Source organism: Denticeps clupeoides, chromosome 11 (genome assembly GCF_900700375.1).
Source record: "Denticeps clupeoides chromosome 11, fDenClu1.1, whole genome shotgun sequence".
NCBI classification, from domain to species: domain Eukaryota; kingdom Metazoa; phylum Chordata; class Actinopteri; order Clupeiformes; family Denticipitidae; genus Denticeps; species Denticeps clupeoides.
In genome coordinates, this window is record NC_041717.1 from 723007 (window position 1) to 990100 (window position 267094).

Consider the following 267094-nt stretch of genomic DNA (forward strand, 5'->3'; position numbering starts at 1 on the left):
TGCAACCATTGTGCTGATACGGGCCACTGAAATGGTACCTGTGTATCGCCCATTTTGACTTTGACCTGATTTGGGTTGAGTAACTCTAAGTTACACGCAGCATAGTGGATATTTAACTGTGTGATCTGTATATTCAGAACAGTGTTAATTTACAGTGCAGTGTTTAATTTACTGTGTATGGTTAATACACAGTTCTTAAGATGGAAGTGTGTAAAACACCTTTTAATACTTTGTGTGTTGCACACTCCATGTAATGGGTCTGCATTCAGTCCCGACTCATGTACCCCGAGACCCCATCCGACTCCTCTTCCTCTGAATAGGAGCGTATGAGCATTGCAGTGGATGGCCGAATAGCAGGAGTCTGACTGTGAGGAAGGGGAATTTTGCTTTCTTTCCCCTCAGCCTCTTTCTCATCATAATATCTTCCTGGTTCATCATTTGGCCTCAATCCCAGAGTAACAGAGAGGAGGTTCACATTAACCTCTCGATCCTCTTCCTCCTTCCACCCATCTCCTTGCTCCACCATGTCAGCGAAGTGAAGTGGCATGTCAAATGTTTGGGTGTCACGCTCCATCTCCAAAGGTGGCAGTGTCCACTGAGGAGCGTTCAGAACCCAACTGCTCATTTCCTGCTCATCCTTCCCTAAAATAGGACAATGATGTGAAGCAGTGATGCAGGGAGGAGAGTAAGAGGAGGAGGAAGAGTTGGACTCTTCAGCAGGCCCAGCTAGTTTCACACTCTCATAACCATCCTCCCTCTCCTGTGACCTCTCCTTGCCCTCACCCCCCTCTTCATCTTCACTCTCTCTGTCAGCCTTCCCATGCTGGTACAGAGCCTTTATTCCAGTGATGGAGGATAGCACAGGTGATTCAATGGGCAGCAAGATCCTGAGTGGCTCCCAGATCGTAAAGTCAGCCTGAAAAGATAGAACATTTCACCACATTTTTTTTCATAATGTTTTCATACACATACAGAATATATGAATCAGCAATTCCATTTACAGAATGCACTGTCACCTTTGGCTGCTCACTAGAGCTGATGTTCTAATGTGAGGCATTTGTGGCAGTGTACATTGTATCACTCAATTAATAAAAAATTGATTGAGTGTAGCAGCAATAAGCATTACTATTGTTCTCTCTAATTTCATAAGTTAATATTCTCCACTATAGTGCTCATATAATGTAATACCACAAATTACTGTTGCAGGAAAAATAAAGCAGATTTATTTGCCGTTTTTTTGTTCTCACCAACACACTAGGCAGAGATGTGTTGAGACAGATGAATCCTGACTGTACAAGCAGAGCGACAACCGCTACACACCCCAACAGCAACAGCAGCAGCATCACCTGTAGGACTGCAGTAAATGATTCTAAAAAGAGAAGCATACATTACTGCAAAGGCACCACACTCAAACATCACTGATGAAGAAAATGAGAAAATAATGATAATTATCAAGATTAAATAATATATTATGTGTAACAATAACAATCATTTTCACTTGACAAAATGGACAGATTGGTGTATAAAATAACTGAAAGGTCTAAAAAATCTAAAAGGTAATTGCTGCTATTCCATTTATCTTTAAACTCTTGAAAAATATCCAAATATTACACATATTACAAAAAAAGACACACATACACAGTCACTGTACCTTTATTCTGCTCAGCAGCAAAGTTTATACACTTTGCAGCAGAGGTGACATTCTTCTCAATAATGCTGATGGATACACAATACTGCCGACCTGGTATTGCTGTCACAGACACGTTTTTCAGATCTGTATCCTTATAGAAAAACTGCATACACACAGACACAAACATTCTAACATTGCCATGTTTATCACTGCATTCAACACATCCTTACATGAATATGAAATAAGATTTCCACTCTGAATATCCGTTCTTACCTTAGTCTCTCTTTCAGTGGTTATGTTTAGCCTGTAACGGTATGATTTATAAGCACTCTGTAGCTGATCACTGGGTGATGTGAGGATGGTGCACAGAGCCTGGTTGCAGAGTGCAAGTGAAAACTTTGGGGGTTCAGGGGTTGCTACACCATTCAGAGGGAGATAAAAAAACACATTTACTCCTAATGACTAGAATTTCAATATACTATGATAGAAATTTGATTAGCAAATAATAAGCACGAGAACAAATAATACTTAGTACATAATTACTCCTCAGACAGAGTCATATCTATACTGTACAGTCAGTCTGATCGTGTGTGAGATTGTGAGATAGAAAGAGCAACTGACTGTCATCGATGGGACGGAATCCTTTGTGCATCTCTGACTGAGAATTGTTCCCTCCCAGCCAAGCTGTGACACGGGGGTAGAATGTATCGTCCAATGGCCAGAACGCTGAAGTCAGGTTACACTGCAGAGGGTTGAGCACTCTCTCACACCCTTCTGCAAGATGCCATGAGCTCAGACTGAGAGAGTGAGAGAACAAGATAACACTGCATATATGTTTTATATATGTTATGTTCTTTCATTCATGTTAAAAAAACACATTGAGTTACACAGTTGCTTGTGAAATCTTATAAATGCATGGTGGTTTGTCAGGCATATACAAGTACACGCATATGTGGCTGTCAGAAGCTGTGCTAATGGATTTGCAGAAATCCCTGAAGAGCTGGGGTTGGGCTGAATGCAGTTGGAAGGGGGTTATAACGATCAGCCACAAGATACCAGTATTGAGGAACCATGTTTCAGAAGTGGTCTCACCCAGCCTTCCTTTCTGCTTCCTGTCTGTCCTGAGCAAGACACTTAGGGTTAAGTGTCTTGCTCAGGGACACAATGGTAGTAAGTGGGGTTTGAACCTGGGTCTTCTGGTTCATAGGCAAGTGTGTCCCCAGGGGGGACTGTCCCTGTAACTACTGATTGTAAGTCGCTCTGGATAAGAGCATCTGATAAATGCCATAAATGTAAATGTCCCCGAATGTTATCCCGCATGCCTCAGTCCCTCCAACCTGCAAACAAAAACCAGGGTCGACCCTTTCCGGGTACGTGCAGGCCCTGTCTCTGCGTGTCCCCTCTCATACGTCTTGAGTCGTTCCCTGCCCCGTGCAGGGAGGGACATCTAGTGTGCTATACAGTGCATCCAGAATAAGAGGTTATGTTACACGTACCCTGGATAAGAGCATCTGATAAATGCCGTAAATGTAAATGTCCCCGAATGTTATCCCGCATGCCTCAGTCCCTCCAACCTGCAAACAAAAACCAGGGCCGACCCTTTCCGGGTACATGCAGGCCCTGTCTCTGCGTGTCCCCTCTGATACGTCTTGAGTCGTTCCATGCCCCATGCAGGGAGGGACATCTAGTGTGCTATATCGTGCATCCAGAAAGTATTCCCAGAAGATCACTTTTACCACATTTTATTATGTTACAGACTTATTCCAAAATGGATTAAATATGCCTGGTATTCACATCAAATTTTATTTATCTGGCCGCTGTACCATACAGGTCTGATTGGTTGATTGGGATGGTAGTAGCCTAGTGGGTAACACACTTGCCTATGAACCAGAAGACTACAGAGTCACAGGTTCAAATCCCACTTACTACCATTGTGTCCCTGAGCAAGACACTTAACCCTAAGTTGCTCCAGGGGGACTGTCCCTGTAATTACTGATTGTAAGTCGCTCTGGATAAGAGCGTCTGATAAATGCCATAAATGTAAATGTAAATGTTGATTGCTGCAGAGATGGTTGTACTTCTAGAAGGGGCAGTGGTGGCCTAGCGGTTAAGGAAGCGGCCCCGTAATCAGAAGGTTGGCGGTTCGAATCCCGATCCGCCAAGGTGCCACTGAGGTGTCACTGAGCAAAGCACCGTCCCCACACACTTCTCCCCGGGCGCCTGTCATGGCTGCCCACTGCTCACTCAGGGTGATGGGTTAAATGCAGAGGACAAATTTCACTGTGTGCATCGTGTGCTGTGCTGCTGTGTATCACATGTGACAATCACTTCACTTAAGAAGGTTCTCCTTTGTCCACGAGGACCTCTGGAGCTCTGACAGAGTGACCACCAAGTATTTGGTCACCTGTCTACCTAAGGCCCTTCTCCTCTGATCGCTCAGTTTAGATGGCACAGAATGCACCTGAGGTTAATTTTGAGCTTCATGGCAAAGGCTGTGAATAATTATGTGCTTGTGCTCAGTTTTTTTTAATTTCAAAAATCTCAAGTAAACTTTTTTTCATGTTGTCATTATGGGGTGTTTTGTGTAGAAACAAAAATAAAATTAAATATATTTTGGAATAAGGATGTAACATAACAAAATTGCACTGTGCACTGTGAATACTTTCTGGATGCACTGTATGTACATTAGTAGTTTTTAACATTCAGTTGAGATAATACCCAAGAGATTTTCTTTACTTGGTGTTTAAGACTCCCATGCCTGTTCCATTTACTTTACTTTATTATTAAAATCTCACAACACAAGCCAGTATCTGGTATGCAGCAGTCCCCACATTAGACTTTGGACTCAGACATGCTTGGCCAAATTTTCCCCACTGGTCTTCTCCCTCTGTTTGCAGGTGTGTTGGTTCCTGACCACCCTGGATGAAGTCTATTATCGGGTAAACAGGCAGGATTATATTTGAGTTGATGTCAAGTGTGGCTCGTGACTCACCAGACCCTTTTTCCAATCTTCTATTGTCCAATATTCTATTACGGTGAGCCTGCACAAATTGTAGCCTCAGTTTCCTGTTCTTAGCTGACAGGAGCCCATCTACCTCCACGTATTGTGAGTTCAGAGATGCTCTTCAGCATACCTTGGTTGTAACAAGTGGTTATTTGAGTTACTCTTGCCTTTCTATCAGCTCGAACCACTCTGGCCATTTCTCCTCTGACCTTTGGCATCAACAAGGCATTTTTGCCAACAGAACTGCCACTCACTGGATGGTTTCCCTTTTTTGGACCATTCTCTGTTAACCCCAGAGACGGTTGTGTGTGACAATCCCAGAAGATCAGCAGTTTCTGAAATACTCAGACTAGCCTGTCTGGCATCAACAACCAGGCCACGTTCAAAGTCACTTTAATCTCCTTTCTTCCCCATTCTGAAGCTTGGTTTGAACTGCAGTGGTTTGTCTTGACCATGTCAACATGCCTAAATGCATTGAGTTGGCACCATGTGATTGGCTGATCAGTAATTTGCATCATCAAGCAGCTGTTCAAGTGTCCCTAATAAAGTGGCCGGTGAGTGTATATCCTGCACAGTTCAACAGAAAAACAAAGGAATCTGTAAATCAGTTTAAATGAAGTGAAAAAGAAACAGAATTTGTGGTCAAAAAACATGGAACAATTGAGAGCGTCTTCCATGTCTGGAATGGATGTAGGGTTGTCACGTTGGGCTGGACATGGCGATGAAGGAGGACGCATACGCACGATTTCACATGACAGGGGTTTAATACAGACTGCACACGACAAGGGAACATCAACACACACAATGACCCGACGGCGAACAGACACCAACAGGATAGCTTTATACAATGATTTAAATATACAACAGGTGAACACAATCAGGGAACATTACACAAGACTAACATGAAACTCCGGTCTGAAGTCCGGATCCGGAGTAACCCCTGCCGGTCCGGATCATGACAGTACCCCCCTCCAAAGGCACAACCTCTGGGAGTGCCCACAAAACGGTCCATGAAAGGGGGGGGGGTCCATAAGGATGAGTGCCGGCTGTCCTGCACCGGCGGTGTCAGGCCCAGCCTAAAGCACGGCTTGTCCGTGGGGGACCAGCATCCTGTCTACCGTCCGCAGGCACCCGTCACTCCGGTCAGTCTCCGGCACGCCCCGCTGGAAAATCCGCCGGGCTCCTTGTCTCGGTTAGCGCCGGGAGCACCTGAACTGTGCGACCGGTCTCCTCAACCCCACGGTAGGTTTCGTAGGCCATCAAGGTCCGGCCGCACGAATTCGTCGGTACTCCCCGCCTCCGGAATCGCCAGGGGGAACATGGAGAGCGTGACAGATCCTCTCGAACCCACGGTAGCTTTCGTAGGCCGTCGAGAGTCTGTCACGCTTGGGGAACCACTAAAAACATGACATGGATCATGGCGGGGAACTGGCGATTACCGGAGGTGCGTTGCTGGAATCCTGACGAGACGGTGGCGATGGGGGACATTCATACATGGAACCTTGGACATGGAACTGTGGGGCAGACGTCCTCCCGACCAACCACGGCTCCCTGGATCTCAGCAGGGCGTCGATCGGCTGCGTCCACATGTGGTCAGGTCGTTCTGTCACGGTGGGCTGGATATGGCGATGAAGGAGGATGCATATGCATGATTTCACACAACAGGGGTTTAATACAGACTTCACACAACAAGGGAACATCAACACGCAATGACACGACAGTGAACTGACACAAACAAGATAGCTTTATACAAATATAAATATACACCAGGTGAACACGATCAGGGAACATTACACGAGACGCATTCCGGATCCGGAGTAACCCCTGCTGGTCCGGATCATGACAAGGGTATTCTTAAGTCTATAAGGTAACAATAATACAATAATAAATTAATCTTGTTTTAATTATGAAATGGGTTTGACCGAAAGAAAATGTCTGTTCTACTAGGTACTTGTACTTTGTTGACTCGCTTAAATAGAATTGCATTACTAAAAAAATATATTAAAAATACAATTAAAATACAACTGATATTGTATTCAATATGAGATGTTTATACCCATATTTCACTGCTCAAGCAATATTAATTTATTGCATGAGTCTAATTATTGTTGTAAGGAGCAGAAATCCCATCTCACAGTATGTGCAGCAGCAACTGGTCCAGAACTAGCAGTTTATTAATGTACATTTAATTTTTATATGTAAAAAAATCATAAAAATGTATATTTATTATGATGGCCACAGCCAAATATTACAAATTTGAATTAATCGGTCCAGAGAACCTGCTGCCTTTTTTTTTGCTCCCTAGTCCTTATATTTTCATTCATGAGTGGCTATGCTTTGTTTCCATGTCAGAGGTATGGATCTTTGGCTGCAACTCTTCCAAGAAGACCACTTCTGGCCAGACTTCTGGACAGTAGATTGGTGAACTTAGGTTCCACTTGTTTCTGCCAGTTCTGAGCTGATGGCACTGCTGGACATCTTCTAATCTTCAAGCAAGATAAGTTTGATGTGTTTATGGTTTCCTTGTATACAGGCCTCATGAACAACACAGTCTGCGCTGAAATATTTGTCTGCACCTTGCTGATGTAGAATACTTACTTTGTGTCTTGTTTCTGTTGTGTATGATATGTGTCTTCCACAACCTCACCTTGCTAATAGTGATGGGAAGTTGTGGCATGTCTCATTTATCAGCACACAAATCATTCATATTTTCCAAGGAGACAAGGCTACAATTTTTTTGAGAGCCGTGCTACAAGAGCCAGAAAAAACATGCTAGCAGTCTGGCCATTCCACAAAGAGTTTTATGCATCCTACACAGCTTTTTCTACTTCAATAAATTACTTAAATTGCAACTGATCATAATTGATTGACCGTATATCTAAATATAGTCCTCATCTGTACTAACCTACTGAGACCCATTTAAGATAATCAAGAAATAAATAATAACGATTAGGGGTGTGTTTTAGCAAAGATCTCACGATACAATATGTATCATGATACATGGGTCAGGATTAGGGTTGCAAAATTCCCAGAATTTTCAAAGATGGAAACTTTCCATGGGAATAAACAGGAATTAATGGGAATAAACGGGAATTAACGGGAATTTATGGGAATAAACTGGGAATTTTCAAAATTGAAGGTTGGCTCTTCTTAGGGAACTTTAAATATAGTTGAGCAAAGTATATTTTAGCATAATATTGACAAAAACAAACAAATGCAATTCAAATACACTTGAATATCCATGCCATTCCTTAATCACATGTACAGAGCACATGCTTGCTGCATGGCTATTGAGACCACCTACTGGCACTGTGCATGCCTCCATCACATGTACACATGGACCACACTTTTGAGCCTGAAGGACAAAGAGCATTGAAGGCACACATTTGAGCCTGTAGACTTAACAAGTGAGGTAAGTTGGTGGGAAAGAGTATCTAGCAGTCAGAAAATCCTCAAACCTATTGCAGCAGCAATAGCGAAGATAGAGGGGGATGGTGCCATCCTGTTAGATGTCCAGTGCCTTTTTGCAGAACTCAAAGAAGAAATCCAGACAATTCTGCCCACTTCCCTACTACTGAAAGCAGAGGAAACGGCTGTGGTCAAGTCATTGGAACAGCGGAGGGAGTTCTGCATGAAGCCAGTGCATGCAGCAGCATACATGCTGGACCCCAAATATGACAAGGGCATACTTTCTGGGGAAGAGATCAATGGTGCCTATGTGGTCATTACAGCCATGTCTGACCACCTGGGTCTCGATAAAGGCAAAGATCTAGGCAGTTTGGCAAAGTATCGAACAAAGCAAGGCCTTTGGAAAGGGGATGGAATATGGCAGTCATGCCAGCACATATCTGCAGCCACCTGGTGGAAGGGACTATGTGAATCTGAGGCCCTTGCACCTGTAGCCTCCATCCTCCTCCAAATCCCACCATCATCAGCCGCCTCCGAGCGCAACTGGTCACTGTTTGGGAACACCCACACAAAGGTTCGCAACAGGCTCACAAATGTGAGAGTGGAAAAGCTGGTCGGCATTCGGGCAAACCTACGGCTCTTTGAGCCTGACACAGAGCCATCATCAACAAGGCTGGAAAGTGACACTGAAGAGGAAGACTCAGAGTTGGATGCTGAGGAAGTGGACATGTTGTTGGATGATGAGGTCCAGGAAGAGTCTATTGACTGAGCAAAAATGAGAAAAGAAGATTGCTTGAAGGAAGATTTGCATGTTTAATGGGACATTTTGGAGGATAAGTGGCATTTTTCATTTAACCTTTTGAATGGGACTTTGTGGAGATTTTTGAACAGGGGGCATTTTTGAATGAGCGGGGTTAGGGGACCCTAACATTTCTGTTTTTATTCATCCCTGAAACAAGTTATTGAAACGTGTTCTATTCTACTGTACTTACAAATAAATCTGTTGAAATATCTGTTGAAAACATTTTGCATGGAGGTTTTCTTATGATTTCTGTTTATATTTATGCTTGGAAATAATATATTCCCAGTTAGTTCTCCTTAATTTCCAAAATTCCCAAGCTTAACTTACCATGGAAATTTACCGGAAACTTTTCGGAAATTTACTGGAAATTTTCCGCCCCTTTGCAACCCTAGTCAGGATATTGTTGAAGGTTACTTTTAAAATGTATTCCGTTACAGATTACAGAATACATGCCCCAAAATGTAGTTTGTAACATATTCCGTTAAATTACTCAATGTGAGTAACGTATTCTGAATACTTTGGATTACTTAATATATTGTCATGCTTTTTACAACTACATGAATGTAGCAATCACAGATAATAAAAAGCCCTGTTTTTCCTTAACCATTTCTTCATTTATAAAGCTGAAAAGTGGAAAGTATTAGACAAACATTAAATATGCCATTGAAAAGTATTTACTGTTATGGTCACCAACATGTTCAAATATAAAGGCTCTGTTGTGCTGGCTCCGGGTCCATTATTTAACTGACGCCACCAACGTTAACAGGATGCTTACATTAGAGCCGCTTATTGCGTGTTTTGTTCGGGTTTCCGGTGTTGTGACGATTTATGCTGCTTTGTCGGTGCTACTATATAGGGTCACCGTTACATGTATTCCGTTACAATGAGATTTCCCAGGATGCACTGTTTCGGTGTCTGCATCTTTAAATGCTAATGAAGAGGAGAGAGGTGGGATGAGGAGGACGTATAGAAGTGAGCGGGCAATGAGGTCAAAATGTCATAAAAATGTTTTCAAGCCATGATGGTCAGTGGAGTTATTTGTTTTAGGGGAGGGCCCAGAAATTCTCTGGCCGGACAAAGCATGAGAAACCGGAGGTAACAAATTCCACCTCCAACCATCTGAGCTGGCGCTCTCTGAACAGCAAAGCAGAATAGCCACTGCTCCTTTCTGCAGCTTGGCAATGTTACTGCCAGTATGACTCTGATGGAAAATCAGAAGCCAGTCCTCATTAATGTGGTGTGACATAATTGTAACGTAAAATGTTAGATGAGATTTCTTTTTACAACTTGTGTTACCTCCTCATTAAATTCTGAGTGAGCCTGTAATTATTGTCAGTGCAGGGTTGGTGATGATTTGTCCAAGATTTGTCCGATAATAGAAAAAGTCCTACAGTTGAAGTGGTGGAAAAGTCCAAAGTGCAGTATAGAGCATCTGTCCATATTACCGCCTAGTATTTGTTTAGTCCAGTGTCAGGGCGTACATTGCATGTCTATTATGTGCCTGAACCTGGTGTTTTCAACCATGCTACAGAGGCACAAATCCTGACGAATAAAATACATGAATAAAATTCTGTTGTTTTTTGAGCAACAGACAAGGTGGATGGGAGTTCATTTGCAGTATCCAGCGTACTTTGTGTTACTGTACTGTTACTGTATCTGAAGGTTCCCTGCTGAGATGAACTCGTAAATTGGTTGTGTTGCCTGAATATTTCACTGAAGCGTGACAGCTTGCAAATATTGTTTCCTTTAAGTCCATACTGCCTGGTTTATTTTTACATGTTGAATGGGCCGCTATAATGACAATCGTTGGGTCTATCATATTTTGTGATTTCACTCTGCCTGAAATGCCAGACAGTAATTCAAATTTCACTGTGTGCACTGTGTGCTGTGCTGCTGTGTATCACAAGTGACAATCACTTTCACAAAAGTACCCAGCCATACAGCACCATCTGGAGTGGATGTTGCAGTTGCACGCTGATTCTCATCTCTGTTGACCTCACTAAAGAAAATGATGTACAGTGGACTAAATATTTATATCTGTTGTCCCTGTATTGACGCAATATAATCCACATGAAACATCAATATTTTTGACCACCGTGTGACACAGAGAGGGTTTGTAACTACCTGAGCCGCAGAACTTCCACCTCATAGGACACCCCTTCATGTGTGCCGGGCACCACCTCCCAGTGCAGCATGTGTTGAAAGTGGTGGGAGGTGATGGACAAGTTTACTGGAGTAGGGGGGTTACACGCCACTGGCAAAAGGAAGGTACGTATAAATGACAATTTTGCATGGAATGTATTCATATGCGTTGTTTCGTACTGTTTATGACCCTGCGTCATGTAATCACATGTCTGGTCTCACCTGCAGACGTATGGACAGCAGCAGCTGCCAGCAGCATCCAAGCCGCCGGACTCATCTCTCAGATCACGTGACCGAGCGGAACAACGGTGTAGCCTGGCCGCGTAGGCTGCGCCATCTGAGCGCAATATTATTACCTGCTCACTTTACTCGTTAGTCAATCGTATCTGTTTTAGTCGATCGGACAGTTTGACAGTAAACGAGTTACTTAGCTTGTTGTGTGTGCTCTAGCACTAACCTTTCACAAAGCCAAACTCTGACTCAGCGACAAGGTCCAAAACATGGCGCCGGAAGCTTCTTTGTCATTTTCTTTTATTTAGTTCATGCACTAGTTTAAAATAGAAAATAAATCCCGGGTATGCCTAAAAATGTCGCTCGAACCGATTCCGGTACATATATACAAGTAGGGAAGTCAGCTCTGATTCGTTAGTTCAGTGTGATGTGAAGCTGGGCAGCTGATCCTGGATCAGCGTAGAGCGGCCGCGTCCGCGTTGCTGGAAATCACGTGATTTAGCGCGCCCAGTACTGATATCCGCACTTCGGATGCCGTCACTTCCAGTTATTTTGGCTTGGAAAGCCATAATCTTGTTCTTCCACTTCTTATTCTTATTCTTCATCTCCGGTCGATATTCTAGATGCATCTCCTCCTCCAGTTTTCACCCTACATTCTCCAAACTTCACACATGTATCCGGCCTATTGCCGTGGGGTGTGCTTGTGCTTTTCTAAGGGATACGTGGTTCCGCCCACCTGCCACACCCAGTTTTCTGAGCCATTTTTCCCATTGACTTAACATGGGAGCATTTTTTGACAGGCTCTCACAACCACAATTTTTACCCTAGACACCCGAAAGTCAACATCCAGCATCTCCATGACCCCCTCTTTCCGTTGCACTTTTTCCCCCAGTGGCCACGCCCACACTCCTCCTATTGAGCCCCAAAATTTGCCCTTTTTCCCCCTTGACTTAACATGGGAACTTTAACCCATTCTCAGATTCACACACTTCAACATATTGACCTGAAACTTGGTACACACCTTCATCCGAGTCCCCGCCCCTTGCACCAAAACCACACCCCCAAAAAATTACCATGGCCAAATTCACTTTGCTGCTCAACAAACAACATCCCCCGTGAGAGGCCACACCCCCTGGCAAACCACACCCCTTTAACAAAACCACGCCCACAGAAACTAAAAATTGCCAAATTTACTTTGCTGGCCACCCAAAACTCAACATACAGCATCTGCATGACCCACTTTTTCCGTTGCACCCCTATTTTTCCCCCAGTGGCCACGCCCACACTTCTCCTTTATTCTCCCCCCTTATTCTCCCTTTTCACTTATAATGGGAACTTTAACCCTTTCTCACATCCACACACTTCAACATATTGACATGAAACTTTGTACACACCTTCATCGGAGTCCCATCTAATTTTCTAGACCACGCCCCTGACGACATCCACGCCCCTTGTACAAAAACCACGCCCACAGAAACCACAATTTGCCAAATTGATTTTGCTTGTCAACAAACAACATCTCCCATGAGAGGCCACACCCCCTGTCAAACCACACCCCCAAACGTGACCACGCCCCCAGCAAATCAAAAATAGCCCAAAAAATTTTGCCAGTCAACAGACAACACCATTCAGCAAAAACCACGCCTCTTTTTCTCTTTTTTCCCCTTTCTCTTTTAACCTTTTTACGGCTTTCCAAGCCAAAATCGAAGTTTGTTCACAAACTTCCCCTTTCTAGTTTGGATTATTGTTACTCCCTAATTTACTGTCTACCTCACAAAACTCTCCATGACTGGTTCAGAATTAAGCCAGCCACATCATTACTAGAACTCTTTTTATCCATCATATAACTCCCGGTTAAGTCATGGCCTTGCCCCTCCACATCTGTCTGACCTCCTCCAGGTTGCAACTCCTTCTCGTACCCTCAAATCACCATCTTCTGTCCATTTGAATGTCATCTTACCTCTATGAGGAGCAGAGCTTTTAGCTGCTCTGCACCCAGGCTCTGGAACTCACTATCACCCAAGCTCAGAAATATAAATTCACTCGCATTCTTTAAACCATCACTCAAAACCCTGTAAATTAGAGATGCAAACAAGCACTGTATTATAACACTCAATCTGATGTTACCTGGCATGAAAGAGGCATGGCACAATAAAAGTTACAAGGATGAACAGTTTCTAATTTATTAACACCAGCAGATTACTATTGCAGTTACATGTATGTAAAAAAGGTACCAATGTTATAGAAAAACCCCAAATAAAAGAAAGGAGAAAGGGATAGAGGAAGAGAGAGAAAAAAAACATGAACCAGTCTCCATCAGCCTGGCCCAGGAGAAACATGGAGAGAAAAGGCCCAGAAAACTTAACCCCCAGTTCCCGGTGGAGGGGAAAGAGAGAAAGAGCTCAGCCCAAAAGAGAAAATTATTTTATACATTGTACTCCCAAAAAGTTCCCACAGACCAATCAGGATTTGTCTTTTGATGTCCCTGTCTTGAAGAGGTGGCAGTGGAGGCCTAGCGGTTAAGGAAGCGGCCCCGTAATCAGAAGGTTGCCAAGGTGCCACTGAGGTGCCACTGAGCAAAGCACCGTCCCCACACGCTGCTCCCAGGGCGCCTGTCATGACTGCCCACTGCTCACCAAGGGTGATGGTTAAATGCAGAGGACAAATTTCACTGTGTGCACCGTGTGCTGTGCTGCTTTCGCTGTTTGTTGTATTGTTGATTGTAGGGAGTCCTTGTGTGTCAGGAAGGCGCCTATAAATAAAATAAATATACCTCACAGTACATTCAGTGAAGGATTCACACTGAACATGCAAACTGTCGCCATGAGAGTCATGCATTTTCTCAAACTGCCGGTTTTAAATACTTCTTATTACCTGCTCTGTGCTACTCTACGTGAGTTGCTGCGGTGGAAATTTAGCACAATGCACATTAGCAGAATCCATAGCAACTACCCAAGGATGACTGTCTTATGTTCTCATTGAACGTAAAAATGTTCTTGTATTTTAACTTGCTTACTTGCTACTTTTTACAAGCCTTATTCTTTTATTCTATTTTATTACTTTTTTTACACATGTTTCTTTAACTATTATAGTAGAAATAAAAAAAAAAGGACAATCCCAGTCAAATGGTGAGGAAAAGATAAAAGGTTGTTTGAGAAGTCTCACAAGCACACATGGAGAGTTCTGAGAAGCAAATTGCTTTTTGTACAGCACAGAGGGGGTGCGGACAATCAAGCTTAAAAAACAATCAGAAATATTCCAATTATGAACATGCCAGCCTAATCTCATGCCAACACATCAGGTCATTTTGCTCAGCATCAGGTCATTTTGCTCTGTGACCTGAAGTATAGGGCATTACATGACTTTACATTATGACAGAGAACATCATTTTACGCAGCAGTGTGTGTGTGTGTGTGTCAATTCATATCACCTCGGCTCAAGGTTTTCCCAAAGTCCCTCAGCCTGTGCACAGGCCTGAATCCCGGCTCAGTTTTCAACCATTAACAGCAAAGTTTAAATTAGATCATAAGAGCATATAAATTTTCCATTACAACATCCCCTCCCATCACAAAATAAATCACAGTCATACTTAGATACTATGCTGATTCACAGGGATTAAACCAATGCAGAAACATTAAATTAAGCATTAGCATTAAGACACTTAACCCTATGTTGTGCCAGGGGGACTGTCTCTGTCAATACAGATTTTAAGTCGCTCTGGATAAGGGCGTCTGATAAATGCCATAAATGTAAATGTAAATGGATTAGACAAAAATCATCTTCTGACTCATTGGTTAGTTGTCCCAAAAGGGAACTGCGCCTTTCTCGATGGCTGTAATCACACACGGAATAATGCAACATCCACAAAGAGTAAGCATCCCAAGCAAAATGACACATAGAATCACAGTTTTCCATTTCCCCAGCAAGTTCCCCAGATTTTCTGCAAGCTCCTCCCTGAGCAATCTGAGCCCATTAAGTGCCTTAATGATGGAACCATCAGAGGCCGTATTATTTGGGATGTGGGTGCAACACGTGTCCCCAAAAAGGGCACAGACTCTGCCTCGTTCCGCATGTCCAGCCCCATCCTGTTCTGCCAAGTCGTGAGACTCTGCCAAGCTGTGATAAAAAGGGTGGTAGTAGCCTAGTGGGCAACACACTCGCCTATGAACCAGAAGACCCAGGTTCAAACCCCACTTACTGCCATTGTGTCCCTGAGCAACACACTTAACCCTAAATTGCTCCAGGGGGGGACTGTCCCTGTAACTACTGACTGTCGCTCTGGATAAGGCCGTAAATAATAAGGCTGTGATATATGCTGTAAATGTAAATATGAGAGAAGTAGCTGACAACTGCTCAGAGATCCCCATAAGGGCATTATGTGTGTAATTGATGAATTGCTGTTGATTGTAATAAATATAATTAACCCAGTCTACATTTTAATTTATTGTAGGCAAGAGAACTATGGACTCAAACCCTGCAGCTATTTGATTACGAGCCTTATATTCATCAGGAACTCCTCGGGGGACCCCGTTGGCGTCTATGTATATTCTATTGTCAAATGCTCCTAATGGGGTGTTTCGCTTCTTGAGGTGGCTAGAAAAGGATTTGGCGAATGGATCAGCTGCTAACTGAGTAAAGGATGCCAGCATCACATGTGCGCACAACCCCGTCCAATTCTTTGGGAGGGACACTCTCAAGGCCCCGTCACCACATACCCAATACGTGTCCACACCCGGTCCGAGAGAGTTTAAGACTCCTCTCCGGACATAATGCTCAGATCATTAAGTGTGGATTGACATGTTTGTTGCATCGACCTAAATGATGTACCTGGATGATGGTGGAACAGTTTCCTGAGAATTTACCTATGTCACGAGTCTTATTACGTTTGCCAATGTAGGGTATGCCCGAAGAATTGTAGCATGTAAAGGTAGTACATTGAGTGTAGGTGACCTCTCTCGGGACCGGTATGTACGGTTTGGTGGTGCTACACCCATAGTGCCACATAATTTTGCCTACCGATGGATGAAACAGGCAATGGATTGCACATACAGAGCACCACGTGGAGCACTTGTTGTCTCCTTCGAGGAACTCAATTCACTGATACAGGGTCCGATCTGGTGTGGGGACAAAATATCCTTTTCACCAGGAATGGCTACCTTAGAGGGAAGTTTAGCAGACAAACATATATTACATTCTGCATTAGACAGGTAGTGCAGGGTGACACCGGCGCAACCCCAGAAGCATGCTCCTGTCTGACACCACATTGTTGCCATGTGGGGAGCAGACTATCCCCACCAGGACTGACCTCAGGGATTATTCTGCCCTGTGGATGAGAGATCAGCCTCTGGATGCACCAGAGGCTGATCTGGGCAGGTGGGTCTCCCAGGAACAGTTGACAGTGGGTTGCATGGACCCACGTCGCTCACTCAGCAATCTTAACAGCCGTGTGTGTCACCAGCAGCACTTGGTAGGGCCGTTGCCCGCCAGTGCTTTCATTGCAGCTCCTTCACGAGAGCCCAATCAACTGGCTGGCGCTTACTGTCGTCCTGACCTGTGCCGGAGATCTGGAGAGATTCAGGCAATAAGCAATCATTTCACTTTCACAAATTTCTGTCAATCTGGCACTTGGAGGTCTGGGCGGTTCAATTCTGGTGAACAGAGGCCTGCCAAACTAAATTTAAAAGGGGCTCAGATTAGTTTTATTACCTTTTTTGCATGCGCATGACCATTACACCAGTTGGAGGGCCTTGGTCCACAGCAAACCTGTGGATTCACAACATTTTATTAATTTGTTCTTTAGGGTATAATTCTCTCTCTCCACAGCACCCCCGGATGATATGCACAGTGTGTTTTTAACTTAAAACCCTGCATTGCACTTAGCTGATTCAATTCTTCGATGACAAAATGTGTTCTGTTGTTGCTGGAAATGACAAGCAGAATGCCCCACCTCAGAATTATTTCTGTGAATATTTTTTTCTGCTACCGCCCCACTGTTGGCATGTTTTGCTGGGAAGATCTCCACCCATTTAGAAAACATTTCAACAATATATCTTGCATAAGGACTAGGTGTATGTACTGAACCTTTTGGTGAACCATACAGCAGTCAGTTGAGATAACATCCCCCCTTTTGACACATGGTCCCACCCATGTGTACATTTAGCAAAGAAGGGAATGAAGTGTCTGGGCAGGCAGGGCCAACCGTCAGGGGCCTGCCACACCCCCAAGGGTGTAAGGGTGAAGAAGTAGTGGCCCACTGTCTACATTCCTCAGGTGTGGCAAAAGATTGTGGAGAGTGGGCATGAAGATTGTGCCTGGACAGATGGCGAGACCGATGTGACATCACATGGCGCAAGAAGGTGACCTGTTTCTGCAAAAACTGTGGAGTTTAGAGAAATGCCTTATGGCCATTTTGCCTTTTGCATGCAATTGAGTCAACAAGCAAATTGTGTCTGCCTGACACTGCTCAGCCAAAGGGCAGCAAAGCAGCAGGGATAACTCAGAAAGATCCAAGTCCATCAGAGAATTACACAGGGCAGAGTTGTAGAGATGAGATTCTGTGTAGCCCTGACAGAGCCTGGTGAAAGTGTAAGGCTGGCCATTAAAGTTAAAAGCGAACCAGTACTGGCTGTCTGGATGTACTGGAACCGAGAAGAAGGCATTAGACAGATCAACAACAGTAAAGTACGATGTGTCAGGCGGAATTTGCGAAAGTATGGTATTTGGATTTGGCACTGTAGGCACTACAGCGGCATTAACTATTTTCAAATCTTGATCAATGATGCAATGGTGGAGTCAGAGGACATGATGGACATTCCCGGTGCAGTGCGGGCTTTGGTTAGAGACAGCCACCGCGCAGGGGTGGGGCTGTAGGCAATCTTCCACTGGTAAGCAGAAGACACCTTGGAGGAACTGCAGAGTAGGAATATGGAGGTTGGCTCACCTTGATCAGCATCGGTGGGTTGTGTGAATGTCAACCCAGCAGGCGTTGATGTGATAATCAAGCCTAATCTGCACATTAGGTCTCGGTCCAGCAAATTTATAGGGCACAGAGTATGTGGCCCCCAATAAAGGAAACTAAAGTGGACTGTATCATGGTGGCAGATGTGGCAGACCGCCTCATCTTCAATCAGCCAAAATACACCCATGTCACACCTCTTCTCATCTCTCTTCTCATCTCTCTCCACTGGCTCCCGGTAGCTGCTCACATAGTAAAGTAAAGTTTGGTGTTCCACAAGGTTCTGTCCTAGGTCCATTACTATTTTCCATATACATGACGTCATCCACAAACACGGTATTAGCTTTCATTGCTACACTGACGACACACAGCTGTAACTGTAAGCAATGCCAGATCAGAGGCAGCAGCTGAACAAAATAGAGAATTGTCTGAACGACATTAGACAGTGGATGCTCACCAACTTTCTCCTGTTAAACCCTGACAAGACAGAAGCTCTCGTACTTGGGCCTCAAGCAGCCAGGCATAAGCTGGCTGACTACATCATAACCCTGGATAGCCTTTCTATCTCACCAAGTATTGAAGTAAAGCATCATTGATGCAGGTCTCTCATTCATTTTGCATGTAGATAATGTCACTAGGATAGCATTCTTTCAGCTTAGAAATATTGCAAAAATAAGAAATATAATTTCAATGCATGATGCAGAAAAGTTGTTCCATGCATTTATTACATCAAGGTTAGATGCAACACATTACTGTCTGGATGCTCTAGTAGATGAGTAAACTCCAGCTAATACAGAATGCTGCAGCCAGTGTTCTAACTAGAACTAGGAAATTTGACTACATCACCCCAGTCTTACAATCATTGCACTGGCTACCCATCAAATTTAGCATTGACTATAAAATCCTATACCTATAAAGCTCTAAATGGTCTCGCCCCGCAATACCTGAGTGAAGTTTTAGTTCTTTATGACCCGCCACACCCCCTTCGATCGATGGGTGCGGGGTCACTACTGGTACCAAAAGTACAGAAGGTCACAGCTGGGAGCAGATCCTTCTCCTATAGAGCTCCACAGTTGCGGAACGGCTTGCCTGTCAGTGTCCGGGACTCAGACACAGTCTCAGTGTTTAAATCCAATCTCAAAACCTATCTGTTTTCTCTGGCTTTTTGTTAAAGTCCTAGACACTCATTTCACTTCACTTTGACACAGTGGCAATTATAAAGTCCAGTTTATCACAGAGTCCCCCTGTTAGACACAGCCAGTGTTAAATTCACCCTAGTTAGGCTGTCCTAGTTAGGGTACCGGGCCACTGTAGCACCAATGTACTACTACCACCACATATTCGGTCGTACAATGCCACCGTCTGCCGCTGCTTCCGTTTGTTCTCTCTGAGACATGGAATCAAGCACACAGACTGCTGGCAGACTCCAGTGAAGAGACAAGCAGATAAATCCTGGTTCCTGACAACTGCTAAACGAGGGATCTTCAAATGGACCAGTAACACCATAATGGACATGTAATGTAGACCATGATGCTGGACTACATTCTGGACTTCTCCAACCCTACAACTATAGGACTTATTTATTTATTTTTGTTCTTTCTTTCCTATTGTACAAATCACAAACCCTGCACTGACACCATTTGCAGGTCCCTCTCTGTAGCACTCCTTCCCAATGTTTCTTCCTTTCTTTTTTCTCTCTCTTTTTTCTCTCTTTTCTCTAGAGTTTTTTTTTTTCTTTGTGTGCAGAAGGGTCAAGTGTGGGGGGTGAGACACTGTAGTGTCTCAAGTGTGGGGGGTGTCAACTGTAGGGCTTGTCAAAGCCCATTGAGACATACTGTATGTGATTTTGGGCTATATAAGAAATAAATGTTGTTGTTGTTGTTGCTCACATTGAATTGAAATCCTTGGCGCTTGCCTATAGGGCTGTAAATGGAAGTGCACCCTTTACATCAACACGCTATTAGGTAGCTGCACTCCTGCATGCCCTCTCAGATCTGCAAATGAAATGAGACTAAAAAGGTCTCCGATCTCAATCAACTCTATTCTCCTTTGTTGTCCCTGGCTGGTGGAACAACTTGCCCTTCTCCATTCGACTAGCCGAGATTAGTACCTTTAAGAAGCAGTTGAAAACCCACTTGTTCAAAAAGTATTTCAGAAGAGTCTAACACTTACACACGCACATGCACACACTGCACAACAAAGAAATAATAATATGTTCTGTTCCTGACAAGTTAGGCCTCATCAGGGCTCTTAGTTTTGTAACTCAAAATCTAAGGAAACCGAATGAGAATTGCTGTCTTCTCCTTGTAAGTCACTTTGGATAAAAGCGTCTGCCAAGTAAAGTAAAGTAATGTATCATCAGTTTAAATGTAGGGAATGCTTTGATGGCATTATGTGTAAGTTTTTAAAGTGTTCAGAGGCATGTTCGGCACCTGTGCATCATGTTAACTCTGGGTTTGTGCTAAGGAGTACGTCACAAGGGCCCACAGTCGGAACATGAGTGGACCCTGCAGTCAGGGGTGTTGTGACATGTTGTGTGCCAATGTCCTGTTGGACCATCAGTGTTGTGTTTGGCAGCTGTCTGTGTAAGCAGATTCTGGAGAGTACCAGTGTGATTGTGTATGTGGTACATGGTGTTCTAGAGGTGGGATAAGAGAGTGTAAACATTTAGGTGATGGAGCGTCACTACCCTCTTTACTTGTTTGAAACACATTGTTTGGACTATCTGCTTCTGGTGTCTTCTCCCCCTCCCTCTCTCAATCTGCTTGGGTCTGTGGTTGTTGATGTTCTTGCTCCTACTGGGGGAAGTCCTGTTGCCAGTGTCCACGTTGTCCTCACTTGAAACACACTTCTGGGTCATACAGTTGGTTTCGGCTCCACTGACGATTTCCCTGACCACGGCCCTGACCTCCACGGCGTCCACGTCCCCGGCATTCATTTCTGCCTCTTATCTTCTGGACGCTGCATCCCAGAGTGTTTGTTGACCCTTTATTTTTTATTTCTTTTCCTGGTGAATGAAACTCTTCCATCTTCTTGGTGAGTCCCTGCACCATCTCGCAAAGAGCTGAGAGATCGGTGTGGTGGGGAAATGCTGCCTCACAGGCTTCAGCCAGTCTGTCAATGGCTTGGAGGTAGTCATCGTTATCTGAATTGCCCCGGTCAGGGTGGCACAGGGGAGTCGTACTGTGTGTTGTTTCATTTCCTCTAGCGACCAAGGGCAGTTACATGAGAATTGGCCCCGTATCTACTGGAGGTCTGTTGGAGCAGTTGAAGGGCGAGGAGGAGGGGGTTGTCCAAACCAAAGTTGGTTTTCAAAGCAGTGAAACATTTGTTAGTGAAGAACCATTAAGTCCCCGAGTCTAACTGAGCATTATCTCCATGACCTCCCACATCACCCAACATATTTATTCTCCCAGCCATTAACTTCAAACCTGCTTTTCTCTCCCTCTTCCACATTAACATGTTTTCTTCCGAGACCTTCTGTACCACGCAATTTTTAACCTTCTTTTTCTCTTAACAACTTAATCCATTCACCCTCTAAACCCATTGACAGCTTCTGAATCTGGGGCAAACTCAAAGTGCCCCTTTCAGGGAAACCATACCTTTCCATGCCACTCATTCACATGCCGATTTTTTTTTCTTTTCTTTTCTCACTCACCGGCTGTTGTCCTCCCATTTAAATTCTTGGTTCCCAGCAAGGATGCCCAAAGTGGAGTTGTTCTGGTCCTCGTAATTTTAAGGCACTGAGGCTGCAAAGTCTGAGTTGTACAAGATGGCCAGTCACCAGTTCAGTGCCTCCAATTTAGCGGTCCGCCTTTGGGATCCTGCCGACAATGGCAAATTGTAATGGAAATAAACATTTATTTATTTAACAGAAGGACAATCCCAGCAAAATGGTGCAGAGGAAAGTCTCACAAGCGCACATGGAGAGTTCTGGGAAGGACATTTCAGCAAATGTTTTTTGTACAGCTCAGAGGGGGTGTGGCCAGTCAAGTTTAAAAAAAACATTTTCAGGAATGAATCTGAAATATTCCAATGATGAACATGCCTACCTAATCTCGCACAAACACATTCATCATATTCAGCATCAGGTCATCTTGCTCTGTGACCTGAAGTACAGGACATTACATGACTTTACATTATGACAGAGAACATCATTTTACGTCGCAGGCTGTGCTGATAATTCATATCACCTCGGCTCAAGGTTTTCCCAAATTCCAAGGCGGTCCCTCCCTCCAGTGGCATGCCAGCTGACAGTGCAAATGAACTGAGATACGAATGAATCACTTGAGAAAGTGATTCTGTTCATTACATCTTTTAAAGGATTCATTCTTTTGAACAAATTTTTTCGTGAACGCCACATTACGACATCCTGGACCATTTGAAGTGTAAAATAAGCGCAGTTGTATTTAGACGCATGTAATGTAAGTTTCATAAGCCAAAACACAAACTTTGTTAATAAAAATCTGTTACATTCTAAGATTTGTGGATAATCAAGAGAGAGTATTTGTTTGAGAAGTGGCTTGTTTTAGAATGTCACATTTTAAGAAAACTCTTAAACTCTTATCTATTATTTAACTCTACTTTAATGATCACTCAATGATGAACTAGTTATTAATACTTTATTTCGACTTCCCCTCCCCACAGGAAGTCCCCAAATCCACCCAATTAACCCAAAAAAGGCATTGGTCTTTTACCAGCAGTCGCATAAAGTACAGTCCAGACGTTTGGACACACCTTCTCATTCAATGTGTTTTCTTTATTTTCATGATCATTCTCACTGAAGGCATCAAAACTATGAATGAAGTTATGTACTTAACAAAAAGTGGAGACCTGGCCTTGTAATCAGAGCAAAGGGTGGCTATTTTTAAAGAAACTAGAATATAAAACATGTTTTCAGTTATTTCACCTTTTTTTGTTAAGTACATAACTCTACATGTGTTCATTCATAGTTTTGATGCCTTCAGTGAGAATCTACCAAAGTAAATGCACATGAAAATAAAGAAAACACATGTGTGAAGAAGGTGTGTTTTGGCCTGTACTGTACATCATTAAATAAAGGAGAAATATATTTACTGTAGAAACAAGTGATTCAATTGACATTATATTAAAATTAAAGAAACTATATGTCACTTAAACTCATTGGCTTCATTGACACAAAGAACTGGGAGCAAAAACACTGCATAATGCTGTACAGTATGCTCAGAAGTCATACAATAATCATTCTAGTGGGAGGGGCTCTGACAAATTGGTTTGTGGATTTCTGCAGGAGCTCTCAAGACATTTCTGTCTTTGATGGCATCACACACAAAACCATAACACACCTAGCTCGTTGTGGTCATTGTGTAGCTCCTGTGTGAGTTGCTAGGTAAATAGTATGTTCATCATCACATTCGGATTCAGTGTCTGAGTGGTCCATCTCACCCTCTGCTAGGTCCAGCCCGGTCTGTGAGGGTGTGTGTATCAGTGCTGCAGTGTGTGTCTGCAAAGGCAGCAGTGTGTTGAGCTGTGCCACTAATGGCTGTGTGTTGCTGTTCAGCAGAGATTGCTCCATTTGTTCCTCACTCTCTTTTTCCTCTCTTCCCCTCACTTGTCCTCCTCCCAAAGTGACAGAAAAGAGATTAACATCTCCATTAAAGTTTAAATCCTCTTTTCCAATTACCAAAGTTTGAGTGTGTTGGCCAAGCTGGGCATTCTCTTCTTGTCCTTTGTCCTCTGCTTCACTTTCAGGTTGCAGCAGCTTCTCCTCTTCCTCTTTTCCTTCATCAGCAGTAGCAGAACTGTCTAGGAGGTATGACGATTCCTGCTCTGATCCATAATGGGAAAAGAAGCTGGAATCTGTTTTCGCAGGCCGGTCAATATACTCTGCGTTGTCATCTTCACTCTCCTCCATTTCCTCTTGGTAGCTTGCAGCCTGCTGCAGTGGTTGGTGATCAGGAGACCCGTGTGTGTGTCTGTGAGTGGGGGAGTGTTCTCGCTGTGCACAGCCCACTTCAGTGCTTTCTGGGGTGAGGAAGTGACACCCCACTTGGATGTTCTGAGAGAGAGAAAACGTGACATTTGGTAAGGTGGTATTCTCACAAATTTCAAGCTGACAACAACATAGTTGATCAAAGATGAACCATTTCAAATGATTGCAAAACTGACCAATAACATTTTCACTCAATATGGCTAGGCATTTTAAATGAATGTTATTAATTAATTTTATGTTTAATGAATCGTATTTTTTTGTTTTCGTCACTTGCTCCATCATTTCTGCCATTTTGAGAAAAACCTCTAGGTATTTGATTGGATGCAGCACGGTGTAGTTTTGGACATTAGTATGTGCGTGAGAATGACAGGGCAGGGGGAGAATGCGTGAGAGGGTGAAGTGAAACTGGAGCTTGGAGACCACATCCGGCAAATATCTCTCCCTTTCATGTGCTCCAAACAGAGAGAAGCACATCCACACCTTCTCTCCAGGGCTGATTCATATACATATGCAGCTGCCACCACCACAAAGAAAACAGACATTTAAATTGGTTTAAATGTCATGAACAATGCTCTGCAGCTGCGTTTGTGAACAGTCAAGAAACATCATCAATCTGCCCAGAGTAACTTCAACTTATGTTTGCACAACATAAATGTGCAAAGCCTGTGAGCGCATGCATCTGGTATATCAAGGACATTGTTGCGCATTTCATGCTAAACACCTGTAATGATGTGCCATTAATTGTCCTTGTACAGAATTTACACCTAATAGAGAGATGTTATAACTTGGAACCAGAACATGGAAGGTAGATAGAAATCCTGTTCAGACCTGATCTGATCACTAGCTATGAAATCTAAGTACAGGGGTGAATGCACTGAAGCACATTCTCAATCTCAATTTATTGTTTATGCCAAAACAATATGCCAATTATTCTTTAACTTTCCATATTATTCCCTTATGTGATTTCCCCATAGTTTAAGGGAAGTGGTTTTATGGCAGGTGAAAATAGAAATCATGTTGTGTTGTTTACTGACTACTCTTCATCTTTTAAAAATAGTCTATGGAATACTCATAAGTATAACATTTTGTTAACACCAGACTTCATTATGAAACAACATTTAAGTTAATAGGTTAGAGGGTTCTTGCAGGTCTCAGCTCTCTAAAATGAAAAGTGAATCTTTTCACACTTGTCATGAACAGACACATGATAAACGGGGAGGCAAAAGGAAATAAGTTTGTATGCGAGCTGAGAATGGGACAGGAAGTGGAAACGCTCACCAGCGCTGCAGGCAGCTGCATTTTTGGACTGCAGACAGAACCAGTGTAAACTAGAATGGCTATGAAACCAATCACGCCCACTCCTCCCAAGGTTGTTCCAATGACCCAAACAACTAGATACATCACTGCAATACAGGAAAATACATGTTTCAATATCACAGCATGAAAAACATTTTTTATATGTAGGTGAACTAGTAATTGTTCCGCTGATATTAACCTGTACTAATGCTGGATGTGGTAGCAATGTAGGCTCTAAATCTGTGTCAAAATAAGAGTTAATTTCTTAAGACTCTAAAAAGGCAACATAATTGACCTGCCAATGTAGACCCATCAAGAACAAAAAACCTTATGGGGCCCACATTTGATCTCACACTTCCAAATAACCAAGCACTTGGCTAGTGTGACCACAACTACATTTAACAAAACTGATTTAACAATATAATTTAAAAATTAAACAAAGGTGAAGTTTAAATTACTGACTTATTCCAATGCCTGAATTCTGGTTAACTATAACATGGAAATCATCATTATATACTTGCTTTGGAGATCCCCCACTTACCTTCAGGTGGCTTTACCTTGCTGGTGAAGGCGCATAACCACTGAGATGGTAGATTTTTACGGCTGTATGATATGGGCTCCACTTTTATGCAGTACTCCTGACCAGGACTGAGATAATCTAATTTATATTTATCCAAATAGGACTTTTGCACAGTTTCCCACTGCATTAAAAAACATTCAAACAAGTATGGTCAGTCATTATGGTTGGTGAAATGTTGTATGACAACTCAAAATGTATGTATTATATTAAAATTTAGAAATTTTGTTTCAATTACACCACATTACAAACACCATGTTCTTGATTTCAGAGTTCTATAACTTGAAAATCAATGATGGATTTTGTTGTGTTCTGGACGCTTGGTGAAGAGAGGGGCAAAGCAGTCAGCAGATCACCACCTGGTGGTAAATTTGATTTGCTGCATGGGGCAAAGACCTGGATGATCCAACTGAATGTTTGGCAGAGCCCACTATGCAAGATGAGTTCAAAACCTAGTTCAGAAAAAGCGGAGACTTCAACTGAATGGTCCTAATAGGTCAAAAAGATCAGCACTTCAGGAGGGAGTGTGCCACCCCATAGTGGTGGCCTCCGTTTCTGGAGGCAACGTCCTTATGGAACTGCTCCTTGGTGCAGATGGCCCGGGTTCAAATCCTACCTGAAACGCATTCTCAGTGCTACCAAAAGCAACAAAACGTTCAACTTATTGGGGCAGTGGTGGCGTAGCAGTTAGGAAGCGGCCCAGTTATCAGAAAGTTGCCGGTTCGATTCCCGATGAGTTAAATGCAGTGCCAGACCTCTGGTGGATTAGTTTAATTTATTAGTGGAATTGCCTACACAACTGAGTTTTTTACATATGTGTGATATGATTATTTTTGCTGAGATCAGTCTGCTTCCAAGTCTTTTGGTATGTGACTGGGTTAAGGACATAAAAAAGTTCTGAAGGACATTGGATGAAAATGGGGAGTAGAGAAGTGAGGTTGATAGTACAGGGTGTGGAATTATTCCACATACCTTCTGTGCTCCAGCCTTCCTCCAGTGGATTTCATAGCTGACTGAGTTGCAAAACTCATTGAAGACCTTAGGCTCTATGCCCTTTCCTCTGGGAAGGGTAATGTTAAACTCCAGACATGTCCCACAACCTTTCAGGGTCACAGTAGGGGGACCAATTTCATCTGACAAAAATGAACAGTGTTAGTCTTCCCTACACTGCAAATATGCAAATAAAGTAAATTACACAATGTAAATGTAAAATAATGTAACATTACAATGCAATGCCAATTTGGCCATGATGACAATATCACAATAACATCAATACATCTACACTATGATTAAAATTAAAGGACTTTTTACAATGCAAAAGAAATGTACTTGTGTTTTTGAAATATCTTGTGCTATTCTGCTTTTAAATGTACGTTGTTGAAACCATATTGGACTCCAGTGTATCCAAAGAGTTTTTTTCTCTTAAAGCTATTAAAAATATATTTAACCAGTTTTAACTTTTTTATGTTGATGCTATGGTCGAGATACACTGTATCAATATCATCTCAACTGATAAATTGAACACTCTGCTCAGCAATCTTCCCATAGTCACCCCTTTAATTCTCCTTGGTGACTTCAACCTTCCACTTGACTCGAATTGTCTTGCCTTTTTCCCCCTCTCCACTCTCCTTGGCCAACAGCAGCAGTTCTTCCACCCACAAGAGAGGGAATATCCTGGACCTGGTCTTCAGTCATCCCTCTCCACCTACTGACCTTTCTTCCACTCCACTTCGCATCTCTGACCATCACTTTATGTCTTTCACTCTACCTATCGGATCCAAGACTGACCACCATCCATCACGCATACGACATAACCTTCACTCTGTCTCACCTTCAACTGTATCTATCTTTCACATCTTTCAACCTCTGACTCATTCTTCTCCTTACCACTGGAAAGGCCCACTAACACTCTCCTCTCTTCTCTTCTCTTTCCCTTTCTATAGATCATCTCTGTCCTCTATCTTCCAAACCCAATAGGACATCTCCCCCTGCTCCCTGGCTATCTGAGACATTACGCAGCAGTCAAAGGAAACTAAGAGCAGCAGAGAGGAGATATAAGAAATCACAGCTTGACTCAGACCTGCTGCATTATCAGAAACTCCTACGCAACTTCTCCACTAACCTCTTCTCTGCTAAGTCTACTTTCTACAAAGCAAAACTGGAAACCTCTGCCCACAACCCTCAAAATTCTCATCTCCATTAAACCGTCCAACTCCCCCTGCTCCATCTTCCATAACCGCTGAAGATTTTGCCAACTTCTTCACAGGTAAGACTGAGCAAATCTGCCAATCTCCACCACCACAACCTTTACTCTACCTATGAAGACTCGCCAACTGCCCTAGAACAATTTTCAAAGCTCACATCAGATGAAATCATCCAGATCATATCTACATGTAATCCCACCATCTGTCCACTGGATCTAATCCCCTCCACAATACTCCAAACAATCTCTCCTGACCGTATCCCCTTAATTTCTCACGTCATAAATGATTAAATTACATCTGGTCATGTACCATCTGTCTTTAAAACAGCCATGGCAGGGTTCTTCCAATCCTAAAGAAACCCACTGCTGATCCTACACCCTCTGCTGTTCTCCCTCTACAATCAGCGATCACTTCATCTGTCTCAGAACAATCTCCTGGATCCCAACCAGTCTGGCTTCAGAGCAGGTCATTCTACAGAGCCAGCACTTCTGGCTGTTTCTGAGAAGCCACATGCGGCCAGATCAGCAAAACTCTGTTCTTATACTTAGAAAATACTTAGACTAACTTGTAACTTATGCAAGAAAAACTACAACAGAATGAATAAATTGATTGTATTAATGATTTGAGTCCTAGTGAACCAGAACTGATGTTTTCGACATGTTTTGCCCCAGGAATAGGCAGAATCCAAGATGCAAGATGAGTTCAACACCTAACTCAAAAAAAGCTTCCTACATGTCCAGCAGTAGGTTAGGGACCCAAGGACCTGCTGGAGAGAAATGCCTTCAAGGCAATTCTGTCTGTGGGTTCCCTGGATACAGGGTAGTAGTAGCCTAATGGGTAACACACTCACCTATGAACCAGAAGACCCAGGTTTGAATCTCACTTTCTACCATTGTGTCCCTGAGCAAGACACTTAACCCTAAGTTGCTCCAGGGGGACTGTCCCTGTAACTACATATTGTAAGCTCTGGATAAGGGCGTCTGATAAATGCTGTAAATGTAAATGGATACAACTGAATGGTCCCAACAGGCCAAAAAGAACAGTGCCTCAAGAGGGGAGTCACAAACTCAAAAAAGGGGGTGAGGACCAACTTGTTCAGTTTGGCCAGACAAGAGGTGTAAATAGTTTGTTAAGATATGTGTATGTATGGAATTAAAGGCACATGTACTTACTGTTGAAGGTGGGCTTGAAAAGGATACTCACCAGGAGGGACTTTATGGTCCCATACCTGGCCTGCAGGGTCACATTAAAAAGTTCAAAAAGGTTCTTTTGTTTAATTAAAGGGGAAATGTTCCAGGCATGTTGACCATCAAATGTGCTTGTATTTTGGCAGTTGTTCCTGCAAAAGACATCTTCAGTTATTACTCAGTTATTTATTCTAATTTATTCGATTTATTCAACTTGCTGTTCATTCATTGTAAATGAACTCCTAGTCTATTGTTTGTGTGTGTGTGTGTGTTTGTGTGTGTGTGCGTGCGCACACAGTTAAAGATGCCATCAAGAAGTACAAAGGACATTCCTATGAATGCAAAGAACTTATACAACTCATACATCATAACAACAAGAAGAAGTGTAGCTTCCTTAGGGTTGAAACTATGACCGCATCACCACCATACTTCTGTATAGGAGATTTAAACTTCTACAGGTTTGTCATCACAAACAACAGATGCACTTCATTTTATGGATAAGGGTATAATGCATGAGTCTGTGTAAGTGAATCTGGAAAAACTACAAGACCGACACTTTCCAAAAATGTACAACACACCATTTCAGAAGCAACAATCCCCCAGGAGGAGATGCACATGGAATGAGATACATTAATGGATTCATGCAACACCTTGCTACACTGCTTACAGTTGAAATGCTTTAAAAGCAGCTGAAAGGCAGTGGAAGAAATTTAAGTGCCTGGTTAAACTTAGTAAGTATCAATCTCTCTTAACATCCTTCTCTGCTGCTTCTCTGCTACAGCAAAGACTAGATACTTCCAGGACAATGTAAGCAACTGCACTGACTCTCGCAAACTATTCTCTAAACCAATCTGTACTGGACAGCTACCGCCCAGTCTCCAACCTTCCTTTCCTTTCAAACATTCTTAAAAGAGCAGTTCTGGCTCAACTTTCTTCATTTCACCATGAGGATGATCTACTCAACCCTTTTTTGGTCTTGTTTCAGGAAAGGACATTCCACTGAAACCTCCCTCCTGGCAATGGAGGATGACCTTCGTGATGCAAGAGCTGCCGTAGATCATCTGTCCTCATCTTACTTGATGTATCTGCTGCCTTTGACACAGTAAATCACGAAATTCTTCTTACCACACTCTCAGATTTAGGAATTAAAGGAACTGTACAAAATTGCTTCACCTCTTATCTTCAAGACAGGTCCTTCAAGGCATCATGGGGAGGGGAGACATCTGGCCTCTTAAAGGTAACCACAGGAGTTCCACAAGGCTCTGTGCTTGGCCCCCTTCTTTTCTCAATATACACTCGCTCACTTGGTCACATCATGCAATCCCATGGCTTTTCCTATCACTCCTACACTGATGACACTCAGCTCTATCAGTCTTTCCCACCAGAGGATACCACTACTGCAACAAAAATTTTGGCCTGTCTCTCGACATATCAGCATGGATGTCTGAGTGATACCTCCAATTAAACTTATTCAAAACTGAGATTCTGATCTTTCCGGGCAGCAACTCTCCTTAGCAAAACTTGTCACGCCTCTTCTCACCTCTCTCCACTGGCTCCCAGTAGCTACTTGCATTGAGTTCAAATCCCTGATGCTTGCCTACAGGGCTGTAAATGGAAGTGTGCCCTCTTATATCAATAGGCCTAGTGGTTAAGAAAGCGGACCCGTAATCAGAAGGTTGCCGGTTCGAATCCCGTTCTGCCAAGGTACCAATGAGCAAAGCACTGTCCCCACACACTTCTCCCCAGGCACCTGTCATGGCTGCCCACTGCTCACCAAGGATGATGGGTTAAAAGCCGAGGACACATTTTGTTGTGTGCACCGTGTGCTGTGCTGAAGTTTCACAATGACAATCACTTCACTTATTACAGCAGCTCTCCAATAGCAGAGTTATAGCAGCTAAAGTGAAAGAATTTATACTGGAATGGGTCAATTTGACATTAATGTGTAAGTCATCTGGGGGGCTCACCTGCAGCACACCTCGTACCTGGTACCTTGAGGGGTTCCTGTTCCAGGAATCCAATGTAGAGCGTGGTCAAAATTCCGAGACTCTATGCAGAGCTTGGTAGGAGCTGGAAGATCTGAGAAAACAATTTACATTCATTGAATAAATAGACTGACGGGACAAACACTGCATGGTCTTTTAAAAGTCAAGCCCTTGCAGGAAAGCAGCAGCACAATTTCTCTCACTGTCCATTCCAATTTGTTTCATTTATCAAACAGACTCTCATCTAAACTGCGTTTGGCTACAATGGCTACTGCAAATACAGGAGAACGCTAGCAAGAGTTCAGGTATATGTGTTTCTGAAAATGTAACAACCTTGTACAAAGGCAGAGGCAGGAGAATGGTAAAAGTGGTATGTGCTGGATGCTGATTTCCATGTCTTGTATTGATTGTTGCCCTGTATGCTGTGTATTTATGCAGCTTGTCTTTGTTCATTGTTTTGATCTTTTAGGGTGGTCTGCATGATCTCTGTATATGGCTCTTGCATTACAAGTATGTGAAAAAAACAGGATTCATCTGGTGTGTTGTATAATATTTTTTTATTCATTATGTAGCTCGAAAGTCTAGTCTTAGTTTAAGATTAGTCTAAGACCAGTTATGGGAGTTTTTTTTTCCATTAAGCATAATTTCAGAAACATGACCTAAAAAAAAACATCTAGAACTGCACCCATCGACCAGAATTATACTTGGTGCAGTGGAGTTGCATTAGGCATCAAGGTACAGGGGCAAGATGGTAAATAGGAAAATGTCAAGCTGAAGTACAAGACCAAGATACAGCAAACATTCTATAAAGGAAGCCTGCTTAGCTTGGCAGGGGATCAGGAATACACCCATCCATCTCCCTCCACCCACCATACTGGTGGCAGGCCACTGCCCATCCTTAACTCCTCCTACCTCCTAGCCTAGTGGGTAACACACTTACCCAGAAGACACAGGTTCAAATCCAACTTACTACCATTGTGTCCCTGAGCAAGACACTTAACCCTAAATTGCACCAAGGGGACTGTCCCTGTAACTACTGATTGTACGTCGCTCTGGATAAGGGTCTGGTAAATACTGTTAAAAAAAAAAAAAAAAATTATAGATTTGAGACAGTCTCCACCTTTGGGTCTGAAGCTGTGATCTCCTTAATTAGTACTCATCTTCAAAATGGTGGAGATGGAAAAAGCTCTCAGGAAAACAAAGGTGAATGGGGGCCGTACAGTACCCCTGATCAAGGTACCCCCAATCTCAAAGAAACAAAAACAGCAGTTTTTCAGGGGGTTCTGAACATTTTTCTTTTGTTTAAAACAAACAAGATAATCTCATTTTATAGGAAAATTTTATGTAAAACGATTTCAGACACCACTAATATGAACCGTATAATTTTATCCACCTTGGCACTAGAAGCAGCCTGTCCATGTGCCACTTGTTTCGGGTCACATTGTAATCTGGTCAACCTGCATATACAGACACAAATACACACAATATAAAATGATCTAGTCGAGAGTAGTGGGCACTTGAACTTTATTTTCCTTGGAATCAAAAGATTTTGCTGTTAACCTCTTCAGGTGATTTATGGTAAATCATGCAAGCGAGTTACTGGGGCGACCCACCAAGCTCCCCCACCACCAGGCCGCCACTCACCGTTTCACATTCAGAACCACTTCTCTCTCATCGAGGCATACGCTGAGTCCCACAAACCACCAGCTCTAGTCATTGGCGACTCCACAGTTAGAAAAATGAGGATTGTGGAACCAGTGGAAAAAATCTTGTGTTTTCCCGGAGCCAGAGCGCCCGACATCCGCACAAATGTAAAAGCGCTGGCAAAAAATTCCAGTATAGTGATTCACGTCGGCGCAAACAATGTCCGGCTACGCCATTCGGAAATAACTAAAGATTTTATAGAGATGCTTGAATTGGCTAAAACAATGTCGGATAAAGTAATCTGCTCTGGCCCATTACCGCAGTTTCGGCGTAGCGATGAGACCTGTAGCAGGATCCTCGATATAAATCGCTGGTTGTCGGAGTGGTGTCCAAAAAAAAAATGGGCTTTATTAATAACTGGCCAACATTTCGGGGGAAGCCTTGTCTTTTTGGGCGAGATGGCATCCACCCCAACTGCGTAGAGCACCACCCAGCTTGTACAGCATTGACACTGTATCTGTACCTCGCCCTATTAAAACAAGAGATCCTACAAGAAACATTAAGATTAATAATAAAACTCCTAAATATGAGTGTAATTTATTACTCGTTACTATCATTCCTACTGAAGGTACCATCAGCACCTCCGATATAAGAAAAGGATTATTAAATGTTAGATCTGTCACACCTTAAAGTACTCATTGTTAATGAAATTATTACAGATCAGGGGTTTGATGTACTGTGCCTGACCGAAACTTGTTTAAAACAAAATGAATTTGTAGCCTTAAATGAGTCTAGCTCTCCTGGATACAGCTATGTACAGCTATGAACCTCGCTTAACTGGAAGAGGAGGCTGCGTTGCAGTGAATTATAATGATAAACACATGGATTTAACTCTTTTGAGATTCTCTATACCAACATAACCCATGTAGTCTCGCAAAATAAATCCTGGTTCCTGGAAACTGTTAATCGATGACTTAGCGTGAAATTAACCAGAGTGTCACCACAGCCACCATCACCTTGACTAAAGCTTCAGGGACCAGTAGCATTATAATGGACATGTAATGTACACCATGACTGGGACTAAAACCTACTTACAGTCCAGTACCTCCAAACATGGACAGATGCTCTATACTACATTTTAGACTTTTCCACCTGTACAACTGTAGGACTTTTTCGACAACTCGTCACAAAACCTGCACTGACACTAATTGCAGGCTCACTCTACCCTGGAAGGGGGTACCTCTCTGTATCCCTCCTCCCCAAGGTTTCTTGCTTTCTTTTTTGTGTGGAGTTTTTCCTTGTGTGCAGAAGGGTCAAGTGTGGGGGGTGTCAACTGTAGGGCCTGTCAAAGCCCATTGAGACATACTGTATGTGATTATGGGCTATATAAGAAATAAATGTTGTTGTTTTTGATTTCACCTCGTATTCTTGTATCCAGACACCTTCAGGCTGTATGCGTTGACATGTGACCAACGAGCACCAGTTGACCGAGCTTTCATTTGAATTCAGCAGAAACACAGTTATTACACAAACACAACTATATGCAGGTCACTAGTTGATCCGTAACAGCGGTACAGTCAACATTCTTCTAGGGCAGTGGTGACCTAGCGGGTAAGGAAGTAACCCGCTAGAAGGTTGCCTGTTCAAATCCCTAAAACGCCATGGTGCCACTTTGCACCTTGTTGTGTATGTATGATGCCTTCTTGTGTTTTGTCTTTAAATGTTTGTCTACTGTATGTAAATGATTGTTCTGTATAACGGGGTTTTGTCCTGAGTGAACTATCCATCTTTTCAAGTTGTGCATTTGCATCCGTCCTTCCTGCCTGAATTACCCACTGTTCCATGACAGAATGACCTGACTATATTTGGACGCAGCCGACTTGCTCCTGTCACCGCCTTCTCATCCCGATTCCAGCAACAGACCTCAGGAGATTGACAGCTCCCAAACAATGGACCCTGCAATGTACCAGGTTTTTCTCCAGGTGTGACAGACCCTCAGTGGCCTACAAAATCTAACGTGGGGTCCCGGAGTTCTGTCACACAGCTCATGTTGCCCGGATTGCTGGCGGATTTGCTACTGGACCTCAGCGGCCCACAAAAGCTACCATGCGGGGTACCATGGAGTACTTGGACTTCCCCAGGAGCGAATTCCGACCATGAGGGGTGTCCTGGTACATGTGTTGTACTGGTGTTTCATTGAGTCCACAAGTTCACCCCAGATTTCCTGACTGTTTGCACCTGTTGTTGTGTATGTATACTGCCCTTATGTGTTTAGGCTTTGTCAGGTTATTGAATGTTAGTTTATGTTTACCACGGTCCTGTATGGAGTGTTTTTGCGTCCTTCCTTCCTGCCTGCACTACCTATCTACAATGACATTGGAAAAAACATTACAATCAGTGAAACCTGTAGGAACAACCTAAAAAAAAACTTGCTAGCAAATAAAAAGCCCTATTATTTGAATTTTAGAGGTATTGATTTCTGGATTCCACAATTTCAGATACATAGATTAGATTTTATTAATATAAGCATTAAACTCAGACCCTACCTTAATTAGGCTCGGGTGTTAATTAATGTCCTAATAATGAGTGAGGTAGATTGTGAAGATATGTGGGTTGGAAGAAAAACTTTCTGGCAGATGAACCTCCAATATGAGGCTTGGGAAACACTGTCCTAGAAGTGTTATGAAGGCAGTAAATTCCGGCATAATACCTTGGCGATGTCTACGTCTAGACAAACAGACCAGTTGGTCTGCTGCGCTGACCCCTAACAGGTGGTCACCAAAACATTTAGCTTTTTACAAATCACATTTTTTACATTACTAACACAAAAAATGCCATTTTTTAATAGATGACATTACAGCATAAATTTAATCTTTAAACACAGATGAAATTTCTGCAAAGAAGAACTTTTAATGGCATTAATAATGAAATTATCCAGAAGATTTAAAAAAAGATTTATAAATACGAAAAGCAGTATTTATAAAACAGCAGTACCAATAAGATAAAAACAATACCCAACATATGAATTATCATTTAACATAGTCTGGTTCTCCTGGTCATGCTCATGTTCTCAAGCTCAAGGTCTCCAGATTCATGTTCAGATTCACCTCTTTGGTTCTTGTTGGTGCCAAACTAGTTCTTCTTGAGGAGAAAACAACCGAGCTGCACTCACCACAAGAAGACAACTGGATCAGGCATGTGGTCAGTAGAACTAGTCTCTTCATGTTATCTGCAGAACTTCCAACCCCACTGAACAGTCTGAAACAGACACACACAAACACACACACAGACTTCTTACTGATGAACGCGAGAAGATGCTCCGCGCCCACGTATCTTCGATGGCCGCTAATTATAATAATGGGAATAATCGTTCGGTTGATATGAGTCAGAAACGAAGTCAGGAGCACTAAGTCCATCAGGCGGAGGCGTCTAACTTCCTGTTAACCCGAGAGTTTCTCCAGTCATTTAAACTCACACAGACACACAGAAGTCCCGACATTTGAATAAGTTTATACCAGTAGCTTTTTAAAAATAATTTTATACTTTTTTTTTTTTTTACTTCTGAACGTCCTCTAGATCATTGTTATAAGATGCATTAATTCATAGGAAATAATAAAACATTACAGTTAAATTTCGTGATTTTCATCACCTCCTTCATCCTGCATCGGCTGTCCCGCTGGAAAGTCCAGATCCAGACGGTGCTTCACGGTGATCCAACGCAGCAGAAACGAAAGCGGAACAGCAACAGACTCAGACAAGAGGGGTAATCACGTGACCCGGCAATCACGTGACCCCGGAGACTAGAAGCGCCCTGCATTTGGGCATGATGCGATCGACGTGCAGCTTTGGGATATGACTACATGTAATGTATACCAGCTACATCAGCAAGTGTGTTGAGGATGTCACCATCTCCAAGACCAGTATCACCTGATCAAACCATAAACCCTGGTTCTCTGCTAAGATGCACAACCTGGTGAAAATCAGGGACTCAGCCTTCCAGTCCAAAGACAAAGAGGCTTGTTCTACAACCAGAGCCAACCTGTTAAAACAGGTTATTAAGGAGGCAAAGCGAAAATCAGCAGCCACTTCACATCTTCTAAGGACACATGGCGCAAGTGGCTACAAGCCAACATATCAGGCCTGGAGCAGTGACCCCTCCCAGCCAGATGAGCTGAACAACTTCTTCGCTGGGTTTGAAGCAGAGATCAGGGAGCCACCGAGAAAAAAAAAACTCCCTCTCCCAATGACCAGGTCCTCTGTCTTTCCACGGGAGACTTCAGGATGACCCTCCACAGAGTAAACTCATGGAACGCAGCAAGACCAGACAACACACATGGTCGGTGCTAGGGGAGTGTGCTGATCAGCTTGCAGACACCTTCACAGATATCTTCAACACATTGCTGAGTTCACCTACCTGCCTCAAAACCACCAAGTCAACTGTGTCCTTCCTCAATGATTGCCGGCCCATAGCCACTTACGCTAGAATGCTATTTATTGAGCTCAGCATTCAATACTGTCATCCCTCAGATGTTGGTGAGGAAGTTGGACCTGCTGGGAATAAGCTCTCCACTCTGCAGCTGGATCTTGGACTTCCTAATAGACAGGCCCCATATATATATATATATATATATATATATATATTATATTATTTTTTTTTTTTTTCTTTTACAATTGCACTATGGGAGGAGGAGGATCTGGAGGATCTACATTGTGAAGCACTGAATTGGAAATATTTTTGAAAAATACACTGAATTGAAAGGCTTTACAGATCAGTGCACTATTGAAGACTTAATATTTAAGGTTATAATTACATGATTTGAATAATAATAGTTCTAAAGTGGCTCGGTCTGAGGCCAGAAATTCCAGAGTTGAAAATGAGTCCCACTCCTGCCCTGTTCTCAGTCATAGTAAAGTTTGAGTCTTGTAATATTCCGCAGTCTATTCTTGGTTTAATTTTGTTATGTACACAAAGGTTTTTTGTGACATCAGCATATATATATATCATGTCACCACCTATATGCCTCCATTCTAATTATTGCTGTAATGAGAAACAGTTAGTTAGAAACGTTGCAGGAAGGACACGAATGCACAGTTCAGCAACACAGGGTTTTAATAGAAATGAACTTGGCATGTGTGCCTTCACACAGACACAACACAAAGGTAAAAGACAAATGACAGAATGAGAACAGGACATGGAAGGAATACATTTATAATCATAATAACTGATGAAAACAAATCAAGGTAATCAAATTGAAATATTAGTCAAAGACAACATGTCTCCTGTCCTTTTTGTTTAAGCCTGGAAGCAGAGATATGATCCACTAAATTAGCTGAGTGTTCCTGTTTTATATGACTTTCAAAGTGGTCGCTTTCAAACTCAAATGATGTGAGTCAACCAGCATCCTAGTAAATAAATGTGAGTAGACATGGCTGCTGTGAGTTCATTGTAATGGTGTCCATGTGTTGCGTGTGTGTGTGTGCAGACAGCAGCAGCGTCAGGTGAGGAAAATGGTGAGCGAGGGTGTGTGCCGGAGGTCCGCTCACACTATAGGCCTTCAGAGATGATGTGCCATTTAGGGCAGAAACATCCAGAAATGTGACACGGAGGCCGAGACTAGAGAAGTTGGTCTTAGCTGCCTGTTGGTCTAGATCAGGGCCAATGTAAATGGCTTGGTCTAGGAATGGCTGTCCCTGGACAAACCTTCGCAGCTCCAGGCTGCGAAGGCCAAAGAGGGTGAGAGGATGGCTGGAGGCAGACAAAGGGATGGGGGCACAGAGAGACAGACGCAGGTCAGGCACCTCACTTCCATTCAAGAGGCTGCTGACAACCCATGGCTCTCGTACCTGGAATACATACAACTCAGACTTTTAACTTTCACACTTTTAACATATATGGCAGTGACTCCGCCTTTCCCCAGCCCATTTTAAAAACCCTACAATGAAGTCACCATAAAGAAATAGGGGCATAACTGACTCTGTTTTGGTTTTTAAACCTAAAGGACATAACGAACTGAACTAATACTTTTATATGAACTCTTTTAATAATAAAATACACATAGGGCTGTTTTGAGTAGCAGCCTAAATAGACGTACTGACACTGAATACTGAAAAAATAAAAAGTCCTTACTTTTAAGGTAAATATGTTAACGGCCGAACTACTTGCCCTGCTCCGAGGAAACATTTCATATGCCAGATTCAAAATACTTAAATTATCTAATGCTAAAAGCCCCATAAACCTCAAAAGGAAGTAAAGCAAACCTACATCTTCACATAAAGAAATCTGTAATACAGCCTTGAACACACACAGAATCCACAGCAAACACACCTTTCACTCACAACAAGCACACCTGCTACATGCTTATAACACCGTTGTGGAGAAGTTGGAGTGTGATTTCAAGTTTCCACTCTCATCCTAATTCACAGTAGTGAAGGCCTGTAAGCCCTGAGAGAGGATATTCTGCCGCTTAAAGCTTTAATGACATTGTCATATAATGCCATTTAGCTTGAGAGTGCATCATTTCATCATGTAGCTGTGTGTGCTACATACCCATATGCTGAGGGACGGACCTCCTTCTGCTATATGGTTCCAGCGAAGGCCACCAGGGAGCAGAGCACTCCTCTCCACCGTGTGGCACCTGCACACCAGGTTGGCCATGGCCTCATTGCAGTCACTCACAGCGTCTGCACAGCTGCAGTTGCGCAGGCTGTTTCTATGTGACGCAAACAGCAGGGTTGTGTTACCGTGAGGCGTGGCTGTCAAAAAATCTGCCCACCCACTGTGAGAAAACGGTAGGAGCATGCACACAGTGACAACAACACCCCAGAGGAACAGCTGTAACCAACACAATCCCAGGTCCATGGTGACTGGAAACCTGGATACATGCTGGATGTGGAAGTTTGCTTCCTGTGGTCCAGTCTTCTCTCTGTGTATTTCTGCTGGAGAAAGACACAAAGATATCAATAAAAGACAGAAAACAAACCCAAAAAAGCCCTTTCTGCTCCTCTGCAGGAAAGCAGGGGTGAATAAGAGTTTTCATACTTTTTCAGCAATATGACAGACACTGCCAGGGCACAAAACTGACCTTGGCTAATCAGAGACCAACAAAAATATTTACTGATGAATTTCATAAGCACATGATGTGTCTTCTCCATTGATTTGGCCTTTAACGTGTCAGCTGATGCAGTTCACACACATGGTATGGTAGCTATGATGATGCACAAGAGACATCATGTGTCTGGCCTTTAACATTAAAACGTGGTTGAATAAAGTTAAGCAGCCGATAAATGAAACTTCAGATGAATTGTGAAATTCGAGGAAAAATGTCTTGACTGGTATTGCGTGCACAGTCTTGAAGAGTAGATATGTACAGTAGAACTGTTGAACTTCTGTTTCATGTTGTTATACAGTACAGGCATCAAAACTATGAATGAACACATGTGGAGTTATGTACTTAACAAAAAGTGGAGACCAGGCCTCCACAGTCACCGGACCTGAACCCAGTCGAGATGGTTTGGGGTGAGCTGGACCACAGATTGAAGGCAAAGGGGCCAACAAGTGCTAAACACCTCTGGGAACTCCTTCAAGACTGTTGGAAAACCATTTCAGGTGACGACCTCTTGAAGCTCATCGAGAGAATGCCAAGAGTGTGCAAAGCAGTAATCAGAGCAAAGGGTGGATATTTTGAAGAAACTAGAATATAAAACATGTTCTCAGTTATTTCACCTTTTGTTGTTAAGTACATAACTCCACATGTGTTCATTCATAGTTTTGATGCCTTCAGTGAGAATCTACCAACTTAAATGGTCATGAAGATAAAGAAAACAAATTGAATGAGATGGTGTCCAAACTTTTGGCCTGTACTGTATGTTCTTTTAAATGCATACTATTTCCTGTTTCGTGCTAATCACATTATGTTTTCGTGCTAATCACATTATGTCTAAATGATGTTTTTTAAATGAAAATGTTAATGTCTAATAGCAACATAGCTATGTAATGAATTAGTAACGAAAATAAAGAGAAAGTGAAAAGTGAAGTGATTGTCATTGTGATACACTGCAGCACAGCACATGGTGTACACAACGGAATGTGTCCTCTGCTTTTAACCCATCACCCTTAGTGAGCAGTGGGCAGCCATGAAAGGCGCTTGGACAGCAGTGTGTGGGGACGGTGCTTTGCTCACCGGGGATGCTTCCTTAACTGCTAGGCCAACCACTACCCAAATGCTGTTATAATCTTATTTTATGTGCAGTAATGTCTGTAATACATTTCACATGCATGTAACTATGATAATCCAAATAGTTATTTGTATGGTTATTTTACATTTTCCTTAAAAAAGGAATACAAGCATAAGAAATTAAGCTTTGTTTTATAACAGAGGCTGGGTTTACGGAGAAGATTGAAACCTTTGAAGAAATGGACACGACTTTAGGACCTGAATAAACTCACCTCTGTCGTGTGGTATGACTGAGTGAAAGTTACACACACACACTGGGGTAACACAACAAGGATGCACAGGTGCACCCAGATTGTCTTTTATTTCTGTTTGTCATTTATGTGTATACATTGCACACTGCCACTGTTGGGAAATTGTTATTGTGACTTAAGTAAATGAGTAAGTAAGTAAATCATTTTGTTACTATGTTATCCTTGTGGCCCTAGCTATCAATTTACCTCTCTGAACTGAACCTAGACATGTACTTACTCCTTTACACGGTTACGGTTTACACTATAACTTGAGATAAATAAAAGTACTTCTAAACCTTTTTAATCATTTTACAATGGGTGGGCACTGTACAATCCAGCCATAATTACTTTAATTAAAGCTAGTACTGTGGGCCTGTTAATACTAATATTGTGGGCTAGTGTGGGTTAGCGGGTAAAGAAGCAGACCCATAATTGGAAGGTTGCCGCTTCGAATCCACTGAGCAAAAGCACCATCCTTTCATGGCTGCCCACTGCACACGAATGGTGAGGACATTTCCTTGTATGCATTGTGTGATGTGCTTTCTGTGTATCACACTGACAGTCACTTCAATTTGTAGGGAGGGTGTGGGGATGGTGCTTTGCTCAGTGGCACCTTAGAGGCTCAGGATTTAAACAGACAACCTTCCGTTCATGGGTCCTTATCACCTGCATTATACTGGACTCCCAAGACTCCCAAAAATGTTGCCACAGACCAGTTAGATTGTCAGTTGATGTTTTTGCTTCATCCAGATAACCCCTGATCCAGGAATACAGTAGCCATCCACCCGCAACAAGACTCTCCCCTCCTGGCACCTCAGGCCATTTGCTGCACCTGGTGACAGTCCTTGTTGGTAATGGGAGGTCACAGTCTGGAGAAAAAATAGGAGGTCTTAATTGACAAGTCATGGACCTGGAATCTCCCATCTTAGAGTATGATAGAGTGTCAATGGTGTCAACGGGGATGGTTTCCAACAGTCCAATTTGTGTCCTTTTCATGTCTCACCATGTCAGGGCTTTTATTAATGTTCATTCTGCTTACTTTCCTTTAAATCAAGGTACATGACAGGGTTGTCCACTTTCACCTTTACTTTTTCCATTGATCTCTTGTCTATAGCTCTTTGTTTAAGGCTGTGGTCAACAACCTTCGGCTCTTTCATTCTTACACTGTAGCACCCTGTGGCTTCAGAACATAAATAAAATTTGTGTATTTTTATCTTTTGTTTTTTATTGTAGTTTGAAATTTGAAGATTATTGTGACATTAAATGCAATGTGTTTAATCTTTTGTTGCTAAAAATACACGTCACAAATGCCATATATGCATATATGCCCGCCTGGTCACCCCCACCAGAGCTGTTAATCAGTTTGTTCAATTAGAGGGCAGTGGTGGCCTAGCGGTTAAGGAAACGGCCCCATAATCAGAAGGTTGCCAGCTCCCCGGGTGCCTGTCCACTGCTCACTAAGGGTGATGGTTAAAAGCAGAGGACACATTTCGTTGAGTGCACCATGTGCTGTGCTGCAGTGTATCATTATGACAATCACTTCACTTTCATTTTCTTTCATTTTCACTTTCAAAGTCTGACGCCTCTTGGGGTTAGTAAACAGTAAATATATAAATCATTGATTTAATTTATCAAATTGAAAAGAAATTGTAAGAAAATTTATGACTGCACACATAAATCAAAGACCCCATATGTAACAAGTTTGTTGTTTTTTTTTTTTTTTTATTTAGCATAACTCTAATCTTAGCATTAAACAAACAGAACATATCAAATCTAATTCCTAAATTCCCCCAATGTTCCTTCTACTACCCAGCTCTTTCCTGACAAGTTAGGCCTTAAGTACATAACTCTTTGCAACTCAAAATCTATAGAAACCGAATGAGAATTGCTGGTGCCTTCCTCTTGTAAGTCGCTTTGGATAAAGTAAAGTTAAGTAAAGCTCTCTACAGGGAGGCTGCTGCGGTCCATATGTCCCCACTGTAAACTCGGAGCCAATCCCGTTTGCCAAAACTGTGCCTGGAAAACATGAATCATCAAACATGCTGGTCTTACTTTCCCTCTGTAGTCTTTCACTCAAACTGTCTGTCCCTTTCTCTACCCCTCTCCATCCAATATTATAACTTCTCAATTTTTTAACATTTTAACATCAATAGTTTAACTCTCTCATCCTGAAAAACTCTCCCCCTCTTCTTCTCCTTTGTTTTCACTTAGACCAACATTGTCAGCCTCCCCTTTATGAGAACACAATCAAAGAGACAGACACTGAAAGACAAAACGGCATACTCACCCCTACACACTGTCCGATTGGATGTCTCTCAGAGCCTCAGCAGAGATGGCATCTCTTCGGCTGCATATGAGAAAGAGAGAAAATGGGAACACATGAACCAGAAATCTGATGCAATTACACGTTATCCCACTTTTTCTTCCTCTCTCTCTTCATCCCTCCTCTTTTTCTTAAACCCCACCCCCCTGCCTCTCCCCTCTCTATCTGTTTCTGAAGGTCTCTTTCTCCTCTCACTTTTGTTCTGTCCCTTGTGGACTGTCATGTTGTTGCATGTGGAGAACAAAATTAAATTTCTATTTTTTTAATTTATATAAAAATATTTTAATTTATATTAAATATTAACATTCAAACTAATCTCCATTAAGTCTTTAATGTTTCTTCAAGTGTCAGTTTCCTTTTAAACTACAATTTGCACAAACTAAGAGGATTATTTACTACCATGGGTGGTAGTAGCCTAGTGGGTAACACACTCGCCTATGAAGACCCAGGTTCAAATCCCACTTACTACCATTGTGTCCCTGAGCAAGACACTTAACCCTGAATTGCTCCAGGGGGGACTGTCCCTGTAACTACTTATTGTAAGTCGCTCTGGGTAAGGGTGTATGATAAATGCCGTAATTGTGAATTTAAAAAATATATACAAGTCAACGTGTATGAGTGAATATGAGTGAATATGCCCTGTATGTTAAGATAAAGTTCAGCATCATTTTTTTAGCTGCTCTGGTTAATTTACTTAAAAAAGAGGACAAGTGAGAGAAACTCCTACTAATTTTTAATCAATTAAAACACTTTCTTACCTTGTTGCGTTCTGCTGAAAGCCCAGTTCTTCTCTCTAGCCCTCCTCCCCCCCTATGTTGTCCTGCACATTGCTATGGCAACCCATGCCAGAGTCACTGGACCTTCCTCTAGTAAAACAGCAGGGCACGGGTCCATTAATCTTTATGCATGTGCGTGTTCTAATAAAGACAAAAAAAATCAGCTCTGGGAATATGTTGGAACCAACAAATATAATGAATTTAAATGGCATATTTCATGTGGTAACAGAGAAAACCAATGGTGAGCTGAAGAATGATTATAGGATATAAATGGAAATAAAAGATAACACTAATATTTTGTTGGACCACCTTCGGCCTTGATTATGGGATGCATTGTTTTGATGAATTGTGCTCCCATTGATTCACTTAGCAAACCTCCGCTCCGGTTTCCCAACTAAACGGACAAACACTGGGAATGCTGCTGACCTCATCTTAACGCTCACCTTGCCTTCTCCAGCAATGCTGACAACCATCATTTCTGTGCAAGGTGATCCGACACTCATCAGTGAACAGGACAGTAGACCACTGCTGCATTGTCCAGGTCACATGGTCTTGTGCCACTGTGAACACACATGACTCTTGGTGTCAGTGGATTCACCTGCAACGGTCGTCTGGCACTCAAGCCAAAGCGGTTGAGTGGGTTGCGAATGATTTGTCTGGTTGTCTGTCTCGTAAACGGGCCTGCAGGTGTGGCAGTTGCATAACGATGTCTGAGTGCATAGGTCCTTAGGTACTGCTCATCATTGCGGTCTGTCACTCGTGGGGCTCCACTCCTGGGTCTGTCATGAACTCTGCCAGTAGTTATGTGTCTTGATGCAAGTCTGCTGATGACACTTTGAGACACACCAAGTTCACGAGCAACATCTGACTGCCTGCTACTGACTCAAAGGCGCCATGGCCAGGTGACGCTGCTCGTTCGTTAAGTGACGTTGTGTTCATGGCTGTTTGAATGATGAACTTGGAATGACTTACTGACAATATCAGCTTTGTATACAGAATGTCGAATTTGATGCCACAATGAGAAAGGTTGTCTCTTGGTATTGACCCCATGTCACGGTGGGCTGGACATGGCGATGAAGGAGGACGCATACGCACGACTTCACACGACAGGGGTTTAATACAGACTGCACACGACAAGGGAACATCAACGCGCAATGACCCGACAGTGAACAGACACGAAAAGGATAGCTTTATACAATTATATAAATAAACACCAGGTGAACATTACACAGTGGGTATGGAAGCAGACTAATAGCCGAAGGGTTGTGGGTTCAATTCCTGAACCACCAAGGTTGCACTGAGGTCTCCTTGACCATGGTATATCGTCCCCACACACTGCTCCCTGGACCCTGTCATGTCTGCTCACTAAGGGTGCTGGGTTAAATGCAGAGGACACGCTGTTTCGCTGTGCTTTCTGTTTATCACAATGACAAAAACAATCACTTTCAACAAATACAATTCTTATTCGTATTGATCATGATTATCTTATGGACGCACAAAACAGCTGGCACAGTTGATAATTTGTGGTTCTAAAGCACTAATATGAACAAGTCACCATTTTGTACAGATTGGTTCACCTGAACTAAGCATATTTTTATATTGCAATTCACCTAGATCACAGGCATGTCTGTGAAGATTCTCAGTCATCCAGGTGAATTTGTCTGAAAGTTGAGTCAGCTTGGAGCACTCCAGGAACTTGTTTAACTAACATACAATTCACCAGGGAGGACTCCGATAATAACGTCCTGGACTGTGCGGTTATTGTTGGGACTGATAGAAAGCTGGACATAGAAGTTTACAGAAAACCCACCCACACTGACCAGTATCTATTGTTTGACTCACATCACCCACTACAACACAAACTAGGAGTAATCAGGACCAAAGAGCAGAGAACATTCCCACCACCACAGAAGCCAGAACTAAAGATGACAGGCATCTGAAGACGGCCCTTAAAACCTGTGGATATCCCAAGTGGTCCTTTAACAAGGCAGGATCCTCCTTCAAGAAAAGGATCACAGAACAACCTGAATCTCAGGGCCAACGGAAGATCCTGGTCCTTCCATACATGGCTGGTGTGTCCGAAAGACTGAAAAGGATTTTTGGGAACACCACATATCTGTCCATTTCAAACCTGCGAGCACACTGAGACAGAGAGTCGTCCATCCTAAAGACCAGATACCAAAACAGGAGAAGAGCAATGTAGTGTATGCTGTCCAGTGCGGTGAAGAGTGCTCCAAGCTGTACATCGGGGAGGATGGCCCAGCACAGAAGGAGCAACACCTCACGGCCAGAATCAGCTGTGTACCTTCACCTTAAGGACAAAGGACACACATTTTTGGACAAAAATGTTCAAATATTGGACAGAGAAGATAGGTGGTTTGAGAGAGGAGTGAGGGAAGCTTTGCATGTGCAAATCAACAAACCCTCACTCAACGGAGGTACAGGCCTCAGACACAACCTATCTCCAACCTATTTCATTCATCCCCAGGAAAATCTGGCCCAATTCACACATTCACCAGGTTGGCCACATTTAACCACCTGCTTAATGGGGACAGGGGGAGCTGCCAGGGTGGGGCTGTCACATCTACCCACCCCCTCCCCCACCAGAGCTGTTGGTGAAACCAACCTGGAGGATAAATTTGTGGGCACAAGCCAACTTCCCTCAGACAAAGTTCTGTGGATGCAGAATGAAATGTCACAGCACACGGTTGACACAGTGAAATTTGCATTTAACCCATCACCCTGTGTGAGCAGTGGGCAGCAATGACAGGCGCCAGGGGAGCAGTGTGTGCGGACAGTGCTTTGCTCAGTGGCAACTTGGCGGATCGGGATTCGAACCTTAAACGCTGCACCACCACTGCCCCAAAAGTACCATCAGGTACATCAGTGCTGTCTGGTGTCTCAGGTCACTCACAAAAAAAGTCATGCTTTTAAAAAGCTGAACTTTGCAAGAGCTCACAGGGTCATGGCGGTATGGAAATGGTGCAGTAAAATGCAACACACAGCTTAACAGTTGGCTCGGGCTGAATTATGTCAGGCCTATCTTTTTAGGGACTGGCACTGGAGACAGGGGTTGAAGAGCAGTGTTAGGCTGGACTGTTGGGGTGAGCAACTAGTAGCTGTGGAAATTGAAGAGGTAGTGGTTCCACTGGGAGAGAGAACCTGAGGCAAGAGATGGCAGAGGGTGAGCAGCAGTTTACACCTTACAATTTACACCAGCCTGTACTACGAATGTCAAAGCAAAGTAAATGTAACTTGTCGACCACATCAAGTAGTGAATGCAAAAGACCAATCTTTGAATTTTAATTGTTAAAGGTGGGTGAATTTTTCAGATGGATAAATGTGTTCTTTTTGAACATATTAACTAGTGGTGGGCCGTTATCGGCGTTAACGTGAGACTCTTATCGGGCGATAAAAAAAAAATATCGCCGTTAATCTATTCACAAAGTTGGGTTGGGAGCTGGGTCTATACTACGCAAGCTATTGTGCCGGAGTTAAATGGTTACACTAGAAGTATATTTCGTCTTTCTTGTGTCTTTTATTTTCTTATTTCCTAAAGACCTTTATTTTGTTTTTGAGACCCGGTTCAGGTCTCTTGGACACATGGCGTGAGTTGTGAGAGAGAGAGAGGTGCAGAAAGACGCGATGTTCTGACGCGACCTTGCTTTTTGTACAGAATACATTTTGCACAGAAAATCTCTTGGGTGACAGCTCATCGTTTGTGGTTCAAGAAACGAAATAAAAAAAAGTTACACAATGCAGAAGAAGAACCGCTACACTATGATGACTTTCGCCTTGATATTTTAGCGTGGATGTATACCTAGCCGAATTGCATGGTAGGGGGCGAGAACGAGTCTTCGAACTGTGAAATTACCACATCAAACATGACGTGGTAACATGGATGCAGATATTTAACTGAATAAACAGTTGGTAAACACAAGTACATTGAACATAATTTATTTATCACCAATTATCATAGTAGAACAGCTTTCTCAAGCAGTTTGTGATGCATTTTGGAAACAGGAGATGAGCCCCTGGTCTAATGGCTTGAGAAACCCATTCTCAAAGACTTACTTTTAGTCATAATTTGGGTAACACACATATTCTGAATACCTTCGGCAGAATAACCACCTAGTGGTTGAGGATGAGCACCTGTAATTAGAAGATTGCTGGTTCAAATCCTGATCAGTCCAAAAAAAAAAAAAAAAGCCAAGGACTCATTTTGTTTTGAGCCGTGTGCTGTGCTGGAAATGGTGCAGTAAAAACACTGACTGTGTGTTTAAATGCAACACACAGCTTAACAGTTGGCTCGGGCTGAATTATGTCAGGCCTATCTTTTTAGGGACTGTCACTGGAGACAGGGGGTTAAGATTGCTGGTTCAAATCCTGATCAGTCAACCAGTGCAGTGCTTCAACCACTTCCACTTCACTTTTCACTACTCCTGCACTTAAATGTTATACAAAGAAGGGCAACTGTAACATTTTCAGACTGCACGACAGAAGCTTGATGTGGAAATACATTCCAGGTATCCAATATTATTAAGGAAGCTCCAGTTTGCAAAAAATAAAAATAAATGTAACAAATAAATTTCAACTTGAATTTAACTGTTTTTCAGCACAAACATAACGTTTTGGAATGAATAATAATAATAAAAAAAAAAAAAACCACCATAGTTCAGAGTGTGTTGGTTTTAAGAAATGAGTGTTAGAAACATGTAGAGTGGTAGTAAAAATTGTGATCTTTATTTTAAAAAGGAGATTCTTTGTTTAGCATTATAACACAGAAGACAACAGTATTAAACTAACAATGTGTTTAACACAAGGTCTAGTTGAAAACTCCCTGCTTCATACAAATTTAACAATTTCTTTGGCCCTGGACTTTGTTGGGTAGTCTCATTGGCTGGAAAAACATGATAAATGGCTTGAGATGGTTTCTTTTAATAAAGTGACAAAGTAAATTAAGACATGCCCATGCAAATACACAGTAGAGGACAAAAGACAATAATAAATCCCATTACACTTGGTGGTGTGTCCACAATACTCCCCTTCCCCCCCAAAAAAAGAGCAAAAGACAGAGGCACATGACTGCTTCCCCACCTTTAGCCATTTGACCCACACTGGTGCAGGAAGATGGAGAAGAAGTGCCAGTGGTAGAGAGAGGAGGGAAGTGAGGGTGATTGTGTGGAGTTTAGAAACTGTTGAGATCCTGCAGGGTTTGGTCCAGTGTGGCTTGTACTTTAAGATTCTCCTCTTTAGTAACAGCCAGTTTTTCTGCAGAGCAAAAAGGGGAGGTGTTAACACTTTCACGTGGTATATATACGCACACACAATTGATTTCATTGGACATTTTAATACAATTAGGAAAGCACTCTCAGAGTATAGGCATATACCATTACAAACAGGTGATTGTGCATATGTATGGGTTCCAACTAGCAAATCTGGGGATTTTTTAATGTATTAGTGCTCTAAAATGAGCTTGGACCATCTATTCATCCTACATAACTATTACTTGTGAGTATCTTTTATCTTGATTTGGGGTGGGCAACAAAATCCTGGTACTAGATCACTATAAAAATCATGTCAGATGTCAATGAGATGCTTTGGACATGTTATTCAAAATGTACAGATCTAAAAGCAGAAAGAAATACCCAAGCTAAAACAAATTCATACATACAGTGAAAGTATGAATACCACTTCACTTTAAAATTTTTGTTAGATTACAGTATTATTCTAAAATAGATTTAAGGTCTAATAGTTAAAAGATACAATCCAGTGTTTCATAAGTATTCAATATTTTGCACCTTTGGCTGCAATCATAGCCTCAAAAAAGGTTTTTTTTTGTCATTGTAAGACACAGCACAGCACATGGTGACACAACAAGATGTGTCCTCTGCATTTAACCCATGAAAGGTGCCCCTGGAGCAGTGTGTGGGGATGTCTTAGTTGGCCTATTCGTAGGCCATCAATGCCCAAGTATTATTGGTTTTGGTTTGTTCCCATTCTTTCTGGTAGGTCATCTCAAGCTCAGCCAGGTTAAATGACCAGTGCTGGTAGAAAGATATTTTTAAGTCTTTCAGAAGATGTGATTGATTGATTGGATTAAAATCTGGGTTCTGTGGGACCCTCACAGACTGCTCCTGAAGCCACTCGGTTGTTATTTTGTCCTTGTGCTTCATTGTCATGTTGGAAAATAGCTCTATTTTTGCCTGCTGCCATCTTACCCTTTATGTGGACTAGTCTGCCACAGAGAAACCTTCCCACATTATGACGCTGCCTCCACCATGCTGGTAACAGCCAGGTGATGAGCCAGGTGTCTGTTTTCATACAGACATGACGCTTTGAGTTCAGTTTTGGTTTCCTGAGAACACAATATTTTCCTTCATACAGTCTGAGAAACAGTCAAGAATGTTTGACCTTCAGGATGGTTCTCACATCTCCACAAGGGAACACAAGCTCAAACTTAGTGACTATTTGGTTCTTGGTCACCTCCCTGACAAAGGCCCTTTTTCCCTGATTACTAAGTTTGGTCAGACAACCAGATCTAGAGATGGTCCTAGTGGCTCCAAAATGCTAACATTTCTAAATAATTGAGACCACAGTGCTTTTTGAGACCTTCAATGCGGCTTGTTTTTTTAATTATTTTGAATCCTTCCCCAGATGTGTGCGTTGCCACAATCCGGTCTCAGAGGTCAACAGACAATTCCTTGGACTTCATTGTTTGGTTTCTGCTCTGATATGTACAGTCAACTGTGACACCCCATATACCTCATTTACCACAGATGGACTCCAGTCATGTTGTAGAAACATCTCAAGGATGAGGAAAGTAATCCAGAGCTCAATTGTGAGTGTCATATGGAGTGAATACCTACTGTCTAAACTATTTTCTAGAAGAAAATATGGTTATAATACATATAATGTATGAAAATAACTATTTCTAAAGGTTTTGGTCTGCTTTTAACTCAAAACAAGTAAAAAATAGAAATACAAAAGAAATGTACTTTAAATCAAGCATTATACAATTAATAAATGTCACCTCTGTCAGATGGATTATTTCCTGTCAATCATTATATGAATTTAGTTTCAAGAAAGCCTTTTCACAGTCATCGCTGGATTTTGTGTAGAATTAAATGAAATTAATCTGGAATAAGGCACTAAAGTGCAATGTAGAAGTGATTGTCCTCTGTTTTTAATCCATCACCCTGTGAGCAGTGGGTAGGCATGAAAGGTGCCCAGGGAGCAGTATGTTAAGATTGAACCTTGATCAGTGGCACCTTGACAGCTTGGGATTCAAACCTGCAAACATCCGGTTACGAGTCTGCTTCCTTAGCCACCAAGACAATTAAATTACAAGTTAGCTTTTTTCTAATAGAACATAACACTTCAGTTATGAATAATACTACACATTTTTGTGTGCATGATTCAAAATTCAAGCACACAGCTGCAAAAAACAAAAAGTCTTCATTTAATGTTTTTTTAACACAATGGAAGACTAAAATCCCATTGACCCTTCATCCAGGGCGTCTTTTCCCATTTGTAACAACCCTCTGCTTTTAAGTGAGCACTACTTTTCAATCTGAAGTCATCTACACATTTTGTGGCTGACTTAGTGGCAGATGCTTCACAATACAGAGGTCAGAATATGATGCAAAGCACAAAATTGAATCGGGACACTGACCGGTTCAGTTAGAATATAGTTCAATCACCTGATAACATTCCAAGTTGACAAACCATGCAAACATCATTAGAAGACAATGAATGCCAATAAGCAGATACTTGGATAGTTGCTTGTTTGATTGTATGATTCCATATGAAAGAATGCCAATACTGATAAACACTGGAATTTTTTTGATTCTTGATTAATGACGTGGAAACCCCTGATCTAAATGAAATGGGATTTACAATCTGAATTCAACACTCCAGAGATACATCTACAATAGTTCCATTTTAGATTTTACAAAAGCTGCATTCAAATCTGTGCCAGCAAAGGACTATGTGAACAATACATTGTATGTGTATTATTAAACTGTATGTGATTAGTGTATTGTGTGATTAAGCACAGAAATGTGTGTAATGAATAACGTGGCCAGGGTTGGGTATGTGCTTGAACAGCGCACGAAAGGGGTGGGTCTGATAAAAGGTCTTAACAGCACATAATCGTGATGTGAATTTAAAGGTGCAGTATGGGTAATATTTTGTACACCAATGTTTTCATTACGGTGTGATCTTAAAATTAGCTATTTTATATTTACTTAGGTAATGTGCCAGACTGGCCATTTTTACTATGAAGTAGCAGCTTGAATCCAGCACTTGACTAGTAGCTACTGAAACCTTCTAGCCACCAAAATTTCTAATACAAAGAAAACAGGATGACAAGAAGCATTTTTTTCCCTCACTTCATTCAGCACAGAGAATCCGATATGAGAATGAGAAAAAAGGGAGGAAAGAAAATACAGGGCCATAAAAGATCAGAAAGAAAAGCAAATGAGAGCAAATAAATTACATCATTACACAACATGAGGACACACACAATCCAGAGAGACACTGACAGATAGATAGACATACATAATGAAGGGCACAGGGGTGGGAGCAGAAATGAAAAGCCCAGATGGAGAGAATATTGTTGCACAGTAGTCAGAAGTGGAGAGGTAGAAACCAGAAACAGGGCTGTGGGAACCTGGTTCTCCTCTTATCTGAAAAGACAGCATCGAGATACCAAATATTACTGCTCAATCAGCTATGCCTTCACATCATACACACAATGCATGCATGCATGCATGCATGCAGCTCCTCAGCTTGACCATCACCAGGGTTATAATCATTCAACCACTGAAACAGCCACATGAACTTCTAAAATGTTCAAAACCTCAGGAGACTCAATGTCCCACAATCTTTAGCCAAAAACACACACACACACACACACACACACACACACACACACACACACACACACACTACTTTGTGAGTTAATGATCACAACATTCAGGAATATAATTCTAAACCATAAGAGGGAATTAAAGAATATGGGCTATTCACAGACACACAGACACAGACACACACACACACACACACACACACACACACACACAAAGCACTGAATTACATGGATGTCATGTCGTTGAGGGCGTGGTCCAGTTCCTCACTAATGGCTTTGTATTTAAGTTTCTGAGCATACAGCTCATCTGTTCATACACAGAGGGGAGAGAAATGAAAAATGTAGAGAGACGTGGAGAGAGAGAGAGAGAGAGAGAGAGAGAGAGAGAGGGGAGCACAGAACACACCATTGGAAAAGGAAATGAGGAATAATAAAGAAGGAAACATGATGAGATAGAACCTAATCTACCAGTTGCAGTTTTTGGTACCACTGCTGAGGCTGGTGCATGTCTGATCCTGTTAGGGTATTGTACATGGGGGTAGAGGGGTTCTGTCCAGTCCATCCATGCTCAATTGTTGAGGGACCTTATGTACTAGTCAATTAGTAACACCAGCAAACATTTTACAATGCGTGTGGGCACTTTACTTTACTTTATTTAGCACTTCCTGAAGTACTTTTTAAAAATGGAAATAAGTGATTATGGCAGTGATTATAATATTTTTACTTTGCTTTTTCTGGTACAAAATGTAATCAAAATATCTTAAAGAAAAAATCTTTGAGGGAGAGGAGGGAAGAAAAGAAATAAAATTTAACCTTCGAGGTCATCAATGGTCTTCTCCAGCTTAGCAACGGAACGCTCAGCAAACTCAGCTCTAGTCTCAGCCTGAAAGAGAGAAAAGGGTGTCAAAAAATTTTCATGATACTTCCCTTGGGGTGTATTACAGTGATATTTTACAATTGTGTATCACTAATAAAAAAAAACAAAAAAAAAAAAACACTATATAGGTTAACTGTCGACAGCAATTTGTCTGGACTTAATTTGTATGACTAGAAAAAATAAATTCTTTGCGTAAATCTGTTTAAACATTGTGCTGTAGTTTTTCATCATAAATGAGAAGGAGTGGCAAACTCTTTGACGTTGTTAATCTTTTGACTTGACCTAGTAAATATAAGGCAGTCAGTTAAAGTCATGTTCCTCTACAACCCCTCACGCAAGAAATTTACCTCCTTCAGCTTGTCAGTCAGGATCTTGATCTCCTCTTCATACTTGTCTTCTTTCTGAGAGTACTGCAAAAAAAAAAAAAAAAATCAAGAAAATTGAGTACCTGAGAATCTGAGCTAAGACCAGTTGACACATGCATAGCAGGATCTGTAAAGACAGAAAGGCACTGGGTGAGGGCTTGTCTGAGTGCCAGCTTAGTCAGGGCTTGTCCACAGGAATGCAGCTGGAACCAGACCATGTCCTAGGCACCGCTCAGCTTCTTTGCCCTTCTGTGCTATTATGTTTGCTATTTTTATTTACAGACATGCCAGAGAGACATGGAAAATCTGTTCATATTTATGGAAATATTTCTAGTAAAAGTGAAGTGATTGTTAATGTGAAACACTGCAGCACAGCACATATTGCGCATTGCACACACAGCATTTAACCCATCGCTTTAGTGAGCAGTGGGCAGCTGAGGCTTCTAGAGGCTGTATTCATAAGTTGAATTCTTGTCAAATGTTTTACATACTGGAATCCCAAATTGATGTTTGGAAAATTTTGGATTAGATGAGAAATCTATTTCAAAGATGATTGTAAAGATCCAATATGTATAGAGTACAGTTGAATCAGCTTGATCAAGAATATTCATTATCTCCATAGTATTCTAATACAGGTAATCCCTAGTGTACAGATGTAGTAAAAAAAAAAAAAAAAAAAACAAAAAAAAAAAAAAAAAAACACACATTTGCCCTAGGTCCTTATGTAGAAATGTCTTTGTTCTTGCTGTAGGCCTTCCACAGCCAGGCATACATCACCTAACATAAATTGATCTGCACCCCACAACATATAGAGGTCTTTCCAGCTAGCTGGGTGGTTTGTAAAAAACTGTATTTCACATTGACAGCACTGGTCTTTTGGAATCAATGGCCATAACTTGATCAACAATCAACAAGCATCCACTAAAACTGAAAATGTCTTACTGAAACCTGCACACAGTCACAGAACAGTACCTTCTCAGCCTGGGCCTCCAGGCTCTTAAGGTTATTGGTGACGTTTTTCAGCTCTTCCTCCAGCTCAGCACATTTACTGCATTTAGGGTGGCCATTTTGATTTTGAAGAAACAAAGTAGAGAGCAGGAAAAGGAAAACGTAAAAAAAAATGAAAACTGAAGTAGTGAAGAGTAACAGTCAGACAGAGAGAACAAGGGAGCACAGGAAGAAAGAAATATAATAACTCCAGATTAGAGCTGTGATCAGTCCTGTTAGAAGATGTGCATGCTGGCTCAGCTAGTGGAACGGACTGGAGTCACACAGGGAGACAGAGCTGAGTGGTGGACAGGCATAGGAGGAAAGGAGGCAGTCGGAGAGGCAGGCAAACCCACAATATTCAGCTGGGCCTGAGGTCATGTTCTTCCAGGATAGACAACACACACATTGAATTATGTATGTAGTATATACATAAACCGATCATAATTCTCATTTTCTAGAGATTCGACAAGACACACACACTAGCTGCTTTCAGTTTGGTGTAAGAAAAATAAATCTTTCGACATTTATTTGAATAATTGTTCTGCTCCACCAGAAACATACAAACAACGAATATCCCTAACACACACACAGGCACATACAGACATTAACACTACCTTGTCCTCGCTGGCTTGCAGAGACTTCAGTGTTTGGTCTAACCCTCTCAGTTCCTCTTCCAAGGCCTTGGCATTGCTGTTAGTGCAGGGGAAGGGGGAACATGCCAAACACATCAAACCAAGAGGTTTTAGGCCACACCAAAATCCATCTACACAAGCACGCATGCACATGCGCGCATACACAGACAGACACACACACACACACTGCTCAAAAAAATAAAAGGGAACACTTAAAGAACTCAATTTAATTCAAGTGGTAGTAGCCTAGTGGATAACACACTTGCCTATCAAATACCACTTACTAACATTGTGTCCCTGAGCAAGACACTTAAGTTGCTCCAGGGGGACTGTCCCTGTAACTACTGATTGTTAGTCGCTCTGGATAAGGGCGTCTGATAAATGCAGCAAATGTAAGTGGTTCTGCAGGTGTTGACCCTTCTCATTTCCTATGCTTTCTGGCTGATGTTTTGGTCACTTGAATGCTGGTGGTTCTTTCACTCTAGTGGTAGCACGAGATGGAGTCTACAACCCACACAAGTGGCTCAGGTAGTGCAGCTCATTCAGAATGGCACATCAATGTTAGCTGTGGCAAGAAGGTTTGCTGTGTGTCTGTCAGTGTAGTGTCCAGAGCATAGAGGTGCTACCAGGAGACTGGCCAGTACATCAGGAGACATGGAGGAGGCCGTCGGATGGCAACCTCAGCCATTGTGCAAGGAGGAACATGAGGAGCACTGCTAGAGCCCTGAATTTGTGACCTCCAGCAGGACACAGATGTGCATGTGTTTTCTCAAACGGTCAGAAACATACTCCTTGAGGGTGGTATGGTACCCAGTCCACAGGTGGGGTTGTGCTTACAGCCAAACACTGTGCAATATGTTTGCCATTTGCCAGAGAATACAGATATGCCACTGGAACCCTGTGCTCTTCACAGTTTCACACTGAGCACATGTGACAGATGTCTGGAGATGCTGTGAATAACCTTCCTGCTGCCTGAAACATCCTCCAGCATGACCGGTTTGGCAGTGAGTCAGTAATGGCTGCACAGCTCTCCATGTGCTTGCCAGATGAGATCCTCAGACCCCTTGTGAAACCATATGCTGGTGCGGTTGACCATGGGTTCCTCCAAGACCTCACGTGGCTGGAGTGTGTCAGCAGTTCCTGCAAGACGAAGGTATTGATCCTTCCCCAGACCTGAATCCAATTGAGCACATCTGGGACATCATGTCTCGCTCAATCCACCAACGGCATGTTGAAACACAGACTGTCCAGTTGGCGGATACTTTAGTACAGGTCTGGGAGGAGATCCCTCAGGAGGTCATTCAAAATCAAACCGAATTAGTAATCAGTTTGTTGTCAGCACATTCAACTATATAAAGAACAAAGTATTTAATAAGAATATTTCATTCAGATGTAGGGTGTCTTATTTTTGTGTTCCATTCATTTGTTTGAGCAGTGTATATTGCAAGTTTTTTTAGGCATGGACATTTGATTATTTGCAATGTAAGAGATGCTCAGGTCACAATGAGAAGGATGAAATATTCATGAATTATTCATATTAACAAACAGTTGAAAAGGGATCTCATTTCACTTAGAAATGACAAGCCTTGACAAAAATTGAGAGAACCCTTCTTTTAATAAGACTGTGGTAAGGGTTCTCCAATCACTAAAGGTGAGGTCCTGTATAAGTTTGATTGCCACTGGATCGACATGAATTTCACACTTATTTTCCAAAGAATATTTTTTTCTTTGGAAAATGGGTCCTAAATACCCAAAACACACAAAAAGATAAGATAAAAACGCACGCCTCGGCCAGCTCTGCTCTCTCCTCAGTGCGCTCCAGCTCTCCTTCAACAATCACCAGCTTACGAGCCACCTGTACAAACACACATGCACGCATTAACAATCAAATTAGTTAAGGACCATGGCATGCCACGCATGTGCCAGTGTGTGGGTATGTGATGGTTGGTGTGTGTTTGGTGTGGGTGCTCGCCTCCTCATATTTGCGATCAGCCTCCTCAGCAATGTGCTTGGCTTCCTTCAGCTGGATCTCCTGCAACTCCATCTTCTCCTCATCCTTCAGGGCCCTGTTCTCAATCACCTTCATGCCCCTGTGATGAGTGGAAACTGGGCTCTTTAACTGTCCATGTCTGAGATTGGAACATTTTTATTTATTTTTTTAATAATCACAAATGTGTCCGGTACATACCTCTCACTCTCATCAGCAGCCTTCTCTGCCTCCTCCAACTTCTGCAAGGCAGTGGCCAGACGCTCCTGAGCTCGATCCAGCTCTTCCTCAACCAGCTGAATACGACGGTTCAGAGAGGCCACCTCAGCCTCAGCCTGTTAAACAAGACCATCACATGTAATTCAGAAGCACATATAGAAATTTCCACATTTTCAGTTTTTCCACATTTTGTTATGTTACCTTATTCCAAAATTGATTAAATTCACCAAGAATTCTACACACAACACCCCATAATCAATTTTGGAATAAGGCAGTAAGATGGAAAGAAGGAGCTGAGGATCACTACTCATGGTTTGTAGTAACCATGATTATCAAAAGGACTGTAGGTAGAAAGAGTTATATTCAAGTTGTCATTTTTTGTGCTATTGTGTGACAAATATTGGGACACTGAAATATTTTTGGGCATAAAAACATTATTTAAAAAAAACATTATGAGACTAATGCAGTTCAGAAGAGGGGAAATTCCCTTCCAGCACACCGACTCCGTCTGCGGTGAACGTTTTGAAAGTTTCCAGTGAATGTGTGGAACAGTTGTGTGGAATTCAACAAATAACAGAATTCATTGCCTAAACCCAGGCATGCACTATGCAATTTTTCACTTGTGCGATAATTCCTCAAGTTCAGCAGAATCGCAACTTCATGCGTGTACATGGCAGGTGAGCACCGATTCATTCGCCAGACCAAGTAACAACTGGCAATTGGTCACAATATGGTCACCCCTTGTGAGGTTTCTTCTCGATACAGCGTAATATTGCCATATTTTTGTGGTGATAGGGGCACTAAATACAAATTCAGTCAGGTAGTGCTGTTGAGCATATTCTATAGTGAGATCAGCAAATGTGAAAGTCAGGCGCTGTATGGCTGAGTACTTTGAATTACCACTTAGCATTTCTGGCAGAGTGAAATTTCTAAATATGGCAGATCGAGCTGCTGTCGTTATAGCGACACATTTTGGATCCATGTTTATTTTAAAGTATAATGGACGCAAGATGAGTTGAGTTAACTAACACCATACTTGCAGTATTTAGTTATATTTTGTAAATTTAAATTTCAGCCCTAGATAACGGACTGGGCTCTTTAATTTCTTATTTTCCATCTTATGATTTATCTTTATGTTTTTTAGTGTTCTTAACCTACTAGGCCACCACCGCTTGTTTGTATTAATAAATATTAATTTTTGTATTGTGAGAGAGATGTTGCAAAAAAGCATGGGTCTATTTAAACCTGACTAATGTAGAGTGTAAAAGCTAAGTTGGCAGGCTACTGAAAAAAATGGACCAGCTTCTGGGTCAAGACCTAAATAAAAAGAAATCCTGTTTAATCGTTCTTTCCCAGTCATTCACTAGAGTGATATTTCCAGGGTTCCTCATCTCTTCAGTCAGTTGGAAAAAACAAAAGTGTCTAGGACTGAAATAGTGCTGCACGATTAATCTAATTGCAATCGTAATCGCGATGTCAGTCTGTGCGGTTACATGAACGCAAAAAGCTGCGATTTAAATGATTAGTACATGGATTGAATCGGCAACATATCACTCATTCTCTCAAAGTTTGCGAGCTGACTGAAGTCTCACTTCAGTCGATTGTGACGTGTTTGGTCACATGACTTTCGATTTGGTTCAATGGAGACCTCAGATTCGTGACTCACATAGACATATGGGTAGACGTACGTCAATGTCACCGCCATATTGCAATAGGCTCTGCTGTGGAGTGAAGCATATACATGTCTATGGAGAGAAGTGCATAAAAAAGCCTCACTCTTGTGCTGCTTGGGGCTGTACAAACCGCTGTACACTCCAAACCAGATCCCGGGGGATTACATTTCATAGGTAAGGCTGGACCATTGTTTTGAATATATTTGGCCATTATAAAATCCCGCTAAGCTAGTGAAGCTATGCATTCCTGTGTTCAAGTCAGCCTCCAAACAACATTTTGGTTAAACGTAAGAACTATTTTATTTTATAATGGCCAAATATAATCAAAACAGTTGTTTAGCCTTACCAGGGTTTGTCGTTCAACAGTAATGTAAAAGAGTTTTTTGTGATTATTTAATTTTGTAGAATATTGTATGAAAGCACTGGGCATTTCAAGTTGTTATAAGTAGTTTGTAAGTAGAAATGTGAAGCACATTTCAAAATTATAAAGGCGGTACAATTTATTTTATGCTCTATGGCGATGGCGGAAAATTAAGATATTGGTGTGCTTAAAAGGTTTCAGCACCTGAAACAAATGCATCCTCACGTGAATGGCACTTCTCCAAGCTTCTACAAGGTATCATATTTACTGGATTTAGTCATACTTCTTTCATTAATATTTTCTTTTTACTACTTTGTACCTCACCCAGATGGTGGGCAGAGGGTACACCACTTTTTCTTTATTAAAATAAAACTAAGGACAAGTAGGTTAATATGTTTGTATTTCATAGTTTTTTTTCCATGTACATAAATGTTTCATAGAAAAATAAAAAAGTTGAGTTTGAATAAACATTTTCATCAGGAATATTAGCACATTGCTTGCTCATTTTAAGATTCCGTTCATGTTGCATAACTATGCAGACTATTGATATAGTTGATTAAAAAAATGTACAGAAATACAGCTCTACAAGCGACATCCTGCACAGGCCCCAGTACGATTATGGATATTGTAAATTTCCCTCTTGTGGGACTAACAAAGGATGATCTTATCTTGTTCATATAACCCCTTCGGTTCTGGGTGCCAGAGACAGCGCTCATGTTCTGTCGCAGTAACGGGTATCACTAAGAAAGACAGAAAGAAAAAGATACATTTCTCGCGAGTAACCTCCCACATGCTGTTTTTAATGATCATTTATATATTTGTTTAGAATTATTTTGTTATGTGAGGTCTGATTTCGAGGTCATCGCCGCGTAATTTATAGCGCCGCGTCAGCTGAGCAACGCAGCGTGCGCGGTCGCCGCGGCGACGCGACGGACGTGACGTCACGTAACCAAAGCTAGTGCTTCGCTCCTAATAAGGCGCGAGGAATCTGGGGTGCGCCCATCTTCACGCACCGGGCGCGTTTGAATGGGGGACTAAGCATGAAGCAAAGTTCATCCGTGGCGCCCGGAACGGAAGTGGGGATTCGTTTGGAGAGACAGGCGCGCAGATTCTGACGGCTCCGAAAGCACATTTTACAGTATACTCAACCAAACCAAACCCCACTTATTTCCTGATTACAAATTATCAATAAGATCAATAAATAGCCATAGTCCCAACGCCACTGTTTACCTGCTCCCGGGCACTTTTCTCCTCCTCGACCTGCCGCTGCAGAATCTCGGCTTTCTCGCCCGCCTCGTCCGCCTGCTGCTGCAGGACCTTGATTTTTCGTTTTACCGCATCAAGACTGTTAACTCCGGCCATCTTGCGACGTGTGGACTGGAGTAGGGCAGGTAGGGTGATGGGGATTTTCTTTCAGGACCTGTGTGGATGAATGTGGTGGCGGTCTCCGTTTCTCTAGAGGTCTAAAGTCCACTTTTTTCAGACGTTTCCAAACCCGCGACGTGTTCTGCCGTTTTTGCCGCTTATTTACGGTAAAAAAAAAAAATAAATAAATACAAGGGGGGAAACGAGTCGCTTACGAACACTCTCGCACTTCTCTTCTTCACTGACTGCGCCCAAACTCTTCCCTTTTCAACCCACTTCCGCCTTACTCCACCCTGTCTCACAAGCATGGACTCACAACGACTGGAATTCTGATTCAGGATCAGCTCCGCAGCGGAAATGCGTCCTAATGGAACCGGGCAGCTGATCTCCGTCCGCTTTCTCCCACGTAACTTCACATGAGCCTGAAAGTACACGTGTCCTGGGCAGGTAGGTGACGTCACGCTGCTTGGTCTGAATTTGTTACGTACTGGGCCACTCCCGACACGGAGTGTGTGTTAGGCCACATCTGGACTAGACTGTTGCAACAAATCTGTGGCGATTTTACAGTGCTGTATAACACATTATAACTATTCATTACCTTTCGCGCACACCACCGAACCGGATACCATCCCAGTACTCACCATCATCCTGACCAATGATGACCTGAGAACATTTCATTTAATTACTTGTAACTTACATGAATGTTTGAGGACGTCGTGCCCGGAGCGTCGTGACTGTGTTTCACAGACTGTCCAGCAGATGGCGGAATGGGATTTAAACTGAAGCGCCATTGTTAACCGGAGCAGCGTGGTCGGTTTGGACTATCTTCTGGAGGCTAACAAGTGTTTTCATTGTTTTCATTTTGTTTTGACTCTTGAACCCTTCATGTTATATTATTAAATAGTCAATATAGACTGAAGTACTTCTTTATTTTCCTATTTTTAACTAATAAAAGTTTTGATGACATTTGGACCGTCTCTAAAAGTATGAAAGTGAAATGATTGTCATACACAGCAGCACAGCACATGGTGCACACAATTAAATTTGTCCTCTGCCTTTAACCCATCACCCTGAGTGAGCAGTAGGTAGCCATGGCAGGAGCCATGGGGATGGTGCTTTGTTCAGTGGCACCTCAGAGGCACCTTGGCGGATCAGGATTCGAACCAACAACCTTCTGATTACAGGGCTGCTTCCTTAACCGCTACGCCACCACTGCCCAGGCCACCTGTTCATATAAAGAGCATATGAACTTCTCAGTGTTGGAGCGGTTGGTGCCACATCTCCAAGGTCAAGAGTTTGAATCCCAGCTCCAGCTTTCCAGGTCTGGAAGAGCATTTACTTTGCACGTTAGGTGAAGTGTGTCTGTTTGAGCGAATGGTGTCTGTACCCTGCAGTTGACTTGTATTGCAGTGAGTCCCTGCCCTGCGCCTAATGTCCTAGGAGGGGTTCTGGCAGTCACGGCACTGGCTAGCAATAAGTAGGTATGAAGATGTTACATTATATTTACAGAGACACTTGCCCAGCAATTGACCAATAACTTAAAAAGAAAGTGGTTGCTGTCTCTTTATTTTTCCTTCTTCATGCATTTGTATGTGTACAGTCTGTATTTGTAGAGGAGCATTATTTGGCAGCATCTCTGGGCTCCTCGGCAGCTCAAGGCCACCTGTCTGTCAGTCAAAATGCAGAAAATAGCCTATGTCCTCGTCGACCACTGTGACAGATGGGTGTTTTTTTTGCTTCCCCCTCCCTCCCCTAAACACACAAAGGCATAAAGCCCTCTGGTATGTGCAGCTTCTAAAGGCAAAGGCCAAATATTAGTGTGACAGACAGTGCCATGACAGCTGCTTTGCTATATACAGAAAAGTGCTCAGTAAATCATTCTACATACACAGAGACATGTAGAGAGATGGCAAGCCAGGCTGGTCCTGGAGAGACAATGGTTATGGTGTAGAGAGATGATCCAAATATCTGAGCCAGAATCTGTGAAGCTGGCTTGTTTTCATCATGATTTGCATCAACCCACCAACAGTTTACATAGAAAGCAGTGGATGTTCTCATCAAAGTGTGTTTGTCAAGTTCACTGTTCCTAATAAGGGCCTGCATTCAGGATTCATTTATGGCTCCTTGTCACTGTGTTGCCCACCACGTGGCATTTTCAATGGAGGACATCATAGTGTTAGTTTGGGGTGTGTGTCTTGACTCACATCAGCAGCTTTCTTCTCAGCAATTTCCAGTTTCTCCTGTGCATCTTTTAGAGCCTCTGAGTATTTATCAAGCTCGTCCTCTGTGGACTTCAGCTTCTTCTGCATCTGGATCAACTCATCCTCATGCTGTAGGAGAGAAAGGGAGAGCAATCTCAGACCCACACATGTGGTGATTTTTTCTTAATACAGCCCATGTGGATGCCACTTTACATTTACATTTACAACACTCTTATCCAGAGCGACTTACAATCAGTAGTTACAGGGACAGTCCACCCCTGGAGACACTCAGGGTTAAGTGTCATACTCAGGGACACAAAGGTAGTAAGTGGGATTTGAAGCTGGGTCTTCTGGTTCATAGGCTAGTGTGTTACCCACTAGACTACTACCACCTACATGAAGTGGAATAGACCACTTCATCCTAAAACAGTTTTTTTAAATGAAGTATATTCACCTGTGGCCAGGTGCTGAGTGACGTGTGTGTATTAATACATCACTGTTCAACTTCTCTGCTATCATCCACATCCCTCTCCGCATTCTTCCAATGGGCACCTCAGCTGTTGGGGCTTCTCACCACGCAGCTCAGTCCATAATTCTCAAATTCAAGAGCTGGTTCTGGCATGTGAGTTTGCTGGACAGTGATAAAAGCTCCTTGCTCACCTGCTTGCTCTTCTCCTCTGCTGCTTTCTTGTCGATCTCAGCCTGTTCAGCCTGGTCAAGAGCGTTTTCCTTATCCAGCTTCAGCATCAGCATCTTCTTCTTAATGGCCTCCATCTTGGCTGCTTTTTGGTGGCAGGCACGTCCGACTCAAATGACCAGGAAAACAGACAGAGTGGGTGGATGAAGGAGATACGAGAGACGTTAAAGAGCAGACAGAGTGCGTTAATATACCCAGGGGCCACGCCCAATCTAAACCAGCAACTCCCAAGACGTCACACATCCCCAAGTTTAACAGTGTTGGCCCCTCCCCCTTCAATCGGTTACTCCTCCCACTGCACCATCAAATCCTCTCCCAATCTGGTCAGTTCCTTAGATATAAAAAGAGATGGGGCAGTGCCCAACTGTTCACAGACAATGGCAGCCATGCTATTCTTATCTGCAAGTATGTCTAACTAATTACTTCTGTTCTTTTTTTATAACTTGTAACTCACACTACCGTGAGCTGGGCTTGTTTCCACAGATGTCGCAGTGACAGAGGTCAGACACATGTCCCCAGTACTCATGGACTTTCCTGTCAAAAAGACTGGTGGACTGTTCACACAATCGGATGACCATTTACAGAAACGATATGCATGTCATACTGAAAACCCATCTCTGCTCCCCACCATGCCAGCAATGCCACCAAAGCTCGAAGGCACAGCCACCCAATACCATGCCTGTGCTGGTGCTAATGCTACAGTAAGGGTTCAAGCCTTTCAGTTCAAAGGGCAAAGATTAAATATATATTTAGAGTTACGAACAAGGGGGCGTTGGTCATGCTCAAGTGTGTAACCATGGTGTTAGTGACTGGGAAACAGTAAACTAGTCAAATGGAGTTTTAAAGCCTTCTTAACTAGATGGCTTATATATGTAATCCGAGATGTAGAAGTTATTGAGTATGTTTCAAAAAGAGGATAATTTGTCATTTCTAAGGCTTGACACAAGGTCAAGACTAAATGTGTGTGTGTGTGTGTCAGAAAGAATGCTAGTGAGTCACAGGGGATATAAATACATCTCTCTTGGCATTGTGGCAGGAACACACTGCATGTAGACAGAAAGATTTGGAATGGACCTGGGATAGATCCTTCTCTCTTCTTCTTGTGTAGTAGAGTAGAGTAGGTCTATGTGCTGAGAGAGTCAGTCTGAGTTTAAGAGCAGGTGGGATAGTGGTTATGTGATGCCAAGAACAGCTGCGATACATTCAGACAGGCACAGCAGGAGTCCTCCCACTGGACCTCAACACTGATGGAGATGTTTGGTTCAGAAGGTTTTGGAGATTGTATGAAGGATGCAAGTTGCCTTTAAAGTTGCATTTTAAAGCATAATTTCAAAAAATTAATTAATTAATTGCTTAGACACTTGCATATGAACAAGAAGATCACAAAGTTACAGGTTCAAATCCCATATCGATATGTATCTATGTGTGTCATAGACTTATGCATAAAAAGTGCACTTAGATGACATAAACTTTGTAGGTTGAACATTGCTCTAAATCACCATTAACTCTGAGATTTGGTGCATCCACCAGCTATCGTTTTCCACAGAAATCAACATTGTATACCCATGATGCCAGTAGGTGGTGCTTTTCCCTGTTTTGTCCTGGTTAATTGTCACCTGTTCCCAGTTATTTTAGCATATTTGTATAAATGTCCCTGCGAATGTCCCTGCAATGTCTCCAGTCCTGGTCGGTTCTATGTTGTGTTCTGTGGCCATATTATTTTCTGTGTTTCTGTAATAAAGGAAAGATGTATTGTGCTTCGCCTTGTGCCTTCTCTATAACATGACAAACATATTATAGGTAGAAATCCAGAAATAATACACAGTAAGAAAAACTACTGGATATGTTATGCAAATATAACATATTCAACATTATAATCAATGTTTGTCCTCCAAAATCTGTATTGTCTGTATTTCAGTCATTTATATTTCATATTTACATGGTTTGAATGGTTGAACCTAGGTGTCAGAGAAACTCCTCATCAACACTTACTCAATGAGAAGTTGCTGTAGTCTGGGCAGTGTGATTTGGTGTTTTCAGACAGAAATCAGCACATACAAATCTTTATTATTATTTTAATTATAGAATAATTATAATGAACCAGTTTCTAATGAAGGCAGAACAGACCTTTCTCATCACACTGCAGGTATAACACACAAATATCCCCATGAAAATGTTACAGCAGTTTGTCCATAGTCAGGCACATACAATTTTTTTTATTAAAAAATGAATTTACTTATTACTTGTTACAATCTTCAGCTGGTCATTAAGTAATTAAGATATTTTTTGTAGTTTATCTCTAGGAGAATATATGGCTGAATATCAAAAACAACAAAGCAATTCTGAATTCTTAAAACAGCAATTTATACCAATAAGAATATTTTGATCAAACATAAGTCATACTGTGATTTTGTGTGTGTGTCTCTGTGTGTAAATAAAGGACAGTTTTAAATATATAATGCAGAATCAGTCCCCAATCCACCTGATTGGCTTAATCTTGCACATATTCAGCAGTATCTACTTACAGTGTGACATTTTGCATAAGCTGTCCTCAATGATCATACAGGTTTGGCATATCCTCATTTATTGTAAAATACAGCATTGGTCACATACTGGCACAGATAATTAATTGTAAAGCAGACAAATAAAAAATTGTCCTTATACAGTTTGCACAGAACTGTATAAGGATGAAACAATGTTCTGTTTCATTTAGCAGTGGGACGCCTCGAGTCCATGTAGTTCTGCTGAGGATTTACTCTCTTCTGGAATGTCCTGCAGATCTAGGACAAAGTTAATTAATCAACTGATCATCAATTATCACATAAACGATACTCAAACCAAAATGAAACGCGTGAAATCTCGTACTTCAAGTCTGAGCTTTTGCACATTCAGTGCTAGAGGGAGAAAGGAACCACCCACACAGCCACAGAGGAGCAGGAAATAGTGATGAACAAGGCAGAAAAATGGACGTGAGTGTGTGCATGTGTGGCAGTATTTGTTGATGTGTGGGTGTTTATTGCCTGTTCCTCGAGTATGCAACTGAGAATATGTGTGTTTGCATGCTCCCACACACTTGCAGATGTATGTTGCCTGTTCCTGGGTAAGTGTAACTCAACAGTGTTGCTGTATTTCACATGGATAACCAAATTGATTTGAGTTACATAATGTAGTCTAGTGGGCTGCTATTAACATACAGTAGCAGGGACTAAAGTTCTATAAGCAAATCACCCTGCTATAAACAGATAGTGATGCATGCTACTGACCTCTGGGGCTCTCAGATCTTGGTGACACCTTAACCTCTTCATCATCGTTGTCTGATATGATGTCTACATCCACATCACTGCAGTCCTGCAGCTCATCTGTGTGGTCCATGTATTCCTGGTTGACCAATGGGGTGCCAGTGTTTGGTTTTGTGCCACTCTCCATGCGGACAGGAGGAACCTAATAAAACACAGGGTTCAGATCAGTAAAATGCTTCGGTGTCAACCATCATCTATATAAGCGTAGCCTTTTCTCATCATTCCAGAGTAGCTTATGGTTCAGGTGGAAGTGGTGGAAGAGGTATTTATATACATCATGTGGTTTGCAACTTAATTAATATTGTGACTTTACTCTAAACACATGTTGCATGCTAGTTTGGTAGCTCATTGCACTACTGCTGAAATTTCCTGGTGCAGCAGATCCACAAAGTAAACTGTGATTATACTTCTGGTGTTTTTTGTGTTTTTGAGCTTAAACCTTACTTAGCTTCAAACCCCTCAGAACAGAACTTGAATAATTGGACAATAAAGCCAATTTGTAAAGGTTTCTTAAGTGTAATTTGTCATTTTAAATACTGTGAATATAAATCCATGTCTCAAACTCACCTGCCTACACACATAAGAAATATAAACAATAAATTACATGATAATTACATGATACAGTGGCAGGGTGGTAGTAGCCTAGTGGGTAACACACTCGCCTATGAACCAGAAGACCCGGGTCCGAATCCCACTTACTACCATTGTGTCCCTGAGCAAGACACTTAACCCTGAGTTGCTCCAGGGAGACTGTCCCTGTAACTACTGATTGTAAGTCGCTCTGGATAAGGGCGTCAGACAAATGCTGTAAATGTAAATGTAAATGATAATGTGGCTATTTTTTTTTTCAGGCAGTGCAAAAAAACAGATGCAGGCAGACAGAGAAAAAAACTCAGCAACAGATACGGACAAGCTAACAGGAAAAAATAATGGCAGCTTCTACAGGACTGAACCTGGCAACGCCACAGAAATGACATGTTGGCGCAGGAAGGAACTAGGCATCATGGTGCTGGCAGAATCTGGAACCCAATGGACAGTAAGTAGGGCTCGACAATGGGCCACCTCAATGGGACACCTCTTCTGCAACTCCTTATGACTGCGGGCCTTGCACATGAGCGAGCAACACCTCTCGGGAAGTCTGGTCGGCAGGATCCTGACCACAGCCTTGGTTGCACCCAGGTGAAGCAGGCCCCAGTGTCAGAGGTTGGGGGCACTGGCTGGGGCAGGTTGGTCCTGGTTACTACTTTCGACGTTGTGTGCTGGCGCAGTGATGCAAAACACTCACTGGGTCAAATGTTCTGGCCAATTATTCTATCACGATATGGAGACTGAGGACCCAGTCTTGGGTGTACAACAGAGTTTTATTAATACACAGAAAATAACATGGGTCAAGGCCCAAACAGTAGAAAGTCGACAAACTGACAAGACAAGGCAGACTAAAACAGACACAGACAGGTCAGTCACCAGACTTTTCCTCAGAATTCAGATTTGGGTTCAGGGTCAGAGTAAACAGAGTAAACAGGGTGGTAGTAGCCTAGTGGGTAACACACTCGCCTACGAATCCCACTTACTATCATTGTGTCCCTGAGCAAGACACTTAACCCTAAATTGCTCCAGGGAAACTGTCCCTGTAACTACTGACTGTAAGTCGCTCTGGATAAGGGCGTCTGGTAAATACTGTAAATGTAAATGTAAATGTAAACACAGATAGAGACTCGGCAAGGTAGTGAACAAATGAGGTATTTATTGGGTGGTTAGACCAGGGGGAAAAGCTAAATTGTATTCTGCTGAATCAAGCGCACAGGCTACTGGCAGACTCCAGTAAAGAAACCAGCAGATAAATCCTGGTTCCTGGAAACTGCTAAACGAGGACTTGGCATAAAACGAACCAGAAGGTCACCACAGCCACCACCACCGTAACAACTACAGCTTCAGGGATCTTCAAAGGGACCAGTATCATCATAATGGACACGTATTGTACACCATGACACTGGACTACACTGGACTTTTCCACCTCTACAACTGTAGGACCATTTCTTTGTCTTATTGGACAAATCATCACCAGCCCTGCACTGACACCACTTGCAGGCTCGATCTACCCTGGAAGGGGGTCCCACTCTGTATCACTCCATCCCAAGGTTTCTTCCTTTCTTTTTTCTCTCTCCTAGAGTTTTTTTTTTCCTTGTGTGCAGAAGGGTCAAGTGTGGGGGGTGTCCACTGTAGGGCCTGTCAAAGCCCATTCAGACATACTGTATGTGATTATGGGCTATATAAGAAATAAATGTTGTTGTTGTATTCAGTTTCTGATCTACCTGATGTGAAGCTGCACTTCCTCCTGCACTTCCCAGGCCAGTGCCACTTGTCCTGAGGTCTCGGAGCTGTTTCTCCAGCTGGCCTCGGAGTCGTTCACTGTCCCGCAGTCGACATTCTGTCCCACGCAGACGACCCAGCTCTTCCTGCAGCAGGCTGTGCTGCCTCTGCAACAGAGCCAGTTCTCCAACACCCCCCTCACCACCCCCGTCACGGGACAGAGAGCGTACCACTCGGTCCCTGGGGCTGGAACCTCCTGCTGAACTTTCACCAATACAGAACTCGACTATGGAGTCCTGCTTAATGACTGCAGCCTGATTGAAGAAAAAAAGATAGATGAAGGGAAAAGTCCCTAATAATGACTCCAAATAATAAACACCAACCTGCAGTGCATGCAGCTGAGTGCTGAGATTCAGAAGCCTCTGAGAGACCTCCTGCAATGCATATACACACACACACACACATAAAATAAAACCTTTAGGACAGATGCTGTCATTGTTTTTGTGTGAGGTGTACACACCTCGCTAAATGCCATGTGCTCCATTTTATTCCCATTACGATCCTGCCAGATAAACACAGCACAGCAGAGTGAGACAGTCCCCAATTCACATATTCACAGAAACAGTCAGTGTGAACATGTGACATGAACATGTAGGTATCAAATGTAGGGTGAAAATAGTTTCTATGGGGATGTTAGGGAGCTATCTTTTTCAGCAACATGATGTGTCACCCTGTGGGAGTGTGTATTTATGAATATGCAAATGTGCGTGAGAGTGTGTGCTCCTCTGACCTGTGCAGACAAAGACTCTAAAGTACCATTGAGAATCCCCTCCGCTTCATCTGAAGAAGAAATGCATAGTGAAATCCTCTCTTTATTTCTTCATATGATGGCAAATCTTGCTGCACTTCACAGGTACTTACTGATGACCAGTGGGCCAATGTGGCTCGAGTGACCATAGGAACCACAGGGTTGTGGCATCTGCAAACTTGAGGCCAGCAACAGTTCAGTCAGCCTATCAACTACACACATTGGTTCTGTCATTGGTGCATCTCTATATATCTATGATTTTTTTTTTTTATTGCTTCACAATTATTATGTCGTTTATATTGAACTATGCTTTATTTTCATTACACATACATTTATCATGATATATCCTAAGAACGGAATGTCATGTCAAACAGCAACTCCTGGCTTGTATTGAAATGAATCTGAAATGTCAAACTATACTTGCACTGAAGAATTTTGTGTATAGAGCTGGGCCATGGCCTGAAAGGCTCATAATATCATTTACATGACTGCATCTGTGTTGGCTTAGTCAAACCCTCAGAAACATTGCATTGGTGGAAAACATGAAAATACGATCAGATTAATAGCAACATTTTTACAAAAGTGCAATAGGCCCATCCATAACTAGACTTTTTTCCCAGTTATAGTTTGAAAGTGCAGGATTTCAATCCTAATTTAACCCTCATCAGCTCCAGCTCCTGGGCGGACACATGCTGTTCCTCAACCCTGTTGAGACTGATGCCAGCCTCTGAACTCTAACCACAGTGTGTTTTCCCCAATTTCCATAACAAGCACTGAACCAGCACAGAAAAAAACAGGAACAGCATGTGTCTCCTCACATGTCTCAAGAGAACAGGCTCACCGTTTCTTCACTTCCTTCACTTAAACTAAGCAGACAGCCTCTCTGGGCATGTTCAAATTCAACAAGTGTGTAGCTGAACATCAGGCATAAATGTTAAAAACAAGATGTGTTTAAAAACATATCTAGAATATTCCATTACTGTGGTCACCTCTGTGTCACTCTCTCCTACCCTCAATGATGGCATCAGTGAGGATGTTTTCTGCACGATGTGCTTGGCTCGTGTTTGCTCTGAACACATTTCTTGAGATGGGTGGCAGCATGACTTCATGACCCCCAGTGACCTCCACCAGGTCAGAGAACAGGGTCACCCGTTCTTGTAGCAACTCCAGAACCTCTCTATCCTTCTGCTGGATATCAGCTGAAAAAGGTTTAGTGTTAGTGTGTTTGTGAGTATACACGTGTGTCATATATCATGGTCATAGGTTGACACATATAAGTAATTTGATTCCTGAACTGTTCATATTATGGGGAGGGGAGACTGAAGACCATAAAACAGAAAATAAAAATAAAATTTTTGGTAAAAACATATACACACACTGTCCTGGTGCTTTTGGTTCTGTGTTCTGATTTCTGTGTTTGTGTTTGCAGGATGCCTGGTGAATGCAAATTGAGCCAACCTGTTCCTGCTGTTGACAGCCAGAATAAAGTTTCCTTTTTGGGATTGCGCTTGCTGTGTCATCGACCCCGCCCACCTCCCTAGAATTTCCTGATTGCTTCACTTCTGGTTCCCCCTGTGCTTCCCTTTGTCTGTGTTTCTTTGTTTTTGACTTTTTTTTCCCGTTTTTGTTCATCGTTGTTTGTTGTAATTCGTTTCGTACCAAACACTCAATCTAGTATTTGCTTAAATGTCCATAAGGTAAAGCTGGTAAAGGTCAATTCTGAAAAAATCCAGATTTGGAGCATTGGCTTATTTCTTGGGCTGGACCCTCGAGGACATGGCAATATAACACTACTAACTATAGAGGATGACAATGAGTTTATTGGAACTGATAATCATGGAATCTGAAATGAACAAATACATTTCTTAGAACTTAAAAAATAAAAAAAAAATGGAAAGGCCTACATTAACATGACTTCCATATCCATGATAAGTGTCAAGTGATAAGTGAATCTTGGGATGACACTGTCAGGATTGCCTGCAGCTGGGCTCCACACCGGAACCCAATCCTGACGCCCCATAAATGCCGGAAGTTTCCGCCCGTTCGGGGTCGCTGGCATTTTCGTGGACTCTGCACGAACTTGACCTGGTTTTGTTATGAGTGTTTTGAGTTCTGGCAATCGCCACACGCCTACGGGTTAGTTTCAGTTCGTTATTTAAGTTAAATCGTTTTCGGCCACCGCGCCGCTGTTTATTTGTATTTCTTTATTGTTTGTATTAATAAAACCCCGTTCCCAGCATGTCAAACCTCTGCGCTTCCTTCCCCCGTAAGTCCGTAGTCGTGACAGAATGCCAGCGACCCACCCAAAAGCGCAGAGGTAAAAAGCAGAGGAGAAGAAACGCCGCGAAGGACGCAGCCCGGCGCGGCGAACGCGGACACCAGGGGAGAGACGCGCCGCCCGTTCTGGTGGAGCGTTTTCTCCCCGAGAAGCCGTGGTACGCGGCCCCACGTGATGACGTCACCCCCGGGAAACTCCGCGAAACCCGGAAGCGACAACGTCGGCGGGTGAGTGGGCGGAGCGAGGACGTTGGCGTCGGCAGCAGCGAGGAAGTGATGTGGGCAGCGAGCGCAGAAGATGCGACCCCCACGATCTTCGCCATGTCGAGCCAAGAACTCTGCGCTCTGCTGGCAAGGCTCCCCGTGGACTGGGACGACACGGACGACGACGAGAGCACGGGAGACGAGAGTTGGGCTCCGCCCATCGCACCAGTCTGCGATCGTCGCAAGGTCCGTGGGGACCCACGTCACTTCCAGGGGGGTGAGAAGCGACAACAACGGCGGCATCCCTCCAGCGAGGGGATGGGCAGCCTCCAGCCCGAATGGCCAGAGTACTGTCCCTGGGAGTTGATCGCACCCTGGGTCCAGGATGTCCGCAGGGTGGACGACCCTCGGAGTCACAGGTGGGAGGACACGGATGACGAAAGCGACAATGACGTGGATTTTCGTTGGGCAGTCGGGGCCGGGATGGCTCCACCCAGCGCGCGCGTCCGAGATTGTCGCGACATCCGTGAAGATCCACGTGACTTCCGAGGGTATGAGGTCGACACGGACCAACACGAGGATGACGCCGATTGGGCAGTCGGTGCCGGGATGGCTCCGCCCATCGTGCCCGTCCGTTGCGAGGTCCGTGGAAACCCACGTCAGTCCCAGAGGTGCGACAACAGTGAGGAGGAGGACAGCGATGCGGGCGTAAGCTGGTGGAACAGGGCGACAGGAGGTCGCCAACCAGCAACTGCACTGCCGGAACTGCCTCACAGGGAAGATGCCCTCCCAGTTCCAGTCGCCGACCCGCCTTCCCTCTGCTCGGACGTTCCCCAGCTGAACGGCAGCGCATCACCAGCGCCCCCGCATGCTGGAGAAGACGTCCACCACCCCCCACGCCACACGCCCACCACCATCTCCAGCGACGCTGCCTGGCAGCAGGGAGAGACCGACAGGAGTTTTCGGGACTTCCAGCAGAGACTGAGGGCGGAGTTTGATCGGCCAGAGCCTGAGCCAGGGATCGAACTCTGCCCCTCCACCACATCCAGCGCCAGTCAGGATCCGGGGCAAGAAGACCAAGCACTGGCGGGCGACGAGAAGGTCGCGCCTCCCGAGATTCTGGCTGTGCCCCCTGAGGAGGTCCCGGAGAGCTCAGAGAGGGAACCAGACGACCCTCTCTTCTGTCTGTCTCTGTCTGTGTGTGTGTGTGTGCGTGGCATATGTGTCCGTATGTCGCCCCCACTTCCCCTCTTTGTGTCCACCAGATGGCGACCCAGCCGCGGAGCCGAACCCCAGGGAGGAGGTTCCTGACCCGAATGTGCTGGTCCAAGGCGAGGTGGACAAGCCCCAAGGTACCCCGAAGTCCAGCCGGGGGGGGTGCTCCCCCAAAGAATTTTTGGGGGGGGTGCAGTTCGGGTTGGGGACTCCTCCTGAGGGGAGGGGAGGTGGGGAAGCGATGGAGCTGGGTCCTCCGGTAGCCAGTGAGGAGGGCGGGCCAGGCATGGGCCTGCGTCTGCCTCCAGAGGGGTGGAGCGCCATAGAGCCCTCGGGTAGGCATGAGGACCCAGCTGGGACAGGCAGGAAGAGGGCCTGCTTGTCCCAACGGACGCAGAAGGGGCTAGCCGGATGGTCTGGCAATGCCCCCCCCTTGGCACCAGGGCCGTGCAGCGAGAGGGGCTGCATAGTCCCAGAAGGCACCAGCCTGGGGTGCCTGGAACAGTCGCCGGAGGCTCTGGGACAATCTCCCTGCGCGGTGCAGGGGGTGACACAAGACGTGTCAGAGGGGACATGTGGAGACAGGGCCCACACGTACTCAGATGGATCGGCCCTGATTATTGTGTGCAGGTACGGGAGTCCGGGGCCGCCATGCGGGACCACGCCGGGGAGCCAGGCCGAGGGTCCGGGGCCGCCATGCGGGACCACGCCGGGGAGCCAGGCCGAGGGTCCGGGGCCGCCAAGCGGGACCACGCCGGGGAGCCAGGCCGAGGGGTCCGGGGCCGCCAAGCGGGACCACGCCGGGGAGCCAGGCCGAGGGTCCGGGGCCGCCAAGCGGACACGCCGGGGAGCCAGGCCGAGGGTCCGGGGCCGCCAAGCGGGACCACGCCGGGGAGCCAGGCCGAGGGTCCGGGGCCGCCAAGCGGGACCACGCCGGGGAGCCAGGCCGAGGGTCCGGGGCCGCCACGCCATGACCACGCCGGGGAGCCAGCCCGAGGGACCGGGGCCGCCACGCCTGACCACGCCGGGGAGCCAGCCCGAGGGACCGGGGCCGCCACGCCTGACCACGCCGGGGAGCCAGCCCGAGGGACCGGGGCCGCCACGCCTGACCACGCCGGGGAGCCAGCCCGAGGGACTGGGGCCGCCACGCCTGACCACGCCGGGGAGCCAGCCCGAGGGACCGGGTCCTCCAAGGGGAGGATACAGCAGGGCAGGAGCCCTGTGGTTGCCGCCGTCCGCCCCGCCGCCTCCACTGATGGTACTGTTGGGGCTCCGAGGACGTAGCCCTTGGAGGGGGGGCTCTGTCAGGATTGCCTGCAGCTGGGCTCCACACCGGAACCCAATCCTGACGCCCCATAAATGCCGGAAGTTTCCGCCCGTTCGGGGTCGCTGGCATTTTCGTGGACTCTGCACGAACTTGACCTGGTTTTGTTATGAGTGTTTTGAGTTCTGGCAATCGCCACACGCCTACGGGTTAGTTTCAGTTCGTTATTTAAGTTAAATCGTTTTCGGCCACCGCGCCGCTGTTTATTTGTATTTCTTTATTGTTTGTATTAATAAAACCCCGTTCCCAGCATGTCAAACCTCTGCGCTTCCTTCCCTCGTAAGTCCGTAGTCGTGACAGACACACCCGGAAACGGTTCCCGGAGTGCTGATTGCAGGCCACCCAACCCCGCACCTGATGTTTCCACTATTTCAGCGTGGCTGCATCAAAGCTCTGGGTTCTGGTACTGAACTGCAAATCTGACATGCTGATGCTGGTTTGCGCTCAGACATTTGTCATGTCCTAGTTGGAGTCGATGTGACTCTGTGTTTTGCGTTTAAGGTTTAAAGCATCAAGTCATGCTCATGGTCAGAGTGGTGTCACTTGCTTTTTCATTTGTTTCAAGTTTCGGGGTGTGAGACATAATCCTTTCTTTTCTCCATTTCCACACTCCCCTTCCCAAAACTAATTCCTGTGGGTTGGTGTGTGTGCTTTGAGTTCACAGCAAATAAAATGTTGTGGTACTAATCTGTGCCTGGATCCTTCTCCTCCATCTATACTGTAACAAGTGTATTTACATGTATTTCAGATGATTATGTTGAGAAGATCCAACAACAACTCCAACTGGACTAGCCAGCCTATTTTATTCAAAATGCCTTGATATTTGATGCAATCCATAATGTCATGTTTCATAGGAAGATCAGAACTTCCACCATATTTGACAAGGGAGATGAAATTGCTTTCATAATAACCATCCTTCTTACCACCATTCTCTGTGGAGGTAAAAGCATGGGTGGTCTTGCCGGCAAGTTTATCACAGGTCCAGTTGAAGACCACTTTTCCATTAGTATTATTTTTTCTTTGCCATGATGACATTTGGATGAGGGAATTAAATTCTTTGTCTCCTCATTTTTTAATCCCAGTTCATCGCAACATTCCTACACACAAATTGGATATAGACTACACAGTGTTAAAGTCCATTTGAGCACTACACAGGTACCCCAGACTTTCCCACCAGCATAAAACTCACATGGGGCCCATGTGGCAATGATGGCTTGAGTTTTGCATAGAATTTTAATGTGTTAAGTATATGTATTAAGTATGTATCCTGGTTCCTGGAAACTGCTAAATGTATTAAGTATATGTATTCTTAAAGTATTCAGAATACAAAACTTTTCTATGCACTATAATGAAATGCTTAACTGAGCATATTTATGACCATGTATTGTGTATTCAGCCATCATAACTTTGTGTTTGAGCATGAGTAGTTTTGTGGGTTCTCTGTGTGAAGGGCATGATGGTGTATGCATGTCTGAGTACACTGGGTACCTTTGAGTCTCCGCAATAAAACTTTCTCTTCTGTCTCTATCAAAGGAAATTCTTCTCTAGATGGACAGCTAGACATAAAGAAGCAACATTTTATTTGTGTCTACATAAGTGTGTCTATCTGTGTGAATGTATTTAAATAAATATGATTTCCTAGAAGAAACTGTGGTAGAAATGATGGAAAATGTAATTAATTACACAAGCCTCAAAAACAAATGTGAGTGTAGGTGCATGTGAGAGAGAGTGAGTGTGCATAAATGTACCTTCGGACAGTCTGCTGTAAAATACGGATCCAAGTGTTGCGGTCATCCTTTGAGGAAGCATGAAGCTCGTACATCTCAGGAGGGCTAGACTCTCTACTAATGAGGAAAATCCCTCGCTCTTGATTGGCTATACCTCTCACCAGCAGATTGGACAGGGACACCACAGCAGGCTTGTTCTGGACAAGTGCAGATATCAATGATGCAATTTAACTGTTGATTTGATTGTGACAGTTTTTTTTGGTTGCTGTGAACACTGAACAAAAAGCAATGTGTGTGTGTGATTTCCTACCAAGCAGGGGAAAATATATCTCTGGTCTTTTTCTTGTAGAAACACCAAAATATCAGTCATAAGCAAAACCTGCACGTCTACACAAACATACATACAATGAAATTACAGTGAATAAAATCATTATGTCATTATGCATGAAAATGAAACACACATACACACACCTTTAAGTCTAGAGCCACTGGTTTTCCAGAGCAGAGACCCCTCGTGGATAAGCTGGCGGCGGGACATTTCAGCCAGACGGAAGAGGACTCCCGAGCTCAGTCGGGCCTCTGCCCGCGGGTCCAGCCGAGCCTGGATCTCCTGCAGACGCTGTGTTTGCTCCAGCTCCAACACTCGTTCATCCACCGAGCTCAGCAACTCCCGCAGGACAGACAGGGCCTGGGACAGGGAGGCTGCCTCCTCAGGGCTGTCTGAGACACATACGCACAGAAGTAGACAGCAGACTGACCGAGGTCTGGAACCAGCAAGGGCACAAAACACAGTCACAACTAGACTCTGCTTAGACTTCCTCCTGTATGCGTGCATTCTTTTTTTATGTATACAGTTATTAACTCGTTACTTTTCTTATTACATCTCGTACGTAAATTTTTTTTCCAGAAATTTGTTTAACTGCACACTTCAGGAGGCCACTATCAATATGCAGGAGAGGTGGGATGTCTGCAGAACCCTGCTATTTAGTCACTTCAGCAGTAACTGAACAAAAAAAATCATGTTAAGTCAATATAATATTAATTTCAACTGTAATGTCAACTTCATGAATTCCAACTTGTGAAAGTCTTGTTTTTTAAAGTTGTTTCAATAATTTTATAAAAAAAGTGAGATCAGACAAGCATCTTACAACCACTGCTGTTTAAAGATTAGATGAGATGAGCACAGCTGAGAGCACTCAAAATGATCTCAGTGCCTCCTACAGTACAGGCCAAAATGTTTGGATACACATTCTCATTTTCATTTACATTGGTAGATTCTCTCTTTGCTCTGATTACTACTTTGCACACTCTTGGCATTCTCTCGATGAGCTTCAAGAGGTCGTCACCTGAAATGGTTCTCCAACAGTCTTGAAGGAGTTGCCAGAGGTATTTAGCACTTGTTGGCCCCTTTGCATTTACTCTGCGGTTCAGCTCACCCCAAAGCACACCGATTGGGTTCAGGTCCGGTGACTGTGGAGGCCAGGTCTCCACTTTTTGTTAAGTACATAACTCCACATGTGTTCATTCATAGTTTTGATGCCTTCAGAGAGAATCCACCAATGTAAATGGTCATGAAAATAAAGAAAACACATTGAATGAGAAGGTGTGTCCAAACTTTTGGCCTGTACTGCACCTTATCCTTACATATCCAGTGCACACTCACCAACCTATGAACCCATCAAACTAGCAACCGCCCAAACCTCCTTGTTCAGTTCATCCTCAGTTGGTGGGCACAGGTAAATTAACCTGCACTATGATCTAATGACACCTCTTGGCACCTTTTTCCATTTCCATTGGTGGGCAAACATGATTAAATTGATTTCAGTTTTTCAATTCAATCACTTTCAGTCAATCTGTTGTATATTCAACATTCTCTATAATCAACTGAAATGTACTTGACTTAATCATGTCTACAAAAGAAACACATATTATTTGTGTTATATTCACTAAATTCATTATTGTTGATTCAAAGACCCCTTGTGTCCATTTTTTCAGTGAAGTCTGGCCACCACAAACCCTTTCAATAAAAAAGATGTGAACCATAATAAACTGCTTTCAAAACAACATAGCAGTTTTCAGTAGTTTCAGTTTCTTTATAAAACATTCATTTTTGGATCTGCACCAACACCTCTAGCTTTCAGGGTGTAGGAGTGAGTCTATTGCAGCCTTATTGTTACCATGGTAACTGTTTTCCATTATTTCAGTTACTATCTTGACTGCTCACCCTTGGTGTTCTCATAGATGCACTGGACCAAGACAGGGTATTTGGTGATACGCTGGGTCACCAAGAGGATGCACTCCTGATAACCATGACGTCGTAAGAGCTGACCACGAGAGACCCTCTAAGAGTAAAGACAGTAAAACACATGAGACACAGACACACACACACACACACACACACACACACAAAGAATTTGACAAAGATGCATTTTATCCCATCTCTACCCACTCACAAAAACACACACACTAACCCGGGTGAAGTACTGGAGCCTTTTGTCTCTGGTCAGAAGTTCTTTGTAGCTTTTTACTGCCTTCATGTGACGACTGCAGAACTCAGCATACACATTCTTCATCTCATCACCACACGGCCCTGAGAACTACACACACACTCACAACTTACATTACATTAAATTACAAACTACACAGACACAAAAAGCACATGTCTCTCACACACACACAGACACACTTTCTATCCCTTGAATATCCCTATATCCCTTGAACACACACACACACATATATATGAGAAAAACGCCAGTAAATACAGAAAGAAAAGAAAATAAGTAAATTACAAATCAGAATGTAATAAATTTAAATTTAACTTAATTTTATTTATTAGTGTAATTATTTCCACAACAGAGTACTTTAAATATGAGTGATATCACTCCTACCAATCCTCATTGTGATAAATACTCTTGTTTATGCCGTATTGCTGACGAGTTAGCATTTGAGAAACAATGATGATCAATATTGCTGGAAGTGGGGTTCGTTGTGGGTGAGTGGTTGGAAGGACATGCAGGAGGACGAGGTCAGCAGTGAGGGAGACACATGGGATGACAGCGCGAGGTTGACCAGCGTGGACCTTGGCAGCAATCTCGCTGGTTGATCTCTCGACAACCAGTAACTGTGCTGCCGAGCCTGCCTCAATGGGTACTCATTCCTCCAGTTCCGGTCCTGGACTCCACACCCCTCTGCCCAGGCGTTCACCAGCAGGTTGGTAGCACAGCACCAGCGCCCCTTCCAGCTGCAGCGAGCGCCTCCAGTACCACCTCCACGCACCTGCCTCCCACCATCTACAGGTGTTGATGAAGGAGCTGCCCGCTGCTGTCTCCACCCAACATACCCCCCCAATCACCTGCAGAGACGCACCCAGTCTCCTGCTCCTCATACCAGTACCACGGTGCCACCTGCCGGTGGAAGGTGTAAAGGAGGGGTCAGCACCAGGTGATTGCTGGTCTCCCAACCCCGCCTCACCTGGAGCAATGTATCTTTGGGCAATAGTGGCCTATCGGTTAAGGAAGCATCCCCGTAATCAGAAGGTTTGAATGCCAAGGTGCCACTGAGCAAAGAACCATCCCCACACACTGCTCTCCAGGTGCCTGTCATGGCTGAAGTGTTCATATGTCGCCCCCGCTTCCCCCTTTGTGTTCACCAGTTGGAAACCGTGCAGCAGAGAGGAACCCCAGGGAGTAAGTTCATGACCCGACTGCACCGGTCCAGGGCAAGGTGGACTGGCCGCCATGCCGGACAAAGTCTGGGGGCCAGCAAGAGGGTTCGGGTCCTCCGGTGCGAGGGAGGACCACTAGCGACAGCAGTGCCAGAGCCCTGTGGTTGCCACTGCCATCTGGCCCTCCTTGGGGGGAGGGGCAAGGGATGGTAGTAGCCTAGTGGGTAACACACTTGCCTATGAACCAGAAGACTCCCCACTTAATACCATTGTGTCCCTGAGCAAGACACTTAACCCTAAGTTGCTCCAGGGGGGGACTGTCCCTGTAACTACTGATTGTAAGTCGCTCTGGATAAGAGCGTCTGATAAATGGCGTAAATGTAAATGTATATGTAAATGCAAGGTCCCGATCTATCCTAGCTGACACCAATTGGGCTTAATGGATCGGGACTCCATAAAACCGAAATGCAGCATGCAGATAGGGCTGCTGCATTGATGTGGACATGTGAACCTTACGTTGGTGTTGGTTTATGTTCCTGGCAATCGCCACATGCCTGTGGGTTAGTTTTTGTTTATTTTGGCCCTTGTGTCATTTTCTTTGAGTCCTTTTAAAATAAATAATTGTTTCCAAGATGTCCCATCTCTGCGCTTCCTTCCCTCGGCTACGTTTTCTTTGCACCCTGAGCAACCACCAGTATATTAAATGTTAGATCCCTTACACCTAAAACGCTCATTGTAAATTAAATTATTACAGATCAGGGGTTTGATGTACTGTGCCTGATCGAAACTTGGTTAATGCAACTACGAATTTGTTGCATTGAACAAGTCTAGTCCTCCTGGATACAGCTATGTACACCAACCTTGCTTAACTGGAAGAGGAGGTGGCGTCGCAGTAATTTATAAGGATAACCTCCGTATTACTCATAAACCCGGACATGGATTTAACTCTTTTGAGATTCTACTTACCAATATAACTTATGTAGTCTCACAAAATAAAAATTGATTATTATTTATAGACCCCCTGGACCTTATTCTGAGTTTCTTAGTGAATTTACAGATTTTGTCTCCAACTTAGTTGTATCTGTGGATAAAGCCCTAATTGTCGGCGACTTTAACATCCACTGTGATAAATTAGAAGACTCACTAAAAACAGCATTCCTGTCTTTATTAGACTCAGTTGGAGTTAACCAACACATAACAGGACCTACTCACGAAGGTGGTCACACGCTCAATCTTGTATTGACATTCGGTTTAAATATAGAAGATATAGTTACTCTTCTGAAATCTGAATGATCTCAGATCATTTCCTCATCGCTTTTAAAATATGTCTCAGACACAACAAACTCAATCCCCCTCGTTATAGAGACAAACGGACAATCACATCAAGTACGGCACAGAGGTTTATTAATACCTTACCAGATTTATCAACGCTAATAAACTCACCGTCAGACCCCGCTGAACTCGACCAAGCGACCAAATGTCTAGAATTAACACTGCGTAGTACGTTAGATATAGTCGCTCCCCTCAAAAAGAAGATAGTAAGAGATAAAAACTTAATTCCTTGGTATAATGATCACACGCGCTCGCTTAAGAAGACCGCCCGGAAACTAGAACGAAAACTGCGTCGAAGTAAATTAAACATATTCAGAATAGCGTAGAAGGAGAGCCTACTTAAATTTCTTTAATAGTAAAATTGTCGTGAATAGAAAGAAGATTAAAAGCAAAACAAATAGCTCGGCCGATATGGAAAATAATCTTCTAATAGACAACCACCGATTAGAACGATTCAACCTTATTAAAGAGAATGAATTAATGAATCTCAACGTCAAATCAATGTACTTGCTCCTTGGATCCGATTCCAACAAGGTTCCTTAAGCAAATAGTACCCGATATTATAAATTCTACCCTCAAAATTGTTAACTCGTCGCTTAGTACCGGCCACGTACCAAGTTCATTCAAGGTAGCAGTCATTAGACCCCTGATTAAAAAGCCTGATCTTGATCGCAGTCAGCTTTCAAATTATAGACCGATATCCAACCTTCCGTTTATATCAAAAATCTTAGAAAAAGTCGTAGCCCAGCAGCTGAGCGCATACCTAGACTGTAACAATATCCATGAAGTATATCAATCGGGATTTAGACCTCATCATAGCACTGAGACAGCACTGGTTAAAGTGGTTAATGACCTGCTGTTGGCCTCTGATCAGGGACGCATCTCGCTGCTTGTCCTGCTTGATCTGAGTGCAGCGTTTGACACTATTGATCACGCTATTCTCCTTGCCAGGTTAGATAATGTTATTGGGATTAAGCGAACAGCCCTTGAATGGTTCAGATCATATTTGACCAACCGATATCAGTTTGTGGACATCAATGGTGTTTCATCTTTACATAGTTAAGTAGAGTTTGGTGTTCCACAAGGTTCTGTCCTAGGTCTGTTACTTTTTTCCCTATACATGTTACCTTTAGGTGACATCATCCGCAAACACAGTATTAGCTTTCATTGCTACACTGACACACACAGCTGTATTTGTCAGCAATGCCAGATCAGAGGCAGCAGCTGAACAAAATAGAGAATTGTCTGAAGGACATTAGACAGTGGATTCTCACCAACTTTCTCCTGTTAAACCCTGACAAGACAGAAGCGCTTGTACTTGGGCCTCAAGCAGCCAGGCATAAACTGGCTGACTACACAATAACCCTGGATAGCCTTTCTATTTCACCAAGTATTGAAGTAAAGGATCTAGGTGTCATCATTGTTGCAGGTCTCTCATTCAATTCGCATATAGATAATGTCACAAGGATAGCATTCTTACACCTTAGAAATATTGCGAAAATAAGAAATATCATTTCAATGCATGATGCAGAAAAGTTGGTCCATGCATTTATTACATCAAGGTTAGATTACTGCAATGCATTACTGTCTGGATGCTCTAGTAGGTGCATGAGTAAACTCCAGCTAGTACAGAATTCTGCAGCCAGAGTTCTAACTAGAACTAGGAAATTTGACCACATCACCCCAGTCTTACAATCACTTCACTGTTTACCCATCAAATTTAGGATTGACTACAAAATCCTACTTTTGACCTACTTTTTGCCCCGCAATACCTGAGTGAACTTTTGGTTCTTTACGAACTGCCACGCCCCTTTCAATCAATCGGTGCGGGGTCACTACCGGTACCAAAAGTACAGAAGGTCACAGCTGGGAGCAGATCCTTCTCCTATAGAGCTCCGCAGTTGTGGAACGGCTTGCCTGTCAGTGTCCGGGACTCAGACACAGTCTCAGTGTTTAAATCCAATCTCAAAACCTATATGTTTTCTCTGGCTTTTTGTTAAGATCCTACACCCTCATTTCACTTCACTTTGACGCAGTGTCAATTATAAAGTCCAGTTTATCACAGAGTCCCCCTGTTAGACACAGACACAGAAAAAGTTAAATTCACCCTAGTTAGGCTGTCCTAGTTAGGGTACCGGGCCACTGTAGCCCCAATATACCACTATAACCACATATTTTAGTATCAGTCGTACAGTGCCACCGTCTGCCGCTGCTTCTGTTTGTTTTTCTCCGAGACACGGAATCAAACACACAGACAACTGGCAGACCCCAGTGAATAAATCCTGGTTCCTGACAACTGCTAAACAAGGACATACCATGAAACAAACCAGAGGGTCACCACAGCCACCACCACCGTTACAACTACAGCTTCAGGGATCTTCAAGTGGGCCAGTAACATCATTATGGACACGTAATCTAGACCATGACACTGACTACATCCTGGACTTCTGCAACTCTACAACTGTAGGACTTATTATTATATCATCCCCAACCCTGCACTGACACCATTTGCAGGCTCTCTCTACCCTGGAAGGGGGTCCCTCTCTGTATCACTCCTTCCCAAGGTTTCTTCCTTTCTTTTTTTCTCTCTCCTAGAGTTTTTTTTGTGTGGAGTTTTTCCTTGTGTGCAGAAGGGTCAAGTGTGGGGGGTGTCAACTGTAGGGCCTGTCAAAGCCCATTGAGACATACTGATTTTGGGCTATATAAGAAATACATGTTGTTGTTGTTGTTGTTGTTATTGATGGATCTGTATTTACAAATGTTCACCACAATATGTTTTGATTTTCTTACACATTATGGGACACACAGACACACAACACAAACTATAGATTATAGATATAACATAGCTGCTACACACACCTGTTCTAGCAGGATGTCTCCCAGTCGATGTATGGTGAAGTTGTTTGTGCTGCCAGGCTGAAGGAACTGATTACGGCATGTGAGCAGCTTCCCCAGGAAGCGCTGGTGTAGGAGCAAAAGGCGATCTAGACAGGGGAAGAGTGTGTTTACCACACCAGCCTCTAGCTGCACCTCCTCCAGCATCCCGTGCCTAAACACGCCCTCCATGATGCGCAGCGTCCGAACATGGTGTAGCTCCGTCTGGATCAGTTCTGATGGAGCCAGATATGATATTCAGCACAGCACAAATGTGTTACGGACAAATTGATGTCATCCTGAAACATAACGATCTCTACAAACCACACACAGAGCAAATTAGCCAAATTAACACTGCACAAGGTTCACATGTACCCACTGTACCCAACTTTTAATGGTAGCTAAATCAGCATCTCCACCCCTCCCCAGGAAGCAAAATGAAATGGATTGTTTTTGTCATTGTGATATATTGCAGCAGACAGCACACTGTGACACAACAAAGGTGGGTATAACATGAAAACATCAATATTAATCTAAAACTGAAAAACCACCAAAACAGTTCCACAAAACTCAATAACTATTTTCTGTTCAGTTCCCCTGAAGGTCAGCAGTTAGCAACATAGCCTCAAACCTCCAAGGTTGTTAGTTTGAATATATAAACATGGTGCAGTGTTAATTTAACACTGCCACAAATGAAGTGCACGGGAAGTGGAGGCCTAAGGAAGTGGCCCCGTAATCAGAAGGTTGCTGGTTCGAATCCCGATCCACCAAGGTGCCACTGAGGTGCCACTGAGCAAAGCACCGTCCCCACATACTGCTCCCCAGGTGCCTATCATGGCTGCCCGCTGCTCACCAAGGGTGATGGGTTAAAAGCAGAGGACACATTTAGTTGTGTGTATCATGTGCTGTGCTGCAGTGCATCACAATCACTTCACTTATGTGAATAATATTTTACCACTTCATATTCACTCACCATAAATCACATCTTGCCTCTTTATTATGTCTTTGCGATGAGTCTGCAGGTAGGTGGAGTCAACAGCCATGCTCCATGAATCAGCTTCAAAATCACGGCCTTTCATCTCAATCTCCTCCAGGATAGAGGTGTAATAGGCCTCGACTGTTAAATGGAAGAAATGGGATGAAATAAGCGATGATGTCAAGGCAACAGATAACTCAATGAAAATAGAAACAAGAAATTCCACATAGTATCTGAATCATGTGGGGGAGAGATGTGTGTCTGTATGGGGTGCAAGTGTCCTGTAGAAGATTTATAATGATCATTTTATAAACAGATTAATTATAAAAAAAATATGAACAGCGTGTCCACTTACTGACCTTTAGAGGAAGCTGCAGGTCATACAAAGAACAAACAGGAAATAACACTTGTTAACACTTACGTTAAATAACACTTCTCATTAATTGGACTTTTTTTCTGTTGGATAGATATTGAAGGGGGTATGTGTTCAAAGTATTTTGTTTTCCCTGATGTCCATATTCTTCCTTCAAATGTTATGATTCCTAAAAGATGATGCATGATTCACTTGCCACCTTGGTCCGGGTCCGTCTTCTTTTGCTATCTGAATCTTTATGTTGGGCTTTGCTTTTACAAAAGCAATAAAGCCAGGACATATTGGACATAGTCCTGCATCTGACTCATTCCTTCACAAGAGATTTTCCATCGTATACTTAATTGAGGGTATAAAGTGTGCTAGTAATGTAATAACAAGCCTTCAAACAAAGTGTGTGTGAGAGAGATCAGGTTTTCCTCACCCTCATCATTGAGTGACTCCATTGACATGGTCCTGCTTCTGAAGTTCAGGGAGTCTGTGGACTGGGAGAGGATCCTGCGCAGTCCCAGAGGAGAGTCATCACTTAGAGTCCTACACTCACATAGACACACACACCACAATACAATTGCACATAAATGCATGCAAAAATCACATGCACAATAAAACACAAAATAAGCAAGCATCACAACACAACATGCAAAATTAATAAACATAACATCATTACATTCACAACACATTCAACAGTTCCAAAATGAAAAAAATGATATTTTATTTAAGTGTCAGGGTATGGGGTGTCAACTGTAGGGTCTATCAAAGCAATTGAGACATATTATTTGTGATTTTGGGCCAAATAAAAAAAAAGTTGCTTTTTCCTAGTGACCTTGTGATTTTTACTGTGGAAAGTCTTTGCTTTCTGCAAACTAATTTGAAATGATTAGCTAACCCAGACCTGAACCCTACCCGATATTAGCCTGATGCGGCTAGACCTCGTTGGCCTACGAAAGCTACCGTGGGGTCGAGGAGATTGTCGCGCAGGTGCTCCCAGCGTTAACCAAGACGAGAAGCGGCGGACTTCTCAGCGGGGCGAGCCGGAGACTGACCAGAGTGACGGGCGCTGTGGACCGTTTTGAGGGGGAGTACTGTCATGATCTAGTTCGGACCGGAGTTTCATGTTAGTCTCGTGTAATGTTCCCTGATCGTGTTCACCTGTGTATAATTCTATAATTGTATAAAACTATCCTGTTCGTGTCTGTTTGCCATTAGGTCATTGTCTGGTGATGTTCCCTTGTCGTGTGCATTATGTATTAAACCCCTGTCCTGTGACGTTGTGCGTATGCGTCCTCCTTCCTCGCCATGTCCAGCCCAATGTGACAGAAATGTATAACATAATCTCAGGTTTTTTGCCATTAAAAATGTCATAAAGGGTCCAAACAAAAAAACAGTCATATAAAAATTAACTTCTCACATTGATTTTGATTCTTTTTCCCCCAAAACCGATTATTTCTCTTCAGTTGTGAATAGATTCTGACACTTCCTACAGCAATGTGCTATTTGCTGAACTGAGACGATTGTACATGGCACTGTCCAATGTTATGTTCAAGGCACGTTTTTTATGTAGTTTATGTAGTTTATTTTTTCTTTTATGAGATTATCAAGGTGATTAGTGTGTTCATAAGTGTAGAGTGCAAGGTTTACATTTTTAGCAGAGCGTGTCCAACACACACCTGAGAGACAGCTGGACATAATTTTATTTAACCAATTCAAAACAAAGGCCCCCCACCCTGGGGCAGCACAGTGCACACTATATTAACACCTATAAACATGTACCAATTTATACACATCGCAAATCATCTTAACATGGAGAATCTTGACTAAAGGCATACAAAAATCAAAACTATGTAAACAAAACACAATTCCAAAGCCACGTATCTCACCAAAAGACTCTATAGGACCATGTCCGACATTGATTAAATAAAAAAACGGCAGTAAAAGAGGTGGTGAACAACTTTAAAGGAATAAAAGAATTGATGAGTCGGCTGAAATACAATTTTTAATTATACTTCAGTCTGTTGAATGTGTTTTGAAAATAGAACATTTATAACATTGTCACGGCCGTTTGGCATGGTGAGGCAGGAGATCTGAAATGATGACAAGATATGACGAGGAAGAAGGATGCATTCGCACGTCACAGGACAGGGGAGACATCCGGTAACAGGTGTACAAGTAACATGTAACAATGACCTGATGGTGAACAGACCCAAATAGGGCAGCTTTATAAGATCAGACACAGATGAACACGATTAGGAAACATTACACTGGACAAACATGAAACTGCTTCGGCTGGCACGTAGGAAGTCACTTTTGTCTGAATGTCTAAAGCTGCCCTGTTTGTGTCTGTTCGCCGTCGGGTCTTTGTTTGGTGATGTTTCCCTTGTCTTATTTACCATGTATTAAGCCCCTGTTTTGTGATGTTGTGCACATGCGTCTGTCTTCCTTGCCATGTCCTCCATCGTGACAGACTGACCCGTCCAGCTTTGGACGCAGCCGACGCCATGTCCAGCCATCGATACACACTGACCTGACCAGATTTGGACGCAGCCAACGCCGTCCCGCTGAGATCCGAGGAGCCGCGACTCGCTGGGAGGTTGCCACCAGCCTCCTTGTCCCTGGCCAATGTTCATGTTCTGCAGGGTCCCGAAACGCCCAATTGCTTTTCCGGACGGTCGAGGACACCTGCCCCACAGTCCCATGTCTGGTGGCATTGAAGGGGAGAAGCGGCTATTCAGTGGGATTGAGCCGGAGACTGACTGGAGCGGCGGGTGCCTGCGCACAAGGTGCCGGTACCACATGGGCCTGAGCAGGACTACCACCACTCAGGTGCATCCAAATCTGGTCGGGTCAGTCTCTCGATGGCTGGACATGGAGTCGGCTGTGTCCAAATCTGGACGGGTCAGTCTGTCACGATGGCTGGAAATGGCGAGGAAGAAGGATGCATGCGCACAACATCACAAAACAGGGGCTTAATACACGGTAAACAGGACAAGGGAAACATCACCAAAGAAAGACCTGACAGCGAACAGACACAAACAGGGCAGCTTTAGTGTGTGTGTGTGTGTGTGTATATACACACATAGATACATACATACATACATATATAGAAACTATTAATGAGTTTTCAGAAACCAGAACCTCTTCCAATCTGTGGAAGGGCTTCTTTCCGATTCTCTTCCTTCTCAAATATGATGAAAATTTGCATCAGCAGTAGAGCAGTGTGGTGACCCGATTCAAACCGGAAACAACATATTTGTGTGCATCCAAATTGGTTAACGACAGGCAAGCGACGTAACTCTGTGTACGTCTCCTTCGACCATGCCTCTTCCAGGAAGATTGGCAACCCATCCGGCAACATTGCTGTTGCTGTTCCTCTTACGGGGTTAATTTTAGAAGGTTTCGTTGTGTCTGTATGAATGTGTGCTTTGGTTTTAGTATATGAGCTTGGCTCCTGAACAGCTGAAATCCATTAATACTAGGATTGGATTCTAAAAGTGAAAAAAAGTGAAGTGATTGTCACTTGTGATACACACCAGCACAGCCCATGGTGCACACAGTGAATTTTGTCCTCTGCATTTAACCCATCACCCTGAGTGAGCAGTGGGCAGCCATGACAGGCGCCCGGGGAGCAGTGTATGGGGACGGTGATTTTCTCAGTGGCACCTCAGTGGCACCTTGGCGGATCGGGATTCGAACCAGCAACCTTCTGATTACGGGGCCGCTTCCTTAACCGCTAGGCCAACACTGCCCCACTGCCTGGATTCTAAGTAATCAGTGTTTATGAGGTAGGAAATCTTAGTGTCCTTGTCTTATTTAATGTGTCCACAGTATCAAATTTTCCCTCCTTGTAGTTTGTACAGCTGATTACAATGAACACATGTGGAGTTTTGTACTTAACAAAAAAGGTGAAGTAAATGAAAACATGTTTTATGTTCTAGTTTCTTCAAAATATCCACCCTTTGCTCTGATTGTGCAAAGAGGAATGGTGAAAGATCCCTCTTTCTGTATTCTCCAATCTTGTTAAACATTATAGGAGAAGAGAAAATTAGGTGCTGTTTTGCTGGCAAAGTGGTTGTACAAAGTATCAGGGGTGTTAATAATTGTGGTAAATGATGTAAAAGAATTATTTCTTTCATTGTGGTCCTACACTGCTTTAAATAAGGGAACAGATAAGTAATACATAAATAATGAATGAAATTTTCTTATTAAATACTTTATTTTTTAAAATGTTGAATTTGCTAACAAAATCACCTAAAAATTATTGATGGAAATCAAATTTATCAACCCATGGATGATAAAAATCACTACAGGCTAGGGCTGCAACTCTCGAATATTTTTGTAATCGATTATTCTGTCGATTTTCATTGATTAATCAATTAATCAGATAACTCATACAACAATTTGTTTAAAAAACTAAAACAAAGTAAATGGGGTCAGAGCAGTTGCGATGGCAGTTGACTTCACCATCTTGGGTAAATCTATATGCTAATGAATGTAGATTTGTCCATCTGTTGCATTTATTATTACTACCTTATGTATAGGGAAGGCATGTTTTGAGATGTAACTTATCAGTGTGTGTGTGTGTGTGGCGCGTGCGGGAGAATTACATGAGTGAGATCTTTGTATTTGCTCTCTTGCTACTTATCATGCCTCGACACTATCGACTCATAACACAGGCTACAATAATTACAATAATTACAAATGATGTACGTTCTAAGAAGCGCTAATGTTCATATCAGTTTTACAGTGTATACGCTGCATTACATTGTCCACCTTACGCAGCGTAAAATGGTCCCACACTTTTATGCACACCGGTATCTTCATTTTCCGCCATCTTTGGAATGTGCTTCAGGTAAAACAACTGCACCTGGCTGCAACTGGTGTGGAGCTCCACAATAGGCGGAAACACGTCACGAGTCTAGCCCTCCTGGATACAGCTACCTCATCTCTAATTCAATTTGCATGTGGATATCACTAGGATTGCATTCTTTCACAATTTGCAAAGATAAGAAACATGATCTCAATGCATGATGCAGAAATTTTGGTCCATGCCTATCACACCAAGGTTAGATTACTGCAACGCATTACTGTCTGGATGTTCTAGAATGGTGCAGCCAGTGTTCTATCTAGAACTAGAAAATTCGACCTGCTCACCTGGTCTTACAATCACTGCACTGGCTACCCATCAAATTTAGGATTGACTACAAAATCTTATATAACATAAAAGATTGACCTATAAAGCTCTAAATGGTCTCACCCTGCAGTACCTGAGTGAACTCTTAGTTACTTACAAGCCGCCACGCCCCCTGTGTTAGAAGGGTGCGGGGTCACTACTGGTACAGAATAAATCAATCCAAAAGTACAGAAGGTCACAGTTTGGAGCATATCCTTATCCTACAGAGCTCCGCAGTTGTGGAACGGCTTGCCGGTCAGTGTTCGGGACTCAGACACAGTCTCAGTGTTTAAATCTAAACTGAAAACACATCTGTTTACTTTGGCGCTCAGTTAAAATCTCAGACACTGTCAGTCATTAAGTCCACTTTAACACTCATTCACCCTGTCAATCACAGACAGTGTTAAATTCACCTTTGTTAGGCTGTCCTAGTAAGGTACCGGGCCACTATTGCACAAATATACCACTATAGCCACATATTTCAATACCAGTTGTACAATGCCACCGTCTGTCACTGCTTCTGTTTGTTCTCTCTGAGGCACTGAATCAAGCAAGTAAGGTGGTCTACTTTCAGTTACTTTTTTTTATTTATTATTTAATTGGCAAATGTTAAAATAAATTCCAGCATTGCTGGGTCAGGTATGTCTCAAATTTATCAGTTGGAATATCAGCGATATGGGTAACCCTGTTAAGAGCACTAAGGTTTTTACACACTTGAAACTTCAATTCTAAAGCTACAGGAGTTACCATTCTCATTAATAAGAAAATTCCAATCAATATGATCCAGTTTTTGGTCTCTCTAATTCTTGTCATCTGAATCAATCGGCTATGTCTAAAATATTTTCAGATTTTATGAAACAACAATCTTATTGACCCATGGAGATTTTGTAACCCTTCAATTCTTATTCTAGGATTGATTATTTTTGTATCAATAGAAATCTTAATTCATGTGTAAATAATCGTTGCCATCTTCCTTCCACATGCCCGAAAAACCTCAACTAGCTACTCTTGATGTTGAGGAGCAGCGGTACTACTCCCAAATGTCCTCCCAAATGACAGAGCTAATCACCCTATCTCTAAGGTTGCGCCCAGCCACCTTACGGAGGAAACTCATTTCGGCCACTTGTATCTGCGATCTTGTTCTTTCGGTCATTACCCAAAGCTCCTATCCAGCAAGGGCTGAAGGTCAGAATCTGTTGAAGCTAGGAGGACCACATCATCTGCAAAAAGCAGAGACAAGATTCTCCTGCCACCAAACTCGACACCCTCCACACCACTGCTGCGCCTAGAAATTCTGTCCATATAGGTTGTGAACAGAACCGGTGACAAAGGGCAGCCCTGGCAGAGTCCGGGAACAGGTCCGACTTACTGCCGGCTATGCGGACTAAACTCACGCTCCTCTGGTATAGGGACTGAATGGTTGTTAACAAAAAACCATCCACCCCATTTTCCTGGAGTGCCCCCCATATGGTTCCCCTGGGGACACGTTCATAAGCCTTCTCCCATGCCCCTCCATCACCCTAGCAAGGTTAAAGAGCTGGTCCACAGTTCCATGGCCAGGACAAAAACCACATTGCTCCTCCTCAATCAGAGATTCAACTATCAACCGGACCCTCCTCTCCAGTACCTTGGAGTAGACCTTTCCAGGGATGCTGAGGAATGTGACCCCCCTAAAGTTGGAACACACCCTCTGCTTCCCCTTCTTAAAAATGGGGACCACCACCCCAGTCTGCCACTCCACCAGAACTGCCATTGATGTCCACGCAATGTTGCAGAGACATGTCAACCATGACAGCCCTACAACATCCATAGCTATGAGATACCCAGGATGAATCTCATCCTCCCCCGGGGTTCCGCCGCCGTGTAGCTGTTTCACTACCTCAGCAACTTCTGACCCTTCTGAGATTGGACAGTCTATTCTCAGGTATCCCAGCTCTGGTTCCACCTTGGAAGGCGCTTTGGGATTAAGGAGCTCCTCAAACTATTCCTTCCACTGCCCTATAGCCCCAGTGTGAGCTAGTTGCTGCCATCCTCTCTTTAGCCGTCGGATGGTTTGCCAGAACCTCTTTGGAGCCGATCGGTAGTCTTACTCTATGTCCTTATCAAACTCCTCCGACGCCTGACATTTTGTCACTTGCTGCTTCTGGAGACCCACAGACCAGCCATTCCCTGTAGGCCTCCTTCTTCAGCCTGATGGCTCCCTTAACCTCTGATGTCCACCAGCGGGTACAGGGGTTACCACCATGACAGGCACCAGCCACCTTGCGACCACAGCTAGCAACAGCCGCCTCAACAATTTCAGAGCCGAACAAGGTCCATTTGGACTCAATGTCCCCCACGGCTCTTGGGACGCGGTCAAAGTTTTCCGGAGGTGGGATTTGAAGACCATCTTGATAGGTTCTTCTGCCAGGTGTTCCAAGCAGACCCTCACTATACGTTTGGGTCTAACATGTCTACGTGGCATCTCCCCTGCCATCTGATCCAATTCACCACCAGGTGGCAATCAGTTGACAGCTCCGCTCCTCTCTTCACCCGAGTTTCCAAAACATTTGGTCAGACGATATGACTAAAATATCAATCATCGACCTGCGACCTAGGATGCCCTGGTACCAAGTGTACCGATGGGCATACTTATGTTTGAACATGGTGTTTGTTATGGCCAAACTGCGGCTTGCACAGAAGTCCAATAAAGAAACACCAGTTGAGTTCAGACCTGGTGGGCCATTCCTCCCAATCACACCCCTCCAGGTCATGCTGTCATTGCCCACGTGAACATTGAAGTCCTCCAGCAGGACAATGGAGTCCCCAGTCGGAGCACTATGCCAACCCGAAGGTGCTGGGAAGCTACCCTCTTGTTCCCCGGTGGAAAACAGGTTGAGATCCTTGGGGTTAACAAAAAGCCAACCCCAGCCCTCCGCCTCTCACCCAAGCACTCCAGCAAAGGAGAGTGTCCAACCTCTCTCAAGGACTTGGGTTCCAGTGCCAATGCTATGTGTCGAGGTGAGTCCGACTATATCTAGCCGGTACTGCTCAACCTCTTCTACAAGCTCCAGGTCCTTCCCCACCAGAGAGGTGACATTCCAAAGAGGCAGAGCAGACATGATACGCAGACATGATGCATATAATGAATATGGCAATAAGGCAGGTTGCTTACTGGCTCATCAGTTACAAAAACAAGCCACTTCACAAAGATTCATCCTCCAGTGGCTCATACAGACCTCTTTCTCTGCTTAATTCTGATGTAAAGGTGTTTGCTAAAGTACTTGCATCTCGCATTGAGGAAGTGCTTCCTCATATTATATGTGAAGAGCAAAATTATTTTATAAAGTGACGTCAATTCTTTGATGACAAATTATATGACAAACGTATTTCTTGGATTGGATTCATACTAATGAGAAAGGAAATTTTATAGCAAAGTGTTTAATGTGAAAGAAAAGTGTTTCTTAAATGTTTCTTATCCAGAGCCATGGAAAACAGATTTGTAAATCTTTGGGTCTGACAGTTTTACCTCTGTGTTCAGATGTATGAGATTATGGCTGCCTGGCACTGACAAGCACAGAAAAACACCAGTGTTTTGGTTTCGAAATTGCTTGACCATATATACACTGTGTTCAGATCTTTGGGGATTCGGATAGCAAGTCTTCCCATGCGCGCATGTAAATAAAGCCTTAATAAATTCATTTAACTGTTTCTCATTGTGACTCCTCAGACGCTCGGTGATGGAAATAATTTCCACGACATTAATTATGTTATCAGTGATGATTTCAGTTTGTGGACATCAATGGTCTTCACATAGTAAAATAGAGTTTGATGTTCCATAAGGTTCTGTCCTAGGTCTGTTGCTTTTTTCCCTATACATGTTACCTTTAGGTGACGTCATCCGCAAACACAGTATTAGCTTTCATTGCTACGCTGATGACACACAATTGTATTTATCAGCAATGCCAGATCAGAGGCAGCAGCTGAACAAAATAGAGAATTGTCTGAAGGACATTAGACAGTGGATGCTCACCAACTTTCTCCTGTTAAACCCTAACAAGACAGAAGCTCTCGTACTTGGGTCTCAAGCAGCCAGGCATAAGCTGGCTGACTACACCATAACCCTGGATAGCCTTTCTATTTCACCAAGTATTGAAGTAAAGGATCTAGGTCTTTCATTCAATTTCACTTTAGAAATATTGCGAAAATAAGAAATATCATTTCAATGCATGATGCAGAAAAGTTGGTCCATGCATTTATTACATCAAGGTTAGATTACTGCAATGCATTACTGTCTGGATGCTCATGTAGGTGAATTAGTAAACTCCAGCTAGTACAGAATGCTGCAGCCAGAGTTCTAACTAGAACAAGGAAATTTGACCACAATCACTACACTGGTTACCCATCAAATTTAGGATTGACTACAAAATCCTAGTGTGCAGACAGTTCTTTGCTCAGTAGCACCTCAGTGGCACCTTGGCGGGTCGGGATTCAAACCGGCAACCTTCTGATTATGGGGCTGCTTCCTTAACTGCTAGGCCACCACTGCCCCACATCTGACCCACACTCACAGACTATCCTCAAGCCATTTGTCTGCCTATTCTCCACTGCCCACGTTCACCTCTTTGAGAAGCCAGAGTCCCCCTCCCACTCCTGTTCCCCCTCACCTTCAGTCTGCCTACCTCAGGCCAAGCTTTATTCCTCCTCCAGTGCCCATTCCCATTGCTGCAACTTATTCTCCAGTATGTCTGCTAGTGCATCCCTGAATTTGCACAATGATAATAAGGAATCCTGGGAACAGGCCAGAGAGAGTGTACCACTTTTTGTGCTAATCTGGGACTTATTCAATTTAAGATCATATACAGGGCGCATATCTTTAAGTCTCGACTTTCGGAATTGTTTCGGAAATGTGATAAATGCCATGGCTCTCATTGCCACCTTAGCCATATATTTTTCTTTGTCCCTTGTTGAATGATTTCTGGATGAGTTATTTTACTACTATATCATCTGTTCTTGGGGTATTTCTCCAACCTTGCCCTATATTTGGATTCCTGATAGCTCACTGGGTCAGATGGGGTGTCTTGGGTGGCACAGGCAGAAACTTCTAATGAATTAGCACAGAGTCTGGGGGTTGATTGGGAAATGTGCGAAAAGTATGATGAGCAAAGCTACGCATCTGCAAGTATCTAAAGAAATACTGCTGAGGAAGAGAATATTTATGAAGCAGTTGTGAGAAAGAGGCAAAGACATTGTCTATGTATAGGTTTTTAAAACAGAGAATGGCAGCTTTTGACCAAATAGCAAACAGATCATCAACTAAAGATGGAGGGAACTGGTGATTTGCAGCCAGTGGGGCGTAGGTGCAAGAAGTTTGTAATTCTTAGCAGCAAGACTAATGGGAAATAATTAACTTTTATTCAAATTCCCTTTATAACCAGAAATCTGAGAGAATGATTGAAGTAAGAGCAGCTGGGATTGAGACCTGTAGGTTAGAGGTATATAACAAGAGGTCATCTGCATGAAGGGACACTCTCACCTCCTGCCCATTCCTAACAATTCCAGTAATCTGAGTGTTAGACCTAAGCGCAATTGAAAGAGGTTCAACTGCAAGCGCAAATAATAATGGTCTTAAGGGGCAACCCTGCCTAGTTGAACGATAGATAGAGGGGGAAATATTTGTTCTAACAGATGCTTGTGGTGAGGAATGAAGTATCCTAATCCATAAAATGAAGTTTGTTTTAAAACCAAACAGTGTATGAAAAAGATAGGGTCATTCCACTCTATCAAAAGCCTTTTCAGTGATATGAAAGCCTTCTGTTATAAATTGTATTAAGCAGACATCTAAAGTTAGAGAAAGAGTGTCGATTTCGGATAAATCCTGTTTGGTCTGCAGAGACGATGCTCGGAAGGGTTGATTCCAGTCTTAAAGCTAACAATTTTGATAACAGTTTAAAATCAGCATTCAACAAGCTGATTGGGCAGTAGGACCAACAACACAAAGGATATTTGATCTTTTTTAAAAGCAGTGAGATGGTGGCTTGTGAAAGAGTTTGAGCTACCGGGAGCAAGTGGAGAGAGGTGAGAAGAGTTGTGATAACTTGCTGGCCTTGTCCCCATGTTCATAATAGTTAGCTCTGGACTGAAGTATAATTTCTGTAACTTGATGTGTCATAAGAGCGTCATACTCTGCTTGTATGTTTTATAGGATTGTTAAGTCCCCTACAATAGAGACTAGTAAATAAAATGTTGCCCCCACCTGGCATCGGTACAGAATTAGCCCTGGGTATAAATTAAAGAAAAAAAAATTCTCAAAGTAGACCTCTGCATTAAAGTGGGAAGTGAAGTAAGATGAGTGAAAAAAAACAAACATAATTATATTACACATATTTATAAGGAAAAATAAATAACTGAAATAAAAACAAGGCCCCATCCAAAATAGCGCGGCACCCACCCCATAACACACCATCTTCTTGGCATGTCCGTGGATGATACAAGTAACCAACTACAAGACGTTCCTAATGAAGAGTGACAAATTGTAAATCCAATAACTGTGCATATAAAAATATTAAAACTAACCCTCAGTAGGAAAACAGGATTAGTAAAGGAAACATTAACCTACAACTTGAAGACACCGGCCATATTAATTCACATTCACAATACCTAAAAGGACGCATAGTATATCTTCATATAAAATAACTACACACAAAATCTAAATTTCAATATTTACCAAGGTAGACCAAAAAAAAAAAAAAGATCAACGTCATAACTCAGATCTTCTAAAAATAGAAAAGAACATAAAGCCCACCTTGTGAGAAAGTTTGAGTACAACACCAGGAACATGTATTCATTGAATGAATAAGCCACTTTTAAAGTGTGAATTTTAATACTGTGTTTTCTACATGTTTGTCTCAGTGTGCAAACTTTTAGGTGCTGAACATCTAGCACTTTTTGGTTTTTCCTTGCTTCTTGTTTGGGATGACATTTTAAGTTTGGTCATCTTTATTTTTAGTTATATTTTGGCAGCTGTTAGATGTTCCATACCTCACTGCAAGAATATACACTGAATCGTATATTATTAAATTGGTATAATCAGGGGTGCACATAATATTTTTAGTGAGCTACTCAGGTGAGTACCAGGAAATGGTGTTTGGTACTCACCCCATACATAGCGTGGTCTTAATAAGTGCAGTCTTCCTCACTGTCCTCCTCAGTATTGCTCCCACTGACCTCTGCTTCAGCTTCCTGCATGGTAGATGATGAACATGCTGCAGATGCACCTGCCTGTCCTTGGTTGAGCCTCCGATTAACGGTCTCCATCCACAGGTCAACAGCTGGCTTTGGGTCAAATGTCTCTGTGGTCTGCTTTGACAGGTGAATGTGCAACAGGGCTGAGAGATGAGCGTGTGACAGACGAGATCTGTACTTGGTTTTTATCAAGTTGAGATGTGAGAATCCCCTCTCACAAGCTGCACTGCTTAAAGGCAGTGTAAGAGACAGCTTAACCACCTTGTTGATGTTGGAGTAAGCATCTGGGTTACTTGTATTCACTATTTGGACCAAGTCATACACAGAAGAGGCTCCCAGGCGTTTTCCTGCCTGCTTTAAGCGCATCCATTCTGTCACAGTGGTGTCTTTGTCAAGATGCAAGATGGCCTCATATTTCTTGAGAATGCTGCAAACAGTTATGTTTCCAAAAATGTGGAGGTCTTGCTTTTCCTGAGGCCATGTTGAAGGATCAAATACTAAGAAATGATCACATGACTTGAGGGAGTCATATCTGATTTCAAACTCTTCAATTAACCCCCTGAGTAAGTTTGTCTTGTCTCTGTCAGCATCAGCATTAGAAACAGTGTGTGCTCTGTAGTGGCCCTCACTATCAAGCAGAAGGGTGAACTGTCCAATGGCCACCATGAGTTCATCCTTACATTCTCCAATAATCAGCTTTTCCTTCTGAAACCTAATGGATGTGGTCTTTAAAATGTTGCCAATGTCAAGCATGTTTGACAGAAAGCATTGAAAACGCTCTGTACAGATATGCTGCAAGTCACTGTTATCACTCGTAGCCAGTTGCATTTTAATGGCTGGCAATAGTCTTGATATTTTTAACAGTGTTTCATGCCTCCATGCAGACCACCTGATATTATGAAACTTACCCAGCTTCACAAAGGGGATCCCATTTTCTTCACACAGCTTCTTCAGGGCAGCTATTTTTTTTGCTCCACCTTTTTGCAAATAAAACTGCAGCAGCTTGACCACGGAGCAATTAAATGTCTCACAGTAAGGAACGTTGCGATCAGCTGATTTTAAGCAATTCTCCAGTGTGTGTGCCGTGCACAGAATGTGCACAAGGGATTCTCTAACTGCAGCAAGTTGCCGGAGTTTTGGCACAACGCCGTTGTACATACCGACGTTGACAGCAGCCCCGTCTGTGCACACAGCGACCAACTTTGTTGCCCAGTCATTCAAGCCTGCGTTCTGGAAAAGTCTCACAAGTCAGTCTGTTATGGCCTGCGCGGTTCGATCAGTACCCAGTTCAATCAGTCCAAGAAAGTCCGACGTAAATTCTCCGTTGCTGGACACAGACACAATGTAAACGATTTCCTGCTCAGTTTTTGTGATGTCCTCAGATCCATCAAAAAGCAGCCCCCAAAATTCGGCAGACTGCAATTTGGCTCGTAACTCCCCGCTGATGGTGTGAGCGATGCTCTGCACGATTCGTGTGCCCCCTTCACGTGAATGATATGCAACTCCGACATTTACTCCTAGCCGCTTCAGTAAAGGAATATCCTCAGAATATGAAGACATGGGACGTGCGTGTTTAGCTTTATGGAAAGCGAGGAGAAAAATATTAGACAGAGCTTGCTGCTGTTCTTCATTTAGCTTGTCTCGCCATCTATTAAGCGGGCGACTGGACATTTCTTCTCGGCTAGCTTGTTTATTAGCAATGACTTGCGCCACATTCACATGCTCCTTGCTCTTTTCATGTTTCTCAAATAAAGGATGGTTAAAATTCTTTGAGCCCCTGTAAAACGCACCTGATTTGTCTGCTATATGTGGATGCGAGCGGCAAATCTTGCACCACATTTCAGTGCGCTCACTGTTAGCTTCCAGCCACTGCACATCTTGGAGCCACTTTTCCGAAAAAAATCTTTTCTTCGGCTCTGGCTCCGGTTGGCGTTTCTTAGCTGGTGGCGAAACGCCAAAGAAGCTGCTTAATGTCTGTTGTTTTTTGGACATTTAGTTGGTGACAAGCAACGTGTAAGATTAAATGAGATAGTGGTGTTGAAAACGTGATGGTCAAGTACGCAAAGGCGCGTGGTGACACAATTGTCACTACGCATTCCTAATTTTTGTCGCGCATGCGTAACTGCGTACCAGTTATGTGCACCCCTGGGTATAATAATGGTAATGGTATAAATCAGACAATTAAGAGCACATATTGTCTTCCATATTGTTTTCCTTCAAGGGACACACTTGTCCAGCCATGTTAAATTGCAGTGGTGATGGGTCAGCCAGGTTTTTCATTCCTAATTTTGGGTCTAGATCTAGAACAGTTTCTTCGGATAAATGTTTTCTAGTTTGCCCAACATGCCTACCCATAGGATTGCAAGTTCAAATCCTGAACTTCCAAGGTGCCACTGAGGTACCCTTGATCTAGTTACCATCCCCACATACCGAAACCCAAGCACCTTTCATGGCTGCACACTGCTCACTGAGGATGATGGGCACATTTAGTTGTGAGCACCGTGTGCTGTGCTGCAGTGTTTCACAATGACGGCAGTTTCCCTGGCCTCCAGTCCAGGTTTTCAAGTATTCCGTGTCTTGTGTTGCCTGATTACCTTCAATGTGTCTAGTCGACTTGTCATTGTTGTCAACCATCATTGTTGTGTTCCCAATCCATGTCATGTTTTGGTTTTGTTATTAAACCCTTGTCTGTTCCCTGGAGTCTTGCGTATGTCCATGCAGGATTGTAGGTGGATATATCATTACTAGACTCCTCCCAATCCTTACTGGGATTAATGTCCTGGAGCAAGGAGGATTTAAAATGACAGTGGTTTGCATTGACAACCAGGAGGAAGAGGCAAGCTGTCAAGTCAAGGTCTCCAGCCATCACATCAAAGCCATGGGCAGTGGTAGCCTAGCGGGTAAAGAAGTGGACCGGAAGGTTGCCGGTTCGAATCCTCAAATCGCCAAGTCGCCACTGAGGTGCCACTGAAAAAAGCACTGTTCCCACATATTGCTCCCCGGTCGCCTTTCATGGGTGTTTGGTTAAAAGCAGAGGCCACATTTTGTTGTGCACCATGTGCTGTGCTGCAGTGTAGACAAATTGTTGAGGAATATTATATTTTATTTTTTGATGTTTTATTATTTCATTTTCCCCCTGAATGACTGCCCTGAAAAATTTGACATTTTTTATTTCTGTCTGTTTAGACATTTGACTCTTATATGCCTTCTGCTGTCAGAGTGAAATGTGATTTCTGCTCATGCCATAAATGGGTTTTTAATAAACTGCATTTTTACCAGACCATGCAGACCTTCCCTGAGACCAGAAGGTAGATATACTGTGATACATAGAATTATGATATCTTGTTCCATGCCTACTCAAAACTCCATGCTCAATACTGATACATGCCACTTCAAATATAATACAGATCACACAATGCCATTAAATGGATGAAACCATTTATTCCACTTGATTGTCCTTACAAGACATTAGGTGACCTGTTACCACAAAAGGGCTGGTGGTGCCTGACTCACCCTACAATGTTATTGGTGGACACACTCTTGGAGAGGGACAGGGAGGACCGTCCTCTCCGGGTTCCGAGAAGTGATTGGCGGAGGCTGTCTGAGGGATAGATGGCTGAGCTAGGCCTCTCCTTCATTATGGGAGCTTCAAGGAAAAATGAAAGAAAAGAACATTAATTTGAAGAAGAGAATTCAGGAGGAAAATCTACATATAGTACAGATACTCACTTTTGTTGCGCATGGTCACACTCTGATAGGCTGAGCTGTTCCTCATCAGCAGTATCTTCTGTTGCTGAGGTAACCAGAATAAGTGCTGTTAGGTACTCACAGTATCTGTAAACATCTATGGGGCTTATTCAGAAAAGGCGAAAGAAGCTACAGCCTCTGAAGCCGATGAGTGAGTAAGTGACAAGAGAGAGTGAGTCAGTGAGAAGCTCATCGCAGTTGCCAGTCTCTCCTTACCCTCTGTTTCATCTTGCTGCAGTTGGGCAGAGTGTCCCGACAGCGCTTGTGGATGGTGACATTACATGCTGAAAGGCAAACACAATTGACATGATCCTGCTCCACACTACCCTCACTGCTATTTTTTCACCTAGCCTCTCAATCCCTCACACACTCATCCTTTATGTCTCATTATTGTCTCAGATGACGATGAAAATGAAGTGATTGTCATTGTGATACACTACAGCAAAGGACACACAATGAAATGTGTCCTCTGCTTTTAACCCATCGCCCTTGGTGAGCAGTGGGCAGCCATGATAGGTGCCCGGGGAGCAGTATGTGAGGACGGTACTTTGCTCAGAGGCACCTCAGTGGCTCGGGATTCAAACCAGCAACCTTCTGACTACGGGGCTGCTTCCTTAACCTCTAGGCCACCACTGCCCCAGAATTTTTCTTGCAATGGCCAGGAAGCAGACCAGGGGCACTTTGTCACCTTACTCACTAATTCTGTGCATCTATATCTTCTCTTTCCAACCACACCCACATAAAAGCAGACTGGCCAGCCCTCAGCACAAATTTACCAATGCCTTGCTGGACCAGCTGCAACTGAGATGCCCTCAAGCATTGCACAGTTGTTCTGCACACAGGAAAGTGTGTGCATTCGTGTGCTTGCATGATATGTAATTGTGGCATTATTGCAATGTTCCTCTCTAAGACTATGCGTGTCTGAGAAACTCGGTGTGGGAGTTCTGACTTCCCTCACACTTTGGGGAATGCATTGGTGGGTGTATGGCTGTGGATGTAAGTGTGTATGTAACTCACTGGGGCAGCTCAGTGCCTCTTTGGCAGTGATGCTCTTGTTGCAGGCAGAGCAGAGAGTCGTTGCAGAAACGGTTAGTGAGGTGTAGAGGTGTCCGTTGCTGTAGCAGGCCTCTCTCTCACGAGCCTCTTTCTCACGCTCCCGCATTTTCTCTTTCTCCTTATTCTGAAGCAAACACATGCACACGGGTCAAAAAATACCCAGCCACCCAGAGTATATGTCGCTACAGCATGAAGTGAAAATGAAGTGATTGTCAGTGTGATACACTGCTGCATTTGACCCATAACTTTAGTCAATTCAGGTGATTGCCTGCTGAGGAGTGACAAATAGTCAGTCAGGTTCTGCTGACTAGGATTGGACAAAAGTAATGACATAAAAGACACTGCACAGCTTCAACATTCGGTACTAAAAATGATGCTATCCTCCCATGAGATTGTCTTTTTGACTGATCTTTAACCTTCCCAAATTCTCCCACACCACCCCTGTGCCTCGTTCCCTCCACCGGCTCCCAGTAGCTGCACGCATCAGGTTCAAAATACTGATGCTGGCCTACAAAGCCAAACATGGAGTAGCACCATCCTACCTCACAGCCCTTATTACACCTCGCACTGCACCTCGTATACTCCGAGCCTCCAGTACTGCTCGCCTGGTCCCTCCATCTCTGAAGGTAAAAGGGAAGACCCTCATCTAGACTCTTCTCCATCTTGGCCCCTCGGTGGTGGAATGAACTACCCTTTTAGGTAAGAACAGCTCAGTCACTGAGCACCTTCAAATGTTGGCTCAAGACCTTCCACTTTAGAGAATTTTTAGATTAACTTGTAACCTTCTTATTGTCTGACTTATGTATAGAATCTACAACAGAGTGAATAAAAAGATTGTATTCATAGTTGGGGGTCCTAATGAACCCGAACAGATCACTTCATCGATGGTGACTTGAAACCACGTTGTAAGTTGCTCTGGATAAGGGCGTCTCCAAATTCCTTAAATGTAAATGTAAAATAATTAAAGCTGTCCAGCAACATCCAACTCCCAGGTTCTTCCTCATCTGCCAGCCAGCAGATCCACCTGTCACGACAGCCTCCCTTGTCACTTAGGCCCAATCCACATTTTCACAAAAATGGCATGATGACAGATTCATCTGCTCTCTTTTCTGCCATTCCCATAGCAACCCCTCTGGCTCAGTAACACTGAAAGAGGAAGCGTTTGCACTCTACTTCCTGTGTGAAGAGCCAAAGCAGAGAGCAGAACTGTGAATACACCCACAAACACATCAATCTGAAATGAAAATAATTGTTCTACCACTTTCTGCAACAAACATTTTACACACAAACTGAGCACATATCAGATTAAAAAACATAATCAGTGAATATGTGAAAATAATCAGTTAATCACTATACACATGGATTACATATGCCATTTCACACTTCCTCATTTCACACACTCTCAACCTCACCCAGCTACAACACTTACAACATAAAGTGAAACACATTACAAAGTAAATGGAAATGTAACACAAAATACACCAAATGCACCATGACACAACAAAACAAGACCCAGAAGCAATTATACAACAGTCAATGCACCACTCTACTGAATATATCATAATACAATATAATAATTCATTTAATAAACACTGTTTTGTCCACCTGGTAGCTGTTAAAAGTAAAGAAAATTTCTCATCCATGCTTAATTACATGTAAATAAATAATAATGCATAAATTCAGTTGAATTTAATAAGTAAAAATGATTGGCATAATTGTGAATGCATATCTGGGGCAGTGGTGGCCTAGCGGTTAAGGAAGTGGCCCAGTAATCGTAAGGTTGCCAATTCGACCAAGGTGCCACTGAGGTGCCACTGAGCAAAGCTCCGTCCCCACACACTGCTACCAAAATTGCAGCTGTAATTATAACCAATAACCACATATTGTGACTCTTATCTGCCTACTCTAGTTAAATAGTCCTGTAATCTCTGACCCATCCAAGCACCTTCTTCCAAAGCACATGATGTCCAGGTGCAGAACCTTGAGGTTTTAGGACAGATCAGTTGGATGATAATGTGCATGTTCTGATACAGGCAAAAGAATTAAAATTGGACAAATAGAGAAGCACACATACTAAAAGGGAAAACGTGAAAAACAAACACAGAGCTACTTCACACACAATGCTAACGGTTACAGATCACTACACAATCAAAGCTGTGACACATTTACCCAACATGCACCAACACTACATTTTTACCAATAGAAATAATCTGAGCCAAACATGATGCATGATGCACTCAATATTAGATAAAAACACACCTAAACACATAATTTCAGACCCAGTCAGAACAAGAAGCAGGATAATTATTCAGCGCAAAATAAGACAAATGCTGAGAAATTGTTGCCAGAGTTCTAGAGTTATTAATCTATGGCTGGAGAACACTAATTCTTGTAAATAATTAATAGGAAGACAACAGTAGTTGCAGAAGATTACAATAAAAAAAAGCTTGTGAAATCACTTATTGACGGCTGCAACATTAGTTTGCACAGGCAGGTCTTATTCTCCAAGACTCCAGGCTTCTCAGAGGTGCTTTTCTCTCAGGTCACCCACCTCATTCCCGAGAACGCACGACGCAGAGACAGAAGACATCTGTTTTATTATCTTTTCATTTGTGACACGTTATCCCACGTCACATTTATTACTAGGCAACCTGAACACGAGTCTCAAAGTACCGAAACCCCTTTGTCCACGTTATGCAGGAAGTTTTAGGGCCATCGGCGTAACTACCGACAACCTAACGACACCAAGTATAATAAAGCCCGAGCACCGCCGCAGTGAATGGCGGAGGCGGACGGTCGGCGGCTGTGGTGCTCCACTCACCCTCAGGCTGATCTCCCGCATCCTCTCCTGGCGGAGTTTGGACAGGTCCGCTATGCGAGACATGGTGGAAAGTACGTCAGTTTCCAACCAAAAAATAGGAAACAGAAAAGCTGCGTCTGCTGGAGAGCTCTCTCAGCATAAAACCGCCTTCTCTCTATCACACACCAGCTTCTCTCTCTCTCAGCCTAAATCCGCCTCTTTCTCTCTCTCTCTCTCTCTCTCTCTCTCTCTCTCTCTCTCTCTCTCTCACTCTCTCTCACTTTAGTTCTCGCTCTCTCTCTCTCAGCCTGAAACTGCCTTCTCTCTCTCTCTCTCTCTCAGCCTGAAACTGCCTTCTCTCTCTCTCTCTCTCTCTCTCTCTTAGCCTGGAACTGCTGTCTCTCTCTCTCTCTTTCTAGAGAGCTCTCTCAGCCTGGAACTGCCATCTCTCTCTCTCTTTCTAGAGAACTCTCTCAGCCTGGAACTGCCATCTCTCTCTTTCTAGAGAACTCTCTCAACCTGGAACTGCCATCTCTCTCTCTCTCTATCTAGAGAACTCTCTCAGCCTGGAACTGCCATCTCTCTCTCTCTCTTTCTAGAGAACTCTCTCAGCCTGGAACTGCCATCTCTCTCTCTCTTTCTAGAGAACTCTCTCAGCCTGGAACTGCCATCTCTCTCTCTCTCTCTTTCTAGAGAACTCTCTGAGCCTGGAACTGCCATCTCTCTCTCTTTCTAGAGAACTCTCTCAGCCTGGAACTGCCATCTCTCTCTCTCTCTCTTTCTAGAGAACTCTCTGAGCCTGGAACTGCCGTCTCTTGCTTTCTTTCTAGAGAGCTCTCTCAGCGTGGAACTGCTGTCTCTTTCTCTCTCTCTCTCTCTTTCTAGAGAACTCTCTCAGCCTGGAACTGCCATCTCTCTCTCTCTCTCTTTCTAGAGAACTCTCTGAGCCTGGAACTGCCGTCTCTTGCTTTCTTTCTAGAGAGCTCTCTCAGCGTGGAACTGCTGTCTCTTTCTCTCTCTCTCTCTCTTTCTAGAGAACTCTCTCAGCCTGGAACTGCCTTCTCTCTCTCTCTCTCTCTCTCTCTCTTAGCCTGGAACTGCTGTCTCTCTCTCTCTCTTTCTAGAGAACTCTCTCAGCCTGGAACTGCCATCTCTCTCTCTTTCTAGAGAACTCTCTCAGCCTGGAACTGCCATCTCTCTCTCTCTTTCTAGAGAACTCTCTCAGCCTGGAACTGCCATCTCTCTCTCTCTCTCTTTCTAGAGAACTCTCTGAGCCTGGAACTGCCATCTCTCTCTCTTTCTAGAGAACTCTCTCAGCCTGGAACTGCCATCTCTCTCTCTCTCTCTTTCTAGAGAACTCTCTGAGCCTGGAACTGCCGTCTCTTGCTTTCTTTCTAGAGAGCTCTCTCAGCGTGGAACTGCTGTCTCTTTCTCTCTCTCTCTCTCTTTCTAGAGAACTCTTTCAGCCTGGAACTGCCTTCTCTGAAACTCTCTTAAGCCTGAAACCGCCTTCTCTCTTTCTCTCTCTCTCAGCCTGAAATTGCCTTCTCTCTCTCTCTCTCCATCACAGCCTGAAACCGCCTTTTCTCTCTCTCTTAGCTTCATATGAACCTTCTCTATCTGTCTGAAACGCTTTTGTAATACATTCACTTATTTATTTATTTGTTTGTTTATTGTTATCCAAAGTATTTTTGTTGTTTTTTCTTATATATAAAAACAACATAAATGAACAAAATATAAAATTTAAATATAAAATTTAAAAGAAAAAGATAAAGTAGGGAGAAAAAAAATTTGCAAAATGTGTTACAGACATATAGAGATTTCCTGATACAAGTAGCTATTAACTGAAGCCACCAGCTTCCAATTTTCTGACAAAGGTTTAACCTTTGTCAGGGTTGCCATGTTGTTGAGAATCTCTTGAATTCCCCTTCATAGTGTAACGAATTTTCTCACATTGTACATTATGTCCTTGATCAAGTGTCGATATGTTGGAGGTGTGGAATCTTTCCATTAAGCCCAATTGGTGACTCGGACCTTCTGGCTGGCCCCCAGACGTCATCCAGCATGGCGACAACGACCCCTCTACCCTTCACACAAGAATCAGTGCCAAACCTACAGGGTATTTGCAGCCCCTGTCTTTGCATGCCGCCTCTGTCACTGCCATCTCTCTCTCTCTCTCTCTCTTTCCTGAGAGCTCTCTCAGCCTGGAACTGCATCTTTCTCTATTTTTTTCTTTCTAGAGAACTTTTTCAGCCTGGAACTGCTGTCTTCCTCTCTCTCTCTTTCTAGAGAGCTATCTCAGCCTGGAACTGCCGTCTCTCTTTCATTTAATCTCTCTTTCTAGAGAGCTTTCTCAGTCTGGAACTGCCATCTCTCTCTTTCTAGAGAGCTCTCTCAGCCTGGAACTAGAACTGCCAACTCTTGCTCTCTCTCTTTCTAGAGAACTCTCTCAGCCTTAAACTACCTTCTCTCTCTCTATCTCAGCCTGAAACCACCTCTCTCTCAGCCTGAAACCGCTTTCTCTCTCTGTCTATCTCTCAGCTTGAAACCGCCTTCTCTCTTTCTCAGCCTGAAACCGCCTCGTCTTTCTCTCTCTCTCTCTCTCTCTCTCTCTCTCTCTCTCTCACACACACACACACACACACACACACACACACACACACATACACAACCTGAAACCGTCTTCTCTCTTTCTCTCTCTTAGCCTGAAATTGCCTTCTCTCTCTCTCCATCACAGCCTGAACAGCCATCTTCTCTATCTCTCTCAGCCTGAAACCACCTCTCTCTCTCTCTCTTATCTTGAAACCGCCTTTTCTCTCTCTCTCTTAGCTTGAAATGAACCTTCTCTATCTGTCTGAAACGCTTTTGTGATACATACACTTATTTATTTATTTATTTGTTTATTTTTATCCAAAGTATTTTATTGTTTTTTCTTATATATGTATAAACATAAAAACAACATAAACGAACAAACCAAGATGCCCTATTCTATTTATAAAATATAAACAATTTAAAAAGAAAAAGATAATGAAGGGAGAAAAAAAAATTGCAAAATGTGTATAGAGGTTTCATGATACAAGTAGCTAATAACTGAAGCCACCAGCTTCCATGTTTCTGACAAAGGTTAAAACAACAAAGTAACTGTATTCTGATTATCACTCATTGAAATGGTAACTTGAACTAAATATTTTGTATTCTAAATACGTAATGCCGTTACATGGTTGTCCTTCTAGAAGGCACTCCTCTGACCATTGGGTTCTTGGTCACCTGCCTGACTTAGGTCCTTCTCCCTAGATCACTCAGTTTAGGTGGCCAGTCAGCTCTAGAAAGAGTCCTGGTGGTTTTGAACTTCTTCCACTTATGGATGATGGAGGCCACTGTGCTTATTGGGACCTTCAAAACTAGCAGAAACCTGTAACCCTCCACAGATTTGTGCCTGGAGACAAACCGCGGAGGTCTACAGACAATTCTCTGACTTCATGCTTGGTTTGTGTTCTGACATGAACTGTCAACTGTAGGGTAAATTAAGCCCAAATGTGCAATTATGAATTAATTTTTCCCCAGAATTATTCACGATTACTAACAAAAAAAATATCAGAATCTTGATATAGGGCTGGTGTGATCTTAAGGTGTAGTGACATTTTAACACAGGAAAACTCGATACACCCTCCAGAAATGGGTTTTATTAAACAAACAAATCTATTGCTACAACAAACCACATAAAACATAGGATTATAGAAACATTTATAGCAAGGTTTTATTTATCAGCACATTCACACCTAATCATGATAGCAGTATAATGATAAGATGGTAGCTCTCATTTAGCAAGATATCTGGTTAAAACTGAATTTATAACTTATAATATACGCAGACCCTTGTTTAAGCTGACAGGCGAGATGCAACTAGTGGCTACCCCACTATTTGTAACGTACCAGTGGCTTGGTGTTTGTGTGTGTGTTAGGATTCCTACTCTCAGGCAGGCAGTGGTCTGTTTTCCAATCTGTGTATGTTCCCTACACAACTGTGTGACCTTATATAGACATGTGTGTGCCTTTCCAAATCATGTAAACTCCTTGAATTAAGCTGCAGAAACATCTCAAGGATGGTCAGGGGAATCAGGATGCAACTGAGCTCAATTTCGAGTTTCATGGTGAAGGCTTTGAATACTTATGTTCTTTTTCAGTTTTTCTATTTTGAATAAATTTGCCAAAACGTTTTTATTCACATTGTCATTATGGGATTGTTGTGAGGGTTTCTGAGGGGGGGAAATTATCCATTTTGGAATAAGGCTTTGGAATAATTGCTGTGAATACATTTACATTTACGGCATTTGGCAGACACCCTTATCCAGAGCAACTTACAACGTGCTTTCAAGTTACCATCGATGAAGAGATCAATTCCGGTTCACTAGGACCCCAACTATGAATACATCTTTTTATTCACTCTGTTGTAGATTCTGTACACAAAGTTTGACAACAAGAAAATTACAATTTAATCTAAATATTCTTTAAAGAGGAAGGTCTTGAGCTGAAGGGGCCAAGACGGAGAAGAGTTTAGAATGTTTTCCTTTTACCTTCAGAGATGGAGGGACCAGGCGAGCAGTACTGGAGGCTCGGAGTAAACAAGGTTTGGCTTTGTAGGCCAGCATCAGTATTTTGAACCTGATGTGTGCAGCTACTGGGAGCCAGTGGAGGGAATGAGGCAGAGGGGTGTGGGAGAATTTGGGAAGGTTGAAGATTAGTCGTGCTGCTGCATTTTGTATTAGTTGTAGAGGTCAGATGGTACGTAGTGGTAGACCAGCTAGAAGGGAGTTACAGTAGTCCAGTCGTGAGATTACTAAGGACTGAACCAGTAGTTGGGTGGCCTGGGTTGACAGATAAGGGCGGATTCGTCTGATATTGTAGAGAAGGAATCTACATGAGCGGGAAACGTTGCTGATGTGAGTTGAGAAGTAGAGTTGGTTGTCTATTGTTACACCAAGGTTGCAGCTGTTGCAGAAGGAGAGAGCTGCAAGTTGTCTAGGTAAATAGCAAGATCCTGATGTGGTGAAGAATCTGCTGGAATGAATATTAGTTCAGTTTTGGTGGGATTGAGTTGGAGGTGATGGGCTGCCATCCAAGACGAGATGTCGGTTAGACATGCAGAGATTTTAGAAGCAGCATGTAGGTCAGAGGGACGAAAGGAAAAGAGGAGTTGTTTGTCGTCAGCATAGCAGTTGTAGGATAATCCATGTGAGGAAATGACCTCACCAAGTGATCTCGTGTAGAGGGAGAAAAGGAGAGGACCTAGCACCGAGCCTTGAGGGACACCAGTGGAGAGTCTACGTGAGGTAGAGGTGGATCCTTTCAGGTGGATCCTGAATACTTTCTGGATTAACTGTATATGCGTTTTGCCTTTGTAGCTCATACATTACACTGCTCAAACAGAGCAAGAGATTTACAGTCTAATACTGTAGTATTCTGTCGGGCAGGACGCTTTATTTAATTTCAGTCAGTAAAGACATCTGAAATATTTGTGTTTGCTATAGAGAGAACAAAAAGCACAGTTTGTTAATAAGGAATTGTTGAACATTTGGCTTTATATTCAGTTTTTGTCTTTTTTATTGCAATATGACAACCTCAGTCACCAGCTACATCGGCAAATGTGTTGAGGATGTCACTGTCTCCAAGACCATCATCACCCATCCAAACCACAAACCCTTGTTCACCGCTACGCTGCGTGACCTTGTGAGAATCAGGGACTCTGCCTTCCAATCCAAAAACAAAGATTCTTATTCTATAACCAGAGCAAACCTGTTAAAACACGCGCTTTTCCTGCACCTTTTCTGTTGTGACCATCCGGTAACAGGTACACATGTTGTCACTGCTAGTGATATAATAGTCCTTGAATATTGGCTTTGAAGTGTATTGTTTGCCTGTCACCAAGTTTTTTGTGTATAAAGTTGAACAGCACTTACCTGAATATGTCTGTGACTGACATCTGCTGAGATGGAGCCATTTTCTGCCAGCTGCGAAACTCAGAGACGTAATGGAGAAAATAGAACTCCATATGAGGTCACAGGTAAAAAGTCTGTTTTATATGGACCGATGCAGAACTTGTTTGAGTTGTTACTTTGCTGTATTAGATTAAAAACCATAATTTTGAGTTAAACGTGTAATAAAATAGAAGGGTTAAAGTGAAAGTTGTCCTTAAAAGGATGTGAAATATAACTGTTTGTTGCTTATTACTGCTTATTACTTGTTAATTGTCATTTTAATAGTTTGGGGTGTTAAATCTGTGTTAAATAGTTCAGCCCTGAGCTGCTGGTGGCCAAGCCTTTCTGTGGGAAGATATGTTTGGCACATCACAAAGGAAAATGGTCCAGAGTTGAGGTAAGTAACCCCTTCCCCCCAAATAATGTATTTTAGTCTTGTGCATTTAGTTACAATCGGAGGGGGGAGATTTAGTTTCCTTTTTAATTTCATGCAGGAATCATATTGGAGAGTTTTCCAAATTGATAATCAGATTATCTGATATTATTTAGTCTTTCTACTCTTTGCGCTTCCACCAGAGAGGTCAAACAAAGTTGTATTGATGTAAAAGGTGCAGGTTTATTTACAGTGTGGAAAGTGCTCAAAATACTGAAGAAAAAATAACGGTGTGTGTGTATGCTGTTGTAGTTTATGTGGGTTACTAGATGACATTGACATGAGTGCTGAAAAGCTATGTTGAGCAAGAGAATGTAGTGGTACAGGACGAAGCTGCAGAATTTCTGCTGGATTTAGATGCTTATTATTTGTCCCACTTATTATTTGGTTAATTCAGTCACATGCGGCTTTGTTCTCTGACACCCCTGTAGGTACGTCTGTCATGCAGCATGATGTTGATGTTGGTGGTCATGCGCCCATCAGGCAGCTGACTCCAACAAAGCGAGAGGTGATTAGGTCTGAGGTAGCCTATTTGTTGGAGAACAATCTGGTTGTGCAGAGCAGTCCATGCCTACTGGTGCCTAAGCATGATGGGGCGTTACGGTTCTGTACTGATTACGGAAAGGTTAATGCAATCACTAAACCAGATTCATTTCCATTAGCTTGAATGGAAGACTGCGTAGACAAGGTTTGTGCAGCTCGAGTTGTCATGAAATTAGATCTTCTGCAGGTTACTGGCAGGTTCTGTTGAGATTTCCGCCATTGTTACACCGGCTAACTGTCTGCAGTGCTCGGTGATGCCATTTGGGTTACACAATGCACCTGCTACCTTCTAGTGCTTAATATGTAAAATGCTTGCTGGAGTCCCTTGTTGTGAAGGTAATCGAGATGATATAATCCATTAATCCACATGGACCCAGCACAGAGACATTAGAAACTGTTTTAAGCGCCTTCAGCAAGTGTCACTAACCCTCAACCTTGCGAAATGTGAATTTGGGAAAGCGACTGTGACCGACTTAGGAAAAGAAGTGGGTCAAGTTTGGCCCATGGAGGCCAAAGTTCAGGCCGTCATGAATTTTCCTGTCCCCACTTTGAAAAGGGAACTGCACTTTTTTTATGGATTGCTGGATTCTCTAGGTTTTTGTCCAAACTTCTCAGACATGATCTGCTGTTAACCAAACTGCTTCTTGGCAGTGCAACTTTTGTTTGGTGTCCGTACTGGGAGGAAATACAAGACAGACACCCGGATCGCAGTAGCAGTCTACCTGCGCTGCTGAAATAAACAGTAAATTCCCTCCTCTTTAACAGAGACACATTTAAACACAATAACCAGTCGGTATGTAACAGTGGAAGAACAATTTATTGCAGAATTTCAAATAAACCAAACACACACAAATCCTGATAATTATTTTACAGATTTATTTGACAAAATATTTGTCCGACAGGGATTCTATGAGCATTGAAAAAAAATCTCAAACCAAAATTAACATTTCATGTGTTTAAAGATATTCATATTAATAAATAGTTAAATTAAACATGTAAAATGGGTCAAATATAATTTCCTAATATAAGTTCACAAGTTTATGCAACAGAAATGTAATTCAAATAATAATTTAATTCAAATTCAAAATGGAACTATGTACAGTTTTAATAAGATCAATTGTACATACAGCAAAAATATAAAGTATAAAAAAGGACACAAAAAAAAAACAAAACAATGAGAACACTTTACATAAATTTACAACACTTTATACAATGCAAACAGGACAGAACTATTTTTTGTCCACTGCTGGAGAGTTGGCGCACAGTCCCAATCGGCCTCTCCTCCTCCTTCTCCTGGTCCTCGGGAATGACTGTCTCCTGGTTTACCTAGAAAGGATGGCAGAAAATGAATTACTATGAGTGCTACATATTTTCTGTGATCAAGACATACAACACACTGGACCATATGAGAGAACATTTTGCTTTAGCTCCACATGCAAAGGTATACATTTGTTAACAATAACAACAGTTCAAATTATCCACCCGACACCCACGGAACCTTCTTCTGTCAATTCTACTACCACAGCATAATAGCAGAACAAGAGGATGGGATAGAGGACCTGTTCAACAGAATAAAAGCAGGTCTGGACAGTTTTAGTCAGCAGACCAGATGAAACCCCATGTTCTGATGAGCGTCTCTCAGTCCCAATCTGCCTCTCCTCCTCCATCTTATCCAGCAGCGCCACCATGAGGCTACAGGATTACTGAATGTGTGTAAGAGTTCGAGGTTTATCCCTTGCTGAATTAATTTTTCACCAACCCACCTAGCAGTTCCTTCTTCTCAGGAGGACTCACCAGTGGAGAACACCAGAGAGCTTGCTTCTTCTGTGTATGTCGCTGAAGCTGACTGCAGCTCCCAAGTCACCTGTAGAAAGAAATGAGAGAACATTACACTCAAATTAATTGGAGTTGGAGGACCAGGGCAATACTCACCAATTTTAACCACGGTGTTGTCGTTGTTGATCTCCTTCATTTCCGCCCACGGATGAGGGCGGAATAATCCCTCGACCCACTCAGGGTTGGGGTGAGTCTATAAAAGTGGGGCGTTTAAACGCAGCGTGGCGCTATTCTCGGGCCCAGACGCGCATGTACCGGCCTGCGCACCATCTCCGCTTCATCCATGGCGCACCGCCGCGGTCCCTCCACCGGACGCCCCCTGCTCTTCACCGGCCCTCTCACCATCTTCGCTTCATCCATGGCGCACCGCCGCGTTCCCCTCCACCGGACGCCCCCTGCTCTTCACCGGCCCTCGCACCATCTCCGCTTCATCCATGGCGCACAGCCGCGGTCCCTCCACCGGACGCCCCCTGCTCTTCACCGGCCCTCGCACCATCTCCGCTTCATCCATGGCGCACAGCCGCGGTCCCTCCACCGGACGCCCCCTGCTCTTCACCGGCCCTCTCACCATCTCCGCTTCATCCATGGCGCACCGCCGCGTTCCCCTCCACCGGACGCCCCCTGCTCTTCACCGGCCCTCTCACCATCTCCGCTTCATCCATGGCGCACCGCCGCGGTCCCTCCACCGGACGCCCCCTGCTCTTCACCGCCTTGTCCTGCCTGCGGAGCCGGAGGCTGCACTCGTCCAGCGTGTCCTGCAGCCTGAAGCGCAGCTGGAACGAGGTACTCCTCCTCCTCCTCCTCGGCCCCACGACCTCCTCCACCTCCCGGAGGAGACCTGTCCAGGGCGTGGCAGCTTTAGAATGTGGGGGAGCTTTAGAATGTGGGGGAGCTTTAGAATGTGGGGGAGCTTTAGAATGTTAAAATGCTAATTTGTCAACATGTTTCAACATCACCACAGTTTAAGGGACTGCCTGACCCATCAGCCATTTTAAAAAGCTCGCCTGCTCTTACAGCTGACACAAGCTGTAGAGGAAAAGACACCCGACCTGTGACCAACACCCGGACAGGCCCATCAAAATTTCTCTTGTAAATTGTTGTTCTAGAAGCGTTCATTATTGTTATTATAATTTTTTCTGGGAAAAGGGCCTGTGCAATATATTGTAAATCATGTAGTTTTAGCAGTAGCTGTTAACAAATGCTCCCCAAGGTATGTATGTGTGTATATTTAATTATAATGTAACTGCACTGACACTGTAGGTATTTTTATTTTTGCTTCCAGGTACCAAATTCTTCAGTAGGCCTGAAGTTCTGTTATTGACTTGAGTAGTGGAACGTAAATAATTACTGTGATTTATGGCAAATTGATTATAAAATATTTTTTACTGACCTACAAAAAACTGTATTTTAAATTTCAGGTGTCTGCGTCATTTTTTACTTTTGTCTTTCGCCAGAAGGGGGTGCACTAGCCTTGACATTTCATTCATCGCTGCAGTGGTCTGGTCCTACTATGTGGATGTTGAGAAGAGATATTTTTTGTGATTGCTTTTTTTTTTCTTCTCAACATCAGTTTTGTGGATGCAGTAAAATAGTCTTGTATTCAATTTAGTGCTCTAATTCAGATAGGAACTGGTCTAAATGATGTGTTTTATGTTAATAGAATTTTTATTTGTATCATCTTTCATGATAGCGCTGTTCAACAGACAATATTTTCCTAGTCCTAATAAATACATGTGACATTTACTTATTTGCCCATCTGAATGCTTAAATTAAAGTTTTCTGGAAGGAAGAAGGGCTATAATTAACGGAAAACTTTAAAAAAAAAAAACTACTTATAAAAACCTCATTAGGGAATGTCTGGATTTTGAGAGGTAATAAGAAAGAGCTGGTTTGCTTTTATTCTATTTTTCAATATACTTATAAGAAATATAGTCATTTTCTGTAATATCACTGAACAGTAACCTTGCATTAAGCCTTGTGTTTCTCTGCAGTTCATGCTAATGAATGCACACATTCAGGGCCCTGTGTTTTATTATATTATACTACAATATGTTAAATTATATGTGAGACTAGGAAGGATGGTGTCATGGAAAGCCACACTTACTGTCAACAATCGAAAACGGTCTTTTTGGCATGTGATATTTAGATGGATGTACATCCTTGTGGACCAGAGATTTGTGGGGGCACACTACCACAGGTCCAGACTGATTGATTGGCAGAATCTTGTCAACTTCATGCAACTCAGATGGTTGTGTACATCATTCCATGCACATCCGCCCCATCGTAATGGGGCCTTTCTTGCACTCCTGCATTACTTGTTTTCCGGTTGTAATGTCTTGGATGGTTTCGCCCCCGTTAAAGGGGATTTGTAAAGCATTTGGCTTTCTCCTACACATCATAATTACAGGTCTAGTGAGGGAGAACTGGAACAATATTTAAACCATAGTTTCCAGAGAGAGGCTATTTTTGAACTTCTGCTAAAGCTACCACACTGTAAACCCAGATAAATTGGTTGTACTTAAATCATTTTTGTCAAATGATTGCCTGAAATGTTTTAAGTTATTGACAGTAGAAAAAAATATATTTCTTAGTTAAGTATGGTCAACTTAAATGTACAATGGTCAGAATTAAAAACATTTGTTATATACACTTAACTGTTTTAATTTGGGCCTGTCAGTATGAGAGACCATTTACTATTGTGCTGGGGATACGTTTTGGCTCCCTGAGGGTACCTGTTGAAGCTAGCGATCCGTTGAAGCTAACGATCTGACATATGGGATGAGTTGGTGCCGCCAACGGGGGTTTGGATAACCCGGAAAACTGAAAAAGGACGTGTTACATTCAAAGCTGCCACGCTAAGACCGTAAAATGCGCAAAAACAACGGAGAGGTCGAAGGCCTGACCTCTCCACACAAAATGACATATTGGTTTTTATTTCAGTAACTTTTTTTGGCACTTAATGCAGGTCATGTACTTTATTGTGTGAAGAGTGCTATTACTTTTATAAGTGATCGGAGTGGGAGTGGTCGAGTTATTAATGCTCAAACAGGGTAATTTTCCCATTGGAATGCATGCTAATTTTAGCATTGGTAGCATTTGTAAAATTGGGCCCCTTTTAAGTATTAAATGTAATCTTGTCTTCAGCCAGTCATTTTCGGGGGAAGTCACAGCTTGACAAAGATACAGGCCGGGGACCTTCACGAAAGACAAAGCACAAAATGGACGTGGAATTTCCCATCTTTAACAAATCACAAGCATCTGGAACTACCCAACACATCTACTGTTTGCAGATTTTTCAATGACACAGCCTGACAAAAAAATGCCCAACTCACTCTGTGGATCTTCAAGTTTCTGACTAACAGGAGACACAGAAAGTTCAGAGACTTCTCCATAACCTCCACTAGCTCAGCCCAAGACTGTGTCCTGTACACCCATGCCTGCAGGGTGTGTGTCCTTTTCTTTTAACACATCCATGAAAGGTGCCTGGGGAGCAGTGTGTGTTGATGGTGGTTTGCTCCTTCTTATTACAGGGCTGCTTCCTTAACAACAACAACATTTATATCTTATATAGCTCAAAATCACATAAAGTATGTCTCAATGGGCTTTGACAGGCCCTACAGTTAACACCCCCACACTTGACCCTTCTGCGCTCAAGGATAAACTCCACACAAAAAAACTCTAGGAGAGAGAAAAAATGAAAGGAAGAAACCCTTGGAAAGGAGTGATAGAGAGGGACCCCCTTCCAGGGTAGAGTGAGCCTGCAAGTGGTGTCAGTGCAAGGTAGAGTGATTGTCCAATAAGAGAAAAAGGCCTACAGTTGTAGAGGTGGAGAAGTCCAAAATGTAGTCCAGTGTAATGGTGTACAATACATGTCCATTATGATGCTACTGGTCGATTTGAAAATCCCTGAAGCTTTAGTTGTTATGGTGGTGGTGGCTGTGGTGACCCTCTGGTTCATTTCAGGTCTCTTCACTGGAGTCTGCCAGTAGTCTGTGTGCTTGATTCAGTATCTCTGAGAAAACAAACAGAAGCAGCGGCAGACGGTGACATTGTACGACTGATACTGAAATGTGTCGTTATAGTGGTATTTCTGCATCGTGCATTGAGATGATATTTCTTATTCTTGCAATATTTCTAACGTGAAAGAATGCTATCCTAGAGATATTATCTATCGAATGAGAGAGCTGCATCAATGAGTAAATAGTAAATAGGGTGGTAGTAGCTAGTGGGTAACACAGTCGCCTATGAACCAGAAGACCCGGGTTCAAATCCCACTTACTACCATTGTGTCCCTGAGCAAGACACTTTACCCTAAGTTGCTCCAGGGAGACTGTCCCTGTAACTACTGATTGTAAGTCGCTCTGGATAAGGGCGTCTGATAAATGCTGTAAATGTAAATGTAAATGTAGGACACCTAGATCCTTTACTTCAGTATTGCTGATAAATACAACTGTGTGTTGTCACCATAGCAATGAAAGCTAATACCATGTTTGCGAATGACGTCACCTAAAGGTAACATGTATAAGGAAAATAGCAACGGACCAAAAACAGAACCTTGTGGAACACCAAACTCTACTTTACTATGTGAAGACGAATCACCATTGATGTCCACAAACTGATACCGATCGGTCAGATATGATCTGAACCAGACAATTGCTATTCCTAATATCCCAACAACATTCTCAACATCCTGGCAAGGTGAATAGCGTGGTCAATAGTGTCAAACGCTGCACTCAGATCAAGCAGGACAAGCAGCGAGATGAGGCCCTGATCAGAGGCCAACAGCAGGTCATTAAACACGCTGTCTCAGTGCTATGATAAGGTCTAAATACCGATTTATATAGTTCATGGATATTGTTAGTGTTTAGGTACGCACTCAACTGCTGGGCTACGACCCTTTCTAAAATTTTTGATATAAATGGAAGGTTCGATATTGGTCTATAATTTGAAACTATAACTATATCTATAACCACTAGGCCACATACTACCTGTATTAATAGTTAAGTATTTGGATGACACAAGGACATTCTAAGGACATGTCAACAGCAGCAATATCTCCTTAGGCGATAACAAGAACATACTCGGGACATTTTACTACTTTTTACTACTACTACTGAATTTAATACCATCCCAACTGTAAGGCACGGAGGTGATTTTAAATACAGTAACGGGTTGCAGGTGTATCCTGGAAGTAGCCAATTTTTTGTAGGATTTGTCTGTGAATTTATGGTTATTGCTGATGTAGTCTCATTCTTATAAAACATAGAGTACAATCAGTGTAATGTTAATGTGTTTCAAAATATCCAATAATCAAAACAGAATGACTGTGTGAATTGAAAGATCTGTAATTCTAGAACTTGAACTGAGAATGGATTACCAGTGTGACACAGTGAGAAAGATCAGAGATCCTGTTTTTCAGTATTTTCTCAGTGTGTGTGTATGTGAGTGAGTGAGAGAGAGAGAGAAAGACTGACAGCCAGACAATAATCCTTATGCAGGATTTTATCTACTTGCTTTATTAGGTACTGAGTGAAGACAGCTGTTATGCAGCATGGTGAGAAGACACTCTGTGATTGGCTACTGCTGTTTAGGGTGGCAGAGTTTCTGATCAAAGTGGTCGTGGGCTGGGATGTAAGGTGCTTTGGACATGCAGTCAGCGATGTGCTTATCACACTCACAGATGAACATCTGACAGGCGTTGTTTTGGGCTGGGTGAGGAAAGGGAGAGATGCTGATTCATTCATTCAGACAAAGTTATCATCTCTCTACACAGTCTACACTGTGAATCATTTTACATACTCTGAATCCTAAATACAGAATGCTTTAGAATCGTATCTTCATGAAGCATTCAGCACACTAATACAATAAAGAAAAATATGTTGTAATACTGTGATTGAATGCACATGAATTATTATAATTAATAAACAAGACCCATACATAAATATGTGTAGCTATGTACTAATAAATCTAACTAAAAATAATTTTAAAAATATTTCACAGTTTGTTCTGACTAGCTGAGAGGACTTCTGGAATCAAAGTATCAGCGTTGCTACATTTCCACAAATATTTTGGCTGCCACATTTAAATGAAGATGATCGTCTGTGATTTAGATTGTAGAAATAATAAAAAATAATAAAAACAATACAAGTACATATGAATGCTGTATAATAATAATTAAATACCTTAGGTATTGAGGTATTGCGCCACGCACGTATACACACCCCACACACACACACAGAGTACCTGTAAAGAAGGCCACTCACGCAAGCATGTGATGGTCTTTGTGGTGTGGTCGCACTCATAGTAGTAACCGTGTGTGTAGGGGTTGTCCAGGTCCAGTGGGGACGCGCAGGCAGGGAGGTTCATGGCTGCAGTGTAGCAGTGGTCATGATTCTCACAGCACCTGTACACACACAAGTGCAAAATCACACACAAAGAGTATGGTTTTAATGCACTACCGCTACTCACTGACCCCTGACCTGTCCAACTGGTCCACAGCAACACCAGAGCCTCCTTTACCACAGTAGCAACCATAATCACCAAAGTCAATAAGTGGATAACTCTTGGGCAGAACACATTCAATGAGCTCACGCAGGTCCCACAGAGAACGACGGGTACGAGGGACACCAGCCAGCACTGAAACACACACAAACACGTACACACACACACACACACACACACACACACACACACACACACACACACACACACACAGTATTAGCCTACAATACTGTACGATGCACTGTCATGAACGTGTGACAGGGAACAGAAGAACACATTGGACTCACATCAGAGAATTTTAATATAAAACAGTGCCAATACAGCAACAAGTAATGATAGTGCATGCATGAAATGACCACCAACAGAGCAACAACAGGATACAGCAAGGACACTTTTATACTAGTCCTAACTTATCAACAATATTTATGTGGAATGAAGATGCATTTATATTGTTACTCACAGACAGGCAGGCAGACGCTGAACAGCAGGATGGCGTGAAGGGCCTTCATGTTTAATCTGTTGAACACAATACATAATTCCTGAAGTCACGGGGCCTAGACATTATCTTCTCTCTCTTCTTTCTCGCTCTCTCTCACACACACACACACACACAAACACACACAGCTGTAGGGATCTTACCTGGGTGAAGCACACAGGTGCCAGGCTGAAATCTGCTGCATATTTATAAGCAAAGCTCAGTTGGTGGGCGTGGTCACACATACAAACCCTTTTAAAAATGTAGACAAGGTTAAATATTTTGTGGGGATATTTGTGTGTGTAGGTGTATTTAATGTGTTTTTGAGCATTAAGCTGTTAATTGGATAATTTGGATAATCCTTTTTAATCAATTGCCACAAAGTATTTAGCAATATATATTGTCCATGCCAAATCATATTATTATTTCAGAGCCATAACTAAAAATACAAGAGTACACCTTAAAATGAGCAGATCACCAGTTTTCCTACACTGTAAATCTTATTTGTCATTAGTAATAAACTTCATAAAATTAAACAATTAGAAAGCAAAACACACACAGATTAAATAAGAAAGTGTTAATTTTGTTAAATGAATGGTGACTAAAGATCTGATAGCTAAGTATTCAATAAAAATACCTAATAATTCAATACCTAAAAAAATACCTAAAAAAATACCAAATAATTCAATAAAAATGAACCAGTCTGATTTATAGTGGTTGTACTGGATCATCTTAGTTTGGTTTTCCTTGTAAATAAATTCTAATTACAGTTATTCAGATATTCACTAAATAAATGGCTATTGTAATCAGAATTTTTAAGAGGAATCTGTCTTAGGTGATCCAAAGGTATCAAAAGTCTCCTGCCCTTGTAACCAACCAGCAGGACAGGGAATGAGAATCCCATGCTGATTGAGTCAATTACTTATGAATACATTTTATGGATATATTGATTATCAAATAAACAGTAAACTATACTGTTCATTCTGTATAGTGGGATAAGGCCCAGATCACCTTTATCGCCACCTTTACATCATGTGACCATGTGTAAATATGGAAAAAGTTTGTTTTAGATATTAAATAGATTACAGCACTGAGAGATGTTGCTCAGTTAAAGATCAAAGTAAAGTTCTATGTCACTTTCTGATCAAATCCCATCACTCGAAACTTTATTACAGTCTGATGAAACTGCATGAACTCATGAAACTGCATGAACTCATGAGCCTATAAATTAAATTTCTCTCATTTATCAGAGCTGAGTGAACTGGGAAAAGTCAGTACATTTGTCTGATGCATCTAAATGTCCAGGATTTTTAAAAAGGAACATTTTTATTAATATTACAGACAGTATATGTTCAGTACTTGCCTGAGATATTGCACAAACCTACAGGATGCAGGATGAACATCTTCCAGTTTGTTCGATTAGATTCTTAGAATATTATATATTAATTATGTTTTTGTTATGGGGAATTTTTAAGTCTGAATAGACAGTATAGATACAAATGCCAAATACATGAACAATAACTCATTATTTAGACTTTGGACTATTGTGTCTCTAAATCTAAACTGTTTGAAGTTGAAGTTGTGTTTTCCTGTGTCCAGTTCTAACCAACTGTGATGAATGTGCACAGAATAGCTCCTCCAGCAGCAGCTCTGCAAGGGCATCCTGAGCTCAAGGACACATAGCTTTGACCCTATCAGAGCACCAGAGCACCATGATGCAGTGCAGGCCAGGCAGATACGCTATCTGAACCTCACATGTGGCTCAGAGTTTTCCAAGACTGGTGCTAATGGGCAAATGTCCAGTCACTCACTGCCTAGTGTTTGATCAGATTATCAGGACGTCAGAGGTCACCGCGGCTTTGGGGTTGTTTTTGGAGGTGAAATAAAAACACAAGGCAGAAGAATATACACTGCTCAAAAATAAATAAATAAAGGGAACACAAAAATGAGACATCCTAGATCTGAATGAATGAAATATCTGGATTTGGGCTGATTCTACAGGCTGATTCAACTTTGCTGTAATCTCCTTAAAACAAGTCAAAATGAGGCTCCACATGCTTGCATGACCTCCCTACAATGCCTGGGCATGCTCCTGTTAAGGTGGCAGATGGTCTGTAGAGGGATCTCCTCCCAGAACTGGCATCAATGCCATTGTCTTGCAGGAACAGCTGATATACTCCAGCCACATGAGATCTAGCACTGTCTTGCATTAGGAGGAACCCACTGTCAATCCAGTGGTGAATTTGCCAATCTTGGTGATCCCTGGCAAATGCCAAACTTGCTGCACAGTGTTTGGCTGTAAGCAGAACCCCCACCTGTGGACGTTGGGCCCTCATACCACCCTCATGGAGTCTGTTTCTGATCGTTTAAAGAGACACATTTGTGGCCTGCTGGAGGTCATTTTGCAGGGCTCTGGAAGTGCTCTTCCTTGCACAAAGGTGGAGGAAGCGGTCCTACTACCTGAGCCACTTGTGTGGGTTGTTGTTACATCCCTGGTCTAGGGTCAGGGACATAGCAAATGGGAAAAGGGAGAAGACTTCAAATGACTTGATTGCACTTAGGTTAACCGTTTATTGCAAACAAAGTTATATAAACAGACAAAAGACACACAAAGCGGTTCTGGTCAGTTGAGTTGTGATTCGAGTCTGTGTTATTTTCTTGTCTTCTGGTCACAATCCTTCACTTCACACCACACACTTCTTGTCCCAAACAGACACCATTTTGAGCCCTCTGTCGTATTACAGCCCACCAATCACGACAGAAAGGGAGACAAGTCCAATCATGGGCTGATGAGGAGCCACCCTGCAACAATACAGAGAGAGAGAGAAAGAGAGAGAGACAGATACACAAACAGAACATACACATGCCATGGGACGTCACAGTTGTAGACTTAGTCTCAGTGGTGATACTGCTAGAAAGAACCACCAGGAATCTGAACCTATTGAAGAGAGTACTTGTGGTGGAAAATGCAGAATATTTGGATTATAATGGATTGCTGACAGAGTACAGTGACCTTTTCCAAGGTCTTGGATGTCTTCCTGGACAGCACACAATCAGAGTGGATACGAACGTGCCATCAGTCATCAATCCGTGTCGGAAAGTGTCATTCGCTCTGTAAAAACCACTGAAAGAAGAGTTGGACAGGATGGAAAGACTAGGAGTGATCGAACGGATAAATGAACCAGCTGACTCGGTGAGTTCACTAGTCATAGTCAATAAGAAGAATGGGAAAAGAGTCTGCATGCATCCGAGACAGTTGAAGAGAGCTATAAAGAGAGAGCATTTCAAACTTCCCACTAGAGAAGAGATAATGTCTCACAAATAAATAATGTTCACAAAAACACTTACTTATGTGTCATGGGCAGAATCGCGTTGCTCAAATACAGCATGTATCTCATAATCCATATTGCAAAATATCCAAGATAGCATTGCTGTCCATGTCGGAGTCACAAAAAATGCCTCCACACGTGAGTGAAATGTGGCGTGTTGCCTAGTTTTGGTCCCAAGTGCAGGATTGGAAGAGAGCGGTCAATCATGTGGGTCTCAGACACACGCAGCAAAAATATGTAAACAGTGGTTATACAACAAAAATAACCTGCATAAAAGCGTCCAGCAGTAGGGCCATTTTGCGTAACACCAAATATCATTTTAAACCTTAAGAGTGTGTAGAATTTGAACAATTAGTTAAACAATAAGCTAGTAATAAAGCAACAAAGTTTAAACATCCCAAACATGAAAACACTCAGTCTATTGGCAATAATGAAGTGGGGGAGAGATGTGGAGGTACCATGAAGCAGTTTTGGAACACTGCCAGCATGTTCAGGAGAAGTCCCATCCATGAAAAGCAGAGAGGCCTTTTTGTGGGTCTGTAGCTGGCGTCTCCACACGCGGCATTAGAATCGCTGTTCAAAGCAGCGCTTTATTCATAAAAACGTGTGTTTTTATGTTACAAATGCAGGCGAACTATGGCCCACATGGCCTTGTAACTTTCCTCTACCTCCACCCTGTCTATGCGGTGCAGAACTCTGGAAGCATCAGTGGGTAAGTTCACTCCACTCTGCCCTCAACTAAAGTTTTTTTAATAATCAAATGTTCCTGCGTCGCAAGATGCAACGAATCGATTTTGAAATTCGTTGCCAACTCTTTTAGTAATAATTTTTTACCAATTCGTTGTTGCAGCCCTACTGTGGTCTTTGCCCCTGGTCACGGCCTGGGCTGTGTATGCTGATATAGTGCCGCTGATCAACCCGATCCCATGAGGCAAGCTGGAGATGGTTATGTGCAACCTGCAGATGCTCAACCTTCTCCAAATGTTCTTTAAACTGATTTACCGTGCCAGCACAGTGTCATCACCGTAATCTGCCCAGGACATCAATCTGATGTGATTCATGTCCCACTGTAGCCTTGTAGTTATGCTCATGCACCAATTTCTGTGCCTCTACGAGTGAGGCTGGATCTCTATTCATCACTTTGTAAGCCAGGTTCTGTTTTTTTTAAACCTTTCTGGAAAGCATCTGCAGCTAATTGGTCTTGCAGTGTGTCAGGGTTTCTTTAAGCAAGGATATGTGTTCAGGAAGTGAGCATACATAACACATTGCAGCACCACGGAGGCATTCATGGAGTTTGTCTACTCCTTTAGCACCATTCCAGCCATATTTATGAGCCAGCTGCTCAAATGGCAACAGCAACAATTCCCAAACCTCCTTTCCATAAAATGTAGTCATTTTTGGCCTGGGACCATTGAATGCACTGGAGTGCCCACCCTCTCGGTGCGGCAGACTACTGCAATAAACCCTGGGAGGTGCAGCAGTGATTCGCTGGTAATCCAAATCTGGTGGGCCTGCATCTCACGCCCTCTGCTGGATGACTTCAGTATATAATGACTATATCATGGGTCAGTGCACAATGTATTTTGTCTAGTTTTGGGTGTTATTTCATTTTGAACACTGTGAATCCCAGAAGGTTTGCAATCTCATCTCTCTGTGTACTTGTATATGGTGAGGTCTGTTTGGCGTGAGCTGGTGTTACTTCCAAGGACTTCCTGAATTTCCTCCAAATTAAGAATTACCCAAACTCAAATGTAAGTTATGACTCCCTCTCTTATCCCCTGTGCAGTTTGTGTAATCCTCACTACTCCATCAGTAGTGAGGATTTTACATGTGGTAAGTGTAGAAGACTAGCCAAAATGACAGAGAAAACAGTGCCCTCCGGACAGCAGGGCAGTTGGGTGACGGCTCGGCGTAAAGCATACAAGCTACTGGGGTGACCCGCCAAGCTCCCCCACCACCAGGCCGCCACTCACCGTTTCACGTTCAGATCCACTTCTCCCTCCTCAGCGAGGGACCAGCAAACCACCGGCTCTAGTCATTGGCGACTCCACAGTTAGAAACATGAGGATAGCGGCACCGGCAAATAAAATCCTGTGTTTTCCTGGAGCCAGAGCGCCCGACATCCTCGCAAATTTAAAAACGCTGGCAAAAAAAACCATAGATATTCTAGTATGGTGATTCATGTCGGCGTTAACGACGTCCGGCTACGCCAGTCGGAAATAACTAAAGATAATTTTATAGAGATGCTTGAACTGGCTAATGTGGGGTGGTAGTAGCCTAGTGGGTAACACACTCGCCTATGAACATGAAGACCCGGGTTCGAATCCCACTTACTACCATTGTGTCCCTGAGCAAGACACCCTCAGTTGCTCCAGGGGGGACTGTCCCTGTAACTACTGATTGTAAGTTGCTCTGGATAAGGGCGTCTGCCAAATGCCTTAAATGTAATAAAAGTAAAGTAATCTTCACTGGCCCATTACCGCAGTTTCGGCGTAGCGACGAGACCTGTAGCAGGATCCTCGCTATAAATCGCTGGTTGTCGGAGTGGTGCCCAAAAAATTAAGTGGGTTTTATTAATAACTGGCCATCATTTTGGGAGAAGCCTGGTCTTTTTGGGCGAGATGGCATTCACCCCAACTGGGCGGGCGTCACTCAGTTATCTAAAAATCTGGCTCATAGTCTTACAACCAAAAAATGAACCTGACTCGCCAGAGCCGAGACCAGGCGGCAGACAGTCTGGCTTAACCGAGTGTCTGCCATTTGCGTAGAGCTGCAACCCAGCTTGTACAGTATTGACACTGTATCTTTACCTCGCTGTATTAAAACAAGAGATACAAGAAACATTAAGATTAATATTAGTCTGTAATGAAATTATTACAGATCAGGGGTTTGATGTACTGTGCCTGACCAAAACTTAGTTAAAACAAAACAAATTTGTAGCATTAAACGAGTCTAGCCCTCCTGGATACATGTACACCAACCTCACTTAACTGGAAGAGGAGGTGGCGTTGCAGTGATTTATAATGATACCCTTGATATTACTTATAAACCCGGACATGGATTTAACTCTTTTGAGATCCTCTATACCAACATAAACCATGTAGTCTTGCAAAAATAAAGTTAATTCCATTGATTATTATTCATAGACCCCCTGGACCTGTGAATTTACAGACTTTGTTTCCAACCTGCCTGTGGATAAAGCCCTAATTGTCTGTGACTTTAACATCCACTGTGATAAATTAGAAGACTCGCTAGAAGAACAGCATTCCTGTAAATAACAACAACAACATTTATTTCTAGATTATTACTAGATTCAGTTGGAGTTAATTAAAATATAACAGGACCTACTGATGAAGGTGGTCACACGCTCGATCTTGTACTGACCTTCGGTTTAAATATAGAAGAAATAGTCACTCTTCCGCAATCTGAAATTATTTTAGATAATTTCCGTATCGCTTTTAAAATATGCCTTAGACACAATAAGGCTGTCCCTGTAACTACTAATTGTAAGTTGCTCTGGATAAGGGCATCTGATAAATGCTGTAAATGTAAATGTAAATTGTCAATGCCATAAAACAGTATACAAAGGTACTGACTTAGGCGAGTAGCGCAGAGTACAGATGCATCGGTCCTGAAGTGTCACCTTAGTCTTCAGTTTTACTATTCATACTTGTGGTGAAATGTGTGTATGTTTAAAAGAAATCCATGAAAAGAATTAACGTAAAGAGGACTCTGTAAATATATACAGGAAGAATTCAGAATGAATCCTAAAATTCTCAAAACTCGCCTGAAGGCTCTACATACTACGAAACAACCTTCTTATTAGCGTGGCAGCCACAAATGCAAGACATGGCCTTTTTTGCCTTTTTCCCTATTTCCTATGTTTTCCTGACAACTGTTGGTGATAGCAACACATCCAATATGTCAGATTGTGTGTCTTGGCGAGGAGCAGAAAACCTCTTCCTCTGCTCAATAGTGAACGGTACTTTTTACACTTTGAACACGATTTGTGGGCGGGCAGCATGACCTACCAAAACAAACAATATGTCATCTTGTGCGGAGAGGTTAGCCTCAGGGAGCCAAAAACGTGTTACATTTACATTTACAGCATTTATCAGACGCCCTTATCCAGAGCGACTTACAATCAGTATTACAGGGACAGTCTCCCTGGAGCAATTTAGGGTTAAGTGTCTTGCTCAGGGACACAGTGGTGGTTAGTGGGATTCGAACCCGGGTCTTCTGGTTCATATGCGAGTGTGTTACCCACTAGGCTACTACCACCCTGGTGTTCTCAGCACAATAGTGCCGTTGAGTGGATGAGGATCTGTGATAGCCCATTGATTTAGGTAGAGACAAGAAAAAGGAGACTGGAAAGTATTCACAGTACATCACTTTTTCCACATTTTGTTATGTTGCCGCCTTAATCCAAAATGGATGAAATAAATTTTCTCCTCAAAAATCTACTCACAACACCCCATAATAACAATGTGAAAAAAAGTTTACTTGAGGTTTTGCCTAATTTATTAAGGCAGTTCAGTCTGGCTGATTGTACAGAGATGCAGAAATTTTTCTGTAACCTTCCCCAGATTTGTGCCTGGAGACAATCCAGTCCCAGAGGTCTACATATAATTCCTTTGACTTCATGCCTGGTTTGTGCTTTTACATGAACTGTCAGTTTTTTTCTTCAGGTGGAGTCCAATTAAACAGACAGAACTTAATTTCATAAAGAAGAAATAGAGTTTATTAAATGATTAAATATTGATTCAAATGGTTATAAAAATTATATTATAATAAAAGATCTTGTTTAATTGTGGACTTCTTGCTTGTTTTGGGCAGGTTTGTGTCAATGACAAAATTAATGTAAACTCATAGGAGATATTTTTAGGAACTTCATTAAATGCAAAAAATTAAACATTTTCATGTTTTTTTTTTTAAGATTGGAGAGGAAGCTAGATATAGAGGAAGGAGTAGCTCAGTATCCTGCTGGATAGCCTCCTTTCCTGGGGTCCGACTCTGCGCAGATTTGCTCTCCTTGACGGACTACAGCCTGGACCACTGCTCCTGGGGTTATCAGAAGCTCTGTTACATGGTTTTTCTGGGTCAGGCCATCAAGTACACTCTGCACACAAAATGGAGTTCAAGTTACAGTTACACAAATAGCTTGTTTTTCAGCCAAATAAATCATTGTGAAGTGTGAATGTTCCCTACTGAGCATTTAAACAGTCCAGAATTCATAGTACTCTCCATTTGATTGTACAGTTTAGGTAAAACGTGTAAACACTCTTGTTATAATGGCAGGTTCTTGGGATGTAAAAATGACACCACAATAAATAATTTCAAACCACCCTGTAGGATGTGCATGATATAATGAAGTTTTAAATCAAAAACAAAAACCAACTGGCATGGGGACCAAAACATAAACAGGAATGGGAGCCTTGAAAACGAATACGCTGGTGGAACAGTGTATGGATAGTGAACAGACGAACATACAGAGATGTATTCATATCTTGAGTGATAAAAGAGTGAATGGGGCAAAGGCTTAAGTAATGGAACACTAATTACACTACCGTAAATTCCGGACTAGAGAATGCACCTGGATATAGGCAGCACCTACTAATTTGTTAAAGAAAAGGAATTGTACATAAGTAAGCCGCACTTGTCTATAAGCCACAGGTGTCCCCATTGAAACATGAGATAATACCGGAGCAAGATGTAACAGGAAAGATTTTAAAATAATTGCTGAAATTAAATGCTGAAAATGCCTTCATCCTCTCTGCATTCTGACTGGGAACTCTCCTCTCCATCTCAAGAGTACCTGTACAGTATTTGAGGTAAAAGGGGAGTGCCTTAAAATCACATACATATGAAAACTGTTACAGTGAGTTTCATTGGTCCACTGTGACTTGTTCTGTAATTGCATTGGTCTGATGTAATGAGGTTAAATGTGTTGGTGGCAGGAAGCTAGTTGGCATATAAAAATCCAATTTACAATTTACCTTATAAACTGTAAATATCCTAGATTGTGTCTTTTATTTAATTCAACTTTTTTTATCTCGGTTGAACTCTAGTTTAAATGTGTATCTGCTGGTTAAAATTATCTCTGTGTACTTGTATAGTGACAATAAAAGGTATGTGTCAGGGTCCCTGCACTGTGCCCATGTTCGAACCCGCAGCCACTGAGGTCAGAGTGCTTCTTAAATAGCAAGCAGCCATCTTGGTGGTTGCTCGCTCATCAATGTGGGTATTGCCAAGCCTGCCTACCATTCTCAAAGCGTGTGAACAAAGTAAAAAAAAGTAGTGTTGTCAGGATTGACTGCAGCTGTGCTCAACACCGGTGGCCAATCCTGACAGCGCTTAAATGCCGGATGTTTCCGCCCCTTCCAGGTCTCCGGCATTTTCGTGAACTTCATTTGGCAACCGTGTGTATGTTTGTGATTTGAGTTCTGGCAATCGCCACACGCCTACGGGTTTGTTTCAGTTCTTTATTTACGTTAAACTGTTTTCGGCCACCGCACCATTGTTTCTTTGAGTTTATTGTTATAATAAAAACCCCCTTCCCAGTATGTCAGACCTCTGCGCTTCCTTTCCCCGTAAGTCCGTAGTCGTGACAGAATGCCGGAGACCTCCCCAAAAGCGCAGAGGTAAGAAGCAGAGGAGAAAATGCACCGCGAAGGACGCAGCCCGGCGCGGCGAAAGCGGACGCTAGGGGAGAGACGCGACACCCATTCTGGTGGAGCGTTTTCTCCCCGAGAAGCCGTGGTACGCGGCGCCGCGTGATGACGTCACCCCCGGGAAACTCCACGAAACCCGGAAGCGACAATGTCGGCGGGTGAGTGGGCGGAGCGAGGACGTTGGCGTTGGGAGCAGCGAGGAAGTGACGTGGGCAGCGAGCGCAGAGGATGTGACCCCCATGATCTTCGCCATGTCGAGCCAAGAACTCTGCGCTCTGCTGGCAAGGCTCCCCGTGGACTGGGACGACACGGACGATGACGAAAGCACGGGAGACGAGAGTTGGGCTCCGCCCATCGCGCCAGTCTGCGATCGTTGCAAGGTCCGTGGGGACCCACGTCACTTCCAGGGGGGTGAGAAGCGACAACGGCGGCGTCCCTCCAGCGAGGAGGTGGGCAGGCTCCAGCCCGAATGGCCAGAGTACTGCCCATGGGAGTTGATCGCACCCTGGGTCCAGGATGTCCGCAGGGTGGACGACCCTCGGAGTCACCGGTGGGAGGACACGGATGACGTGAACGACAATGACGTGGATTTTCGTTGGCCAGTCGGGGCCGGGATGGCTCCGCCCAGCGTGCGCGTCCGAGATTGTCGGACGTCCGTGATGACCCACGTGACTTCCGAGGGTACGAGGTCGACACGGACTACGACGAGGATGACAGCAATTGGGCAGTCGGTGCCGGGATGGCTCCGCCCATCGTGCCCGTCCATGATTGTTGCGAGGTCCGTGGAGACCCACGTCAGTCCCAGAGGTGCGACAACAGTGAGGAGCAGGACAGTGATGCGGGGGGTAAGCTGGTGGAAGAGGGCGACAGGAGGTCGCCAGCCAGCAACTGCACTGCCGGAACTGCCTCACAGGGAAGATGCCCTCCCAGCTCCAGTCGCCGACCCGCCTTCCCTCTGCTCAGACGTTCCCCAGCTGAACGGCAGCGCATCACTAGCGCCCCCGCATGCTGGAGAAGACGTCCACCACCCCCCACGCCACACGCCCACCACCATCTCCAGCGACGTGCCCAGCCCCATGTGGGACAGCCCAATGGTCCCAGGACCCTTCAGTGGGGCAGCAGACACGGATGAGATCACCACCATCCTCACGTGTCTGACTGGGTCAGCATGGGGCTGGAGCGCAGCCCTCTGGCAGCAGGGAGAGACCGGCAGGAGTTTTTGGGACTTCCAGCAGAGACTGAGGGCAGAGTTTGATCGGCCAGAGCCTGAGCCAGGGATCAAACTCTGCCCCTCCACCACATCCAGCGCCAGTCAGGATCCGGGGCAAGAAGACCAAGCACTGGCGGGCGACGAGAAGGTCGCACCTCCCGAGATCCTGGCTGTGCCCCCTGAGGAGGTCCCGGACAGCCCAGAGAGGGAGCCAGACGACCCTCTCTTCTGTCTGTCTCTGTCTGTGTGTGTGTGCGTGGTATATGTGTCCGTATGTCGCCCCCACTTTCCCTCTTTGTGTCCACCAGATGGCGACCCAGCAGAGCCAAACCCCAGGGAGGGAGTTGCCAACCTGACTGCACCGGTCCAAGGCGAGGTGGACGAGCCCCAAGGTACCCCTAAGTCCAGCCGCGGGGGGTGCTCCCCTAAAGAATTTTTTGGGGGGGTGCAGTTCGGGTTGGGGGCTCCTCCTGAGGGGAGGGTAGGTGGGGAAGCGATTGAGCTGGGTCCTCCGGTAGCCGGTGAGGAGGGCGGGCCATGCGGGACCACGCCGGGGAGCCAGGCCGAGGGTCCGGGGCCGCCATGCGGGACCACGCCGGGGAGCCAGGCCGAGGGTCCGGGGCCGCCATGCGGGACAACGCCGGGGAGCCAGGCCGAGGGTCCGGGGCCGCCAAGTGGGACCACGCCGGGGAGCCAGCCCGAGGGACCGGGGCCCCCACGCCTGACCACGCCGGGGAGCCAGCCCGAGGGACCGGGCCCGCCACGCCGGGGAGCCAGCCCGAGGGACCGGGGCCGCCACGCCTGACCACGCCGGGGAGCCAGCCCGAGGGACCGGGTCCTCCAAGGGGAGGATACATAATAAAAAAAAAACCTTCCCAGTATGTCAGACCTCTGCGCTTCCTTTCCCCGTAAGTCCGTAGTCGTGACAAGCGTCTTATAGTCCAGAATTTATCGTAATTTTTTACAGCATTGGATACACCATGGAACACACTGAAGACAGAAATAAAAAATAGAGAAAATAGAACTGGATGAAAACATCTAAATCAACAAAGAATAGCTTCACCTGAAGGAAACTTGAACAACAAGCCATAGCCCAGACTACAAGCAAGAGCAAGCAATTCAGGGTAAGTCAAGAGTTATCATGATGTCAGACTTCTACACATTATGACTGAATGCTGTAATGAAAAACTTTTTTTCTATTTAATTGTGCAGGTTTTATGCCACATTAAAGCTGCAAAAGGTTTTGAAAATCATTGTTTCATCAAAAAACCTGCCATTTTAACAATGGTGTACACACATTTTATTTTACATATGTATAAGACTCATTCTGGCTCAGCTCAACAGATCTCAGAACTAGGAGCGATGTTGTTTGGCTCAGGCCAAGTCCTTAATTTCTCTGTCCTACCTCATAGTTACGTTCTAAGATATACAGTGGGTACAGAAAGTATTCAGAACTCCCTTTTCACTCTGTTATATTTGCTTAAAGTTTTTCCCTTTATGTACACACAGACTCCATATTGATAGAAAAACACTGAATTGTTGACATTTTCGCTAATTTATTTACAAAGAAAAACTGAAATAATCACAAGTATTCAGACCCTTTGCTCAGTATTTAGTAGAAGCTATCATTTGATCTAATTATGATCTAAGTAGATCCTTTCCTATATCATGCTTGAACATGATATAACAGTATAGATCCTATATCATGCTCGGACATGATACAACAGTCACTGAACAGTGACTCCGTTTTTTTCAGTTTTTCTTTGTTAATAAATCTGCAAAAAAGTAAATAACTTTTCAATACAAGGTGCTGTGTGTACATTAAACAGGAAAAAAAACTTAAATGACACACAATGTCGATGATTTGTTGCATCAAATGATATCTCTTTTTCAGGTAATATAATTAGTTCATGCAGCACATAAAAACAAACAAAAACTCAAATGTACTGGAATTTGTTTCACCTTCTCAAAGTTCTGTTCTACAACTGTCTTGTTAGGGTTGAGCTGATTGTGAACCCGGGGTTCAGTCACAGCTCTCTTCAGATCATAGTTAAAAAACAGAGAATTGAGTATTACCTAAAGTGAAAGAAAGAAAAACTAAATTAGCAACACAACAGAAAACCATGTTTTTAGAAAATACACACAGGAAATTTCATGAAAGATTTTAGTTTAGTGTACATCATGGATTGGGAATGTAAAAAAAAATACACTGCTTAACACAAGCTATTTTACTTTCCATTCAAGTAACCCATACACAAAATTGAAAAAAAAGTGAGAGAAGAGGTGGGCATTTCCAAATGATGCATGTAAACACAATCACAAGAAAAAATTGCAGAAATTGGTTTATTGATTTTATTATTTCAGTCTTCATAAAGTAGATATCCATGATTACCAGAGCTGTTGCTGTAGTGATTTTTGTTCCCCCAGATGCTCCAACCACCATTTTGACATTGTTATGTTTGTCAAATATAATTGTGGGGCACATGGAGGACAGAGGCCTTTTCCCTAAAGTAGCATGTCAAACAGAATAGATGTCAATAACATGAAAATAACATCAAAGAGTTAAAAGTGACAGTTAATAAATATTTGGTGATACTACATTGTACATTGTTAAATGTATTACTAGATATTAGCCTTTGAAATACATGATTTCAATTTTGACCCTACTGTGTTCCTGTATTGCACCAGGGGGTCTGTCAGTGTGTCAGCTAAATGTAATAACAATCTTGCACATCACGTAATAATGGAAACTGGTTATTTCACACAACAAATTACAGCATATATACATATACCTGGCTGGATAAAATTACTGGGTGAGGGGGGTACACCAAATCCATTGGTTATGAAGGGGGAGCTGAAATCATCCATCTCATCATTGAAGATAATGCCAGTAGACTGGGACATGACTTTGGATCCGAAACTGGAAAGGCAATACATGCTACATGCAATAAAAGGCTTAGACATGCAGAAAATTAGCTCTTTGTAATTTCATTACAATTAAGTGGGGAAATGCATTGGAATTATTATATATAAAAATGTGTGTGTGTGTGTGTGTGTGTGTGTGTGTGTGTGTGTGTGTGTATATATATATATATATATATATTATAGAATTATATGTAATATTCGATGAGTGTCTTCCTTACTATAGGTTTATAGTACTGGTGGCTGCCACTGCACTCCCATCTTCTGCAATCACAGATATATGAGCTGTCCCATGATCATTGGGGACAAAGTACTCTGGCTCATAATAGTTGTCCGGGTGTGTAGTGTCATCTGTGATTTTGCTCCTGATGCCATCCGCAAAGTAGTCAGAGGTCATGTTGTGTATAAGCTGAGGAAGACAGGGAGAGATCAATGCCATGATTAGAATAGATTAAAATTCTAGTTAATGATGACAACCCATAACTTGAAAAGTGAAGTTGGTGGATAAGGTGAAAATTGTGTCCATTTGGGACACGTTAACCTAATTGTCGCTTCTAGTATAAGTAGCTTCATCGCTGGATTTTTCTTGAGAACTGGGATCCACTTAGACCTCATTATCACCACTACCCCAACCCCATTGCCAATCCACAGAGGACCAGGGGGAACCCATACAGATAGGGTAAACGTCCAGAACAAAATGTCCACGACAGAACAAAAGTGATTTTATCAAGGAAAAGCTGTACTCCTACCACGCCTCCCCCAACCATCACCGAGCCATAAATCCTTCCGGCCAGCAATGGGGACACCAGGGAAGTGGTGGGCAGCGCTTGCCTGGTCCCCTAGTCACAACCACCATGCCAACCACTTCCTGTCTCACCCTGCATACTCACCTTCAGCTGAAGTCCAGGCAAGTTGTGGTCGCTGCTTCTGTTGAAGTTCTGGTAAACTTCATGGACCAAGAATTCTCTGCCCAGTTGAGGGTTTTTACAGAGTACTTGCCACAGTCCATCTCCATCACCTCTGTGGACGACCGGCACCTAACCTCTGGTTTCATCACCAAGTGGACTGCTCATTGACAACCACCTGGAGGTCCTTTTCAACTGTATCTGTGTGAGCGTTTCATATGTGTGTGTGCGAGTTTTCAGTAGTATAAATGCATGCTTGTCAGTTTCATATGTGAATGTGTGTATGTTTCACATGTGTTTGTGTAACAAAAGTCTGAAATATTTCCTAAACGGCCTCTCATACGTTGTTGCTTTGTTTATTGATTAACTTGCAGTTGCTGGGTTAGGTAGGGGTGGTAGTAGTGTCACGGCAGCTATGCCACCTTTGGGCTAACAGGGGTTCCACCGACCCAGTAGGAACCCACAAGGAAGAAACAAATATAAAAGGGCGGCTAGAACTCTGCTTCCTGGATGATCGCTGCCTGTTCCTGCATGATCTCTAACCCTGACGCTCCTTGACCCATGCACTCCAAATGACGCTTCCTCTGCCTGCTCCATGGATGATCCTCACGCTCCCAATACAACCCCTTTCTGTCTGACTCCTCTAATGCCTCTTGTCCTCCCACCCAATCACTCCAACAGCCTGTTGGACCATGGGCTGCCCATGGACACCTGTTGGACCATGGGCTTCCAATGGACACAACAGCCCCTGCGACTGCATCCCAGCTCCCACAATCTGATAAATAGCCTAGTAGGTAACATGAACCAGAAGTCCCAGGTTCAAACCCCACTTACTACCATTGTGTACTCCCTGAGCAAGATATTTAACCCTGATTGTCTACAGGGGGACTGTCCCTGCAACTACTGATTGTAAGGCAGTCTCAGGAAGGAATCTCAGGAAGCTGTGACTTATCACACTGTGCCACCCTGCACATAGAGACGCAAATACATGCAATACAGCTGCACTTTCAGATCGTGTTCTTGTATCCAGGGTTTGTCCAGAGACCAGGCTGTCTGTGTTGACATGTGACCGACGGACACCACTTGACATGAGCAAGCAGGGAAACTTTCAATTAAATTCAGTAGAAACACAGATACTACCACAAAAAATACTGCTGGCTTTGCATTAGATTGATGACTTTTGTCCCGATTAATTTTTTGAAATGTGCGAAAGTAGCACAATGTTGTCACCATTAAATCATAATCTAGAACATCAGTTGATGTGATTGGCTTTACCCGTTAGAGACATTTTATTGGCTACCAGTTTTTTTGTTTTTTTTTTGTGAACCGATCGCAGTCAGAGAAGTTTAAAAAATCCACAAATAAATGTAAGTGTATTCACACATATATACGGTGATTTGAAAATGCAGGTTTATGGGTTTGTGAATAAATGTAACCACTCCAACATTTGTGAATCACATAATTTTTTTTTAAATGCATTTGTGAAAGGTGCTACCTTTATTTGTGAATTTTGAAACTAAACTATCTCCAAATACAGCACAGGCCAAAAGTTTGGACACAACTCATTCAATGTGTTTTCTTTATTTTCATGACCATTTACATTGGTAGATTCTTACTGAAGGCATCAGAACTATGAATGAACACAAATTTTACTGTCTAATGTCCCCCCCAACAATGATGAGGGATTTCCGCCCCTGCTTGACAAGAGTGACAGGTTTCTCTGTTCAACATCATGAATTTCTGCTGCTTTGGTACTCAACCACGAAATAGGCAAGAACACTATTTTAAGCCAGTTTACCACTTTAAGAGACAGATGAAAATGCGTAGAGGTCTACTGAACTCACATCTGTAATATTGAGGTAGCGTGGATCTCCCAGCCTGCTTCTTTTGGCATAGGCAAATCTGAATGCCTCTACAATTCGATGATATGTGAGGGTCTTCTTTTCAGCAGTGGAGACACTAGAATCTGAAAAGTTATAACCTGCAGAATAAGCAAAAAAAAAAAAAGCAAAAAACAGACATCCCTATTTGTAAATTTGTGAAGCACAGTTTATCATGTTTAATCCATACTGTACAGTTTAATCCATGATCCAACTTTTGGTATAGATGACTTAAAAAAATATTTTTTGTGTCTTAATGTTTAATTAATATACAGTGCATCCAGTGTTCCACAGAGCTTTACTTTTTCCACATTTTGTAATGTTGTTCCATAATGGATGACATTTATTTTTACTTCAAAATTCTGCACACAATATTCCATAATTATAAATTGAAAACAAGTTAGCTTGAAACTGTAAATAAAATGTAAAAAATAAAGCATGATATTAAGTATTAACAATCTTTGCCCTGACACACAGAAGTAAGCTCAGGTGTTTCCTGTTTCCACTGATCATCCTTCAGAAGTTTCTACAACTTCATTGGAGTCCATTGGAGTGGTAAATTCTGTTTTTTGACATGATATAACATCTGGTGTCATCCCAACAGCCTTCAAAAAGGCTAGAATCATCCCTAATTAAGCAATCCACCACCAATTCCTCAGACATTTCCAATTATTAGACAAGTGACTCTCCCGCCCTTTCGCTCTAAAATCTTAGAACATACCATCTACAATTGTTTTCTCATTATCTTATCGTGAACAACCTTCAGGACCCTGCTAATTTTCTGGCTTTTCTGAAAACTGCTTCTCTACATTTTGCTGCATCAGCAAATTTATCTTCAGACCTTATCTTTTTTGACCTCTCAGACTATTCTGACTATCATTTGGAGTCCTGGGATTAGTGATTCAGCATGGCATTTGAAAACATCCTATCTGGATCATTGATCTTATCAGGGGACATGGAAGGGGACTACATCAATGCAAGCTCTCTACTGGTGTCCCTTCGGTAGTTTGCCCTCTTCTGTTCTTCACCAAATCTCTTGGTGAGGTCATATTTGTATGTGTTATCCTGTCACTGCTACACAGATAACACCCAACTGTTCATCTCTTTTTCTGCAATCAGATGTGTCCACCAAGATCTCTGCTTGCCTGTATGACATCTCATCCTGGATGGCAGCACATAATCTGAAACTCAACCCCAGTAAAGCTCCAGTGTATTGCTATTCTCTCCTCTCCTTAGCAAAACCTTGGACAATTCCCCAATTTCTACTTTATGTCAACCTCTCATGTTTGTCAGCCTCTGAACTTCTACTACTTCCACTATGTTCCAACAGCAGAGCTATTAAAGATCTGGAAATACTCTTATGTAGAAATTCTTAATAAGCCAATGGTATCTACATAGTCCTAGTGAACCAAATGAGGGATTTCAGTTATGGATATTGTAAAGCACTTATGTAAATCGCTCTGGATAAGAGCATCTCCCAAATACTTTAAATGTAAAAGTAATTTGGAAAGGCACACACCTTTCTATATAAGGTCCCATAGTTGACAGTGCATGCCAGAGCACAAACCAAGACATGAAGTTCAAGGAAATGTCGGTAGACCTCAGAGACAGGATTGTATCATGGCACAGATCTGGGAAAGGGTATAAAAAATTGCTGCAGCATTAAAGGTCCCAAATAAGGGACATTAGCTTCAATCATCCTTAATTGAAAAAAGCTCAACCTGGAGCTGGCCCTCTGACCAATCTGTGTAATCTGTTTAGAAGGGCCTTTGGCAGGGAAGTGACTAAGGACATGATGGTCACTTGACAGAGCTCCAGTAGTGATCTGTGGAGAGAGGAGAACCCTACAGGATAACAATTTCTGTAGTATCCCAGCAGCCAGGCCTGCATTGTATAGCGGCTGGATGTAAGAGTCATCTCTGGAGGAAAACAGGCACAGCTCATCACATGGCCAATACATCTCTACAGTGAAGCATGATGGTGGCAGCATCATGCTGTGGGGATTCTTTTTTGGTGGCAGGTACTGAGAGACTATTCCGGGTTGAGGGACATCCTTGATGATAGGGCGCTCTGGACTTTGGACTGGGGCAAAGGTTCATTTTCCAGCACATCAACAACCCTAAGCATAGAGCCAAGATAACCAAGGACAGGCTTCAGTACAATTCTGAATGTCTTTGAGTATGGCCACATTATACTCAAAAAGATTTTAGGCTGTAAATGATGGTGCAAAAGGTGCGTCAACACATTATTGAGCACTGTGTATACTTTCTGGATGCACTGTAAGTGCAGGTTAAATACAATATATTATATTATTAACAAAAGCAGAAGAGTTATAATGATTTTGAAACCAGCATGTTCTAGGTTAAAATCATATCTCTTCTCTGGCAGCTCTTCTGTTCTGCTAATTCTGATGCTGTTGAAGCCATTGAAAACATTAGCATAAAGCTTTGCTGTTCTGGTGCTGAGCTGCTGATATTCTGGGATCCATGGTGTTTGATTTACTTGATCAGAGCTTGATTTAAAATTGACCACAACTTTTGAAGTCACAGATTTTTCCAGCACTAACCATCAACAATGTTGAGTATGAGGGCAAGTACAGGACCACTGGAGGGGGCATCTGGGACGTGTATGGTGTATTCCCCCATGCTTAACTTCAATGGACTTTCATTCAACACTGGTCTATACTCAGTTAGGTCTTCCAGAGTTATTATCCCACCTGCAAACATACTACACTATGTGGCATATGTGATATAAATACAGAGAATTAAAAATGCAAATAAAATATCTTAAGTACATATTGAAATTAGTATGTGGGGCATGTGTAAAAATATTTATTTTGATGGTTCAAATTCATTGAGATGATGTTGCATTCACTGTGTTCCAGATTGTCCTAAAACAAAGCCCTGAACACATCTGGAACAAGTGGATGTGACTGACCTGCTGCCTGGATGTCCTCCACTATATTCTGAGCCATAGTACCATTGTAAAAGACAGCGGGCCCCTCCTCTGCGATTTGTTCATAGGTGTCAGCTAGTTTGGGAAATTTAATAATATCATTTTCCTTCAGGATGTTTTTGTGTGAGTCACAAAACACTTCACTGGAACGAGGAAAGAAAGACACATAAACAAAATTGTAGAGTATATGTCAAAAAAGAGCTATGACTAAAGAGCACTTAAATCAGTCCCATTTGTGATATTAGTTGGCAGTCAGTGTTCTACTTAGGAAGCCATCTTAAAAATGTAGCTATAACTATTTTAGCAAGGACGTATTGATATACTTTTCTGTAGTTACCACAGTGTCCCGTCACTCAGTATTGACTCCCTGTTTTTTGTCATGGCGTTGGCCAGGGCTTTGCCAATTGGGAATCCATGTCGTGCCAGTTCAATGCTTGGCTGAAACAGCTCCTTCCAAGACAGTCGGCCATGCCGCTGATGTGCCATCTCATACCCTCGGATTTCACCTGGTATGGCAATTGACAGCCCACCTGAAAAATATATAAATTTTATTCCAAGATTATTCCAAAATTAAGTTGTTAGTGTTGATTACTTTATAAGTAAGTTTCAAGATTTTAATTACTATATAAGTTTTAATTACTATATAAAAGTTATGTAACTAATTACATTTGATTACTTTTAGATTACTAAATTGTGAATGAATTTTCTTAACTGTTAATCATTTTGAAATTTTGTAATATATGACTTAATGTCATTAAAATTAATCCACTTATAAAGACAACATAATAACAGTCACCACAAGGTCAGACTTAACTCCACATTTTACTGCAAGTTTATACAGTCATTTTGATTCAACGTTTGAGTCAACGTTGATTCACGAGTAGAGTGGACTGCTTGAGACCGTGACAAAAATGTACATAACTGTTCCTGTCTCCTTCCTTACAATACCAAACAATAGTAACAACATAGGAAAAAATAAGTGTATACAGTGGGTACAGAAAATATTCAGACACCCTTACATTTTTTACTCTTTGTTATATTGTAGCCTTTTGCAAAAATCATTTAAGTTCATTTTCTTCCTCATTAATGTACAGACGGCACCACATATTGAGAGAAAAACACAGAATTGTTGACATTTTAGCAAATTTCTTAACAATGAAAAATTTAAACATGTGATGTTGAGATGTGATATTTCAGTTTTGTCTTTGTTAATAAATCTGCAAAAGTCAATGTGTGGTGCTGTGTGTATATTAATGAGGAAAAAATTAACTGAAATGATATGAGCAAATGGCTGCAATACAAAAAGAGTGGAAAATATTTAAGTACTAAAAGTAAAAAAAGTAAAAATACTTTTCGTACCCATTTTAAGGAAATAGCTCTGATGCGCAAAATGTTTTTACATGTTGGTCACTGGTCACAAAAGACATTAGAGAGAAAGTATGACCAGTTCTTTCTTTGATATGGACAATGACGCTTGACAATGTGTGCAAAGATTAACTACTTAGTTTTGTTCCTGTAAAATGTATACATGTAATGTATCTTAATTATAAGATTGTCAATAGGTTGTTAACCAAATCTTTTTATATTCTGAGAAACAATGAAGCGTGTAATTAGTCGGAATGTACAGATATTAATGGTCATGGTCCATGACCATGATTGCAAATTCAAAGGTGCTTAAATGAACGTGTATAATTTTTCATGTTATAAGAAACTGTTGTCCAAACACATTGGTTATCATAATGCGGGGCTAGTGCTAATTAAAACCTTTTATGTGCAAGATTGTAAGAATTTGGTATCACAGAAGTGGGTAATGCTCTAATTCAAACATGGTCACTGTCAAAATTCAGTGCACAAAAAGGACAATTTGATGACAAGAAAACTTTTTGATGTCCCTGTAATTCCAACAAGTTTTCCAAGCCTATAATAATTTACAAGTATGGGGTCGATAATTCCACCAGCGCACCACATCAGCAAGGTTGCACAGATGCCCCCAAGGTTGGCAAGCTGTCTCAAAAACTACAAAGAAATAAAAACCGCAGCATCCCAATCTGATGTTCGTTCATATCTCCTTATGGTTATACAGTATGCCACTGGTGATTTACTGACTGCTATACTGATCTCGGCCCTGTTTGCCCCTGGACCATGCACTGTTGAATTACTCCTGTCTGTCTCTCTGCTCCGTGGATTTCAAACCACTACCACAACCCCTCTCCCCGACTGGAACAGCTCTTAACCCTCCGATCACACATCTGGAGCCACAGGGGAAGAGGAGCCCGTGTAGTTAGGGTGGGCGTAGAGCAAAGAGGAGCTTTACTGAAAAAAAAAATATATATATATATATATTTTTTTTTTTTTTTACAGTATTGATACCACCAACAATGATGGTTTCTTGGTGCAGTGAATTTACTAAATGGTACACCTTACCTATGTTTATTTGCTAAAAAAGGCATTAAAAGAGATGCGAAAATAACTATGAATGAATATGGATGAGATAATATTCCATGGCTCACCACTCTTTGCAGAGAAAGAACTAAACAGACTTATGCTTATGCTATATTATTATTTTAATAGTCACAGTTAGGTCACAATAGTAACAGCTAGGCAGTGGTGGCCAAGCTGTTAAGGCCTCATAATCAAACGTTTGCCGATTTGAATCCTGATCTGCCAAGGTGCCACTGAGGTGCAATTGAGCAAAGCACCATCCGTTTGGTACAGGTGGACCTAATGGCTGCCTTCGACACTGTGAACCAGAATCAGATTTTTATGTTCCTGGGTGGGTATTCAGAAACATGCGCTAGAATGGTGTGAGTCATTCTTACATAAGATAAGTTTTTGTGTTCAAATTGGTACCAATGTGTCCTCTCCAGCCCCTCTCATGTGTGGAGTACAGGGTTCCATTCTTGCCCCTCTTCTCTCCCATTGGGGTCAATTCTCCGCAAACAATACATTTCTTTTCATTTTACGTTGACGATAGCTAAATTGAAACGTGTATTCAGCAAAAGGTTTCCTGGACTGCATTGCAGAAATTAAAGCATGGATGTCACTGAATTGTTTACATTTGAATGAACAAAGGTAGTGGTAGTGATGTTCGGACCGAATGATAATAATAAGGTCACTGCCCTTGGTTTCCTGAACCCATACTTAGCAGACTCTGCAAAAAAGTTATATTTGACTCAGAGTTGATATTTGAAGCACAGATCAGCTCAGTACTAAAAACTAGCTTCTTTCAACTGAGACAGCTGTCAAAAGCTAAACAACTCTGCTCCCGTTTCCACTTTGAAATCTTAATCCATGCTTTTATTACGTTTTATTTTATACTTGAGGAATGTCATCTACTGGTATAACTGACTTAAGGTGAGTTTTTGATGAGTTATTGGTTTGTGAGGACATATTGTTTATGTGTCTGATGTGCTGCACCCTGTACACCACAAAAATATTTTAAGGCTTTAACCTGATTCATAAATTCATTGCAGAATGAATTTGGTTGACTTAAATTTATTCTTCATTTATTTTTTGGATTTTGAAGTTTGATTAGATTTTCCAATGACATTAAACATTTTGAAAGTGAATCATCAAAATTTTTAGGAAACAATAAAAATAAACTTTAGCTGTTTGTAGTGTGTGTAGAAATGGTTGCCAATAGAAATTAACTGTACACCTGATTTATTTAATCGTGTATCCCTGTGGTCTAGTTTTAGATCAAAAGTTATACTTTAGTTAGTTAATTTTTCAGTGTGACTGAATTTTAGAACTAAATAGTCCCCCATTGCTATAATAAAAACATGTTGTTTTTATCTACAGCCATCCAGTATTTAACATAATGGTTCATGTAGGTCTGCAGTTTCTTTAATCTTTTGTCACACTAATGTGTGATCACTAATTTTCTTTTTTTCTAGCCTTGACAAATGTTCACTTTTGCACAGCTTATGTCGACTGGACTGATGTGTAAATGTATGTTAAACTGTGTATTTAGATGCTTTCAATGCAATTTTCAGCATTTATCTGTGTATATATACATGCCAAAATTTACTGGTATATGACATAAAGCTTGTCCCGCTAAGACCACTTCAGAATACAGTAACTGAAAGGGGCTCTAGACCAGTAGAGATCTCAATGCAAATCACTAAATTTAAACATATGATTTCATTAAAATGAGAATTTATGGCAAAGATATCAGGTAAAGCATGTGTAAAAAAGCACAAACTTGGTGCCAAGGAGACACCTGAAAGTATGAAAAGAGCAACACACCACAAAAGCACTCTTTTCATCTATTTTGAGCTCTCCTTACACTATTATACTAATATAGCATAAGTCTGTCAGGCTCTTACCCTGCAAAGAGTGGTGCGCCATGGAAGATTATCTCCTTCATAATCATTCTTAGTTATTTCCTCAAATTAACATAGGTAACTATCACTTTGGCCTTATGGCAAACATTTCTCACTATCAGCACTGTTTACTAAACAAACAGAAAATATTGACATCATATGACATGTTACAGTAATAATGACCGGACAGGGAGAGGGCAGAAACAGGATACACATATACACAAACATTAGGTGAACACAAAGACAGTAATCAGGTAAACATGCATGACACATGAAAAAGTCCAGCACACGGAACTGGGCTATCCACCCAAAGTCAGGAATATGACAGGACTGCCTCCTTAAAGGCAAGTCTCTGGCGCACCTCAAGATTCCTTGGAGGACTCTCTGGCAAACAAGAAGCAACAGTGCAGGGAAAGTAGACTCGGGCTGGAGCAGCTGAAAGTCCAACCTCCTTCTACTACTCATATTCTGGTCCTGAAAACCCTGCTGTTCATTTAGCTGTTCCTCCTTGTCTCTGGCATCGCCAGGAATGTAGGACATTGCGACACTTTAATGGGCCAACGAGGTCCTACCACACAGATTGGGCATCTGCAAATCCACTGTCCAGATGGAGCATGCACAACCCCGCCATGCAACTGGAGCTCAGGCATCCACAACCCCTACCAGAGTTTGTTGTGGGACATCGGGACCCTGCAGCGAAATTGAAAAACAGAGACCTACAGCCTTGCACCTACGGCAGAGAGAACAGCACGGGTGAAAAAGTTGACCCTTGAAGTTCGCTGCATCCAAAAAACGTCCCGGACAGGGTGGAATACATGGAAGGACAGGGCAAGGGATTTACTAAACAAACAAGAGACATCAACACACATCACAGGTCACAATACAGAAGTAATGACCAGGCATGGATAGGGCAGAAACAGGATACACATACAGGGCATTCGGAAAACACCCCATAATGTCAAAAAGGCAAAAAAAGAGTCAAATTTATTGGAAGTAAAAAATGTACATAAGTATTCACAGACTTTGCTCAATACTTTGTCAATGTGCCTTTGTCAGTAATTACAGTCTCAATCGCCACAAGCTTGGACCACCTAATTTGGGCCAGTTTGGCCCATTCCTCTTTGCATCACCTCTCAAGCTTGTAAAAAGTGTGGTGGGGTGAGAATCGAGTAAAAAACTCTCCCTCTACACACACAAAAGCACTGTATTCAAACCACTCCAACTTGATGTTACCTGGCAGAAAGAGGCATGGCACAATAAAGGTTAAAAGGATGAACAGCTTCTAATTTATTAACACCAGTAAATTATTATTACAGTTACATGTGAATATTGAATGTAAAAAGGTACCAAGATTACAAAGAAAACAAAAATGAGAAGAAAGAGTAAAGGGAGAGAGAGACATGAGAAAAAATGAGATGATCCGGTTTCGATGGAAAGCCAGCTGGGAAAGAAAAGTCCCCACATGTGAACAGATCTTTATACCCCTGGCCTACAGGAAGTTGTCACAGACCAATCAGAACCTGTTGTTTCTGATGTCACGCCCCCGGTGCCTCCCGCCTGGGGAAGAAAAAGAGAGTAAGCGGTCCCGACAGCCGGCACCTCACACGTTTGGCTCGGGGGATGTTGGAATGCAGTTTGACAAAGGGATGCAAAAACAGAGGTGTAAAACAAAGGCACAGGAGTGTCATGTCTCCAAGACGTCCCATCTTACAAGCTCCATCAGTTTGGAAGAGATGTTCTGTCCAATTCAGGTCTGGGCTCTGGCTGGGCCACTCAAGGACACTCACAGAGTTGTCCTAAAGCATCTCCTTTAATATCTTCTCTGTGTGCATAGGGTAATTGATGAACCGTCAGTTCAAAGGCGCTCTGGGGCAGCTTTTCATCCAGGATGTCTCTGTACAGTGCTGCAGTCATCTTTCCCGCTATCCTGAATAGTCTCCCAGTTCATGCAGCTGAAAACCATTCCCACAGCATGATGCTGCTACCACCATGCTTCACTGTAGGGATGGTATTGGCCTGGTGATGAGCGGTGCTTGGTTTCCTCCAAAGATGACACCTGCTATTCACACCAAAGAGTGCTGACACACTCCAGCCACCTAAGGTCTAGCATTGCCTTGCATTGTCTTGAGGAATCCAGGGCCAACTGCACTAGCAAATGGTCTCACAAGTTTTCTGAGGATCTCATCTTGGTACCTAATGGCAGTCAGGCTACCTCTAATAAGCACATGGAGACCAGTCATGCTGGTGGATGTTACAGGCAGTAGAACGTTCTCATGGTATCTCCAGACTCTGCCACATCTGTCACATGTGCTCAGTGTGAACCTGCTTTCATCTGTGAAGAGCACAAGGTGCCAGTGGCGACTTTGCCAATCTTGATGTTCTCTGTCAAATGCCAAACGTGCTGCACGGTATTGAGCTGTGAGCAAAAGCCCCAAATGTGGACATCGGGCCCTCATACCACCCTCATGGAATCTGTTTCTGACTGTTTGAGCAAACACGTGCACATTAGTGGCCTGCTGGAGGTCATTTTGCAGGGCTCTGGCAGTGCTCCTCCTGTTCCTTCTTGTGCAGAGGCAGAGATAGCAGTCCTTCAGCTGGGTTGTTCCCCTCCTACAGCATTCTCCACATCTCCTGATGTACTGGCCTGTCTCCTGGTAGAGCCTCATGCTCTGGACACTCTGCTGACAGACACAGCAATCTTTCTTGCCACAGGTCACATTGATGTGCCATCCTGGATGAGCTGCACTACCTGAGTCGCTTGTAAAATAAAGTGAAGTGATTGTCACATGTGATACACAGTAGCACAGCACACGGTGCACACAGTGAAATTTGTCCTCTGCATTTAACCCATCACCCTGAGTGAGCAGTGGGCAGCCATGACCGGCGCCCGGGGAGCAGTGTGTGGGGACGGTGCTTTGCTCAGTGGCACCTCAGTGGTACCTTGACGGATCGGGATTCGAACCGGCAACCTTCTGATTACGGGGCCGCTTCCTTAACCGCTAGGCCACCACTGCCCACTGCTTGTGTAGGTTGTTGACTCAGTCTTCACTAGAGTAAAAGCACCACCAGCATTCAAAAGTGACCAAAACATCATCCAGAGAGCATAGAAACCGAGACATGTTCTGTGGTCACCACCTGCAGAATTTCCACCTGTTGTCTATTCCATTTACACAACAGCATGTGAAAATTGATTGGCAGTCAATGTTGCTCCCTAAGTGGACAGTTTGATTTCACAAAAGTGTGATTGACACAGTGTTGTTTAACTGATGCCTTTATTTTTTCGAGAAAGAAATATATCATGTAATGTTGTTAATGATTAAAAATGAGAATGAATATAGTTAGATAAAATATAAAATGTAAAACTAATTAGATTTCAGGATACTCTGATGGCTGGGAGAAAATGATGAAGCGATCTTTGGACATTCTTTACAATGAAGTGGAAAAGAAAGTGGTTTGCCTACTAGGTACTTGTGAAAGTGAAGTGATTGTCTTTGTTAAGCACAGCACACAGTGACACAACCAAATGTGTCCTCAGCATTTAACTAATCACCCTTAGTGAGCAGTGGGCAGCCATGACAGTGTGTTGGGATGGATGGGACAGTGTGTTAACTGGGTTAAATAGAACTGTATTACTAAGAAAAGAGAGATCATTTTCATTGACTAAAATTAGACTAAAATGTCATCAGATTTTGAACGCGTTCCTATTTTTTGTGAACGCTGAACTGAACGAATCAGTTTACAAATTATGAACGTGAACTCTGGCGAGACTGAACGCCGCTCACGTTTTAAAGCTTGCTGATTACAGGCTAGCATGGCTGGTGCTTCGAGTCTGAAAAAAAAAAAACTAAAGAACGAACGTGAACTAGTTTATTTTTTGAGCTGTGAACTTGGTTCAAAATTTTAAAAAATTAACTATTAACGTGAACTAGTTCTGTTTTAGTGTGAACTGGCACAACACTGAGGTGGACATTATGCTAGCAAAGACATTAAGCTATCTTCTCTGAGCTATTAAACCAGTTTTATCCTACCACCGTGTTAAAAAAATAATGAAGCAACACTGGTGTGATTTTTCTACTATTTCTGTATGTCAGCATACATGTCATAACATACCTAGGGTAACATATAGGGTGGTAGTAGCCTAGTGGGTAACACACTCGCCTATGAACCAGAAGACCCGGGTTCGAATCCCACTTACTACCATTGTGTCCCTGAGCAAGACACTTAACCCTAAATTGCTCCAGGGAGACTGTCCCTGTAATACTGATTGTAAGTCGCTCTGGATAAGGGCGTCTGATAAATGCTGTAAATGTAAATACCCAAAAGCATAGCATACCATAGCATAGCTTACCTCTATATGTTTTTTCAAATTTGAAGGTTTTGAAGTTTTTAAATGCCAACAATTCTTTATGTTGAGGCAGGCATGGGATGCAAAGAAATCGCAAGGACTCATTCTTTGCTCCTTTGTACTCAAATAAATTTCTGCCATGATCCAGACCGGCAGGGGTGACTCCGTTGGGACCGGAGTTCCATGTTAGTCTCGTGTAATGGTCCCTGATTGTGTCACCTGTTGTATATTTATATAATTGAATAAAGCTATCCTGTTTGTGTCTGTTCGCCGTCAGGTCACTGCGTGTTAATGTTCCCTTGTCGTGTGCAGTTTGTATTAAACCCCTGTCCTGTGAAGTCGTGCATATGCGTCCTCCTTCATCGCCATGTCCAGCACTTGACAATTTCTTAAATCCAGCCAAGGATTTCTTTGTCATTCAGAGCTGCAGGACTTGTGTTCACGCTCAGTTGATGCAGGCTCTGGGTCCATGTTGAATGTCTTGTGCTGCTAACTGACGCGCGCTCTGCCATCATTGGAGCTAATAAAGCCTGATTGGTAGGAAATGGCAAACAACGCCAGAACGCAATAGGCAACTATTTTTTCATGCAAGATTTTGAGGAAATTGTGTTCATAAATTGTAACGAGTAACAGCATAAATTGTAGAAATGTAGTGGAGTAGAAAGTACAGATAATTGTCGCAAAATGTAGTGGAGTAAAATAAAAAGTATGCATTATTATTTTTACTTAAGTAAAGTACAGATATGTAAAAATGTACTTAAGTACAGTAACAAAGTACAAATACTTGGTTACATTCCACCACTGCCTTTGAGGGAATATGCTTCCTGTGACTAGACTGAAAATGCTGTAACAGTGACATTATTAAATTAGTTCTTATTGATAATACATGATAAAAGTTAAGATGAATTTTTCAATTACAAAAGATAATATATGCACAAGGAGGTTTCTTTACAAATGTTATGAGTGTCATAAGGTTATTTTGAAAAATATGTTTTTGTGTGTCATGTGCCATACCTTTCCGGTGAATTTTTATATGATTTTAACTTTTTAAGTGCACTTGATTTAACCTCTTTATCGCACCAAGGGTTAGTTCTAAAGCTGCTTGCCTATTTTTTACCTTTTTAGTGTAAGGCACAATGGCTAAGCACGGAAAAACCAATCCGTCTAAGTCAGGCCGCAGTAGCTGGAAGCTACTTCACAATCAGAAGCTAATGAAAGTCTGTTGCTGTGTATGCGATGAATGATGGACGAGATGCGAACTGACATCCTTGATAAATTAGATTCCATTATTTCAGAAACCGAAGGGAGATAACGGAAGTTTTTGATGGCAGGCAGGCTGCACAAGGAGAGACAAATGCTAATCTCGAACTTTCGGCGAACGACCATGATGGTAAGCTAACCGAGCTCCAAGCTAATGTTAGCAGGCTAACAGCACTGGTCAATTACCTGTCCAGGAGATGTGAAGACCTGGAAAGTCGCTCCAGATTCAATAATGTGCGCTTGGTGGGACTGCCCAAGGGCCTGGAGGGCCCACGACCAATAGAGTTTGTGGATAAATTCCTGCAGGACCTACTTGGACTGGGTGAGAAACCTGTGCCCATCATACCCACCATCCTGCGAAGAGCCGGAGAAATGTCTCCTCTTCTCTACATGGACAAGAAGATCTCTATTTTCCCAGACTCTACAGCGGTGGTGGCGAAGAAATGAGCAGCATTTGCTAACGTGAAGAAGGAGCTCCACTGCTGCCTGAACATTACGTTTGGACTTCTCTACCCGGCACATAAGAAGGTGGTGGTTCCAGACTCCCTCTAGCCAGTTAGCTAACTTGCCATTGTTGCTGGTAGTTAACATCGTGGAATACATGTTCCTGGTGTTAAACTCAAACTTTCTCACAAGGTTATTTTATTTTGCAGACGCTTCTATCCAAAGCAACTTACAGGAGGAAGACACCAGCAATTCTCGTTCGATTTCTATAGATTTGGAGTTTACAAAAACTAAGAGCCCTGATAAGGCCTAACTTGTCAGAAAAAGAACATGCTCGGAAATTGCTAGACGAAGAAAAAACATTTTTTTATTTATTTTGTGCAGTGTGTTATGCATGTGCGTGTGTAAGTGTTAGATTTGTCTTAAATACTTTTTGAATAAGTGGGTTTTGAATAACTGCTTCTTAAAGGTGGTAGTAGTCTCGGCTAGTCGAATGGATAAGGGCAAGTTGTTCCACCAGCCAGGGACATCAAAGGAGAACAGAGTTGAAATGAGAACAGAGCTAATTCTTTATCGATGCCAGATGGGGGAAACATTTTATTCACTAGTCTCTATTGTAGGGGACTTAACAATCCTATAAACCAATGTAAGATTTTTCATTATCTTCATCACATAGGTGCCCATGTAATATTTTTACAGGAAACACATCTCAAACATGTCAGACTTGGATCAATCAAACCTACGACTCTTCCATTTCAGGGAAAGTAAGAGGAGCGGCCATACTTTATAATACTTGTGTGGCTCTCATTAATATATATGCCCCCAATTACGACGATGAGCATTTCTTCAAACATCTCTTTTCAATGATTCCTGATCTGTCTACACACTATCTAATATTAGGGGGTGACTTCAATTGCTGGCTTAATCCCCACTTGGACTGCTCTTCTTCTGCAGTTTGTGCTCCTTCTAGGTTGGCTAAGGTTATTTTATTTTTTATGAAAGAATATGCTGTTTCTGATATCTGCCACTTCTTTAATCGTGAATACTAAACGTGAATACTCCTTTTTTCTCAAGTTCACTATACTTTTACACATAATGATCTTTTCTTGGTGGATAATAGATTACTTGTATCTATATCAGACTTTAACAAGTTTAACAAGCTCATTTCATGACAGATTGATTTATTTGTTAGCTTCAATAAAACCCCTCATATATCAGTGTCTCTGTTGTGGGAAACCCTGAAAGCTTATATAAGGGGGGAGTTTATCTCCTACCTAGGCTATGAGAAAAAACTTAGAAAGCGCAAACAGACTGAGTTATTGTAGCATATTTCTCATTTGGAAAATTAATATGCCATCTCACTGAAGGCATCAAAACTATTAATGAATACAAGTGGAGACCTGGCCTCCACAGTCACTGGACCTGAACCCAATCCAGATGGTTTGGGGTGAGCTGGACTGCAGAGTGAAGGCAAAGGGGCCAACAAGTGCTAAACACCTCTGGGAACTCCTTCAAGACTGTTGGAAAACCATTTCAGGTGACTACCTTTTAAAGCTCATCGAGAGAATGCCAAGAGTGTGCAAAGCAGTAATCAGAGCAAAGGAAACTCGAAACTAGTTTGAAGAAACTAGAATATAAAACATGTTTTCAGTTATTTCACCTTTTTTTGTTAAGTACATAACTCCACATGTGTTCATTTATAGTTTTGATGCCTTCAGTGAGAATCTACCAACATAAATGGTCATGAAAATATAGAAAACACATTGAATGACAAGGTGTGTCCAAACTTTTGGCCTCTATTGTATGTGTTTGTGTGTGTGTGTGTGTGTTTGTGTGTGTGTGTGTGTGTATAAATGTTTTTTTTTTTTTTATTGGGGTCTAGATTGAGGATTGTTTGAGCTGTTTTCTTTTGTAACCTCTTGAGAATATTGTTATTGCTCATGCTCTAATTCCAATTTAAAAAAAAGAAAGAGTGCCATACCTTTCCGAGACAGCTGGGTGTTGTTACCAAACATGTCCACAGTGGCATTCATTGGTGCTGTTTCTCTTGCATCAATGGTCTCTACCTTTCCTATGAAAGAGAACCTTTCATAGATTCATTGAATTACATGAATTGCTGCTATAAATGGTTTCAGTAACCAAAAAAATAAAAATCAGTCTATAGATTGACTGATAGATGGTCACTGAATGTGAATTCATATGAAAAAAAAAGTCATCCTAATGAAAAAATGATCCATCCATTTTATTTCATCCAGACACGTGAACAGTTCTACTCACCTGATGTGGCATTGTAAATGGTCAAGAAAAGCCCTCCCCCAATGCCCATGCTATGTGCATTAAGAAGCCCAACACACAGCAGGGCAGCAATGGAGGCATCTACCGCTGAGCCATTACGCTTCAGGATGTCTCTGTTGAACCAAAATATATTTTTATATACCACCTTGAGACTCTCGGGTTTAAGTGTCTTGCTTAGGGACATAATGGTAGTAATTGGGGTTTGAAACTGGTCTTCTGGTTCATAGGCAAGTGTGTTTTATCCAACAGTCCGACATTAAATAAATCTGCTTTTCACTGCCCGTCTGAGCCTTGCAATTAATTAATTGCAGAGTGAGCTAAATTAGTGAATTTTATTTATACCTGGACAGAAGCTAATATACTTCAGAAACTAGACAATCCTAATAATCCCAGTACTAATTGAAGTAATAGAACCAAGTATATAACATTTCAAATAGCTTATTCTCTTTTGCATCTGTTTAAAGATTGATCTACCCTTGGGTTCTGTCACTTATGTCTCACCTGCCAATCTCTGAACATTTTCCAGCATCTGCAGCAACAGCTGCTTTGGAGTAGAAATGGTCGGATGGTCCAGTGAGCTGCTTGTTTCCCAACCCCAAAAATACACCTAAGAAAAACCCTAATGCAGCCACCAGTAAGACCACCATCCCAGCAACAAGGGACTTTTTGACCATTTTCCTGGAGAGGAAGGAGACACCAGTATTACATTTACTAGAACATCCATCTGAACAGTTGTTACCTTCATTTCTTCAGAATGCTTTCATTTCTGATTTCACCACATTATTATGTGGAGACTTCATAAAACAGTCAGTGTCCAAAGTATTAGGACATACACTACAGTGTATGTCTTCTTATAAAATTAATGAAAAGCTACTTACCTTAGTAAAAACTTAATCACTATCCAAGCTCTTGACAAAGTTGCAAATCCTATCTGCTATTGCTGTGTGTATCAGCTAGAGTGCAGTCACTGTTTTTATAACTTTTACAGCAATAAGAGCAAGAAATAATTACAACTATGTACTACGCATATACTATTAGTAGACTGTGAAGACAGACGGTAAAAAGTGTTTCACCAGACAGATAAGTGCCAGTGAGTCAGGAATTGATTGCAGGGTGTAATCACTGACAAATTATACAGCACCCTGTACAGTGGATATAAAAAAGTGACCACGGTCATGTTCAAATGGCAAGTTTTTATGAGCCACCATGTCAGCCAAGGTGCTATTCAGAATGAAATGTACTGAAAAAAGTTCACCACAAGATGCTGGAGTAAGTCAAGCTGCATGGGTTTGTGTAATGAGGATGTTTTCAAGTAAATATTCAATTTAAAGTGTAGGATTAGATTCTTTTTTCTTCTTCCTATACCTGTTCGAATGTGTGGTCACCTTCGGCTTCTTTTGTTTCTGCAGTATGAGTGTTTGTATATCTACCTGTATTCACAATTCTTCCGAGATTATGCCTTTTAGACAATAAACTCTCTCAACAAACCCATGTCAAGTGAGTCAACAAGTGAGTCAAGCTACCTTTATTTCTAGAGCACTTTAACAGCAATTCCACCGCACCAGTGAAAGTGAAGTTATTGTTGTTGTGAAACACAGCACAGCAGACAGTGCACACAACAAAATGTGTCCTTTGCTTTTAACAAACCACTCTTGGTGAGCAGTGTACAGCCATGGAAGGTGCCCAGGGAGCTCAGTGGCACCTCGTTGGCACCTTGGCAGTTCAAGACTCAAACCGGCAACCTTCTGAGTACGAGTCCGCTTCTTTACCACTGCCAAGTGCTGTACAAGCATAAAAGGACATACAAATATACACAAGAAGTACAAAGTAATATACATGGATAGTTAAAAAAAATTATTGTAAGGCTGAAGAAAACTATATTAAATACACGAAGAGAAAAACTCTGAAAAGCTAAAGAGAACAGATGAGTTTTAAGCCTGGATTTAAAACCAGAGGTTGTAGAGGCAGATTTAATGTCAAGTGGTAGCTGGTTTCAGAGGCGGGGCACAGCAATTGCAAAGGCTTTGTAACTGTAATGCCCCGGGGCCATGGGGCAATTACAGCAGGTGCACATACATATGGAGTCCTGATCAATCCCAGCTGACACCAATTAGACTTAATGGATCAGGACTCCATAAAACCCAAGACAAAGCACTCAGATGTTGCTGCCACTTTGACAGGGACCCCCTTAACTTACCTCTTGTGTTTTGAGTTCCTGTCTTTAACAGAACACACATCTGGGTTGTTTTGAGTTTTTCCTTGTTTCCCCTGTTTCAGCCCTCAGCGTTCCTCTGGTGGGGATCTGGGCAGGCTCCAGCCAGAATGGCTGGATGAGTACTGTCCAAGGGAGCTGATCGTGCCCTGGCTTGAAAGTGTCAGCAGGGTGGACTATCCAGGAGCTCCCAATGAGATCTACGACACCCAGAAGTAGCATTATCTGCAGGGGAGTGGGCAGAGTGACGAAGGGGCCGGTGACCACGGCGAGGAAGCGGTGTGGGCCTTGAATATGGTGAATGTGCATCCCACCGGGTTTACGATGTCAGGATAGGACCTCTGTGCACTGCTGTGAAGTCTCCTTGTCAATACGGAGGACCCCGATGGCAATGAAAGTGAGTACAAGGCACCATCGGGGTCCTCCCTATCAACAAGAACAGTGCACTGTTTGCAACTCCCACAGCATCCACATGACATCCTGATGTGCAAGGATGATGAGAGCAAGAAAGACAGTGACGAGGATGAGTTTTCAGTGAAGGGCAAAGAGTAGAGTCCTGTCTTGAGGTAACCCTGCCTCTCCTGCATGGCTCGTAGAATAATTTCCTCCCTGCACTGATGTTCCCCCACAGGCCAGCAGCACTGTGTCAGCACTAAAGCCCTCAGGATAACATATCCTCCTCCAGGCAATCTTTACCTGCTCCCTGTTCATGCCTACCACCACCACCTGGTGATCCAGAGTCCACAAGGTTTGCATACCACCATTACCACATCACTGTCAGCAGCACTGTATCCTGCCCTCTGTCGGTCTCTGTGGTCATGCATCAGTATCCTCCCATGCCCACCCCTCGAGGAACCCCAAGGAGGAGGTCCCTGACCCACAACAGGCCCCTGAGTCAAGCCAGGGAGGGCATTCCCCTGTATTTTTTTGGCGGCGTTAGGGGGCAGGGAAGCAACTGGGCTGTAACCATTAAGGAGGCCAGGCGCCTCCAAGGGGGCTCAGTTCCGAAGAGTCCCCAGGAAGGCAAGAGGTTTCAGTCGGGATGGGTAGGAATAGGGCCTGCATGCCCAAATGGACTAAAGAAGGCCAGAGTCAGGAGGGATCTGGCAATGGCCCCACACCAACAACAGGGGTGTTCAGTGGCATGGCTGCACATCACCTGACTGCACAGGTGGGTTATTGGCCCTTGGGCAGTCCAAGACCGCCTCTCTACATGACGCAGGAAGTACAGCTGGATGCTCCAAGAGAAACTTGCAGTGGCAGGGCCTGCACGCGAAACGTTAACCTTGTGGTTTGGTAACTGGTCTCTAGGTAGTCTGGTCTCAAGGCAGTCTTGGACCACCTCCCTGGGGGTGGCAGGGAGGGATGAAGGAAGTGTCACAGGGGACGGGCAAAGACAGGGCCTGCACATGCCCAGAAGGATCGGCACTGTTTTCTGTGTACAGGTGTCCCGGGGAGCCAGTGACACTGCCAGGTCAAGATACAGCTGGACAGCAGCCAGAGGTTCCGGGTCCAGGTCCTCTGGAATCAGGGAGGACCACCAGTGACAGCAGTGCCATTACTTGTTGTATGTCTTGTACATACATTGTATGTCTTTCCCTCTGTTCAGTTGTAGAATTACCTATTTCCTTCAGGATTTAATAAAGTTTTCTGATTTAATTTACTCTAAATTTGCATTTACATTTACAGCATTTATCAGACACCCTTATCCAGAGTGACTTACAATCTGTCAGGATTGACTCCAGGTGCAGTCGATAGCTGAAGCCAAATCTGACAGCGGACACAGTGGTTCCGTCCGACTCCGTCATGGACGCAGAAGGGGCTAGCCGGATGGTCTGGCAAAGCCCCCACCCTGGCACCAGAGACGTGCAGGGAGAGGGGCTGCATGTGAAGTGAAGTGATTGTCACTTGTGATACACAGCAGCACAGCACACGGTGCACACAGTGAAATTTGTCCTCTGCTTTTAATCCATCACCCTGAGTGAGCAGTGGGCAGCCATGACAGGCGCCCGGGGAGCAGTGCATGGGGACGGTGCTTTGCTCAGTGGCACCTAGACGGATCGGGATTCGAACCGGCAACCTTCTGATTATGGGACAGCCTCCCTGCATGGTACAGGGAGAGAAGCTAGCCGCTCTGCCAGCAGGGATGTGCAGCGAGAGGGGCTGCATGTGCCCAGAAGGCACCAGACAGGGGTGCCGTGAATGGTTGGCGGAGGTTCCGGGGCCGCCGGAGAGAAGGGGGACCACACAGGGGAGCCAGCCGGAGGGTCTATGGCCGCCGTGCGGGATCACGCCACGGAGCCAGCATGAGGGTCTGGGGCGGCCTTGCGGGACCACGGCAAGGAGCCAGCCTGAGTGTCCGGGGCCGCCTTGCGGGACCATGTCGGTCATTCCCAGAGGCATGTATATTTATTCACCGCACTGTCATTGCAAGATAAGAACATGGTACCTCGAGAACATTACTGAGAACACTCATTGTCGGTATTACCCATGATACATCACCAAGAGATGTTTTTCTTATAGAATCATGCTCATAATGTCTATTCCCCAACTGTTTACTGCAGAGATTTGCATACAAGTACATTTCACTGCACTGTTTATAACTGCAAGCAGTGATCACACAGCATTTAAATGTGCTTTTGATTCCCTTCTGTTTTTTTATGGTTGATCACTTACAAAGAAAATAAGTCTTCACCATTTTTGGAAGGACAGCAGTAAGGCACTTCTTGAGTTAGTAAACACACACCTCAGTAGAAATCTTGGCCCTGCTCTTTACAGACACTCTTTAAATCCTTTAGATTTCTTGCCTGCCACTTTGAATGACCCTAATATGCTTCTATAGCCACTCCTAGCAACCCCCAAGAGTGCCTGAAATGTATATCTTGATTAAAAAACAACATTGAATATTATAGTTCTTACGTTTAACCAAAACGTTGTTTGGAGGCTGACTTGAACTCAGGGATGCATAGCTTTGCTAGCTTAGCTAAGGTTAAGATTTGTAAACAGAGGTGAATTTCTTTAGGAAACCTTCAAAGTTTGAGAAAAGTTAACTAAACAGCTAAGAACAGTCTAAATAGTTAATGCCTTTGTTTAGCCAAAACGTTGTTTGGAGGCTGACTTGAACAGCCTCTCGCAATATGGCGGCGACGTTGACGTACGATGCAGTGCGTCATGCGGCGTCTAACCATATGTCTCCGAATCGAAAGTCATGTGACCAAATACGTCACATCCGACTGAAGTGAGACTCGCAAACTTTGAGAGAATGGATCGGATATGTTGCCGATCCAATCCATGTACTAATCATTTAAATCGCAGCTTTTTGCGTTCATGTAATCACACAGACTGACATCGCGATTACGATTGCGATTAGATTAATCGTGCAGCACTACATTGAATGACATAAATACAAATGGTTACACACAAATAAACACTGTTTTATATTATTGCCATGGATATCACACCAAACAATGTAACACCTCTGGAGCAAAGAAAGGGGAGTAGGGCTGTATTAGTACCAAAACCTTAAACTGTAGCATTAGACTGAGATTATGGTAAAACTACGGTCATGATGTTGGTAAAAGCTGGTGAGGACAGAGGTGGATACCCCAGCCTTCTTTAGGTGTCTGAGGAAGTGGAGTCATTGGTGGGCCTTTTTGGTGACCTCTGCTGTGTGTTCTGAGTCAGGAGCCTGAAGCTGCTGACCCTCTCCACAGCACCTCCTCCGATGTAGATAGGAAGATGAGCTGTATCCTGCCTCCTAAAATCCAAAACCATCTCCTTGGTTTTGCTGAGGTTGAGAGAGAGGTTGTTCTCCTGACACCACTCTGCCAAGAGTCTCACCTCCTTTTACACTGTTACATTCACCAATCAGATGAGATATTATTACAGCATCTGTCACAATATAGTGCCACCTAGCAGTGGGTGGGATACATATTACACAGCAAGGGAACAACTTTGACAAGGTGTTAATTGTGATGGTTTAGTCATTAAATCTCCAAAACTGCAAAACAGCATATTCCTTGTTTGCAGTGGCCAGGTCAACTGGCCAACTAGCTTTGCTCATTGATGCAGGCTGACCTTTTGATCCAACAGAAGTGCTATTGTCACAGTTGCAGGACATGCCGAGAAAAGCAGGACACATATGCACGACTCATGAACAGGGGATTTAATGTAAAAAACACAGGACAGGGTAAAACATCACCAAACAATGACCCGACAGAGAGCAGACACAAACAGGGCAGCTTTAGACCTGCATACACATGTGTGAACAATCTAGAATCAGGGGAACCCAGAATGAACATGAACCTCCGGTCCGGATGGCTACTGTTACTCAAAATGCTCGTACCAATCGAAGGGTGTTGGAACACAGAGTTCATTAAGTTTGAATATTATGTAAATATTTAAACACTATATACAGTAATTGGCTACAATGGGGTCCTTAAATACTTAACTTAAATACACTTAAATAAATATTCGCCTACAAATAAGATATAAAGAGAAATATAAGATAATCCATGTGGGAGCAGAAATAAAAAGTACATACAATTTGAATATTATAAAGATTTGGGTGTTAAAGATATGTAATGCTAAGATTTTATTATTCCCTCATCAAACGTTCCCTTGTACACAGTGCTCAGATTCAGCCAGCAATGATATTGCTGGTGAATTATTTTAGTCTGTAGTGAAGTAAGAGCTAGTTTCATATGTGTTTTAATTGACGTTATGGTGCCAAGGTGCCACTGAGGTCCTCTTGAGCAAGGTAAAGTCCCCACACACTGCTCCCTGGGCGCCTGCTGCATTGTTTCACAATGATACTAACATTCACTTTGACTGACAATAAACCGACAAGGTCCTCAGACAGTGCATGTCTGGTAAAGCCCGGCCACAGATCTGTCTGGACGGACACGCTGCTGACACGCCGGCTGTTGGCTCGGCGAGGCCGGCTGTTGATTGGGTGTTGGCTCGGCGAGGCCGGCTGCTGATTGGGTGTTTGCTCGGCAAGGCGGGTGCTGATTGGGTGTAGGCTCGGTGAGGCGGGTGCTGATTGGGTGTTGGCGAGGCGAGGCGGGTGCGCTGCTGTGGAAACCCAAACAGCGTCTCGTGGATTCACTGGGCGACTGATCATCGGATTAACGAACCTTCTGTTGATTGATTTATTTGTGATAAAGAGAAGTTGAAGAGGACAGAGGACACGCGTGTTGCTATGCTCTTCCTGGGCTGACGGTCTGAAGGTGACAGCAGCGACATGGGCTCCCGCCTCAGCAGACACAACAGTCTGGACAGCGACCATTCCTCCCACAGGCGTCGCCGCGGCGGCAGCGGGGACTTCCTCTTCACGTCCCTGATGATGAGGTCGGAGAAGCTGCTCCGCAGGACCAACCACAGCCCGTACGTCAGAAGGGTGGCGTGGATCCGCGAGATCCAGAAGCTGCTCCGAGAGCGCAAGACGGAGCAGGCGACAGACGTGTTGAGGTCACTGAGAAAGGTGACAGCAGGAATCTCATCATCATCCCCTCAAATATTGCTAAACAGATGCACGCAGGGTGGCCAGACAGCGTCTAGACTGCTCGTCTACAGATGCAGACTAAGCAGATCACATTCAGACCTGTTTTAATTTCTCGTGCAATTTAGTCGTGGATACAGACAGCGACCTTTCTACAGCTTGTAATGCCTCTGACGTCACGCCACGAAGCTTCTTCTCTCAACTTTATCGAGGGTTTTCGTTTCACACAGCATCCAGGACAGGTCTTTAAAACTCCATTCAAGGGTGGAGCAACTTTAAGCCCATTTCATCTTCCACATGACAAATATTCAGACTTGATTTGTTAATTATGGTAAATTCCACAATAATTTGAGAATAAAAGAAATAACTAGAATAAAATGAAATAACCATTTTCTTAAAAAGCATCACGTGTCCAGTAGGACAAAATATATGTCAGCCTGTTAAAACACTGGTATTTTTCACATTTTACCAAAGAATGCATAAAATCTGTTTTCTGAATGCATTGTGTTAGCTTTAAGGACTCATGTGTGAGTCTGGCAGGGTCAGACAACACAGGGGTAAAGAACATTAAAACTGAAAAATACAAACCTAAACCTGAATGGGTGGTAAATTAAAGTTTGAATTAAAGGAGACATCAATAAAGAGACATCAAGGAACATTAGCTGTAATCTAACATCAGGAAAGCAAAGACTGAACATGAGGAGGATATTCAGCACACATGACTGGGAATGGCTGTGGCTGATGTGGTCTTTAAGACGTGATACATACCTGTAGTTCTGTTGCTGCTCTATGCTATCTAATTTTAAACCCCCAGACAATGTTACCTTGTGTCAATGAAATCTGACATGAAAGCAACATCTCAGCAGGTCAACGCTAATCTGAGGTTCATTCATGTGCTGCATGAATAAATAGTCCATGTTGAATTAAAAAATAAATACCACACGATATATTCAAAATGGTCCTTGATCTCTTGGCTGTGAGTAAAGGTATGTAGTCGCATATACCATATTCTGTCTGATCATATTTATACTATATGGTGATTTTGTTATATCAAATTCAATGGAGCTTTTCTTTCTGACAGCAGAGTTATTTTTCAAGACGACATGAGAGAATAGTTCAGAGAGCATGAGACATGGTAGTGTGACATACATGCTGAATTGTTTTTGGCAGGGAGCTATAAAATTGTAGACTTGATCTGGAAATTGTGAATACTACAAAGTTGCTCTCATTTGAGTAATAATTTCTTTGCTTGGCTCTAGGACCTTGGTTTGGAGGGCACCTCTCTCAATGATATTTTGTATAAAAATGCGGCTTTCCTCAACCTGGTGGATCCTATATCCCATGAGTTGCTGCTTACCCTAGCAAGGGACATACAGTGCCTAAAGAAGGTGAGTCTATCTGCCCTGACCGTTTTGTAACCGTTTTCTGCACTGACTGCAGGTTTTAAAGCCCATAGACTCATAATCAGATAAGTACAAACAACATTTATTAAATACTCACAATCACAAAAAAATACACCTACACTGTGAAACTTAAATTTAATAGACAATACTGAGTGGACAACTTAATATTTATAAATCTGTTAATAACACTCATTGTAAGCAAATTGTAAGGTCATGTAAATTAATGTCCTTTAGCTGAATTAACACTATGGTTTCTCTCTGACTAATGTTCACTCAACATCTCACTATTACTGAGCTGGCAAAGAGGAACGGCGTATGAAAATGCACCCCCAGGACAGTATGTGGGGGGCATCAGGGCCACACGAAGCCACATTGTCAAGAGATAAAAGCAGATGAAATCTGTTTGTTGTTGGGTGATGTGAAGCGATCTATGCCAGAAAATATCTACACCCTGCTGTATAGCATCCAAATCTCTGTCACTACTTTGAGTTGGAGCCTCCATTCTCTTGGACATGGATGACCCCTAGACAGCAGATCTGCGCTTTAATTGAACATGAAGCAATTGGCAAAAATGCATGACATATTGGAAGTTAGATCACACAATTTGCACAATGGCCATAACACTGAAAACTGAATGGGAACAGCTTATTGACAATAATCATACTAATTTATAAGATGGAATACACATAAGGATGACCATTAGGGCATCACAGAGATCCATGGGCACTAGGACATTACAAAGAGAGCTGGTCCAACCTGGTCCATCACTACTGTGATATAATTCCTGAACAGCATGCCCCTTGAGATTTGGGCAAAAATGCTTTAAAGCCAAGAACGTCTATAAGGTGGAGTGGCTCAAGCCTGTTGACAACCCTTTTGGATATGCAATCCTCTATGGTTACTACTTAATGAAAAGCCTCTGGAGGTTCCTGACCAAAAACATAGACATCATGTAGTGCAAAAAGTGTGACGCCACGCCCATTTACCAGTTTAACGGATGAAATGGGCAGAGACAGAGAGTGGAAGCCATTTGTTGAAAAGCCCTCACAGTAACCCCAATGACATCAGAAGCAGTATTCATTAGCACAAACAGACCTAAATATATTAGTTTATGTGAAAGGTGTCACTGGTTTGAAATTCGGACCCAGTGAAGTTATCTGCTGCATGTGGATAGGGGAGATCTTGGCATAATTTATTCTGAAATACAGACTGCGAAAACATGTGTGTGACGTGTTTACACATGTCAACATGTCTGTGTCAGTTTTTAATATGTTTTTTTTTCTTAAACAATCGTGGACACAGCCCTGCACCAAAAAAACAGAGGCTAATCAGTGGGTTTTGCTTTGTTCTATCCAGGAGACACAGCTTGTTTTTCAGCGAGTGCAATACTGATCATGTATATAGATCGTCATGAAAATAATCATAGAAAATATCATATCAGGATTTCACCTCTACTGTCTAGAGAGGTGAGTGAGTTAGTTTGTGTGCGTTAAATAAACTGTGATGCACACTTAAATCCAGCTGGACCAAGACTACCTTATGATGTTTCAAAGTGGCCTGAGTTAGTTTGTCATGTCCACATAAATGCAAAAAAAAAAAAAGCTGACTAATCGATTTGAGTTTGCTTCAAAGTATGAAATGGATTAAACATGAAAACACCCTTATTTTAATTATTTAGCTCTTATTTTTTACCATGTTAATGCAACATACAAGAGACCCGCAACCTTCCAATTATGAGTTTGCTTCCTCACACCCTAGGCCTCCACTGCCCACATCCTTTATACATCCTAATTGGATGCCCAATAGTAAGTTGCACCTCTACCAGATGCTTTTAGTAGCATCTGGCATAATTCTAGTGGGACCTCTTGATGAGGTTTCAATAGAGTTTGAAGCGGGGGCAGAATCGTGGACAGAGCAGAGACGTAGTCAGACGCAAGCAGAGCCAGTAACAGGAAGCAGTCAGGCAGAATCATGGTCGAACAGAAGTAGGTTGGTTACCATGAAGCAGTCAGAAGAAGCCAAGGTGTAATCCAGGAATTGAGAGTCAGGGGCAAATGGAAATCAGGAATGTGAAGTTAGTTTTGTAAATCAGCAGTAGTATAGAGAGAAAGTCAAATTTTGAACAAGTGAAGACAAGGGTCTTTGCTGTGCTTATATAGGCTCAGCATTCTTCTGGGATTCGTTTGGATGCTTGATTCTTTTGGGGATGTCCACACCCCCTCTGCTGGGTGGGGGCCGAGACTGTGGTTATGAGAAATGGTTGGGGCTGTGGGAAGGCCATTCATAAAGCTTAATGTTAGTCTGCATTATACTTTATACAACCAGTTTCAATGTGTCTTTGGTGTCATCGTCCTGTTGGAACAGCCAGTTGTTTCTAAATTTCAATCATCCAGCTTTTGATGTTGAAGATTTTGGAGGTAATCATCCTTCTTTGCTTTTCCATCCACTTTCTGCAGTGTGCCATTACCACCGGCGGCAAAACAATCCCAGATATACAATGCATCCACAGTTTGTCCACATTTTGTTATGCTACAGCCTTATTCACTATACTACAGAGGGAGCAGTGTAGTGAATACAGAGGGAACTACAGAGGGAACATCACTAACAACGACCTGACAGAAACAAAAAGGGCAGCTTTATACAGGCAGAAACAGGTGAAAACAATCAGGAAACATAATAACAGGACTTTTTGAATGTGATGCCACAAGCTTGGCACACCTATCTTTGGCCAGTTTGAACCATTCCTCTTTGCTGCACCTCTCAAGCACCATCGGGTTGGATGGGAGCGTCGGTGCAGCCATTTAAAGATCTCTCCAGAGATGTTCGATCAGTTTCAAGTCTGGGCTCTGGCTAAGACTGCTTTGGTCATTCTGCTTCACCGTTCAGCGGCAGCTCAGATGGTCGGATCTGGAATGTCGTCATAAGGGGAAAGGTTACCTCCCATTTCTCATGCTTTGTCCATCCAGAGAATATCGCACCCCTCCCGAAAAACATTATTTCCACTGACCATTATTGCTTAAAACGTGCAAAGCATTGCAATTGCTCGGTGATTAGATGTAAAAATTAGCAGAAATGTTTTCTGGAAAAACGCACGACTTCCTGTTTGCGCCAAATTCCATAAATGCCTGCTCACTTCTATAGGCCGCTCTCCTCCTCGTCCAGCCTCTCTCCTCTTCATTAGCATTTAAAGCTACAGACACTGAACTCTTTTCCTGGGGAACTCTCATTGTGTGACAGACCTACAGAGCAGTGGTGGCCGGGTAAGGAAACGGACCCGTAATCAGAAGTTTGCCAGGGGGTGGTCCTGGCTTATCTTGGACACAGGCAGGGATAGCTTCAGGGGAAAGGGGTTGGGAACCACTGGTAGTAGGTTCTAATAGGTTCTCCTCTGTACATCTGACAGAGTGATCCACAGGTTCTTTGTCACCTCCCTAAGGCCCTTCTTCCCCCATTTGCTCAGTTTAGGTGGTCGGCCAGTTCACCTTTACATACCTCTCGTCATTATGGCCAAAAACTCTTTGTCTTTACTGACTTTCCTCTAAAATTATTGTGGCTTGTCCAAATTGGAAATGTTGATTTAGGAGCGGGGGCTTCTTCATTGCACCCCAGAAAGCACCAGATAACCACGACCAATAGGTATTTAGAAATAGGTATTCATTGTTTGTAGCTGTAAGGTTTAAATAACATTTTGCTTCCCTTCAGGATGCGGACACTCTGAAGTCTTCAGATAAAATTTGCCGGCAGCTCATCTATCATCTGACTCCACATTCTAAGTGGCTCCGCCAAAGCATGTCCAGAAGGAAGTCCCAGACCTGGTGAGTTATATGAAAATACCATAAGATTTTTACAAAAACATAATTTAAACAGTTTTATTATATCTTGAGTACCTTGCTTCACATTATAAAAAGAGGGAAGGCTACTCAAGTGCTGGTAAGTTTTCTATATTTTGATCAATTCATTAAGATTTAGAAATAGTTTTTAGTTTCAAATAAAGTAATAACACAAACAATAAATTATAGGTTGGTATTATTGGTTATTTTAATTATAGGTATGTATTATTGTAGTATAGATAATTATAGGTAGTTTTTGCAGTTCAAAAATCTTAGTACATTAGAAAACATCAAAATGTTCCATATTTACTTCAATTATTTACAGCATTCTCACCTTTCTCACCAGCATGCACAACTGTTTAATGTCAGGTTTGATTGTATTAATGTATTCATTCTAAATTGAAATTACTTTATTTAAATATTAATAATTCAGACATGAATAATTCAGCATATTTGATATATGAACAGTAACTCCGAACTATAAGAAGTGTAGAGAGGGACAATATACAACATTGCTTTGTATTGTATCCAAACGTATGTCTGTATTGTCCCCAGTCGGTAACACACCTACTGCCATTGGGTCCCTGAACAAGACACTAAACAATGATTTTCTCTGGGGGAAGAAACTGTCCCTGTAACTACTGATTGTATAACAGCTGGATATAGTAAAGTAAAATGAAGTTGCACACGGATGATACAACAAAATGTGTCTTCTGCTTTTAACCCTCACCCTTAGTGAGCAGTGGGCAGACATGAAAGCCGCCCGGGGAGCAGTGTGGTAAAGAAAAGGCTCAGTAGATTGTTTTGAAGTGGTTTGAAGGAGGTTTGAAGAAGGTTTACCTGTTATACTACTTTTTCATTTAGACTCCATTTTGCAGGAATGGCTTTGGCACTGTTTTTACTGGCAATATTTAAAAGAAAGCTGGCGAAATTGCCAAAAAGGTTTAGTTTATGTATTTCTCTGGTTTTGAGCTTGATCTAAGTTAGTGCAGCTTTATTGCAATCCCATCCATATAGTACACAGTGAGACGAAATATCGTCCTCCAGCACCATAGGTGCAACACAGAACAGCAGCACTCAGACCAATCAAAAGAAAGGGTTAAAGGGGGTATTACAGTTATCCTATACATTTAAATATTCTGTAGTGTTAAGTTTACTGTGTGCATGTCTCTACAATGAATTCTACCTCTTAGAAAATGGGTTTTCAGCCAGTGACAACTGAGGGTCAGTAGACCAGTGTGGCCATTATCCATCATTCCTTTTCAAATGTCAGACCAACAGGGTAGTAAAACAGGACAAGAGAGAGGTAGAGAGAACATGTGTGCTGTTGGTTTTGTGTGTGCAGTGTATTCACTGATGCAGCAGCTGTTTCCATTGTTTTATCTGGATATTTGGTGCCGTTCTTCTGTCAGCTGCAAACTGACAAACAGAATTAAGTTTCTAAATGTTTCTAACTTTGTTTCGGGCTCCTGGTTTGCTTTCAGAAATAGTGAATCTAGTGAATAGTGAATCACCTAATTGAAATGAAACCAGGATCTGGTGAGAATATAAAATTGTTCATAATATGAAGTGGGAGAATTGTCATTGATTTATGCTTTTATTCATTTCTGTGGTTTGTTCTTTTATTACTGACATGTTACATAGTGCTCAGAATAGAGAACATTCTCACCAGAGTTTAAAGTCATCTTTAAAGCAAGATCAGTCACAGAAATGCAAACAAAGTACACATCATTCCTCTTTTCCACACCACAGAAATGTCAGAATTTGGGAGAACGTTCTGGAGACATTGTGGAGAACGTGCTGTCAGGCATTCATTTGATGGCACACACGTGAGAGGAAGAAATAAATCAATGAACCTTGGATTCACCACAAGAAGAAAACATTACTTGTTGCCCATGGATTTCACAACTTTGGGGAATCATCATATCAGGTCCTGTCTTAAGAAACATGGAGGACTGTTCTTTTTTGAGAGAGTTGGTCCTGGTTCATGAGGCACTTAAGTGTGTTGAGTGCATGTGCTTGTATTTGTTAGGCAGTGACTGGCAACCATCAGCAGGATTAATGGCCAAGCAGGTCAAAACAAGCCATTTGAAATATGTATTCTAATATGTACCTAATGACATTCAAACAGCTACTGTATTCTCCAGCAATTATGTTGTTCATGTGCACAGTGCAGTGGCAATATACTGTACAGAAATGTTACAGCGAAGAGAAGGAAGTGTGTGTGTGTGTGTGTGTGTGTGTGTTTCACATTTAGCAAAAAGGAGAGAGCAAAAACATTTATTAAAATAAATCAAGAAACAGCATTCATGAAAACCAGATACATTTTGTAAGTGAGAACTGAGAGCATTATCGTGTCTGTCAAACAAAATAAAATTGTACTAGGTTTTGTGTTTAAGTAATTAATAATTATGAAATTAAATTTACAGTTGATATGCATAATATGTATTTCAACTACTGATTTTAATTTCTTTCTTCATCAGCCTGAAAACAACACTTCAGAAGAAGCTGTCCAGTGAGTCTGTGGACCTTTCAGGAATCCACCTGTCTAGTCGGGACATTAGGCATGTGGCCTATTACCTGCAGAACTGGGGGGATGCTGTGGTGGCTGTGGACCTGAGCTTTACCGAACTTCAGGATCAAGGTCTGCAGCTGCTACTGCCCTCCATGAGCACCCTGCCAAAACTAACTACACTGGCCCTCAACGGCAACCGTCTCACCCTGGCAGTTGTCAAGGATCTGACCGAGGCCCTGAAAGACCCCAAGAGCTTCTCTTGTCTGGCCTGGGTGGACATGGGCAACAACGTGGACATCTTTACCATGCCACAGCCCCTCCTGGTGGCCCTCAGGAGGCGCTGCAGCCTAAAAAGCAGCTTGCCAACAATCTATGAGTATACAGAGGGCCAGCCCTACTGCTACCGCATGGAGACATCCATTGAGGAGCCCAGTGTCTATGAAGAAGATGAGGATGAGGAGGAAGAGGGTGAAGAAGAGGAGGAGCTGGAGGCATGGGGCCTAGGAGGGAATCATAAAGAGTCTCCAAACCTCACCCTGCACTATTGTGAGAGGTGAACACTCTGGAGCTATCAGATGAGAAGATCTATAAGAGAGAGTTTCACTCCCTCTCACTTCCTTCCACCTTCCGCGTCGCACCATCACGTTCAAGCATCAAAGCCCATGACACACCCACACATGTTGACTGGACACAGGCAACTTACGGTGACTTACGTTGTTGGCGGATGGTCCTCCTGGAAGCGAGGTGCGGGTTCATTGAAGGGAAGGTGGCGACTTTTGGGCAAGTGCGCTCTCTTTTTCCCTTTTTCTCTTGAAGCAGTAGTCCAAAAATCCAAGGAAAGCCGTGATCAGAAGTCTGGATGGACAGGCTGCCACATATCAGGTGGACTGTGGTGATGTAGACATGAGTGATGGATCAGGGCTGAAGTTGCGTTTGGATCCAAATGGTCTACAGTGGAAACATTGTCCACCATACATTAACTGTCTCTCTGCAGTGACTGGGCCTAGCTCCACCCTGTATGTGTGTGTGTGTGTGTGTGTGTGTGTGTGTCTATGTGTGTGCGTGTGTGTGTGTGTGTGTGTGTGCATGCTCTGTTAATCTCCAAACAAAGGCAATGAAACCAGCTCAACAGACTACACAACCGACAAACTGTCACGTGATGCCAGCAAAACTGCTAAGTCAAGACTTTTGTATTTTTCCCCCTCTTTCCAAAGTGTTCACTTGTGAATACCAACGTAGCTCTTGTCATGTAATTGTAGTAAATGGTAGAAAACATTATGCTGTTGTATTTATGTTTTCTCTCTCTTTCAGTGTGCTGATGATGAGCAAAGACAGCAGGTACATCGTGTGCCATATTATTACTCTCCCCTATTAATATACTCTTGCTTAATCATGCTGCAGGAATATTTGAATAAGAATGGCATTCACTTTATTCTGTGTCAATGTTATATCAAATAAAACTGCCAAATGACATTTATCAAATTAAAGTGTGAACATAAGTAACAATATTACTAGGACGCAATTCGATGCATGAGAATAAATTATTAAGTTTCTTATAACCATTGACAGTGAATGAACAAAAAAAACACATTATTGTGAAAATAATATTGTTTAAATATGTCTTGTTACCATGCACAAGCATACAGCCAATCCCTGAACATAAAATCTGACAGTACTGCCAGAAGGATGTTTTTTGGAGAGTGTTCTTAAGACATAAATTTAAAGCAGTTAGATCAAGTCCAAAACTTTGGTTATCAGATATTTTTTCCGATAGAGAATAAACAGTTTATGTGCACACATGAGTAAATTTGTGTAAGTTGGATCAGCCTCTGGCTTTCAAATTTCTAAAGGTGGGTGTTTTATGGGTTTCTATTGACCATTGCTAAATATTAGAAAAAGTATATAAAAAGAAAAGTGTTAAATCATAGCATTAATTTTGTTCACTTGACAACTTGTCCAGCATCACCTAATTTGCTTTTTTAATTGTTTCTTCACACTGGAAAGAGGAAGATATAGAAATGTGAATACACACCCAGATCTCAGACAAGAAATATGCACAAGTTACTAAGCCTCCAGCTAAACAGATTAATCAAAGCAGGCACTTCTATATTTATTTATTTCCTTAGACTGTTACAATAGACTTTTTTTGCTGTGTACCTACATCAGTCTTATACTATGTATTATGTTTGATTGACATCTGGTTAATGCTGTTATTGTCTGGAGTTGCTGGGGTTTACATATTTCCATTAGTCTTAAAAGTGCAGATTATTTTTAAGGGAGTATGTTTTTATTTGCATGGTTTTTACAAGACGTTGACATTATGAGGAACTATAAAATGGGCCAAAAAAAGGCAATCTTGAAGTGCTAAGCCTACCAAAGACTCTTGCACTTTTCAAAAAGGTGTTTAAGGTTCTGTTCCCTGGACATTGAGCACTTTGGAAAAGCAAACCAGGAGAGCAATAAAACACGTTACTCACCCTCTGTCAAGATATCAACTCAATTTCTCATAACAGGAGTGTGACAGGAGTGTCACCTATCCTCTATAACCTGCCTGCTGTTTGTTTAATTTTACATGAAAAATTATCTAAAGAAATAAAATCATTATCAAGCTGCAAATTTTAACACTTCTGAATATGAAAGTCTGTGATTAATCATACGAATCTAAACTTAGTAACAATTGGCTGCTGAAACAAGAAGTAATCACTTAAAACACAGTCTGGGTGGCCGGTATCCTGGCTGATCCCACAAATTACAGTTTAATAAAACACACATAATAATGCAAATTATTAGATGTGTGCAACTTGAAGTAGCATGATTGAAGAAGATTAGTTGCGGCCCATATCAACCAGCTGTCAGTGGTGTAAGGTTTAGGAGACTGATATTTGTGTTTTTTTTGCTACTTGCAGTTCCCTTGACTGGCAGATGTTAGAGCTGCATTGTCAGTGTACTCTGATGACAATTCTTCATATTATTGTAATAAGTGGTCAATGACTGGCTGCTCATATGTCAGTTTGTGAATGTTTGTCTCATGCAGTGCTGCTTTATGGCCATCATCTCTACAATGTTTCCTTATTTATGTGTTTGGTGTTCAGTGTTAAATGTAAAATGTTTGTGTATTCTTCTTGTGTCCTTACGTCCTATGTTTGCTCTTGTTAATGTGTTAATGAGGTAGGCTGTATGTAAATACATTTACTGAGTACTTGAAGATTACTTACCAAGCAAACATATGGACTACATATGGATTATGATCTTCTACTGCTGCAACTGCCACACCCTCATTTGCTGTAGCTGATCTGTCTATCTGATAAATACAACTCTGGTCATTTAAGATGAAATATGAATTAATAAAATGAAAACAGCGGCTTGTGGGTGTTTTGTCTTTATTAGGAATGGATGGATGGATGGATGGATGGATGGATGATGGAATTTGCATATGCTAAGTACGCTTATGTGAAGGTGGGAAAACTTTATACAGCAGTTAGCATGTGTCCAGAGCATAAAGAAGCACCATTCATACAATTAATGTTAAGTCTGATTGTGATACTCTATTCATTATATGATGGCTGTTTGTATATAAAGATGCAGACTGAAATGGACTGTACACACTTGTACATTTGGACTGAGGCAATTTTTGAAATTGTGTTTATCTTCATTTTTTATTAGCACTCTTTTTGTTTTTGATTGTGGCTAAACACATATACACAGTGTTTTTCATTCAAAAAAGTAAATTCACTGGCTTCTGAACAAGAACCTGTATTGTACAACTTGTATTGTACTTGTGTCTATATTACTTCTCTGTAGGTAATATAAGATCTTTGTTTAATCCATCTTTTGAATACATTATACTTTATACAACATATACTTTTCTCTATCAAAGGGTAATTACAGGTCAGACCCCTAAACTCAGCAGCGTTAATTGTAGTTATAAAATAAATGCAGTGATTAGTGTGTTGGACAGCCCTGTGTTTAGTATATAATGTGTGTGTGATTTCATATAGCTCTGAGAATCACTAGTTTGATCTACTTGGTGTGCGACGGTTCGAAGGAACCGCAACACTCCACATCGCATGGTGGCTGTAATGAGACTCGACGTCACTTGGTGCTGGTGATGGGCACAACAGTTCTGAAGCTTTAGAATCAGTTCAATAAAAAGATTCCTTCAAAAGATTTGTTCACCGAATCATTCCGTGCATGGCGGGAATGAACACACAAATGAACAGTCCACAGAACAATACGAAGAACATAAAATGGGGTTGGCGAGAATGATAATAAAACTATTGGTAATAAAACAGCATTATCCATTATATCCACTACTTGTTACCTGCTGTGTGCTACTGTATATGAGTTGTTGTGAAGAGATTTTTATCTTCTTCAGCAGAACACAACACACCAGGACATGTCACCACACCTCACACGCCGACAATCTGAATATTCACTGTGGTTGACTGCTCTGCTTTTAACCATCACCCTTGGCGAGCAGCCGCGAAAGACGCCCGGGGAGCAGTGTGTGGGGACGGGGGCACCTCGGCGGATCGGGATAAGGGATGTAATAAAACTCCACGTCGCTAGGTGGCTGTAATAAGACGCTACGTGGTTTGGTGGCTCAGATCGGGATAGGGGATGTAATAAAACTCCACGTCGCTAGGTGGCTGTAATAAGACGCTACGTGGTTTGGTGGCTCAGATCGGGATAGGGGATGTAATAAAACTCCACGTCGCTAGGTGGCTGTAATAAGACGCTACGTGGTTTGGTGGCTCAGATCGGGATAGGGGATGTAATAAAACTCCACGTCGCTAGGTGGCTGTAATAAGACGCTACGTGGTGCGTTGCACCACCGCGGAATAGGAAACGTCTAGTAGATTCAGGAGGAAGTTAGTTGCTCCCGTGTGTGGTTTTCTGTCTACTTCAGTTTGGTCGAGAGTTTATGAATGAAAGAGTATTGTACGTTTTCGGCGTGTAAAACCGGCCAATGCCGCTGCCGCGCTGTAGTACTGGGAGCATGCTGCTTAACGGAGACTCGAGCAGTGAGGAGGATGTAGAGAAGTTTAAAGAGGCGGCGCTGAGCCTGGCGGCTCTTCTTCCCTGCGCGGCTGGTACGTGCATTCATTTTGGTTACGAGCGTGACACTTTAATGTCTCTTACTGGAGAGTCAGCGCTTTAAACTGATGTGTTGAGAGGTTGTCATAGCTCAAACTGTCATCACAAGATCATAACTGATAAAGGTACTTAAACCACGTTTTACTGCTTTTTAATGCTTCAAAGACGGGAGTGGCAAGCCAAGCCATCGGTAAGATCATTTTGTTTAACTCTGTTTTCAGCTGTACTAATTACGTTTTAAATGTTGAATGAATGTTGCAATTTCTATTGCAAATGAAGCCTCCTCCTTCTTCCACAGACATGTTGCCTCCCAGCATGACCATGATGGCAATGAGTTGGAGACAACACCAGAATTTCGCGCTCATGTTGCTAAAAAGTTAGGAATTCTACTTGATAAGTAAGTAAATATATATATATATAAAAAGAGAGAGAGAGAGATCAGCCCACTTTACAATTGCTGCTGAACCCCTTGCGATCAGTATTAGACAAGTGAAATGATTGTCATTGTGAAGCACAGCACAACAAAATGTGTCCTCTGCTTTTAACCATCACCCTTGGTGAACAGTGGGCAGCCATGACAGGTGCCACCACTGCCCATGCCCAATATTCTCTTTTTAAACTGCGAATAGGGGAGGCGATCATCATCACTCCCTTTACGCAGGTGATGTGGGAATGTTTCTGGTGAGTCCAGAGCTCTGTTAGACACAATAAAGTCATTTGGGGATATCTCAGGGTCCATAATTAACTGGCAGAAGAGTGAATTCATGTCTCTTGGCGCTAACCTAAATGCCTGTATTTGTGCAGCACCTCTGTTTAAAGTGCTACAATCTGTCATAAACATGCATTCCTGCCATCATCTTCACATACAACTTTTCAAATCTGGAGGTTGTTTCGTGATCATACTCTCGTTGAGAAATGCATGTGGGAAGGAGTTGGGGATTCAGATTGATGACTCTGCTTGGGAGTAGAACCTCGGCAGAGTTCCCTCCTGTTCCATGCTATTCATCAGTTAAGTCTGTTTAAGGTAATTCATAAGCTTCACTGTTGGCCAAAGTTCTACGAGGAGGCATGATATGTTCTATGCCCTTGTACGTTAGTAACATGTGGGTAGACTTGTTTACATATGTATGAATATTGTATACGCGTATATGTCAGTGGTGGCCTAGCGGTTAAGGAAGCGGCCCCGTAATCAGAAGGTTGCAGGTTCGAATCCCGATCTGTCGAGGTTCCACTGAGGTGCCACTGAGCAAAGCACCGTCCCCACACACTGCTCCCCTGTCATGGCTGCCCACTGCTCACCAAGGGTGATGGGTTAAATGCAGAGGACAAATTTCACTGTGTGCACCGTGTGCTGTGCTGCTGTGTATCACAAGTGACAATCACTTCACTTTCACATGTGTATATGTATGTGTGTGTGTGTCCCGGTCATTTGTATGTCTCTTTCATGGTTTAATCTAGTCAATAATATTTTGTTCTATGTGTATTTCAGAAAACCCTAATACCCTAAAACACACACACACAAGTATTCAGACCTCCTTAAATTTTTCAGCCATTTGCCTTTTCACCTCATTAATGTACACACAGCACCCCATATTGACAGTTAAACATAAAATTGTTGACATTTTTGCAGATTTATTATCAAAGAAAAACTGAAATATAACATGGTCGGAAGTATTCAGACCCTTTGCTCAATATTTAGTAGAAGCTCCCTTTTGATCTAGTACAGCCATGAGTCTTTTTGGGAAAGAAGCAACAAGTTTATGTGTATGTGACAAATAAAATCTGTGTATGTGACATAAAATTTGAAGTTTTTCACACCTGGATTTGGGCATCCTCTGCCCTGTTGTTTTAGCTGTTTGCTCAGGGTCATTGTCTTGTTGGAAGGTAAACCTTTGGCCCAGTCTTGAGGTCTTGAGCACTCTGGAAATGAGGGCTGCAGTGATGTTTGACTTTCTACAACTTTACCCTATCTCTGGAGCTCATCCGCTGTGATCCTTTAGTTCTTTACCTCTCTCGCCATTTTGGCTGGACGGCCAGGTCTAGGAAGGGTTCTGGTTACCCCAAACATCTTTCATTTATGGATCGTGGAAGCCACTGTGCTCTTAGGAAGCCAGATCTGTGCCTCTCAACAATTTTGTATCTGAGCTCTTCAGGCAGTTCCTTTGACCTCCTGATTCTCATTTGCTCTGACCTGCATTGTGAGCTTTAAGGTCTTATATAGACGGGGGTGTGGCTTTTTATAATCAAGTCCAATCAGTATAATAAAGCACGGCTGGACTCGAATGAAGCTGTAGAACCATCTCAAGGATGATCAGAAGAAGTGGACAGCAGCTGACTTAAATATATGAGCGTTACAGCAAAGGGTCTGAATACTTAGGACCATGTGATATTTAAGTTTTTCTTTGTTAATAAACCTGCAAAAATGTCAATAATTCTATAATTTCTGTTAATATGGGGTGCTGTGTGTACATTAATGAGGAAAAGAAATTAACTGAAATGATTTTAGTAAATGGCTGCAAAATAACAAAGAGTGAAACATTTACCAAGATTTTACCTGAACATTCTTTGATGCTCCATCTTCTGTCACTGATACAGCTGCATCACAGAGATTTCCGCAGATTCCAGAGACACATTTCAGGCCAGCACAGGAGCAATGAAGAGGAGGGAGGAAGAGGAAGGTAAGACTACATGAAAACTTTGTGCAGCTGTGAGGAATCATGTTAAAGCTGCACAATCACTGGCCACTCGGTGAATTTCTCATATCTAGACCCTTACGTTAGACCCGTAAAAGCAACCAATAGTAATAAGGCATCAACGTGGGTTCTGAAACCAAGATGGAGGAGAGGATGATCCGAGCAAACATTTAAAGTTGATTATAGTGGTTTTATTAAACCATCTAATGTTACAATGACATGCTGCTGAAAAATGTCGGACATTACAGGACCATCAGGTGTGATTTGCTTATTGTTTGCAATATGCATGTAACAAAAATGTAATAACTATAGTGAAATGAAAGCGCATGCTGCGCTCGTTCTGATCTATGATAAATCTTCAGCATGAATAAATAATATCTTCACTTTTTGTGTTATCTTTCTATATGAAGGCTTCCTTCTCCTTTCCACTTCGATTCCTGGGCCTTGGATGAAAGAACCTTCACCACCTGTTCGACGACGGTGTATTTCCAGCTCTAGGTAGATGATGCAGGTTTCATCACCGTAATGATGTCCTCTTCGACTTTTCTGCTTTTACCCCACTGGTGTGTTTGGCTAATAGAGCCATGTGGTATTTTGTGAGTAATTTTGACTTGTTTGTATTTATAAAAATTGCTTTTGGTAAAATATACTAAACCTGCTTCAGTTTTGGTGATAATAATGTGAATTTGGAATCTTATATAAACAAACCAGTTTAAAACATCAATTCTAATATATGTAGATAAATACTGAGCATTAATGCATAATATACAGAGTAGCTTTGTAAGACGTTTTTCACAACACAGCCACCCGACCCTCTTCTGTTTCAGTGACAGTGATGGTGAGATGGAGAGACTTAAAGAAGCTGCCATCTCCATTTCAGACTTGCATCTCCCTTCCATCACCCACAGTACAGTGAAGAAACTCATTGAAGAGAACAAGAAAGCAGAACCAAGCCAGGAGAACCCGGCTGCAAAGAAAAAAAAGAAAAGAAAAGGGACTGGTGAAGGGAGTTTGAAAGAAATTGATTCCTTTGTAGGTGACTGTAAAAAGGGCCACGAGAACCCAGAAAAAGCTTCAAATAAGAAGAGGAAAAAAATACAGATCACAGAAGAGACTGGTTGCTAGTGGTTACCGTTCTGATTTCGTGATCTTTTATCATTTTTCTTCTTCAACTGTAATGGTTTACACAATAAATGCCTATAATACTTCCAATGAATCAATTATATTGATCAAGTTTATACGGTGCTTATTTAATTCACTGTGTCATGTGATTGTGTTAACTTTTGTGTAACTTTTAAGACGTCATTTCTTAAGTGAACCTATAAAAAGAAGGAAGACCTGTTTGTTTGTGAGCTCGTGAGTGTGTGGTTCATGTCCAGTAAGCAGCATAATCTGAGCACGGTCAGAGCTTCCAGGAGAGGCGCCTGTCCCGCTACTGTGCAGAAGAAACCAGCTGAGTTGGCATGTACGAGTCCATGTCTGCCGATGGTGAGGAGAGCAGGTGAGTGGCGTGGCCTTCGCCCGGCTCAGCTGACTGGTAGAGGTCCAAACTTCCAGTGGAATCTGCAGATGCACAGCGCACTTAGCGATAGCCACAGTTTTCTTGCCGACTTTTTGGAAACATCTCCTACCTGCAACTGGTGAGTTAGTCTGCAACTGCATTGCATCTTCTTGAATATTGCTTGCTTCCCCAGGATCTGAGGTGAGAATCTAAAAAAAGGAAAAAAATACTATTCTCTTCTCAGCACCTGAAGTTTAATGAGAAAGGACGTGTAGATTGTTGGAGAGATGGCACACCTGTCTCACGGCAGTGAGGCTGGTCAGGGTTCCGATGCTGCTGCTGCTGCTGTTGCTGCTGCTGTCGGTGATGAGCATGGCCTGGGGCAGCAGACCGGCGGAGGGGTACTGCGACAGATCCGACTTGCTGTACACTAGATGACGCAGGAATCATGCGATTGTTGTTTATCTTTCCTTATCAGTGCTGAAAGCAACTATAAAGTCAGCATTTACAATCGCTCATAACTGCTCTTTATAGCTTTTTATATATTTTTGTAACTTAAATATGTCGTCTTGTCTTACTGTATATGTGCTGGGATGATGACTTGGAAAGTGTTGTAATGTTATTCCGGCCATTTCAGCCTTCCATATTGTTGGCATGCGGGAGCTTTTATTGAACTTTTTAAATTACAAACCACAACAGACAACAAAGAAATATATGTTGTGCTTCACCAATACTGATTTGTGTGTTGTAATGTGGAATCTGATTTGTGCCAATATTATTGAACAAAAACCTTTCTAATATTAAGCTGAAAGCAAAAATTAAACTAAGTTGTAGCCACATTATTCAAGTACTCCTCAAAACATTTTAAATTCTTTAAACCTGTTGTGTGGTCGGGGTTTCTCATTTTTGGCCCGCAAGGACAGTTCTGGTCTCCCTAAATGACATTACAATGCGTAGATAGCATATTCTTGCGCACCAGAGTTACCATATTTCATAAATACTTACAATTTATTAATCATGAACTGGATCGACAAGCACCACAGCCACTTAACTGCCACACAAATCCTTGCTGGCCAATGACAGGAAGCCCCGAACACAACGAGAGTGTCAAAGCAGAGCAAATGCAAAGCAAGCAACTATAAGATGATATAATTTGGATACAGGTGAGAAATGTAATCAGCCTTTTATTTTTTGCTTATTATTGAAAAGGTTCTGTGCAATAATTTTGGCACAAATCTGATTACTTATTGTAAGAGCATATCGGCAAAAATACTTTGTGGATCCCTTCACATTGTGAGCTGAATTTACTCGCTACACCAGCAGGTGGCGCCCAAACAATACATTTACATTTATGGCATTTGTGAGACGCCCTTACAATCAGTAGTGACAGGGATCTTTCACAGGGACACAATGGTAGTAAGTGGGATATTGTGGATACAGAAATATGTGTGAATCATAAATATGTGTGTTTTCTATGGGTTACAATGAATTAAGTCCAATAAAAGCTTCATTATTGGCATACCCTTTACCAGCAATCAATGTTCTATTCGCTTTCAAGAGAAACTTCTCTCTTGCAAAGCACCGTCCCCACACACTGCTCCCCGGGCACCTTTCATGGCTGCCCACTTCTCACCAAGGGTGATGGGTCAAAAGCAGAGGACACATTTAGTTTTGTCACGTGTGCTGTGTGCTTCACAATCAGTTCACTTTCACTCTCATCTTCTCTACTTTTTTTTACTACTGCTTAACTGTTTTTTTTACCTGCAGCTTGCATATAACTATGTACAGTCATTTCTGTCTGCTGTAACCATGCCACGACCTGCTGAATGAAAGGAATGAAAATTGTTTTTCTACAGTTCAGTTCTGAGAGGAATGAACCTGACCTGACTGGTCACATCAGGAAACTCCTGGATTTGTCTAAGAACTGGGGTGAATGGGCCTTCTTAACTGGGATTGACCTGACAGCTGCTCACTCACTGTGGCAAGGAAGCTGTGCCATGGTTGCCATGAAAGAGCTGGAACCAAGATGTCCTGGGAGTTGCTGTGTGATTTGTTGCTGTGGAGATGCATGAAACTGCTGCTGGAATGAGATTGGTTGAAGGGTTGTGAACCCGGCCCCCATGTTGTTTATGACTGGAAGTGTCTGTGGCTGTGTTGGAGCTAACCCTGAGTCAGAAAGGGAAGAATTAGCAGAATGAAGCTGAATTTTTGAATTTCGTGCTGGAAGTTTGAGAGAAGGTGTTGTACCTATGAGTAAAGGAGAGTCTCCCAGGCTCATTACACTGGGCAGGGAGGCCATGATGAGACCCTGAGTAGGGGCTGGGGGACTGGAAACCCCATGCATGGAAGTCAGGGTGCTGACCGGGGGAAGGGAACCACAGACAGACACCTGAAACAGCAAGGACATGGTATTTATGGAGTCACAATACAGAGCCGTGAGTGGTCTGCTATGGTGTGGTGTCCTCACTGTTTTTAGGTGATTGGTGTCCAGCAGGGTGTGGCTGGGCTCTAGTTGCTCTGGAGTAGCCAGCCGTCCACCATTGCTGTGATCCATGGTGCTGACTCTCACCAGGCTGTCACAGCTGACCTGCTGGCTGAACTTCAGACCTGCTTAAGGCAAATGGGAGCAGATGCATGGTGAGCAGTGGGTTATTAAGCCTGGTTGACTCTTCATTTCTGAAATGTATCTTTGTCTAGGGTTATTGTACTGTATGATTTGAATGTGATTACTTTGCCCAGGACTGGCAGGTAGAGCATGCGCTGTAGATGCTGTGGCTTGTCCAATGTAAGGCGCATCTTGGGCCAGTTTATGGCGAAAAGCCTCTTCTTTGCGGCGGTTGGCAAACCAGTTATACACTCGGACTTCTGTCACCAGATTTGAGCCCAGACCTGCTAGCTGTGATGGTGAAACTCCCCGCTGTAAGCATTCAGCCCTGCAATACATACACACATATATAGAACTACACATATACAATATCTGGACATAAACTACAAGAAAACAAGAAATTCCCCAACCTACCGGTTACACTCTTCCACCAGCCCCTCTCTTTCTTCCTTGCTGGGGTTCTTTTGCCTTTCATACGCCTGGAACAGGATCTGCTGGGAGGCGGGGCCCCACTTGAACCTATTTCTCCGCCCCTTTCTTCCCTCTTCTCCTAGCTCCTCCCCAGCGACCATGCCCCGACTGGCGTTTGTGAATTCTGCATGCCATTGGTCAGTTTTAGATTCATGAATAAGTGGATATGGTTTAATAGAAATGTTCAAGGTGCTGTATGTAAGGATGAATGTAAAGTCCTACATTTGCAGTAAGGTGAACTGTGATGATTTCGAGATTGTTAGAGCACCACAGTGTATTTTGCAGAAGGTCCAGCATAGTGGACTGAGTACTCACGCTGGTTGATTTCACCCTGCTTCTTCACGTACCAGCTGTAGAGAGCTGCACGCTTCTGGTTTTTCATGGGCGTGCCCTTGTTGAGGTGCTGGGAGAGGTGTGATTGGTTGAGACCTGTGGACTCCACCACCTCTCTCTGGGGGAGGTTGTGCTGCTGCATGTAGCTCTTAATGAGTTTAGCCACTCTCCATGGGTCTTCCCTTACATATACACACACACACACATACACAAGCTATTATAATCAGTCAGATGAATATTAAGCCTAGTTCTAGACTAAAAGCATTTCTAAATGGTTAATTTAATTGACGTTTTCTTTTAATCTAGGAATAGTCTTAATCCATGAACAGTAAACCGACCCTATATGTTTATCACAAACACAGATTACATTATTCTAAATGGTCTAAATCATAATGGTATTTATTTCATGATATTCTTTTTATTATACAACTAATTAAATTTCTCTGTATCAATACAACACAATTCATTAAATATTCCTTCATTTATTACTAAATTAATGTTATGCCCATATGCTCAAGAATGAAAGGTTCATCAGCTGCTTCGTTAATAGACATATTAGACAACCATAAGCAACATTTTATTACAGATCACACCAGTCCTGAGTGAAATATATTTCCATGGAAAGGTCCTGTTATTTACTATTTTACTATTTTAACTTCAGATGAGTTCACTCTGGTATATTTCAGGATATTAAATCTTGGTAAATTCCTTGTTTTAATTTCTTTTTATTTGTGAAGCTTACAGATACTGTTAGAAACATTTGGCCAAGGTGTAGTGGAAAGAGATGGAGAACAGAGCTGTTTACAAAGTGAGATAAGGACACAGTTCATATGGGCAAAGTCCAGCTTTACTTGCAGCAAATTACACCCATGAGCACATTACACACACACACACACACACACAGTAGACCTCAGTAAGAATATGCTACTGCCTAATATAAAGCCTGACACTGGTCTCATTTTATCACAGATACAAACTGTTTTTATATCTCAAATGAACTATAATGGCTTAAAACATTAATTTGCTCAATGGTGTCCGCTGTGGTTATGTGGGTGTAGCAATGTACACAAATGTACACACTGCCACACACACACACACACTCTGTTAATTTTAACCAGTGCAGTGAGCTGATTTATTAGATAGAAAAGCGCTGGGTATAATGAATGGGGTGGGTAATTAGTAACCAGAGGAAAGGAGGAACCTCCTTCATATGAACCCCAACGCAGAGAGAGTAGACTGAAAGAGACGGAGGAGCTGGAAGAGGAGGAAAACAGCAGGCAAGTAACCTCCATCATTCTCACATTTAGGCAATATGAATATGACCGTACTACAAGGAACATTCGGACCTGTTGGGTGAGAACCGTGTTTGTAAGAGAGAACTCACTGGAGCAGCTGTTCAACTTCAGCCCGCTGTCTTGTGGCCTCTTCTGGTGCCAGTCTCTCCAGCTCACGGAATATGGGAGGTGGAAAGTCCTCACCTTCCTCCGAGCTCTCGCCGTCACCCCTGTCCATCGTCTTTTCCGCAGTGCTGGCAGATCTCTCCTGCTCCAGCTCCCCCATGGCCTGGATCAGGATGTCCCGGCTGAGGCCGGAGTTGAGCAGTGACCAGACAAGCTGCCCTTGTAGGGGTGACAGGCGTCGGCCAGCGGCTTCTCCTCTCCTGCCTTCCGTCTCCATCCCTCACCTGTCTGCTTGCACGGCACCTCTTGTCTTTCAGAAACGGCCTGAGGTAAAATTTGAACGTTCACCTAGGCTTTTTGTGTTAAGTGTGCATTCCAGTCCCAGATAAATTTCTAGTTGGTGGATGAAGACACCTCGTTTTAATTTTCTCTGTTTCGCTGATCTGCTGTCACCCCCTCCTCTGCACACAAACACTCACAGCACTCCCTTTCACACACATACTGAACTTTGACTCTGGCTCAGTTCTATACTATGAACAAAGTACAAAGTCTACTGCAGACTTTCAGTGGAAAAGACCAGATAGTTTTGTTTTTTAAGCCTTTTTAAATACGAAGTTTATCAAACAAAAATGGATCTCTTTCAGTTGATTTAGTCTGAACTATATTAAATTAATGTAACTTTTATCCTAAATCCTAAACCTGAATTTAGACAATATAAATCTCCATTTAGATTTTATGCTTCAGGTTTTCACAGTCACAGAGGGGATGGGTAATACCAAGTATTTGGCAGGGGGTAAGTAGCACTACCAGATGGGTAAACATGCTATTTTATGGCAAATGAAAGAAAAGCAACAAGATAATTCAGATAATAATGCAAGATAATTCAGATGAATAAATATATTAATTATGTGATTATATTAGGGGGGGCTATATTGGCTGGATATGACTTTTGTGGGGGTCATTACTATGTCTATGGATGTCAGTGATTTTTAAAGGAATTTTTTAAATCCCTTTTCCATCCCAGTTCCATCCACTGCGGAATCTTTTTAACCTATCACGATTCTTAAAAGCATTACAGAAATAATTTGGATAATTAGGTAAAGTGGAAATATACAAATTACTATGTATACAAATGATAGGGCCTTGTCTAAATTGTATTAGACATTTATTAACATTTCATGCAAAGAATGAAAATCTAGTCCAATTCTATATTATGCTCCCTACATTTCCAACAAACTTGCACACACCTTCTGCCTCTCCCCCCCTCACCTTCATTTTCATACAATTCTACATGCAAGCGGATTGATGGTTCATAGGTATCTGGCAATTTTTTGTAAACCCTTAAAAGATAATCTGAATAGAGGTTACAAATGGTAAATAGGTTATTTACAAATAGTTATTCTTAATTGTATGTCATTTAAATGCCAATGGAAACACAGCAGGTAAAATCTGTACTGAACACGTTACATGTCAATTTTCACCAAGAAAATCTGTTTCTAAGGTATTGACATGAAGTTCTCACCAAATGTCAGTAACAATCATCCAACATCAAACTATATATGTCCATGTCCACCAGTTTCCTCCTGCAGTCCATAGGTGAACTGGCCCTTCTAAATTTCCATAACTGTGGGTGCACCCAGGGATGTACTGGGATAGGCTCTGGCAACCATGACCCTGATTAGGACTAAGCGGTTGAGGATGGTAAGAGAGAGAGTGGGTATTTAACCCACTAGCAGGGCCGGTTCTAGACAGGCATGCATGAGGGGTCAGACAGAAATGTGAAATGTGGGGCACATAGTGGCGGCAGAGATTGGAAATGGGTGGGGTGCGCTGGATAACTGTTTTTGTCATGTAACTGTATTGCACTTTGTCAAGCCTCTACCCTAAGGCCTGTCCAACTTGGGTGTCCCAACTGAAGGCTGAGCTGAGGATCATTGAGCCACACAAACCCCCTCAAAACAATTAAGAATAAATTATTCCTCATCATTCCTAACAACTAAAAACATGACATTTACCTTAATTGGATGACTAATACCAAATATATTCGAACACAACAATGACACTTCTCAACTATTTCCAATATTAATACGCCAAGTAACATAAAATAAGCAATAAGCTTCACTAAAATTGCTGTGATTACATCAGTATAAGAAAGAAAAAACTTTTGAGTTGAAAGACGGGTGGGGCTTTGTGTCTGGGTCCTCCAGTCGTCTCTATGCAGCAGACAGGATCACAGTTGCGCTTGTAGGTTGAAAAAGAAACATTTCTCCTAACTGAAACTGAAAGAAGATCAATGGACTAGTCCCCCACTGACTATAAATATAGATATAATTATCTCACAAGTGTCTATGATTTTGACGACGGAGATTCGCCGCTTCTTCAAAGCCTCCTGCTGTTGTGCTGCTGCCTACCCTGACAGAATCCGACCCCATTGTATATGGTGAGATGAAAATAAACTTCACTTTCATTTTGACTTGACTTTGATCAGAGAACAACTCCTTCCTTAGAGAAATAACAGCATTAGCTGGAACATGTCTCTGTCAACTGGACTGGTCATTCCTCCATGTGTAACTTAAGCATTGTGTGTCATTGTCACTGATGTTTTTGGGTCACTTACAGGACTTTAAGGCCAGCCTGGTACAAGATCCAACAGCATGATAGAAGTCTAGTGAAATACAGGTGTGACCTGACAACAGTAGGGGAGCCTAGTCAATATTACACAACTGGAAATAATGACTGTTCGGTGTATATAGGCTAACTAAAAACAAAGAAAAAAAAAAATTAACTGTTAGAGGATGCTTGTTTTGGACAAGGTTTTTCATTTTTTTCTTGTTGGTTCCACCCTCACCTGATGATTTACCAGAATCCAGTCCACGGTGGAGTAGGTTTAATGTTTATGAACGAGCTAAACTAGGAGATGGAAGAAGCTGGTGTTTTTGTTGCCGTCCTCGGAGCTGTTTTTTGGAATTAGTAGCATTTTTGCATGAAAGTGTATGGGACTAGCACCTACATGCCATTCATAGCACTGTCTCTGTCATACCCACTATGAGTAGTGGGGGAAGGTGCCAGCCCATGTTTTAGAGGGAAAGGTAGGCAGCTAGGGTGGTGTTCAGACTGGTTTTGCTTTCATATTTGCTTGTGTTTAAACATTAAGTAGAAGGCAGGTGGTGGAGAGCAGCCTTAAATGTTTGCAGAGGGTGGGTAATGTGTTTTATTGCTTTCCCGGTTTGCTTTTCCAAAATTTTAACACCAAAACATTATGGACATTGATGATTGAACACAACAAAACCACAAAAACCTTTCTGAAAAGTTCAAACTAGTTGGATGAGAGCTATGGTATTGACATTAAAATACATAACTGTTGGCAGCTTCTATGTATTAAAATATTTTAAAATATGTAATATTGAGCCTATTAATAAAAAATGGTTTCGTAGATCAAATTTAATGGAGTGTCACTCCACCTTTCTTTGATTCTTTAAAGTTTTCCTCATAATGTCACTTGACACAAAGTAAATAAAATCTCAAATAAAATCCTCAAAAATAAAACTAAAACTACTAGTGAACTTCATAAACCAGACAAATTAAAAATGAAAGACTCAACAATAAAAACGAACTAAAGGTGCCTTCAACACTGTTTTAACACCACACTTCCGATTTCATCTTAAAAACCAGGCCTCTCATGTTTCAGAATTTAAAGGTGTTTCTTTTTATGTTTGCAGATTACACTCTTCATTCAATCCAGATAAAAGACTGATCATCAAAATGGTCTGTGATAACTTAGCCCTAGAGCCAATCCCCATGTGCACCTGTAATATATGCTGTAAAAAGAAAAGTGGGGAGCAGCATGTTCTCACCTCTTTGTGCTGTTTCTATAGTTGTAGTTGGAATAACAAATGTGAACATTTTCATTAATTCACATCCATAATTACAACTACATTTTTAGTCATTTCCAAATTTTACACAAGTAGAGAGAGAGAGAGAGAGAGAGAGAACATTTTTGCTACTCATAGTTCAGTAGCAGTTACACAAACTCTTTGAAGTTGTCTATGCAGCACCATATGTGTCAGACCCAATTTCTTGATTAACCCCTGACAGAACGTTTGCATTCTTATCTGCTTTATCTTGTTATGTCATGTGCAATATCTTATTACTAAATTCACCTGAATAGTAGTTAAAATGAAAAAGTTTGGTCAAGGACAGAATCATAGGTCATATGATGAAACGCTGGGAAACATTTCTCAACTACCATAAATCACGAAATAGCTAAAAGGAAAAATATATAATACCTTAAACTCTTTAAATCAATTAAGAAGTGCAACACCACAGCATCTTTATTTTATAAGAACGCCCTTACTAATGAACAGAGGAGTTTAAAATCAAGAAAGAAACTGTTGTCCGACAAAACGTCTACAATACTGCCACTAAGCAACTTCATTGTTATATCCATAGCAATTAAAAACTTCAAAATTGAGCATATTGTCTTGTGCTTGTCATGTCACAAACCACAGAATATCTTAAATGGTGGTGGTTTGCCAGGCTGGCTTAAATAGAATATTGTAATTTTACCAATTATAGTTGATTGACAGTTGATATTTCTACATAAGTAATATGTTTATTTTCTGTTTTAAAAACACTATACACGCCCTCACACACACACACACGGTAGTCTTATTTGAATGAATAGACATTAATTAACAGATAAAACCTTACTTGCATTGGTTCAGTGTCTTAATGAAGAAAAAATAACTTATTTATAAGCTTTTTTCCATTTAATTTAAAATCCCTGATGTGTGGAGTGTCATGCTGAAATATATATTAAAATGTATTATTGCATAAGTTATTCTAAGTTTATTGCTGATCCAGTCAGTCTGATGACACTGCTATGAAACTAGCAGTTTTTGTTATGAGCCCATCCCTACTGCAGTATAAGGTGAAGGTAAAATTGAAGCATCAAGAGAAATGTAAGACTGATCCTTAAAAATGATGCCACAGGCCTGAGACCCTCAACTCCTACAAGACAACCTGAGAGAGACCAGACTCAGTCCCTTTTTTAGACTGAATGGGTCTAGCTCTAGAAAGTGATTCTGAGGGTGCATTGGTGAGGTCAGAGGTTAAACCTTGTAGTCTAGTTCAGCATTCATCTTACTGTACATCTCATATATAGCATCTACGGTGGCAGTGAAATTGACCAGAAACTGGCGGATCTTTTCTAGGCAGTCTTCCTCTTTGACCTCTCGCCCTTTGGAAAGCGCCTTCAAAAACTCAGATCTGTAGGGGGCTGCAAACAGAGCCGCCTGCCAATAGAAAAGCAGTTGGGACTATTAGTGTAGTCAACATCACCATGTAACACTGCAATTGATCATATTATAATTTTAGATTTATAACAAATATATATTTTTATATATTATTATTTTATATATACAGTATATTATATAAATTTTATATTCATAACAGAAAGACCTGTATTTCAGTAAATCCCCAGACCAGCATATAATCTAATGGTACAGCAGCACCAGCAGTGGATCTGTCATGATATGACATCTTACCTGTTCATATTGAGTTAAAACATTTTGAAATCTTCTTAATCCACAGAGGTGTCCATCAATTAGGGGTGCTGATCTTTGAAATATGGGTTTTGATCATGTTTGGTTTTATGGTTTGGCCATTGGACTGATTAACATCAATACTATCAAAAGCAAGTAAGTCATTCAGAACAATACCTTAAAAAGATTCTGAATTAGCCACCCATGGTACTTTTTCAGGGCCAGTTCATAGGCTTTGGTGGCATTCACTCGAATCAGGTTTGGGTTGTTCTCATCCTTCTCTCCATCCACTAAGCTTTGGAGAAGGACTTGGATGAAGCGAAGACCTCTGGTTTGTATAATGAGCCCAAAACAAGACAAAAATTATGAACATATCATATCATGGACATTTTGGGCTTTCAATTATTCCTTTAATATGATTTCCCGTGCCAGGAAACCAATTCTGCCAATTGTGCCATTGTGGTCAAATGTCCACCCTGAATTATGGTGGAAGATGGCTACCATGGTGCAAAGGGACATTTAATAGTGATTGATTGTATATATACATTTGTATAATTTATACTTCAGAAAAAAAAATCACACTTCTGCAACAATGATATATGCTGTGCATCTTGTACAATCACCAGAAAATTAAAAAAAAAAACCTGTGATATTTGATGCCCTTGAAGAGTGTGTGACCGCATCTGAATCTGTTCATCCATTCTTTAGATTTACCAACTAGCAACTGTCTAATGTTCTCAGACCTTTTGAGCCACATGAGGGCGTGAGTTGCTCCAACTTTGGGCCACTCGGATCCGTGCATCTCCTTCTCCGCTTCCAGAATCTGCTGCAGGGTTTTGTACCGGCCAGGGTTGCTGTCAAACACAGCCTTAATTTTCTGAAAAAGAAAATATCTCCCTTATAATCTTCTATACATGGTGGCCAGTGTGAGGATCCACTGAGCTGACTTGTTATGCTGACTCTTCTTTTGGATCAGATTTAATGTAGTTTACGCCTGGGCAATAAAGGCCTTTTTTGGTCAATGGCCACACCGGATTTACCTATGCTAATCAAAATGGTTTTTAAGGTCGGTCCATATTGTGTCGAGCAGAGTGCACTGCACCCACGGGACCACAACTGCTTGATCTCCATTAAAGAAGCTTGCTGCACATATTTGACTCTGGTTATTTACTAACTTATGTCTATTTTCTAAATTAGTTTTAATGTACAATTACAATTGTGCTCATGGTAGCATATGAAAGCTTTTCATTCACTTGTAGAAACCTATTGGTCTACAAGTGGTACTGTTACTCTTACCGTGATGTTGCCAGCAACATCAGCCTTGATTGGAGCAAAAACTGTCGATCCCAAGCAGTCTGGGGGATTGAACACACAAATAACAATAAATAAGAAATAAATCATTCATTCTCCACCCTGCTGAAGTGCTCAGTTCATACGCTGATACTTAGAACGGCTCCAGATTTCCAGCTGCCATTGTTATACACTCACCATAGACATGAATTTGGGGCTTTCCAATGATTTCTTTGAAAAATCCAAAAAGAATTCAAATTTTTGAAATCATTAAATCATTCAAAGCACCGAAACCCCAAAATTATCTTGGCATTCATCCTCATGATAAGTCTTTGTAGACTTTTTGCAATGGGGCATCTAAACTTTTAAGAAAGGTTCACCTAAATATGGGAAAGCAGTAAATGATCTATATTCCTGCTCTCACTGTGGAGATCATTTTCATTCTAATGCCAAGTGCACCAGTGCAATCGAGGGACAAATTTACTCCGTAGAGACCGTAGCAGGTCTAACATACAAGAACACATAGCTGACCTGTATCAACCACTGAAAACTCCTACAACGGACTGGATCATGGGGCGATGGAAGAAGGTGACCTGGTCTGACGACTCATGTTTTATTTAGATCATGTGGATGGACGGCATTCAGCACACACTTGATTCAGCTTCGGATCTTCAGACCAGATCCGTCCTTCAGCACATACTTCATTACCACCCCCATGCAGCAGGGGCATCTCTGTTTACAGAGCAACCTAAACCTGTCTGTGCTGTCCACTTTTGTTCACTTTTTGTGCTGTGTAAGCACTTCAAAGATACTCACACAAAACTGTTCAGGTGGCACACAATGCAGAAACATTCTGCATACATGTGTATTTTTGCTCTGGAAAGGGCTTGTTGAATTTGCATTATTATTGGACTTAATTATGAGAATAGAAAATGTCATCCAGTCACAATAACAAGGCCAGCTCGCCACTCTATTTTAACATAATGTGTGGGCCAGTTCAAATGCAATTACTTGTTGGCCATTAATACTGTATTAATTATTACAGTTTAATAATACAAATTATTTCACTCCTGGAACACACCGTAGACTAATCTGACCACTTGGCCTGAGCACCTTGGTAGTTTCAAGTAGCAAAGTGAATAGACATGAGTCCTGTGCTTCTGTACAGACTGAAGGGCCGAACAAAAGCGCAATGCGCTCCTTCACTGCCAATGAATAGGCTGAGGCAACACAATACCGGGCTAATCAATTTTCTCAATTTAAAATTGAGGGCAGCTGATTAAATTATGCATGGCAATAGGTTTGTTGCATGCTTGGCAAAGAGAAATTTGATCCAATAAAAAGAACGCTATTACAATATCTTGACCAATATCTCTACTCTGTGAAAATCTGGTTCCTTCATTTCAAGGCTGTAGTAAAATATTGTTTCACTTTAGAGAAAGTGAAAATTGAAACAAGTCGTTTACATTCTCAACTACGGAAGTAAAGTTCGTGCGTGTTTTTTCTCTGCAGGCTTCCTCAGGACCTTAACACTGCAAGTATTGCTGCTTGTCGTTAGTCTGAGCTACGAGTGAGGAGTTGCTCGAGACTTACCGAAGAAGGGCGGAAGATATGACACGGACTCCAAAAACGGCCGACTTTCCACTTGCCTGTCAGCAGGAAGTTGTCTAAACTGGTGGTCCAGCAGCAGAGCCATGACAGATTCAGAAGGACGGCGATGGGGGTACAAGCAGATCCCGGAACTGTGGCGCTGGTAGCGCCATCCGCGGCTCGGCCCGATGCCTTCAGTGGGAGTAAATCAGAACCAGCCGGGCGGCAGGCAGCCAATCAGAACGTGGGGGCGGGGCCAGGACCACAGCTTCACGTTCTCTGCTCTTGGGAGTCTGATAGCATAGTTAATACATAATATTTAACTTAATTACACGTTCCTAAATGATCAAGCAATATAAACTATCAAATGAAATATCGTTGTGTATTCGTTTGTGTTTCATTTGAACTAATATACAGCCACAGCACAACAGAAATAAATTAACCACAGTTGCTATTCATTTTCTTAATATAATGTTTTGGAAAATGTTTTTTGTGTGTGTACATTTTCATTTGTATTCTGCTGCGAAAGTGTCTAATACTGAATTTAATACTGAGTTTGAAGGGAAATGGATGTTCCACAATGCACATCATAATCCAAACTGAGAAACCTTTTTTGTGGTGTTACCAACAAGGCTCACTCACAACCAAACATGAATAGATCCTGTTCACATTATATTTACACTGCATATTCCCCTGTGTTTCCCCTGGCAGTATGCTTTCCAGTCTTGGTCTGATATGCTGGATAGAATTGATTCTTGTGTGTGTTTAAAACCTTCCTGTACAGGGTACTAGGTTTTACTTACCATTGTTTGGTTTATTAATGCTGCACTGTGGGTCTATTTTTACTGGTCACCAGGGCTTCCAATTGTAGAGGTCCTCATTTATCAATACAAGTATGGATTTGGGTGTTTTTTGTGATTCAAAAAACAGGTGCATCTGTGCCAGTCTGTACATACACACATTTTCATGTTGATAAATCTGGTGGCTGAAACCATCTTCCAACCATTGTCAAACTCTACAAGAAAGATCCTTCCAGCTGACCACACATACACCGTGGTGGATTTTTATGTTCAAGTCCAAGTTCAAGTTCAAGTTGAGCTTTATTGTCATTTACATATAACATATACATGTTAGACAGTACATACTGTACAACAATGTTTCTCCGGAACCTGGTGCTTTGAATTTACATTTACAGCATTTATCATACGCCCTTATCCAGAGCGACTTACGATCAGTAGTTACAGGGACAGTCCCCCTGGAACAATTTAGGGTTAAGTGTCTTGCTCAGGGACACAATGGTAGTAAGTGGGATTCGAACCCGGGTCTTCTGGTTCATAGGCGAGTGTGTTATATAACATTTAAACAATCAAACAAAGTTACATACTGACATAAAGTGCATGTGTGCTACATTTACAAACCAGGCTACAAAAAGTTCCAGATATGTGCATTATGTGTGTGTGTGTATTCATATGTATGTTTGTATATATTCTTCTGTACATACATTTCTATTTTCAGATAACTTGTATTGTGTACTTTTTTTAAGTGTGAATATGTCCATTTTCATAAGTGCTTGTGTGACATTCTTTTGATATATTTCCTGAACGGCCCCTCATAAATGTAAGATACAGCCACATGTATTCGGCTCTGAACAATGATGTGCGAATCACGAATAAACTTTTTTCGAAAATGTCTTTAAAGTGATGTCTTTAATTTTTTTAATCACCGTACACGCACACTTAGAATGTTATTAGTCTCAGCCTGTTTGCAGCTTGCTAAACCAGTGAATGAATAAAAATATTTGTATTTCTCAACGCTAGTTTTGTGTCTTTTGGGCCACCGTAGTTCGGTAACCAACAGCAACCGGAAGTTGTCTCAACGGTCCTTGCTTCTCTGTTGATGTCGCTGCAATATGAGTGCGCTTGCATGGCGTTTCGGGATACTTTGTGCATTTTGCGAGGGGTCCATCGCTCAGCTTTACTAATACATGTCGGAAACGCCCTTTAGCACAGACTTCGTGGGAAACGGACACGGAAGCGATGGCGCTACCGACCCTCTCGTCACGCTGGCCAGGTCGTGTTCGGACGCCGGAGGTGCGGATAGCACGGCAGCGAGAGCAGGAGACTCGGTGGCGGCAGCAGTGGGAGCTTCACTCGCAATACTTCCGAGAGCAGAACGTCCGCAGCAGCATGCAGGCACACTGGAGCTCCCGCCAGTCCTACCAGCAAAGGTGACAATGACAGTGCGTTACGGTGACACGCTGGCTTGAAAGAGGGAAATTCAAATTTTATTTGTCACAGAGTCATACACGGCATGATATGCAGTGAAATGCTTTTAGCGACTGCTACAGACTGCTTGTAAATATTGAGAGAACAGTCCATTGTTGGGGTGGCTGAGGTCCTTCACCATCTTCCTGGCCCTGGTCCAGCACCGCTTGCTGTAGGATGATTTAAGGTCAGGGAGCTTGGTGCAGATGATGTGTTCAGCTGATCGAACCACCCCCTGTAGGGCTCGCCTGTCCTGCATGGAAAGCACCGGCTGAGGGGTTTCTGTGTTCTTTACGTGGGCAGCATGGCGGCGTTCCACCGCCTGCATCAGCAGGAGGAGAAGAAGCGCAGCTTGGAGCAGCGCAGGCAGCGACTCGGGCTCCTCCTTCAGGCGGAGAGAGACCAGCTGGAGGCTGAGCTGCGACAGGCGACCCCAGACGGAAGCTCCGTGGCCAGCCACCGCCTGGAGGCTCTCTGCTCTGCCAGGGAGGGACGAAGAAACAAGGTGCTCTTCTCTTCCTTCACTGACATTACTCCAACACCAAGCGGGGATTTACTGACCGTTATGTCGTGCAGGTTGCACAGGCGTTGTTGAGGGAACACTGGAAGCAGAACATTCCAGAGCTCCGACAGGTAAGAGCTGACCTGGATCCGCAGTATGAGGATTTGTATAATGCAGCATGTGTTACTGTATCTTGCTACTTTTAGGGTTGTAATTGAGAACAGTAAGAAACATGTGAGATTAAGTTTCATGTTCATAAGCATGCAAGTTTCATTAAAATCCGGTCTGAAAGTGTGATTAGATGGAATGAGCCAATTCCTCACAACAAAATCTGAAATATTTCTAATATATAATTGTCAACATGTCGAGTATGTATGTATTTGTACCAAATATACCGTTTACTACTGCTGCTAGGTGCTTGAAATGTACATGAACATGATTTTGGAAAGAACCCAGCTCATGTGCAGCGATCTAGAATGCTCCATGTAGTCACAGAGGACCAGGCTGGATTTGTTGAATGCCTTTTTGTCCTTTTCAGCTTGCTTTCTGTGGCGTGTTGTCTTGCAGGTTGAGTCAGAATTGCATAAAGAACATGTTGTTTGCCAGTGGGAGGTTCAGCAATTGGAGAAAAAACAGGTAACAGCCACTGTTTGAACCACCATGATACTTTGTCCTTCACTGATTAAAATGCAGCTATAATGCATAAGGATGTGTAGTCCACACCTGGACATCCCATAATGCTCTGGAGATTTTGAAGTCAACACCACAAACTCTCTGTTGTGCTCCACAAACTCCCCTTGGACCATTTTTGTAGTGTGGCAAGGTGACAAGATGACCGTCTTCTGTTGGGCAGTATTAGCCTACTGGGGAGCACATTCACTTATGAACCTGTCTTTTTTTTTTTTTTTTTTTTTTTTTTAAAGCATGCTGAAAAGTCCCAGCAGGAGCAGAGGCGCTTTGAAAACGAGTGTGAGAGGAAGCGGCAGGAGGAGCTGGAGAGGATGGCGCATGCAGAGGAGCAGAGGAAAGAAGAGGAGAAGAGAAGAGCCGAGGAGCTCTGTAAGCAGATGGAAGAACTGCAACTGCGAGAGGAGGAGGTAGGTGGCGTATGGTTTGTTTTCGAACCACACTGTATGTTTGTAGGTCTTTGCAGCCTGCAGTATGACCCTTGACACAGTTATAGTCTGAACTTTATATGCCCTTTCAATGAGATTGTGCACTCACATGCAAGTTAGTACTTGGAAGGCCAACCAAGGCTTGGGAGTTGTGGAAAGAACCAAGATAAGACTAGCAAGGCAGAATAAATTATGGAGAGGTTCGGAATACCCCAAAGAAGGCCCGACTGTCACAGCTTGGGGGCTTAATTGTATGCTTAATTGTAGACTGTTTATGGCCTTTGCTAACTCAAAAGATACTGGCCAGGCCTCAGCAGCCAGGAGCTGAATTATGATGACATATGTGCAACTCACACACTTACATGAGATATTTGTTGGAGACATGTATAACACTGTAAGCACTATACATATGTGCATGTTATATTTTGAACACTTATTCGTAAACTTACGTTATAGAAATGTATTATGAAAAAGATCATTGTTGTACACCTAATCACACACTCAGGAGGAGTCATGGTCTGTTTGTGAGACCTCCATTAGCTTGTGCCTCCCTGGAGCTGCTGACTCCACATGGATCCGGGGAGTGAGAGCACATCGGAAGTACAGGCTGGTCCATGTTGCCTGATCCAACAGTAAAGCTACTGTAGCTTAACATAGCTGAATAAAGTAAAGCTGTTTCTGATAGAAGGTGTCAGAAGACAGTGACACATTGGTTTTGTGGCCCCCCAGCCAGACAAAACTGATCAGGAAAACTGGTTCTGGGGTGGCTGATTTAACTGGACAACATGGAAACTGTGGATAAAACATTGTCCAGACTTCAGTCCATCATGGACTATGTAGACCACCCACTCCGCAATGTGGTGAACAAACTGAAAAGTACTTTTAGCCACAAACTGACCAATTTCAAGTGCTTCACAGAAAATTCTACAACTCCTCCCCTCAGTTACACACCCACACAATAATCTGTGTAATAGCCTGCTGCTTCTGCTGTATATTCATTTATTACATTTTGGGCTTTATTTGCTGATGTGTGTGTGATGTGTAACAGTCTTAATTTTATTCATGTGGCATTCATGAATAAAGTCTTGCATTCATGTGGCTAAACCGCCTACACATATTTCATACCTCCTACCTGAACATTATTTTTGACCAAGTGCATATGTGGGGTGTGCTGGAAAAAAAAGAATAAACCGAATTTACAGGTCTAGTGGGGTCCATGCCGGGTCAACCAGGCTGATCTCGATGCCCTCTTGGTCTTTCCAGGCAACCCGTCTGAAGAAAGAGCAAGAGAAGTTGATGTCACAACGTTGGGAGTTGGAGGGTCTGGAGGAGGAGAGGAGAAAGTTGGAGGAGCAGAGGAAGAAATCTGAACTACGGTACGTAAAGTTTTCTGAACCATAATGTTGTGTTCCAGGGACCAGCATATGTGTCAAACTCCATACCACTGTTCTTTTCGCAGGAGGTTCTTGACACGACAATACCACGTTCAGCTACAGAGGAGAGCACAGCAGGTCCAAGAAGAGCTGGTAAGTGAGGTCACTAGTGTGATTTTTTTTTTTTAAGTGTTTTGGGGTGTGGATAAGAATAAACAGTAATAATTTAGCAGTTTCAGAGGAAGATGTACAAGAAAAGAGAAACGTTTATTTATACAATTAATTAAATCCTTGCTTCAAAATACAAAATCTGTGAATCCTGACCTGAATTCCAGTAATGGAGAATGAATCTTTGTGTGGATGCAGCCAGAAGCAATGTACCGATGGTGAATAGCCAGATTTGAGGAAAGGTGTTCATATTGTGCATTAATCTTTTTGTGTTTCAAAAGTTTTACTTTGAGCAAACTCCCTTACATTAGTGCAAGTTACACTTTGGGCTTATTTGGGTTTCTACAGAAACATTTCCCCTTCCTCATACAGATGAATATCATGCCTGCCATTTGAGTTTATATTACTATTATCATTTTTGCACTTTTACTGCATAAAATATTGATAATCACTGTTTGCATTCTGTAAAGTCATTTTATTTTACACCTAATTGGAATGGTGAATTTGTAATTTATTAATTTTCCACATACAAGATCCCAGATGCACATAACAATGTAACAAAGATGATCTAATATAACGCCAAGCACACCTTCTGTCCTCTCTCCTACATTTACATGATTACTTGCCACTGACCTTAATGGTGGCCTAGTGCTTAAGGAAGCGGCCCCATAATCAGAAGGTTGCCAGTTCAAATTCCGATCTGCCGATCTGAGCAAAGCACATTTCGTTGTCACCATGTTCTCTGTCGCAGTTTACATATAATATATTACATTTAATAATGTATTTTAGAAGAGCATTTGAATTGTCTTGAAACTGGTTCTAAGGTTTTGAGATTTGGTCTGAACATGGGATGTAGGTAGTGGAATGAGCTTTGTGACTATGACTGTGGTGCACCCCCAGGAAACGGACCGGCAGGTTTTGGAGGCGCTGCTGGAGGGGGAACAGGAGGCACAGAAGCTGGAGAATTTGCGGCGGGAGGCAGCAGTGGCTGATGCCGCCTGGATGAAGCAAGTCATAGAGGAGCAGCTGAAGCTGGAGCTGGAAAGGGAGGCAGAGTTTGAGATCCTCCACAGGTCAGAGGCCTTTCAGCTGAATGTTTAGTTGCCAGCCCTGGTGCTGTACAGTCCCTGACAAAAGTTATTGCTATTAACCTGACTTTTAATTAATCATTTGATGTTAGAAATAGTTCATATGAAAAGCTAAAACCCTACCAAATTATGTTTAATGTATTGAAATGAAGTAGTAGGGGGTGGTAGTAGCCTAGTGGATAACACACTCGCCTATGAACCAGGAGACCCAGGTTCAAATCCCACTTGTGTCCCTGAGCAAGACACTTAACCCTTAGTTGCTCCAGGGGGGACTGTCCCTGTAACTACTGATTGTAAGTCGCTCTGGATAAGGGCGTCTGATAAATGCTGTAAATGTTAATGTAAATGTAGTTTCACTGAAAAAAATATTTATCATTTAATCAAGACAGAAATGTCAAATTGAACAAATTTACAGCAAATACAAAAATGTAAGCAAATTAAGTAGTGGTGCTGTGAGATCCAAATTTAATATCTTATGTGACTTCCATGAGCTTGTAGGACTGCATCCTTGCGGTTTGGCAAGGATTCATACAATTTATTGATGAAGTCATCAGGAATAGCAAAGAAAGCAGTCTTGCATGCCTCCCAGAGTTCATAAATATTCTTTGGTTTCGTCTTCCATGCTTCCTCTTTCATTCTGGGCTGGCCAATCCTGGAGCATCTTGATCTTCTTTGCCTTGAGAAACTTTGATGTGGAGATGGAAGTATGTGATTGAGCACCATCCTGCTGCAGAATTTGGCCTCTTTTATGGTTGGGAAAGATTTCATGGTATTTCACACTATTGATGTTACCTTCCACCCTGCAGATCTCTCGCAAACCCCCATACTGGATGAAACCAGTTGGGAATAAAATGAGCCTTTTTTTGAACAAAGAAATCTTGATTAGAAATATACTTCAGCGGCACTTGAGGTCAATTTGTACACAAGCGACAAGACTTTTGTCAGGGACTGTAGTGTATCAAATGTTCTTCAGATGGTCTTCTTGCACATCCATTTGGGACATATTGACAACCGGTACAAAACTCTGAGAAGTTGTTTAAACCTTCTTTTTTTTACACTTTTACCTCCCAAACCAGTAGTGGAACCGTTCGATGGCAAGTCTGCATACATCAAATTTTATAGTCCACTCCCACTTGGCCAATCATGAGCAAATTTAGATCACTATATGTGAGCTATGGGCACAATGCATGGTCACAGCTCACATGATCACCAATTCTCAGCCAGCATCGTCAGGTGATGTGTTTTTTATTATCCCAAGAGATGCTGAGTAGGTAATCATATTTTATGCATGTCCTTTCACATGCCCTGTCCTTTTAGTCTAGTGCTCATGGCCGGGCTTTTTTTAAAAGCCGAACATTGCAAGAGCTCACAGGGTCATGACTGTATGGAAATGGCGCAGTAAAAACACATTTATTTAAATGCACCAGACGGCATGACAGTCCAGTTGGGTCAAGTCTAATTACCGAGTACAGCTCGTATATGGTCTTAACATACCTTGCTGTGTAAAATTGGTCCAGGCTTGTCTTGGACATAGTCAGGGGAGCTTCAGGGAAAAAAGGTTGGGAACCACTGATCTAGGCTACTACCATCCACCGCCTTTCTCATCTTCTTGCCATTCGTTAGTGGTCAGTTTCTGCTAACATACTATTATGTGAATTTATTCTATTATTTTCTTTATTTTGGGTTATAACTAAAAGAGGGGATTTAAGAGGGTTGTAATGGACCATTTCTGTGTTAAAATAGAGAGGAAGCCAAGAAGATGTGGGAACAGAGGGAGGCAGAGTGGGATAAGGAGAAGCGAGCCAGAGAGAGGCTCATGCATGAGGTGAGAACATGTTCCATCATTTCCACTGTGTGCTCTGCAGAGTGCATGTCTGCTTGCTCAGCAACGTCTCACATATGTCTGGAAGGTTCTGCTGGGGAGGCAGCAACAGCTGGAGAAAAAGATGCTGGAGAACCGACTGGCCCAAGAAGAGTCGCTAAGAAGACGCGAGGAGCTAATCCAGGAGCTTGAGCTGGAACGGCAGACCCAGCGGCAGGAGAGGGAACAGGCGGAGAGGCAGAAAACATCCTGTGAGGAGGAAGCCCGTACTCAGGTGTGTGTGTGTCTGATTGTTCTGGTGCGTATACAAAACTATACTATACTATACTGGAATACTGTTCAATGAAGAATGGGCTGACAATATGTCACATGTCAGTTGGAGCAGCGACGTTGGGCACAGCAGGAGGAGAGGAGGAGGATAGAGCAGGAGGAGAAGGTGGAGCGGGATGTTCTTAGGAAGCAGGAAGAGGAGCTACAGCTGGAGATGCAGAGGATGGCTGCGCATGGCTACCAGGAGAGGGTGAGCAGACTACTACACTTACTACACACCAGGTATTAGATTAATGGGGGTTTATGAAGAGTCCACATAGGGTGCAGGGTGAGGCCTGAGGGTGGGAACCGCACTAAAAAAACATGTCAGGATGCTGCCGATTAGGGGGTGATCAAAATTGCCTTAAATTAGCAATAAAATGTATGTACAAATATAATATAAAACTATATATCATATACAAAAAAATGTATCAAATATTTTTGGGGTATATGTTGAAATTTTCATATTGGCCAGAAGGCCAACAAAATGGCCCAAAAAATGTTCAATTCTGACCTGTCAATGTACAGTGTAGTATATCTGATGCTCTTCAAAATATTTGCGAGATGAGTACATTTTCATGTTAATTTATTTGTTATACTTTTAGATCAGAAACAAGCCTCGGTCTGCCTGGACCTAGCAGATCGGGATCTGAAGACAAAGAGATCCGAGGTGGAAAAGTTCCTTTAGCTGCTTCAGATCTGCAGGGTGTAGTCAGAAATGTTTGCCTTATTTAATTGATGAAAATAAACTCTTCTAAAAGATTCAATCTGTGGCATGATTCATGGAGTGCATGTTGGGCTGGTCAATGTATTTTTGTAATGTTTTCAAGTGAGTATGAAAGGATTAATAAAGATTCCGTTGGAAATGTGGTTCTGGATCTTTTTCTTCCTCATCAGATCTCTTACAAGATGCGCCCTGTTCTGAATCAATTGGGACTGTGGAGTTCTGTATTTATAGGTGGTAAATCGTGATTAAACCAGAGCCTTCAGTTAAGTGAAAGTGATTACACCACAGCACCCAGTGCACACAGTGACCCATCCCCTGGAGGAGCACCCCTGACAGGCGCCCGTGGAGAAGTGGGTTGGGACAGTACTTTACTCACTGGCACCTTGGCTGCTCGGGATTCAAACAGGCAACCTTCTGATTGCAGGTCCATTTCCTTACCCGCTAGGCCACCACTGGTTCTGGTTATGCCACCAGAAACCTTGGTCTGGCCATGGACCTGAAGCATCAAGGTCATTCACTGCAATTGTACTCAATAGGTGGTCTATAGAAAACAAAAAAAAAATTTATAGAAAATTCCTGTTCCTTTTTATAAGGTGTGCACTCATAAAAACTCATTTACAATCATAAATAGTTTATTAAAAATACAGGTCATTCATGCAGCAATGGTGGCCAGGAGAGTAAATATACCTCTCATGCAGACCACCAGAGGAAGTGAAATGCTCTATTAACACCAATGTCTTCCAGTCACATGATAACAGATGAGAAATCCTAAAATGGCATAACAGCACATTTATACTCTACTCTGCTGGTGAAAAGGTCCACTGGTCCCTGTGTGTGGAATTAAAATGCATTGAAACAGAGACCTCAGAAGTGAGTTAATCTCACATCTGTACAGGTCCACAATATAAAATAAATAAAACCAAAAAAATTACACAACAACTAATAGGACACTGAAGATCGCATCATGGGTTTATGGCTTATTTTATATAGTCATGTGAACACAACGACTGACTAGCCAGCTAGTTCAAGTGATCTTCATTGCTTTAATTCCAACACTTGTCCACATTTATCTACATATAAAGGGACATTTAATGGCAAACAATTTTGTACTAGTGCAAAAAGGCTGGCTGACCCTGAAGGATAAACCTAATCTGTTCTTTGAAACACAGATTCTGTTTTTGACATGCCCCACAGTACACTGTTAGATTATTGGAAAACCCTCCAAAAACATTAAAACAACAACAAAAAAGCATGCAGATGTTAGCTAACAATAAATAGGGACAGGAACAGTTGGGGACAGTTGGCAAAGATGGGCATCAATTGCAGTTCTCTTTGGTAGTGATGGTAACAAGCTGCTTTGCAGCCTTGGCGATGTCATAGGCGCACTGAATAACCTGCTGCGTGACCAGCTGCATGTCATGTGTGGGGCCGCTGTTGGGCACCAGGGCCTTTTTACACTCGCCCTGCAGGCGGTGGGCGCTGAAGGTGAGCAGCCGTAAAGACCCCCGCACAGCATCCAAACGTGGCTTCTGGGAGAGGGACAAACAAGAGGCAGTCAGTTCAAAACGTGCTCCAAGCCCAGGTGAAATGTGCCAGATCAGTATATATGGGAGTGTATGTGGTGGGTTCTGTGGAAATCTAATAACTAGGCACTAATGCAATGAATTCATGAAGATAATAAACAGGGAGTTCGGCCTCGACTCCCCCACCATTGCTGTTATTGTTATTGTAGTTCACAAATAATTCTCTGAAAATATATTTACAAAATATATTTAACTCGGGCTGGGTGATTTATATATAATAAAGTAATAAACTTTCTCTAGGTTTCAATCTAATGTGCTAATGCAATTGCACAAACTACTATGCCTTGTAAGAAGAATTTCCTAAAGTGCTATAATAATTGAGAACCTTGTTATTAGTCTTGGTGGTGAGCCTATAATGGGCAGTTTATATCACCAATGCTGGAAAAATGTTGCAAACATTTATTTCAAGACAGCATTACTGGGTACAATTTGTAGATGTGAGATCATATTGATGATTCCTGTTCTTTTTGTCTTTGATGAGAACATCTCATTCTGATGGAATTTTTTTTGTTATATACTTTGAAACTGGAATCTAGCTTGCGACAATAATAGAAAAAAAGAAGTAACAGAATAGTTTATTCACCCATCTCTACACATTAAGGCCTCATTCACATGGACGTCTGAACCAGGCGTTTTTCTGCCATTTGTGGTGTCAGGTGAGTGTGGGCTGAATGCAGACTGTTTTTCTGCTCATTGGCACAAATCAAAGAGTCCACGCAGGCATTCAGCACCAGCTTTTGATTGGCTGTGTGTTTGGATGGTGTCAATTAAATGTTTTCTTGGCATCAATTTCCACCGAAATCTAGATGAAACGATAAGCAGTGATGAACGAATGCAGCTACAAAGCACAGCGAAAACGCGTATGCTGTTCAGAGTGTTAATTTCTAATGTCCGTGTGGACGAGGCCGAACTCCCTCAGTTTATTAATAAACCATTTACTGGATAAACATAATGTGAGAGTAAAATAATGTAAGAGGTGTAGTCTTGTTAACATGACTCTTGTTAAGCAGTGTTGCCTACTGCATGCCCTTGCTACCCTGGAAGCGGGTCCCTCTCTGAATTACTTCAGAAACTACTACTTTTTCTCTGTGTGAGTTTTCTAGGGATTTCTTCCTTGTGTCCAGAGAGGGGTGACTGCTATGGTGGCAGTAAAGCCCATTATGACATACTTCTTGTAATTTTGGGATGTTCAAAAATAAATTGTTGTTGTTGCTATCGTTGTCTTCACAAAAGGACAGAAGTGAAATAATATGACCTGCATATTTCACACTGATTTCAGACTGTTCTAGATAGACCAGATTCAGTTGTAACTATGTTGCAGTTTTCAGTACGACCACATAACTCCACTGGGGAAAACCATACAGTGGTCTTTCTCTGGTAATAGGGGTCAAAGGAACCTTCAATCCTCCGAGCAGAAACTATCAGCACAAAATGGGTTAAAAGATTCATAATGAATGATTGCATAATTAGCAGTTAATTAACCTAGAGGTGCAAGCAAATTGATTGTCTATAACTTTCTATCTAATTGTGATAATTCATATAATAAACAAATATGCAGTACAGTGCTATAACTTACTGTAATAATCATCGTGATTGATTTTGTTTCCAGTGTTCTGCCATTTTTCTTTTGTTGCACACTGACTCCTCAATATAAGTGGCATTTCCCATGCTGGTCTGCGGTGACGTTACACGTTGTGGTCGTGTGGTGAGTTTGGAACATATCCAGAGTTTTGGTGCCTTTTCTTTGAAATTATTATTTTGTGACAGTGGAACCATACACGCTCACTTTGAATGCATTTGGTTTTTTTTTTATGCATTAAAATTTTTGCTTTTAAATACTGAAATGTAACTTATTGATGCAGTCAACATGTTGTGTGCGGTACCTTGTGGCAAATAACGTAACACTAATTTTATAAGAATTAATTGTCATTGTAAACTTTTTGTTCTGAACAGAATTTCATAATTTCTTTAATAAAAAAAAACAAAAAAAAACATGTACTGGCCTTGGGGAAGAGGTCAGCCATCTCTGCCACAGCCATGTGTATCCTCTCTGAGCAGGGTATGAAGCTGTAGGAGAGAAGCAGGACAGACAGCACAATGATGAACATCACACACACGGTTAAGAAAATAAAAACAAAGCCAGTGCAGCAAATTATGATGAACACACATCTGTTCAAGCTCAAGGCAGGTTGCACTATTGACACCGCAACTAGGGGAAAACAACAGCAGCAAAAAACTCAAACAAAGACAGCCACACCAGGCAGACTTATGGGACCTGAAAGTCTTTAATTACCAATCTCAGTGAAAATATTATCAATTAATTTTTATCAATTAATTCTGATTCCAACTTCTGGTTGTGTGAACTGCACTCTTCTAAGAGTAAGAATGAGGAGGGGCCAGAGTACCAGGAGGTGGGGCTGGGGGCCGAGAGGACCAGGGGGCGAATGGGTGAGCAGGAGGCGGAGCCCTTCTCAGCCCAGGGCACCAAGGCGCTGAAGCAGCCCAGGCTGTGCCTGAGCACACGTACACACTCCCGCTCTGGAGGTCTGCACAGGCCACACCCCCAAACATAAAACGTCCCCGGTATGAGGATGGGGGGGATGGGAGAACAGAGGAATGAGTGAAATGTTGAGACTAAAAACAAGACATAAAGAGCAACAGAATGAAAGAACAGATGTTGTGAAAGACACAACTGACACACATAAAATCAAGTTTTAAAAATAAAGCAAATGTACCACTGAAGGACCATCACGACCCTGTTCTTCAGGGTCCTGCGAGTTCCTGTGTCATACCTGTCATACTTGTTCTCCTGGGCAGCGCGCAGAAGTTCTTGGATGTTCTTGGTGATCTGTTCGGTCTTCCGGATGACGTCTTCGGTGCTGGGGAGCATAGGGTCCAGCTCGGCCTCAACGTCCTCCTGTTCGAGGACGTACCCCTCCTCGCCCTGCCAGCCGCTGCTCCTCAGCCTGCCCACCTTCCACCCAGCCCTGCCCATTGGGGACATGCGCAGGGTCAGTACCTGGTTGAGAGATGGCATCTAGTCTCCATGCATTGTGTCTTATAACCAAGATATATGCAAGTGTGTGGGTGTATTTAAGATTCAACCCATACCCGTTCTCCTCTTGTTCATCATTCATATTGTTGTCATAATCACTGGTCTGCTTTTCCATCTTAGAGGCCTGAATTTGAGGTGGGGGGATAAAAGTTAATGATGTACAGCAAACTCCAAACCTGGCAGTGCCACAGCAAAGGTAATAAAAGTTTTGCAACTGAACATTATAGAAGTAATGACTGAAAACAAGCAACAGATGGTTGCAGAGAGACCGTGGTGATGCGTAGTTATTTCCACATGTGCTGTGACTGTTGTCGTGAGGTAAAATTTTTTTGCCGACAAGTACAGCTTTTAAAGGCCTGGCTTTCTTTGTGCGCCGAGCTACAAGCACTAGACTTAGAAGGAAATTAAATGTGTGGAAAAATTAGCAGGTTTAAAATCCATAGCCTCCATTTCACCTCATCAGCATCCATTTTTGTATTTAAATGAATCACCTGACATCAAGATTTGCAAATCAAATGAACATTTAATTTAAAAACTAATTTCATTTAATTATTTTACAACATGTGAAACTTTTACCTATCACTGAAAATACTTTAAGCAGTGAATCACACAGAAAAGACATAGACCAGAAGTTCGTGTTTGCTGACCAGCAGTGTTGCCAGACATACAATAATAATTGTATTTGTACCATAATTACCTTTTGTACAATCAATAATTACAAAAATCCCATAATGTACCATAGTTTTACCTCTTAAAGAAGTGTTAATGTCATTAAATAATGAAAGTTATTTCATTTGCACAACAAAGAACAGATTTACTGTTTTCATCTGGCAGTTAATGCACAGTCGTCTCACTTGCCTTTACAGCCAATCAATGCACGATGCAACACGTGGTGATGCACAAAGTAAATGATGAGTGAGCATGCGCAACTTCACCATCAGACGTACAGAAGTGAATGGCTGAAAGACCCCAGTATTACTGTAGCTCTCAGTAAAGCTTCCTGTGCTGTTGCAACGTGTAAATGATATTCTGGGCTGTTCAGTGTAGGTAAAAGTTGCATTACAAACTATAATATACACAGTCTTTAATAATATATGTTATTGAAGCAGATTTTCTGGAATGGTCATTTTAAGCCTCTTGCTGTGGAGCGAGGAGAGGTGTTCCCGGCCAGGGATTCAAAGCGGTTATATATTATAGATTATAGATTTACTAAGCTGTGCTTAGTAACCCCAGAAGTGCACAGCATGCAATGACCGGAGGATTACTGACTGATTGAAGGTTTTGATTTTCTTCTTTCAACCCTGGATTTAAGGATTACTAGTCATTTTAATGATATTTAAGACCTTAATTTTGGATAATCCAATTTAAATACCCATGAAACCCTGCATGAAAGCCTCACCAAAGATGGTTGTGAAAGATTGTTTATTAGCAGGCATATCAGAACATAAAGTAATGCAAATGGATAAAAAAAAAAACTATTAATCACAAGGTAACAGGTCATTCGATTCAGATAAAGAAAACTTTATTAAATCCCAGTGGAAATTATTTATTGTTATGACTGCATACATCCATGAGATGAATGTTGCCAAAAATATTTATTCTGTTAGCAAAACCATTCCTGCCAGAACATATCACACCACCTTCAGTGGCTTAAGATGAAAACGGCGCAGGTTGCAGTGACACCAAAGTGCCACCGTCCCAGTTCCTGGGCCACATGCAGCACAGGTGCGCGTAGTGACACATTTCTACATATACATCACCCAAACCCAGGGTAGCTGCAAAAATAATGGGACTAGCAGTTCCTCTATAAACAGCAACCCCAAAACGCACCCCCTCACAGCACCAGGCAAAGAAGCAGCCATGAAGAGGAAGCCATGGGTGAGATTCCCAGGCTCAAGCAGCAGGAAATGAGGAAGAGGAGGCTAAGTTCTCCAGAAGGTTGTGCTGCAAGGGAGAACGTTCTGTGCACTCTTATTCCGCGCATAGGAGAATGTTGAGGGGAAGAATGAGGAGAATGTGGCCTTTCCAATCTAAAAAGGGGTTAGAGGCATGACCGTTCACACACACACACACACACCAAGTATGAAAGGAGAAACAAGATTTCTCCATTTTCAAAATGAGATTTACACCTTGGGACCCCTTCTGGCAAACCTTCTAGAATAAGCTGATATCACACAGATCTGGGGAATAATATCTGCATGTGGATTCAAAATGCAGCTTTCAAACATATTATTTGCACGTTATCTTTACATGTTTTAAAGGTGCCATGTCTGAGGTCAATTTTAGTGGTGGTTCCAGAAAAGATCTCTTCCAGAATTTTTACTGACACAGTATGGCTCATTTTGTATTTGATTGTTATGAGGAGTGAGCCTGCAGGAGAGGATCTGTGCCTTTTCTAGTTTCCTATGATACGTGGACACTCTGGTCATAACCTGAATTCAGTTTGATTTGAAGATGAATTTCACACGTTTTTAAAATACACTGTTATGTTTGGATTGGACTTTAAAATATTATAATTATTTTTGGTGTTATTTCGGTACAGCACTGCAAATATTAGTGCACTTGTTTAGCTCTTTTTTGTAAAATGTTCAGTTCAGAGTCAGTTGACCTACTGGTGAGGAGGGAATCTAGAAGCAAAAAAAGAAAACTAAAAAGCACACAAGGAGAAAGACAGGATGTGATGAGAGAAAAGTGGAAAGTAGGAGACAAGCAGCTGCAGGGTCTTACTTACATGAGGAAAGAAGGTTTGCGGGGTTGGGGCAACTTCTTCGGGGTAAGGGGTTTCTCCCTTGGGGAGAGAAGGCTTCAGACTGGAGCCGGTCTCATACATAGATATGGGCCGACTGACTCGCGTAGAGGGCCGGCGTTTCGGGTCAGAGCTTGGACAGATTTGGGTGGGACCCTGCCGCCTGAGAGAGGAGTTCTCACTCTGCAGAGACTGAAGCTGGAAAGAGATGTTCAGCAAAAAGCTCAGAAGCAAGGCAAGAGGCACAAGCTTCACATCTACTTTACAACACACACAACGCCAGCACAGCAAAGCTGTTCTACACAACTACTATCCTGTCCCATGGAGTAAGAACGAAGATTTGTAGAAGCAATGCAAAGCAAAATTAATTTAGCACAGCTAGCAAAGCCTCTGCAGTTTCACTAAGGTCTGTCGGTTGTCATGACTGCAGCTCAACTAGTCTCTCGTTAGTCTGGGTGATAGTCGCTCACTGGATCCTGTACTCTAGCTATCTAATTCATTCATCCTTGGTGCAAAACTGATAATCCTCAGCTCAGGTTAAGGTTAAGTGGACATGCTTCACACTATCAAACAATACATAGAAAAGGGAAGCAGGATGCATCAGGACAAGGCACAGCATCAGGGGAGAAGAGAACGTAGAACGAGATCTACAGCAAAAAGGCATGAATTCCTCTCAGTAGGGCAGCTACACATGGGGTCTAAGTGGCACGATTAATCACAAAACATATTTTATTGTTACTCTTCTTTTAATGAATTGACTGTCCTAAATATACTAGAATCTATGTGTGTATCCAAAGAAACTTACAGACAAGGACCAACAATAGTAGACACAAGGTGCTTCTTCATGCAAAGCGTCCATAGCTATATGGGTGGTAGTAACCTAGCAGGTATCACACTCGCCTATGAACCAGAAGACCTAGGTTCAAATCCCACTAACTACCATTGTGTCCCTAAGCAAGACACTTAACCCTGAGTGTCTCCAGGGGGACTGTCCCTGTAACTACTGATTGTAAGTCGCTCTGGATAAGGGCATCTGGTTAATGCTATAAATGTCGTATGCTGTCGTATGCTGTAAATGTCGTATCTTCACCATCAGGAAGCTCTGTATAGTAATGCTTTTTTTTATGTTCCTGATTACACAACACAGTGTTAGGGTCTTTTTTAAATTGTATTTTATTTATTACTATTATTAGAGCATTTTCCAGATACTATCTATGCATGAGGATGGTGTAGAGACCGAAATCATGCACTGTAGCATAACCTAGAGCCAGTGTTAAAAATTTATTTCCTACTAGTTAGAGAGCCCACATGTAAAACTATAAGTACCAATGCAAAAGCTCACATGCATTCAGTTTGTTGCCTAATGCCTGCTGAAACGGGACAACTTCCACACTCGTTTCAACTCGTCTCTGTTCTCAGGAGTGAAAGACATCAACCGACAGATATTTTAGAGGCGCTATATAACAAGCTGTGTTATGAGCAAAAAAATGCAAAAGGAAATGGAGGAGGAGATGGACTGCACAACACTCACAGTGACTGTTCGGCAATGCTTTAAATAGTCCAAAGTGAGGAAATGATGTGTGTGAGAGCAATCAATACTCAAAATGGACACCTCCCATTTTAAACTTATTAAAAAACAAAAACAAACAAACAAAAAAAAAAAGTTCCTCTTCTTCATTTGAAAATTAGACGCTAACAAAAGGGTCTGGGTGGTTCATTATTTCATCCTCTACAAGATACAGATAACTAGCAAGTCCTGTGTTTATTTCTGTAAATACTGAAAATAGACATGATGATTGGCCCACAGTCTAGTACAACCAACATGTTAACATTAATTCTTACACAGGGACAAAGAAAAACAACAAAAAATGAGGAAACATTACAGATTTTAAGTTAACTGGCAATAAAATTGAATAGGTACAGGCATAGCAGACATTAAATGAAAATGCATGATAATGAATAACGGTATATGATTAGAAATGCTGAAATATTGTCTTAATGAGTTAGTAAAGTCTGTATGAAGTGATGTGGCAATTTTCCCAATGTGTAAGCTAATGAATTTAGAGAGAATGAGTTATGGGGGACACAGAAAATGAAAATGTAGACAACAGATACGCAGTCCAGCTGGAAGCCCCCCCAGTCTGTGGTCACCCAGCTCTGGGGTGACCTGTCCACTGTGTGAAGGTCAGATGTTCAGGTGGATATAAAGAGATGGACTGGCAGAAGTCCTACTGCAGCAGCTCTGCTGGTACCTTTTTCTGCATTTGCCGCAGCTCGTCACTCAGGTTGCTGTTGACCTTGAGCAGCTGCTGGATCCTGGACTCTGAAGCAGTCAGGGCATTCTTCACCTCCAGAAACTCTTGCACACTGATAGGGCTGTCTGATGGGTCCGAGTCCAAACTCTGGCAGGGTAGGAATGAATGGGAAAAGATAACAAGAGAAGTCTCATTAATGACCAAATTTGAGGCAAACTCTAACATCAGCTATATGATCAGTGAAAACACCTAGTTAATAATCTGCTTTTAACAATCCCAAAACCTTCTAACATGATCTGCATGATCAGTGAAACACCTAGAACCTTACTAATCGGCCTTTAACAAGCAAAACTACAAGAAGCGTAACACCACAACCTTCACACAATATATGGAATATATTGAGACTGTTTTGTGACTTAAAGAGCTTTAAAAGATTTGCTGCAAACCTTTGCTCTGCTGTCTTTGTGCCTTGTGCCTTGGTCCAAATCGGTATCATCATCAGAAGCCACACTGTCATAGTCCGGCTGATCATTGTCTTGGCTCTCGCTTCCATGACGACTGTCCACACCTTTCAGGATGAGCTCAACACTTTCTATTTCAGGAATAAAAAGTGATATTTGAGTCATTGAGGTCACCTGCAAGCTTAGTGAAAGACTACAGGAAACAATGTAAAGCATTTTAGACAGAAAACACTAATGTCTTTCAGACATTGAAGCATATAGGGAAATCACTTTCTTAGTGCATGTCACTAGGTCTCAACCCAATGGTTCTAGGGATTTCTGAAAGGGCAGGACGAGCATCATTCTCTATCCAGACTCTCAAAAAACTTATTATGCAGCAAGTCACCAAATCTTTCAACATTTGATTTGAGTAAAATGCATTTTTGGTCATTTTATGTTAAAATATTTTTATATATATCAACAGAGTAAAAACTTATATGCACCTTTGGGGCTTTTCACAGATGTTCCCTGCTGTCTGCGTTTCGAATCACTCAGTATGTCAATGACAAGAGTGGCAAACTCATGTGCATTGAATCTGGCCAACTTCTGTCGACCCTGTTGGGGGGGGGGTAGCTCTTTTCAGCAGACTTGAAAACATGATATGAACGTTAGAATGGTTGTGCATAAAATGCATGCTCACCTGATTTCGTGTTGAGGAGTATTCGGGGTTTACAGGAAGGAAAGGCACCACCGTTGTTTCGGTTACCAAGGTGCTATGGTTCTGCGTGGCAAGCCAGACTGCAGAGGGATTCAGAGGAGGCCGTGATGAGATGAACTATATGTTGATATTACTTTTAAATGGGCTCTTTTTGCATGGATTGTTCAACTGTACCTGACAATTGTGAAACTATGCTTTTTTTAACCACAAAATATCTAATGTATTTCACTGTCGATTAAAGAGGTTTTTCACCTGCATCTGTTTCCCGTCTGTCGACTTCATCATACACGTCCATTGCCAGCTCCTCAAACAGGTGATTGCTGAGCTGGACAGGGACACATGGGGGAAAATGTTGTGATCTTTACAGAACCAACAGAACTAATGTTTCGTTTCCTCATGCATTCATCCAATGTGCACTTACAGATTGGAGCTTCTTTTTGGCAGCTTTTGCCAACTCTGACAAATCTTGACTGCTATGTAGAGGGGAAAGAATAGTTTATCTTCTGTAACTGAACAACCAGCATGTGTGTTCACTAACAATACTTACATATTCCTTTTGCACAAGCAAGCAGTAAAAAAATACAATACATTTAAATTAAAAGCTCAACATAAATACACTCAATGGGTTAACATGCTCACAAAATAACAATCATATAACTGGTGTGTCATATAATGTTCTATTCATGTATGGGGCATTAGGGGATGCTCTAGAGCCCCCCCTCAATGGATAGAATGGGCTCAGAGCTAGAGCTGGATGAGAAATTCAAATCTTCCTTTAAGACAACGTCTAAAATAAAGACAGCAATTTAGGTAATTTCATTTTGATATGGCCTGATCAATTGTGCACATTTTAATTCGATTAAGCTACATTTTATAACGACACAGCAGCTCAGTGCTAAATCAAACATACAACATTTATTTCATACAGTAAATTACATACAGTATGTCTCAATGTACTTTGACAGGCTCTACAGTTGACATACATAAAACACTCACCAGACATAGGAGCTAAAACACGTCAAACACAATCGCTAATAGTTTTCATAAAGCAAACACACAAGAACGTCAAGCAATAGTTTTAAGAATTCCTCAGGTTAATAACCAGTACCATCCCACCCAAACAAAAGACAGCAGATTTAGTGTTGAGGATGGCAACAAAAAGATCCCAACGTTAAAACATTCCAGGTTTCGATTCAGTTTCATTTTGTCTCTATTTTCAGGAAACACTGGTACCTTCTGTGCCATTTAGAAAGGAATTTTCTGAAACTCTTACCTGTCTGCCATCTGTGGTATTATGAAATGCTGGCCATTCCTATGATCTGAAAGAAGCACAGCCTGAGTGGGCACTGAGAAGATGAAATAAGCAGAGCCCTGTACGTGTAGATGATGTGCTCACCTGCCTTCCTGCCACAGAGATAGAAGGCCAGACGGTCTGTAAGCTCATACTGGATCTCCACTAGCCGGTCTGCCAGATCATGATGTCCAGCCTGCCTAGTAATAATTAAAAAAAAATTTAAGAGAAATATGATTTCACTGCCTCAGTATAGTTCTCAGAAAGACAGTGTTTCCAAACTTTCCATCTAGCCTGGTTGTTGAGAAATATAAAAAGGGTCCTGCTGTTTCAGCATACATTTCTCTGTATGTGCTGATAAACTATGTTTAACTATGTTTAATTAGGGCTATGCTAATGGTCCTCAATGGCTTTTATAACACTAAGCAAATTACTTCCAATGCTAGGCTGTTGCTGAAGTATCAATATGTTAGTCAATGCATAGTAACTTTAACCTCAGCTGTGTTACTGAGTTATTACTATAGTTAGATATTTTTTATGCACTGTATACAACAAAAGCATTTCTTATATAGCCAATAATCACATACAGTTTGTCTCAATGGGCTTTGACAGGCCCTACATTTGACACCCCGCACACTTGACCCTTCTGCACACAAGGAACAAAAAAAAAAAAATTCACTGACACACATTCACACACGTGTCCATCAAGCGGCTCAACTTTTTTAAATGCACTGGAACATCCTGCTAATGAAGGAAAACAGATGCGCTGACCTCTAGGTTCCGATTCTCAGAGTGGAATCTCTACCCATATCGCCGCTTAAACCCATGTAATACACAACAACAAGAATACCTTGCATAGTCGATTGGTGTGATTCCACTGGAGTCAGGAGCCCCTGGATCAGCCCCGTAGACACTGAGCAGCTCCGCCTGAGAGACCTGACCAGCTTTAGCAGCCACGTGCAGCGGTGTGTTCCCTTTTTCCTGTTGAACAGAGAGAGACTTGAATGAGAGGAAATCCACAAGCAGCTTGGGTGTCCACATCTTAGAGGACCTGACATGGTCTGAACACATCCATTTTCAGGCCAAAAGGGCAAAACAGTGCCTGTAGCTGTTTACAGCTGAGGAAGTTCAGGGTGTCTCCAGAGATCCTAAAGACTTTCTACTAAGGTGCTGTGGAGAGCATCCTGACACAGAACCTCACCTCTTCCATCTCTGCAGGCCATTTACATCAAGAGATGTAAGACCCGGGCCATCAAAGTTTCTATCCTCAGGTCATGAGGATGCTGAACCACCACACCTGACACCTCCCAGTGACAGGAGAATGGTGGCTAAGCTATCATCCACATTGGACAACATATCTCCCACCCCATGCAGGAGATCCTGACAGCACTGAGCAGCTCCTTCAGTGGCAGGCTGAGAGATTCAGAAGGTCTTTCATGCCAAACGCTGTCAGACTCACCTGACCACTTTCCATTTTCTGCTGTGACAATGATGATGCTGTGTCAATAACGGATCATCTTATCTCTTATCTAATTATGTTCCAAGGCACTGTACCGTATCATACCATACCTGTCTCCACAGCCACTACTCAGTGATGTTGGTCTCTTTTGATCTCTTTCAACATAAATATGTGTTTGCATTTTAACTTGCTTTCTTTCCCCAGTCTTGTTCCCTTTTCATTCTCTTTAAGAACTCTTCCGTCTATGCTCAGTGGTTCTGGATGCATGTCACTGTGTGTTGTACTGGTATAACTATGCAGGTGATAAATACAAATCTTTAAGTGTGTAAAGTGTAAAGTGAAGTGATTGTCACATGTGATACACAGCAGCACAGCACACGGTGCACACAGTGAAATTTGTCCTCTGCATTTAACCCATCACCCTGAGTGAGCAGTGGGCAGCCATGACAGGCGCCCGGGTAGCAGTGTGTGGGGACGGTGCTTTGCTCAGTGGCACCTCAGAGGTACCTTGACGGATCGGGATCTTGAATTAAGGTTGCAGTTTGTGTACCATGATTTATTTTAGTTCCGGAAGCTGATAGCTCTGCAGTCTCTCTCAAATGACTATATGCAATATTATAAGTCCCCCTCAAAATTAAAACATTACCGGGTGGAAGAAGTTGGCCTGAGCTCCAAGAGACAGCAACCGCAAACAGGTTTCCAAGTTCCCAGTGCGTACGCTCGAGTGCAGTTGCTAAGAGGTTGGAACAATGTCAATGCAAATTAATTGCCTATTCTTTCACTTTATGCAGGAACTGATGAGTATGGTGTGATCAATGAGGGAACCATAAAGGAATCAACTCACTTTGCTCAGGTCCCTGCTGGTAATACTGTCATCGTCCCTACATGGCATACGATGCACAAAGGCCAACATCTGGTATTTGGCCCTGATGAATTCTGCCTTGTTTGGGCTGTGAAAACAGAAAGCTCTAGATGAAGCAAGTCAGATCCAAGTGATACTGCTGCACCCGAGCAGGGCAACAGTTTCATTTCATCATCCTCAATTTCATCACCTCGTTTTCACGTCACAGATGAAAATGAATAAAAAGTAATATATAAAATGTGAACATAAATACAATAGTGGATAGCGCAATATGCCTTCTGAGCTGCTCTCCACATTCTGTTTTTCAATCATAATATAACCTATTTTTTAAATATATGCAGTCTATTGGTGCACTCAGGGTTACATTTCCCTTTTTATTATAAGTGTATAACTGAGCAAGTGACTAAACTTCATAAAAAGGTCATGTGCTGTAAGATTGTACACTGTTACTACTGTTAATTGCCCTTCTGCATGATTTAGAGAAACTGTACAACTCAAAGCTGGTGGAAATGCAGGCCGATCCTGGTCATCACCTACTTCCATACATTATTCAATACAAAAGACAAGGAAAACATTGTTCTCTGATTCAAGATAACAAGAAATATTAGCATTATCGATCATTACAATGGCTAAGTACTCCTCTCTGCTTTGGAAGCTTTATATTTTTATAGTTTTATATTTTATAGCAGCAGATTCCAATCACATTACATTAACATTACATTTACAGCATTATCCAGAGTGACTTAAAATCAGCAGGGACAGTTCCCCTGGAGACACTCAGGGCTGAGAGTCTTGTTCATGGACACAATTGTAGTGAGTGGGGGGTTTGAACCTGTGACTTTAGTGTGTTACCCACCAGGCAACAACCACCCAATCATTACAGAAATTTATCTTTGTAATTGTAATATAGAGGGAATTACATTTGTAAGACCCCATGATAACAACATATTTATTAGGACGTCTGCCTTAACAAAAATATGAACATTAATGACATCCAATTCTTAATCAATAGGCATACATTTTGAGTTGGCCCACACTGCATCTGCAACAGCTTTACCTCTTCCAGATAGGCTTTCAAACATGTTTAGGAATGTGATTGCTTTGGAGTTTTTGCCCATTCTTCCAGAAATGCACATGGGAGGTTGGGCGCTAATATGCTGGTAGAGCTCTCACTCTGTTGGGTTGAGGCCTGTCAACTTCATCCTGAATGCATGTTGGAACAGGAAGTGGCTATCCCAAATCCCCTGTTCCCAAAAGTCAGGAGCAAATTGTCTTGGTATGATGAACCGTTCACCATTCATTGTTTTGGAGGGGTGATACTGACAACATAGAATTGTTGCACCAAGAATCAGGCACCTTAGAAGCTTTGGAAACATTATGTTTTGAAAGAACTAAAATGGAAAATGTGATTTATAAATAGACCAGTATAAGCAAAATATGTTCAACCACAGCCTTCATGAAGCCACATATCGGTCAACTATGTGGTTGCTCATATTCATCAGGAAATGAGACCGAGGGACAAACAGCCACTTACTGCACTTTGTCCTGTGGGTTGGCTTTACGTTTCCCACTCATGACTGAAGCAGGGTCCAGCAGAGAGTGTTCCCATATGGAATTGGCCCCATTGTTGTACAACGTCTGAACCATCTGAAAACAGAACAGAACAGCCCAAACAATACATATTATCTATAATGCACTGCTACATCATAACAGCAAAAGAAACTGGCATAAAAAAGCAACATTTGAAACTAAATTAATTAACAACCATATATTCTCTTAAAAAGGATGGTTTTTAGCAGACTGTGGCAGTGTCAGGAAGGGGCAGCAACACAGAAAGCCCATAGCGCAGAGCTTTGTCTTTGGTGGTCGGAAGAGATTTGACTGTGCAGAACAACAGATTTTGCTTGTGTTGCAGAAGAAGATTTTTACACCAAGGTTGGCAACTGATGAAGAGAAAGGAATATTATGACCACAGAATAAAGCATAGCTTCAGAATATTTTTGAAAAGGTTATTATTTTTAAGATGGTCATGAGCAGCAACTTTTTTTTGGTTTAAAATAGGCCTGTAAGCCTGTCAGGAGTTTACGTTTTGGGGATCAGCCTTCTTTAAAGTAGGTGAGATGAAGCCAGCCTGGAGTGGGTGCTGAGGGGGTGTATGGAGGTTATTATGTCCTCCACTTCTTGCTGCAATACTGCAGGGAAGCAGTTTAGAGGCTGGGAAATCCTAAAGAATGCATTTGCTGACGGGTCAAAACAAGCAAAATGACCAATTTTGAAACGATTCTGTAGCCCCCATCTGGGCAGGGCATTGTGGTTTGAGAAGATGACTTCTCAACAGCTGCTCTAAATAACCTGGACTCTCTGTAATGATCACCGCAAGGATGGTCCTGGGGGCATACCCAGTTCAGATCACATAAAAAGTACTAAAATCGAGTGGGAGGGGGCAAAAGAGTAAAGAAAGGGCAGCATAAGAAGCCTCATAAAACAGCGCATAAGAACCACCTCACACTGGGTTAAAAGGCCAGGACTCCAAAACAGACAGGGAGCCAGTGTAGTGAGGCTAAGATCGGGGTAATGTTATCTCGCCTGTTTGTGCCAGTGAGAAAACATGCAGTAACATTTTGTACTAATTGCTGGCGAGCTAGAGATGTCTGGCTGATCCCAAAAGGCAAGGAATTACAGAAATCAAGGTGGGACATAATGGAAGCGTGAACTATTTCCAGATTTCTTCAGAATGGTCTGGCTTGAGTTTGGCCAGGCACCTCAGCTGAAAAAGACATGATTTAACTCTATTTTTAACCTGTGCATCCATTTTCAGAGCCGAGTTTATTTTAGGTGCGTAATTAATAATTTTTCACAAGGGGCTAGAGAAGAGAGGTCAACATGGGGGTCACCACTACCAAAAAACATACATTCAGTCTTACTCTCATTTAGGTCCAGGAAATTTAAGGCCATTAAGGCCATCCACCTTCTGACATCAGTTAGTTTTATTTCATAGCAATAAAAAGAAACATTGTGTTTTCGAAAAATAGATCCAAGAGGAAGTAGGTAAAACTATAATAAAAGAGGCCCCAGAATGGAGTCCTCTGGTATCCCCCACAGAAGCACAGTTGAAGTTAAGAAAGAGTTCTAAATAGAGATGCAGAGGCTTCTATCACACTGATATGATTTAAACCATTTGAGGGCTTGACCCCTAACACCAACTCAATTCTCCAGCCTAGAAGCAAGAATAACATGATCGATTGTATCAAAAGCTGCTCTTAAATCGAGAAGCACAAGTAATAAGTCCCCAGAATCATTTGCTGAGAGACTGTCATTAAAGACTCTTAACAGAGCCGATTCTGTACTGTGATGCGATTTAAACCCAGACTGAAAAACTTCCAGGATTGCATTTGTGTTCAAAAATGGCTGTAGCTGGACGTGAACTATCTTTTCAAGGAAATGTTTAGATATTAGGTTAGAATTTACTTCTAGCCACTTTCACCAGAAAGTCAGAAAATTCACCTAAAAAGATCTTATTGTATTTAGGCAACCGATAAACCACCGCGCAGAACATTGCAGGCGAATGACCCAGTTCAAAGAGTGAAAGGGGCATGAAAGAACATTTGCTTGCAAGTGAATTTTGATTTAAATACCATTGCTAAGACACCTCCGTGACCAGAATACCGCAGAGATGGTAAATAGGATGCAACATGAGTGGAAGTGGAATTGAAGTGTGTTTGTCTGTGTGTTGTTGTACCTGTAACTGAGTAGGTGGCCACTGTGTGTGCATCAGGTGTCGAACTTGTGAACTGTGTCTGCCCAGACTGCGGTGAACACTGCAGCACTCATCACATATCAACACTCCCCTATTGATGGAGGCCCAGCGAGGATCTGCAAAAGAAAAATCAAACAGTGGAGCAGGTTTACAATGTATGGCAAACACGTACAAAAAAACTTCAATAACAGATAGTAGTGCATTTTCCACACTGGATACAGGGTGTTCCTGATAATAAATATATTTCTGCATACAATATTAGGATGCAAATAACATGAACTTATAACAGTTCTTATTGAACAGTTACTTATTGAACAAATTTTCAATAAGTAACTGTAATTTAATTACACCTATTTCTCCAATAACAATTGCTTAGTAACTAATTTGTGTAGTCATTACATGTTACTCTCAAACACTGTTCAAAGTCTGGCAAGAAAAGAGGCATCGAAAGAAGCTCAGACATTATATACTATGGAGGCATGATTATATATTGTATATGAGTAAAGACTTATATCTTATATACTATTACAGGGCTCTTCTTCTTTCTTGTGTCTTTTATTTTCTAATTTTCTAAAGACTTTTATAAAGACGCGATGTGTGACGTGATGTTCTGACACGACCTTGCTTTTTGTACAGAATACACTTTGCACAGAAAATCTCTTGGGTGTCAGCTCATCATTTGTGGTTCAAGAAACAAAATCAAAAAGTTACACAACACAGAAGAAGAACCGCTACACTATGATGACTGGATCACCTTGATATTTTAGCGCGGATGTATTCCTAGCCGAATTGCACTGTAGGGGGCGAGAACGAGTCTTCGAACTGTGAAATTACCACATCAAACGTGACGTGGTAACATGGATGCAACGATTTAACTGAATAAACAGTTAGTAAACACAAATACATCGTAATAATATATTTTCATCACCAATTATCATAGTAGAACAGCTTTCTCAAGCAGTTTGTGATGCATTTTGGAAACAGGAGATGAGCCCCTGGTCTAATGCGCCACCTGTCTTGAGATTAATGCAGATTAATTTTGTTTACTCTAGATTAATCTAGATTACTTCCAAGATTACAGTGAGATTAATCTAGATTATGAAAATTAATCTATGCCCACCTCTAATATATATATATTATATTTATATATATACACACACACACACACACACACACACACACACAGTAGAGGCCAAAAGTTTGGACACACCTTCTCATTCAATGAGTTATGTACTTAACAAAAAAAGGTGAAATACCTGAGAACATATTTTATATTCTAGTTTCTTCATAGTATCCACCCTTTGCTCTGATTACTGCTTTGCACACTCTTGGCATTCTCTCGATGAGCTTCAAGCGGTCGTCATCTGAAATGGTTCTCCAACAGTCTTGAAGGAGTTCCCAGAGGTGTTTAGCACTTGTTGGCCCTTTTGCCTTCACTCTGTGGTCCAGCTCACCCCAAACCATCTCGATTGGGTCCAGGTCCGGTCTCAACTTTTTGTTAAGTACATAAATTCACTATGTTCATTCATAGTATTGATGCCTTCAGTGAGAATCTACCAATGTAAATGGTCATGAAGAAAACAATAAAGAAAACACATTGAATGAGAAGGTGTGTCCAAATGTTTGGCCTGTACTGTATATAATGAGAATTTTTAATTATACAAATGGAATATGGAAATGTAAGGCCACTCACTCACCAGCCATAACCCCTGAGCAGGGCGCACACACCATTCACTCCCATATTCACACCTACACCCCCTTTAGCCACCATATACCTACTGTACAGTTCTTTAGGCAGCATAAGGAAGCCCATGCCAACATGTGGAGAGAAACATAAAGCCAGAGTCATAATTTAAAAACCTTCGAACAACATACACTATGGCCCAATATTGAGGGGCAGTGGTGGCCTAGTGGTTAAGGAAGCGGCCCCATAATTGTAAGGTTGCCAGGTCGAATCCCAATCCACCAAGGTGCCACTGAACAAAGCATCATCTCCACACACTGCTCCCCGGGCGCCGGTCATGGCTGCCCACTGCTCACCAAGGGTGACGGGTTAAATGCAGAGGACACATTTTGTTGTGTCACCGTGAGCTGTGCTGCAGTGCATCACAATGACAATCACGTCATTTTCTTTTCACTTTCATAAGAGATCTTCAGTTTTGCGCAATGCTGATCATTAAATGCATTTCAACAATAGCTGATTGGGAGTGGGTTAACAAGAATTCTTTAGTGATTATGCTAATTACTAATAACAATAGGCCTGAAAACACTACAATCTATTACATTGTAGCCAGACATCAATTAGTGAGATCATAAGGTCATTCAAAAACCTATTCTCAATTCACTCAGAAGCCCGAACTCCAAAGTGTCGCTGGCTAAGCTGTCTACCAACCAGGGTGCAAACACTGTCACCAGATGCCTGTTCCACTATCTCCTGATCCCCACCACGGTGATCTTTCCATGTTCCACCAAACTTCATTCAACCTCTGCGATAACAAGTACAGAGGTTGAATAAAGGCAGGACAAGTGGCCTCCAGGACCAGGGTTGGTGAGCCCTGATCTAACTGGTCCATGATGGGGTGAGACTGCATTGTTCATCTTGACCACCCACTGTCTTCAAAAGAACCAGATGTTGCCAGTGTTCAGGGCAGGGACCCTGATCACAACTTCAGTGCGGACTTGCCCAGGTATTGCTGGAGGCAGAAACGAGGACAGAAGTATAATGTGATGGTAGGAGCACTCTCGTGTTTTGCTTCTTTTCTGCGCTGACAGGTTGTTTTGCTAAAAGGGGAGGAGTGTTATGGATATGCATCGGTTTAATGGTATTCTGTGACCCCCTACTGGTTAATGCATATGCTGCGTATGTTCACTTGAGTCTCCACTACAACATGTCCCGCAACGAGACCCCAAAACGAGTGCTTGAAAGAGAACCCTGCCTCTCTGATGGTATGAGCCAGGAGTCTCACCTGACGGGTCTGTTTTGAATGACTTGGTGACGTGTGTGTCATGATTGCCAGCCACCCATGGCTGGTAATAATGTAATAGATGCTTCTGGGGTATACATGCAGAGGGGCATATCCCAGAATGAGAAACTAAAGTTTCAATTTCTGTAAGAAGAGAACAGAATCAATAATTACTCTGAAAAAGCTAATAAATAAAAGTGTATTACTGAAATAAACTGATATGACTGATGTAGCATTTCAGTCAAAGTCAAAAGCAGTTTTATCTGATGAGTCTGAACAAGTCCAGTTGAAATAACCTTCACAGATATTTATCTGATGAGGTGACCATTTTTAGCAGAAGGAATGTCACACCATGAACTATTTATTATAGTAATAAACCCATGGTGCGGCACAAAGACATGCATCTACACCCTGTCTGTAAAGCACACACAGATCAAAAAGAGGATGTTACATTCTCAACACCCATATATGGATGTGCACAGCTACAGAAAATGTCATCTCTCAATATGCAGCCAAGTCAAGTGCGTAGCTTCCTCTCCAGTAAACCACAATTCTGCCGTGCAATATAACATACAGTGACAATAATAAAAAAATGTTAAAAAAAAAAACTTTCCTACAACATGCTCAAATAAAGGAAAAACGTTAATGGATGGGTCTCTCACACAACAGCCATTCAAAAGCAGAACAGAGAAATGGCTTCACTCTCTCTACCACAAGCAGAGCAAAAAACATCAGAACCACATTTATGAAAATTAGCCAGTCAAGTGTTTCCAGACAGATCCAGTCCTCAACCTGAAAGACCAAAGCCATGTAAAGAATGTCAGGATTACAAGCTAAGGTACCGTCTCTGTTCTTCTTGTGGTTAAAAACTGGGCTCCTGTAGCACAGACGGCAGAAGAAGCTGTTCTTGGCCAATCACCAAGATCATCAGATGAGCCCCCTTCAAACAACTGACCCAAGAGACGTTCGGCTGAAACAGTGAGGAGTCTAGGGGGAGCAGCTGTAGAGGTCAAAGGTCAGACAACCATCTGTTACAAGTACAGGTTCCCCTTTTCTTCCCAAACAGACCGTCAGATGCTGGCACAGCTCTGGGCGCAGCTAAAATTGAAGTGCCAGTTGGCATGTCAAAGTGGGACGGTAACAAAAATTGATCTTAGCAGAGCTGTGCAGCGCGCTGTCCGTAATGAGAAGCGCACCTTCATTTTGCTTGGCTGCCGCTGGTTTATGTAAGATATGCCGAGGCTGCATTTCACGGTTTGATGCAGTGGCGTCTCAGCAATCGCGTGTAATGTACTGAAGAAAGCGGAAAATATGATAATTTGTGTGCATATTCGCGGACGATATTTACTCGCGAGATTTCGGCAACACAGCGAGACCACCGGAAGAAACCAGGATGCCAGGCAGCGCTGACCGGGCAGGAGCTCCGATCCGTACCTGGAACGCTGCAGTCGGCGCACATCTCGCTGTTTCTTATCCGCTTCGACATGCTGCGACTCAGAGAGCTAGCTGTTAACTAGCTGCGGTCCTGGTGAAATGGTAACGCTGTCGAGCTGCACAAACTCATACGGTCCAATTTACCGGAGTCTGGGTTAAAAAAAATTGCCTTTTCCTAACCGGTTTACATGGCGAAATAAGGCGCAAAGGGCCTACAGTCCCCGTTAATCCAGCGGACCAGCTGGGCAGCTAACAGTTGCTGCAGGACGGAAGACGCAGGATGGTAGCCCGTTGGTCGGCGGCTCAGCCAATCAGCCAGCGAGGTTTCCGCCACGTGTCCCACCTGTTTTTGTTTTTTTTTAGAGCGGAGAAAACGGCAGGGTAGAGTATCATCAAATGTAGTACATTTAGTACATCATATATTCTATACATGTGGACATCCTTTCATAATCTGTGTGTTAAACATGTAAAAATCAAAAGCTACTCTCCCTCTAACACTCCCCGTACCATTAAAACAGACAAGAAAACCCTATCGGACCCCTCACACCCTTAATCTACTCTCAATGCAGATGATCCAGAAGTCCGCACACCGGAACCAAGCATGTTTTCTTTAACCCCACTGACTGCTTTTTCTAGGACTATTTATTTGCTTATTTGTACACTGATCGTTTTATATTATACAATCGGCATATTGTCTGTGCTATTGTTTTATGGCTGCTGTTATTTTGTAGTCTCCACTTTAAATTTAAATTTCCCACTTCCGACTAAGAAAGGATAATCTTATTCTATCTTATCTTATCTTAAACAGATCATCAAGCTGCACCTGTTTCTCTGACAAGAGTTGGTCTAATGTCATAAATTCCATACTCACTGTTTATTTTTGCACTATTGGACTATTACATTGTTTATTGGAACACTGTGTTGTCTTGTCTATAATCTTGTACATTTTCTATAATTAATGTACATTGTACATTGGGGTATTAGCAGCCTAGTGGGTAACACACTCATCTATGAACCACAAAGTCCCAGGTTCATACTCCACTTACTACCATAGTGCCCCTGAGCAAGACACTTAACCGTGAGTGTCTGGATAAGGGATTCTTTTAAATTCCATAAATGTAATACATACAATAAATATAACATAGAAATTAATGTATTGTGTATGCATGTACATTAAACCGTTATTGTATGTTTTGTGTACGTTGTATTACGCAATGGCGTTTATTCTATATATAATGTATTGTATGGACATCGACGGCCACCAATGTTGCATGAGTTAACGTACTTGGACAACAGACAAGCTTCTTATTCCGAAACAGAAGCGACACAACGTGCGCGCATGCGCACTCTCACTCGGCTGTTTTAATTCCGGTTGCTCGACAAGTGACAGAAATGGTCGCGTCTACGACTGGATAGTAATTAAATCGATATTAGTAAATGATCTAAATCTGACAAAAATACACTAGCCATCTATGTTTAAAATAAAAGAATGCTATGAGACTCGACTGAAGTAGACCAATAACGTGCCTTTATTTCACCCTCTCCAGTCAGCCCCCATTGTTTGATATTGGTCTCGCCCTGATACTTCCTTGTTTTTGAAAAGTTTTATTTTGAAAGTCAGCTTTGTGGATTTTATGGCGACTTGGATTCAGTTTCTGAGACGTGCTGATGAGGTTGTTTTAATCCATTTTCTACCCACACAGTGGCAGCTTCTGTGTATTGTTTGATGGCGCCCGCTAAACAGTAAGAAGAAGAGAGAACTTAAAGGATGTTACCCGCCGCCAGCGACAGTTTCAGGCTGAAGTACCCACTGCATTCCTTTGTGTGGGACAATGATTACAGGAGTTTGGAAAAGGAACTCAGCACGGTATGAGCGTGTGGCTCAGACGATCTCTCGCGTCACGTTAGCAGGTTTAGCTAGCCATCGCATGCGATGTCCCATCCTCCACGCGTAGCCTGCTAGCAGGCAGGCAGATGCAAAAGGCCATACAACAGCCTGGTGGCTCGGATGTAAGAGAATGGCCATGCATTTGATCAAGCAGGAGCATCACCCTGCTCGGCAGGTGACAGATGTCGTGTGTAAGACTGGGTGGACTACCTTTCTCGAGTCTAACCCACTGCCCATCTGCATTTACATTTGTAGCATTTATCAGACGCCCGAGCGACTTACAATCAGTAGTTGCAGGGACAGTCTCCCCGTTAAGTGTCTTGCTCAGGGACACAATGGTAGTAAGTGGGATTTGAACCTGGGTCTTCTGGTTCATAGGCGAGTGTGTTACCCACTCGTTGGGGTAACACACAGGCTCCTCCACAGGCTCCTCTTCAAATACTGTACAACAGTAATACACCACAGTTTCACACACTATTCTCTTTTTTACATTGATGGTTTAGAGCATCAGTGGACATTCATTTCAATGAATGTCTATTGTATCAATTTTCGACAATTCTGCGCGTATGTGATCAGCCGTGTCACCGGTGTGTGTGTTTGATAGTCACAGCATAATGTGGAAGAGTTGGACCCCAGAGGACGGACTCCGCTGCACCTGGCTGTGTCGCTGGGACATGTGGAGGCTGTTCGGGTCCTTCTGAGACATGGAGCTGAAGTCACCAAAGAGAACGGCACCAACTGGACAGGTTGTTCCACTGGCTGCCACTTCAGATGTGCCGTCATGAACATATGAAACCAAAATCTGTAACAAGGGCTCGATGTAATCAGATCATGCATTCCACCTTGCATGCAAAACATCTTCGTTAAAGCCTAAACTGACCTTCTTTTATTAACTTTCCGGGATCATGTGTACTTGTTGTGTTAGAAGGGATTAGCTGAAATGTATATATTAAGCAGTCGAAAGAGAAGGTAGTAGAGGAGGAATTATCTACATACCAAGCATGTTACCATGTAATCATGTCCAAAAACCCAGTAAACATTTAGTAGTAATCAGAATCGTGTTTATTGGCAAGCACATACAAGGAATTTGATTCTGGTAGATGGTGTCTCTCAGTATAAAGTAAAAAAAAAAAAAAAAACAATGTGCAAGGATGTGTGTAAGTGTTATTTGTACAAGAGAATGTTTTTACTGTTTATGAATAAATATATATACTGAGTATAAATATATGTATGAATGTACATAGGTCTATAAGTGTATAAAGATGAACAATGTGCAGTACAATAAATAGGCCAAAAATCTAAATCTTATACAGTGTGTACATAATGTAGTGATGTAGTTCTAAGCACAGTTTAATGCAGGAACCCATAGATGGTTGACAGCTTTCATGCACGCTACTTCCTCTTTTGGGGGCGATTCTGTGTCATGCAGCATTAATCTCCTTTTTCACCGTTTCCCTTCATTTTATTCTCTCATAACTCCCAATTGAAATGTCCTCTATAGCAAAACGTGTAATTTATGAGCAATTTATGAACACTTTACAATGCGTTCGGATGGAGAAATTATTCCCAGGTTGACACAAGGAATAATTTTGATTAATGTGCATATGATGTGTGTGGGTCTGTGTGCAGTGCTGCAGGAGGCAGTCAGTACTGGAGATCCTGAGATGGTGCAGCTGGTTCTGCAACGCCGGGACTACCTCAAAGCCTCCACAGCTCTTGGTGGAGTGCCGGAGCTGTTGTCCAAGATCCGAGAGGTCTTTCCAGTGTTACACTATATCATTCCTGTATTCCACCAACTGCTTATTCTGTTCTAAATTTCAGTCTCCAGATTTCTACTTAGAAATGAAGTGGGAATTCACTAGTTGGAGTAAGTTTACAGCTTGCTATATTATCCATGTGTGGAAATATCTGCATCTCCATTTGAGTATTGTTTTTTCCCTAGTTCCTTTGGTGTCTCGGGTGTGCCCCAGTGATGTGTGCAAGATATGGAAGAGTGGAGCCAGTCTTCGAGTCGATGCCACACTGCTTGGTTTTGAGAACATGACTTGGATCAGAGGGAGAAGAAGCTATATATTTAGAGGAGATAGTAAGTGGCTTTGGTTAAAATCAGTGTTGTCCTATCTTCATTGTAAGTATGAATGTATTTATAATTTTTGCATATTTAAACCAAGCACATTAATTATAATGAAATACGTGTGTTTGATTTGCTCTTGTGCTTTTGTTTAACTATTATATGTTATTTTAATGCTTTCTGATGCTTTTGCAGACAACTGCACTGAGTTCATGGAGGTGAATCACGATGAAGAAATTGTGGACACTGAACGATTCGATATTTCCCGTGAGATCGAGGACGTGACTCTTGATTCCATGCAACCTGCTGAACAGGAAGTGGCGAAAAGATTGACCACACCTATTGTGAACACCTATTTGGATACCAGAGACATTGCTTTTGAAAGGTGAGCATGGCTCTGCATGTTGAGGTGCATCCTTCTTCTTTCTTTCTGGAATGTGACCTGAGATTCCTGGTTTTTTGTGGACAGATTAAAGTCTGGCGTTTGGGGTTGGAGATCTGACAGGACAGAAGAGGTTAATGGGTTTGAGGCTAAGGTGAGGTCCTTTCCCGCTGACCCTTCCAGCTGCTTTGCGCTTAAGAAAAAGCTCTCTGCTGATTTGTGGACTTTTTTTTTTGTTTGTTAAAGGTCTTTTCTGTTAATAATGTGAATGTGGTAATCCGGACCAGGACTGAGCACCTTACAGATGAAGAGAAGGCCAGAATAAAAGGTACAGCTCTGCAGGGTTGACACTACTAGGGAGTGTGTCAATGTAATTAATTTATGCTCTGTTATAGCTAAGGCTGGGTGATATGGCATAAAAATATATTTAATGTCAGACCTACACCCAATTTCCTGTTCCTGTTGGGCTATGGCTGTTTCAGAAAAATTATTTTAGTTTTTGTAGCTCACATCTGAGGTCGATCTACATAAAGCTGTCTTTTCATCTTAAATGTCTCTGCATCTGTAATTTCTTCCCGCTGGGATCCCTTCCTGTTGCACTATATTTTAGTTTATTAGCTGTGAAACAACGATTGGTTGAGCACTTCTCAATTGCTGCCAATCAGTTGGGTTATGCAGGGGCAGTGGTGGCCTAGCAAGTATGGAAGCGGCTCCGTTATTGGAAGGTTGTTGGTTTGAATCCTGAGTCGTCAAGGTTCCACTGAGCAAAGCACCACACACTGCTCCCCGGGCGCCTTTCATGGCTGCCCACTGCTCACCAAGGATGATGGTTAAATGCAGAGGATGTGCATTTTGATGTGATGCAGCGTTTCACAATGACAATCACTTCACTTAGAAATTCAGAAGCCCTTAAAAAGAAACATGTAACATTGTAACAAGCTCTACTTCTTGAACAGGCCAGCGGAACATACTGGAATCCCTCCTTGGAACAGTAGAGCAACATATCAGTGCACAGGGGGTAAGAACACAGTCCGCCTTTAGAAATTAAAATATGTTTAGCAGTGATGCATAGATAAACAGTTGAATGCATAGGTTTGCATCCCCTCACTCTGAAGTGACAAAAAGTGTAATACAAAAATATGTATTTTTAGTATTTGTAAATGCTTCAAATTAAAAACGAAATGTGGAAACAACAAATTGAAAGACATCCCCAAGAAATGAGTGTTTCAGCAGGTGCAGACCAGCAACCTTAAATTGTGACAGAGCTGCTGCAAGAAAATGTCCCTCATTTAGGGTTGCAAAAGATGGCAACTGTAATAGATATGTACACTAGATGTCGCATTCAGCCTCTTAACATGCATCAATGGTTGGAGTTCCAAGCTCATTTAATCACACTTCTCTGGCGGTATGAGCAAAAATGCCAGACGTTTGCGGCTATTTACAGCTATAATAATGAGTGAACGAAGAAACAATGCACAATTTCATAAGAGAGAGAGACACAGACACACACACACAGAACAGGTCCGTTCTCTCTCTCTCTCTCTCTCTCTCTCTCTCTCTCTCTCTATATATATATATATATATATATATATATATATATATATATATATATATATATAAAAATTTATTTATTTATTTATTTATTTATTTTTTAAAACAAACAAGCAGGTAAATGGATGTTCATCTTTCATATTAAATATTTTTTAAAATTAAGTATTTTCACAGTGACCTGCCTTTAATCATCTCTTAATCCAGAAAATGTTGACAGGCTGGTTTTTATTGCAAAAAAATCTGAAAAACATATTCACTTACTATTTGTTTAAAATAGACAGTGCAATAAAATGTTTTACCTAAAATAATTACTAATCATATTAATAATCATGATTAGAATATTGAAAAAAATATTGTGGTTATCATTTTGGCCAAAATGGTGCAGCCCTTATGGCCAAATTGGCAAATTCGCCATTGCTTTTCACAGATGAAAGCAGGTTCACAATGAGCACATGTGACAGATGTGACAGGCATTGTAGGGAAGCCATACAGGCACATAGAGACCACACACACTACTGAGACATTTAAAATTGTTTTAAGGTCATTACATCAAAGTTCATTCAGATATAGGATGTTTTAGTTATGTGTTCCCTTTATTTTTTTGAGCAATGTATATTTAATTATAAAAAAGAAGGCTACAACCAAAACATTATTTAAAAAAATCTGAACAAATCTTTTGATAGCATTTTAGTGTGTTGCATGTATTTATTATTAATTGTTTGTTTGTATTAATAAGGTGCAAATATTTTTAGTGAAAGTAGATATAGGGGGAATTCTGTAATATCCTAAACCATGATAATACTATAGTAACATGGTAAACTGCAATAATGCTTGGTTACTGTGTGGGCTGTGCCTGGACGATCTGAGCAGTAGGCTCTAAAAAGCGGCCCCATAATCATAAGGTTGCCGGTTCGAATCCCGATCCGCCAAGGTGCCACTGAGCAAAGCACCATCCCCACACACTGCTCCTGGCATGGCTGCCCACTGCACACTCAGGGTGATGGTTAAAAGCAGAGGACACATTTGTGTGCACTGTGTGCTGTGCTGCAGTGTATCACAATGACAATCATGTCACTTTCACTTTCAAAATACTTCTAACTAGCAAAAAATACAAAATGTAATAATGACCGCAATGCATCCCCTTAAGTAGTATTACTAATTATGAGTCATAAAAATGAGTCATTTTTGCCCAAACTGCAGTTATTATTATTTAAAATAAATTAATATTGCATCGTTTATATATAATATTTACATTTAAATTGTATATTTACTGTATAATCAACTTAGGCATTCAACCAAGGTCTAACGGGGATTCAAACTCTTGCACTCAACTCTATAAGTTAAGCTATAGTCTGCCCCAGCTAAATTATATCTACTCAGCTGCAGATTCAAAGAAGATTCAGTTAAAATTTTCAAATTGTGACATTTTTCCATTTTTCATTTGAAGTGTTTAATGGCGGTTTTACCACTGCTTTCCTCAATATCTTTCAGGACCTCACTCTAGAATATGCTACTGCCAACAACCCTACAGCCATTACACCAGAGGAGTACTTCAACCCAGACTTCAATCTTCAGGATCGAGACATTGGCCGACCCATAGAGCTCACCATCAGAACACAGAAGTAGGAACCTTGAACTTCACATAGCATCCTTGTAATAGTAATCATCATTGTATTTACTGTTTTGCTGTACTCTTTTTAGTGTGATTCTGTAGGTTGAGATGCCATCACTGGTGAGCTGTAAAGATCAGTGTTTAGTAGATCAAACCAGTTTTGATATGACAGTACGGCCATACCTGGAGTGACTGACTTTTCATCATTTTTCTATTACTGAGAATGTCTCATTTTTTTTCCACGATGATATAATAGCTTTCATTCAGCAAAAGCCTGTCATATGAAGCAGTGACTAAACAATGTGGAATGAAATTCAAGGGGACTTTGTGATTTATATGTATGTGATATATATGGTGCTTCATACCCATGGACTTTTTGAGTAAATTATACATGCATAAAGTGAAAGACCTCATCTGACAGCTTTGCTTGGTGGCAGATTTAAGGGCACTCTGTGGATGAGTGAGGAGCACCCGCTTTCCCTGGTGGAGCAGGTAACCCCCATCATACAACTCATGGCACGGACCAGCAGCCACTTTGCCCGCCTGCACGACTTTCTGACCCTCAGGTTTCCCCCAGGGTTCCCTGTGAAAATCGGTACTTGTGGTTTTACTGTTTTATGTAAATTCTGTGTGTGTATGTATGTGATACACTGTATTTACTATCAAATTCCGACAGAAATCCCACTGTTCCATGTGCTCTACGCTCGCATAACGTTTGGCAGTGTGAACAAGTGCAGCACAGAGGAGCTACATCAGCCTGTCCCCTCCTCTGCTGCAAGCACACCCTCAGAGGACAAAGCTGAGGCCACAGGTAAATGACATCTGACCCTTAAAGGAACAATTTTTCATTCTAAAAACATTTTGAATCATTTATAGTGTGACGCTGAACAACTCAAAACTACAACGACATTCATGTGTGGAGAGCAGGGGCAATATCAAAGTTAAAATGTGACCGTAGCTCAGACTTCTTATCTCTTCACTATTTGTTCAGGTGCTGCACCTTTCCGTGTGTGCCCTTCGGTCTTTATGGTACCCCCACACTACAGACAGCGGGGTGGGAATCGCCACACGCCCATTTCCAGCCATGATGAGGAGCTGCTACAGTATGCCATCCATCAGAGCCTGCTGGAGTCCAGTGGAGGATCAGGGCAGGTCAGACACTGGTTCATATTTAAAGGTCCCCTATGATGAACATTTCTTATTGTGAGATTATTTAACATTAAATACCCCTAGCCTGTCTGTGGTCCTGCAGTGGCTAGAAATGGCAATAGGTGTAAAGAGTGCTTTGGCCATTCTGCTTCGCTGTTCAGAGAGCAGCAGCACAGAGAGTCGGATCTGGAATTTGTCCCCTTATAACGTCACAAGGGGAAAGATTACCTCCCATTTCGTATGCTTTGTACAGAGAATAACTCCACCAACCATCATGGCTTCCAAACGTGCAAAGCATTGCAGTTGCTGAGTGATTGGATGTGACAATGAGCACACGTGTGTTTTTTTTTACTTTCATCATGTGAGACTCTGTAAAAACAGTGTGTTAATTTCATTTTTTTTCTGGAGAAAAGCAGACACTACTTCCTGTCTGCACCAAAAATTGGTGAATGCTGTTGATTAAGTAATTTCTGCAAATGCCTGCTAACTTCTGTAGGCTGCTCTCCTCCTCGCTAAAAACGGCTGTAATTTTGCACCACGGTGTCATGTCTTGGGGTTGTAGGGAGAAGGAGGCACAGAAATTTTTCTTTATTAACAGCAAAGTAAACAGGCATGATGGCCAGAAATGGAAACAGAAACGAACATAAGTAAACATAGGAACATAAAGGAAAAAAGGAACATAAAGAGCAAACACAAAGGTAGGGTTCAGTGTCCACTTTAATGCAGCAGCACCTGCTGAGTGCTGTTGACCTGCTTTTAATGGAGTCCTGAGACACCATGCTTAAGTGGCTTCTGCTGTGATAACTCAGGACTCCTTTATCAGGTTCCTTGGCAGAATGAGAAAGAGACATCAGATATAGTATTAGGGGACCACTAAGACCTATATAAATGCAAAAAAAAAATGTCGTAATAGGGGACCTTTTAAAAACGATGGTACCTGAGTTGCTGTTATTGGGATAACGCTTTGTGTCTCTGGTAGGAACCAATGTGGGGAGATGCCAATGGACTGCCAATGGAAGCCATGAGGAGCAGCCAAAGTGATGGGTATCTTGTTATCTTTTGTTTTTATGTAAGGTTCTGTATGAGTAGGGGTTCCTGAGAGAAGGCTGCTTACAGGAGCACATTTGGTCGGTGTGTTTAGCACAGAAATATACTTGCTGTTAACTATGTACATGTGGATGCAATACCGGTAATTTTATAGGGGCTGAGATCTGCACTCAACAGATGATTAATATAAGATACTGGCATTCATTCATTTATTATGGATTGCGGCCTTGACACTGACTCTTGGTGGTAAGGAGTACACACTACAGTACAGACGCAAGTCTATCACTTTAAACTTTAACAATGCAACTGTGTACGAATACGCATACATAGCTCACAGCAAGCCTATTTCTGTCTTTAGATGTGTGGACCTTCACTGGTTTCACAATTTGATTTGATTACAATTTTCAATGCATCGATTATTGATTCATCACGATGCGTCCCATCAGTTGTTCCATATTTCTGCATGTTATGTTTTAAGATAAATCAGTGAGATGTCTGCGTTTTTTTTTCTGGCATTTGTGGCATGAGGCTCCTCTACTCATTGGAACAAATCAAAGCATTCAGAATTAAAAAACCGTAATGTTTACTTGCCATCGATTTCTGTCATTCCTGACTAACATTAAACAGTCAAGTGAACTTAATATTTTTTTTTATTATTATTACAACTAACCAGGTAGCTTGTTCAGAGTAATTAGAGTAAAACCATACCTTCTTATTATAGAGTAGAATAGCATTTCAATAATGAAAACGAACCATTTCCATAAGCATGTAGATTAAAAGAGTTTAGATGGAAGTAAAAAGGCAGTATCTGTGGATAACAATAATTTCACAATATTTTGCATGGTTTTTGTGATTAATATTATTAACAAGGAGAGTCAAACACTGTTCCCTCTTGGTCTCACTGATCTAGGAATAATCCTTCTCTTCTCTAGGACTATCTCATGTGAAGGTGTCCTTGTTGAGTTTGGGGACACCAGCCCTGCCAGCTCCACCTCAGTGTCCAGCCCAGACACTGACCTGCGACTGGCCATGGAGCTCTCAGTCCAGGCCCAGGAAGAGGAGGAGCGCCGTCAGAAGGAGGAAGAGGAGGAGCTGGAGAGAATACTGCAGCTCTCCCTTACTGAGAAGTAAAAAGGAAACCAAACATTTTCCAGCAAGGCTGGGTGAAAAGGGAGTGATTTTGCCATAATCTTAATTTCTTGTTTTCCCATTGGCCACAGATTAACATTAATCCTGTGAAAGATAGGGTAACACTTTGAAGATTGAAATGATTCTTAAAATCATTTTTTTTCTAAGGTACAACTGTAAAAGTCTATTTTTTGGAATTTCTAACCACTTTTCACTCCTGAAGACGCACAGATCTCAATCTGGACTTTTCCAAATGGGATTTGACAGTGGAAGGCCATGGCTTCAGACTACCACAAAAAAGACTCTTGAAATAACTGTTTGTGGTGAAATTGTGTTCATGTCTGCCTGAGCGTAAGGAAGTAATGTTTAAGTTTAGTGTTTTAGGGTGTAGATTTTGAATGCAAAAGATCTCAGGGTTCTAATTTTCCACAGTATGTTGTTTCTTCCCAGAATCTGAGGGAAAGATTAAGAACCTACTAGTAGCATTACGGAGCATTAAATGTTCTTGTCCTGTGTATCTTTTTAAGAAGAACTCCATTTTAACCCTCTTCCAGACGAATCCCCGGTGCAGATACTAGTCATCTCTCAGGATGTCAGTCAGCCAAGGTCTATTTTTTAGTACACATTGCCTCCGTGCCTCTCCAATCAGACACACTTTCTTCAATAGTTCCGTGTTCCTCAGACTAGTAGTATAGATTTGGTTTCAGTTTTTTCAGGGATTAATGGAAAGTGACTGTCAGTATTAATAAGCATAATTGTAAAAGTGCCACTCTGAGACTCTTCATGTAATTGGTCATTTAATATGAAATGGCATGGAACCTCCCTGACCCACCCCAACCCCCGGGTGAGAAGTTAAGGTTCATACTGACTGTGGAACTTAATGACCCAAACCCACTGAGAAATGAGTGGACCTTAGCTTCTGATTTGCTGTGATCTGTACATCCTTGATCCACCTAACATCTCTGGTTTTTAACTCGTATGGAGGGAGTATGTCCCCCAGATTTGAAGATACATTCTTTTTTTTATTTACAGAGGTTTAATAAACAGTCTGTAGAGAAAACAGATTATTATTATTATATATTTTTTGAAGTCCCAGATTTAGACTAATGTTTGCATGGCTGACTGCGCTTGCAGCTGAGCTGGCATGTTAAATAAGTGTTATGTGAAAATTGTTAATTCAGACATGGGCTTTTCTTAAATTAAACGCACTTTATTTCTATTTTAGCTATGGCTTTGTGTATGCTTATCTGAAATGAGTGTGTTTTGTGTCTTGAGCAGTAGATGGCAGTGTTCTGATGTGGATAACGTTCATGAAAAGCAGGCATGGGGTTTTAAAAATGATGATGTTACATGCTATATCAGTCAAACATTTTAAAATTGAAATACAAAAAAACGATTCTGTCTGAAATCACATTTAAATAAATATGACTTTTTTTTTTTAAGAATTTTTAAAAATTTCTGTCTAAATTTAGACACCACCTGTAGTCATCCCTTTATTCCAGTTCTCCCATCTGTGCAGGTTCATTACAGTTTCCGTTCACCCAGTTAGGCTCATTCTGGATATTACTGTGGCCATATGCTGCTATTGTTCATCTAGTGTAGGAGGAATCTGCAGTCTAAATGGAGCTCTATATTCAGTTAAGGAGGGATTATACCCTCGTCTCTTCTGTGATCCTTCATAATCACAAGTACTTAATTCCCTTTGCTGTATGGTCCAGCATTTGCAAAGACTTTTACTGCATCTAAATCCAGACAGCAGATAGCCACTACATTAAAATGATCTGCCAGGATATGCTCATGCTGCTAAAACAGCTCTGACCAATTTGAAGTATCTACTGGTATCATTAACTAGCAGAACCACTCCATGGATTGTCCATTAGGGGGTAACGTCAGGTGAGCCATGAGCTGCCTCCAAATTTTTCCATCCTCCTGCTCCAGATAAAGTCCACGTAATCTAAAACAGGGCTGTTCAAACCATATGGAAAAATACAGGATGTGAATGGCTTGGCAACCCAGTAGAGGTGAGGGATATTGGCTCACATGCTTGTTTTCATAGTGTCGTCCATAGGTGTAATTTGCAGGGAGGTCATGACCCCCCCCCCCTATCATATCACTAGATATTCACATCTTTAGTAGCTTGTTTTGTCCAGTTTACTGACTCCAGTTGCTTTACTGCCATGCTTTAAAAATTCTGGTTAAAAAAAACAATGGCATTCAGTACCTCTATTTTTCCAGATAATTGCTGCAATTCCAAAGCACATGTGAATTTCCTTAATGTGCCAAACCAATTTCACACAAAACTTTGCACAATAATTGGACAAAATTATTACCAGCTGAATATTTGGGGAACAAATATTAATTAACGATCTTGTGACACATTGGAATTGGAATTTTCTACCCCTCTTCTTCTGTAAACTCAAAGTCTCTCAGATTTGAAGAGTTCCTTCTACAGTCATGGCCAAATGTTTTGAGAATGAGACAAATACCGGTTTTAACAAAGTTTGCTGCTTCAGTGTTTTTAGATATTTTTGTGAGGGTTTTCTGTGGTTTATTGAAGTATAATTTCAAGCATTTTATAAGTTTCAAAGGCTCTGCAATTCGCCCTGTCATGCTGTCAATCATGCTTTTGGGCCAAATCCTGACTGATGGTGACCCATTCCTTCATAATCAGTGCTTAGTGTTTGTCAGAATTTGTGGGTATTTGTTTGTCCACCTGCCTCTTGACCACAAGTTTTCAATTTGATTAAATTTCGTGGAGTTTCCATGCCATAGACCGTACATTTCAACATTTTGTTCCCAGAGACATTTAGTTATCACTTTGGCCTTATGGCACGGTGCTCCATCATGCTGCAATAGGCCTTGTTCAACAAACTATTATTGCTGTTCAGGATGTTTTGTACCTCTATCTTTATTCATGGCTGTGATTTTGATGATCGAATAACATGTTGATTTAGGTGCAATCTTATCAGCAGATATATCCTTGCCTGTGCAATGCAGTGATGACTGCATATGTTTTTACCATGGTTAACAGAGGAAGAACATTTATTTCAAGCATCCGCCTCCTTTTAAAGCCTTTCTCACTTATGTTAACAAGAGGATCACAGAAATGATCTCAACAGGTCCTTTTGTGGCAGGGCTGAAATACATTGGAAATGTTTTTATTTTTGTGCTTATTTTTGTTCACTTTAATTGCAAATTACTGTATCGTCGTATTTTCTTTGTAGGCTCCTTTGTAGGTTTCCTATAACCAGTGGAATGATGCGCTTTGCCAAAAAAAAATCATCTGTCCAGAAACGTTCTCCCAGAAGGGAGAGGACATTTAGGCAAACTCTGCTCCTGCTCTCTGGTCTCCTGCCGTAGTATTTAATTTTATTCAGATGTCGATCAATAAAAACACACTGAGTCTGCAGGAGATGATTGGGATTATTTATCCACCATTCGGTCTATACTGTGTTGCAGGTCTTTTATTAATTTTTCTCTTCTGTCCATGTCCAGGGAAATTAGCTAGAGTGCCACGTGTTGTAAACTTCTTGAATCTCTGAAGATGGATGTCTGACAATTCTCTGCTCTTCTGTCTGTTCACACAACAGAAAGGTTGAGTCACTTCGACTCCGTTTTTACTGGCTTCCGGTGTGATTGCTATTATCAAAATTGAAGGTTTGATCTTGATTTTAGACAAGTGCCACTGACCATGCACGCTTCAAGCACTGATGCATCAAAAACAGATGCTGCTGCGGTCATCCACTCATTTTCCTAGTGTGAGTACAAGAGTGCTGAGTACCTGCAGTACTCCAGTATTTACACTAAAATGCATTATTTTACATTGCTCATGAAATTGAAATATTTAGATTTACGCTTACTGTATAAGCAAATATCTTGTGTTTTCTGACAAAGGGGAAACAAGGCTCTGGTAAACCATGCATCTTCTATAGAGCACTGTTCTTCCTGTAGCAGTAAGTGGTCTTGGAGAGCATCTCCCCATTGTACAGAGTTGGAAATGAGGTCTCATCCATCCTGCACCCACCTGCCACAGCCGTAAAAGCCTGTGAGTTTGTGATAAGGCCACACAGTGGACAGTGATTGTGTGTTAAACAGGTTATGCAGATCTATGCCTTGTGTTTTATATCTGGGGGGATGCATAACTGTGTATTGAACTCATATTGTGGAGAGTCGGGGTCCGTGACTGGCACAGAGTCATTTTTCTTCCCGCATTAATGCTTCCTGGGATCTGTCTCAGGGAATATTAGTTCACGGTTTCAAGACCAGATTATTTTATTTATATTTTGCTTTTCAAACTGCAGTCTGAAGTCCTTTTTTTTTTTTTTTTTTTTTTTTTTAAATCATAGCATCAATTCATGCTGCTATTTAATCGATGCGGTATGAACTAACTGCTTGCATCTGTGCTGTAAGCAGAAACGGCCACTCGCCAATGCACATAATGAGAAGCCATTCAGGCCACTGTCCTTTCATGTGTCTGCTGAGCTTCTGCAGCTTGCTCAAAGGCCTTTGATCAGGCACACTGCTCAAAAAGTGGATTATATTAGCCCCTTTATCTTCCCTGACACTGATAGCGGGCGCCTGTCGGCGTTTTTAGCCATGCTGGCTACAACAAGGCCGGTGATTGAGGCACTGCTCTTTAATAAAACATCTCATTAAAATATTTCAACCTGTCCTTTCTGTTTTCCATTCATGCATTCATGGCTTACAAGTGGAACGGTTTGATGCAAAACAACATGTTAATTAAGAGACTGCGGTGAAGCACCCCTGGAAACACTATGGCAGTTGCCATCAAGTATAAATGCATCAGGCATGGCAGGCAGAAACATGCTCTGGGATTATTTATCATGCACAGGAATAAGGAAAGTGGAATTTGACTGTATTGAATTTGACTTATTCCAGGTTTGGATAAGTATGTAAAAAATACAATTTCAGTCTACTGCCCCATTATCTAGAACATACACTTTATAAATTATGAATTTTTAGTGATCACAAATCTCTCATTGTGAAAGAGCTTAATCATATATAAAGTATGGAGAATCATGTATGAATCATGATACCTCAATGTAACAGCTCTGCCTCAAACACATTTAAGTTAAATCCAGACATCCGTTACTAAAGTGGTTTGTCAGGATAATGAACTATTTAAAAAAAAAAATGTAGACACCGTGGCTCCGGTGCTTTCTATTTACAGAAACACCTACACCAAGTTTCCAAATTGAGTCTGTGCAGCGCTGATATGAATTGCACCTCCTCTTTGGTAGTCCCACCACATGATGCAGGTGCTGCTGCTGGTCTTGTCCAGACAAGGCTGTTAAATTATATTTCCCAATGTATTACAGAAATAAGCTTAAGGAAGGTACACAGAGAAACATTTTAGATCAGAAAACTGACATACCATAATATTCAAATTTTAGAATGGTGCAACAACCATTGAAAATAATTGAAGGGTCTAGGAATTGTGAAATGGAAACATGGAGACATGTATGCATCATTCTACAGCTTGTGTTTCATTTTTTATCTTAGGCACTACACCCTCTTTAAACCTTCAAATCCGACAACAGAAGACAACATATTTTTGCACATTTTAAATAGTTTTTAATTTGTTTTATTTCACATATTCTTCTCTACATTATATAATGATGGGGTCACAACCAACTGCAGACATACGGAAAATGACTTTCTTTCCTAACGTGCATTCAAATGTATTCCAGACACACAAAAGACAGCATTCAACACACAGTGAACTTTGTGTGCCTGACCCCAGAACTTAGTCTTTTCTAATATGTCAAAATCTATAGTGATGTTTATTAGGACAGACACAATTTCAATACAGTTATGACAATTTTACAATATTTATATTTAAGGCAAAAAAACACATATTTGAACAGAAGACTGTAAATACAATTTCTTTAAATACAATAAGTTATTTTATGTTAGCACACATGAGTGAAAAATGTCATCATGAATCTTAGCTGCTTGTTGCAAGTTCTGAGGTAATTTTCAAACTTGCACATTCATTGGAGGGGAAACCCCCTCCAGTCAACATGCATGCATAAATTTTGGACTAGAGATATGTGTGCATATTAAGAACCAATTTGATTCCACTGCTGTAATTATTCTAAAATTGAGTACGCATATCTCGATTTAGCAGAACAGCCATGTAGTCAGGTCACTCAGAATCTCACCTGTCTCAAAACAAGACAAACATGGTCTCTGATGGGTAAATAGATTATGAGCAGTACATTAACTGTACTACAAACACTGAATCCACAAGAAGCCCATTTCCACTTCTCAGAGACCACACCGGCTGGAGATCAAGTCATCCCAAAAGATACACAAACAGATTTTACACACACATCTCACACCATCTTCATTTAGAAACACCACAGGTTACGCAGTATACAGTTTGAAATAAAGTGTACAAAATGTGTTGTCCTGGAACTGGCCGTATTTGATGAGACTGGCACAGATGCAGTCTTTGTCCTCCTCGTGTCTTTGCTGCACCTGAGAAGCCGTTCCCCTTATAAGCCACCATAGGCGTAACGATCTTTAAAAAAAAAAAAAAAAAAAAGTTTGACATCATTTGAAGACAGGCACCGTGCTGGTGGAAACTTGGTGCCCAGTTCAGTGGGACATCTCTAAGGGACAGGGGTCATGTTGAGAGCCTCTGAGTGGAGGTCAGGTAGTGTTCGTTCTGGTCTCAGACAGACAGCAAGACGCTGAAAAAGAATCAACAGAGAATGAAAGTGGTTATAAACAGAAATGTAAGAAGTCACTGGTCTGCAATAAGCATCAACATTTTCAGAATGCAAATCAATGTTTAAATCAGGGTTGAGCTTATGGCCATCATAGTGAAGGGGAATGATTGAGATAAACAGACCCCACATAGACTGCAGATAGTCATTATTTTTCTTTGGAATTTGGGGAAGTCATTCCCCATTCCCCTTTCTTCCCTGTAGACTCTTGTCACAAGGATGCTGTGCACCCTGCTGACAGCAGGACCAGCTGACCTCCCTGCACCGTGCAGGGAGGCGGCCCTGGACCCTCCAGCGACCGCTTACCGCACCCTTGGATGGTGCCTTCTGGGTACATGCAGCCCCTCTCGCTACACGCCCCCGCTGGCAGTGTGACCAGCTCCCCTCCCTGCACCGCACAGGAAGGCGGTCCCGGACCCTACGGAAACCGTTTACTGCACCCCTGGGCGGTGCCTTCTGGGTACATGCAGCCCCTCTCGCTACACGCCCCCGCTGGCAGTGTGACCAGCTCCCCTCCCTGCACCGCACAGGAAGGCAGTCCCGGACCCTCTGGCGACCATTTACTGCCTGACCCTCTCGCCAGTGTCCCACAACGCGGGGTCTTCCTGCACAGGATCCTGGCTGGTGCTGGGTGTGGTGGTGGGGCAGGGTTCGATCCATGGCTCGGGCTCTGGCCGATCGAACTCTGCATTCAGTTGCTCCAGGAAGTCCCGATAACCCATCTTGTTTGTCTCTCCCTGCTGCCAAAGGGCTGCGCCCCAGCCCCATTCTGACCCAGTCAGATGCGCGAGTATGGTGGTGATCTTGTTCGCGTCTGAGAGTGAGGGAAGAGCAGCAAAGTACACACCACAGGATGTCAACAAGGGCTGGCATGCACATGCTGCTCCAGAGAAGGGTCCAGGCACCATGGGTACTTCCCACCGGGGGCTGGGCGCTTTGCTAGAGATGGTGGAGGACCAGTGGCGTGGAGGGTGGTGGATGTTCTCTGCAGCAGATGAGGGCGCTGGTGCTGCGCTGACATTCTGCTGGGGAACAGAGGGAAGGCGTCTCCATGACCGGAGCTGGAGAGGCGGACTCCCTGCGAGGCAGTCTCAGCAGCGCAGTTCTGCCCTCTTCCACCAGCTTAGCCCTGCGTCACCATCTTCCTCCTCACTGTCCAGCTTTCTCTTGTCCTCATCGCCCCCCAGGAAGTCACGTGGGTCCCCACAGACCTCGCGATGACCGCGGAGGGGCGCAATGGGCGGACCATCCCGGCCACGACCGTCCACCAACTCACGTCATCCTCGCTCTCATCGTCGTCCGTGTCATCCCATTGGACCCCCCAGGGATCGTCCACCCTGCTTACACCCTTGAGCCAGGGTGCGATCAGCTCCCGTGAGCAGAACTCCGGCCATTCTGGCTGGAGCCAGCTAATCTCCCCACTGGAGCAACACTTCCGTTCCGGGTTCTGCGGATCACTTTGGGATCAGCTCCTTGCCGCGGCTCGACCCCCAAATCACCAGAAAGAAACCGTTCAACCAGTACGTGGGGGTCGTATCCTGGTCCTGGCATGTCTCGCCGCGGAACTGCCCGACCCCACAGGCGATCCTCCAGCTCTCCCCACTGGCACACACACTCACCACGACTTGCTGAGTTCGTCTGCGAGGTCTTCTTCCTCTGCCTTTTACCTTTGCGCCTTAGGTTGGGGCTGTGACATTCTGTCATGTCCGCGAGTTGACAAGGGAAGGAAGCGCAGAGGCGGGACATACTGGGAAACAATTATTTACTAACAAGAAATAAAAATGGCACGAGGGCCAAAAAGGGGAGAACAAAACCCGTTGAACAGTCCACATAAATGTTGCAGCCCTGAGTGGCTGCTCCAAAGTTCCTTATAACCAGCCCTGCAGACTGGTACCAGGTGCGTCTCCAGGTGCACCCAATCCTGACACTAATAACTAATACATCTTCACCAGCACTGCAAGCACAGCACACAGTGACACAAAGAAATGTGTCCTCTGACTGATGGTGACCTATTCCTTCATAATCAGTGATCAGTTTGTCCACCCACCTTTTGAGGATTTTCTCAATTGGATGGACCCAAAATTTCAATGTTTTGATTCCCAAGCCATTTAATTATAATTTTTTGGCCTTATGGCACAGTGCACCATGATGGCATTGGAAAGGGTATCGTTCTTCACCAAACAATTCTTGGATGGTTGGGAGAAGTTGCTGTTGCATGATGTTTTGGTACTATTCTATATTCATTAAAATGTTCTTAGGCAACATTGAGTGAGCCCACTCCCTTGGATGAGCAACAGATTCACACATGAATGGTCTCAGGATGCTTTACTGTTGGCACGAGACAGGACTGATGGACTTTTCTTCTCCGGACAATGGGAAAGGGCTTCATCAGAGAAAATGACTTGACCCCAGTCCTCAGCAGTCCAATCCCTGTACTTTTTTTTAGAATATCAGTCTGTCCTTGATGTCTTTCTTGGAGAGAAGTGGCTTTTTTGCTGCCCCTCTTGACACCAGGCCATCCTCCAAAAGTCTTTGCAGATGCTCTCACACCTGCCTGCTGCCATTCCTGAGTAAGCTCTGCACTGGTGGAAATGTTTGTTTTTTCTTTCGTTTTTTGCAATTCATCTGATCATTCTTCATAACATTCTATATGCAAATTGCCATAATAAAAACAGAACCAGCAAACTTAACTATGGATATCTGTACATTTTTTGCTGTATATACTATATTAATATGTACCGTTTTTGTTTTTGTTTTTGTTTTCATTCTTTGAACTAATTTTTAAGGAATAAGTTTGAGGAGTTAGAGAATTTGGAAATCTTCATCATTTAGCCTTTCCTAATGATTAGTAGTACCATAAGCCAATTAAGGCCTGCAATTTAAGAAGGGGTGCCCATCCTTTTGCATCTTTTTGACACTGTGTAATGTGGTACAGGTCACTGTGATCTGAACAAGTCACTGGTAAGTGGTCCTAAGGTCAGCTCATCTCAGCTATGCTCATGCCCCAGCATATTTATCAACCAGATCCAAAAATAACAATATTTCTCACCTGTTTCAGAGATCCAGGGGTCCACACCAACTTGTAGACCATGTAGACTGGAATCCACATGAATGAAGAAGCACCAATGATATAACCCACAGTGATGCTCCAGTCCGGGTACTTATAGTCAAACAGTGTAAGGGGCTGAGGGTTGAGCAGCGAGCTGATTATAATGTACTAAGAGATGAAAGCATGAAAAGAGCAGATTACATTTTACATTTCATTTTAGTCTTGGTTGGGTCTGATTTTCATGTCAATCATTATCATTACTCCTCAAATGAAGGTGATGAAGGTTACTAGTCAAAAACATGCCAAAAATGTGAATGAATTTTCAATCAGTAACCATGTACTGAGAATCTAATGATTCTAGATAAAAACGTGAAAATGTCAGCTGGAGTATAAACTGAGATTCCATATGCAAACTGGAGCCAGAGATTCACAGGCCAATTAAATTAACATTTGAAGGGATGGGATCTGAGAAAATGAACTGGAGGGAAATGCAATTTTAAGAAAGCAATATAGACTGTTCCTGCCATCCTGCTTAAAAAAATCACAGGAGCTCACACCAGACCCTTAAATTAAACATATTCATGATATGCTAGTACTGGATACCAATAATTCATGCATATAATAAGACCTGGTTCATGTCATTTAAACAAATAGACTGTTAATTAATATGAAATGAAAATGAATTGATAGACTCTAAACAACCAACGAATGCTACAGGAGAGAAGAAACAAGAAACAAATAAATTAAGGGACACTGAGATGTAGGAGAAGGAGAGCTCATATGGGAATAGGGGAGCGGATAAAACAGAAGTAGAAGGATGGAGATAAATATAGAGAAAACCAGTGGGAATATCAGATACAATTGATGGCTTGAAATGCTCATGGAGTTGCAAGTTTCAGTAATAAAATCTCCCAGATTTAATTTAGTATTTCAGATAAAGGCTTAAAATTAAATCTCATTCATAAAAAAAACGTATCACCCTGCAGATTTGCACCGACTTACAGTATTCATTTCATATCAGTCTTCTGATGGAATTTTCATGTATTTATGATCTCTGTCTGTTAAAAAAAAGATGCTCTGAATCTATTATTGTTTGTTCATTAGAAATCAAATACCTGGATAAATTCCAGTTTGTGTCATCAACTGTTACACTGCAGAATGCATATCCCAAAAAGGGACATAGTTGCAGGGGATTTCATGTTTGAACTGACAAAATGTGAAAAGTTGTTTAGTGACACATGTTTAAATGTCAGTATATCCTGCAATGGATGTTCCACCGAAACTTACAGCTAGAAATGCTGGACTGATGGCGACCCAACACACCTTCCAGAACAACCCAGGTGTGTAGCCCAGCATGGCCTTAATGTCATTGCTGAATCGCCTGATCCCTGAATCATGACATAAAGTGCAAAAATTGGAACAATGACAATGGCTCAGTTGGAAAAAAAATGACAATGGAATATTCTCACCATAGAACCAAGAAACTGCAATAGCTTCGAGAAAGCCAACTGCAATTATTGAGCAACCAACTCCAAACTCTTCCAACAATTTAACCACATATGCTCCACCCTGCCAAGACAATAAGCACATGAAATGGGCAAAAGTACAGAAGGTAAAATGCCACTTAAGTCAAAAAGCATCAAAATGGAACCTGGGGGATTCTGACACAATTACAACACTGCGGTTAAATGTATGCACAGTTATGATACATATATATTTGTACTGAGTGGACCCTCCCTTAACAAGCACACACTGCTGTCTTTGCATATGTCTCTGAACAATTTACAATCATGCTACATAATTGTTATGTACTCACATTGGTAAGGGTGCTGAGAGAGCCCATGAAGCAAACAACAACAAGGCCCAGGACTAACAACTCCCTTCTGTGTGTCAGGTAGTCTGGATACTCATCCATAACAGCAGTGATAATGGCCTCCAGCCCACCAAACTATAAGAAGAAGCAGAGATGTTTGCTCTTGCACTATTCAATATACGGTACATTGTCTGTAGTTTTGTCTGTGTATTTCTGCATAAGAAATCTGGGTTAAGTTTGAATAAAAATGGGTTAAGTTTGAATAAAACAAATTTAACATTAAACCCAAGTGCTATATGTTCATAACGTAAGCATAATGTATAGTATTGAAGTTGATGCACAAAAATACTAAAATACTCAAATGACTGTAAACCACAAGTTTCTTAAGCTAATTTAATTTCCTTGCAAATTGTACAGGGAACAAAGGAAAGAGACATAATTAGTAAACCTTCCTTTATTGTAGGCTATTTTGAACCCTAGGTAATCATTGACCGTTGTCCCCTAGGATGATACCCATGACTATGGCTCTCTCTGCTATTGATTTGGTTATTGTTCAACTGAAGCTTTAAATATGACCTTGGAGTAGCATTAGTCCTTTTCCTCTGAGGTGGGAGTGAGGGCAGTGTTATAGTAACTCTCTATTTGTCAAGTGTTATTATGAGCCCAGTTTAAAGTGCTTTGGCTTTGCATAGAGGCATATTTTCCAGTCTGCATCAAGTCTTCCCAATCCAGATGCATCTATATATGTTTGTGTGCAGCATAGTCAATGACAAGATTATAGCAAAAACTGTGGCTTCTTCTATGACAGCACGTCTTACACAATGCACCTTTATGCCATTATCATTGCATGTCTCACCATACCGTGCTGTCCAGTCCCAATGTGATCATCATCATGAAGAAGATAATGGCAAAAAATGTAGATCCCATCATATTTGCTATGGCCTCTGGGTAGGTAATGAAGAGTAGACTGGGTCCTAGTGAAGAGATTAATTCAGCACAAGGGTCAATACACTGAACATAATTCCTGCACTGGAACTGTACTGCACATGGTGCATATCATTTGAACTCGCCTTTGTCTCTGGCCACGTCCTCCACATTTACCCCCCTCTTCTGAGCCATGTACCCCAGAACAGTGAAAATGACAAACCCAGATACAAAACTCGTCAGACAATTCACAAGGCTTGTCACTATGGCATCCCTGCAACGCAATCCAGACAAGTAAAGTGTTAACATGGTTGAGAAAATTACACACACACAACACAACAGTTATAACCTGGGATCACACACCATGCGTTTATGAATGGCTTCCGTATTACAAGCTTTCATTCACAAGTCAGAGAGCTGGACTGTGACCATCTAGCAGCAGCAATACTGACAACACACAGAATCACTGCTTCACATCAGGCTTAATGAAATTGTCTGTTTAGGCCACAGCCATCACTCTCCCTTGAAATCACATTTAGGCCTGAGTTATAACTCTTGTTGTAAAGACCAATAAATGTCACTGTTTGGTATAAGTGTGGCATGGACTGTAAATGCAAATGAATGAGATAATGTGCTATAGATAATCTCATCACACTGGAAGCTGCACATGGATCGTTCATAAGAATAGCACATCTGCTTATTTGCCATTGCTGCTGGCAGTGAGTGGGCTCACCCATTGCTGAGGTCAAGGGGCACACTGTTCCTAACAATTGCTTTCATATGGTTCACAAAAGTGTTTCTCGAACGAGGGGAATGCCACGGGCGAAAAGTGGAAAACTGAATGTGAAGTGATTGTGAAAGTGCAGGACAGGACACTGCAGTTACACAACGAAATGTGTCCTCAACCCATCATCTTGGTGAGCAGTGGGCAGCCACGAAAGGCACCTGGGGAACAGTGTGTGGGGACGGTACTTTGGTCAGTGGCACCTCAGTGGCAACTTGACTATTCGGGATTTGAACCGGCAACTTTCGGATTGTGGATCCTTTCCTTACCCGCTAGGTCATCCGCTGCTCATTTTTAAGGACATGTATTGAAATGTATAAATGTCATTGTTTGTGAAATTGAGGACAGCATATTCTCCAACCTGTAGCAGTTATTAGTGAATGGGTTGTAGCTAGAAAGAGCGAGAAGCACTCCAAATCCAGGACCCAAGGAGAAGAAGATCTGAGCAGCAGCGTCGACCCACACCTACAGTGATTCAAATAAAATACAGAAATGTTTAGCTAATAATAATTATTCCTGAATACACAATACTAATGTAAATTGATAAAATTCTGCATTTATTCATTTAATTTGAATTCATTATTCCACTAAAGGGTCGTGGGGGGCTTTAATATATCCCAGCAATTATGGGTGCAAGCAGGGACAGCTCTAGACATGGCCTCATAACACTTCACCAAACCTATATGGAAACCAGTGCACCTAGAAAAAATAAAAATGGATGAGCATGCAAACTCAAACCAAAGGCCCCTTCTTGCAAACCCTGTGCATGTTACTGCGAATACTGTGCAATTAATTATTTAATTAAAGTAACACCTGAGATATTCTTTACAAACACTATTTAACTAGTTATGTTTAGCCAGCTAAATAGTACAAACCCGATTCCAAAAAAGTTGGGACACTAAACAAATTGTGAATAAAAACTGAATGCAATGATGTGGAGATGACAAATGTCAATATTTTATTTGTAATAGAACGTAGATGACAGATCAAACGTTTAATCTGAGTAAATGTATAATTTTAAAGGAAAAATATGTTGACTCAAAATTTCACAGTGTCATCAAATCCCAAAAAAGTTGGGACAAGTAGCAATAAGAGGCTGGAAAAAGTCAATTTGAGACTAATGAAGAGCTGGAAGACCAATTAACACTAATTAGGTCAATTTGCAACATGATTCGCTATAAAAAGAGCTTATCAGAGGGGCAGTGTCTCTCAGAAGCCAAGATGGGGAGAGGATCACCAACTCCCATAATGTTGCGCAGAAAGATAGTGGAGCAATATCAGAAAGGTGTTACCCAGCGAAAAAATTGCAGACATTGCATCTATCATCATCAACTGTGCATAACATCATCCGAAGATTCAGAGAATCTGGAACAATCTCTGTGCGTAAGGGTCAAGGCCGTAAAACCATACTGGATGCCCGTGATCTTCGGGCCCTTAAACAACACTGCACCACAACCAGGAACGCTACTGTAAAGGAAATCACAGAATGGGCTCAGGAATATTTCCAGAAACCATTGTCAGTGAACACATTCAATCGTGCCATCCGCCGTTGCCAGCTGAAACTCTACAGAAGCCATTTCTAAGCAAGATCCAGAAGCTCAGGCATTTTCACTGGGCCAGGGATCATTTAAAATGGAGTGTGGCAAAATGGATGACTGATCTGTGGTCAGACGAGTCATGATTCGAAGTTCTTTTTGGAAATCTGGGATGCCATGTCATCCGGACCAAAGAGGACAAGGACAACCCAAGTTGTTATCAATGCTCAGTTCAGAAGCCTGCATCTCTGATGGTATGGGGTTGCATGAGTGCATGTGGCATGGGCAGCTTGCATGTCTGGAAAGGCATCATCAATGCAGAAAAATATATTCAGGTTCTAGAACAACATATGCTCCCATCAAGATGTCATCTCTTTCAGGGAAGACCCTGCATTTTTCAACAAGATAATGCCAGACCACATTCTGCATCAATCACAACATCATGGCTGCGTAGGAGAAGGATCCGGGTACTGAAATGGTCAGTCTGCAGTCCAGATCTTTCACCTATAGAGAACATTTGGCGCATCATAAAGAGGAAGGTGCGACAAAGAAGGCCCAAGACGATTGAACAGTTAGAGGCCAGTATTAGACAAGAATGGGAGAGCATTCCTACTTCTAAACTTGAGAAACTGGTCTCCTCTGTCTGTTGAGACGTCTGTTGAGTGTTGTAAGAAGAAGGGGAGATGCCACACAGTGGTGAAAATGGCCTTGTCCCAACTTTTTGGGGATTTGTTGACACCATGAAATTCTGAATCAACATATTTTTCCCTTAAAATGATACATTTTAAATGATCTCAGTTTAAACTTTTGTTCCCTGATTTATGTTCTATTCTGAATAAAATATTAGAAGTTGGCACCTCCACATCAAACATATAGGAATCTAATTTGGGAAAGGGCAAGGCTTACTTATGCAGGGCACACTCCACACATGACCACACCATAAACCACAACACAACCACAACCTTCATTAAAACCATGTGACCCTGAGTACTAAGACTCAGGCCACTGCTTGGACCTGACCGGCTGGCGCACACAGACCCACTGACCCAACATCATAAAACAACCATACACCATATTTCAGTCATACCAGGCACCTTCACAAACCCACACCCACTCTCATTCCTCACACATGCACACACACACAGTGATGGACAGATGGAAAGATCAGACCCATAACCCCTGGTGCAGGTACTCTTTTAAAGGAGCACTGGTGTAGGTAGTTAATCAGGAAGGGGCGGAGACAGCACTCAGTTCATGAGTGCTCATGGTGGAAATTTTTTTTTTTGCTTTTATATAAAATAAAATGATTTTATTAACACTATTCACCAACCACAATGTTTGGCGCAGGAAGTCGTGTGTGCGTTTTTCAAGAAAAAAAATGTAATTAACTCACTGGTTCTTCAGAGTTTGGAGCCATGATGTTTTGGATCGTGGGAGTCCTAAATAGTGTGTGTAATCCAGCCATGATTTCATAAAATCATGAATGACTTTTTCCAAATCACAGTGTGATAAAGAGGGTTTACATTTAGAGATTATTCTCAAGTGACAGAAAAATTTTGTTTGTCAAAACTGAGCTTGGCATCGAAGAATACATCCGAGTCTCCCAGGTTAGAAGTAGTGTGGGAGACTGGATCTGGTGGAGACAAATATAATGACATAAGTTTTATTATTATTTAGTTGGAGAAAATGAGTTCCCATCCATCCAGAGTAGAGTGGTTATCAGTGTTAAAGGCAATACTAAGGTTTAATAAAGTAGTTGGCAACCTTTAAGACACAAAGAGCCATTTGGACCTGGTTTCCACAAAAGCGAAAGCATTGGGAGCCACAAATGTAAAATTAAAACAACGTTGCATATTGTTACGTCCCTGGGTGCTTGTTAGTGATTGCTGACTCCACCCATGGACTGGTAACTAATATTAGGAGGCCTGAAGCAGGAGGACAGTGGCTTAGTGCTCACGTAGGCTAGAGAATTGCTTGTGAAATTTTACTTATGCACAGAAAATAGTTGCGAGGATAGAAAGGTGGGGATCCTCAAAGATTGCAGCTGTGTGGGAGGGTGTGAATGCTGCCAGAAAACCATTTTATTTGTGTTTTATTACGAATATGCGTGTAGAATCCGATGATGCGATGAATGCTTCATTCATTGAAGTATTCATTCAAATTAAACCTCTAAAATTAAATAAACTTCAGTAATTATTTATTTTCCAAAGCCACAGGGAGCCGCAGTGTAAGGATGAAAGAGGATCCCTGGTTTAATAGGACAAATATAACATTCTCTTCAGAGTCTAGTGTCAGGAGCAGATTGTTAGTCACTTTCAGCAAGGCTGTTTCAGTGCTAAGCCTTTCAAAAGGGCTCCAGGATCTCAGAAAAGTTAAGAAATGGTAAAAGCTGAGATAAGATGGCAAATGACGGCAAAACTCGGGTAGAAAAAAAAAATTACTAAATGCGTGCAACATGTTATAGAAAGCAAGGAGTCTGACACTTATTTCAACTAAGGAAATAATTCTACTTCATAACACATATACATCCAGTAAAGCTTATTATACACTGAACACAACATCGTGATCAAGAGTGATGCATGGGTGTTCGTTCATTCGAACTGTTTTTGTAAGAGCTGCCATTAAAGGCTGCTGTCAATGTCTCTGCATTGCTTAGTGATTGCTGCGATTGCATCAGTGATGTTTGGGTTTTTCCACTTCTGCTGAGGTCTTCTGTTGTGTTGTTGCTGTGTATCATGTCAATGGCAGATGATTGTCTGCAAAGTTCCTCAGCTGGGCTTATGTCCACCTTCCAGACTTGAGAACTTATCGAGAAGGAGTACATTTACATTAACATTTATGACATTTGACAGACGCCCTTATCCAGAGCGACTTACAACGTGCTTAAGTTACCATCGATGAAGAGATCAATTCCGGTTCACTAGGACCCCAACTATGAAAACATCTTAGGAGTACCTAACATGCTTCACTCTAGGCTTACACCTTGTGGTGAAACCAGCAAACTCTTACTCTACAAGATTTTGGAAAAGTCAGGATAAAAGGCTGGAACAATCTTGACCTCTCTGCTTCTCTGCCCCCAAAGCCAATGCTTGTTCCAAAGCCCACGGACCCGAAATTGCAGAGCTTTGTCCCACTGAGAGGAGTTACAGCAGCTCAGCATCTGGTTGGAGAAGATGATAGGTTTGATATTACATCTCACCACCACCATTGGATCATATTATAGCCCAGGTCAGAGATTGCATATTTCCTGAAGCCGCTTCTCCATCACTGGTCCCCACAACACCAACGGCCCCAAAGCCACTTCTCCATCAGTTCCAGCTCTTCATCATCTAGCTCTGCCTGTGCCAGAGTTTGCAGCTCCAGCAGGGTTTGCAGGTTCTCCATCAATGCCATCTCTATGTCACCTGGCAGGGATGCCAGCAGCAGAACCTGAACTTCCAGTCCTGACAACAACTGGGCTGGGAAGACAGCCTCTTTATCCCTCTTCCTTCTCTCTGCATCTCTCTCCCCTGTCCTTCTGCAGGAATGATATTCTCCTGTGCTCCAGTGCCCTGTGTGTGCTCTCCTACCCCTGATACTCCACCTGGCCCTGAGGACAGGGGAGACTGATCCAATTAGGTCCTGGCACCTGAAGAGGGACAAATGGGCGGACCATGAAGGAAAGCTTGGTGGACCATACTTCCTGGAGCCTAGTAAAGGGAGGAGAGGGCAGGACCTTAAAAGGACAGTGATGGACAGCCAGCTTTTTGTCTTGACATGTGGAGAGAGGGTCTCCTAGTTCCTTGGCCCACACTGAGGAGAAGCCCTCATTCCCCAGCCATTCAGACTTTGCCACTGCCTGTCCCACCAAAGTATTTTACAATCATGTTCAAGTTGTGCATACTGATTTGTGCTTGATACACTAATGTGAGACGTGGCTGGGCATATAGTTGGAGCATTACTATTGTATGGCAGTTAAATTACCAACAAAAACCATGTTAAAAGCCAGTGAAACATCATTAAGAAGCTGTGGTTGCACAACATTCATATTGGACAAAACTACCAAGATGCAGCACATGCGTTCGGTGGTGAAAAGGATTAAATCAATCATAATAATTACTTCTGATTGACCCTGATCAGAAATAATTGTGTTAATCTGTCACCTGTGGTTCATGAAAACACATACCTATACCAGTTTCACATACCTATACAAGTTCATCCTGCCTGTGTTATGATATTCCATACTGTTTTATATTTCACATACTTCTCCATGGATGATTTGCAAAATAACAAAAATGTCTACCTGAAGGTACTGGAGGATTTTGAAGAAACTTGGTTCATGTATACATTTGTGTTGATGTAGTTTCTAGATTTCAAAAGACTTTCAAAAATCTTCAAAATGCCTTTTGAAGGGGAAACCATTTGCATGTTAATCGTACTTTTACTTATTTTTCAATCAATTTTGCAGTGTATATCCACTTATTTGAGATTCATTATCCTTGACTCACGCTGGTTTCTAGTAGTTTCTCCCACTTAGGCTTCAGGTAGAAGACCACACCTCTCCAGGCCCCAGGAAGTGTGGCTCCCCGTATGAGGAGGATGAGGAGAACCACATAGGGCAGTGTGGCTGTCACCCACACCACCTATGGTCACCATGTAGGAAGAAATATTGCACTTACAGAGCCTGAATTGTACTAATATAATGAATGATCAGCAGCATATCTTCACTCACCTTTCCTGAGGTTTTGACCCCCTTCCATAGGCTGAAGTAGACAATGGTAAAGATGAGGAAGAGGCAGAGTGTGAGTTGCCAGCGGATGCCACCAATATTACGCAGGCCAGAGGAGTTCTGGATCTCTAGAACATTTCTTCTGTAATAGAAAAATCCCAACATGAGCAAGTTCTGAACTTTTTCCGAAAAAAATGAGGCCATCAAGTCTTTCAGTTCATGCAAGTTAATTTATAATATTTACTGGGAGAGGAGCAGTTTCCCAAATATATCATAGTAAAAACAAAAGGAACAATTGAAAGAATTCCCACAGATCCCACCAAACCTCTCCAATGTTGGGTAGACCAAGCAGTCACAGGAAAAGAAGAATTTGGTGGGATCCACCTCTAACTGGTGTCGGAGGAACATCCATGGGACCAGATTGTTCAGCATTTTAATAAACTTGCATTTGCACTCATCTTTCAATGCAACATGACAGTTTATGCAAAGGTAAATCAACACCATAATCAAGATTGAATGCCTAAACGAACCCAGAGCCATCCAGAAGCCAACCCAACAACAATGTTTTGGATTCTTTCAAACACAGGATAGAGTTTAGTGCTAAATGGACCCATGCATGCATTTTTCTAATTTATGAAGCGTGTTGGAATAATTTAATCATTTAACAAACACTTACGTGTAGAACTCTTCAGCTGGCGATCTGGAGTAGTTTGTCCAGTTCACATTACCCTTCACAAAATAATTGGTGCAATTTTCTGTGTTCCAAGGGTTGTTGCAGTTGGTCCAGGGCAGGTCACTGGTGAAGGAGGAGTAGAAGTAGAAGAGAGCCCAGGCAATAATGGTGTTGTAGTAGAAAGACACGTAGAGGGCAATAATGCAGATTGCAAATCCAGTTCCTAAGGCCAAAACAAAAGCCTGATATTACAGCAGGTTTGAATCAGCCTGACACAGTGAGGTTGTAGAGGTAGATCTTTGATGACTCTGCAATGGTTGGACTCATCACTAATGGAGGGAGAATAAAAAAATGACCGGGGACTTTGTAGAGTGGAGCACAACACAAATGCAATCCACAAAAACGGCAGCGCCGGCTGTACATGCTTCACAGGCTCAGGTCTTTTGGCATGCAAGGACCACTCCTGAAGAGAGGAGTCACCAATCTTCTGGAGAAGCAATTACCACTCAGGACAGAAAAATACTAAACATGAGGATCGTGAGAGCCAGCCCTGTTTTAAAATGCGTCTGGACCCAGTGGAGGCTGTGACTGACATCACTGATGGGCAATATTTCCCACCCCACACAGGAGACTCTGACGGGACTGAGCATCTCCTTGACGCTGCCCATGACCCTGTCCTGGCCAGAACACCCCACAAAGACACACCAAGGAAGTGCACTCATCGATTTCAGGAAGGCCCTGAACCTGATGGACCAGGACTTCATCACCCTCCTTCACCTGCCAGTGGTCCACTGTGAACTCTCCAGAGCCATCATGTGCCTGGATGGATGCCCCCTGGGGTCACTACCCCATCCACCTCACAACTGACATTGCCCATGAGGAGGTGATTAGGTTCACCCTCACATCCTGGGACATCCCTGGTGGGCGACCCATGACCCTTGTATTCAGTGGAGCAGGGGATGTCTCCTGCAAAGTGCACATGCCAGCCGTCTTCCATGGGCCCCAGACCATGAAGATCGACCTCGCTGTAACTCTTACTGAACTCCGCCTGCGCGTAGGCACTGCCCTATGCCTCATGCCCTGCTTATGTGCTCTGTACTGCCCACACACCACCAATGCCCAGCCGCACAGCTACACAGCCAAAGCTCTCCAGAACCTGAACCTGGACCTCTCTGGGCGGCATAATCCGGCCCTCCATGTCGCCACCAGCAGCCCCATTCTTCTCTGCATTCAGTCTTCTGACCTGCTACCCCCTGCCCTATAACAATCAATGAATCAATCTTTATTTATATGCTGCTTTTTACATAATACATTGTCATAAAACGCTTAACAAATAGTGCTCAAAGCCCCAGGAGCGCTTTGGCTAGTAGCCTAGTGGGTAACACACTCGCCTATGAACCAGAAGACTCAGGTTCAAATCCCAGGCAGGTGAACAGAGACGATGAGAATAGGTAACGAGGAAGATGAAGAAGGAGGATGCAACCGCATGACATCATGAAACCGGGGTTTAATTTGTGAAGCACAGAACAGGGGAGAATTCCGAGACACTGTTGAACTTTCCCTGTAACTACTGATTATAAGTCGCTCTGGATAAGGGCATCTGATAAACGCTGTAAATGTAAAATGTTAATGTAGAGCAAGCCAGAGGCAACAGTGGCAAGGAAAAAGCTCCCTCTAAAAGCTAGAAAACCTTGAGGGGAACCTAGAATCACCAAGGTGAACCCATCCTCCTCTGGTCAGCCCTAGTTTACAATGAAATACATCCAAATATTATGGCATATGAAGGTTATTATGGTCAACTTATGTACAATGAATTAACATCCAGGTTGTGTGTTAGAGTCTCAGCAGGTGACTATCAGATGGGGTCAGCAGAGGGCCGAGTAGGAGAGCCCATGGAGGTCGTGTGATCACTCCAAACCAGGCAGGATATACGATCCATAGTGGAATTAATGGGAAGGAAAGAGAAAGGAGAAGAGTGAGTTAGTGATGAGCAATAGCAATAAATGACTGAAAAGTCACTGAACAGAGAACTAGACATTTCTGGCGGCACTACCTATAGTAGCGTTACTTGTTGTTAGTGTTGTTAAAGGATAAATTGTATAAGTAGGTTTTTAGCCTGAACTTAAATACTGATACTATGTCTGAATCCCGTACATTCCTCTGAAGATTGTTCCAATGATTTAGGGCTGAATAAGCAAATGCTAATTTCCAGCAGTGACTTTGCGTAAATGGGGAGCAGCCTCCCAGAGAACAAAGGGAGCATGGTGGGTTATGAGGGACTAGGGACATTACTAAACTGGAGCAAGACCATGCAAAGCTTTATAGGTGATAAGCAGACAATTCAGAGTTTTGGAAGAGCTAAACTTTATTTAATGACGCAGCAGATCAACCAGACAACAGAGAATTACAGTAATCCAGTCTAAATGTTATGAGTGTGTGAACTATGAGAGATGGAGAGAAACTTCCTAACTAGCAATGTTTCTTAGGTGGAAGTACGGCATCCTGGAAATATTTTGAATGCGACAATGAAATGACAAATCAGCATCAAAAGTCACACCCACATTCTTTACAGATGTACTAGGACCAGCTGAAAAACTAGCACACTCCAATCTACAGTGGGTATGGAAAATATTCAGACTCCCTTAAAATTTTGACTCTTTGTTAAATTGCAACCATTTGCTAAAATCATTTAAGTTATTTTTCTCCCTCATTAATGTACATACAGCACCCCATATTGACAGAAAACACAGAATTGTTGACATTTTTGCAGATTTATTAACAAATAAAAACTGAAATGTCACATGGTCCTAAGTGACCAGATGCTGTCCATTTCTTCTGATCATCCTTGAGATGGTTCTACACCTTCATTTGAGTCCAGCTGTGTTTGATTATACTGATAAGACATGATTATGAAAGCCACACCCCCGTTTATATAAGACCTTGAAGCTCACAATGCAGGTCACAGCAAATGAGAATCATGAGGTCAAAGTAACTGCCTGAAGAGCTCAGATTCAAAATTGTTGAAAGGCACAGATCTGGCCATTGTTATAAAAAATATGCTGCATTTAAGGTTCCTAAGAGCACAGTGGCCTCCATAATCCCTAAATGGCTGAGCTCCAGAGATGCAATGGAGAGATGGGAAAAAGTTGTGGAAAGTCAACCATCATTGTAGCCCTCCACCAATCAGGGCACGAGTTGCATGACGCAAGCCTCTCCTCAGTGCAAGACATACGAAATGTTTGCTAAAATGAGAAATAAGATTTTCTGGTCTGATGTGACCAAAAGGTGTGTATGTGTGGAGCACTGATCATCACCTGTCTAATACAGTCCCAACAGTGAAGCATGGTGGTGGGGCAGCATCATGCTATAGGGTATTTTTTTGCAGCTGCAGGGACAGGACGACTGGTCCAATCGAGGGAATTATCCTGGATGAAAACCTTCTCCAGAGTGCTCAGAACCTCAGACTGGGCCGAAGGTTTATGTTCTAACAAGACAATGACCCTAAGGACACTGCTAAAATAATGAAGTAGTGGCTTCACAACAACTGTGTGACTGATCTTGAATTTATTATTACTTAGTCATTATTTATTATTAAACTTATTTTCAGCTTTCCCATTTTCTCTGACAACTCCACTGCTACGTTCCCTCCTCTGGCTTCCTGTAGAAGCACGCATCAGATTCAATTGATCATCGATCTCTCCAATTCACTAGCACTGCATCTTTCAAGATACAAGGAAATAATTAATCTAGACTCCTCTCTGTCTTGGCTACTAGGTGGTGGAATTAACTTTCACTAGATGTTCCAACAGCAGAGTCATTAAAGATCTTTAAATGAAAGCTGTAACATTCCTTTATATTTATTTTTGGGATCTTTAAGTTGGGATCTGAGTTATTAAGTGAATGTTTTATACAGATCGGGTCCTAGTGAACAAAATTTGGGATTTCAGTGATGGTCATTTTAAAGCACTTATGTAAGTCACTCTGGATAAGAGTTTCTGCCAAATGCTGTAAGTGTAAAAAAAAGCACTGTACGTCTAATTACAATTTCTCATTGCAACTGATACATCCATGTCTCACAGTCTCACATGGGGCTATGACATGGGTACTGCCGCATAGTGATTTACCTGTAACAATAGATTTTTTTTCTGGACAACATGTTAAATGTACAGCATTTATCAGACGCCCTTATCCAGAGCGAGTACAATCAGTAGTTACAGGGACAGTCCCCCCCTGGAGAACCCCAGATTTAAGCGTCTTGCTCAGGGCGCAATGGTAGTAAGTGGGATTTGAACCTCGCAGTATGTAACAGGTTTCCCACCTTTGAAAATCGGACAGATGTGCTTCCAGATGGAAATCGCGCCGGTGCGGTGGAACTGTCCCAGCGCCAGCTCCATGTAGAAAAGCGGGACCCCTCCAAATATGGCCATGAGGATGTAGGGGATGAGAAACGCACCTGCGGAGCACATGAACCGAAACGACACGTTTACTGCTCTTTTCATTCCAGAACGTTGAACTAAACTACACGGAGCGCGTTGGAAAGCACTCTACTCAATTTATTAACCATTTTAATAGCGACGGAGGTTTGTATTCAGTACGTAAATTACAAAAAAAAAAATCTGTACACGTTACAATTTTTAAAATAAGGTTTATACCGAAAGACTAGTTTGTTTGAATAAAGTTCACACACAAACTTTTTTTTCAAAATGAAAGTCTTACCGCCGCCGTTTTGATAACATATGTACGGAAACCTCCAGACATTCCCCAGGTCTACCGCGAAGCCAATTACAGATAACAGGAAATCCATCTTTTTGCTCCATTTGTCCCTGGAGTCCGTCTGGGTGATGGCCGGCGCTGCGTTTGAACTGTAGGCAGAGTTGGGGGGACCCTGGGCGCAGAGACCCCCAGTCAGAGGCGCTGAATCCTGCTGAGGCATCGCTGGTGGTGGACCAGTCGCTCCAGTGCTGCGCTCCTGTCTGAAGAGGAGGTGGGAGCAGCTCTGCCCCACCTGAGTGCACATGCAGCCCTGAATGAGATTAGAGGATCTCTTCACAGCCAGCATCGCACTAGTTCCAACTTCACTTATTACCTAGTCAACAGATCATCGAAACGAGGAACAATTAATATTACAAAAATACATACATGAAACACATGTCTTCTCGCTGTCTTTTGCAGGGGGGCGAAAGAGCAGCCCAGGACAGAACCAGAAGTGATGAAGACACTACCAAGATGACCACACTGGACTAGATGATGGTCCAACTGATATTCTCATTTGTACTAAACTTGCTATGCTGAAAGGTTGGAGATTTTTGATGCTCAACGTTCAGCATTGGTGTGAAATTAAAGTGGTGTGAGATCCATGACAGCGTAATAATGCTGTCATTTTGACACATTTCTCTGATCCCTCACCATAGATCTGTGCAGATTTGTGTAAATTGTTTCTGCATTATTGATAACTGCCAACAGGCACATACTGGCTAGAGAAGCTCTGCATTCTGGGTCCCAATGTGATTAGGAAGAGATATTCCTAGGGATTTATTTTATTTAGGGAAATACCCAGAAGCTGGGCGAGAAACATTTAAATTTACATTTATATCCAACCTCACTAAAGTTGTGATGTGAGCTAAAGAGTCCTATTTAAAAACACTATGACAGACAGCTTGGGACATGTAGGCCAATATAATAAAAAAAAAATTAAATATACAATTTAAAATATTAAAATATACAACATTAACATAACTACCCAGGGTGGAAGTAGTGTAGTGGTTAACACACTTGTCTATGAACCAGAAGTCCCAGGTTCAAACCCCACTTACTACCATTGTGTCCCTGAGCAAGACACTTAACCCTAAGTTGCTCCAGGGGGTACTGTCCCTGTAACTGATTAAGTCGCTCTGGATAAGGGCGTCTGATAAATGCTGTAAATGTAAATGTAAAAAAGGGAAGTGATTGTCATTGTGATACACAACGAAATGTGTCCCATCACTGTGGTGAGCAGTGGGCAACCATGACACGCACCGGGGAGCACTGGCCCTTTAGCAGCTCGGGATTTGAACCAGCAACCTTCTGATTACGGGGCCTCTTCCTTAACTGCTAACCCACCACTGCCCCTAAACCACGAGCCAGCCAGGAGTCAAACCTAGTCGAACCTCCATAGCATTATCCATTGCACCACTGGCCCTGCAAATAAATAAACAGATTAAAAACAATAACTGTTTGCTGATAATCTATATTTCGGAGAAGTGGATCTAAAGATGAACGTTAATAATGTTTTATGAACAAGAATGGGAGGAGCCTGTCGACATGATTGACAGTTTTCATTTGACCTGCTTCCTCAAAATCAATATGTTGCACCCGCAAGCAATGTTACCATATACATATCTGCCAGCAGTCATCCAAAAAACCACAAAAAAATAAATACTGCTGATAAAATGATAAACAATAATTCACCTGCATCCTGTCTCGGCTCACTTCAGTGTTATTGCCTGCATCAGTCTTCCCCAACCAGCCCCTGCATTATAGGTGAGGCTGAAATTATTAGCCCCCCCCTTATGAAAAAATTAGATTATTAGTCCTAATTGCAAGGTTTCTGATCATGGACATTTACTTGGAGCACCCACCACCAATTCTCAATAGGATTGAGGTCTGTGCTCTGTGTGGACCACTCCAGGATCTTGTTTTTGGTATCCTTGAGGAACTGTTGGACTAATTTCAATGTATGCTTTGGATCATTGTTTTGCTGAAAGACCCAGCAATGACCTAAACCTGGACTATGACTTTTGCATATTCTCCCTCAAAATGTCAACATAATATTTTTTTCATGATGCCATGAACCCAAAAAAGACTCCCTGGGCCTGAGGCTTAGTCCACTTTAGGGCAGCCACCCTCAGAACCATGTAATTTGAAGGTCTCACACCACGAATCCGTGATGAGATGGCCAGCACATACGAGGGAACCATTCAACTGGTCATGAGAATTGATCTCCGGATGCTCTCCCCTTCCCGGCCTGCACCCAGCCTCCCTTTGTCTGCTGCAGCACAGCCACCCTCACCCACGCAGCTCAGACGGGCTGTGCAGTCTGCAGCAGAAAGAGACAGACAATACATGGAACACCTGTGTGAGTATTGCGCCTCCCCTGACCACCACCAAGTCCGCTGTCCTCTTTCGTCCAGAAAATGGGCATGCCAAGTGAGCGGAGGGGAAGGTTTATCTGGCTCTATTGCCACTACCACCATCTTAGACACTCCACTCACCCTGCGTACCAACCTTCAGTTTAGGGTCCAAGTGAGTGGCAAGTCCTGTCCTGTCCCTTTGCTTTTCTGCTCTCCAATGGGTCCATTCCTCAGCCCTTTCAGGCCACTCCGAAGTCAAGAGGACTCTGAGCTAGCACCAGCGAGCCTTCTGGTGTACCACCATCACCCAAGATGTCCAGGAAGACATGGGGGCCTTTGCAACATGTGCTTAGGCAAAGATGAAAAGGTTATCAGTGAGGGCAGAGCAGATGAGGTGGTGGTGGGCTACCTGTCCCACAACAGCCCTGGTCCTATATAGACCTGGTGCACTAGTGCCTCTGCCTGGTGCACTGCCTGTTTTTCTGCCTCGCACCTCTGCTTGTTTTTCTGATTGCCTCATCCCTCTGCCTCATGCCCAAGCTTGTGACCACCTGCCACAGTGCATCTGCCTGTCTCTGCTCCTGTTAGCATCCCAGACCAGAAATCTGTGGTACAGTTTCTTCCACCAAGACACCAGCCTATTAAACTCTGACCACTAACTAGCATTCATGATGTGACATGGACAACCCAGATTTTTGTCTTGGGGGTATTTTCTTTGCTACTGTTGCCTTAAGTGTAGAAAGTGCTGTTCAAATATAAATTGAATTATTTACTTAGTGTAGCTCAGTTTTCCTTCAAACATGAAGATTGGTTATGCTGATTTATTCCTTCCCACTGTCCAGCCTTTATAGAAGGATTTTAAGTTAAAATACGTTGAATCTGTGTTTTCAGCCTCAGCACAATGTGGTAGATGTTTTCAGTATGAGTTCACTTAATAGCACATTTTCCTCATGGTAGAGAATAAAGATACTAGATTAATGAACTACAGTTTACTATTGTATTTGTAGATGGGTTTTACACTGTTTCATAATTCCATACCGCATACATCACTTTTGTTAAAGGTTGCTTAGTTAAGTTTCAATACTCAATATATTCAATGGTCATGGAATTTTGGACCGATTTGAAAATTGTAAATCATGACATGACATTTCTTCAGATGGCTTTTATCTGTGAACTAACAGGGTAATTCAAAGGTGGGGCAAAAATAGCATGTAGTGGTATAACTGGGCTTACTGGGAAAGCATAATAAAATGAATGTGCTATATGATCCTCTGCTTTTAGCCCTGTCTGATTTGAAAACTCCTAACCAAATAGACAGACTACAGTAATCATATGGGTCAGTGGGCACAGAGTGCAGAAATCAGGTTAGCTTTGGAAACAGATCTGGCTCGGAAGCATCTGAATGGTCATCTAGCCACAGTATCACCATGTTACTTTAAAGAATAAGGATTGTCACCAATGTCTTGTATAGCAACTGCACCCTTTGTTAGGTTTTTATATTTGAGCTAATTACACACGGCTTAATTGTCTGCTGGAATTCATGCTGGAATTGTGGGAGCAGGATGGGGATCCCTGGGGAGCCCACCACAGGGCTCACACAACTGGAGAACCCAGAGGAAACCTGTGCAAACACAAGGAAAGCATGCAGACTCCCCACACACAAAGCCAGGGCTGGGCTTTTTTATGTTCATATTTTATTATTAACTTCAGTGAGTCCTCCATCAGAGCTCATGTAAGAACACTAACACACTGTGAGCTCTCAAATACACACCTCATCTGCTCTGCCCTCACTGATAACCTTTTCCCAGGCTCCCTCAGCTCATGGTTCATCTGCTTCTCCTGTGAAGGTAGACAGTCAGTCATGGGGAACATAAAGGACCACCAAGCACATGCAAGCAGACCCTTGAGGGGCAGCCAGACTGCAACAGCTGAACTCTGATCATAGCACTAGCATGATGAAATACATTTCTTTGAATCTGCACTGACTTGTATGGACTACAGAACATTAGGTTGATGGGGCCCTGCCAGACATGCCCAGAATGCTATAAAAGACTGTCGACTCAGATCACACAGCAACCTGAGCACAGAGCCTCCATCCATGTGACCCTGAACCGCACCTTCTTAGGAGGGTAAAAGCATGGGTGCACATTTATTGGGTTATCTGCACTCTTTTCCTTTTATTATTCTTATGATCTTTTATTTTAACACCCTCTCTCGTCATTTTGCATTAACCAAATGAAGTAAGCAAGGTAGACCTATATCATGTCATATAAGTATGTTATGTCCCTGACCTGATTTGAGGTTTTTGGGTCCAGATTTGATGGGTATAAATCTATAAGTGGTATGTGCAATCCTTGTCTGAATCTATCTATCATCCCAAAACAGTTTCTGTGCCGTACATAGACTTCAGTTTCACTTTCATGCCCGTATGTTATGTTATGTGTATCAAAAACTGTTTATTTGTCTTTCATCCACCATGTACACTACCAGTCAAAATAACCAGTCAAAATGCCTGAACAGTTGTGCAGATTACACCGGTAGTAGATCATTACACCAGGGCTTGCATTTTGAGATACAACATTTAAACTCTTCATATTATGTATTATTTATGTATGATGATTAATCTCTGATCAAGCACAGTTCTGATGAAAATCTATAAGCTATGTTCTGATGAAAATCTATAAGCTATTACAATGTTCATAAGCTCGTACATTTTGTCATGCATATCAAAGAAACATTGTTTGTGCTGAGGCATTTCTAATTTTAGAGCTTTTTTTCTAGCGACCAAATTAGGTGAATATGATAGAAAAAGTTTCAAGCAAATACCTTATTTATTACTTCTTCTTGATTTCACCATACTTTAACCCATATATATATATATAAACATGGTATTAAAGTTTATTGCATCAGATGTAATGTTGTTTTACATATATGAATGTGTTAATTACACATTACGTCAGGTATGACGAATGTTAATTGTCACAGACACAAAAACTGGCTACTAAAGTAAAGGTGTGTCTTGACCATGACTTCATTCCATGCAGAATTTTATTTTGGATAACAGGATGCATTTAACTCATTTGCACACAAAGCTGAAGCATTGCTTTCAATTTCAATGCAATAAAGTGTCCATCCACATCTCCAAGTCATACTCTGAGTTCACAAATGAGCATCAGTCACTCAGCATTTACAGGACCTTGTTCCATTTGTGAAAGGAGATACTGACATTTCTCTTATGTCCTCCTGCCCTGACCATCTAATGGTGTATGTCACTTCAAAGTTCAGGAGTAAGATGTTTGCTAAGTAGACTCTATCAGGAGACATTTTCTCACTTAGGTCTCACAGTAGTATAAACAATAAAACCCTATAGCTATCATGTATCCAAATCGAGACTTAATCACCTTTATAAGTTTAGGTGACTCAAAATTTTCCCCTGCATTCTTTCAAGCTACAGGAGTAGAAAATGGGCAAAGCATAAGGACCC

At 42.3% G+C, this 267094-nt stretch overlaps 16 protein-coding genes and 2 long non-coding RNA genes across 70 annotated transcripts; 6 read left to right on the forward strand and 12 right to left on the reverse strand.

Moving 5' to 3' along the window:
• Positions 1-263: 263 nt before the first annotated feature.
• On the reverse strand, positions 264-11666 carry LOC114799176 (interferon alpha/beta receptor 2-like). 4 transcript variants are annotated; one of them, XM_028995558.1, is made up of 8 exons: positions 11444-11666; positions 11209-11323; positions 10969-11098; positions 2252-2427; positions 1904-2046; positions 1652-1793; positions 1248-1369; positions 264-916 (listed from the first exon to the last, which is right to left on the reverse strand). In XM_028995558.1, exons 2-8 carry the CDS (start codon positions 11261-11263, stop codon positions 266-268), a joined length of 1419 nt encoding a protein of 472 aa, XP_028851391.1. In that variant the 5' UTR covers positions 11264-11323; positions 11444-11666; the 3' UTR covers positions 264-265. The 4 variants fall into 4 exon arrangements, with proteins under 4 accessions (XP_028851391.1, XP_028851390.1, XP_028851394.1 ...); XM_028995557.1 differs by having other exon boundaries at positions 11209-11666; XM_028995561.1 differs by lacking the exons at positions 11209-11323; positions 11444-11666 and adding an exon at positions 6074-6250 and having other exon boundaries at positions 10969-11052.
• Positions 11667-13720: 2054 nt separating this feature from the next.
• Positions 13721-36792, reverse strand: crfb1 (cytokine receptor family member b1). Of its 5 annotated transcripts, XM_028995555.1 has the most exons (10): positions 36686-36792; positions 36209-36294; positions 31375-31486; positions 29393-29559; positions 26989-27149; positions 25981-26140; positions 25422-25546; positions 23835-24209; positions 21831-21996; positions 13721-13969 (listed from the first exon to the last, which is right to left on the reverse strand). In XM_028995555.1, exons 2-9 carry the CDS (start codon positions 36258-36260, stop codon positions 21961-21963), a joined length of 1188 nt encoding a protein of 395 aa, XP_028851388.1. In that variant the 5' UTR covers positions 36261-36294; positions 36686-36792; the 3' UTR covers positions 13721-13969; positions 21831-21960. The 5 variants fall into 5 exon arrangements, with proteins under 5 accessions (XP_028851388.1, XP_028851387.1, XP_028851385.1 ...); XM_028995554.1 differs by lacking the exons at positions 13721-13969; positions 21831-21996 and having other exon boundaries at positions 23264-24209; positions 31393-31486; XM_028995552.1 differs by lacking the exons at positions 13721-13969; positions 21831-21996 and having other exon boundaries at positions 23264-24209.
• Positions 36793-38128: 1336 nt separating this feature from the next.
• LOC114799479 (uncharacterized protein C21orf62-like) lies at positions 38129-44689 on the reverse strand. 14 transcript variants are annotated; one of them, XM_028996167.1, is made up of 5 exons: positions 44582-44689; positions 43788-43847; positions 39842-39969; positions 39584-39746; positions 38129-38880 (listed from the first exon to the last, which is right to left on the reverse strand). In XM_028996167.1, exons 3-5 carry the CDS (start codon positions 39916-39918, stop codon positions 38440-38442), a joined length of 681 nt encoding a protein of 226 aa, XP_028852000.1. In that variant the 5' UTR covers positions 39919-39969; positions 43788-43847; positions 44582-44689; the 3' UTR covers positions 38129-38439. The 14 variants fall into 14 exon arrangements, with proteins under 14 accessions (XP_028852000.1, XP_028852001.1, XP_028851993.1 ...); XM_028996168.1 differs by having other exon boundaries at positions 39842-39972; XM_028996160.1 differs by adding an exon at positions 42214-42369 and having other exon boundaries at positions 39584-39969.
• A 4631-nt stretch (positions 44690-49320) lies between these two features.
• tpm3 (tropomyosin 3) lies at positions 49321-65020 on the reverse strand. Of its 9 annotated transcripts, none has more exons than XM_028995865.1 (10): positions 64802-65020; positions 64145-64270; positions 58524-58657; positions 58308-58425; positions 58120-58190; positions 56318-56393; positions 54696-54758; positions 54285-54354; positions 53700-53778; positions 52041-53289 (listed from the first exon to the last, which is right to left on the reverse strand). In XM_028995865.1, the coding sequence occupies exons 1-10, from the start codon at positions 64913-64915 to the stop codon at positions 53286-53288; spliced, it is 855 nt and encodes a 284-aa protein (XP_028851698.1). In that variant the 5' UTR covers positions 64916-65020; the 3' UTR covers positions 52041-53285. The 9 variants fall into 9 exon arrangements, with proteins under 9 accessions (XP_028851699.1, XP_028851701.1, XP_028851706.1 ...); XM_028995864.1 differs by lacking the exon at positions 56318-56393 and adding an exon at positions 55686-55761 and having other exon boundaries at positions 64802-65019; XM_028995866.1 differs by lacking the exons at positions 52041-53289; positions 53700-53778; positions 56318-56393 and adding exons at positions 49321-49870; positions 55686-55761.
• A 1865-nt stretch (positions 65021-66885) lies between these two features.
• On the reverse strand, positions 66886-107430 carry arhgef2a (Rho guanine nucleotide exchange factor (GEF) 2a). Of its 6 annotated transcripts, none has more exons than XM_028995860.1 (23): positions 107234-107430; positions 104374-104536; positions 103573-103640; positions 103339-103402; positions 103123-103255; positions 87643-87716; positions 87208-87219; positions 86846-86989; positions 85858-86108; positions 80474-80599; positions 80227-80344; positions 78474-78722; positions 78313-78389; positions 78024-78199; positions 77764-77831; positions 72266-72454; positions 71369-71467; positions 71238-71287; positions 70968-71009; positions 70831-70881; positions 70450-70761; positions 68102-68279; positions 66886-67618 (listed from the first exon to the last, which is right to left on the reverse strand). In XM_028995860.1, exons 1-23 carry the CDS (start codon positions 107294-107296, stop codon positions 67548-67550), a joined length of 2778 nt encoding a protein of 925 aa, XP_028851693.1. In that variant the 5' UTR covers positions 107297-107430; the 3' UTR covers positions 66886-67547. The 6 variants fall into 6 exon arrangements, with proteins under 6 accessions (XP_028851693.1, XP_028851696.1, XP_028851691.1 ...); XM_028995863.1 differs by having other exon boundaries at positions 85858-85982; positions 87643-87752; XM_028995858.1 differs by having other exon boundaries at positions 87643-87752.
• Positions 107431-114960: 7530 nt separating this feature from the next.
• Positions 114961-117003, reverse strand: LOC114799252 (uncharacterized). Of its 4 annotated transcripts, none has more exons than XR_003751206.1 (3): positions 116095-117003; positions 115957-116026; positions 114961-115488 (listed from the first exon to the last, which is right to left on the reverse strand). It is a non-coding gene; the product is annotated as an uncharacterized LOC114799252 (long non-coding RNA). The 4 variants fall into 4 exon arrangements; XR_003751205.1 differs by having other exon boundaries at positions 115926-116026; XR_003751204.1 differs by having other exon boundaries at positions 115957-117003.
• On the forward strand, positions 115967-132660 carry LOC114799250 (proline-rich receptor-like protein kinase PERK10). 2 transcript variants are annotated; one of them, XM_028995729.1, is made up of 2 exons: positions 115967-116781; positions 131240-132660. In XM_028995729.1, the coding sequence occupies exons 1-2, from the start codon at positions 116433-116435 to the stop codon at positions 131254-131256; spliced, it is 366 nt and encodes a 121-aa protein (XP_028851562.1). In that variant the 5' UTR covers positions 115967-116432; the 3' UTR covers positions 131257-132660. The 2 variants fall into 2 exon arrangements, with proteins under 2 accessions (XP_028851562.1, XP_028851561.1); XM_028995728.1 differs by lacking the exon at positions 131240-132660 and adding an exon at positions 117417-117813.
• On the reverse strand, positions 121554-123068 carry pla2g1b (phospholipase A2, group IB (pancreas)). The gene is made up of 4 exons (XM_028995730.1): positions 122960-123068; positions 122478-122634; positions 122262-122401; positions 121554-121706 (listed from the first exon to the last, which is right to left on the reverse strand). Exons 1-4 carry the CDS (start codon positions 123006-123008, stop codon positions 121576-121578), a joined length of 477 nt encoding a protein of 158 aa, XP_028851563.1. The 5' UTR covers positions 123009-123068; the 3' UTR covers positions 121554-121575.
• Positions 131022-172072, reverse strand: ggt1a (gamma-glutamyltransferase 1a). Of its 5 annotated transcripts, none has more exons than XM_028995722.1 (13): positions 171692-172072; positions 156017-156193; positions 155498-155628; positions 155202-155291; positions 143184-143376; positions 142829-142989; positions 142458-142607; positions 139856-139992; positions 137328-137515; positions 136977-137104; positions 136577-136689; positions 136147-136260; positions 131022-131422 (listed from the first exon to the last, which is right to left on the reverse strand). In XM_028995722.1, exons 2-13 carry the CDS (start codon positions 156187-156189, stop codon positions 131276-131278), a joined length of 1725 nt encoding a protein of 574 aa, XP_028851555.1. In that variant the 5' UTR covers positions 156190-156193; positions 171692-172072; the 3' UTR covers positions 131022-131275. The 5 variants fall into 5 exon arrangements, with proteins under 5 accessions (XP_028851555.1, XP_028851554.1, XP_028851556.1 ...); XM_028995721.1 differs by having other exon boundaries at positions 171682-172072; XM_028995723.1 differs by lacking the exon at positions 171692-172072 and adding an exon at positions 156394-156553.
• lrrc75ba (leucine rich repeat containing 75Ba) lies at positions 162794-174339 on the forward strand. Its single transcript, XM_028995727.1, has 4 exons — positions 162794-163212; positions 164490-164618; positions 168336-168448; positions 170947-174339. Exons 1-4 carry the CDS (start codon positions 162973-162975, stop codon positions 171533-171535), a joined length of 1071 nt encoding a protein of 356 aa, XP_028851560.1. The 5' UTR covers positions 162794-162972; the 3' UTR covers positions 171536-174339.
• A 1470-nt stretch (positions 174340-175809) lies between these two features.
• c11h12orf43 (chromosome 11 C12orf43 homolog) lies at positions 175810-180109 on the forward strand. The gene is made up of 6 exons (XM_028995835.1): positions 175810-176071; positions 176241-176265; positions 176374-176472; positions 178671-178753; positions 179179-179266; positions 179596-180109. Exons 1-6 carry the CDS (start codon positions 175948-175950, stop codon positions 179891-179893), a joined length of 717 nt encoding a protein of 238 aa, XP_028851668.1. The 5' UTR covers positions 175810-175947; the 3' UTR covers positions 179894-180109.
• Positions 179908-185719, reverse strand: hnf1a (HNF1 homeobox a). 2 transcript variants are annotated; one of them, XM_028995834.1, is made up of 10 exons: positions 185063-185719; positions 183661-183860; positions 183289-183469; positions 183000-183202; positions 182737-182876; positions 182517-182658; positions 182247-182435; positions 180566-180699; positions 180400-180478; positions 179908-180331 (listed from the first exon to the last, which is right to left on the reverse strand). In XM_028995834.1, the coding sequence occupies exons 1-10, from the start codon at positions 185353-185355 to the stop codon at positions 180201-180203; spliced, it is 1692 nt and encodes a 563-aa protein (XP_028851667.1). In that variant the 5' UTR covers positions 185356-185719; the 3' UTR covers positions 179908-180200. The 2 variants fall into 2 exon arrangements, with proteins under 2 accessions (XP_028851667.1, XP_028851666.1); XM_028995833.1 differs by having other exon boundaries at positions 182517-182876.
• On the forward strand, positions 185207-193874 carry LOC114799314 (uncharacterized). Its single transcript, XR_003751212.1, has 2 exons — positions 185207-185407; positions 193424-193874. It is a non-coding gene; the product is annotated as an uncharacterized LOC114799314 (long non-coding RNA).
• gltpa (glycolipid transfer protein a) lies at positions 189392-193690 on the reverse strand. Its single transcript, XM_028995836.1, has 5 exons — positions 193505-193690; positions 191918-191976; positions 191365-191498; positions 190799-190949; positions 189392-190372 (listed from the first exon to the last, which is right to left on the reverse strand). The coding sequence occupies exons 1-5, from the start codon at positions 193605-193607 to the stop codon at positions 190190-190192; spliced, it is 630 nt and encodes a 209-aa protein (XP_028851669.1). The 5' UTR covers positions 193608-193690; the 3' UTR covers positions 189392-190189.
• Positions 193875-195343: 1469 nt separating the features above from the next.
• Positions 195344-203008, forward strand: tchp (trichoplein, keratin filament binding). Of its 2 annotated transcripts, none has more exons than XM_028995205.1 (12): positions 195344-195728; positions 196069-196270; positions 196342-196398; positions 196835-196903; positions 197191-197364; positions 198646-198758; positions 198842-198908; positions 199824-199996; positions 201755-201836; positions 201922-202107; positions 202210-202385; positions 202748-203008. In XM_028995205.1, exons 1-12 carry the CDS (start codon positions 195538-195540, stop codon positions 202875-202877), a joined length of 1620 nt encoding a protein of 539 aa, XP_028851038.1. In that variant the 5' UTR covers positions 195344-195537; the 3' UTR covers positions 202878-203008. The 2 variants fall into 2 exon arrangements, with proteins under 2 accessions (XP_028851038.1, XP_028851039.1); XM_028995206.1 differs by having other exon boundaries at positions 202210-202353; positions 202748-202909.
• A 475-nt stretch (positions 203009-203483) lies between these two features.
• On the reverse strand, positions 203484-225724 carry git2a (G protein-coupled receptor kinase interacting ArfGAP 2a). 10 transcript variants are annotated; one of them, XM_028995196.1, is made up of 21 exons: positions 225433-225724; positions 221018-221151; positions 218813-218925; positions 217261-217366; positions 217063-217149; positions 215808-215938; positions 215063-215157; positions 214940-214985; positions 214214-214219; positions 214088-214136; positions 213919-213991; positions 213649-213746; positions 213452-213563; positions 212955-213100; positions 212506-212655; positions 210239-210451; positions 207564-207631; positions 207245-207439; positions 206858-206998; positions 206456-206519; positions 203484-204398 (listed from the first exon to the last, which is right to left on the reverse strand). In XM_028995196.1, the coding sequence occupies exons 1-21, from the start codon at positions 225482-225484 to the stop codon at positions 204186-204188; spliced, it is 2292 nt and encodes a 763-aa protein (XP_028851029.1). In that variant the 5' UTR covers positions 225485-225724; the 3' UTR covers positions 203484-204185. The 10 variants fall into 10 exon arrangements, 9 of the variants coding, with proteins under 9 accessions (XP_028851029.1, XP_028851028.1, XP_028851032.1 ...); XM_028995195.1 differs by having other exon boundaries at positions 214088-214139; XM_028995199.1 differs by lacking the exon at positions 217063-217149 and having other exon boundaries at positions 214088-214139.
• Positions 225725-227000: 1276 nt separating this feature from the next.
• Positions 227001-237702, forward strand: ankrd13a (ankyrin repeat domain 13A). Its single transcript, XM_028997048.1, has 15 exons — positions 227001-227299; positions 227925-228066; positions 228950-229074; positions 229142-229187; positions 229263-229406; positions 229587-229776; positions 229861-229927; positions 230020-230101; positions 230730-230791; positions 232816-232946; positions 233374-233531; positions 233613-233747; positions 233928-234088; positions 235065-235129; positions 236065-237702. The coding sequence occupies exons 1-15, from the start codon at positions 227201-227203 to the stop codon at positions 236261-236263; spliced, it is 1806 nt and encodes a 601-aa protein (XP_028852881.1). The 5' UTR covers positions 227001-227200; the 3' UTR covers positions 236264-237702.
• A 5008-nt stretch (positions 237703-242710) lies between these two features.
• Positions 242711-261445, reverse strand: slc6a4b (solute carrier family 6 member 4b). The gene is made up of 13 exons (XM_028995965.1): positions 261218-261445; positions 260820-260954; positions 256505-256724; positions 255832-255970; positions 255608-255742; positions 249947-250050; positions 248948-249075; positions 248739-248851; positions 247881-248012; positions 247534-247633; positions 247352-247452; positions 246065-246232; positions 242711-242979 (listed from the first exon to the last, which is right to left on the reverse strand). The coding sequence occupies exons 1-13, from the start codon at positions 261432-261434 to the stop codon at positions 242899-242901; spliced, it is 1773 nt and encodes a 590-aa protein (XP_028851798.1). The 5' UTR covers positions 261435-261445; the 3' UTR covers positions 242711-242898.
• Positions 261446-267094: the final 5649 nt, after the last annotated feature.

Excerpts from the sequence above, each read along its gene's own strand:
- lrrc75ba (XM_028995727.1), top strand. The coding sequence starts at position 162,973 with ATGGGCTCCCGCCTCAGCAGACACAACAGTCTGGACAGCGACCATTCC. Across the intron at positions 163,213-164,489 it reads TGTTGAGGTCACTGAGAAAG|GACCTTGGTTTGGAGGGCAC; the intron begins GTGACAGCAGGA and ends GCTTGGCTCTAG. Across the intron at positions 164,619-168,335 it reads ACATACAGTGCCTAAAGAAG|GATGCGGACACTCTGAAGTC; the intron begins GTGAGTCTATCT and ends GCTTCCCTTCAG.
- tpm3 (XM_028995866.1), bottom strand. The coding sequence starts at position 64,915 with ATGGAGGCCATTAAGAAGAAGATGCTGATGCTGAAGCTGGATAAGGAA. Across the intron at positions 58,658-64,144 it reads CTGAGAAGAAAGCTGCTGAT|GCTGAGGCTGAGGTGGCCTC; the intron begins GTGAGTCAAGAC and ends CTTGTTTAACAG. Across the intron at positions 54,759-55,685 it reads TGGAGGCCCAGGCTGAGAAG|TACTCTCAGAAAGAAGACAA; the intron begins GTACTGTTCTGT and ends TTTTTTTTGCAG.
- LOC114799250 (XM_028995728.1), top strand. The coding sequence starts at position 116,248 with ATGTACCGGCCTGCGCACCATCTCCGCTTCATCCATGGCGCACCGCCG. Across the intron at positions 116,782-117,416 it reads TGAAGCGCAGCTGGAACGAG|GTGTCTGCGTCATTTTTTAC; the intron begins GTACTCCTCCTC and ends TTTAAATTTCAG.
- git2a (XM_028995195.1), bottom strand. The coding sequence starts at position 225,484 with ATGTCGAAGCGGATAAGAAACAGCGAGATGTGCGCCGACTGCAGCGTT. Across the intron at positions 218,926-221,017 it reads GGCCACCTACTCAGTTACAG|ATGGTTCAGACGTTGTACAA; the intron begins GTACAACAACAC and ends TTCTGTTTTCAG. Across the intron at positions 206,520-206,857 it reads GCCCCCAGCCCCACCTCCTG|CTTCATACCCTGCTCAGAGA; the intron begins GTACTCTGGCCC and ends TCTCTCCTACAG.
- arhgef2a (XM_028995858.1), bottom strand. The coding sequence starts at position 107,296 with ATGTCTCGCATAGCGGACCTGTCCAAACTCCGCCAGGAGAGGATGCGG. Across the intron at positions 103,403-103,572 it reads GCAGCAAGATGAAACAGAGG|CAACAGAAGATACTGCTGAT; the intron begins GTAAGGAGAGAC and ends TGGTTACCTCAG. Across the intron at positions 77,832-78,023 it reads TTACAGCAGACTGTCCGAAG|CTGTCCATCTAGAGAAGAAT; the intron begins GTACATTTATGC and ends CTTTATGTCTAG.
- c11h12orf43 (XM_028995835.1), top strand. The coding sequence starts at position 175,948 with ATGCCGCTGCCGCGCTGTAGTACTGGGAGCATGCTGCTTAACGGAGAC. Across the intron at positions 176,266-176,373 it reads AGTGGCAAGCCAAGCCATCG|ACATGTTGCCTCCCAGCATG; the intron begins GTAAGATCATTT and ends CTTCTTCCACAG. Across the intron at positions 176,473-178,670 it reads TTAGGAATTCTACTTGATAA|CTGCATCACAGAGATTTCCG; the intron begins GTAAGTAAATAT and ends TCACTGATACAG.
- slc6a4b (XM_028995965.1), bottom strand. The coding sequence starts at position 261,434 with ATGCCTCAGCAGGATTCAGCGCCTCTGACTGGGGGTCTCTGCGCCCAG. Across the intron at positions 247,634-247,880 it reads CTCTCAGCACCCTTACCAAT|GGTGGAGCATATGTGGTTAA; the intron begins GTGAGTACATAA and ends TTGTCTTGGCAG. Across the intron at positions 242,980-246,064 it reads CCCCTGGATCTCTGAAACAG|CGTCTTGCTGTCTGTCTGAG; the intron begins GTGAGAAATATT and ends ATTCTTTTTCAG.
- ankrd13a (XM_028997048.1), top strand. The coding sequence starts at position 227,201 with ATGTTACCCGCCGCCAGCGACAGTTTCAGGCTGAAGTACCCACTGCAT. Across the intron at positions 230,102-230,729 it reads AGAGAAGGCCAGAATAAAAG|GCCAGCGGAACATACTGGAA; the intron begins GTACAGCTCTGC and ends CTTCTTGAACAG. Across the intron at positions 232,947-233,373 it reads CTCACCATCAGAACACAGAA|ATTTAAGGGCACTCTGTGGA; the intron begins GTAGGAACCTTG and ends GCTTGGTGGCAG.
- gltpa (XM_028995836.1), bottom strand. The coding sequence starts at position 193,607 with ATGGCTCTGCTGCTGGACCACCAGTTTAGACAACTTCCTGCTGACAGG. Across the intron at positions 191,499-191,917 it reads ATGTTGCTGGCAACATCACG|AAAATTAAGGCTGTGTTTGA; the intron begins GTAAGAGTAACA and ends TTTCTTTTTCAG. Across the intron at positions 190,373-190,798 it reads TAATTCAGAATCTTTTTAAG|GCGGCTCTGTTTGCAGCCCC; the intron begins GTATTGTTCTGA and ends TTCTATTGGCAG.
- hnf1a (XM_028995833.1), bottom strand. The coding sequence starts at position 185,355 with ATGGAGACGGAAGGCAGGAGAGGAGAAGCCGCTGGCCGACGCCTGTCA. Across the intron at positions 182,436-182,516 it reads AGACTCTCCTTTACTCATAG|GGTTAGCTCCAACACAGCCA; the intron begins GTACAACACCTT and ends TTTCTGACTCAG. Across the intron at positions 180,479-180,565 it reads GCCTCACTGCCGTGAGACAG|ATTCTCACCTCAGATCCTGG; the intron begins GTGTGCCATCTC and ends TCCTTTTTTTAG.
- LOC114799176 (XM_028995558.1), bottom strand. The coding sequence starts at position 11,263 with ATGAGTCCGGCGGCTTGGATGCTGCTGGCAGCTGCTGCTGTCCATACG. Across the intron at positions 11,099-11,208 it reads TGCTGTCCATACGTCTGCAG|TGGCGTGTAACCCCCCTACT; the intron begins GTGAGACCAGAC and ends TCCTTTTGCCAG. Across the intron at positions 2,428-10,968 it reads GTGGAAGTTCTGCGGCTCAG|TCTGAGCTCATGGCATCTTG; the intron begins GTAGTTACAAAC and ends TCACTCTCTCAG.
- crfb1 (XM_028995552.1), bottom strand. The coding sequence starts at position 36,260 with ATGAAGAGACTAGTTCTACTGACCACATGCCTGATCCAGTTGTCTTCT. Across the intron at positions 26,141-26,988 it reads GGAAGGCTGGAGCACAGAAG|TGGGAAACTGTGCAAAAGTC; the intron begins GTATGTGGAATA and ends TTTTTAATGCAG. Across the intron at positions 25,547-25,980 it reads CAAGGTAAAGCCACCTGAAG|TGATGTATCTAGTTGTTTGG; the intron begins GTAAGTGGGGGA and ends CCTGTATTGCAG.
- pla2g1b (XM_028995730.1), bottom strand. The coding sequence starts at position 123,008 with ATGAAGGCCCTTCACGCCATCCTGCTGTTCAGCGTCTGCCTGCCTGTC. Across the intron at positions 122,402-122,477 it reads GCTGTGGACCAGTTGGACAG|GTGCTGTGAGAATCATGACC; the intron begins GTCAGGGGTCAG and ends GTGTGTGTACAG. Across the intron at positions 121,707-122,261 it reads AAAGACCATCACATGCTTGC|CCCAAAACAACGCCTGTCAG; the intron begins GTGAGTGGCCTT and ends TTCCTCACCCAG.
- tchp (XM_028995205.1), top strand. The coding sequence starts at position 195,538 with ATGGCGCTACCGACCCTCTCGTCACGCTGGCCAGGTCGTGTTCGGACG. Across the intron at positions 196,271-196,341 it reads GGGAGGGACGAAGAAACAAG|GTTGCACAGGCGTTGTTGAG; the intron begins GTGCTCTTCTCT and ends TATGTCGTGCAG. Across the intron at positions 198,909-199,823 it reads AGCAGGTCCAAGAAGAGCTG|GAAACGGACCGGCAGGTTTT; the intron begins GTAAGTGAGGTC and ends GTGCACCCCCAG.
- ggt1a (XM_028995721.1), bottom strand. The coding sequence starts at position 171,734 with ATGAACCCGCACCTCGCTTCCAGGAGGACCATCCGCCAACAACGTAAG. Across the intron at positions 143,377-155,201 it reads CACCCAGCTGTCTCGGAAAG|GTGGGCTGTCAATTGCCATA; the intron begins GTATGGCACTCT and ends TATATTTTTCAG. Across the intron at positions 136,690-136,976 it reads CAGTAATTTTATCCAGCCAG|GGAAAAGGCCTCTGTCCTCC; the intron begins GTATATGTATAT and ends ATGCTACTTTAG.
- LOC114799479 (XM_028996156.1), bottom strand. The coding sequence starts at position 40,073 with ATGAAAACTCTTATTCACCCCTGCTTTCCTGCAGAGGAGCAGAAAGGG. Across the intron at positions 39,747-39,855 it reads GTTACAGCTGTTCCTCTGGG|AAACAGCCTGCGCAACTGCA; the intron begins GTGTTGTTGTCA and ends TGCGTCACATAG. Across the intron at positions 38,881-39,583 it reads GTCCGTCCCTCAGCATATGG|GTACGAGAGCCATGGGTTGT; the intron begins GTATGTAGCACA and ends TATGTATTCCAG.